At 34.8% G+C, this 288,358-nt stretch overlaps 16 protein-coding genes and 2 long non-coding RNA genes across 29 annotated transcripts; 10 read left to right on the plus strand and 8 right to left on the minus strand.

Moving 5' to 3' along the window:
• The first annotated feature begins 5,885 nt into the window (after positions 1–5,885).
• On the plus strand, positions 5,886–48,356 carry LOC125667952 (RNA helicase aquarius-like). Its single transcript, XM_048901646.2, has 37 exons — positions 5,886–5,972; positions 11,336–11,456; positions 11,581–11,640; positions 11,753–11,793; positions 13,386–13,421; positions 13,609–13,654; positions 13,799–13,870; positions 22,032–22,163; positions 22,449–22,517; positions 23,414–23,591; positions 23,928–24,106; positions 24,871–24,984; positions 25,185–25,288; positions 27,752–27,975; positions 28,283–28,375; positions 28,723–28,771; positions 29,044–29,122; positions 29,798–29,897; positions 30,031–30,198; positions 30,803–30,909; positions 31,095–31,264; positions 31,539–31,661; positions 32,884–33,024; positions 33,477–33,657; positions 33,949–34,058; positions 34,190–34,325; positions 35,241–35,288; positions 35,906–36,061; positions 36,383–36,520; positions 36,793–36,864; positions 36,974–37,161; positions 37,504–37,846; positions 40,321–40,406; positions 40,889–41,000; positions 41,974–42,036; positions 44,153–44,284; positions 47,086–48,356. Exons 2-37 carry the CDS (start codon positions 11,370–11,372, stop codon positions 47,176–47,178), a joined length of 4,230 nt encoding a protein of 1,409 aa, XP_048757603.1. The 5' UTR covers positions 5,886–5,972; positions 11,336–11,369; the 3' UTR covers positions 47,179–48,356.
• LOC130054214 (uncharacterized) lies at positions 19,293–21,143 on the minus strand. Its single transcript, XM_056163066.1, has one exon. The coding sequence runs from the start codon at positions 20,656–20,658 to the stop codon at positions 20,011–20,013; it is 648 nt and encodes a 215-aa protein (XP_056019041.1). The 5' UTR covers positions 20,659–21,143; the 3' UTR covers positions 19,293–20,010.
• A 979-nt stretch (positions 48,357–49,335) lies between the features above and the next one.
• On the minus strand, positions 49,336–63,865 carry LOC125671230 (eukaryotic translation initiation factor 2D-like). The gene is made up of 13 exons (XM_048906758.2): positions 63,649–63,865; positions 57,679–57,953; positions 57,207–57,309; positions 55,995–56,102; positions 54,954–55,243; positions 54,590–54,707; positions 54,195–54,344; positions 53,340–53,486; positions 51,670–51,759; positions 51,293–51,385; positions 50,799–50,919; positions 49,590–49,758; positions 49,336–49,439 (listed from the first exon to the last, which is right to left on the minus strand). Exons 1-13 carry the CDS (start codon positions 63,702–63,704, stop codon positions 49,372–49,374), a joined length of 1,788 nt encoding a protein of 595 aa, XP_048762715.2. The 5' UTR covers positions 63,705–63,865; the 3' UTR covers positions 49,336–49,371.
• Positions 63,866–63,999: 134 nt separating this feature from the next.
• LOC125670434 (sperm flagellar protein 2-like) lies at positions 64,000–95,630 on the plus strand. 8 transcript variants are annotated; one of them, XM_048905604.2, is made up of 43 exons: positions 64,000–64,139; positions 66,572–66,674; positions 67,092–67,344; positions 67,763–67,980; positions 72,331–72,424; positions 72,673–72,746; positions 73,112–73,316; positions 73,638–73,826; positions 74,061–74,248; positions 74,450–74,615; positions 74,776–74,892; positions 75,451–75,553; positions 75,800–75,885; positions 75,987–76,016; positions 77,048–77,108; positions 77,955–78,008; positions 78,843–79,009; positions 79,453–79,467; positions 80,950–81,053; positions 81,524–81,786; positions 81,996–82,131; positions 82,239–82,380; positions 82,684–82,746; positions 82,908–82,986; positions 83,271–83,408; positions 84,005–84,153; positions 84,428–84,555; positions 84,748–84,814; positions 85,662–85,988; positions 86,526–86,782; positions 87,119–87,314; positions 87,456–87,648; positions 87,775–87,867; positions 88,337–88,475; positions 88,732–88,831; positions 88,929–89,036; positions 89,478–89,606; positions 89,769–89,951; positions 90,326–90,457; positions 90,727–90,851; positions 92,504–92,687; positions 94,665–94,790; positions 94,990–95,630. In XM_048905604.2, the coding sequence occupies exons 1-43, from the start codon at positions 64,082–64,084 to the stop codon at positions 95,056–95,058; spliced, it is 5,811 nt and encodes a 1,936-aa protein (XP_048761561.2). In that variant the 5' UTR covers positions 64,000–64,081; the 3' UTR covers positions 95,059–95,630. The 8 variants fall into 8 exon arrangements, with proteins under 8 accessions (XP_048761561.2, XP_048761562.2, XP_048761564.2 ...); XM_048905605.2 differs by lacking the exon at positions 79,453–79,467; XM_048905607.2 differs by lacking the exon at positions 77,955–78,008.
• A 3,627-nt stretch (positions 95,631–99,257) lies between these two features.
• Positions 99,258–124,416, minus strand: LOC125670381 (nardilysin-like). Its single transcript, XM_048905503.2, has 30 exons — positions 124,118–124,416; positions 121,543–121,729; positions 120,511–120,592; positions 119,267–119,367; positions 118,844–118,970; positions 118,100–118,195; positions 117,874–117,996; positions 117,187–117,244; positions 116,759–116,792; positions 116,001–116,040; positions 115,414–115,483; positions 115,045–115,122; positions 113,684–113,918; positions 113,214–113,318; positions 112,961–113,120; positions 112,517–112,567; positions 112,356–112,402; positions 112,168–112,243; positions 111,571–111,622; positions 111,192–111,275; positions 111,020–111,086; positions 110,753–110,880; positions 106,419–106,578; positions 104,941–105,012; positions 104,525–104,668; positions 102,403–102,539; positions 101,514–101,604; positions 100,347–100,463; positions 100,068–100,157; positions 99,258–99,766 (listed from the first exon to the last, which is right to left on the minus strand). Exons 1-30 carry the CDS (start codon positions 124,300–124,302, stop codon positions 99,554–99,556), a joined length of 3,210 nt encoding a protein of 1,069 aa, XP_048761460.2. The 5' UTR covers positions 124,303–124,416; the 3' UTR covers positions 99,258–99,553.
• Positions 124,417–124,652: 236 nt separating this feature from the next.
• On the plus strand, positions 124,653–142,945 carry LOC125671539 (E3 SUMO-protein ligase ZNF451-like). Of its 3 annotated transcripts, none has more exons than XM_048907311.2 (7): positions 124,653–124,705; positions 128,642–128,728; positions 135,640–135,766; positions 136,293–136,714; positions 141,820–142,018; positions 142,112–142,317; positions 142,663–142,945. In XM_048907311.2, exons 1-7 carry the CDS (start codon positions 124,703–124,705, stop codon positions 142,816–142,818), a joined length of 1,200 nt encoding a protein of 399 aa, XP_048763268.1. In that variant the 5' UTR covers positions 124,653–124,702; the 3' UTR covers positions 142,819–142,945. The 3 variants fall into 3 exon arrangements, with proteins under 3 accessions (XP_048763268.1, XP_048763267.1, XP_048763269.1); XM_048907310.2 differs by lacking the exon at positions 124,653–124,705 and adding an exon at positions 126,871–126,999; XM_048907312.2 differs by lacking the exon at positions 124,653–124,705 and adding an exon at positions 127,775–128,332.
• Positions 142,946–153,073: 10,128 nt separating this feature from the next.
• LOC125668044 (heat shock protein Hsp-16.48/Hsp-16.49-like) lies at positions 153,074–155,172 on the plus strand. Its single transcript, XM_048901779.2, has 3 exons — positions 153,074–153,633; positions 154,557–154,736; positions 154,888–155,172. Exons 1-3 carry the CDS (start codon positions 153,358–153,360, stop codon positions 155,005–155,007), a joined length of 576 nt encoding a protein of 191 aa, XP_048757736.1. The 5' UTR covers positions 153,074–153,357; the 3' UTR covers positions 155,008–155,172.
• A 4,009-nt stretch (positions 155,173–159,181) lies between these two features.
• LOC125668043 (maltase-glucoamylase-like) lies at positions 159,182–193,280 on the minus strand. The gene is made up of 31 exons (XM_048901778.2): positions 191,983–193,280; positions 189,161–189,309; positions 188,252–188,426; positions 187,375–187,471; positions 187,077–187,189; positions 186,735–186,860; positions 186,013–186,144; positions 183,158–183,292; positions 181,625–181,744; positions 181,343–181,466; positions 178,503–178,653; positions 178,215–178,348; positions 177,356–177,390; positions 177,095–177,211; positions 176,180–176,328; positions 174,866–174,950; positions 173,831–173,887; positions 173,475–173,602; positions 172,882–172,970; positions 172,644–172,693; positions 171,567–171,716; positions 171,391–171,455; positions 170,851–171,154; positions 168,372–168,523; positions 167,315–167,489; positions 167,133–167,229; positions 166,763–166,875; positions 166,413–166,538; positions 165,497–165,628; positions 164,164–164,298; positions 159,182–163,955 (listed from the first exon to the last, which is right to left on the minus strand). The coding sequence occupies exons 1-31, from the start codon at positions 192,442–192,444 to the stop codon at positions 159,816–159,818; spliced, it is 8,217 nt and encodes a 2,738-aa protein (XP_048757735.2). The 5' UTR covers positions 192,445–193,280; the 3' UTR covers positions 159,182–159,815.
• Positions 176,245–178,433, plus strand: LOC130054215 (uncharacterized). Its single transcript, XR_008802496.1, has 2 exons — positions 176,245–176,360; positions 178,194–178,433. It is a non-coding gene; the product is annotated as an uncharacterized LOC130054215 (long non-coding RNA).
• Positions 193,281–198,410: 5,130 nt separating the features above from the next.
• LOC125670265 (cell cycle checkpoint protein RAD17-like) lies at positions 198,411–227,147 on the minus strand. The gene is made up of 18 exons (XM_048905350.2): positions 227,022–227,147; positions 221,140–221,273; positions 216,522–216,737; positions 215,957–216,034; positions 215,018–215,180; positions 214,662–214,795; positions 213,055–213,107; positions 211,992–212,117; positions 211,487–211,556; positions 211,267–211,378; positions 210,804–210,998; positions 209,941–210,029; positions 209,183–209,329; positions 208,827–208,976; positions 206,163–206,202; positions 204,536–204,616; positions 201,643–201,694; positions 198,411–200,745 (listed from the first exon to the last, which is right to left on the minus strand). Exons 2-18 carry the CDS (start codon positions 221,251–221,253, stop codon positions 200,562–200,564), a joined length of 2,004 nt encoding a protein of 667 aa, XP_048761307.2. The 5' UTR covers positions 221,254–221,273; positions 227,022–227,147; the 3' UTR covers positions 198,411–200,561.
• Positions 216,463–222,331, plus strand: LOC125670268 (uncharacterized). The gene is made up of 4 exons (XR_008802497.1): positions 216,463–216,776; positions 220,044–220,099; positions 220,287–220,347; positions 221,619–222,331. It is a non-coding gene; the product is annotated as an uncharacterized LOC125670268 (long non-coding RNA).
• LOC125670266 (transmembrane protein 69-like) lies at positions 223,722–229,122 on the plus strand. Its single transcript, XM_048905351.2, has 2 exons — positions 223,722–227,430; positions 228,124–229,122. The coding sequence occupies exon 2, from the start codon at positions 228,129–228,131 to the stop codon at positions 228,921–228,923; it is 795 nt and encodes a 264-aa protein (XP_048761308.1). The 5' UTR covers positions 223,722–227,430; positions 228,124–228,128; the 3' UTR covers positions 228,924–229,122.
• A 3,870-nt stretch (positions 229,123–232,992) lies between these two features.
• Positions 232,993–248,486, minus strand: LOC125668258 (sterol carrier protein 2-like). Its single transcript, XM_048902131.2, has 5 exons — positions 248,438–248,486; positions 241,805–241,923; positions 239,594–239,821; positions 237,453–238,229; positions 232,993–235,597 (listed from the first exon to the last, which is right to left on the minus strand). The coding sequence occupies exons 2-5, from the start codon at positions 241,920–241,922 to the stop codon at positions 235,431–235,433; spliced, it is 1,290 nt and encodes a 429-aa protein (XP_048758088.1). The 5' UTR covers position 241,923; positions 248,438–248,486; the 3' UTR covers positions 232,993–235,430.
• On the minus strand, positions 245,009–245,521 carry LOC125669061 (uncharacterized). The gene has a single exon (XM_048903508.2). It carries the CDS (start codon positions 245,519–245,521, stop codon positions 245,009–245,011), a length of 513 nt encoding a protein of 170 aa, XP_048759465.2.
• A 181-nt stretch (positions 248,487–248,667) lies between the features above and the next one.
• Positions 248,668–258,622, plus strand: LOC125668261 (hydroxysteroid dehydrogenase-like protein 2). 2 transcript variants are annotated; one of them, XM_056163073.1, is made up of 9 exons: positions 248,696–248,801; positions 251,329–251,343; positions 252,775–252,938; positions 253,892–254,105; positions 254,448–254,551; positions 254,804–254,905; positions 255,408–255,608; positions 256,812–257,021; positions 258,163–258,622. In XM_056163073.1, the coding sequence occupies exons 1-9, from the start codon at positions 248,785–248,787 to the stop codon at positions 258,405–258,407; spliced, it is 1,272 nt and encodes a 423-aa protein (XP_056019048.1). In that variant the 5' UTR covers positions 248,696–248,784; the 3' UTR covers positions 258,408–258,622. The 2 variants fall into 2 exon arrangements, with proteins under 2 accessions (XP_048758093.2, XP_056019048.1); XM_048902136.2 differs by lacking the exon at positions 251,329–251,343 and having other exon boundaries at positions 248,668–248,801.
• A 1,673-nt stretch (positions 258,623–260,295) lies between these two features.
• Positions 260,296–267,979, minus strand: LOC125668260 (phosphatidylinositol-glycan biosynthesis class W protein-like). Its single transcript, XM_048902134.2, has 7 exons — positions 267,788–267,979; positions 267,214–267,624; positions 266,475–266,610; positions 265,245–265,498; positions 264,432–264,573; positions 264,205–264,301; positions 260,296–260,509 (listed from the first exon to the last, which is right to left on the minus strand). The coding sequence occupies exons 1-7, from the start codon at positions 267,952–267,954 to the stop codon at positions 260,301–260,303; spliced, it is 1,416 nt and encodes a 471-aa protein (XP_048758091.2). The 5' UTR covers positions 267,955–267,979; the 3' UTR covers positions 260,296–260,300.
• Positions 267,980–267,989: 10 nt separating this feature from the next.
• Positions 267,990–271,873, plus strand: LOC125668262 (required for excision 1-B domain-containing protein-like). Of its 2 annotated transcripts, XM_048902137.2 has the most exons (4): positions 267,990–268,122; positions 269,363–269,567; positions 270,204–270,292; positions 271,664–271,873. In XM_048902137.2, the coding sequence occupies exons 1-4, from the start codon at positions 268,016–268,018 to the stop codon at positions 271,779–271,781; spliced, it is 519 nt and encodes a 172-aa protein (XP_048758094.1). In that variant the 5' UTR covers positions 267,990–268,015; the 3' UTR covers positions 271,782–271,873. The 2 variants fall into 2 exon arrangements, with proteins under 2 accessions (XP_048758094.1, XP_056019049.1); XM_056163074.1 differs by having other exon boundaries at positions 267,992–268,122; positions 270,204–271,873.
• Positions 271,874–274,698: 2,825 nt separating this feature from the next.
• On the plus strand, positions 274,699–285,573 carry LOC125668259 (probable histone deacetylase 1-B). Its single transcript, XM_048902132.2, has 16 exons — positions 274,699–274,807; positions 275,542–275,654; positions 277,662–277,779; positions 277,883–277,957; positions 278,465–278,603; positions 279,919–280,060; positions 280,457–280,549; positions 280,813–280,921; positions 281,304–281,444; positions 283,229–283,337; positions 283,478–283,536; positions 283,659–283,733; positions 283,934–284,080; positions 284,186–284,261; positions 284,382–284,413; positions 285,220–285,573. The coding sequence occupies exons 1-16, from the start codon at positions 274,759–274,761 to the stop codon at positions 285,309–285,311; spliced, it is 1,569 nt and encodes a 522-aa protein (XP_048758089.2). The 5' UTR covers positions 274,699–274,758; the 3' UTR covers positions 285,312–285,573.
• The last annotated feature ends 2,785 nt before the right edge of the window (positions 285,574–288,358 follow it).

A 288,358-nucleotide genomic window follows, 5' to 3' on the forward strand; every position in this document is an offset into this window, starting at 1 on the left:
GTAGAGTTTGGCGGCTTTGCGTAGGAGAGGTAATCCTTGGAACACATTCAGATAGTGTAGTTTGAAAAAACTTAATTTGAAAAGAACTTAATTTGCTAAAACATTACTCCGTTGCGTTGGTTTCAGACTGAAGTCATAAATTGGTTCGGGCGAAAGAGGCTCTGGACATCTTTAGAGCGAATGATTAACTGAAGCGACCAATTTGTCTTCGTTTTCGTTGACGACACTTGATGGTGCGATATTATCCAGATGAGTTCCGAAAACTGGCTTGATGTATCAGATCAATTTGTCATATCTTGTTTGTTAGAGCTGGAAGAGGAGAACGAGGTCACGAGATGCTTCAGCAAATAATTCCGGAACAAATTTATTTTCCCTACAGTGTATTAGAATTGTTTCCAGCAGACGAGTATTATATGACTTATATACAATTGAATCCAAATTTCATTTCTACATTGACATGCATGTTCATGGATGGAATACAATCGTTAATTTGATAAACATTTTTTAGTAGCATGGCAATTTTCAACAGTGTAGATTGGTTGCGAACCTAGGAACACTTCCAATACATGGAAATCCAACTCGAAATTTAACACAATTGAAAAACAAAAGACGATTGATTACGAAGAAACGTGGCTTTACTTCTAATTATTGCGAGCGTTTTGCAGATGGGGTCATATATTGAAAGACGTGAACGCTTCTGTGGGTTGTGCAGTTGTACCCGAATTGGAGATTAATTTAATTATTTTCTAGAATTTATACATTTCATATACCTCATGTAATACCCCATGGTTTGAGTGAAATAAACTGAACTGAAACAATTGATGACCCTACCTATTTTAAAGTCTTAAATCTGACCGATGCCACAACCCCCTGTCCATTAGGCGAGCGCTGCACCCACATGTATATAAACCATTGAGGATAATAATTTCTACCAAATCGTAAACAGTTCGATAGACCCAAAATCTTGTAAACTATTAGTGTGCCAGATTTAAAAAAAACCCCACAATTATGCAAAATGTTTTAAATGACGATGGCGGTATCTCCTTCTAGTCTGCATCAAATCAAAGAATCAATTCTATTTCTCCAACATGTCTGGGAGTCGTCCACAACAAAACCAATCTAATCGCCACGTCCCCTAAACGTCAAAAAGTCCCAAATGAAAACGTAAAATGGTGATTATGACGGCCTGCATTAAGCCAGTGTCTGCCAATTTATCTCTTGTGAGATTCCGTTATATCTCTGCCTGGTTTCTAGAATTAGCGTGTTTCCAAACTGGTAGCGACGCGAAATGCGATTACTATTTTCTCACCCTCGCGATCCCTCGTCCCTGCGGGCAACTCAAACGCTGTAATAATCCGACAAGGATGTTTCTTTATATGCAATGTTGAATAACGTATTTGACGGCTAAGAAAATTGATTTTCACTGGCTTAGAAAAGCCCGGCGTAAAATGCATCACCAATGTCCATCAGAACAGCGATATAGCTTTCAATTCTCAAAAAGGAGGCCTAATTGTTACCACAAAGGGACGCGGACTGATTTTCTGAGCAAGTGAATTAACCAAATCGTGATATTGATCAGTGTCGGGATTGAATCTACAAATGTATATTCTAGCGGAAAAAGGAAAGAACATCGTCGATTACTTATTTACATAAGTGACAGATATGAACTACTTCGCACAATTTACTGCGATGAGATTCTTTCGAGGGAAATTTACATTTCACGAGCGATGCTGAGTTGCTTTTAAAAAAGAATTGGGGAAAGTAACGTTTTTTCCCCTTGATATATATATAATAAAATCTTTCTTCTTCCATAAGTGGAAGAAATTTTTGCGGTTCATCTCATTCACAAGCCTGGTAATAGACATGCTAAACTTTTGTTGAGGAACTTGTAAGACTCTGCTTGAATTCGACCAAAAATAGAGAAAGTGCAGTCAGAGGTACGATTTGTCTGTGCATGCATAATTACATAGTCATGTTTTTTACTGGATGCTCAAAAATATTTTAATGGACATTTAGTTCTACCATGGAAATCATCCATATTCTTGCATTCCGAGCAAGGCTGGATCTTGATATACTTCTGAGTAGTATGTTTGGAAATTCAATTGAATTATATGAGAACAGTTGAGAAGCCTCAAAACTTCCCTTGATTCACATTATGAAAGTCCGATTTTTTTTTTTTTACCATGAATTTTTTGTCAAGGATGTAAAATTGCTATGGGTGAAAGGAAAATTATAATTCTCCTTTCACCCATAGCAAGTGTTAATTCCTTAGGAGTGGAAACTTTAAACATTTACTGTTTTACACAACATTCGAATCTTGTAAAAATAACACAGATCCGCAGTTGGAATTTGAAGAGAGTGGTATGACCTACAAACCCCAAATGACAGACTCCTGTGATTAATTTTAAAGTTCAGGTTCGATCCCAGAGATTCTCAGTATTATATTTTATCTATCAACTATATTTTGTTGACAATAAAGTATCTCATAATTTAGATATAGTGCTCTTAATGTTATGCATCTACATCGTATCTATAGCCAATCTGTGTCTATCATTTGTGCTATATTAATGTTCATGTTCTTTGAAGGGACAAGTCTAATTTGTGACGCACTTCTTTTAAGAAAATTGTGGCTATATGTTATTCGACCTTGATTAATTTGTTTTATTAAGGGAAAAAAAGTGTTGACTTATGCTAACACCCTCTCCCCATAAATTGTGGCATTGTGTTATTCGCCCTTAATTAATTAGTTCTATTAAGCCCCAAAAAGCTATTGATTATGATTTTTAAAAAAAATCATATTTATGTTTCCATAGAATTGTTCTCTACCGTCGAAAATTGGTCTAATTGAAACACTAAGGGCCTACACATAACTTGCTAGGCAAAAGCAAACCGAACAGGGCGACAATCTGTTGTCACACAGAATTTTACATGTACATCAAAGAGGGCTTTGTGATTCACAGCAAACGACAGATTTGGATGGATCAAAATCAGAATTAAGGGGGTCTCTGGATGCTGTTGGGATAATTCCCTAACCGTCTCATAATGTCACTGCTGCAGATTTGGGTCCTCGGTCGTAGTTGCTTAGTCTCTGGATATTTGATGGATGTGTGTGTGTTTTGGGGGGGGGTGGGGGGGGGGGGGGTGTGCTTGTGAATATTTGAGATATTGTTTTTTTCCTATGTCAACACATTTATTTTCATAATTTTTCTTGGTTAAAACTGCACGAATGTTTCAATTTAGCATACGGGAATTTCAAAGATTAATTACCAGTTGTCTCAAGATGAAACTGTTCCCGGCGGCTTTCTTCTTTGTGTAAAATTATTCATTCATTGTCACCTTTGAAGAGAACATCTAGGATGTGAACTGTCGATAATTTGAAACTAATAAATGATTTTTTCGGAAACAGAATAACACGTTATAACCACAGGTCACCATGGCAGAAAATTAAGTTTGCTGGCGCATGTCTAGGCATTATAAAATCTAATTCCAGGGCATTCAGACTCTGCTTCTCTTTAATACAATTCGAGACTGCTAATACGCAGTGGTCTCAGAATGGCCCCTTATTTACGAAGGAGATGATTGAGATTTTCTCAACACCATCTGGTCACATGCTTTCTAATTTTTCGTACGTTTGATTAAAAAACGGAGAGAGAGAGACAGAGAGAGAGAGAGACAGAGTGACAGAGAGAGAGATTGAGAGAGAGAGAGAGAGAGAGAGAGAGAGAGAGAGAGAGAGAGAGAGAGAGAGAGAGATTAAACTATTGTGTGATAGATGACATATATTGATAATATAGTGTGCTTACAGTGATTTTCATGTCTTACTCAGTATCGCAATTTTCTATCCCCATACCATAGCTTTACAAAGAACTTTAAAACTAAATTACGTCTTTCACGACAGAATGATGTACAGAGGAAAATCCGCGTACCGCCGGTAACAGTAGTTGTCAGCCTGCAGAGTGATTTCTTTATTCTTTACATTCACAGAAATTACATTGATGCTACTCAGTCCAGTTAAAAACCCTGCGATATACACATAGCATTTTATCTGATATTGGGTCTGAGAGCTGGTTTTACATTTTGGTATTCTATTTATCAAATGTAGGCTCTATTTTTTTTTTTTTGGTAGCCGTTTCAAAATGTTTATAAACTTGACAACTTTAAGAACAAATGCATAAATTACATTCGTCATAAACAATAAGTTTAATTTATTATGACGTCGAAAGGCAAATACAGGACATTCCTATAGAAATAATCAATCCGATTCTAAGGCACTGCATGTACATATATATAACATGTGCCTTTTCTTGAGCAAATGCGTAAAATTTAGCTTACATGCTTAAAACGACGGATTAAATACACATTTTGCATATGTTCATATAAGATACCTCGTCTCCAGAGTACATGTATATGCATTCATTATAAAAGATGCATCCATATTTGGCAACTTAGATTACGCATTTCTTAACGACATCGAGTAAAGTCGAAAAATAATTTTTTGGATTAGAAGACCGATCTTACGTATATTGATACCTGTTAAAATATCCATCTACACAATGAATGGCAAACTTCCCGGACTGCCCCTTTTAAAAACGATGCTACGTGCCTGGGTTGTACACATATTCAGGGCCTGATCAGTTTTCAACTAAGATATGCATTGTATGACGGACACACAACGTAACGATCATTCTGTATATATTTTAGATTTCTTCATAAGTTATTGTTGCTGTTTATAAAGCCGGTTAACAGTCCTGCATATGATATGCACATCGCTTGGCTGCACGTTCATCGTAAACCCCCCCACCCCCACCCGTGTACCAATGCCCATGTGTACATAACAAATATGAGGAGCGGATGGAATAAAATAAAGGAGAAAGTGGGAGGAAGGAATAAAAGAGGAGGGAGGGGATATATGAAAGGGAGAGAGAGAGAGAAAAGAAGGAACAGAGGGAGTCGAGGTGAGGACGATCTTTCGCAAACTTTTTTAGAAAGGGGGTATAGGGTATAAATAAATTTCAATTTGGATTCTTAATCTCAACAAAATACGATTTGGCTGTGAAATTTGATTGATGAGTGCAGCCTCAATCAAAATTATCACATTCAATCCTCATTTCGCCTAGATATACTTTTTAACCCCCCCCCCCCCCGGGAGGGGGTGGGTGTATACACGAGATACTAGAGTAGCTAGTCATTCTTGCCAAATTATGGGCGATATTTTGTAATAAACGTTTGAAACCCACACTTCAATCTCACTGTAAAGCTATAAAAACCCCGAAACTTCTGGAATCCTACAAAGACCTTGGACCCCCCCTCAGTTTGATTCGAAAACACCCTCTTTTATTGAAACCTAGATAGAGAGTTCTTATATAGACAGAAACTATATCGTTTGTGGCAAATTAGGTATGTGGATTATGTCAAAAGATCATCTACTTTAATCAAGTTAAGCAAAATTTTTACTCAACATTTCAAAAATAAGAAAGGATGCTCTGTGAAATTGAAAAATAAAATAAATGTAAAACAATAATTACTTCATTTTTTTTTTTTACTAAAGTTCTGTGGTTATATAATACCCAATATTGTGCGATTACACGTGTGCATATAAGAATTTCATAAATAAATTTTATTTTTAATGGCCACAATATATCCCCAAACTACTACAATTTATTGATGTTGTCAATTTGGAATGTTCTACTTTATGCTTCATATGCCCTCCTCAAGGGTTTGATAAAATCTTAACTACTTTACAACAATGTGTCTGTATTCATATATTTATCACGATATTGGTATGCATATTACGATACAAGTATTATGCTATATGTTGGGTTCGGTGTATTTAAATAGTTTTCCGGATATATCGCATGTGTTACCGGTACAGGTTTTCTTTTTACTTCACTTTTAGTATATCCTCTTTGACGATTTGAAAACGATCGCATGTGAATTGTGATATTGTTTAGAAAATTAACATTCATTAACTGGTAAGAAAATAGAAATTCAAAAGAGTTTATTATACACACTGTGTATTAGTTAAGTTCACATTTACAGGGCATTGTTAATCGAAACATGTACATGCAAATTAGATTCGTCAAGAAAATTAAAAACTCGAGACAGATGAAAGAGTTTCTTTTCTGTTTTAAATGTTCTCTGTGTTAAATAATAGACAGACCCTGGCATTATCCTGTTATTCGCTTCCGCGGAGCGAATAATATTTGACGTTGTTGACGTTACGCCAAAACTGTCAATGGAGGAAAAATAGCAACTGAAACAAAAAGCAAAACCTCGAGTACCATCCATTTTGAGAAGGTCAAGTGTTAAAAATAGGTGAAGGTGCAACTAAATAGAGAGAATATACCTTCGTAATAAACATGAAAATCTGAAGTTTTATTTTATTTGTAGCGTTTGTATCGTATTGTATTTTAAATATAAGATTTATTCAGAAATATATGAATGATATTTTGAAAGATCGGCCTTATATATATACTCCTGTTATTCGCACCGGTGCGAATAACAGGAGTATATATATACAGACGAAGTTTCCATTTCAAGCTAAAACGCTCTAAAAAGGGAAGAATTCCCGGGAAAAGGGTTTCTTTGGGGGAGAGTATATAAAAAATGGGGCTTGGAAGTTTTGGGGTGAATTTCAATGAATACGACATTTAATGAATGAATATAGTGCTAAAATTATTCGCACCGGTGCGAATAACAGGAGTATATACAGACGAAGTTTCCAATTTCAAGCTATAACGCTCTAAAAAGGTAAAAAGGGAAGAATTTCGGGTGAATTTCAATGAATATATATGACATTTAATGAATGAATATAGTGCCATAATTATTCGCACCGGTGCGAATAACAGGAGTATATATATACAGACGAAGTTTCCATTTCAAGCTAAAACGCTCTAAAAAGGGAAGAATTCCCGGGAAAAGGGTTTCTTTGGGGGAGAGTATATAAAAAATGGGGCTTGGAAGATTTGGGGGTGAATTTCAATGAATACGACATTTAATGAATGAATATAGTGCTAAAATTATTCGCACCGGTGCGAATAACAGGAGTATATACAGACGAAGTTTCCAATTTCAAGCTATAACGCTCTAAAAAGGTAAAAAGGAAGAATTTCGGGTGAATTTCAATGAATATGACATTTAATGAATGAATATAGTGCCATAATTATTCAATGAATATGACATTTAATGAATGAATATAGTGCCATAATTATTCGCACCGGTGCGAATAACAGGAGTATATATATACAGACGAAGTTTCCATTTCAAGCTATAACGCTCTAAAAAGGTAAAAATTTCAGGTGAATTTCAATGAATATGACATTTAATGAATGAATATAGTGCCATAATTATTCGCACCGGTGCGAATAACAGGAGTATATATATACAGACGAAGTTTCCATTTCAAGCTAAAACGCTCTAAAAAAGGGAAGAATTCCCGGGAAAAGGGTTTCTTTGGGGGAGAGTATATAAAAAATGGGGCTTGGAAGATTTGGGGGTGAATTTCAATGAATACGACATTTAATGAATGAATATAGTGCTAAAATTATTCGCACCGGTGCGAATAACAGGAGTATATACAGACGAAGTTTCCAATTTCAAGCTATAACGCTCTAAAAAGGTAAAAAGGGAAGAATTTCGGGTGAATTTCAATGAATATGACATTTAATGAATGAATATAGTGCCATAATTATTCAATGAATATGACATTTAATGAATGAATATAGTGCCATAATTATTCGCACCGGTGCGAATAACAGGAGTATATATATACAGACGAAGTTTCCATTTCAAGCTATAACGCTCTAAAAAGGTAAAAATTTCAGGTGAATTTCAATGAATATGACATTTAATGAATGAATATAGTGCCATAATTATTCGCACCGGTGCGAATAACAGGAGTATATATATACAGACGAAGTTTCCATTTCAAGCTAAAACGCTCTAAAAAGGGAAGAATTCCCGGGGAAAGGGTTTCTTTGGGGGAGAGTATATAAAAAATGGGGCTTGGAAGTTTTGGGGTGAATTTCAATGAATACGACATTTAATGAATGAATATAGTGCTAAAATTATTCGCACCGGTGCGAATAACAGGAGTATATACAGACGAAGTTTCCAATTTCAAGCTATAACGCTCTAAAAGGGAAGAATTTCAGGTGAATTTCAATGAATATAGTGCTAAAATTTTAGCACCGGTGTGAATCACAGAAGTATATATATATAGACGTGGTTTACAAAATAAGGCATAATCATGTGATCCCCCACCCTCCCCCACCTCCCACCTACAAGGTTGTTTTAATTTATACTTCTTTCACCTGTGCCATATGCAAATGTTTGAAAATTTGCATGTTCCTATAGTAATTGAAGGGAATAAACCAAATTTAAGAGGCAAATAACTCTTACACTTTATCGCGAAATCAAATAACATGATAATGCCTAAATAATTACACATTTACTTAAAACATACCTCTTTATTGTGAAAGGAAACAGTAGCATACAATATGTAATAATTTTTACGGGTTAAACGTACAACAAATATATACATTTGAAAATGTGCGTCTCATTTTACAATTACTATACAGTACAATGGAATTCCTTTCAAGAAATTTATACACAAATTGAACAGGAAAAAAAATAACATTTACATCAAATCCAAGTTTTTCCCTTGCAATTAACATACCATCATGTGTACATTCTATGAAAGGAATCGGGGCGTCTTAAAATAATTTAAACCTGTATTTGTCCATCTCTACTCATTTTGAAAAGGTTTTTAATTCAATAATAATAATTTTTAAAAAAGACCATTTCTTAAAATGTTTGATCCACCGTTCAAGCAAGATTTCCATTATACGGGACTAACTTGGCATGGTTTTTCCCTTTCTCACGCAATCTGAAAACGACCCCTCTAGGGAACAAAACAGAAATGATATCTTAAACCTAGTGTACCTCACTTGAATAGAAAGCAATTATTGAATGCGAACAATAAAAAAAAATTGAACGCTACTCATGCAATTGTTAGTAAGGAATGCCATTGTTAGTCAAAACTTAGAAACGGAATAAACGTGCATTTCAATACACGATACAAATTTTTTTTATATAATTAAAATTAGAAAGTTTACTTTAACCCGTATTAACAAAACAAAAATGAAATTTAATGCAAGAGACAAATACATAAGCATTTGAATGAAATTTAGTTGACCAGTTAGCATTAATTTTATCTCATGTTGGGGGGGTGGGGTGGGGAGAGAGAATCACGGAATAGACGCTATACATTTTATTCCGTGATAATATTTCGATATTGAAATTGTGCAGTTTATAATTTTTTATTTGTATTTAACGGAATAAACGCTATACTAAAATTTTCCTAATATTATATAAATTGGAACACACTATGAAAAGGTTTACCCCGTAATATTATATTCAGAGATTTAGTTGGCCAGTTAGCATTAATTTTATTTCCTTTTGGGGGGTGGGTGGATCAAGGAATAAACGCTATACGGTTTATTCCGTCACATTATTTAGAGATTAAATTGGGCAGCTAATAATTTTTTGTTTGTTTAAATCACGGAATAAATGCTGTACTCAAATTTTTCCCAGTATAATAAATATTACATTTAAGTAGAGGGGGTGGGGGGGGGGGGGGCGCTGCATGAAACTGCATTTTGGTTGAAGGCTGCATCAACGCTATATTTAAAAATTTCGTGCGGCGGGAATTTATTAATCAATACCACGACAGCAGAATGTTATCACGCAACAGACACATTCACGAATCTTGGATGGCCATTCAAGATGTTGTAGGACCAGCGGCACAATGGCCAATACTGGTGCGGCGATTATTTTGGACCCCCTGTTTAAGTCATTGGGAGAGGTTGTTGATATGTACATTTGTTTACGTTAACGGGTTAAACCCAGTGATGTTCATTGAATGGGCAACATTGCAATTTAGTACGAAAACAAATTAATAAATAACGTCAACAACGTCAAATATTATTCGCTCCGCACTGACTTTGACCCAAGTGTACTCAAGGTATAAAAGCAAGCAGTCTTGAAATATCAAGGTTATTGTAAAAATTTATTAACTCGTCTACTGTGACTTAGTTGTTGTGTTTTTCTAAAACAAAGATTATGATGTATACCTTTTACAGTTCAAAACAGGAAAAATTGTCGCCGCGGATTTTCACCGGCCTGAACGAAAGTGGAGAGAGAGAGATCTTGAATCGTCTTCTTCTAAGTTGTCATCAGATGCTATCATGTATGGTTAACATTGAGTGATAAAAAGTCTGAATGGAAGGGTCTTGGGTCAAAGTCAGTGTTCGAAATTGGTTCAAAACTTGGTATAGATCACGGGTCTATGTCAAAACAAGATGACAAAAACCTCATCGAATTGGCATAGACCGAAACATTGAAAAAAAATAACAGATTTAAAACATTATTATTTACTTCTAATGTATACTTAGAAAGCATATTTTCTTTCCATTTTCATAACAATGTCCTCCTTTCCTCATAACGTTTATCAGATGTCGACTTTTGGGATAACTCTTTTGCTTTAAATCTAGAAAATCGGCATAGACAATTTGGTCTATCCCAATTACAATTGGCGTAGACCGGTGTCATTTGACATAGACTCGGTCTATAGGTCTATGGTTAATTTTGAACACTGGTCAAAGTTTAAGCATTTCAAGTGAACAAGTTGATCATTAATGAGTTAAGATCTTGCATCTGTCTGTATTATTTTGAGCATTGAACATTTTCTTTTAGATTCTTACATTGCTGACTGATATCACAGAACATGCCTTTACAAATCTAGATAAAGGCAAAATATTTGATGGTCACTGAATGGTTCTTTTACTTCACCATGGAACTCCCACCCCCCCCCACCCCCCAATTATCCCCTAGAATGTATCAGTCCTAGTGTTGATTAATTTAAGTCGGTTGTGCATAGGCACTTTATTTAAGGTATTCAATGTATGTTATAATGAAAGGAGATTGAACAGTTTTGAATGATTTAAATCAAGACAAATATATATTGTTAGATAATGATGAACGTGAAGTAGATCAAATTCACATATGATTCTGCACTTGAAACCTTTTGAAAGAGTTATCCACCCTTAGGGAAAAGAAGAAAAGATTTAATTATCTTAAAATATGTGCAGTAAATAATTACTTTTTATTTATTATATACTTTTATAATGAGAAAGTTTATGTAACTTTTAATTGTAAAGAATCAATCTCCGACACTGAATAATGTTTGACTTTTTTGAAATTTTTTCTTTATACAGTACAGCATTTTATTTTTGCAAAATTTGATATGCACAATATAGTGGAACTTTATTTTCAGGCAATAATGTGAGTGTATTTCCAAAACCTGCACAATGAGTACACCAAATGCAAGTGGTAAAACCAATAGGAAGAACAAGAGTCTGACTGTTGAACAGATCCAGGAGGACAACATCACACAGGTGGCATTTCATAACAGTATTTATAACCGATTCAGATAGTTTTCATTGATTGGCAAATAAGATTCAGATATATTAGTGCAGATATTATATTTTTAACATTATTAAATCTGATTCTTTATTATAGCTGGCAAGTCAACATTGGTCCAAGCAAGCATTGGAAAATGCTGTTCCATTTAAGACAGAGGTACACATTTAAAGAAGCTGATACACAAAGTGAATGATTTATTGAATTTGTGTTTCTTGACGTATTTTTCTTCTCTGTTAAAAAAAATGGGTTTTTTTTCTTAAATAAACAGATTGTTGAAAAAGTTTTCCAAGATGAGTTGCTGGCGTCCAAGTGAGTGATTGTATATTTATGCTTACATGTCTGATCAAGGAACAGAAAAAAAACATGTTATATACTATTGGGCAACAATTTAGAAAACGATATAACTGGTCATGGTAGCTTAGTAGTTAGGGTGCTTGCTTTGATACTTGCACTGTGATGAACCTAAAACAATGTAGGTAGTGACTGTTCCTTCACCAAGCACCCAACACTAGAGGTGAAAGTCACGGGTCTTTCAGGTATAACCTTAAAAATGGAGGTCTTATGTCATGGTAGACTTTGGCATGTAAAAGAGCCCTTACTGCCTATGGCCTTGAGCATTGTCCATTGGTCAAAATTTTGTGTCTTTTCGCCTTCAGCTGGTGACGTAAACAAGAATATGATTTGTGAAATGAGGTAGTAAAAAATCTTGAACACACTGGTTTGAATGAATAGATTAATATTTCATTTCTGAAAGTACAGAGCAGGGTTTGACACTAAGGCATGTCCGACCGACCGAGTCTACTAAATGTTGGGTCCGGTCGGGTAAAATGTCGATTTACTAGTCTGACTGGTTTTTTTTAAACAACGAACTTTACTTTAAACCACAAGATATTTTATTCTTGGCTAAAAAGAAGAAAATAACTGCAAAGAGTTTGAGAGCAAGTTTGAACCGCGTGAAGACACAATCTCTATCTATAGTTCTAATAAATAAGTCGGGTGTGATGTTTTACGAAATTTACTCGATGTTAATATGTGTGTAAAGTAATGTTTTGGATAAATAGATATAAATTGAATTCATTTTCATTAAAAAAAGAGTTTAATTGAATTAAATATTTATAAGAAAGTGTTTATCCAATTAATAAATTACGTTATGAACAACCATTTTTTGGTGTTGATATATGTGCAGGAATGTCTCTATATATTTTTTATTGTGATGCAAACATCTAGAGATTTCTATCTCCGATTTCTCATTATGATGTGCTGCCGCACCTGGGCCCTTTTTCGTAGTCGCATATGCCTTCTCGTCCTCAAGGAAAGATGTCCCAAGAGAAAAAAAAATGAAAAGGTTGGGAAGACTCAAAATAGAGCTTATGAAATAGAAATTAAAAAAAAAAAAACGGTTTAGGTCATTTTATTCTAAATGGACTAAATAATTTCCGTGCCGGTAAAATTTAAAGAAACAGAAAATGTGTTTGAAAATAAAAGCATCAAATAAATGACAAGATTAAAGATTTTTTGGAGACAATTAAATATGTTTTAGTTCAAACTTAACGTTTGTAACTTGAATTAAGTATCTATATATTGAGAAACTATCAGTTAACGTCTTTCTGGAAAGTTGGTCGGGGCTAGTGGATGTAAGGTCAGGTCTAGTAAAAATCATTTGAAGTAGCCCAACTGGTCTAGTGCTAAAAAAAAGTAAATGTCAAACCCTGCAAAGATAAAGTTTTAATGGAATAGGAAGACATTTTAAAATTAAAAAAAGTGCACATATCTTTTTTATAAGATTTTTAAAAGCTTTGATGTAAATTTTGCTTATGAGTATTCCATTGATGTGAATAAATCCGATTTCTGTATGTTGATTTTTAATTGTATTGCTACTATGTATACACTTTCTTTTTTAGATTTTCTACAAGAAGAACCATGTTGTTAGAGTTTAGGTGAAGTATTCTTCATGATGGTATTCTGCAAATTCTTCATTTATAAGAAAGTGAAAAATGAAGAAGAAAAAAAAAAAAAGAAAAACTAAAACAGAAAAAAGTAGTGCATAAACATATAGATTGAAAGTCAAAAACAGTAAACATATAATTTCATAATTCGAAATCTTTCAATTGTTTTCTATTTCAGTCAGTACCTTGAGAATTATTTATGGCCAAACTTCATGAAGAAAAAGGTCAGTTGATAAGTGATTCTGAGTATAATGAAAGTGATTGTGTGGAGTGAAATTTGATTATAGAGCAATTTAAGATAAGAAGTGCAGCATGTGTTTAATATGAATAATTTGATGCTATATTTAATTATTTTGATTATTTTCTAGGGTCATGCACACACAATGTCCATCATATTGATGGTGAATGAAAAATTTAGAGAAAGAGTACCCCCATGGGAAGTAAGTTGTCATGTAAATCCTGGTCTTATTCAGGTGACTTTTGATATCTAAGCCCACCTGTGGTAAATTTAAGAACATTTTTAACTTCTTTTCTGAATCTATATGGCCAGTTGTAACCAGAATTTATTTCAAGCACCGCTAAGTATAGGGGTGCAAAAATTTTGAATTCCATGCTGTTTGCTTCCCTAAGACTTTAGAGATGTTTGGCCAAAGTCTTTGAAAATAGTTTAATAATTTTTATAACTTATCATAGATAAGTTATATTATGGTATAGTGCAGTGCATTTGTTTGTCCAACTGTCAGCAACCAGTGGGCCAGATTAAGAGTTTTTATAAGGCTAGGATTATCAAACTTGGGACACAATGATTAGAAATGGAAGCCTAGTGTTTTTTCAAGATATCAAGGTCAAATTTGCATGGGTAATTTTGTAGGCACAAAAAACAGATAGAAACAGCACTGATTAGGCTAGAATAATAGTATACATATTCAGTCATCATAGATGGGCATGGCATGAAGGTTATTTGGCCAAGCTAAATGTCACTTGTAAAATAAGTTGGGATGACATCTAGGCCCCAATTTGTAATGAAGTTTAAGCTTGGCATAAAGGCTGAAGACTAGGCAGTGGCTCACTCTTAACCTTGAGCCAAGGTCATGTGGCCAAGATTAGGGTCATTGATAAAGAAGGGTTAGGAATATTTTTCTGGACTGTTAACTTTGTGATGGAGAAACAGAGGTAATGATTGTTACATGAGATCACAAAAGCAAATGAGATATAGTTTTCAGTGTTTAAGAGATGCACTTGTTGCACCATCAACATGCAACACTTCTAATCTAAGTTTTTACATCCCCTAACTAAGTTGGGGATTGAGTTGCTGGAGATTGTTTGTCTGTAGACAAATTAATTTCTGAGCTTTAAAGTGATAGGCAACCCAAAAAAAATTTACATGATAAATGATAGGATTAATCATATGATAAAGATTTGTCATATTATTCTTTTGATATACGGCCTAGATAAGCTTCAGTACTAATTTTAAAACGTTAAAAATTGAAATTCCCGCCATCTATAGAGGCTGCCATGATGCAGAACTCTTTTGTATTCAAGACCACAAAAATCAATAATTTTGACGTCACACTGTCTATTTCCGGTTTTGATGAGATCAAAGATGTGCATGTGGTAGATTTTACGAATACATTGTAAATAGATAGATGCCTTCCTGTCAAGCAGTTAATTACACTAATGCAAAGGGGAGATGTGAAAAAGTCCCCCCCCCCCCCCCCCCCCCCCCGAAATTCCTGACCCAACAAAGTTATTTGAAAAGAAAATTATGTAAACTGTGGATCCATCATTTGCGTAATGACAAGTTTTTTTGTTTTTGTTTTTTTTTTTTTTTTTTTTTAAAGGTTCATACAACATTTATTCACATTATGACAGTCAGGGTTTTAACATCATGCCCTTACAAACCCACCTGACTAGGGGGTACAGGGTATTTTATCTACCATTTACTCACACATCCACTCTAATAGGCATTCATTCAAAGATAGGAAAAAAGGAAGAGAATTAGAAAGGAATGAAATTACTCTGGCTTATCATATGTACACTATACAAAATAATATTAATCTAATAGGTTGTCACAAACTAAAGGTTTTAAATGTATAACAAATGTACTGTTATGACATTGATAATAACTTCCGATGATATACATAGGCTAATTAATATATACAATTACATATTATATATTCTGGATGATCTAAAATCTATAAATCTTTTAATTTATGAAATGTATTCCATTTCTTCTCAAAAACATCTACATAATCATTTTTACTTGCTAACTGCCTTTCTACTTTGTACACATTTGTCCAAGTGGTAATAAAGTTATTTAACAAAGGCGGATTGCCTCTACATTTGCAACCATACACAAAGTACTTTAAATAATAATTAATCAAATTGATCATTTCATTTTCTGAGCTACCCAGCAAAAAGGTTTTTTTATCAACAACAATATTTACTGAAAAAAAAATCCCTAAACCATGACTGCACATTCTTGCAAAATAAAACAACATTTTCACAGTCATACAAAACATGCTCTATTGATTCCCTTTCTTTTACACAAAACGAACATAAATCATTGTCTATTTTCTTTATTTTGAACAAAAATAAATTTGTGACTAAAATTTTTTGATTTATACGATATTGTAGCCACTGTAATTTTGTATCCTTTGTAATAGTAAAAACATTTTTATTAATTGTATTCCACTCTTCTTGAGAGATATCAAATTGTATATCCCACTTCTTTTGACCTATAGGTTTTTCTTCACTATGATTAAAAATTTGGTACAGTTTTTTCTTGTTTCTTTTAAAATATATGAAAGGGGCTATATGTATGGGAATAGTAGGTTCTTGAACTTTTATAAACTGGTTTATTCCATTAACTCTCATTGCTTTCTTCAATGCTTGTCTTAAACCAAAAAATTCCAAAAAATGAGATTTTACTTTATACATTTCCATGAATTGATTATAATTCATGATATCTCCATTCTCATCTAACATTGAGTTAACTGTATATACATTATTTTCACACCATTCTTTCAGATATAAAGTTTTTCTATTTACCTTTATGTTTTCATTGTACCATAAAACACTATTAACCATACGTTCAGAAGATTTTTTTTTCTCAAAAAGACATATTAACCATTTCCAGGATTTAATTACATCCCTCCAAAACATATTCTTTGATTTTTCAAGTTTTTGTAAAGCATACAACGGTCCAAATTTAATAACATTACTTATATCAACTTCTGCTCCTATAATAGATTGCCACTTGGCTGTATCAAAGAGAAGTTTTTTAATCCATGACAATTTTAGACTTGCAATAAAGTTTTCAATATTTACCATATTTAATCCTCCTTTGTCATATTCTTGTGTGACGACTGATTTTTTAACTTTTGCGACAGGACTTTTCCATAAAAACTTGAAGAATATTTGATTTAACTTGTCTATGATGTCTTTAGATGGATTTGGTAATGAAATAAATAAGTGTACCAGTTTTGAAATTGCTAATGATTTAATCACTGTAATACGCCCTATAGGAGTAAGATTCCTTCTTTCCCAATGTTTCAAAAGATTTTGAATAGCAATAATTTTTTTATCAAAATTTATTTTTACTGTTTCACCTAAATCAACATCAAAATCTATTCCAAGAACTTGGAATTTATTATTGCCCCATATCAATTCTTTATCTTCCACTAATCTTTTTACTGAATATCTCTTACTACCAATCCATACCACCTGACTTTTACTATAATTGGCAGTTAGACCAGACATCTCTTTAAAATCTTTAAGGTCATCTAATGTAGCCTCTAAAGATTCCTTACTACCATCTAAGAATATAGAAGTATCATCTGCAAATTGTGAAATTAAGTGAATTATATTACCTATCTTAATACCTTTTACCTTTTCATTACCTTTTAGTTTTATTGCAAGTATTTCTACACATAATAAAAACAAGTAAGGTGAGATTGGATCCCCCTGTCTACAACCACGCCTATTTTGAAACCACCTTGATAAATTTCCACCTTGGTTTATTGTTGTTGATATGTTATTGTAAAATACTGTGATCCACTTAATAATAGATTCACCAAAATTGAAAAATTTTAACACTCTTATTAAATAATCCCAAGAGACTGTATCAAATGCTTTTTCAAAATCTATGAGGAGGATCATGCCAGGGATATTTCTAACTTGAGTGTAATTCATTTATATGTCATAAATTAATCTTGTGTTTTCTGAAATATTTCTTCCTGATATGAATCCAGTTTGGTCTCCACTGATTAATTTTGGGAGAACAGATTTGATTCTACCTGCAATACATCCAGACCCTATCTTATAAACTGTATTGAGTAAGGTAATAGGGCGCCAATTTTTTAAAAATTGTTTTGGTTTGTCCGGTTTTGGTAAACATGTAATGATCCCTTGCTTTTGTGTAATTGACAGTTCTCCCTTATTATAACCAGAATTTAATGCCCTTGTAACGAAGATTCCAAGGTCTTTCCAAAAAAATTTGAAAAACTCAGTAGTGAAGCCATCACTTCCTGGACTTGTATTATTTTTCATTTTTTTAATAGTGTTTGTTGTTTCCTGATAAGTTATCTCCCCCTCTAGGATTAAATTTTCATTTAATGACAATATAGGAACATTTCTAAATAATTCGTCATTTTCCCATTCACGTAAATTTCCCACAGTTGTTTTATTTTCATATAAATTTTCATAATATTTACATATCTCCTCCAATATCTCGTGCTGATTTGTAATTACTTTACCATTTTCTTTTTCTACTCGTTGAATTATTTTGTTCGTAAAGTTTCTTTTCTCTAGATTGCAGAAATACTCTGTAGGTTTTTCTCCCTCCTCTAGCCATTTTGCTTTTGATCTAATCATTGCACCTTTTAGTTTATCTGTCCTTATTACTTCTAATTGCTTCTTTGCATCTTCCAAACTAATATCAGACTTTTCTGCCGATTCTTCATTCTCTTCCAGGTCTTTTATTATAACACCCAATTCTTTTTCTTTATGATTTTTACATTTTTGTATATAAGCTGAATGTGAAATAGATTTTCCTCTTATTTCCATCATCAATACCTGTAAAAACAACTGATCATTCATTATAAAATTAATTTCATTATCTGGAATAGACCCTATATTATCGATATTATAAACCGGAATCATATACTGCTTTTTTGTTTGTAATATTGTTTGTTTAATTTTTTGGACATATTCTTTATCATAAAGCAAAGAGTTATTAAATTTCCACAAACCTTTCCCTCTTTGAAAATCCTGAAATCTTAATGACAAAATGACCATAGAATGGTCTGATCTGTAGCCTGGTTCTACAACACGATCATGTACACTGTGAAATAAGAAATTGGAAATCAAAAAGAAATCTAATCTGGCTAATTTAGTGGGATTTTTTCTTCTCCAAGTATATCTTCTTGTATCTGGGTATAATTCTCTATATATATCAAAAATATCTAAGTCATTCATTGCCTCTAACATAGTATTTCTGGCATTTGGGTTGTTAATATTATTATCTTTATAGAATTTACAGTCAATATTGGGATTCATGACAAAATTAAAATCACCACAGAAAATATAGTGATTATTTCCAAAATATTGTGCATTTTCTACTAGTCTTATAAAAAATTGGCGAATCTTTGTTTGGTCCATATAAATTAGCTAATGTTATTCTTTTACCTTCTATACTTAAATCTAAAATAATATAATTGCCATTATTATCCTTTTTCTCTTTATGTACAACAAATTCAAAGGTATTGTTAAAAAGTACAGCAGTTCCCCTTGCATTTGAAACAAATGAACTAAAAAAAACACTTCTCAAATCCCCATTCATTTGTAATGATATTATGTATATTTTCAACAAAATGTGTATCTTGTAGACAGTAAATGTCACATCGTTTTGACTTTAAAAATTTCAAAACGTTTTTCCTTTTTTCTTGACAACCTAATCCTTGACAGTTAACGGTTAATATTTTGATTTCATTCATTGTAAACAAAGTCTATACCTAGCAAATGCATATTACATGTAACAAAGGGTTGTAAAGTAAGCCAGAGTAAGATAGCACAGAACACAAAGCAAATTTCAAAAAACCTTAAAATCATTCTGTTTGAAACATGAATCCTGTGGTGGTTTCTTATATATCTAAAAAAAAAATTGTCGTACTTACCGACAACGAGTTTATGATTTCATGCTTTCTTGTTTACATAAATTTTGTTATCCCGATCCCGATCGAAAATAGCATGAAATAAACACTCACTGTCGGTTTACCAGCAAGAAAATTGTCATCAGCTATAAATAAAAAATTATATACATATATATACACATACACATATACATCTTAATAAATCAGTATCCCAAGATGAGTATAGCATCAACAAACCAGTTGCTGGCTAGATTTTTTATGAACGAAGGGTATTTAAACACCATGAAACTGTTATACGTATATGTCAGTGCATTTTTAAATGAAGCCTTAGGTGTCAAAGTTCCACACTTTTTATAACTATCATTATATTTTTGAAATTGTGTGATTTTTCAAAAATGTTTGCATATTTTTGTTTGAAATCAACGAGATTAACGCCCTTCTCTGAGTTTTTGTTTGATATTGTCACCAACATCGAATTTCACCTGAATGCCATTCTTGGATCTCCCATATACTTTGGTATTATAATACCAGGCCGATTCAATGTCATCGTTTTCTCGCAGCGATTTCAATAGATCAAGGTTTTTCTGTGTGATATCTTCCACAATACGAATGTCACCGGAGAGATTTTTCTTTTCTCTCATTAGTTTTTTCTTCACTTCTGACGATGCCAAGCGCACGATGACTGGCTTATCTCTGGAGTGTTGATTGGCTGTGGGAATACGGTGAATTTCAGTCACATCTCGTGGATCTAGCTGAAGCCCCAAATCTTTGCTTAGAATCTCCATGAAATCTTTCCTCAGTTCTTGTTTTTGTTTTGTGGGAAGATTGAACACTTTTATATTATTTTTTCGAGAGTATTGTTCATTAAAGTTTGTTGATCTTATTGTGTCCCTTATACTCCCTTTGGTTGTATTTATCTCCGTTTTCAATTTTAAGTTCGATTCTTTCAAAGCTTTAATCTCTCTCCCTAAGTTTTCATTTTCAATTGTCATTGCATTGAGTTTTTCCTCGTATTCTTCTTTAAGATTTGTTGTTGCTTCTGAGAGTTCATTTTTGCATTTTTTCTTCAAACACATTAATAAGATTCTTTACAATGTCTCCTACCAGAGATTTCAGTTCATTCTTTCCCACTATGGACTTTTTAAGTGCCTCAAAATCTTTTCTGGTTGGAAGATCATTCAATTGTTGTTTTATCTCATCTAGCTCCCCTGTTAGCTTACCCGAAACAAAACTACTGTCACTAGTGGTGGAAGCATTCAACAATCCTTGAACGGGAGATTTTTCTCCAGTGCGTGCGTTCTTTGAATTCTGAGTTGTTCTCGGAGCACTTGTTACGGGTGTTACGGATGACTGTTTTTGTTTGATAGTATTTTTACCGGACATCTCCCCTAAAATACTCCTTTCTACAAAAGATTTCTCCCCCAGGTTTTGAATATATCAAAAATAGTCCTTTAAATCCTTATGCAAAACTTTTTCTGAATGTACATTACCGTTGTACCCTTCTCTACCACCAAAAACCAGAGCACCTTCACACACCTGTTACCTGCTCGGTGGCCATATTTCTTCTCAGTCGTAATGACAAGTTGATGTTTCAGACATTTACATAGAAACGAGTACCATCTGCCTGGTCTGCGACTCGACTGAACGTCTTTTCTAAAATTCTTCTTGTGAAAGAACGGGTTCAAATCTATACGGCTCCAAACTTAACTGTTCGTGACTTGTCATGTTTACAGTGCTGCTGATGAAATAAACCGGAACCGACGGTGTGACTTAATAAAATAAACTTCAATGGCCGCTCTCATAGCGGCGGGTAATTTGAAATATAAGATAGATTAATATTGGTTTAATTGTTAAGCAAGGGTTTTTGTTGTTAAAGACTGTCATTTACGATATCAGTAAGTAATACTTTATTCATAAAGGCAACAATGTGGTTAGGGTTGCCTTTCCCTTTAATTGATATTCCTTTCCACCTGAAGTAACCATACTTCACATATATGCTTGCTATGAGATGAGGTCTAAAGGTCAAGCGAAATGGACATTGATATAGAAAAAGAGTTTCAGGGTTGTAAGTGATTTCCCTTTTCTCTTGAAATCACTAAACTTTACACACAACCTTTTCCTGGGATGAGAAAGACTTCTATTTATTTCATGACTAAAAGGTCAAGAAAACTGGACTATGAGCTCTTGGTTAGAAGTGGTTTTCACAATGTTACATAACTGTTAAAGATAACATCTTCCACCATCCACTACCTTGATCTATGCCCCATTTCAGTCGTGCTTTCCAGTTTCTTGTGACTGTTGAGGCCTATAGGCCTCTTATAAAGTTATGAATTTAGAAAAAAAAAATGAAATACTTTATTGGTACATAACACCAACAATGAGTCTTTTGTTAAAAAAAATATAGTTATGATAATCATATGTATACCTCCTGAAATTGTTCTCCTTTCAGTCTTTCAAACAGCATCCAGAGAATTTTAGAGCTTTCATACAGAGTACCTTGGAAACTTGTTTAGATGAGAGAACATCACTTCGAGAGTTGTCTGTTTTACTCATCTTCCTCATCCATTGTTTTAATAGTTTGGTAAGACATTCTGATTGTTAAATGCTTTTGCATTTACATATATGCTTGGTAAAAAGATATTTAAAAGAAATGTCGATTCAAGGATACATGCAGAGTAAATGAAAGCACATGTAGGTCATTGTCTGCTTGGTAAGTAATAAATATACATGTATTATAGAAATGTCAATTTAAAGATACACCTGGGTAAAATGAAAGCTCATGTGGGTCATTTTATGATAACTTTGTTGTCCAAGTTTTTTGTGAAGGTGAATACTTTGGTACGTGTAGTGTACTGTGCTATTACAGGAGGTGGATCTAATCAGAGAACAAATACAGAAACTGGTGTCCCTGCCCATCTGGAGCAATATTCTGCCGGTATGTTTAACCATACAAGTCCATATCTGTTACTGTTAAAGGGAGTTAACACAGACAATTTCATGTTTCAATGGTTATTGCCTACATGTATCTTGTAATTAACAAAATATGTCTCTGTTTAATGTGCCTTTGTTTTTTAAATGACAAGATTTAGATCAGAGTTACTTTTTATGTCCCTGTCATGGAATGGCTGAGACATATAGTGTTACTCTTATCCATCCATCATTCTGTCATAATTCAGCTTCTGTTCATTATCTCTGCTACAGATGTGCATATTCAACTGAAATTTGATAAATAGATACATCATGTCAAATTCTTATTTAGTTCTGATCGACAGAGTTGTGCCCTTTGGACTTGGAAAATTTCCAGCAATTCATAATTTCTGTTCTTTATCTCAGTCAAACATAGACATTTTGAATTGAAATTTGGGATATAGATATATCATGAGAATTTGCAGGTCAAGCACTTGTATGGGTTCAGTTGATTATTAACTTTTGGTAGAGCCTTGAGGTAGGTCAAATTGTATTGCTGCAACACATATAATTTGGGGAAGGGTATTAATTTTGGTGTGTCCATCTGTCTGTAACACCTTGTTTTCTGGATATCTCAAATACTATCTAATGTTTATCAATGAAACTTCACATTCCATGCCTTAAGGATGACTCTTACTGTTTTTGAGGTCAGAATATTAAAGGTCAAGGTCATTGGGTCACACATGGTAAGAGATGAATTGGTGTCCAGATGTTATCTCAAATATTGTTTGAGATTTAGCAATGAAATGTCACGTTATTAGGTCAAAAGGTTAAGGCCATTGGTTTATGTAGAAAGAAATCATTTAAGACTCAGCAATGATTGTGTTTAAAAGAAGTGTAACAGAAAAATTGTAATTCAAACAGGGGAAGAGAGATGAGATTTTTAAAAGCAACCCAAAATATAAGAAGTTTTTCAACTTGATTAAGAAGAATGATGCCAAGCTTTCAAAGGAAGAGATGGAAAAGGTGACCTTTGAGAGAGGTTTTCTGTACAACATGATAAAGAAATTTATAGGTGTACTGGAAACTATACCCCTAAAAGGTAAGTAAAAGAAGTCAGTAAATACAATGAGGGGATTATTGCTTTAGTAAAATTTATGTTAGACAAATTAAATTTACTGAAAAGTATGAATAACTAAAAAAAAATTTCTTCATGAAATGAAATCATTTCTGAGTATAACTTTTAAAGGTATCATAAGTGATCAGTATATGGTTTAGACTACAAACTATGAACATTCATTTGTAATTTGTATCAATGAATATCAAAGATTGAAAAATTTGTAGCACCAAAGTACGAAGTTTCAGAATGTGAAAGATGAGAAGATCTGCGTATTCATGTCGAAATGATGTTGAACAGAAATCATCATATTTTTTTAAGGAGAGGTAGCAGGTTCCAAGACTAATTTCTGTGAGAGATTCCTGGAGTTGATGATTGATATTGAGGCCCAGCTTCCCACTAGACGGTTCTTCAACGTTCTTCTGGAGGACTGTCACCTGGTGGTCAAATGTCAACTATCCAATCTCATAAAGAGGTCAGAGGGCAAGCTGTTTGGACAGGTAATTATGAATTAGTTTGGTGTCTATAGCATTACAAGGTTAAATATGCCGGTTTTGAGATATGTCCGAGTTATTTCCCTTTGGAGAACCCTCGTACATAGTGAAGTGCGAAACAACTTGTTTAGATTTGGGAGTGGGACTAATATTGATCACTGCATGAGTGAATATGCTCAGTAAGTTTCTCATACGTAGTTTCATCACCCGAATTCGACTGATACACAAACTAAGTCAATAATAAGTATTCGGGGAGTAATTAAATACATGGAATTCATATCATATCACGTTATTTCGTTGCTCGTACGTATCATATCTAGGATATTACTTGCAAATATGATATTGTTTTTATGATTCCACTTTACTAAAACATTTCTTTCGATAGTATTTTGTATTTCCTACATTTACATATTTAAAGAGAAGCGACTTTACTACATTTTATCATCTTTCTCACCTACTGTAGGTCCACTCTGTCCCACTAAAGTATTCCAAGTTCCACTAAATGCACCTCCTACACAGGAGAGCTCTCATTTCGAAACTAGCGCATTGTCCAAATCAATTTTTTGTAACATACTCTGTATAGATATTTGTATCTTTACTACTTTGAAGGTTTTAGCCAGTTAGTCAAGTATTATTAAGATTTAGTTAGTGACCAGTATGACGGAATGATACATGTTGTTGACTGATCAAATCTCATTTAATCCCTTATTGTCATGTTTTGGGTTGAGTAGAAAGCATTTTTTATGTTTTAAGTGTTGCATATTTTACAGTTGTTGGAGAAGTTGAAGAGTTACACAGAATTTGAAATCGATGACATCACAGGAGAGGCCCTGACTATGCATGATAGGATTGATATTCATTATGATAGGGTACTACAGCTACAGGTAGGTAAAATATAATCACACATTATAATGTGCTGAAGGTGTCATTATCCTGGTTGAAGGCAATATCTAGTATCTCTTGAAAATATATGTTAAATTGTCAGCTTTTTAGGTTTGTGCTCTTGCACAAAATTAAAATATTGATTGCTATGGTTGAAAGAAGTCCACGAGTCCATTTTCAATTATATTCTAATTCATTTCAGAAAGTGGCTTTCAAGCATTTTCCAGACCTGCACAAATTTGCCATTGCCAATGTCGCTAGTGTGGACACCCGTGCAGCTCTGACAAAGTACTTTAAATCTCTGAGGTAAAAACAAATTTTAGTAGCTCCTCCCAATGAATTGTAAAAGGAGTAAAGTGGATTCACTCCATTTGTCCATCAAACCTTGGATCAAATCATCCATTTTTATGGCCATTTGTCTTTCAATCTTTGAATAAAGATAATTACTGATACTGCTTCACACATGAAGACAGTCCCTGATCATTTTGTGGTCTGTAATTCAAAATTAAAGATGATATTGGAGTGATGCATGAACAGCTGTATTTGCGAGAGTTGATTATGTGTCCCATATTAAAAGACAGTTAAATTTTTCAAAAGTCCCACTAAGTAAAATTTTTCAAAGTTTAAAGGAAGAAGAAAATGAAATACATGTTATAGACGACTATAATTAATTATTTGTAGTCTGTTGATAGATGTTAGTATTGAATGGAACATTCTTTGTCTTAAAATTAAATCATCATGTTTTGAGATGACTTTTTAGCTCTTCTGAGCCAAAGGCTCAAAGAGCTAATGCTATGGCCATTTGTGCGGTGTGCGGTGTGCGTAAACTTTTTAGAAAAAGGGCTATAACTCAAGAACCCCTTGGCCAATTCTTTTCAAATTTGTTACAGGGTATCATTGGCCCAAGGGCTTTCATACATACTAAATAGAGGGATGTGACCCTTTAACAAGGGGAGATAATCAGGAAAATACAAACAAAAGTAGTGGTTGCTAAAAAATCTTCTTCTCAAGAACCACAGGACAGATTATCACCAAACTTACACATAAGGATGAGGATATGTTGTAGATTAAAAATTGTTCAAGGCATTACCCTGGGGCAAAGGGCGTGGTCTCAAGGTCACTTCAAAGTTGACCTAAATTTAAAATTTTTTTAAATTCCTTAAATCTTAGATATTTTAGTCATTATAAGGACTAGGATCATCAAATTTTGACAGTTGATGCATCTTAGGACCTTGTGTCAAGTTGTGTCAAAAGTAGGTCACGGTGACCTACTTTTTGAATTTTGCAGGTATTTATTTTAAAATTAATTTTGATGCATATCTTGGACACTTTGAAGCCTATGATCATCAAAACTTGTCAGTTGGTGGATCATGGGACCTTGAAATGCGTCAACTTAAAAATAGGTCACCGTGACCTACTTTCTGAATTTTATGGCTTATCATTTATAGATATATTTTAAGTTGTTATTTCAAATACCGAGAGGTTTAGAATCATCAAATCTTGTAAGTTGATACATCTTGAGGCCTTGAAACATATTTATAAAAAAAGTAGGTCACAGTGACCTACTTTTTGAATTTTGCAGATATTCAAATTTCACATTTTCAATTTTAGATGCATATTTTGGGAACTGTAAAACCTAGGATCATCAAACTTTGTCAATTGATGCGTCTTCAGTCTTCGGTTTGTGTCGAACAAAAAGTAGGTCACCGTGACCTACTTTTGGTATTTGAAAGCTAAATTACTATATTTCAGACACTATTTGACCTACAATCATCAAACTTTGTCAGTTGATGCATCTTGAGTCTTCGGAGTGTATCGACCAAAAAGTAGGTCATTGTGACCTACTTTTGGCATTTGACAGTTATATTTATATATTTCAGTCACTAATTGACCTACAATCATCAAACTTTGACAGTTGATGCATCTTGAGTCAATGGAGTGTGTCGACCAAAAAGTAGGTCACCTTGACCTACTTTTGGAATTGGACGGCTATATTTATATATTTCAAATACTATTTGACCTACAGTCATCAAACTTTGTCAGTTGATGGGTCTTGCATGTTCGAAGGGTTTCGACCAAAAAGTAGGTCAACTTGACCTACTTTTGGAATTGGACACCTACATTTATATATTTCAGATACTATTTGACCTACAGTCATCAAACTTTGTCAGTTGATGCGTCTTGCATGTTCAAAGGGTGTTGACCAAAAAGTAGGTCACATTGACCTACTTTTGGAATTGGACGGCTATATTTATATAATTCAGATACTATTTGACCTACAGTCATCAAACTTTGTCAGTTGTTGGGTCTTGCATGTTTGAAGGGTGTTGACGAAAAAGTAGGTCACCTTGACCTACTTTTGGAATTTGACGGCTATATTTATATATTTCAGATACTATTTGACCTACAGTCATCAAACTTTGTCAGTTGATGGGTCCTGCATGTTCGCAGTTCACTGACCAAAAAGTAGGTCACCATGACCTACGATTGGAATTTGACAGCTATATTTCAATATTCAGATACTAATTGGCTTAAAATCATCAAACTTTGTCAGTTGATATTTCTTGGGTTCTCAAAATGTGTAAACCAAAAAGTAGGTCACATTGACCTACTTTTTTGGATTCTTAGGATTTAACTAAAGATTTAGAATACTAAGAGGGTAAGAATAGAAATGGTGGGGTTGTACAATTTATCAGAAGAGCGATTCTAGGCCCTTGGGCCTCTTGTTATACATCATGGCAGGTTTACATTTTGATGTTTCTTTTCTAGCAATGTGGATCTTCATAGAATCCTTACCCACATTCATCAGCTGCCTTCTGTTGAGAAAGAGGAGGAGTGTGTGTCAGATGTCGACTATCTATTGGAACTCCTGATATCTCGACATGAAAAGAGAAAATCTCAGCAGGAGAGAGTGAATGAAATGCCCCTTTATCCTACAGAAAAAATCATTTGGGATGAAAATATTGTTCCTGTGGAATATTACTCTGGGGAAGGTAAAAAAGCTTACTCAAACATTTGCACTGTATTCCACTGTACAGAGAAGGGGGAGGGTGTTGAGGGATATATACAAAGCTTGTCATGGTAGGTAATTTATGAACAGTGAGGAGGAGATGTTATATTGGTCATAATGTACTGTAGTTTTACACTCTTTCATTTGTATTTCACAGACTGAGTAGTTTTAGTGAGGTAAACTCTTTTACAAATTGATCCCAAGAGAAGATATTCAAACGTTTGTTGCAATTTCAAAGTTTCTGTTTCATTTCATTCAAGTTTGTATTACATTTGTATATTCTTTAACAGGTTGTTTGGCCTTACCCAAGCTCAATCTGCAGTTCCTGACTCTTCACGATTATTTACTGAAAAATTTTGACCTCTTTAGGCTGGAGTCTACATGTGAGTACATTCAACATGATTACCCTCTTGTCTTTTATTATATGACTGAAATTCGTAACATCTGTCAAAACATTGATTATGTATAAATAATTGATATACTGTGTAATAGATAATTTTGGCATTTGGAATATTTGATGAGTTTAATTTAAAAAGTAATTTGAAATGTTGTTGTTTTACTTGGCGGGGTGCATGTATGAATAATATAATTGGAAGTTTCGGCACTTTTATTTTTGGTGAATTTTTGTCATCCACAATGTACCAAAAACGTCGACATTTCTAAAATGCCAAAATTACCTTATATATAGGGTATATTTATTAGATATGTGGTTTTTTTTTGTTTTTTTTAGATGAGATACGTCAAGATATAGAAGATGCAGGATCACATCTCAAACCATGGTAATCTACACAGAGTTCACTGAAATACATACAGTAGTTTGTGTGTGCCAGATTCTCAGATTAACACATTTGGCTTGGATTTCTCAAATGAAACTTAAGTTGAAACTTGGACTTATGTCTGAGATTTCACTCAAATTTTGACTGCTCAAATAAAAGAAAACTCAAATTTAGGTTCGAGATTCTTTAGAGAAATTCAAGCCTGATCCACTGTCACAGTAAAAAAAAGATTCTGGGATATCAATGAAATATGTTTTATTTTTACAATTTGACAGGCGGTCAGAAGATGGGAACTGTTTGTTTGGTGGATGGGCTCGGATGGCACAACCTATCGTGGGCTTTAATGTTGTGGAGGTAAGATGGCTTTTCCATAAATAAGTTGTGAATTTTAAAAGTAAAGACAATGTCCAAGAAGAACTAGTTTTAAGAATTCTCAGACGTTCAAATGTCCTTCCATCTCCCAGTAACAGATAGCAATGCAAAAAAGACATGTCCCAGTAATAGATAGCAATGTAAAAAAGACATGTCCCAGTAATAGATAGCAATGTAAAAAAGACATGTCCCAGTAATAGTTAGCAATGTAAAAAAGACAAGTTTCCTAGTCATAAAAGGAATAAAGAATATTTTATTAGGTATAATTATAACATGTACAGATAAGCACTGATAAAGTGAAGTGCTAGGGATGTCTGATATGCTTCATCCATGAGTTGTTCTGTTTCTTACTTCGTTATAAGCAGTAATTCAGGATAAACATGTTGTACTGTATTACTTTGAAAAATATACACTAGTTTAATGAGTATGTTTGAAACAGCTGATTAGTGTTTATCCTTGCACTGTCTTACCAGGATACTGAGAAATCATTAAGCTCAATTCAAATGGGTACCCCTTGCTCACAAATTTAAAACCTGGGCAAGTTGGGGGTATATTGTTACATTGCGTATATTTTTAATTGTAAAACCAATCTTTAAAATTTTAACCCACAGAATTAAACAATTCCACGGTATTATACAGTCTTGATTTCTATGACAGGTGGCTAAGCCAAGAGTTGGGGAATCTCACCCAGCACAGGTCCGAGCAGATATCACAATAAATCTGGGTGTCAGACCACAAATTAAAAAAGAATGGGAAGGTAATCTGATATCATCTCTGAAAATTTTCATTGTTGATGTACATGTAGGTAACTACGTAAATGTTTGTTGTTCAGCACAAAAAAAATCGTTGTGTACAGATGAAGTTAGCTTTAAATCATGATTGTCTTGAAGGTCTGAGGAAGCATGACGTGGCTTTCCTAATTACCCTGAGGCCCACAGTTCCAATCCACCACCGATACAATTACAAGGAGCCCTTCATCCCACAAGTGGGGCTGACCTTCGTCCGGGGCTGTGAGGTGGAAGGCATGTTGGATATGGAAGGAAAAGTCATTGAGGAGGGTAAGGAGCAGGGCCAAAGGGGGCATTATTTGTGTGATATATGGTAGAAAGAGATGCAAATTTAGGGCTTAATGAGCAGTGTAGTATATTTGATTCTGTCTCTCTCTGGCTTGTGGTGTGAATTTTTTATACTGCTGTGTGAGACAATGCATTTGTGGAAGGCAAACTTTTACAATGTATTTGCAAAGTGCATATGAAAAATATCTCTCTAAGATTGGCAACTGACACTCAGTTGTGAACGTTGTTGGGAAGCACTCACCTCATAAGATTTGTGAATTTAGATTTCACAATAAAGTTTTTAAATAAAGGACCTGCTAATAAGATATTGTAAACCACTTTTATTTGCAACAACTTTATTTCGTGATTTACTAGTGATATGCTGGTTCATGGTGAGAAATATTCGCTATGATGATGAGGCTCTTGAAAATCTCACAAAAATTTCTTGCATGCAAATAACAGTTGGTTTACAGTATTCCAGTATATATGAAAATATTTTTTTATTATCATCATTTTTTTCTTTTAAAAGTCTTTGGTCATGTTAAATGTACTTCCATGTGTTGCTGGGTTGTAAAGAGTTAAAAGACTTGGTTGTTACCTTCCACAGGACCAGAGCCAAAACCAAATTTACCTGGTGATACTCGGACTTTCCGGGTGTGGCTGGATCCAAACCAGTACCAGCAGGATATGACCAGAACTATGGATGGTGCAGAGGTACTAGTTATATCAACACAGCAAACTTCATTTTACACAGATCAACATTATGAAAACAGTTTGAACCAAAAATTTAAAAATTTACATTGTTATTTTAAAAGCAGGTTTTACAGAAGTACTACGAATCAGTTTGATAATGAATGTCATAGTTTATTCCAGCATGTACAATATTTGTGATTTTTCAGGATGTGTATGAGACATTTAATGTGATTATGAGGAGGAAGCCCAAAGAGAACAATTTCAAAGCTGTCTTGGAGACCATACGGGACTTGATGAACACCGAATGTGTTGTACCGGACTGGTTACATGACCTGATACTCGGTTACGGACAACCAGATGCTGCTCACTACTCAAAGTAAGTGACAAATTTTTGTCATTTGATCCAGTCGGTGAACCGTGTGTTTCATGTATCCTTAGGAATGATATTGTATTGGGAACAGTGTTAAAAGTGTATTTGATATACAATGACATGTTCATGACCTTCAAACGTAATGCATCTTTGCATAGTGTATTCAATTCCTAGCCTAGAGACAAGGCAAAAGAAAAATGTTATCCTATCCTAAATTTAGCAACATTTCTGAAGACCATGACAACACCTGCTTTAATACATAAGCATTGTATATGTACAGGTTGAGTACTACGATTGAGACTTTGAACTGGAATGATACTTTCCTGAACATTGATCATCTAAAGGCCAGCTTTCCGGGTTACGAGTTTGAAATGACCTCCAGTAAGCATGTACCACCATTCAGGTATGTATATTGATGTCATTCAGGTTTCTCTGTCATGATATCTAATCTTTGTATGCAGTAAGAAAATGAGTTATAGTAAGGCTGAACCATTCTTTATATACATTGTACATGTAGTTTTAGTCATATTTTGACATAACATTCAATATATGTGAATATGATAATAAGATTGTACTAATATAAACTACTGTAGAATAAAAACAATCTTTGCAACAAATAAATTTTTCGCTGTAGTTTCTCTGAATGATAAGCCTCAAATATGAATAACAATTACAAGGATTAAACCATAGAAAGCACAAGGGTGGAGAAAGCTGAGCAGAACATGAATGGAAGATGTGTTTTGCAACTGTGCTGACAACCAAAATACATATATGTATTCATGATTTGTTTGGTATCTTATATGATATGTTGATGCGTATACATACATGTAGCCATGGTTTGTTTGGTTTTTGCTGATGCATACATTAAAGACACTTGCTACAAACAAACTTTTTTCAAAAATGATGAAAATAAAAAAAACTTAATTTATGTTTTTAACTCACCTGAGCTGAAAGCTCGAGTTTTTCTGATTGCCTGTTGTCTGTCCGTCTGTCTGTAAACTTTTCACATTTTCAACTTCTTCTCCAGAACCACTGGGACAATTTCAACCAAACTTGGCAAAAAGCATCTTTGGGTGAAGGGCTTTCAAGTTTGTTCAAATGAAGGGCCATGCCTCCTTCAAAGGGGAGGTAATCACTGGGACAGAAAAGTACAAATTTACATGAAAGCTTCCTGACATAGTGCAGATTCAAGTTTGTTAAAATCATGGCCCCCAGTGTGTTAACATCATGGTGGGGCCACAATAAAGTATATAGGGAAAAATCTAAAAATCTTCTTCGCAAGAACCACTGGAACAGAAAAGTTTTGATTTACATGAAAGTTTCCTGACATAGAGCAGATTCAAGTTTGTAAAAACCATAGGTAGGCTGGGGCCACAATAGGGATGAAAGTTTTACATGCAAATATGTGGGGAAAATCTTTAAATATGGGCTAAGGTTACTCAGGTGAGCAATGTGGCCCATGGGCCTCATATATTGATGCGTTACAGAACAGATTTAAGTGTTATTACAATTGACCTTTCAACAAAGTTTTGACCTCAGTACTCTGAAAATTTCATAGACCAAAGTTTTTCAGGGTTTTTGCTTTAGGCTATGCCTGTAGTTCATCCTGTACTGTTTCTTGACAGGTTAACATTTCCCAAGCAACAGGAGCCTGTCACAGCAAAGAGAAAAGCAGTCGAGGAGGAGCCTTCTCCTCCCAAGAAAATCATTGTGCACCCTCATGTCATTGAAAACAGGGGACCCTACCCATACAATCAACCAAGAAAGTATGAATTTGACATATCTAGAGTACATACATACAAAGAGGTGCATTTTTAAGTTAAGTTTTCAAATGTCCTGTGTTTGTTTCAAGACCTGTAACATGCAAAGCAAACTCCAAATATTTGTAATTTGGGTGCACTAAATGTGATTTCGTAAATGGTTTAATGATGTTCCTTTCATGATGATCAAAAGTCTACTAGTAATATTTTATTACAAAAAGAAAAAAAGGAAAATAAAATGAACTGTTTTCCAAGAATATTTCACTCATAACTTATTTCCTGCTATTTCATTTAAATCATGTGGGTGAATTTAAAACTGGCCAGATTTAACAAAACATTTATAACTCTAAAGAACAAGATAGCTTAGAGTGAATTCAAAATGGGGCATAATTGTTTTACATGTTTTAATACAAAAATAACATGCGTATATGGCACTGATAAATTAAATCTTGTTTCAGAAATCAGATCCCATTTACTCCAACCCAGATTGAGGCTGTGCGGTCAGGCATGCAGCCGGGGCTGACCATGGTTGTGGGACCCCCAGGGACAGGGAAGACTGATGTTGCCGTACAGATCATCTCCAACCTTTATCATAACTTCCCAGACCAGCGTACACTGATTGTCACCCATTCCAATCAGGTAAAGGAGGCTCTTTATAAAACCCACATATTTTCATTATAAAACACCCCATTTTCTTTAGTATTTAATCTTAGAATAACTCCAGATTCTTTCATATTTCTTAATTTTTCCAACACTTTATACTTGTTGCCATTGTAAAATTAAAATCTTGATCACGGGAAAGAAAGATGGCCTACAAATTGTAGTAGTCTTGTGATCTGCTAAATGGTAGATGTATTGCTATATTATGTACATATTTGTATCTCTATGTAAGACCATGCAATCATATATGAAAGATCTTTATTTTGACAGGCCTTGAACCAGCTGTTTGAGAAAATTATGGCTCTGGACATTGACGAGCGACATCTTTTACGTTTGGGTCATGGAGAAGAAGCCCTGGAAACCGAGAAAGATTTCAGCAGGTAAAGCAGCATGGATATTTGAACATGATAAATGGTTAATGTGATTGATACATACATGTGGATATGTAAAAGACTTGTGTGAAAATGAAATGTGCCTGTTTGTTTGATGTTTCTTTCTTTTTTCTTTGTAGATATGGTCGTGTAAATTATGTTCTGGCTCAGAGACTAGAACTTCTGGAGGAGGTGGCTAGATTACAGAGCAGTTTAGACGTCCAGGGCGACATGTCTTACACGTGTGAAACAGCCAGCTACTTCTATCTCTATCAGGTAAAACAGCTAGCTACTTCTATCTCTATCAGGTTAAACAGCTAGCTACTTCTATCTCTATCAGGTTAAGAATTACTCTACACATATGAAACAGCTAGCTACTTCTATCTCTATCAGGTAAAACAGCTAGCTACTTCTATCTCTATCAGGTTAAACAGCTAGCTACTTCTATCTCTATCAGGTTAAGAATTACTCTACACATATGAAACAGCTAGCTACTTCTATCTCTATCAGGTTAAACAGCTAGCTACTTCTATCTCTATCAGGTAAAACAGCTAGCTACTTCTATCTCTATCAGGTAAAACAGCCAGCTACTTCTATCTCTATCAGGTAAAACAGCCAGCTACTTCTATCTCTATCAGGTAAAACAGCTAGCTACTTCTATCTCTATCAGGTAAAACAGCTAGCTACTTCTATCTCTATCAGGTAAAACAGCTAGCTACTTCTATCTCTATCAGATGAAACAGCTAGCTACTTCTATCTCTATCAGGTAAAACAGCCAGCTACTTCTATCTCTATCAGGTAAAACAGCCAGCTACTTCTATCTCTATCAGGTAAAACAGCCAGCTACTTCTATCTCTATCAGATGAAACAGCTAGCTACTTCTATCTCTATCAGATGAAACAGCTAGCTACTTCTATATCTATCAGGTAAAACAGCTAACTACTTCTATCTCTATCAGATGAAACAGCTAGCTACTTCTATCTCTATCAGGTAAAACAGCTAGCTACTTCTATCTCTATCAGATGAAACAGCTAGCTACTTCTATCTCTACACATGTGAAACAGCTAGCTACTTCTATCTCTATCAGGTTAACAATTACTCTCATTACTGACCATATGTGTTCAGATTTATAAAATGACTTGATTGTACAGTAGTGAATTTTTATAGTGATACTGATGGATTTTTCCCCAGGTGTTGTCGCGATGGGAAGAGTATCAGAGCAAGCTCAGAAACCAGAAGGTAAGCACCCGCATCGGCAAATGAGATTTTCAATGAAATTAAGTCAAAGAGTTAATGTAATGTGTCAAATTTTCTGGTTAAAAAGTTGTTCAAAGTTTATGTAAGTAGAAATGCCGAGAAAAAATGTTCCAAATTTCCCTCATAAGAACAGGGATATGATTTGTGGAATTATAATGCAAGCATTCTCATCATTGATACACAAGCAGTTTGCATTATGGTTTAATAGAACTAGATCTACAGTGTGGTTCTAAAGTTAATGCATATACAATATCTAGGTTTACTGTATACAGGGACATTTTTGCCCAAGTAACATTTTTGCCCAAATCTATTGAAAAACAATTTGCCTGTTAATAGAAGCACTTTGAGTAGATCTGAATTCTTGCAGTTTTAAATCCACTCAATTAGGATGAGAACAAAATGAACAAAAACATAAAATGGGGGGGTGAAAATTCTCCTCTTTGGAGTATACAGAGGGCCAGAACAAAGCACGCAGGTGTTCATAATTTTTCAATGGTAAAAGTCAATAAAGACATTCTCAGCAACAACAAAGACGTAGTTGTGATATTAACCAAGCAAGAATCTGTTTCAAAATATGTATATATATGTGTCTACTTCAGGAAAAGACAACCAGCATCATTAAAGATGAGTTTCCTTTTACCAAGTATTTTGCAAATGCCCCTCAGCCAATATTTAAAGGAAGGTCTTATACAGAGGACATGGATATGGCAGAGGGCTGTTTTCGACACATCAAGAAAATATTCACCCAACTGGAGGTAAAAAAATAAAAATAAAAATGGGAATACAGAGTCTGTAAATTAAAGTATGCGTTGTATAGAGGTGTTGATGAATAGGGACAAAGATTACTGTGAGACTTTGATACCTTCAATATGGGCTCCAAGTAGGTTGATTATCTCTGTAACAGTTTGTGGGTATATAATAACGTGATGATATGGATGGGTGCTATTGAGTCGGTGTGTAATGGCAATATGAAATGCATTGTGTTCGATGGTGGATTTTTTTTAATGTGTAGTTTTGAGGGGATTGTCCACTTTTGCTTAGTAATCTTATTGCTTGTATTACTAATTGTGTTACAGGAGTTCCGAGCCTTTGAGTTGTTGAGAAGTGGTGCTGATAGAGCAGAATACCTGTTGATAAAGGAAGCTAAAATCATTGCCATGACTTGTACTCATGCAGCGCTGAAGAGGAGAGACCTTGTGTCTGTTGGATTTAAGGTAACAGGATACTTCAATGTTTTCATGGTTTAATCTACGTGTTGTATATGTACTGTGGTTTCATTAATTTTCATGGGCATAAAACTTTGTGTGTTTTGCCTAAATTTATAATTCCTTTGCTGCATGAATTCATGGACAGTTACCCTTCAGTCATTCCTCTTGCTTAAAACTGTGTTGATCATTTGTTTTCTTCAATAACAATGAAAACTGGCTTTCATCAAATAAGGATGTTTGTTCTGTATAAATGATCTTTGTGAATTTTTCGTTGATAGTTTGATAACATTTTGATGGAGGAGTCAGCACAGATTCTTGAGATCGAAACTTTCATCCCATTGTTGCTTCAGGTATTGAACAAAACTATGTTTCACATTTTGATTTAAATAACTTGCATATTGTTATGATATATTAAACACTGTGACATGTATAACAAAATTTTTGACTTCGAACTTGTAGAATCCTGAAGACAATAATAATCGCCTAAAGAGATGGATCATGATTGGAGACCACCATCAGCTGCCTCCAGTCATTAAGAATATGGCATTCCAGAAATTCTGTAACATGGAACAGTCACTCTTCACACGTCTTGTCAGACTTGGTGTTCCAACCGTTGACCTTGATGCTCAAGGCAGAGCAAGGCCAGGGTAATCCTCCCCAAAATTTGTCTTTAGATTCCAAATTTAATTTGTAAACAATTCAAAAAGACTAGATAGGATGGATGTTTTTGCATATATTTATGATGATACGATTTTCTCTTCTGAGAAGACCTTTCCAACAGTGCTAAATTTGATTACCTTGTGACCTTTAACCATATTAGAATTACCTAAGAACTTTCAAACAATATGTGAAAGGGCTTTGATATTTTGTCTGTGTAATCCTTGTGACAAGGATTTTCCAACAGAACATATACATTTAGTAGAAATTGTCCACCATATGTTGAATTATGGCTGGGAAGATTAGTGCTTCACAAATACATCTTCTTTCAGGATAGCAAGTCTGTACAACTGGAGATACAAGAAGCTAGGAAGTCTGTCGCATGTCATGGTCAACTCTGAATACAAAATGGCTAACCCGGGCTTTGTATTTGACTATCAGCTAATTGATGTTCAAGACTTTAATGGTGTGGGAGAATCAGAACCCAATCCTTTCTTCTACCAGAATTTAGGGGAGGCCGAGTGCGTGGTGGCCACATTCATGTACATGAGACTCCTAGGATATCCTGCAGAAAAAATCTCCATTTTGACAACTTACAATGGTCAGAAACACCTTATCAGGGATGTGATCAGACAGAGATGTGGTAGAAATCCATTTATAGGTAACCCACACAAGGTAATACAGATTTTCATTATTATATTTGATCTTTTAGACCCAGACTCTAGGGCTTTAAAACTCAAGTGAGCTCACCTTTGATCAAAATCTCACTTTTATTAAAGAAACATACGTTTTCTGTTTAATCTGTGAAGTTATAATTCTGCAGATTTGTATGTATTAAGAAAATAATTATTTTCAATGATTTCATCATACCTACATTGTATTTTGATTTAGCAGTACTGCAGCAAATAAATGGCTGATCTGCTATTCATCAGGATTCAATGAGATGTAGATGGCAATACCTTTCACTATAATTATTGCTTCAAAAGATATAACAGTAAATTATCCCATACTTTCAAATTTGTTTTCCTGGGATAGGGACAGATCTCTCAACTTTTGTTTTTCTTCTTATCGGATGCCTCAGCTTCACCAGCCATTTTTGTTTTTAGTGAAGTCTTGACAGGAATATTTGTATTATTAAAAAGAAACCGATGTCAGCGATTTTCAAAATGACAATCAATTATTCACTTTGTTTCATTTATAGCGACCGACAATTGAAAGTCGTGATAATCGGTACATCACTAATCAGGGTGTAATGATTTAACCTGAAATTTGTGAATTAATTTTGACAAATATGATTTAATTACTTAATTTTACTGTCAGGATATTTTAATTTACGAGAAGCAATATTAATTATAAATACAGACTGTATCATATATGTATGAAATTTACGTCAAATGTCCATTCTCAATGACATGTATAGTGCGTGACAGCATGCCATGAATTCCATCTTCGTAACAAGCAAGTGTTTTTGACTTGCCTAAATGGTCGAACGGTCTAGCATGCTGGTCACATGGTGTTAGGAGATTTGCTTCTGCAGGACATGAGTTTACCTTTGGTAGAGGTGGAATTGGGTATCCATACATGTACATATATAAAGTGAATTTCTTTAACACTATTGTTTATGCAAAATCCCTCTAAGTTTAGAAGAAGGATTTATAGCTGAACAGTTTGCTGGTACTTAAGGCTACAGATTTTTCATGACTGGATCTTGCAAAAATTTTACTATGTGGAAAAAATATGTCTACAGTGACTGCAAAGAAGCGAGATTGAGATCAAATGTAAGCTTGTCCAAGTTTTATGGTTAGCACTGTAAAAAGGAGATTTCATTTTTACTCTACATACATGTATAAGTTTCTAATTTATGAATGGAATACTGTAGATTCCTAAATATACGTGAGGAATTCATTATCACGTAATTTCGTAAGAGACAACATGCGATATAAATTGACTTGCTTTTCATTTTCTGTTGCTAAAATACATGTAAGATTTCTTGATTAACAAATGACACGCAAATTCATGTTCATGTGATTTGATGTGTACAAGTCATTTTGCCATATTAAGTACCCACGTAAAATGAGTATACTGTATACAGTATACTGTATTAGTGAAAAAGTGAGACAGAAATCATACGAGAGCTTATCTCAGTTTTATAGACGGAAATCATATGGGAGCTTATCTCAGTTTGATGGCCTTGAAGCCAGGTGATTTATGTCAAGAAAATTTATTCACTTTGATCCATACAATTTAAAAACTGAAATATTTATTATACACATGTTTGATTGTTATACCCCCCGAACGAAGTTCAGGGGGGGGTGTATAGGAATCACTCTGTCTGTCCGTCCGTCCATCTGTCTGTCTGTGCAGATTCGTGTCTGGGCCATAACTTCTTTGTTCTTTGACATAGGCATACCATATTTGGCACACAGGTGGATCACCATGAGACAATGTGTCGAGTACCTTCATGACCTCTATATGACCTTGACCCTTGACCTCAAGGTCAAAATTAAAGGTTGTTTTTTTTTTTTACAATGGATTCGTGTCTGGGCCATAACTTCTTTGTTCTTTAACATAGACATACCATATTTGACACATGAGTGTATCACCATGAAACGATTTGTCGGGTACCTTCATGACCTCCATATGACCTTGACCTCAAGGTCAAAATTAAAGGTTTTTACAATGGATTCGTGTCAGGGCCATGACTTCTTTGTTCTTTGACATAGGCATACCATATTTGACACATGAGTGTATCACCATGAGACGATGTGTCGGGTACCTTCATGACCTCTATATGACCTTGAACTTTGATCTCAAGGTCAGAATTGATTATAGGGTTTTGACATAGTCATACCATAAGACATGGGTGTATCACCATGAGACTATGTGTCATGTACATTCTGACCTCTTTATGACCTTGACCTTTGATCTCAAGGTCAAAATTATAGGTTTATACCATGGATTTGTGTTCGGACTATATCTTCCATTTTCTTCTACAATGGCATACCATATTTTTACACTCAGGAAAGAGGTAATTTATACCTATTAACAACACCCTTTGGGTGATTGGGGTAAGCGGGGGTTATTCTTAGTGAGCATTGCTCACAGTACCACTTGTTTACATTATTTATACGTTTTTAATGAATTTTCAGATTACAACAGTAGATCGCTATCAGGGTCAACAAAATGATTTCATTCTCCTCTCCCTCGTCAGAACTAAGACAGTCGGTCATTTAAGGTATCTGCCTCAGAAACTATATCATTAATTTTGCAAATATTTTTCATGTAATTACATTCTTAGAAATTGCTTATCGTGTTATTTAGCAACAAAGCACTAGTATTGATTATTATTTAGATACACAAAAGTTAGTCTATAACATTTTGACACAAACAGGACCTCAAACAGTCTAGTTATTTTTGTTGTAGGTAATTTCTGTTTTTAGCAATTTTGATGATATATTGGAGGTCACAAAAATAAATTTCTTTTAGAAATATTGTAATGAATTACAAAAATTTTGATACAAAAAATAAGTCTATGGCACTTTGACCCAATTTTGCTAACAAAAATGGGCTAAAAATACCAGATTTGTTAACATGGTAATGGTAGAGGTAATGTCATCATAGTTCCTGTTTACCTTTGTCTGTAAACATCAAGTTTGAATGAAAAACAATAATGCATCATAGACTTGAGAAATCACTCTTTCTATTTCTTATTTACAGAGATGTGCGACGTTTAGTGGTGGCCATGTCCAGAGCTAGACTTGGACTGTATGTGTTTGCCAGGGTCTCTCTATTCAGCAACTGTTTTGAACTCACCCCTACATTTAACAAGGTAAGACCAAAACAGCAACAGATCATTTCACAGGTATATGAAATCCTATTAAAGTTGATAAATAGTACTGTTTGGTAAACGATAAACTCTCCTTAGTATGTTTTTTTTTTTTTTTTTTTTTTTACAATTGGGCTGTATTTAATAACCAGATGATAGAATTATTTATCAAGATCCCAACCACCTCTCTCTGAATATCAATTTATTGAGAATGTCAGACTTACATAACTTGTTATGATCGAACCATACACCTTGTGATGGTGAATATGCTTAAGTTAGCTGAGTTAGGTATTGGATAAATTGATTGAAAACTGTTCTTTTTGTTGCCAAAGAACAAGGTACGATTGTATACATAAAAAGGCCCAAAAAATTTCTCTGTAGAAAACGTGTCTGGAATTAACCTTATTCAGCGTTTTAAGAAAGTAAAATATATGCCAGGTATACTATGTCAACAAAATCAAATGATATTCCTAATTGGATAGCATTTTGACATCATGAATAAGACATTTCCCGCCTTTTTTAAAAAATAAGCCTGAAAACTGTCAAATGTCATACAGAATATTGCTCAGGGAAAGATGTGCGCATTTGTTGAGCAAAATGAAAATGATAGATATTGTGTATTATTTTAAGATGAAAAACACACTTGAATATGAATTTGCCTGACGCATGCAAGGAAAACCAACTGAATTTGGGGATATTTTCATTGAAAATGGCATTTTTGCAATTTTATGCCAACTTCTAGCTCTCGTCATATGACACACATCATTTTACTGATCAAACTGAGCGGATTTGGGGTTTGCTAAACTATTCCTTATTTGAATGTCAGGTTTTGAGCTCCAAGTGAAATCATTGATATTTTGGACCAAATGACTATAGAAACTGTACCTACTTCTTAGTGGAAGTTTTACTTTTATGTAAAATTTAAACTTTTTCATGCAGTAAGCAATACTGTATGCCATTTTATTTGTCTTTGTAGTTAATGGCCAGACCACTACAGCTTCATATTGTTCCATCAGAAGTTTATCCAGGTTCAAGAAAGGTGAATGTTTGTTAATCATGAAAATTTTGTGTTTCCTCAGAGACTGTACTGAAACTATTATTTTTAGAGCCCTGTAATCAGATTTGGGGGCATATAGTTTTTGGTCTGTCAGTTTGTCTGCATAAACTTGCCTTTAACTTTTGAATGGATTGTGATAGAGATTTCCTATTTCACATGTGTATTCCTTCACCTTGGAGTTTGACCTACTTATGTAAAACTTTAACTTAAGCCATATCTTTTGAATGGTTAGTGATAGGACATTTATATTTCACTTCTGTATTCCTTTTGACAAGATCTTTCTTTAGGTAACAAATTCTTTTACCTCATGGCCTTTACCTTGGAGTTTGGCCTACTTTTGAAAAACTTTAACCATGGCCATAACTCTTGAATGGCTAGTGATAGGGCTTTTATATTTCATAAGTGTATTCCTTGTGACAAAACCTTTCTTTGGGTACCAAATATTTTTAATTGATGATCTTGGGAGTTTGACCTACTTTTAAAAAACTTTTAACCTAAGCCATAACATTTGAATGGTTATTGATGAGGCTTTCATATTTCACATGTGTATGCTTTAGACAAGACCTTTCTTCTAGTACCAATATTTTTTAATCTCATGACCTTGACCTGGGAGTTTGACCTACTTTTCACAAACTTTAACCTAGGCCATAACTTTTGAATGGTAAGTGATAGGGCTTTTATATTTCATATGTGTATTCCTTGTGACGAGACCTTTCTCTGGGTACCAGAATGACTTTGTTGCCCTACGGGGGCATCAGTGTTTCACAAACACTGCTTGTTGTTTAATATTTTTGCCCTTGATCTATTCACATAACAACTAAAAGCTCAAACAAGTTTTGGGGATAGTAGGTTTTCCTGTCTGTCCATCCAGCTGTATGTTGTCTTTTAACTTTTCACACTTCGGACTTGTTCTCCATTGCCTATTGGTAAAAACACCTTACTGCAAAGCATCTTTTAGTATTGGAATTTTAAGTTTATTCATATGAATGGCCACAAGCTCTTTAAAGGGGAGAAAAAAATAAAGTAGACTCATTTAGAAATTCTTTTCTCAAGAACCACGATGAAATATAGCTAAACCTATTTACTGGCTTCCTAATGTAATATGAAATCAAAGTTTAAATCATGTGGGTCATGATAGAGTTGCAACAAATTTTCCCATTGTAATATGTAGGAAAATTTTTTCCTCCCCAAAACAACAGGGCTATGATTTATCAACCAATATGCAAACTTATGGGGTCATAATGAAACCACAATAGGGAAAGTGAAAGAATATATATAAAAAAGAAATTCTCTTAAACAACAAGACCACATTTTGTCAATCTATATGTACTATGCAAGCTTTCTCCTATAGTGTAGATTAAAGTGGAACCACAATAGGGGTGCAAAATTTTATATTAAATACACTAAATATTAAATGTAGTGGATTTTTGAAAAAAAACTTTCAAGTATACAGTTTATATATATATTCTTGCACATAATTTTTGTATTCCTAAACAATGATTCATTCAAATCTAATTTAGTGGTGAATTTAATTCAATGTATGACTCATCTTACTGGGCTCACGGCAGGTGTGACCAGTTGGCAGGGGATGCTCACTCCTCCTTGGCACCTGTTCTCACCTCTTGTACGTCCAGGAGTCCATGTTCGCATGGCCTTTTATTTATATTTTTATTAGTAAAACGTTTCCGTTTGTCCTGAGGAAAGGACTTGTCATCCCTTCGACTTATCAAATTGTTCGTGTCGTTGGTCATATCGGTGTTATATAATATAGAAAGTTCTTGACTTTTATCTACTTTGTGAATCCAGAAAAGAACAGCTGTCTCATATAATACTTTCAGTGATGCAATAATTTAACAAATTAATCCAGGCATATAATCAGGGGTCCCCAGAGGAGGCATGAATTTAAAAGGCAAGGGAGTTAAATGAAGAAATGTCTACATGATGAAGTTTAAGATAATATGTCTTTCATGATACATTCTGTAATGTTCTTTCTTTATTAGTGCTAAATTTACTTTTCAAAGGTGGATGTGAATGTGTCACTTGCATGCACTCTGCTTTTGGGTATTTATTAAGTCTTTAAGTACATTTTATTTTATAGATGCACGAACCAATTAAAGGAGAAGCCATGATAATGAAAAACATGCCACACCTGGCTCAGTTTGTTTTTGACTTTTACAACCAGAGGATCAACAGTTTGATGTCTCAGCAGGAGGGAGGCCGAAACACACAGGTAATCATCATCAGATTGATGTTTCTACACCAGGGAGGTCAGCATAACTATAACCAGATTAATGTGTCAGGACAAGGAAGGTTGACATACACAAGTAAATATCAAAAGATTAAATGTCTCAGCACAAGGGAGGGCAACACACACAGGTAGTTATCAACAGATTAATGTCTCAGCACGAGGGAGGGCAACACAGACAGGTAATTATCAACAGATTAAATGTCTCAGCACAAGGGAGGGCAACACACACTGGTAATACTTATCATTTCCATTAATGGAACTCTTCAAATTAAAGACGCGTAAAGTCGTGCTACCGGGACAACATACGTAAACATTACTTAGGCATACGTAATATAAATTATGGTATCGAATACATATTATAACCGACTGCAAACCACGACACTGATTAAAATTCTAAAGGCAAAAGGAATTGATTATTCTTACAAGAAAACAGACGAACTTATTAAACTATGTGAAGGAGTGCAGGTACTAAATCTGCCAAATCTGACCGATATAAAGCATCAGTCGCAAGAAGAACTGTGAAGGGGAAAAACAATTCATGCACATCCGACACAATAACTTTTCTTGTAATTAATGGGATTCATGTGTTATTAAGATTATTCTGTCAGACATTCTATTTTATACAATTTGGACAGGTTCATATGGCATGGACTTTGTAATCGTTAATGCCTCCTCACCCCCCTCTCCTCCCCCCCCCCCCCCTCTCTCTCTCTCATTTTCAAATATTTTAGTATAAGTTATATACTTGCCAAACTGCATTTTTTAAGACGTTTATAACACTAATTAACACAACAAATGCTTTTCTAAACTGCATCTAAGCTATTTTGAAAATTACAAAATGTTGATTGACTTAGGACAGAGAACATCGTTGTTTGGAATTTTTATAATAGGTGTAGTGGAGTTTAAAAAAAAACCCATGTACCATCCTTGATAAACTAGTGTTAGTATATTTTTAAAATACAGTTTGACCAATGGCTATTTTATTTAAAAGTTCACCATGTACTTTAACTTAAAAAAAAAAAGGGGGGTGCTATGAACGTTTCGTTTATGTCCCAGTAATCTCGCACTTGCTCGCGAGACTTGTGCATTTTCTTACCAATGACGCACAAGAGTCATCAAAGCGCGATAACTCTAATGTGCTGGTAATGAGAAGTATTATCAACAGATTAATGTCTCAGCACGAGGGAGGGCAACACACACAGGTAATTATCAACAGATTAATGTCTCAGCACGAGGGAGGGCAACACACACAGGTAATTATCAACAGATTAATGTCTCAGCACGAGGGAGGGCAACACAGACAGGTAATTATCAACAGATTAAATGTCTCAGCACAAGGGAGGGCAACACACATTGGTAATTATCAACAGATTAATGTCTCGGCACGAGGGAGGGCAACACACACTGGTAATTATCAACAGATTAAATGTCTCAGCACGAAGGAGGGCAACACACACTGGTAATTATCAACAGATTAATGTCTCAGCACGAGGGAGGGCAACACACACAGGTAGTTATCAACAGATTAATGTCTCGGCACGAGGGAGGGCAACACACACAGGTAGTTATCAACAGATTAATGTCTCAGCACGAGGGAGGGCAACACACACGGGTAATTATCAACAGATTAATGTCTCAGCACGAGGGAGGGCAACACACACGGGTAATTATCAACAGATTAATGTCTCAGCACGAGGGAGGGCAACACACACGGGTAATTATCAACAGATTAATGTCTCGGCACGAGGGAGGGCAACACACACGGGTAATTATCAACAGATTAATGTCTCGGCACGAGGGAGGGTAACACAGACAGGTAATTATCAACAGATTAATGTCTCGGCACGAGGGAGGGCAACACACACAAGTAATTATCAACAGATTAATGTCTCGGCACGAGGGAGGGCAACACACACAGGTAATATTATCAACAGATTAATGTCTCGACATGAGGGAGGGCAACAAAGACAGGTAATTATCAACAGATTAATGTCTCAGCACGATGGAGGCCAACAGACCCAGATACATAGTTCTTCCACTGGTTACCAAGTAATATCTGTATTTATATTTCACACACACACTTGTTGTGGGTAATGCAATTACATTGTCAAATGACTCTCAACTCCATTCATTGTTAATTTATAACCTTGTGAAGAAACAAAATTAACCTCGATATTAATGAGACCTTGGCCTCATAGATTTTCACACACCTAAGTATACTTACCTTATTCTATTGTAATATAGGAAAGGGAAAAAATTAGGGCTGAACAGGGAATCAAACCTGGGAGCTCTGCATTACTTAAGTCAGGTGCTCTAACCACTGAGCTTCCACAGGCCATATAGCCCCAACTACTATGTTTTCCTCTCTCCTTAAATTGTCTTCGCCCTCAAAAGACACACATCCCAGATTCTTTTGCCCCTGGCAGGACTTTCATCTGAAGTCCAAGGGTGGTCAACTGCACCAAATGTAATATAGGAAAGAAAATTTATGGCTGGACCAGGAATCGAACTTGGGACCCTTGCATTACCTGTCAGGTACTCTAACCACTGAGCTATCCAGGCCGATATCCACAATACAGTCTGTATAGCCCAAACAACTTCACTATGTAGACTGCATTACATGTATAAACTGATGTTGACACCAGTCTATTCTATATTTTCACACAGTGATGTTGAGATGTATTTTGACACACACAGTGATGTTGAGATATATTTTCACACACACAGTAATGTTGAGATGATGTATTGACATACACAGTGATGTTGAGATGATGTATTTTCAGGCTGTGCCTCTGGAGAATCCACCTGAAAGTGAACAACCAATGGACATGCAGGAAACCAAAGTGAAAACAGAAGGGGGAGAGAACTCCAGTTAATTAGAACTCTTATCTCTTCATTTATAAATATCATCACTGGAATTCATTCATTCATATCAGCAGTGGAAAGTGCCTGTATTTCTCTTGTCGAGTTAATACAATAAAGTGAGAACACACTGTAAACCATTCATTCATTATGCGTGGAATGATTGTCACAAGAAGTATGGGCATGTTGATGAAACTAACAACATTTGGTGATCAAAGGCAAATTGGACAGAATGCAGGAAAAATATGAATATACATATCTCTTTCTGTTGTAAATTCCTAAACCTTTGAAGCAGATTGCTGCAAAGTCATTTAATGACCATACACTTTTTTAATGAACATAAAATCTAGCAGAGAGAGAGAAAGAGGGAGAGAGAGAGGGGTTTCATTCATTGAGCATTAATTTGGTATTTGAATTAAATAATATTTAAGATATCTCCAAATTCCAGTTGAATTCACTTCATTGACATCACCAATGGACAGTGAGACAAGATGTCAGAAGAGTGCATAATAAACATTGGAACAATGAACATGTCAATTCAAATCATTTAGTTAAAGATGAATAACACATTGTTAGAATGGCCAACTTCCTTGTGCATGATAAATACCGGTAGATATTAGCAATATGTTTCTGTCTTTTGAATCTATACCCAAACCAGTTAGGTCAGTAGGTTAGTGCCTGTAGCTGCCTATCTTGAAGAGATTTTCACACACACCATAATTTTCTAAAACTGAGCGAGTGTTTTTTTTGTGTGTGATCTATACATCCTTAAAATTTTCCACAAGTAGCATCTCTGTTCTGTGCAAAACACATGCCTTCAGAAATTTACACATTTTGTTTAAGGGAAGTTTATAATAATAGGAATTTGTTTAATTGAATTAGAGAGCTCTCTACTCAGAGTTGAAGATATCCTATTATTCATTTGAAGGTATATTTCTAATTATTTCAAGATATCTCCAAGGAATTAGAGAGCTATAAATATTACAGTTTGTATGTTAATTTGGTGTCAGTTTTGAGATATAATGCCAATAATTACACATATTTGTTTAAGGATCAGAGATAATATGATGCACACTTTCGAGAAGCATACATATATTGAAATTTGATGAAGAAATTTAGAAAATTTTTGAATTGTTAATGTTTATGATGCTACAAATCCCCATGACTACAGAGAGTAAAGAATTCAATATTATTATTTGTTGTTCATTCAATGTTTTTTTGAGAGTATAGTCGGATTAGTCGCTTAAATTTATGGTGCGACTGTGACCATAAAATGATTCAAAGACAAAAATTGGTGTTAACCCAGATTCTATATAGGTTAAAGTCTTAATTCAGTTCTTTGTTTTGATATGCCCCATTTGGACCAAATGTTCCCGGAATTTAAGTCTATGGATATCTACTTATCTTGCTTCAGATGTTGAATTTGATTCAAGAGATCTGGATGCTGACTACTCGATCACATTCCCATTTTAACTGTAGGCCCTAGGGATGATAACCATCATGCCTGGTTTGGATACTTAGTACTTGCCTATACTTTCTGTGATCAACTAGGTTCGGGTGTTTAAAGCAGGTTTTTTGGGGACTTGGTCACATTTCCAATTAAATCAATGCCCTACTTGGACCAACCCTGGATGAAAGTTTATCACCATACTTGTATAGTTGCAGAGTTGGACCTTTTTCCCCCCGAAACGATGGACAAGGTTAAGATTTTAAAAGCAAAATGGGGTCATCTTGTCCTTCTTTGACTGCGACACTGTAGGAAAGCTGTATATATTGGTTTTGAAAATATTATGCAGTCATACAATACCAGAATGTGGTTATCATTAATTTTGTAGTGACACCCCCTCTCAGTAATGGATGGATGGAAATGCTACTCCATGGAGGGTGTGTGTAAAATAGTTTCCTTGAAATAGTTTTTGATCGCTCATTTCTACAGATTTTGCCACTGCATGATTGAAACTAAAATGTTCATCCTGAATTTAGAGTGGGCTCTTTCTAGAAAATACATTTAGCTGGGCTTTAATAAATTTTTTTTTACTAATGTCTACAATGAATTTCATGACAGTCCCTCCATCTCGTAATTCACATTGACAAAATGCACAATAAATTCCAGTAATTCCTCGAGAGGATCCGTTAAAATACACAATTTCAAAAGACAAATACATTACAAATGTAAGTTGAATATTTTATTTGTATAATATCACAGTTCATTTTCTTTTGGCCTTTGGAGCCTTTTCCCAACCTTTGATATACTTCTTAGGAATTCTGTATTTTCCTACAAATAGATGAATATTTTACTGTAATCATACTTCAGACAATTATTTTGAAGAAGTACTGTAATTTTATTCAGTTGATGATTTTGGGGAAGTGCTATAATTACATTCAACTCCAGAAATCAATATAAACAAGGTTTTATTCAAATTACCTGTCAGTAGGTCAGCCACATAGGCAATTTGATTGCCTTGTATTACTACTTGTGTTTTGTTGGAACTACTTTGTGAAACAGTACAACTGCACTGAATTGCTATCTGGATCTCGTGGGCAAACTCCTTCAAATCTAATCCATATTCATCCAGATTATCCACTGTTGTCACCTTAAAATAGAGTATTTAAAGAAGGAATTAAAAGTTTAATCTAACCAATTGCTGCTTACGGTAGAAAGTGAATTTTAAGATGGGAATCTCGGGGTCAAATTCTATGGGTAACTATAAGTAATGTCATGCTTGACTATACCAGTATGAAATTCAAATTTTTAATTTAGAGTGTTTGATAATGCATGGATTTTACAACCAATTTGGCTTCTAAAAACTGCAAATCTACCCACAATGGTGGTTTTGCATGTAACCAAGATGGCTGAAAATGTTTTGTTGCAAATGAGCAAAATTGTGCATAATACATGTATGTGACTTATAGTGGCAGTATACAAAACGGATCTTATTTTTAATCCTGCTCACAGATTCATGGCCATACACAAAATTTCATAGGTACTGTAAAGAACTAAATTGATCATAGTCTAACTTGGACTTAAATCTGACTAATTTAAAACTACATCCAGTATAAACAAAATACAAGTGTTAAATTAGTACATGTATACGTTTGTTGCTATACAGGTAAGATATATACAAAACTAACTAAAAAACTTACTCAATCAGGAAAGGTCCTGTATACATGTAGTACTAGTAATACAGAATGCATTAATATCAGTAACTATGTTCTAATCAAGGACATATGACAGGTATCTTTCTTTGATAAAATAGCTAACTCTATGTAGAATATGAAAGCTGTATGTTGAAAAGATATTCAAGATATTGTGTTGCAATGAAAATGTATTAAACTTAGATTGAAGGTCTGCTGTGACATTGACCTTTGATCTCATGATCCCAGAATCTATAGGTACATTAAAGCTTTATGTCGAAAAATATTCAAGATAAGTCACCAAAAAGTGATGACTAAGAGATGGACTGAGGGACAATGAAATTCCTTTAGGTCTCCCACTTTTTAATTTTACTACTATAAACTCCCACATTTTTATTTTACTACTTTCAAACATGGCATAACTGTCCAAAGAGCAATAATCTGGCTCATTGAATCAATTAATCTCTTTATCTATCTATCTATATATCTACATACACACCTTTTTATTGGATCCTCTCTGAAAAACATTGAGAGTTATTCCTTCAATTTTGCCTTTCCTAATAATTGGAGGTTGTCCTGGGAATTCAAGTTTATGAACATTCTGCATTTTATCTGCAACTCTGTGTAAATTTAAAAACATTTTACATTCCATCGTGATTTAAAGACAAGTTTGTAAAATCTGAAGACAATTATAGGTCTATGAATACTCTGTGACATGTTCAGATGCATGATGACTGACAACACAAAATATGGAAATTTTCAAGGACATTTTCAAAATATGAAGTGCAGAGAGAACATAAAGAATTCATGTTATATAAATATTGCATGGTATGTATGCCAATTTTCACAATTCACTTTAAAATCACTTATTATTATTTATCTGTTCACCATGTGACATTCATACTTGTGTGAATATACTAAAACATTGTCATTCTACAATCAATGAGATCTTTTTCATAAGAGACATGGCATGTATTAAACCCTGCTACTTGCCTTGAGGTTAAATCATCCCAACGTAGCTGTGTGACATCATTTTCACCCTTTCTCAGGACTACAGACGCCAGCAGCGGATCAAGATTAACCTTGCTAATGTTAAGAGAAAAAACACATACTGTATACAGGGAAATATTCACCCCAGTTTTATTTTCCTCCCTTTCACCCTCTTCACTGAGCGAATTTAAGAGTGGGCAAAACTGTTTTCTGTGTTAATGAGAGAAAACGGTTTTGCTCTGATCAAAGCAACATTACACTTTACAGATTTCTCCAGCAAAATGTTCTTTTTAATAACAAAGTATGAATATATAAATGGCAAATCAGAGTTTAACTTTTAAGACATTGATGGCAGTTATTCTGAAGTGCATAAAGTTTACCTCTTATTGTTCTCATTCTGAAGGCTGTTTTTCCTCACATATTCATTTACAATATTGCGTAGCTCTGTCCCAGTCATTGCAGTTCCTTTACTGTCAAAATAATTACTCTTTTACAGTACAGATCATAACATAGGGTATTTCATAATTATATACATTGATACACTGGTCTTTGAAATTGGAATATTTTGCAATGCTTTTAAGAAGATCGTTATCAAAATCTGGTTAACTCCTTAATTAATACAAAGAAAGTCAAAACTGGAGACCAACACCTTGAGGTTAAAATTGTGGAAGATTCTCACAAATGGATACCATGTGGTATTCAGCAGGATCTGTATCCAAAGTATAGATTTAAAAGACGACCGCCCCCTGGTCGAAACCGGTCAACCAATAAAGTGTATCCTGCATTCTCACTATGTGTTGATGATCTGTTTTAATTCTTTAAGTCCTTAATTAATAGACAGCAGGGATGGATATCATCTTTTTGTTACAAATGCCTATACTTTTTTGAATAAGAATTTGAATGGCAAATTTGGGATTTTAGGTGAATTTGAGGGAAGTCTTTCAAACAGTCCTAGGCCTCACAGTATGAAAGATATGATCTGCACACAATTCACACATGCATTACTATAAATTCCAAAGTGGCCTACTTTTGGATTATGACACCTTCCTCCAATGATGCATCAACTAACAAAGTTTTATTGCCTGGCACCTAATGGTGTGAAAGATATGATTCGACACCATTTGTATAACAATAAAATTCCAGAAGGATGCCAGTGATCTATTTTTCGATTTGCGACACCTCCCCTCCACCCCCCAAGCAAGATATATCAACTGACCAAATTTAATAGTCCTAAGCCTCGCAGTGTGAAAGATAAGATTTGATATGCATGTATAGCTGCAAGATTCCACTTAAGAAATACTGTATAGCAGGTTTTTTCCGCGGGGTTATAATTTTGGCTTATTTTAGCAGTTAGATAGCTTTCAACCAAAATTTCACTTGCCAAATATGCACCCAATTGCAACTTCAGTATTTGAAAGAGAGACAACTCTTCTCTATCCGCCAAAATTTATTCTGCTAAAATTATTAGCATACCTTTCAGCCAGTAAATCGCCAAATTTTTAGACCCGTGGAATAAACCCACTATACGGTACTTCAAGATATCTTGGGGTGGGGGTGTCGAGATATCTAACATTAGAATTCAGTATGGCATCAATTCCACCTATGTTTGTATTCACTGCAAACAATATTACAGTCGATTTTATCATATTCTGACAGTGCATGTGTATACCTTTTTTATTAGAATAATGTAAGTATGGGTATAAAAATAGAGAGGAGAATTAGCTGGACTTCGACATAAACTACAACAATGAAGAATCAGAGGACAAATACTATTAAGTATGATATTGGTAGGATTGGTTAACTATATAGAAGGTAATAATTAGTAATATTAGTAATTACTACAACAATGAAGAATCAGAGGACAAATACTATTAAGGTCCACAGAATGGGAAATATGTTTATCCTCCCTAATTACATGACTTGATAAACCAACTGACAGATAATTTTTTCATAGAATTTTCTAAAAGTGAGTTCTAATGAAAACATTTATTGTGATCAGGTCGTTATAATCTGTCAATGGTAGAAAGATGATCTCTGTAATCTGACTTACCGTATGCCTAATTCTTTGACAAGGGGAACAACTGCTGCAGTGACAGACAACATTTCTGTGATGCAGGGAGGTTTGTATTGTGATGGAGATGTCTCGGCTTGTTGTTCCATGACTGTAGCGCCCTCAGGTGGAGAAATGTGTCGCAGACTGTATGGAGAACAAGTCTTTTGTAAACACAACAAAACTTCACCCAATTTAATGTGATGTACATTAAAGATATCATCTACTAGGAAACATAATTCAATACGTGCAAAAATATATACATATTCTGTTAAAAGCATACATATGAAACAATAGTACATGTAATATTCACCAAGTATACTGTCCATGTACAAAGTTACTAACATATTTTATCATATAACCTACTATAAACATTGTAATTCTATTTCCTTGAGAAACTTTGGAAAATTTTACCATCATACTGACCAAGATATGTGACTATTGACCAAGACAAACCAGAAGGTTTGTATCCACTCCTGCTTAAGCAGTAGCAAAACGAATGTGGACATGTGTGCATTAGCAAACACATTGAGACATTACATAAAGATATTGCTTATCACATGAACATTTGTTTCAAGTTCAGCAAAATACATTTTGAATCTAAGGAGTTAGATAGTGCGTTATATAACAAGAAAATCATTATACATCATCAGGTCGTCATCCATATAATTTTCCCAGTGGGTCTGTGACTAACCTGTTTCCCTATTACCCTCAGCTTCGGATCTATGACCTAATAACAGGTGTAATCATCATATACTAAAACTCTGTCATTTATAATGCCCACATTTTTTTACTACATCTGATTCCTATACTTTTACTGTGACTGTTTCTGTAGTTTTCTTGACTCTCACTCACCCTGGGTGATCTTTCTTCATTTCTGTAATACTTTCAACTCCTTTTGACAATTCTTTTACTTTTATGTAATTTTCTTTCTCCATTTCCTTCAGAAACTTGGACAGCTTTTTGAATGAAGTTTTCTTGACATCTAAATATTTATCTGCTGGACTGTGAAATGGAAATGCAAAAAAAAAAAAAAAATCAAAATGAAATCAAGCCATTCAATTCAGTTGTTTCCTACCCCTTTTTATGTTTGTTGTTTTGTTTTCCTTTTATATGTTACATAAAAGCTTTCCAAGATAAAGAGTCAAAACAACTTTTATCTGGATGCAAGGCAAAATAAATTTTTTTTTTTACAATAGTGTATTCTTTAAAATGTAATTTGAAACATTTCGTGCAGAAATAGCACACACCAGAATTTCAGCATGTGAACTTTGTAGAAAGCACTGGTAAGAACAGGTAGGTCTGTCAGTTTGAGAGACTTTTTTAGAGCACATCGGAAACACAACATAAACAGATCATCCATGGATTCTATCAAAAGAAGAAATGTAATCATGCAAAAAAAATTTCACAATGTAAAATAGCTATGTCATAGGTTTAGTCTTCAAATAATGGAATATAAAATTAAAACTCATCATACACCATTACAAACTCTATGTAACATTATAAGTATTGGTAACCATTATACAAGTGTAGTTCCATCATTTGGTAGCTTTTTCAGATTTAAATATTCAAAAGGACTTTGAGGAAAGTAAGTTTCTAATAAAACAATCATACCTGCAGGTGAATGATCTAGAGATTCCTCCTTCAAAACATCTCCCTGCTCTTCCAAACTCAGCTGGTCTGCTGACATTGCTAGATCCTCGTCTTCCTCTCTCTCACGAGAGTTTTCTTCTCCAGCTGTCTGCTGCTCAGATCCCTGTCCTTTCTCACAGTGGTCTTCCTCTTGAGATGGAGCTTGAATGTCTTCATCCTGAGCTGTGTTGCTGTCCTCATCATGGTGGAGATCATCTGTGCTTGAGGTTGTTTCCGGTAACACAGGAGGTTTTGATTTATCACCAAAAGCCCTGTAAAATGGGGATATATTTTCAAAGTCATAAATAAATGAGATAATCTGAGTTGTGAAGTTATGATGAAAAACAAACATGCTGAAGTATACTATAGATTCTTAAATATACGCAAGGAATTTATTTTTGCAAGGCATCACTCGTGAAATAGAATTACTTGCTTTTAATTTTCTGTTGTTAAAATACATGCAAGAACACTTAAATATCAGACCACAGGCGAATTCATATTCATGGGATTTGACGTATAGGGGTCATTTCACCATATTAAGTACTTGTGTAAAATAAGGAATATACAGTACTCTTTTTCTGTATATGTAGAATGGTCTATATGAAATTTTTGCTTGCTTTCCCTTTTTGATTGACTTAGAGAAAGACTGCCCAAAATCAAAAAGTTTTATTTCTATTTCTTCCCAAAAAAATTTCTATTGAAATTTTTCAATTTTTTTTATCTTGTGCTGCTTGACTCAAATTTTAGTGCAAATTCAATCTAAAAGTGATTCATTCATTGAATGTCAATCCTTTTAAAATAAATATTTCCCCTAAGTGTCCCAACCCACAGGTTAAAATGGTGGGTCACAAAGGCAAACAAACCTTTTATCTAGGTCCACATACATATGCACACTCACACATACATATACACCAAAAATTTGTTTCATAAATTTGTCAAACAATACTAAGTTTCTTTGCATCTAAACATTTTTGAAATACCAATATTTCTGTTCTGATGTGGTAAAAAGCCATTGTACTCTACCATAATTCATCTCCTAAAATGTGCAACACATGTACTCCTTTTCCTCTCATTGCAGAATCAAACATGTCACTCCCCGACATTGCTGCAGTTCCCACTGCTATAGGACTCCTAGTAGAAGTTAAATATTTCATCAATAAGCAGAACAGCTGGTACATAATATAAGTTAAAAGATTTCATCATTGTATAGATTTGTACTTAAGTAGGTGGAATATACAAAACATAACATTTTACTAAATTTACTATATTCAACATCACACATTTTCCCACCATATTCTTTCAGATTTCTAAAAAAAAAAATCACTTTAATTTAATTCTGAGCATTTTGGGTATGTAGAATGTAGAGAATGTGTCGACCCATCATCGTAAACCAGTTTTAAGTCCATACATGCTCCCTCAGATGGAGAGAACTGATGAGAAGCACCCCGGGGGAACCAAAAATGGAGTCAACCACTATCAAATTATGATATGTTAAATATTATAACAAAAAGTCAATGCTTGCGACCCATTCAAAACATTGGTTAAAAAGGTTTTTTTGACAATTTTTTTTAAAGAAAACGTAGACAGCATCAATTTTGTGACATCATATTCAAAGATAGGAATCAGTTGTGGTGAAAATACATATTTAACTTTTGTTTTACAGTATTTTAACATGGAAATCAAAGCTGTTGTAAGACCTAATCCTTTGACAAACTGTACACTGGTGGTTCTTGAGAAGATATGTGAGGATTTTATTACTTTAAACCCCAACATTTGCCTTGAATCTAGACAACTTGAGGATGCTAACATTTCTATTTGACATACATTGTATTCTTGAGAAGATATTTAAAGACTTTTCCTATATGTAAAACTTTAAACCCAAAGGGTCATAATTTGAACAAACTAGATTCTTCTCTATACAAGGAAACCTTTAAGTTTTTCTTCAAAATATATTTTGATCACCCCCATCTTATTTTCAGTATATACTTTTTATCTCCTCTTCATATGATCAAAATTTAATTCTCTAAAAATAGGGATATTTTGTGCCAATTATCTCTGACAATGGTTTTGGAGAAAAGGTGAAAAAATTATGAAAAAGTTAATGCCAACTAGAGATGTCAAGCAAATTTTTATCAGAAAAGCTCACAGCTGAAAATAATGCAATTAATTTGTAAAGGTGAACTTAAAAAGAAAAAAGAGTAACATAGCAAAAAAAACAAAAAACAAACTTATTACCGATTTCCATTCAGTGAGATAGAACACACTGATCCTTTGTCTATGTGGGCAAAAGTTTTGGGAGTCACCTCCCCTTCAACAACCACCCCTGGTAACATTAAATCTGTGAAAAAATCATCAAATTGATCTAACAAATTACTGAATAACAATAACCTAAATACCTGAGTCTTTTTACACTCTTACATTAACAAACATTTCTATACATGCAGCTTCTGCATGTTCTGCATTATAGGATATTTCTGACACACTTGACAAATACATGCATGACTTCTTCTCACACTTCAAAAAGTTTCCTAGTGATTTCTTCCAGTCATGAACTGAAATCTGTGTCATACTACTTTGCAAATATTTTTTTTTACAAAACATTGTATAAAACAAAATTCAATGTCATATATGTAGTATTTGTAACAAAATTATGAACCCAATTAAAATGTTTTTTGTTATATATTTGTAATATACAATGCACATGTACCTGCACCTCCGGCCAGCCTAGAGAAAACAACTGGCTGCGTTCTAAACACTGGTACAAGAGCTGGATATCTCCACAATGTGTACACAGAAGGGTAGATAACTCCATCAATATCAATAAGGACAGGGTTCTTCTCCACACAGTACACAAGAACATTTAATCCTGAATGGGTGTTAATTTTTGCAGTTGTCATCTCTGCTTTGTTGGGGACAATGTCTGAGGCATCTTTTACAGACAATGAGGGGTAACAATTTTGCAAAGTTGATCGGACTTTTTTCCTACAAAATTAAAAAACATCATGATTGAGCAAGCAGAAGAAAGAAATCCATTGCTACTGGAAATGCCTTGGCATTTATCAGATGTTTGGTTGGTTTTAGCCCTGGAGACCCATTACTGTTCTGATGATGATCATCTTGTACCAGAATTGATAATAAGATGAATATAAAGAATAAATTTCAAAATGCACAATTTCATTTTAAGTACATCATAACATGTATAATTTTTTTTTTATAAAAACTCATTGAAGTTTGTTGTCTTTTAATTCACTTGCATTTTATGCAAATATAATCAATTTAAACAAGCAGTCTTTTTCTGCTCCATTCATTATGTTTCTGAGAACATATTTTGTAAACTTTCTAACACAGGTAGTATGAGAAGTATAAATTTTTCTTCATTTGAAATGGACAATGCTGTGAAAATGGTAAAACAGAAAATAAATAAGTAATTTTTGGACTTCAAAATAGCACTATCATGACACTTCATTTTTCCTGCACAACTTCAAAAATATCATAGGCAGTTGCTCTCATCCTACAGTCAAACTTTGGTGGCTCTCATCTCACCTCAATGAACAATAAAGTGCACCGCCACGGCACATGATACGCCCGTCACATATTGTTAACATGAACATATCACCATGAAGAGATAGGTATGCATGGAACCAAATGTCAACCTTCCTTTAAGAATCTTACCCACTTTATGGCCTCATGTGACATTGCTTCAAATATTGATAATGTAAGCTTAATGATTTTTAAAAGGATATAAAAACATTTTCCCAAATGTTTTCAATGAAATGATTAAAGTGCAAGATAGCCCTTTATCCAAGCAAACAACTTACAATAAATGGGAGTACTCAAAAAGGTTGATTTATTCAACATATCAAAAAATACATATATCAGTATCTGCCTTTGTCAAATCTTCAAGTATAAAAGTAAAATATGCATGGTGATGTCAATATAAATAAATATAGATTAAAAACGGTTATTTCAAACACTGGTGCATTTCCTATGGTGTAGTTATTAATTAGAAAAAAATAATACATCATATATTTCTCAACTGGTTGTGTTAGACTTGAGAAATGCACATCTGCAGCTTTGCTCATTGTATTTTAAGGAATGAAGAACAATGCACAGCGTAATAAAACATCAAACATTAGTCATTATGTTTATTCTTAGACTGTAAAACTGTCATCTTAGTGAGACATGACAATCTGCACCTTGTTGTTGAGATATAAAATAAAAATATATTTTGCAATATCATATTAATTCTTAAACTTTATACCAAATTAACTTTCAAAGTAATGGCTACCAATTAGAACTGTTCTAAAATTTGACAGATCAATTAGAAGGTCAGATTCCTCTGCCCAATTCCCGATTGCAAGAGATATAGATAGCACCTCCTTGATCAGATTGCTGTAACAGAAATCTTCTAAACTCATTAATTAATCTGTAATTTGACAGAATGCAATTTTTCTGTTAGCAAAATGCCTCCTGAATTGCTTGATAATTACACCCATGGGACAAGGGAAATTTCTCTTGTTACTGACACAAAAGAAATAATGTGTTTGTTATATACTGCTGTATAGTACAGTGTATATAATGAAGAATGTGTAGTTTCTTGAATTAACATTTTTTAATATGGTTATTGCAATACTATTTCATCTGTTCAGATTTACACAAATGACCAATCTGCAGCTTTGTTCATTGTATATCTTTTTTCTGAACAATGCCACAGCCATAACAAAACATCAAAATACTAATCATTAAAATAGGCCTTTATACATATTGCAACCATTTGTTGTCTTAGTGAGAAATGATACTCTGCATATAGGTTGCTGAGAAAAAAAATTAAAAATTATATAGTACAATGTCAAATTAATTTTGAAAATAAAGACTAACCACAACAAATTCACTTTCACCAATAATTTCTGGTATATCTGCAATTAAGAGGCTAAGATCTCTCTGCCCAATTCCCTAGAGATAAAGATAACACCTGCTTGATCATGTTGATCAGAGATGCTCTACACAAAACTCATTAATTAGTCTTGTCAAAATGCCCTTTGCATGCTACTCCCATGGGACAAGTGGAATTTCTCATGTTATTGTTAGAAACAAAGGAAACATTACATAGGCTAAAAAAAGCTGTACAGTATATCATAAAAAAAAAAATGTGTTTTCTTGATGTAACATTTTTGAATGAGGTTTTCTACAAAACTCTTATATGACTATATATAGGGATTGTACCAATTATAACATACTTTTTTCAAAAAATCACTTCAACTAAATGTCACAGTGACCTTAAAGTACAGTGCGACACACCTTCTAACTAAGATGCATAAGTTGACCAAGTTTCATGATTCTAGATCAAATAGTTTTCAAGTTATGAGCCGGACAGGTTTTTACCATATTTGGCCATATCTTCTTAATTAAAAGTCACAGCGACCTGGTTTTAATGTGCGACACACCTTCTACCCAAGATGTATCAACTGACAAAGTTTGATTATTCTAGGCCTTATAGTATTTAAGTTATGAGCCGGACACGAAAAAGCTAACAGACGGACGGACAGACGGACGGACATGAAGGCCATAACATAATACGGCCCGTCTTAAGACGGGCGTATAAAAACCTGCAGGCAAGACCATCTTTAGCAGCAATGTATGCATTATGGGCAGATACAAACATCAAACTGAAAAAAAATTCACCACCATTTCTTTGAGAGGTGATCAAGTATCCTATCATCTGGTGAGCTAGGTTGAGTCCATTTATATTTTTCTGGTAATCGGCCACCATCAACTGAACTTGGACAATGGTGTTCTAAGCTGCTCATTTACATATGAAACTATAAAATTGGAAAGGACAGAAACAGGGTTTGTGCTCCTGTCAAATGCAGCAATTTTATAGTATGTCTTTGAGCAAGACCTGGGGTAATGACAACCAATTTCAGAGTAATGGGGGTGTAAATGTGTATCACTGTAATGGGCCAATTTTTTGGCATTACAAGTAATGGTAATGTAATGCATTACTTGTAGAAAATATACTGTAAAGCACAATACATTCTATTACATTTACATTACTTCAAATATTTGATAGGTAAGTACTGTCAGAGGAAAAGTCTCCCTTCGATCTTGGACTCATCTGCTATGGAATTCTCATTGGGTATACAATTCTCCAGGAAGTCCAAAAACCAGCAGATCTTCCAAATCTGTCAGGATTTTCTGCTTCTTCTATATGATTTTGGAGATGCAGTTATCTCCATTCCTCTAACACAGAAGAACAGGGACACTATATAATGACGGGTATGATGGAATTGTAATGTTTATGCTGGAACATTTCATGAAATGTGTTTGTGCTTCATGAAAAGTATGCCAGTATGCAATACAGTTCTAAAGGTCCAGGACAATTTCTATATTCAGGCCAAAAATAAAAATTGATTTGTTTAATGTACTCTGACCGACCCATCAAATTTACTCCTACCCAATCATTTTTTTCAGCAATTTAAAAAATTTTTTTGTTGGTTTCCTTGAAAAATAGAAATTAGAAAATTCTCCTTATTTTAAAAGAAAATATTTGAAATTTACATGATGTTAAAAAAAAAACCTACCTACCGACCCACCTTGAAAAATGTGGGTCGGAGTACATCAAACAAAACAAGAGATGTTTGTAAAACACATATGCCCCCCATGGTGCAAAATTGAAAAGGGTTATACACACACATCATTTAATTGAGAGTAGTATCATCAATTCAAAATATTGAGCAGACAATATCTTCCTATGTCAAGAGGGGATTGACCATGTGACCTAAAAATCAATAGGGGTAAACAACTCCTGAAGATGTACCAGTGTACCAAGTTTGATGTCTGTCAAGCAAAAGGTTCTCAAGATATTGAACGGACAGTATATTCCTATGTCCAGTTTGACCCTTGACTTTTGACCATCTGACCTCAAAATCATTAGTAGTCATCTTCTCCTGAAGATGTACCAGTGTACCAAGTTTGATATCTGTCAAGCAAAGGGTTCTCAAGATATTGAGCGGACAGTATATTCCTATGTCCAGAGTAGATTGACCCTTGACCTTTAACCTTTTGACCTGAAAAACAATAGGGGTCCTCTTCTTTTCATAACCAACCCACATATGAAATATCATTACGATCAAGTGAATGGTTCTCAAGATATTGAGCGGACAACATGTGGTCTACCGGCCGACCGACAGGTGCAAACCAATATGCCCCTCTTCTTTGAAGGGGGGCATAAATATTTTTAATGATGGCCTTAGCTATATAGCCTTATAAAGCTATTTGGAATAGCTTCAACTTAAATGATTGAAATAGTTTAGATTGAATTTCTTAAGTGTAATGGCATAGCCAAAAAGTCCCATAATTTTCGAACATGTTTATACTTTGAACTAACCACAGCACTGTTATAATTAGAGTTCATAACAATACCATGTCCTTTTAAGAATTTTCCTGACAAGAGAATTCCTTTTGTGTTATAACTGTCCACTACCCTGTGTGTGTTGAAGCATAGATAAGTATGATGATTTTACAATGTGGAATTAGATTGCCAGTCCATTATTCTTTTCATCCTCATTGACTTTTACACTATGCTGAAGATTGGATAACTGTTGCTTACTAGTAACTTAATAATCCTTAACATTTGACAATTCTGAATAAAAATTCTTCCTTAAGGATATGGTTTTAGGAGAATTTTTTGTTTATAATGTGTTATATGGAGTACAACAATGAAATATTTTTACTCAGTAAAATTCCATTTCAATTGATTTGATAAAAGATTTAAAATAACTATATCAAGCTATTTCAAATACAGTCCTAGATAGAATAATATAGAGATTGTGCTGGACCTGCTGAAATTGATTTCTGATACATGTAAAAATTTACCTGAGATTTGATCCCAGTCGTTGGCATTGGATCAAATCAAATGGACAAAATATTAGGTCACTATTAGGATGAATGAATGTGGTACAAGTTAAGTTAAAGAATATGTCCCATATGTACTAGTTTGGGAAAATGTGCAAAGAAATTTGTGAGACAGTGAAGTAAGAATACAGCAATATAAGGCCTCAACCGGGCCGTGCACATTTTTTCCTGCACCGTAAATCAAAGGTTTTCACACGAGGTGGATCTGTAGCTCTCCTATCTGTCCCAATGTTTTCTCAGGGAGTTTCAATGAGTATGGTCCAAAATAAAACTTTCTGTAGTAGTCTGGATTTCATACCTTTCAGATCCTTTGATATCTGTCTCTGTGTTTTTACCCTAAATGTCAACAGTATGGTACAAAATAAAATTTGTAGTAGTCTGGATTTCATACCTTTTAGATCCTTTGATATCTGTCTCTGTGTTTTTACCCTAAATGTCAACAGTATGGTACAAAATAAAATTTGTAGTAGTCTGGATTTCATATCTTTTAGATCCTTTGATATCTGTCTCTGTGTTTTTACCCTAAATGTCAACAGTATGGTACAAAATAAAATTTGTAGTAGTCTGGATTTCATATCTTTTAGATCCTTTGATATCTGTCTCTGTGTTTTTACCCTAAATGTCAACAGTATGGTACAAAATAAAATTTGTAGTAGTCTGGATCTCATACCTTTCAGATCCTTTGATATCTGTCTGTTTACCCTAAATGTCAACAGTGTAGATCTATAACAAAATAAAATTTGTAGTAGTCTGGATTTCATACCTTTCAGATCCTTTGATATTTGTCTGTGTTTTTACCCTAAATGGTTTTAAAAACATATTGACAATCTCTTTTAGCACTGCTCTTACTCTTGGCAGTCACTACCGTCACATCAACAGAATATGCAACTTCCGGTGCATCAGTTTACGTTAATTTTACGACATAATAATTCTCTTCTAAAGAAAGTATTTAATATTTATCATTTGATACACATGCATATTTGTTATTCAACTGAATATCTGATTTACTTTCTCAAGTTTGTTTCTCAAGTTGTACTTAGAGTCGTAAAGTTTTTGACCAATCAGCGACTTCGAGACAAAGGTAATAAACGAATGAAATCTTGTGTATCATCACCCATAATAACGTCTCCTTAGTGACAGCTTGATGCGGCAAAATGGATGTTACTTTCTGAAGTCGACGCTGAAAAGAGTACAAAATGACTGACATACTTTGTAAATGGCTCAACGATGAGCTTGATATAACGCAGCAAGTTGGTAAGTCAAGAGAAGACCAAACCAGACCGTAGTTATAAACTTATTAAGCTGCATTAAAACATGTTAGAAATTAGAGAATATGCTTATCTTATGCACGTGCAATGATATCACCAGTTACTAACTTAGTAACTAGATAATTCAGTCCTCTTATATTTTCCTTTTCACTGCAATATCGGATTGTGATACATTGTTGCAAATGTACAGATGAATACAAGATCTTTTATCAAAGTACTTCCAGTGTCGGGCATATTAAACCCACAACCCCAGGACTAAAGTATTATCAGTTAGAAGGAACAGAACAAATTATACGTATATGATTCTGAAAAGTAACTAAATATAAGGGTACTAGCGAGGTCCCTTCATTTGGTTAAAACATAGGTAGTTAGGTACAACAGTAGTTACTTTACTTGTATATGTACATTATTTGTATGTATTTTCATGCTGCCCCTTGAGGGCCCTTGATTGGAAATAAATATAGTTATATAAACTCAAACTGATCTGCATAACCCTCATCCTTCCTGAAGCAGAAACTCAAAAAGCATTCCAAGACTTTGAACTTATTTTCAACTTGTAACTTTCTTCATGCGCACAACCAACCCTGGAGTCATATTGCTCAGCTGATGATTTGATCACCTCCATTATTCATACATGTATAGCATACTTGATTCTAATGATCCGGCGTACTTGGGTTGATTGTGAGCCAGAATTGTGCACATATCCCACTGGGTAGGCTGATTGAGCCGGAAAATTTTGATAGGCGAAGGTGGCTTACATCCTTAAAAGACAGTAGTATCGAAAGTTGCTTATTCTAAGACATAATGTTTTTAATTTTTACACCAGTGAAATAAACATGATTTGTAAATATGTTGGTATTTCTATGTCAAATAATGTTTATACAATTATAAAAGGTCAACATTTTCATAACTGTACTGTAGCCGGGTCACTTGATTCTTAGCACGTTGCCGGGTATACCCAACTTAGTTCGATTCGACAGGATTTTATCAGAATCTATTATGCTAACAGATAACTGATTGATGTTCTACCACTAAGCTGAAGGGTTAATCCACTAGCCCATGCTGTTATGTTATTCCTTCAATCACTGTTACTTGACAAAATTTAGAATTTCCTCCTATGAACTAATGTTTGAAATTTAAAGGTAGACATTATGGAATTCCACATGAAGAAAGACTCTGTCCACATCGTGATTTGGATGGGCTAGAGGATGAAATACATTTCATTTTTGAATGTCCAAGGATATACTGCACTTTCAGGAAATAGTCTTTTTTCCATCATTTCAGCAAATTATCTTCTTTCCAACAACATCGCCGTGTCGAAGATCAATTTTTATGATTTATGAACTGAGTTTTAATCAACCTTAGTAAATTCATACTTGGAGAATTATAACTATCCAGTGTCACTGGATATCAATCTGAAAATTACATTTTTACAAATTTATGTATGGAAATGAGTGCTGTCGCATTATCTACTGTGTGTGGTATATTGTATACATCATGCATTGGATAAAATTAGATAATCCATTGTCTTGTAGCACTGTCTTTTGCTGCCCTTGCATTTTACCATAATTCACACTCACAGAACCTATATGTTACATATACATATGATATGTGCTTACTATGCAAAATTATTAGAATTTATTGATTTCCATGCATGTATATCTCATGTGCGACAAGTTTACAGTCTTTTAATACAAATAATAGAAGCATTGCACTAGTATACTTTTTGTTAAATGTCATGTGTATGTGGTTGAATATACTGCTTTGGACAGATATTTTACATGTATTAATTCTGTGCTATAGTATGTTTATCTTTTGGTACCTCCACATCAATTTTATTCAGTTTTTGACAAAAGTTTGGATAAAAATGTTTTTACATCAATTGACATACCGTAATTTAAATTTCATGTGTCAGGTATGCTACTCAGTGCTTTTTTGTTAATTACTGTGTTTGTGATTGTATATATGTTACTTTTGGAAATGGATAATTCACAACTGAATTAATTTTGTCCTATGGTACTGTCTCTTGCTGCCATCTGCATTATTTATTAAATAGCAGATGTTACATGTTGTGTATCCATTAGCCGAGTCTGCATATTACCTCTAACTATATTCATAATGAGTATGTCCACTGCATGTATTATGACAATTATATGCATGACAATATATTTTGATGTATTAGAACTCATAGTCAATATCATATTGTAATTTGTCATTTAAATCCATCATTGCTGAGCCACGCTTACTGAGTCTGGAAGTACTTACCCTACCTCAAACTGCTATGAGGTAATGTGATCGGAGACAATAGGCGTGGTTATGACGATGATTTAAATCATACACATTCAATGTTATGCCCATTTAGGCCCTGATTTGGAATGAACCATTTAACATTATACTGATCATAAAATTTATTTTCAGATCAAGTAAATTTTGCAAGAGAATTTGCATCAGGATATCTCATTGGAGAAGTCCTGAACAAGTATCAACTTCAAAGTGATTTTGATCAGTTCTCTCAGAGCAAGTAAGTAGAAACACAATCTAATCAAAATTAGACTTGTATATTCTGCTCCTATACAATACAATTCTATATATATTTATTGAAGTTTATCATGGAGGAACAGAATATACAAGGTATAAACAAACAGTTTATTTTTACTTTATGCTCCACATTCGTAATCAAAAGCATTCTTAATGAGCAGAGAATAATCATTCATAAAAGAGTAATTAAGGATTGCTATTTCCTTATGAATATGGATGTAAATTTTCACAATAGGTCATACTGTTTGACAGGTGCGAAAAACTTGAGTAACAAAGTTACAATTGTATGAAGTTTAACCTGATTCTTCCTCCTTATTTTAACCTAGACTAATTGATAGCATTTGGATTTGATATATCACCACTAAGAATAAATCATTAAATAAGTTTTCTATATCTTTAGGACTGCAGATTCAAAACTCAACAACTTCACAAGGATTGAACCAGTTCTTCATCTCCTTGGTATTCCATTTGACACAAATGTCGCTCGTGATGTTATGACAGAGAAACATGGCGTGGCAACACGGCTTATGTATCAGCTCTATGTGGCATTGAACAACAAGAAAAAAGCCAACCTTACTGGAGTTGCCATGGAAACAATGCGGCCTGCTGCCCCAGCTAAACTGAATGCTGTGGAAACTGGCATTTACAAAGAAGTTAGTTAGATATGATGTTTTCTAATGTTTTCAACTATTAGAATTCTTGTCAATGCATATTTCTATCATTTTCAAAATATTGTTATTTTCTTTATGATGACTATTTCAAACAAAAATTTCCTCACAAAGATTTATGTTTTTTTCATCCCCCTACACACACAAAGAGCAAATTTGTTAGCTTTATAGATATGAAAAGACAATTTAAATTATCAAGAACTTTTGCAGGCTCTAAGCATTATTAGACTCAATATTGATCATTGTAATTCATTCACAGGCAATTATATTGCTTGGGTTCGAATTTACTAATTTAAAGAGTACTACTCTTTAATAGTAAATTTGAATCTAAGTAATACATGTATAATTGCTTGTGAATTCATTTGACAAATATCCCTGTTTAAACCGTTTACAATTTGTACAGAGGCTGAAGCATGCCACACCAAGACAAACAGATCTGAACCTAGAGGCTTTGGTGCAAACATTTCATGAAAAGCAGATAGAGATGGAAAAGGTAGCCTTTGCTGATCGATTTCGAGAGCAGGAGAGAATTAAACAGCAACAACAGGACCAACGAAGAGCTTTATTGGCGAGATCTCAAAGATTAAGGGAAAAACAGAGTGAAATTGTGGCCAAGATACAGTAAGTTCTTCAATTGACTTAAAATCTTGATTTTCTATTGTATTTGTGTTATCTGATTGATAATTTTGAAAGTGAAATATTAATGAAAAGTAAATAGACCATTCAATTATATTCATTGGTTGAATTGTGTGATTTTTTTTTAGAAAGTCTTCTGTATTTCCAAATGAAATTTTCTCTCTTCGTAAACTTCTTTCTTCCTTTTTCTTTCTAAAAATATTTAGCAATCTTCATATGTGTTGTAAGAGTAAACTTTCTTGATTTTAATTTTGTGTTATTCAATATCATGTTAAAAGTCGCATATATTTTATCAAGATATATTGTACTTATTTTAGCGTCACTGTAATGTAAAAGTTAGTACAGTTAGAGATCTCTTGCTTCAGTGCAATAGGTGCTGAAATAGGAACTTCGCGAAAATAAGTACACAGATGATGTTTCAGTGTTGTTTATTGCAATCTGTTGGTAATACTGGTACATAATAAATTAATTTTTATTAAATATAATTTAAAAAAATATTCAGACAAGAAGTAGTTTCCATGCCATGATTTTGCATATAAACTGCTTAATCAAAAATTCATTTTTTGGGTATATATCCATTCCATTTTACCATTATCAAGGAATGAAATAAATTGAATAATTTTCTTGTAGAATTACATGTAAGCAATATCAGAACCATTGCAGGTTATAATATCTAATGCTCTCTGTTTCATTTTTGTAGAGAAAGGTAAAAACAATATCTGTTGCTTTTAAGTTTTTGTTAGATGTTCCAGCAGGCATGGCGTTTATATATTGTCACGCCTTGTTTTTAAATCACATTTAGATCTTTGTTTTGTAGCTTAGTGTAGCATACATAAGCAATTCAAGGTTGTTTTTTTTAATTTTAAAATATAAAAGATGAATATATTTGATGAACGATCACTGAGGCTACTGTTTATTGGTCTGACCATACAGATCTGTATGTAAATTCATAAAACAGAGCATCAATAGTATAGTCAATATAAATAAGAGTTAATGATTTTTTCATATGGCCGTGGGAATTATTATACATATACGATTTGATAATCTGACATCAAATAAGTATTCATACACTTTGAGTGCAAATCATAGTTACCTCCCATTAGTTGGCCCACCCTTTCCAATTACTATAATTTCAAGTCCCATAATTACCTACATACCTGAAAGTAATAATAGATTCCATTAACATGTATCCATTAAAACACTCTTTGGTTTTAATTCGTAAGCTTTTGTATCAAACCAGTCAGTTGACATATTTACACCGTGCAATGTTCTTTTACACAGAGTATCTTTAAAAAAAACCCAAAAAGGCAACAAGAGTAGTAGAGTCTGCAGATCCTGTACTCCAATTACCCACAATGCTTATATGGTCTTTATGTTGTCCATATATGTATATATCTTAGTACTTATATAGTGTTCTTGTTGCTAGCTATGATGAACGAACAGCATTGCTTTTTGCAAAAAATGAATGAAGCAAATTTTGTTCTTGATATTTTGCAATAGCCAAAATTGTAATTTTGCACACTATGCTATGATTGACACATGCTTATCCATATTCATTTTATATAACATGTGTAATATATCATTTGACCACCCATGTGGTATTTTATCTTGAAAATGTGCAGTGCAAGCTAGGACACAATGTATGACAATCAAATATCCATATGAGAGGAAAATGAGATGGATAATTAAGCTTGTGTTGGGTTCAGTTGCCCTTGATTTTTTCCCCATTCAACAAGAAAAATAGCATTTAAACAGATCTATGAAAATTTTATTTAAATGATACACTTTTATTGATACTCCTAGTAGCCATTACCGTAAAATGTATAAGATATGCCCAAGTTATATTTGGAAGATGTGAGTGACAATGAATGAAATGATGTAATCCCATTGTCTTATATATATCTTTACCCCTCCCCCCTCCAATCACATTGTGCAGGAAATTTAAGCCAAATTTTGTCTGTACTTCCATTACATACTGATGGGAAATGAAAGTGTTTTGCCCAGAGTTTTGTCTTGATAAATGGGGAGTCCATCTCTTGAAATTGTTGCTAAAATGAAGATTTTGTAAGGCTTATATTGAAATACAATTATTAAATGAAAAGCAGGTTATATGATAGAATCCTCATCTTTTAGTGGACTGTTGGTTCTATTGTGGAAATTTTATCAAACTTTTATGAGGATAATGGCAAATTTCTCCAAAATATTGAGAAATTACATCAACAATTTGAAAAGTAAAACCCCATATATGTTAATGTATACAGAAAATACAGTATTGGTTTTGGAATTTTTACTATTTTGTGGATGTAATGGTCTCTTATTCAAAACTCTAGGTATTTATATTCACTCATGCATTTACAATTTACCTGGGTTTTTATTATTCAATATTTTTATGGTTGCACTGGTGGATTGTAGATGATAAAATTGTATGAATTGTTTCAATATTGAAATTTTATTAGGGCTATTCCAGCAAAAAACATATTGGGGGGATGGAAGGCAGTTGATATTTTTTTGGATGGGTGGGGGTGATTTGGGAAAATATATTTGTATGGGTAGTGGTGAGTTGGGAAAATGTATTTGTATGGGTGGTTATCTTCTAGGTTAAAAAAAATATGGGTGCTAGTGAATTATGATAAAAATTAAGACATTACAGAGTCTGTATCATGTTGCGTTTCATTTATTATAAAAGAAGAGGAAGAAAAAAAGAGGCGCCATCCTACATTATGTACGAAAAAAGATTGATAAATGGGCAGATAACTCTAATCAAAGTAAATGTTTCAGTTTGTGTAGAAATGACAACAATAATAAATGAATAAATGAAAACGAAATGTTTTCTGTTGGAGTGACATGATTAGAAGCAACACCATCTCCAGATATGATCTATTAAGGGATATTTTTAGCAAACTCGGAAGGGAACGAGAAGAAAATATATGTACGAGTTAACAAAGAAGTTGCAGCCATAAGCCCACCGAAACATGTTTCCACATTTTTATCAGCCAATGGCTTAGGCAATTATTGTCAGGTCTTTCAAGGTAATAATGATATCCACATTCATGTAAAGTTTTTAAAAAGATGCCCAAATTTTCTCAGAATGTTGTGATGTGCCACACGTGTCTGAAACACCAACATGTACAACCTGTTTTAACACATAGGCCTATGTCAAGGGCAAGGTTCGAACCTACAACACTGCTAAAAGACCAAATGCTAAACATTAGGCCACTAGGGTAGTGTAATAATTTTGGTATGAGCGAACCTTCTGTTAACTATTAGAATCAACATGCTTAAGATGACATTACAGTTTGAGTTTGGCTAGAGAATGGATCACAAATTACAATATCAATGTTTGAATACTTATTCACATTAATGTAGTCAAAATTCATTTAAATTTGGGTAATTTGTTCATATAAATCACCACAAATTCTGGCTTATCTAAAAAATAGTTGCATGCACATAGGATTAAGACCAATATGAACTTGTTGAAACTGAACTCTACCTTTAAAGGAAAATCTCAATATACAGGTGGTTTCAGTATTGAATTCTTAATTCTATTTGTATGGGTGGTGGTGGCAGGGGAGAATCTATTTGTATGGGTGGTGGTAGCAGAGGAAAATTTAATTGTATGGGTGGCTGACTTAAAAATAAAGTGCCTTCCCTCCCCCCCCCCCCCCCTCTCCATATTTGTTTTGCTGGAATAGCCCCTATATCATTGAATTACACATTTTATCAGGGTTTTTTTTAAAAATTGCATATTGTAAAATCCATGTAGCAAAATGCTATATCCATGTGAAATACATGATTTGTTAATTACATGTATTTCACATCTAACTTGAATAAATTTGATACTTGAAAATCATAAAATTTTGTGCTCATTTGACACTCCCTACCATGCTATTGATTGATGAATAATACATATACAGACAGATAGAGACTAATTACTAGAGCTAATATAATGTTCATTCAGATTTATTTGTTTTGACATTTGAAATGAAATTGACTAATTTCTAGGATTATAAAAGCACATGCAATAATGAAATAGTTTCACAAATGCTAACTCATTTTACATATAGTCAGTCAGACTCAATAGATGAAAGGAGGATATGGTCATAATGAAATCATTTAATGGTCTCTCTAAAGTCTAAACATTCATTATTATATCTGAATTTTATGTATAAGATTGTACCATCTTATATATGTAGTACAACTATTAATTGCATGCAAAATGATTTCAAGATTAATAAGAATTGACTAATATCAATTGAATTAATGAGTTAGTACTATTGTGATTATGATCAAACCAAAACGAGTGACTAATTTTGCATTTAAATGATAAACTTGTAGAGCGGCCACTGTCAATATCCCAAAGCCACCACCAGAGCAGACGGCAAAAGCCATCCAAAGGAGGAGAGAAATCAGGAGACGAAGGGAAGCGTCTGTAAGTTACTAAATTCATGAGATGTAAGAATTTTTGGTGTAAACTTGCCTGCATATAGCATTTGCCTTTACTTTGATGAAACAAGTTTGAACCCCATAATAAATGATGCATTTTCTAAGTTTACAATTAATACCATCCAGTAATTAGGGAGGTACATAGAAACATGATCGTTTTTAGAGAACAGTTTTATTTCAATGATTCGGGGGTTTGATTATGATAAATCAGAAGAAATTATATTTTATTTGTAGGAAACAGTAGATGCCATTTCTCAGTTTGAAGACAAAATGAAGATGATTTTGCCCCCATCCAAAGATGATGATGGGTAGGGATCTATACAGTTCAAATTCTCTAATTTGTTTTGAAATGTTTATTCTAAGGGTGTTGTATTATGTAAGTAGAGGAAATATGATGAAAAATTCTATGCATTTTACTATATACCTAAATACTAGTACTTGCCTACCATTGTCACAATTTGTGGTAATTACAGAACCGAGATTAGACTTTTACTATGCCATGATAAACTATAATGATCTGAAATTGCATTTTAGTGTAGAGGTTGAAGAGTGAAAGGGATGAGCTTTGAATTGTTATAAGAAATTCAGATGATTTTATATACATATTTCAAAATGCTTAGTATAATCATTTCATTATCATTAAGGTGTTTGAAATGTACTCATTCATTTGCAGAGAGGTAATAGATGTGCAGTACATTTTGACCAGAGATGAGGATCGTTTGATGGATGCCATTGAGCTCATCAAGCCTGCCTCAAATGATGACTACATTGGGAAGATCAGAAAGAGGCTGCATGAAGACGAGTCTGCTCGAGCTGAGCGGGAAAAGAGAAGGCGGAAGGTTCTGGTGGATCAAATGAAGGCCCATGAATCTCAAGAGGTCAGGGAATGTAAATGAAGAAGAAACTCGATTATTATGTAACATGACAACAAAAACAGACATTTTATAACCATAAAGAAAAAAAAGTTCGACAAAGAACAAGAAAATGTATTGTGTTACATTATTTACTTATGTTAGGATTTCAAAATTATGCGGTTGTAGCTCATGAACAATATCCACAATCATAAACCAGTGCAATCAATATCTCTCCATTAAATGTATACAGATTTATACTTTGGCATGAATGATAAATTGGCACACAAATTCACTATTAGTAAAGCTTAGAGAGCAAATAAAAATTTGACTTTCCTGTATATATAGGAAGCCAGACGGGAAGAGATGTTGGTGAATCGCTTGATGAGGCAGTCCCAACAGGAGAGAAGGATTGCAGTACAGCTGTTGCAGGCCAGGCACGAGAAGGAAATCATCAGAAAGAACAGGATCATCCGTGAGAAGCAGTACGAGGAGCGAAGGCTAAAGGACTTTGAGGATGCTCTCAACAGAGAGTCTGTGAGTTTACAGCAAAATTTATTGACGTTATCAGGAACTGATGGAACTGATATTATTCATTGCAGCAATTTACAGCATCATATGAAAATAAGTGCACTTAAAATGGAGATGTGCACGTGTCAATGTTTTCCCGAAAATCATTGTTTGTGTTTTTGATATTGTTAATATTTTTTTTGCATGTATGTGAAAATGTCACCAAGATTGCCTAAAACTTTACTATTTCTTCTTATAAAGGAAATGGCTCGTTTGGCAAAACTGGAATATGAAGAGCAGACCAAAAAAGACCAGGAACTGCATGATAAGATTGCAGCTGAACGTGCAGAGGCCAGGTACACCAAGCACTACGAGAGCTGTAATGAAGTTGTAAACCAGCTGGTGGACTTCGCTTGCAAAGTGGCCGAGTACAGAGAACTGACTGAAAAGTGAGTGATTACAAGTTTCTGGTCACTGTGAGCAACAAGCTGATTTCTCAATCTCCATAGACACCATAGGGTATTTGATGGCACATGGTGTAGATCTATATTCATAAGACTCACTTATCAAACATTTTGTGTTTAATAAACTGTCTTATATTTTCATTTTTTGATACACGGAACATGATTTTGACTACTTGCTGATTTCAGATTAGTACCAGCTAAGTTAATGAGGGAGTGGAAGTCTTTGTTCATTGCTGGTAAGCCTTTATATGAACAAGCCCCTCCCCCAGAGTCTACAGAACCCTCCCCAGAGCAGATACTGGAGGAAGAAAGGCAGGCCTTGCTAGATGAGGGTGACTTCGGTGAATATAAGGTAAGAATTATCCATTTTGGCTCAGTAATAATATTGATTAGTGTATTGTTTTAAACAGTACTAAAGCATTTCAAATCAGAAATATCATGAACTTAATTTCTTAGATAAAGATGTTAAATATTTATGTAGATATACATATGGTTTTACATTTGAATTTTAGACTATGACAGGAGAGTGGCAGCCACCAGACAGTGGTGAAGTGACTCAGCCACCACGAGACAACCCCATCACAGGGCATGTCATCCAGAGGCTCTTCAACATGGTCTCGCCCCCAACTGTAAGTTTACGTTGCATAAGTTTATGTTATATAATGTTAAAATATATGTTTACCTCTAATGAATAAGATACCTGGTATAAACATACTAAATACAGTCAAACCTCGTTATATCAAACTCAATGGAACAGAGAAAAAACTTCAAGGTATCCAAAGATTCGAGATATTGAGGGTAAAATACTTAAAGAATAAGTGGTTGGAACTTTCGAATCACTTCAACATATCCATGGTATTCAATATATCAGAGTTCGAAATACCTAAGTTCAACTGTACATATACATTGAAACCTGCCTAATCCGACATCCACTGGGAGACAAACGTTTTGTCAGAATACAGTGTTTTGGATTAAACAATGTGAATTCAATAAACATATGAAATTGAGAATGAAAATAAGGGTCGGAATGCCCAGCAAAATGGAATGCACTTGTTTGATTAGACAGTTCTCACTATGGTAAATTTTAAAATTCATCAATGCAAAGAAAGCCAGTATAAATTAGAATATAGCTATGATATTGAACATGTAGCTCAACAAGTAATCACACTCTAAATCATATTTCTTAGCCACCCCCACCACCTCCAGAGTTTCCTGCCTTCCCTATCAGAGCATGTGTTCTAGGGAAAGTGTTCAGTGGAAAGAGTACTGTTGTTCAACAATTGGCTAAAGGTAAGGTTATGTCAGAAAAACATTCAATTCGTTAGAATTTGAATTTGATTTTTAAAAAAATTAAATCTTAGTATGACCTCACACTTGTTGATATTTCTTTGATGTTAAATAATGATATAGAATGTTGTCAAACTTCTGAAGAGAAAACAAAATTTGTATGGGTGATCATAATTTATAGAGTTGATAATAAAAATTCTAAAATGCAATGAAATAAATAGTCATAATTGCATTGTTCTCCCCTTACAGAACACAGACTGCAAGTTTTAGATGTGGACACACTGGTCAGTGAGGCTGTGCAGGCCCATGAGAATGGAGAAACAATGGCAGTCCAGGTATGAACTTGTTGATCTATCAGACATACATTTTTTTCTTTTCATCCAAAATATAATGGAGTTTAATAGATATCTCATTTTCTTTGCCTTAATTATTGAAGGACAAGAAAAAATCAAACAAAGTAAAAAAGGTACATTATTTTGTATGCATGCCTAATGAATGCTTTTATATCATTATACTGCTAAGTATTCCAATCACACTGAAATCTTGAAAGTTTTGCATATGCACATACTTTTAAATTCATAATAATGTACATGTATTAAGTAGTTGCTAGATCATACCATTTTGAACTACAGGCATGCAAGTTCAGATGAAATGTACTAATGTTAATGTATAATACAGAAGACTTGTTATCATTTCTCACAAAGTGTACAACATGATTGATCTGATATTTAACTAATACTTAGATATGAAGCCTGCATTCTTGTTTGTCAATATTGTGGTTTTTCCCCCAAGAAATTGTACATTAACTTTGTTAAATATTCTACTGTTTCATACAAGTATTGAGACTTTATAAAGTAAATGAGATTATTCTCATTCTCATATCATCCTTGTTATAAGCAGTTTTATGCATCAACCAAAGAAGAAAGAGTCACTGTTCAGTATATTTTGTTGTATCTTTACAATATACCTTTGCTGTTTCATTGCATTTCATTTCTTGATAAAAGTACTGTGACATGCAGTGACCTATCAGCTTTACATAAAAAAGCATGTACTTTATGAAAAAAGAAGTTTTGTGTGTGAGTGTGTGTGTGTGTGTGTGTGTGTGTGTGAGAGAGAAAGAGAGAGAGAGAGAGAGAGAGAGAGAGAGAGAGAGAGAGAGAGAGAGAGAGAGAGAGTTTGATTATGTCATGGGGAATATAAAACAATGGATGTATGGAGTATGGTGTAATTTTTGCATAATGATTTTTACTGATTAAATGCAAATTATGAAATGATTTCATTGCTTTTATATATATGGGGGATAATACAAACAAACATTTATTCCTTATTACTTGCTTTGAACTTGAAGTCACCCATTCATTGGATACTGGGAGATTAGAGCAATTTTCAAGCTTAGCTAGCCATGAAATCAGCCTTTTACATTCTCTATGTTTAAAAAAACATCACTGAAAGTAAATTTGCCACATGTTTCATATTGCTCTCGCAAATTTCTTACAGGAACCAGAAGTGGAAGAAATTAAGGATGCAGCCCCTTCAGACCAGGCTCTACAGCCTGCAGGTAAGGGACCTCATTTTAGCTTTATCACAATGACCACAAATTCTGAACCAAAGTTTTATTCTTTATCTATCTACTAACTCATTTCTGAGAATTTAAGAAACACATTCAGAGGAAACTAGTAATAGCCTAACTTGTCCTCAAAGTTGATCCTTAATGATAATCGTTCTGGTATATAAATATATCCAAAGGACATTTCATACCCTTGCTTTGCAGTGAGTGTAATAGCTTCATTCAACAAATTTATTTTTTCTCTTGTAACTATATTCCGTATATATGTATTAGTAATTTTGAATACAGTACTTTGATGCCTTAAATTTCCCAGTGATGAGTTTACTAGTTCCAGTAATCCTTGACCATTACTAAATATACATGTTACAGTATGATTGTAGTGTAACATAGACATCACCTACTCATTTGTATCAAATAATTAGTAGTCCAATGTTTGATACCAGTATGCAAAAATAAGTGCACTTGTTATTGGATGGTATTTAAAGACATTGTACTCTTACTACAAAAATATATGTATAAATTTGAATTATATGTTAATTGTGTAGATAATCATGCCACACGTGAAAAAAAAACTTTTGATTTAAAAACCACTTTTGTCAATGAGTTTATTTAGCAAAAAAAAAAATGAAATGCCTTGAAATGTCAGGTACATGTACCAATAGTCTTGGAAAAATCACAACAAAACACAGTACATAGTAGGTTTCACAATCATCAATTTAGTTTCCACATTAATATTCTCCAAATTTCATAAAGCATTTGATTCATGCATTTCTGAGTGAGAGGAATTTAATATTTCTGTATTTACAACTAACATTTGAAGCCTTATTTTCTCTATAGGAATTACAATAAATATTCGTGCCCCGACTGGGGAAGGCTCAATTACCCTACCAGGTATTAGTAGCTGTCTGTTTCAGCCTGTGTGCATGGAGCTTTTATCTCTCTTTTCCATCTGTCCATTTTTCTTGATTTATGAAATCGTATCAAACTGCATTCTGGAGACCTATGTTAAATTTCTCTGTAACAGTTCTAGTAATTCCTTTGTAATTTCGATGTATTGTACGTGTAGATTTTCTTGTAGATTTCGTTTACTAATCAGATTACAGTGACTATGCATAGAAAATGTAAATACTGATTATAGGACCTTTGACCTTTCATTTGAGAAAATTTTGGTTGATGGAAAATTCATAATTTTGATTTTCTTTTACAAAGGTAAACTAACACAACACTTGTGTTTTTCACAATTCATCTGGACCTTTGTGAAAAGAAAATGATTGGTGATTCTATTAAAAATGTGTTCATCAAAACACAATTATTTCCATTTTCAGACCCCAAAGAATTTTCCAACTTAAAGCAATTATGCAAATACATTTTGTAGCATCAACAAATAATCTTTGATACTTTGATTCAATGGAAATATTATGTTATTGATAGAATATTGACACTAATACTTGTTCACAATTTGAATGCAAGTAAAAGTAATTACATTATACTAAAACATCCCCTTTTTACCAAATATTGAAATATACTGGTAGTTGCAGAATGGAAATTGCCCCACTGAAAAATCAGATGGAAGTTGTCTAAATTTTTTAGGCTAGGAAGCTTAATTAGTGATTAGTAGTTCTGCAGCTAAATAAAACAAAACCAAATGGGGAAAAACTGAAAGAATGATGCATTGTGGAATTAAGAACTATATTTTAACTGGAGATGTCCATGAATTTTCTGTAGAGACAGATGTGGCCCCACCTTCTGATAACCAGACAGAGGAGGTTCCAAAGACAGATCCTGATCCCACAGCTCCGCCAGCCACAGAACAACCCCAACCCCAAGAACTTCCCCCTCCCAGTCCTCTCAAAAGGACAAAGTCCAAATTGTCGAAGGAAAAGAAACTAGTGGTAGGTATTTCCAGGAAAATAAATTCTCTTGTAAAAAATTGAAGAAAAAAACAAGAAATAGCAAAATGAGAGAAAAAAGTTGATGAAAGGAAAGAAAATTATATTTTGTTTAATATTTTGCATGTAAATATATTACATTTTTTTAATTTTTCAATTTGAATTATAATTTGAATAAAACTTTCATTTTGCAAAGTAGTTGTTTACTAGTACTTTACTTTATTTCTACTAAATCTAGACGTAAAAATCACTGATTAATTATCATTTAGAGGACACTGTTTATTTCGAAACAAGAGTACACATATTTGTACTTAAACTATTCAACAAAATACTATTTTTTTCAAGTTTGTCAAAAATGCCTTATTACAAGTTACACATTTCTGTGTACCAATTTAAGCTAGGAAATAGTTATTTCATTAAGTTCATGATACTTTATTCTATATTAGCCTGACGAGCCTGAGGTATCAGATTTTTGTTCTGTCCAGCAGATATATACCACATAGTACCTAGAATGAACATGACAAGTTCATCATGCTCACAGCATTGTATTATATATGCATGTTTGATGGATGGAGTTCAACTAGCATTTTTGCACAAGTTATTGTCACTGTTTTGACATTTTGCACAAGAATTATTACTGTTTAGACAAAGCAAAAATTAACGCTGTTCACAATTGTGACTTGGACTTGGTAGTGGGTGCACTATTTGATATAAACACACTATATAATGTTTTTGTATGTCAGAAAAAGGGTAAGCCTAATAAAAGAAGGCAATATCATGGCAACCAAGGTTGTAAACCAATAGGACATTGACAGTATATGTATGTTTCAGCCTTGTTCACAACATGCATGAAATAACAATATATCATTAACAATTAGGAAGCAATTTTATTTGAAATGTAAAAATTTGATATATAAGTTTGAAATCAAACTGTATATGACCATTACGTTCAATTTCACATTTTGTGCATCTCATTGGATAAATTTGAAAACTGCAATATTAATTGGGTTTGAAAACTCTAAAATGGCATTCTGACAAATGTTTAAAAAGAAACAGAATTACTTTTTTAATGTATCTTTGCAAAACGGATAACTTTAGCTTCTTCATCATCAACTTCCCAGTTCCCATATTTATGTAACAATAATCCATTATCACCTGCATTTGGTGTATAATGTCTTTAGTTGATTCTCTCAAGTTATTTGATATGGAAGAGCATGTTCTGCATATGATAAAATTTTTAAACTGAGGCAGGCTACTGACAAATAAATTAATGTTACAGGGGTATCAATAATCTTGTTTAAAGTCAGCATTTTGCAACTGTGGTATCAATCTATGTTAAACTTTATGGATTTCTAGTAAATATGTGTGAGATTTTTTAAGATTTTGACAATGAAATTCTTTACAAACTGGTTGTCTACTTCATATGCATGACTAAATAGCTTGATTCAAGTAGTTCATTCTTTGCAAATAACATACTATCTTACAGTTTCAATGTTTGACAAAAGTAACTTACAATACTGTGTGTGTACAGGGTAAATTTTGCCTTTGCCCCTGTTTATTTTCGCCCATTCCACCTTTATCAGAAATGGGCAAATTTGAAACTGGGTGAATAGAGATTCATTCATTTCTTAAAAGTAGGAAAAAATGACTTTGAACCAATTTAAATTTCAGCATGCAAGATAATTTTTTATTGCACTTGGATGAAATTATCATGTGGCAAAAATTTCCCTGTATACATACAGTACTTACTTTCATTCTTAATTTCAAATTCCTTAAAAATTAATGTCTAAATAGTTTATTGCTAAAAACTTTTAACATTTCTCTAACCAGATTTTTGTGTATTTGGAACCTTTCTCCCATATGATTTAATCTACTAATATCTGTGTATCACAAATTTAGACATCATATGATGGTAATAATTTGTTTAAAATTCTATTTCAAAGCCAACTCCGAAAGCAAAACTTGGAGCCAAGGCCCTGAAATACCTAAAGAAAGGGCAAGCCATTGATGATCAAGTGATCGTAGATATACTCATAGAAACAATCAGGTAAGAACAGAAAACTCCATCTTCAGTTGCAGGCCTGTAGGAGGGGGGGGGGGGGTGTTAAAATGCCCTAATATACTCTTGGACAAATTTTCTCTATGAGTTAAGTTTTCTCTCTCGAAAAGTGGCCCCCTATTCCCTACTTCTTACAGGTTTTCATTGAATTAACAAAATTATTGAGTTACAGAAGCTTATAGATATCACAAGCATGATTCAAACAAAAAATGGATTTACCTTTTATGTGGAGCTTCTGTTACTTTTGCTTATCAGTTACTGATGTAAAGCTGGGTAGTTAAATTCAATCTCAATTACACTCTCACAAATATTTTGCAAATTATTTCTTTGTTTATCATATTGTGCCCCAGATATTAATCGTATATGAATGGCCTAATTTATTCAATGTAATTTTAGAAACAGTAATATCTGCTGCACTAATGAGAACCTTTTTAATGATTGTGGGAATTTGTTTTTAGATGGATTCCTGAAGAAACTGGTTGGGTGATAGATGGTTTTCCCACCAATCTCTACCAGGCCAAAGTTCTAGAGAAAGCCCTGACTGGATTTGCTGCTGGTGATAAAAAAGGTGACAAATCAACCGCAAAAATGAAGAAATCTAACCTTGTCAAAGATCCTCGTCCGACCCCGCCAGCCCCAGAACCTGCCAGTGGCCTGGATGTGGTCATCAACTTCGAGGTTCCTGATGACCTGTGTCTTAAGAGGTCTGCTGGCCGATTGTGTAAGTAGCTTGATGCATCCTATATTTTCAGTACATACTAGTGTGATTATACTTTTTAGTGGTTGTGAAATGCATTAGATAAGATAGACAAGTTTCATTTGGAGTCAATATTATACCTGCAACAGAACTACATGTAGAATGTACCTTTGAATTAGTGATACAATGTAATATAAGTTTTCTGATTCTGGTTTATTTGTATCTCCTTTCAGATGGGATGCAAGCCAATGAACAGTACCACCAGGAATTCAAACCACCACCAGAGGGTAGTATGACAGGGGTAGGAAAACAGGAACAGGTAGTCCCCATTCAGGATATGTCACATGACCAGGATCAAATTCAACAAAGGTATAATTCATGTCATTTGTTGTTTTGTATGCTGCTATTCATGTTATTTCCTGGACAATGCAGATGGATGATTTTATAACTTTCTAATCTGTTAACCAACTTTTAAGGATAACAAGACATTTGGACTCTTGGCCAAAGATTGAGAAGTGGTACAATAAGTTTGGAGTGCTGGCTCATGTAGATGCTTCTCAGGGAGCACGCTCTGTTTATTTAGAAGTGGAGAAAATCCTAGAGGATACACTGGCCAAGGTAAAAATATATCAAAAGATGGAAGTATGCTTTATTTGCAAATACAAATCTATCAAGTTCAAAACAAATTAAAATAGATCTAAAACAGAAGCAAGGTAGGCACATAAATTTCATCAGATTATTTTGAGGTTAATGTTTTTGAAATAATTTTTTAGAAATGGATCAGAAAATTATATGATGAATATTGTTACGAATGTGCAATGTATTAAACAAAATAATTTTTGAAGTAACATTTCCATGAAAAAACCCATCCATATCAAAAGTTTACTGTTGTATTGAAAACATCGTGTTGGTTTCCTTCAGCTTCAAGGAATTGGAGTGGAGCCAGAGCCTGTCCCAGAACCAGTGGAGGAAAAGAAAGAAGAGGTAAGAGAAAGCACTTCTTATCACAATTAACCAGCAAAACCCAGTTATTCTGCTGCCTGGCTAGAGAAGAAAATTTAAAACCACCATACTAAACTAAGGGAAAACATCAAACTTACATTGACATTTTTCATTACCAAGTAAAATGATTTCTGTTTATACAGCCACCTGCACCACCTCCAGAACCTCCAAAAGAGGAACCACCACCGGAGGAGAAAACATCCAGATCATCATCCAGAAAAGGTAAGCTGAAAGTAGAAGTAGTGAACAGAAATGGTAATGCTACACAGTTAAACTATAACTGTTCTAATTAAAAAAGATTTTATTACTTACGGCTGAAGATAAACTCTCATTCTGTAGAGCAAAGGAGATCAAATACAAATAGAACAGCATTCAATTTACTAATGATACAATTTAGACTATGGGGCCATGTATAAATCTCACTTTTATAAAAGGAACATATTGTGGTTTGATGGCCCCAGAATCAGATGTTAATTATTTTCATTCTATCTTTATGGTAAATACAGGATCAGGAAAGAAATCTCGACCATCTTCATCCAGAAGTAAATCGCCCAAAGATAAAAAGGGTCGAGATAAGAGCTCCTCTCCCAAACGGAGCGCCAATAGTAAGAAGTCCGAGGCAGGAAGTAAGAAAGGAAGCAGAGGTGAGACATTCTCCTGCCTGTGGAAGAAATTCTTCAGCATTGTTGAACATTTTTTTATGCAACTTTTTTATTATCTGCATTTTGATTGGCTAAATGCACTGAGATTTGAGGTAGTTAATCAATCGAGCTGCAACGGGACATAATTGAAGCTTTTGTTAGTAGAATAATGCAAAAATGTCAAATGTAAATATTTTTGTGATTCATTGAAACGAATTTTGCTACCAATACCAAAGAAGAAGACAGTTATTCCCTAATTTGTTTTCTCGGTCAGCAATGGACCCTTAAAATAAAGCAAGGATTAGGTTCACATTCGGTTAGAAGATATTTGTCGAAAAATTATTAAAAATGAATTTTAATTTGATGAAAGACATGGAACAATTGGCATTGCAGTAGGTTACTGAAAAACAGAACACAAACATGCTCTACTTATATTGAAATGAATATCATTCTCCAAGGTTAGCAAATTAAATCTTAAAAAAAGCAAGCAAGTTTTACTTTCAACAAACTACAATGATTTTTTCCTTGGCACTTCTTTTTCTGTCATATCTTGCTGTATTTATATGCTTTGTGATATTTAATGTGGTGCTGTTTATTAGGTTCATCACCAAAGTCAAAGAAAGGGTCTGGTAAGAAGGGTAAGACCCCTGAACCAGAACCAGAACCGGAACCACAAGAACCAACGGGTCCACCCCCACCAGAACCGGGATCAGAGGAGTGGGAATTTGTCAATCTGCCTCTTGAAAAAGTAAGAGTTAATTTCTTTTTATTCCAGAGCAAATATTCACAGTTTAAAGACTGGATTGGCAAAAAATGTTAATAAGAATTCTATTGTGAGATTTTTGATTATTGTTTGTAATGAAATATCAAAACTGTCTTGTACTCTCACATTGTAGAAAGATACTTGCATGAAATGGTGAATTTTTATGAGTTTTCAGTCCATGTTTATTGTAAATTTGGAGGCTCTTCACTCCAGTCTCATATTTGCTGTATTAATGAAAGATTTCTTTCCCCTTTAACAGGAACTGGCAGAAGTTTTGGCTAAATACTGGGAGAATGTGGAAAAAACTTATGTTGGGAACAGTAAACATGTTTTCCGTAAGCTGAGAGAGGAAAGAGAGAACATCTACAGATACTTCTTTCAGATCAAGTATGCCATTTATCTATAACTGTTACATTTTTTAAATGCCTTTGATAATAGACTGCCTTATCTTTTTGGGTGAAGAAATAAATACTGCAATTCACAAAATGTGCTTTTACAAATAATTGAAGAGTTTGAATTTAAAAGGTTTTCAATTCATTCCGTAATTTTGCGTCTGAATTATTTGTGTCTGTTTTGTAGAAAGGACTATCTTGCTTATCTACGTCGACCAGACAATAAGGAGGTTTATGTTAACCAATGGCAAAAGGTCAGTCTAATTTGATTAAATAGTCAGGTTGATGTTTAAAGCATATCAGATATTAATAGAAGATACACTCTGCCCTTCTCAATATAAGCCAAAAATTACGTACGTACACTACCCGATTATGATAGGAAATATTTCATTCCCCTCTCTGGCAATGTTAAACTTTCAGTATGTGTAACAGAGACTGGTTTATGCCTCTGCTGAGGATTGAACCCGGTACCTCTGACACAACAGAGCTCTACCAATCGAGCTAAAGGGTTAGCCCACCAGCCAGATCTAGTAGGAAGACTGTGTATCAAACATCCCTATCTATAAGTTGTTAGCAGTTTCCATCATCAAAGAAGTAGCATAGATCATCCCTTACACATATATACCACATTACAGTTGTGGTACATGTCTATATGAGATACTATACTGTGATTAGGATACAATATCTGATCTTTTTGTACTTACTATATACATAGCGATATGCACCATACAAATAAGATACAATATCTGACCCTTTTGTACTTGCTGTATATATTATGTTGTAAAATTATATAGAGTTATATGTTACCCATCAAACATAAAAATGATGAAAATAAAGCTAGTAAAAAATCTTCCTCCTGAGATAAATTAACAGGGATCATTGTTAGCAATGTCATTTGACGGTGAGAAAGTTATATATGAAATACGTATCATTATGAACCAGTTGCTATGCATATCATATATATGTCGGCTCATTTATGAACATTACTCGTCGCTAAAAGGTTTTCTCATTGGCAATTCTCAAATAAATTTAGATTAGTGGCTACTAAAAGTTAGTCTTGTATCAGGTAATTGATAATTGTAATTGGTTCTCCTGTTACAGGAATATAATGATGTACCAGATGACATGCGAGAGGACGAAGAAACCAAAGCAGAACTTCACCAACGGGTGGATGACCTCAGGGTCAAATTATGGGACATCTGTGATGAACGCAAGGCACAGGCTGAGAAGGAAAGGCAGGCCATCATGGACGACGGTTGGTTGGACGATCGACTGGGACTGCTCAGTAATTTCTACTTGACTCAGATGCAGGGTGAAGTTGACAGATACCAGGATACAGTTCGAATGTTGAAAGATTATTATAAAGGCATGGATGGACACTATCCTGAGGAACTCAATACTAACTTTTCCAGGATTCCTCTCATTGAGGTAGTTTTTGAAATTGTGTCTTAAGAGTTTATTGCCTAGGAAAAGAAAACTTTGACATGATAATAATCAAATCATGGACATAATTTTATCAATATCCAAACTTTATACCCCTTCAAACTAGCAAATGAAGGTAAGGGAAAAACAACTGTCTACCTGTGAAAATTTTCACTAGAGAAATATTAGAACCATACACAAAAAACTTTGTCATGAAATCTGATCAAGGTCACATAAATTATGAATGAAAATCCTGCTAAGGTCATAATTTTTTACAAAATAAGTTTTAACACGATGATGGCTGGTTAGAAAGATGTTATGATCGTCATCATGCGTCATTGCACCATAAATAAATTGTAAAATTCTGACTTTGATTTTGTATTAGATGTCAGACACAGCTTACAAATAGAGTGGATACCATTACTATGACTCGGGGTCATGTTGAAAAGGTCTAGGTCACAGGAGTTTGAAGTACATCCTTTACTGTGTACAGAAATTGTTGAATATCTGCAAAATCTGCATGTCTCTTGATTGTTTCTAAAGCTTCCAGTGGAGAGAGCTGAGTCTCCTGATAAATCTGAGAGTGAGACAGCATCCAACCCACCCCCAGCAGAGGAGAGAAGAGACAGTGCTAAATCAGACCGTCCCAAGTCTGGTCGCTCAAAATCTGGTCGTTCTAAATCACCAAAATCCCCGAAGGAAAGGAAATCCAGAACTCCCTCCGCCAAGAAACGAGACAAGAGCAAGGAAAAGAAAGAAGCAAGTGATCAAACACCAGCGGATGAGACAGGCAAAAAGAAGTAAGAGATGCTTGAAAAACAAAATGCTCAAATTGGAGAGTAAACTCTTTTATGAAGTGCCTATTCTTGGAGTCAAATTGTTCTCTGGCAGCATTTTCTTTCGTTTAAAGTACATTGTAGTTATTGTCCATTTTCTGTTCATTCAATTGCTTGTCATTCTCCCAAAGCGTTAAGAATTGTGTAGGTAAAGGGGAGTAACTCTGTCCACAATTTTCTCTATGGTCCCGTCAAATAAATACCAGAACAGATATATGTGTTTATTAGGAAGATGCAACAAAACAAATACCAGAACACATTTATGTATATGGATTAATAAGGAATATGCAATGTTTTCAGAATCCCCTTGGTGCCCAGGAGACCTGTATCTCCTGATCCAGATTCCAAAGCAGCAGGTGCTGGTAAGGACAAGAAAGACAAGAAACCAGGAAAGAAAGATGATGGTGGAACAGAGAGTCCTGCACCTCCAATGGATCCGGATGAGAAACTCCTCTTTGATGGCTTCCTGTCAGGCTCTAATGCTCTCGCTACGATTGTAAGTTTTTTGTATGATTCAACTAATGTTTAAAAAATTTATTTCATTTGTTCAAGTAGTATCTCAAGACAGAAATCAAAATGCATTGAATGAAAACTATAGAATATTGTATATATATGGTTATAAAATTTGAATTTGTAGCTACAAGGTGAGCATGCTGCCAGGGAGGCAGAGGAGGAAGCAGATCGAAGGAGAGAAGAAGAGCAAGAACGAGAGAAAGCAGCTGCCGCTCAAAAAGCAGCTGCAGGAAACAAAAAAGGGGGTAAAAAGGGCAAAAGTAGAAGCCCTTCACCCAAGAAGAAAAAGGATGATTCCGCATCTACTCCAACTCCAGGTATGTATAGCTTTGAAGATGTTTAGATAATTTGTTTATGAATACTTTCAGATATTTTATCAAAATAATATTATCAAATGATACCTAGTTTAACATTTCATATATTATCCACTTTCAATTCCATAGTTTCATCAGAGGAGTTGAGTGAAGAGGACAAACAAAAGAAAGAACAGAGAGAAAGAATGAGACAGGAGTTTTATTTTGCCATTCAGGAAGAAGGTATGATTATGTAGTAGTAGGTTGTAGCATCATTCCCTGGTAGTTTTAGCTGTCTGAACACCTTTGTTGTATACACTGTAATCTTGACATCAAAGGCACAGATAACCTAGCTTTCTCATAATGATGGCACAGTAAAACAGTACACTTTCCAGCACTGCAGAAAAACATGTTATCTTGGGGTAAAATTTCTGTAGTTTGAGAAAAATAAGCATGTTCCTGAGGGTTGTTACTCTTTGATGTTCAAGTGGAAGATCTAAACACATGATAAGATTCATACCATGAAAACAACAAAATTAAACTCTGATTAAAGTATGTTGTTTTACAATATTTTATTTAAAAATGCAATAAATAATGCAAATTAAAGTCAATTGTAAAAAGGGTTGATTTTGTTCTAACAAGAATTACTAATCTCACTATAAATTAAGTATTTTCACGTAAATAAAGGAACATTTCTGTCAAATTCTTACAGAAACTGCTGCTAAAAAGAGATTAGAGTTGATTAAGAGCCATGGCATTGGAGTGTTACAAGATCTGAAGTCTAAAGCAGATAATTCCTACAAAGAAATGAATGACTGGCTGGGAGCAAGGTTCTTGAAAGAAATGGAGAGGTAAGCAATATGCATTTTACAAACCAAGTACATGTAATATGTCTCCAGAATCATTTAGACATTTGATATCCCTAGAATTTCCAGTAGTTTCATTCAAAATCGAATGTCAATCTTATAAAAATGTACCAGTGTATGTTTTCAAAAGTAAGACTTGGATTCTAATGAATCTGGCATGAGTCTATTCAGAGTTTTCTAATAATTTTGTAAGAATAATCTTTAAAAAAAATGATTTAAAGAATGTGTTTTCCCCCTGCAGCATTGATCAGATGTCTGAGGCTATCCGATATGCCATTGAAAAGCGACAGAAATTAAAAGAAGAGCTTGTGCTGCAACAAGAAGATTTTCTTATCAACACTGTAAGTAAAAGCAAGCTAAATCAAATATAATTACTAACAGAAACCATGCCCCTAAATGATTTTTTAAAAACTTGCATCTTTTTTGTTTTTTCTACAGGAGTTGAAGGTGTTGCGTTCTCCAAGCCCAGCCCCTCCTCCTGTCATACAGGAAGTGGTCATGCCTGAGCATTTTACTGTTAGTCAGTTACTGAACCTATATCAACAGGTACAGAAGCCTTTTAATTTGATTTTTTCCTTCTATTTAAACATGTTCAAAAACAATTGTGTGCCAAATAGTTGACTATTAACTTTGAACATACTGTAAAAATCGCAATTCTTGTGAGGTAAGATTTTTGCGTTATGAGAAATTTAAGTCTGATCATGGGGGTGGGGTGTTTGACTTTGTGGTTGAAGAGGTTGTCTTTTATGATAGATTACATTTCCCTTTATGTGAAGAATAGGAATTCATAGGTGTTGTCATTCTCTGAAAACAATGAATGTTAAGCTCCACAAACAATGAATAATCATAATTGATATAAAATGTATTTTAGGTTAGCAAATCTATAAATACTATAAGTCTATTTTAACATACAAAAGTTTGGACACTGGATCCTTTGGGATTGCACCCTATGTACTGTAATATAATAATTTTCTTGTTATTTGACAGTTCACAGCCACAGGTCCTACTGGGGTCATGTCTAAGCAGTCCTTTGTAGAGACTTTTGAGAATATGGTGTCTGTTGCATTTGGAATGGAGCAACTTCCAGATATATGGATGAATATCTCCCCTCAGCAGGTACTTTTGCAGTCCTCATCATTAATAAAGATGTGGGAGGGAATATTAAATTCTTTTCATGTTTATGTGTTTTTGGTGTCCTAGATCATATATCTTAGAAAGTTAATAAAATCATTTGTCTAGTTTGAAAAAAGGGATGTCATTATGATTTCATTCCATCAGGTACAAGAAATTGCAAATGGGCTGTCAGCTAATGTGGAATATGTGGATTGGCGTCGGTTCCTGATTGCCATAGCCCAGCCTCTGCCATCACCCACACAAACAGAACTTCTGGAGACCTTGCAAAAGTTCAAAACAATGGACCAAAAATCTACAGGCTTTGTTACTAGGGAACAATATGATAGGGTTAGTACACTGGAAAAAAAGATTTGGCAGATTTGAAGTCCAATCAATAGACAGTTTATATTCTTTATTTCCAATGCCTGTTTACTATAATGTAGTAGTCAGGTGGGTTTGATTACTGGTGGCCACATAGCTCAGATGTTAGAGCAGAGATCCGGGTTGATGTCTTCAAGGTAAAGACCTTTAAGGAAGGAGAAATGTAGCGGTCAGACAAGTTTGATCACTGGTGACCATATAGCTCAATTGGTTGCTAGAGCATCTGACTAGAGATTCAGGAGGCCCGGGTTTGAATCACTGTTCCATTACATTTTCTCCCTTCCTGTTACATATATATACTACACCCAAGCAATGCATTCATATAAAATTTTATTTTTCAGATGGACATTTGGTTTGGCAGCCAGTCCATGAAAGATGAGGAGTTTGACCGGTCAGCAAAACTAAAGGCAGCTTTGTTTGATTTCTTTGCTGACCACAGTAAAACACCACCAGTTATGAATTACGTTAGCATGGTATGACAGTGTGATTGTTATTTGAAATATTTTCAAATGCTTGACATCTGTAGCATAAAAGTTCCATTTAAATAAAGTCACCAGTGTTGTTATTGTCTCAACATGTATCAAAAGGCCCTCAGTTTACAATGTGAAAAACACCATAAAAAAGGATCGAATGTGTGTAGATTACAATTCAGGCACATTTTTATTATTTCCGAATATTTTTACTCCAGGTGATCTCTTGAAATTTAGTAGAACTCTCATTTGATTCTGTTTTGTATCTGTAGCTGATGTACTTCAGTGCTTCTCCGAATGCCAGTGAGGGGTTCCTCCGAGCACTAAGTGTAACCTCTGGCACACATATGCCACGACTACCTCGTCCTGAGTTAAGGGCCCCCAGCAGATCTGACAGGTATTTAGACACATATTTCAGTACTTTTCAATTAAAATACACTTGCATCAAATATTAGGACATTTTTCTGAATGACTGTATTAAAACTGCACATTGACTCAGGAAGAGAAATTTTGTAATGCTGATATATATATGTCTATATAATGTACGATAGCTTATCTGAGCTGAAAGCTCAAATGAGCTTTTCTGATCAAGATTTATTCAGCGTCTGTCACTCTGTTTGTCAGGTGTAAACTTTTTACATTTTTATCTTCTCAAGAACCAATTTAAGGGTCAATCTTAGGTAATGGGGATTTTTTTTAAAATGAAAGGTCATGCCCTCTTTTAATGGGAGCTAACTAATTCTTCTCCACAACCACTCAACGAAAAAAAAGAAGCCAAAATTGAGAAAGCTTCTTCATATAATGAACAACCAAATTTGTTCAAAGCAAGAGTCCTGTACCAGTATGGGGCTACAATAGGGTTCAAAGTTTTAAATAAGAATATAAATAAGATATTAAAAAAATCTTGTCATGAACAAAAAGGTTAGAATTTGTCAGTTAGTATGCAAGTATCCTCATGTAGTGTAAATTCAAATTTGTTCACACCATGACCCATGGGGCCTCAAGTGAGATTCAGTTTTAAATAGGATATTTAAAAATTTGTTAAAAATCTTCTAATCAAGGATGACATAAGTTCAATAAGTCAAATCAAAATGCAAATATCCTAAAGTAGTGGAAATTCAGTACATTTCTTCAACCACAAGCCCATATGGGCCAGGATGGTTTCACAAGCGAGAGGGGTTGAAAGTTTTAAGTAGGAATACTGGTACATAGGAAAATTCTCTAAAAATTCTCTTGAGAACCACAAGGGTACAAATATGAAATATATTTAAAATAATGCAAACGGCTTCAAGTAGTGTAGATTTAAGTTTGCATCCCCCACAGTCAGGGTGGGGTTATAATTGGTGTACAATGTTTTACGTGGGAAATTGCATTTGCCAAAGTAATTAGTAATGTGGCCCATTGGCTTTTTATATGATAAAATCAGGTAGCTGTTAGTTTTCAATTTTAGAAAACCCAAGATTATCAAATATAATAAAGCGTCTGCCTAAGGTATTGCAGATTCATTTGAAATTATATAGCATACTTGTTTTAGGATTAGGATGTTCACAATGTCCTCATTATCCTGTATGAGTGATCTAAGTATGAACACAGGGGACCCTACATGGCAGAACTACATAACAAACATTGGGTAAATTACATACAGTGGGACCTGGATTTACTTTCATTCACAGTATTTGTCCAGATTAGATCTCTTTATCAAAATGTAGGGTATTGGTTTATTCAATATTTGGGCTGGTTTATGGCATTTTGTTCATTTATAGTTTGAATTATTTGCTTTATCTTTAAAACATATAAATTAGATAGAGTGTTGTGGATAAAAAAAATCATTGGAAAAATGTAAATATTGATACTCTTCATTATGAGGATGAAATAAAGTTTGGAAATAAGTGAACCGTAAAATTTACAAAGTACATATACTGTGTGCTATAAATATAAAAGAGCTAGGTCTTTCTGAAAGCAAGAACATTTAAATACTGCTATAAATCATGTATGTCTTTTTTGTCATCTTCATTTTTGCATAAATGATCACATAACTTTTTACAACAGTAATCCTGACATTGTTGAGGATCATTCTCCCTCGCCACCGACTCCCGTAGACATTCCCGATGATGCCATCAATGCCAAGGTGCCACTAGAAGCTCTGTATCAGGTGTTACACCATGGAGAGAATGCCAGTGGTGACAGCCACCGTTTCAGTGTTTCGGCAGATCCTGAGGATGCCACATCAATGGTTAGTAAATAGACCCTGCAGAAATCATTTGTAAGGAAACTGGCGATCGAAGAACCACTACAGAAATTTTAACAAGTCAAAACTTTGGGAAAAAATGTGTTGTGAAATGAATGAAAATCAATCCTTATAAACCGTTTTTCTTACAATGATTTTTATAGTTTTGGGAGAAAATTTTCAAATAATTCCCATTAACCAATATCTCTTTGTAACAGAGTTCTTTGTAAACAAGTTTTACTGTACCTTCAATACTGTAAAATAGGAAATTGTCAGTGGTTTAATTTCACAGCTGTTTAAGGATGAATACCACATCATCATAATGGCCGACTTTTTCATGACTTCCTGGCCAGTTACCTCAGTAGGTTAAAGTGTGACCACTGATCTGTCAGTTGGGAGTTCTAATCTCAAAGGGGTTTTACAGATATTTATTTGATATTTGGTACGTTGCTTTGCTATAACAAGTTACAGATCAAGTTCGAATTTCATCTCGGTCCGTTGATTTTTCACTTAGTTATGGCCCTTGGACTTAGAAAAATAGCATGAATTATCAGTTTTCCAAACTTTTTAGCCGAGTTGCAACGAAGTTGAACTCGGCTATTGGTTTGGTGATGCGGGCGGGCGGGTTGGCGGGCGGTTGGGCGTCAACAATTGGTTTCCGGATGATAACTCAAAAAGTTTACAATCTAATCAAATGAAACTTTGATATATTGTTGGGTACCAGGTAAGGAAGACCCCTATTGATTTTGGAGAAAAAAGGTCAAAGGTCAAGGTCACAGTGACCGAATATAAAATGAAAATTTTAGAAATATTTGGTTTCCGGATGATAACTCAGAAAGTTTAAATCCGAATCAAATGATACTTGAAGATATTGTTATGTACCAGGTAAGGAAGACCCCTATTGACTTTGGAGAAAATAGGTCAAAGGTCAAGGTCACAGTGACTGAAAATAGATTTAAAAATTCCAAAAGGATTTTGGTTTCCGGAGGATAACTCGAAAATTTTTAATTTGAATCAAATGAAACTTGGATATATTGTTGGATACCAGCAAAGCAAAGCCCCTATTGATTTTGGAGAACAAAGGTCAAGGTCACAGTGACCGAATATAGATTGAAAACTTCAGACAAATATGGTTTCTGGACAATAACTCGAAAAGTAACTCGAAAAGTTTAAAACTGAAATTAGTTCTTCACAATTATAAATATACCACGTCATTCCTGGCTTTACAATGTATCCCATGCAACTCGGCTCATGCACCCCTGGGTGCATATACAGATTTTTTTGTTGTGCTTGCAGATATTCATTTCATATTTGGTACATTGCTTTGCCATAACAAGTTACATATCAAGTTTGAATTTGGTCCCAGTCCGTTGATTTTTCACTTAGTTATGGCCCCTGGAGTTAGAAAAATAGCATGAATTATCAGTTTTCCGGACTTTTTTTGGTTGTGCTTGCATATGTTCATTTCATATTTGGTACATTGCTTTGCCATGATAAGTTACAGATCAAGTTCGAATTTTGTCTTGATCCGTTGATTTTTCATTATGTTATGGCCCTTGGACTTAGAAAAATAGCATGAATTGTTAGTTTACATCCAAGTTTCTTATCTCTGTAGATAAGAGTACTACACTCATTAAAACTTCTAGCATAGTAATACAACAATATAGCTAAATTATTCATGATCACCTACATGTCACAGTTTATTGACTTGGTTAAAGACCTAAACCTAATTATCAATTTGTCTTTTTTCCTGGTGTAGTCTCTACTCGAATAGTAGTTGATTTCCAACCATTCCTATCCTGGTTCCCCAATTTTGTCTTTTACCATAACCTACATAATGAACTTTGAATATTGTTGTGGTACAGTAATTTTTGCAACCGGTAGGGGACTATGTATTGCCATGCAATACTCTCAGAATGCTTGTTGATAATATTATTAACTCGGTTATCTACATCATTAACCATTAATCTTGATATTTCACAGGAGAAGTTGTCCAGTGTATATCAGGAGTTAGGAAGTGAGAATCTGGAACCTCTCTGCTACAAAGTCCTTGTTGAACACCCCCTGATACAGGATGTTATGACTGCCTGCCAAACATTTAAATCTCTGGTCAGTATTGTTACAAATTATGTCCTCTGCTTTGAGGCGAGGTGAGAAAAATAATGAATTCAGTAACAAAAATTTCACATTTTTAGAAATTCACATTCTAAATATTGTATTCATCATCCTCAATATTGATGAAGTACAATTTGAATTCTGCTTTAAGGATAAATATTTATGATTTTGAATATTTCTATTTTTTTTTAAGGATATCCGTGGAATACTAAATAATCCCGCCCATGATGTAGATCTGCACAGCACAAAAACATTGGAATAGACATAATGCTTGATGGGCATTGCAAATATTGAGAATTGATATACTGTAGTTTAAAAAAAGAAAATTGTATTTGAATGTAAAGATTGTGTGTGTGTGTGTTTTTAAATTGTACATAAATACATGTATGTTATAGTTTTTTCATACATATGTAGAATAGACCAAGCATTTTGATGTGAATGTTATACTCGTGTTTATGCAATCTGTGATGGATGTTTCACGACTTGTGACTCCAGCACATACCAGAGGCACTGCATTTGACTGTGATCAGCACCAGGTGATGGGATTTGAAGTGATGGGAGGGGCAAATTCAATACTGGCACAAACTGTAAAGGCGCATTTTTTTTTTTAACCATGTATGGATTTGTCGCTGGCATTATGGACTTCCTATTATGGGCTGGTTCCCTTAAAGGATTTTGTCTTTAAATTTGATGGATATATCATATGTGATTTATTTTTGTGCTATATGTCTATTTTTTACAAGAGTAAGATATAATTAATGTTCTGTGATAATTTTGAAGAAATAATTTTTTAAAACATGAATAATTGTTCAATAAACATGATTTGAAATAGATTATTCTGTTCTTATTGATTGGTGTTTGTCCCCATTGTTGTGAGCGTACTCAATTGTTGTGAGTGTACTCAATTAGTTCCATTTTATAAAAGTACACTCAATATCCAATACTTCGTTTGTTAAAAAAGGTAACCTGGTACAAGTTCATGGGAGAGAAAGTCAAAATACTTGCTAAATGGTAGATGCTGCAATGGTTTGTACAGATTCTGATATTATCACATGCAAATGCACATTTCCAATCCTTTTGCGTTTTGATATCTTTACAAATTGTAATTATGATAGCATTTCCCCATGAATGCAATGCTCTTGTAAACAATGTACATATGAATCTTGATAAATATAATAATTAATTCTGGGAATTCTGACAGAAATGAAGGTTGATGCAAATAAAATAAATTTTATTTTGGAAAATACTCAAGGATATGAGCTGCAATGCTTTCATACTGGCATACTTTCTTTTCAAGTTGCTGATGTGCTTCATAGGTATGCTGGGGTGAAGTGACATTGCTTTTCGGCTGATGTACTCTAAAGATTTTTTTATCATCTTTATTCCCATGGATTTTTTTTTACCCCAACCTAGCCCCAAAGGGTCATGACATAACCATGATACAAGGTCCAAGGTAAAAAAAAATTGTGGTATGAAATGTAAGGAATTGATATACCAAATATGAAAGTCCTATCTTAAAGCTGTATGACCCGATGTTCATGTATTATTTTTGTACATAATTACTTTAAAGCAGATTAATTACCTTATAAAATTATGAACTTTCCCTTAATTATATGCTTGAAAACATCTGCATGTAAAAGAAAACAGTGCGAATATCATTTAGAAAGTAAATATAGTGACTACATATATAAATCATCCCAACATGATGTATTAACTCACACGCAACTGTCTAGTTTTAAGGCTGAAAGAGCGTAAAAACAAAAAATTACTAAGAGGTATTTGATAATTTTATTATACCCCCCACAACAAGTTGTGGGGGGGGTATACTGGAATCGGGTTGTCTGTCTGTCTGTCCGTCCGTCCATCCGTCTGTAGACGCAATGGTTTCAGGGCTCTAAAGCATTATCCTTTCCACCTACTGTCACCATATCATATATATGGACTACCCATGGGATGAAGATGTTCCCTATCGATTTTGGGGTCAAAAGGTCAAAGGTCAAGCGCACTGGACATCGAAGTAGCAATATGGTTTCCGGGCTCTAAAACGTTATCCTTTCCACCTACCGTCACCATATCATACATATGGACTACCCATGGGATGAAGATGTTCCCTATCGATTTTGGGGTCAAAAGGTCAAAGGTCAAGCGCACTGGACATCGAAGTAGCAATATGGTTTCCGGGCTCTAAAGCGTTATCCTTTCCACCTACAGTCACCATATCATACATATGGACTACCCATGGGATGAAGATGTTCCCTATCGATTTTGGGGTCAAAAGGTCAAAGGTCACGTGCACTGGACATCGAAGTAGCAATATGGTTCGGTTTGTCATGCCATTTCTTTTTTACACTCAGAAAAGAGGTAGTTTATACCTATTACCAACACCCTTTGGGAGATTGGGGTAAGCGGGGGTTATTCTTAGTGAGCATTGCTCACAGTACCTCTTGTTTCTATTAAACTTATGGTATGGCACTGTTATAACAAAATACATAGCTTTACACAGATAATACCACCGATGATCTGAAAGTTTGAACTGGTCACGTAAATGTCACTTGAAATGGCAGTGACGCGGTTATTTGTAAACATCGATTTAAAATCAAATTATTTGGGTTAAAACAGGTAAAATAATTTGATATGTCGTACAGTCTCATAACTACATATGTGCTATGATTTAATAGCGTTTTTACGAGATGGAAAAAAATATTGTAATTCGGACCATACAGCTTTAAACAGTTATGGGGATATTGCCAAGTTAAATTTCTTAATGGTAGATCAAAATTTAAGGTCAAGGTTACAAGCAATTGTAACTGCTCGGCCATTTCCATAACCACAAATAAACCTTGTATGTAGATCAATGCCATCAGAGTCTGTTGCTATGTGTACACATATGTAATTAAAGTCACAGATGAATGTTACAATATGAAACACGAGCTTTGGGGCTAAAACAAATGTATTTAAAATATCAAATAAATCTAAGAAATTTTGTCACTATCAAATTCCACTTATAAGACATTAATCAGATACCAAAACTGAACCTGTGGTGAAAATTACTTTTACTCCCAAATAACACATTGTAGAGGGATTTGGTTTTAGTCTTTTAACCTCATCCATATGCACGCTTCCAGCAAAAAATGCATCATTTTGATGCAATCTGCAAATCAATGTCAGAGTCTTCTTTCCGGTTACAGAGACGAGCGTGACCTGATTGGGTTACAAGGTCAAAAACTTTGGTACCAATAAAAAGGGCTTGTACAAGGAATGCATATATGAAAGATATATTACTCATACTTCCAAAGATATGAGCAAGGTTAAAGTTTCAGACGGGACAAAAACAATAAGGCCTATGTCCCACCCCACTCAAGTCGTGGGGACATGGGGAAAAAAAACCCATCTTGAATCCACACAACTTGGAAATGTTTACATTTTGCTATGACTAAGCGTGACCCTGCTACTCTTGAAAAGAATTTACCTGCATATTTCCATATAACTTTGATCTCTTATTGTGGCCCCATCCTACCCCTGCGGCCCCTAAATTGAATATATACACTTGAATTTTGCACTACCTGAAGATTCTTGCAAATTAATGACTAATCATGAGATTTTTAAAAGTGTTTCCTATTGTGGCTCCACTCTACCCCCAGTCATGATTTGAACAAACTTGAATCTGAACTTCCTGGAGATACTTGTACATGTATACGAGTAACCATGACCCAGCTATTGTTGAAAAGATTTTGTGTAAATGTAAAACTTTGATCCCCTATTGTAGCCCCATCCTATCCCTGTGGGCTATAATTCAAGGAAGCTATACATGTAAATTTCAACTTTCCTGGCCCAGTGCATCTTCGCAAGCCAAGTGTCCGATTCGCTTACTCTCATCTACCGTGAGTAAGCGAATCGGACACTTGGCTTGCCAAGATGGCCAGGGTCTCTCTATTCAGCAACTAGCTGTTTTGAACTCACCCCTACATTTAACAAGGTAAGACCAAAACAGCGACTGATCAGTTCACAGGTATATGAAATTCTATTAAAGTTGATAAATAGTACTGTTTAGTAAATGATAAAAATGATTCCATCCATTTTTGCCTTTTCTTAATTAATCATCCATTTGAAGAGGCATGACTCTTCATTTGAATCTCCTTTATTCAAGGATGATTTGTACCAAGTTTGATTGAAATACACAATTTCCGAGATTGGCGAGATATCAGCTCTTCTATGATGGAGGTACTTTCAGTATTCTATTAAATGTTGAGTGGGTACAGGGTGTATTATACTATACCTATAGTACATACATTATAAACAGGTTATGTAGATGGCAATACATGTTATGAAAGTGTGTGTATTTTGTTTATATTTGCCAGAAGTATACATTAAACTGACCATATAAAGAAAAAATTGTTTGATATATAGGCTGTTGATATTGCTGTTTGTACATGTTTTAATAAAGCAAACATACACAGTTAATGACTTTTTAAAAAAATTTTATTTTAAATTATGGTTTATAATTAAAATACATGACTTGTACTTCATTCATGTAAACATTTTACACCCATTTCCCACTCTTTTTAAACAATTTTTTTAAATACATTTTTTCTTGTCATTTATGCTTCCTTTTAGGTACATTGTATATTTCATTCTGAATTCTTTAATGCATGTAATTTTGTTTTTATATGTCCAAGTAAATCTCTCTCTCTCTCTCTTTCCTCATTAAAGCTTTTAACACAAGACCCCAATTTTATACAAGTCTACATTTCCCTTCCTCACTTTGTGATGCGATGGTAGTCAAACATTGTGAGTTTCGATCGGAAGTGCTGTACATCACTGATACACTTATGATCACTGTAGTTATTGTCTTTGAGGGGGTTTATAACATAACACTGCTCCTTTTCACTTTTGTCTGTGTTGGCCTTCTTTGAGGGAGGTTCCACTTCCGACGTCACATCACCTTGTTCCACTTCAGGGTTTCCAAGAACCTAAAATTTCATACAGAATGCTTTGGTTAAATCAAAGATACAAATTAAAACTGGGGATCATTTAAATTCAACATACATCACCATTCATCTAATGAGAAATGGCATATTGAACAAGTGAACCATTCACTCTGATCTACAGGTATCAAAAGAATGTACTTCATAAGAGATCTCCACACACAAAGAAATAATATTACACAAAATACATGTCGGTATATTTGGTGCATGTTCTTTATGATATGAAAATGAAATACCTCTGTAAGTGTTGATATCTTTTTGATAGTGATAGCCAATATTTAGATACCTGAAAGCTTATCCGTCTTTGATTATCCCCCAAGTACTGTTTATACCAAGTACGTAAATCATCCAATGTTAATGTCTTCAGCACAGCAACCTGTAACAAACAATTACATTCATAACACAAGGACTACATGTATGTAAATACAGCATGTTCCATACCTGAGTCACAGGTAATCTACATTCCATATTAATATACAATACAATTCTATCTGGAAGAAATAACTTGTAAGCTCTTTTATTCCCATGCATTGAACAGATTTCGTCGAGAAGAAGCACGACTGACCTCCTTCTCCACTCGGTCGAACACGTAGTTTTGTTCCTTGCACTCGCCCCAGTATCTGTTCACCTCTTCCTCCAGGTGGGTGTCCTCTGTCAGCTTTGCTGCTGTCAAAGATTCCACCTGAAATGAACCTAAACAACTATAGGACCGACCACCAGCATTTTAAAAATGTTATATTCCTTTGTGCTAGGCTTTCTTGTATGTGTGTGTGGAGGTTGGGGGGAGAGAAGAGATCAGTTCTTGTTGGGATTGACCAAATTGTATGGTTACATATATATGTAAAAAAAAAAAAAAAAAAGAAAAAAAAGTAAAAGTACATGTCATTTCAAAGCTACACGTACGTACCATAAACTGACATTTATTTGTGATGACTTTTATTTGTGATTTGGTGATAGCAAAAGTATATTCAACAGAGAGCCAATATTTATCTGTACAAACTATAAATAATGACTGGTTTGTGGCAACAGAAATTCACAAAAATTTGGTACATGAATAAAAATTGGTCTAAAGTAATCTTTCTTGAATTTGTTTAGAGCTGAGCTGTACCTCTGTTATGTTTACACTGTACCACTGTTATGTTTACAGCTGTACCTCTGTTATGTTTACAGCTGTACCTCTGTTATGTTTACACTGTATCTGTTATGTTTACAGCTGTACCTCTGTTATGTTTAAAGCTGTACCACTGTTATGTTTACAGCTGAGCTGTACCTCTGTTATGTTTACAGTGTACCACTGTTATGTTTACAGTGTACCTGTTATGTTTACAGTGTACCTGTTATGTTTACAGTGTACCACTGTTATGTTTACAGTGTACCACTGTTATGTTTACAGTGTACCTGTTATGTTTACAGTGTACCTGTTATGTTTACAGTGTACCTGTTATGTTTACAGTGTACCACTGTTATGTTTACAGTGTACCTGTTATGTTTACAACTGAGCTGTACCTCTGTTATGTTTACAACTGAGCTGTACCTCTGTTATGTTTACAACTGAGCTGTACCTCTGTTATGTTTACAACTGAGCTGTACCTCTGTTATGTTTACAGTGTACCTGTGTTGTTTACAGTGTACCACTGTTATGTTTACAGCTGAGCTGTACCTCTGTTGTGAACTCCTGGCAGTGAGGACAAGAAATCAAATAAACAAACTAACATAATGTAAAAAATGTTACCAAAGTGTCAAACTCCTCTACGGACATTTCATCCAGAATCTCTTTGAACTTGTTCAGAAAGTCTTCAATATGTTTATCAACTTCATGCATTCTATGTAAAAAAGGGAAAAATGAAATGATTAAAACATATACCTGTGTTACATTCATGATTCAACTCAACACATGTAATGATAATATCCAATCTACAACATCAGCCCCCACCACAAAGACATAACAATGCCTGTATCATTTACCTAGGGCAAGTGAAAGATAGGCCCTAGTAATACACTGAAGATCCAAGTTGCTTTAATACTTAACTCTGTTGAATGGACACTTGATTTAGCCAGTAAGTGGCAGATTTTAGAAGTACATATCTTCATAAAGATGAATAAGAAAATACTCAATAAAGAGCAACAGATGAAATAAACAATACTGAACTAGGCCTACATGTAAATATCATGGGTTCTTCATGATCTAGTACCTGAGTAGTGATAAAATTTACCACCCACTTTTCCTATCAAAGGATTAGGCTGGATTATTGAGGATTAGGCTGGATTATTGAGGATTAGGCTGAATTATTGAGGATTAGGCTGAACTATTGAGGATTAGGCTGGATTATTGTTAAGGTTTGCTGTCAGTCTCTTTGACTTTGGATGCAGCCCGGGGCTGTATTTAAGATATTGTTCATACACAGCATCACAAATACGAAAATTACATCATGGCGAAAATATGAAGATTTCTACTGAAAATAATAGAGAGGAAATTCATGACTTATGACTCACAAGGAAAAGATTTTTTCCTAGGGTTGCAAAATGACTTCATGCAATCTCATGCTTAAAAACTTAAACTACCAAAGTGGTCCATTTGAAATTTGTACTACATGTACTTATGTCCAAATTGTAAGTCCTACCTAAACTTCTGTGCCTGGAATTGGACAGTGATGGCTATTCCCATAATGCCACTGGTGATCAGATTCTGACAGTACACAGTATAACCAAGCTGTAGCTGGGTCCGCAACACGTCAAAACATGGCTCCTGCATTCTTGTCTAAACGGTAAGAAATTTGATGTAGTGTTATCACAGTGGTTTCCATTTAATAGGGAAGGATTCTAATAATGTTCATATGTGTGGTTCATAGAGATTACTAGTTCTGAAAGAAGACATGAAGCTTTGTATTGGAAGATAATGGAACTGTTTGTTGAATAGTGTGTTGATTGAATGTCAAAATGGAAGAAGTTAACTGGTTTGTTATGAATTCTATTTTTGTACCACTGATATTAAAAAAAGAGACCCACAGGCCTTATCGGTTACCTGAGTATTAGTTAGAAGTATCAATAGTTGTATGGGCTACTAAAAAATTCCTGGTCTGAATATCTAAGCCAAATTCTAATATTCAGCAAAAGCACACATAAAAAACTTAAAACACAAAAGAGCCTATACTGATGAAAGGCTTTACATAATATAAAATATGTAACATTAACGAAAAATGATTAATTTTGACCTGTCCCACGAGAGTCAAAATCCTGGGGTTGCAAAATTCATAATTTTGATACATACTTTTCTGCTTTTCCTAAATATGCATTTAGTTTTATACCATATCAGCAAACATCAAGAAGCCTTTCAAATGATATAATAATTTTGGCCCCACCCTCGAACCAAACCCTTACCCACAAGGATCATGATATTTACAATTTTGTTAAAGGATTACTTACTCCTTCTAGATATTTTAGTTTCAATATAGCATCAATAGCATTAAAGAAGATATCATTTAACATATACACCATATATACCAAGTATGGCCCCACCCTGGAGTCAGAACCTCCATCATGGGGATCATAAAATTTACAATTTTGGTTGAGGCCTTCCTGCTCTACATCACTATGCATTTCATTTTTCTTACACATGTGTGGTTCTAGAGATGAAGATTTTTGAAAATTTGTCACTTTTTGCCCCACCCATAAGGGTGCAGGAGTCCTGAAATTTACAATTCATGTCAGCCTTGTCCCAAAAATGCTTCATATGAAATTTCAAAAGAATTGGAATGGTAGTTATCAAGAAGTTAAAAATGTTCAAATGTTAACACATTTAATAACTGACCATTTTGGCCCCACCCTAATAACAAAACCCCTACCCCTGGGATCATCAAATTTATAAATTTGGTAAAGGACTACTGCTCATTCTAAATATCCATTTACCTTCAGTTTAGTGTCAATAGCAATAAAAGAAGATGGCTTTTAAATGTTTTACACAAAAATACTGTATACCAAGTTTGGCCCCGCCCTGGAGTCAGAACCTCCACCCCGAGGATCATGAAATTTACTCTTTGGTAGAGGCCTTCCTGCTCTACATCACTATGCATTTAGTTTTTCTTATACATGTGGGGTTCTGAAGAAGATTTTTGAAAAATTGTCACTTTTTGCCCCACCCCTAAGGCCCTGGGGTGCAGGAGTCCTGAAATTTACAATTTATGTACCCCTTGTCCTAAAGATGCTTCAAATCAAATTTGAAAAAATTGGAATGGTAGTTATCAGGAAGCAGTTAAAAATGTTCAATTGTTAACAGACGATGGACGCAGACTAATTGCAATAGATCACCTGAGTATACTCAGGTGACCTAAAAAAGAGAGAGAAGAAATTTGCTCTTATATTAGGTGTCAAAGTACAAAACAAATGATACCTGTAAACTGCCACTGTTCAATTATTCAATTATTACTTCTCTTTTCAAGGCCTTATACATATATACTATCAGATACACCTTTAATTTGTACAAGAGCCCCCCCCCCCCCCCCCCCCCCCACCCCCCTTGTCACCTGAGTATTACACAATGTAAAGATATGACACATGACAGACAGGCATGAATAGCAAAGGTTAACTGAGGATTTACATGACCCAAAAACCAAAACCATTATTATGAATGTTTACTATAAGTTCAGCACCTGTAACTACCACATCAAACACTTGATACCAAAAATTCAATTCACTCACACAAAATTAATTCTAAATGAAACCCATGGATAATCTTCAATCACTTACATCTAGCAGTTCATTAATGACTGAGGACCGGATATCCCCGGGGTCAGATTGTAGGTACACCGTGATGGTGGAGTTAGCATCCTCCAAGTTGAAACTGTTGGTCTGACAGTAGTGCCACTGTTTCGGAACCTGGAACAGCCTTCTCTGTAAATGCAAGAAATATGTGTCAATACAGTAAATCCTAAAATCGATAGACTTTTAACACATGAAATCTTTATGAGAGTAAATATAACCAAATCTATGTTTGTGGTTTTCAGAGAACTGAATAAAAAATTTCTATTTGCTTTTCCTTCTTGTGTAAAAGAGAAGTTTATAATTCCTTGTGACATCTTCATATATATTGAGCTTTTAAGTCATCCATGCTCTATTAGTGCATGACAAAGCACAGAAAAGTCAATCTCTGAGGCTAAAGATACCTGGTACATATTTGAAGGCTCCACTTTTCCACATAATTTTGATTCTAGCTTCTCTTTATACCAAGTTGCTTCCTACAATGTATATCAAGCAAAATCAGGTGTAAATTCCATCCATTTAGCACATCTTGTTAAACAGTAAAGTACAATTAAGAACATGTATCAATGTATGCTACAATAACACAGATGACTCCCGATAGCTCAAACTCAATCTCTTGAAGCAAAACCATGGTTCCCATTTTCTTCTCTATATAACTAAACAAATTTACTCTAGATCTCTCAAATGTTCCATTTCTCGAAGTTCTTGATCTCTCAAAGTGAAATTTGGGTCCCATAAAACATATTTCATTATTTTTCACTCTCAATCTCTTGAAGTGGTGGTAGCATATATACACCATCATTCATGCATTTAAGCATTTCCGCATAGACCTTACCTGGAACATTGAATGCCAGGGGCTAATTCAGTTGTACTAATTAGGTGTTTTTACAGGTAACACATCACATGTGCTTCATTGTGGGGTGGATTAGTTAATTAGTCAGTGTAACCCTTCACCTGCACTTTGTTTTCATTACAATTCGACTGCAGCTAACTTTAAGACTTGTTTGGACTTGATAATGAGACAGTAATTTTGAGAATATAACTTTAAGACATGCCAAGGAATCATCATTATTTTATCATAATGTGCTTTGCGTAAAGTGACTGAAAATTGTGACGATTATGCGGTGGATTGTGCTCCTTGTAGTTAGTGACTGCGAAATGTCGTTAAGAATGAGAAATTTGTCTCGTAAATGTACATCTATCTTACATGAGAAAAACAAACAAGCGAATACATAAACTTTAAAGAATCTTTTTATCTATGCAAGATAAAGGTCCCTATTCTTAAAATCAAGTCAATTACAGGTAGTACCTAAAATATAAAGGACAAAGTGTCAAAACAATGTCAGGTTGTTGTAAATATGCACTCCGGTTGCTATAAAATTTGAACCATAATGATCGGACTTTAAAATTTCTGAGGACTCATTCGATTTCTTGAACTCTTGATCTCTCAAAGTTTTATTAAGGTCCCTTGGACTTCAAGTTACCGAGCATGACCTGTAATGTGTAACTTGAAATCAACAAACACATGCACATATATGTGTTTTTTCCATTTCATTTTCATATGCTATATCCTTCTGTACATTCAAACATTGGTCAATTGGTGGTAAATTTTCAATAAACCCCTTGACACCCCCCTCAATCATTGTTACACTAATGGATGACATGTAATGGCTGTACGTCTTAAAAGAACTGTACTGACATAACCATAGCCAAAATTTTAAATAATTACATAAGTACTTAAAATTCACTATGTATCTGTGAAAAATGCTGCTACTTTGACAATATTATTTTATGTTTCATAAATATTCACTTAACAAAGTATTTAGGGGTGGGGGTGTAATTAAAAAAAATTATGTCATGTCTCAAACTTTATCAAACTGACCTTAGGAGTGACATTTCCCACCACTAAAATGTCAGCTTTGATATTCTGTTTGAAGTCTGCAACAATCTTTTGAAGATCCTGATTGGTCAATGTGTCGATTACATTGTACATCTCAGATAAGGACCTATAATGTGGGTCTATCACAGAAAATCGCAGTACTCTGTAAACACAAGAAAATATGTGTACTGGGCTATTATCAGAACTTTTAAAATAGAATATACCCCCCCCCCCCCCCCCAATGACAATACAGGTGCTGTATAGTAGATTTCCACCGAAAGTATATATTCTCCACGTAAAACTGGCTATATACAGTGTAGAAGATTTACATTGCAAATTGCCCCCATAGTAGGGTCTCCCTTCCTGTTTTTGTTTAAGTTTTTGAAAAATACTTTACAGAAAGCCAGTCAGGCATTAAATCAACTAATATCAATCACTAAACTATGTTTGAATAAGAAAGTGCATTTTCGATTAAAAAAAATAAATTTTTATCAAGGTTATATTTTTTTGCTAGCATCGATTTCTCCATGAAAGTTCTTTAAAATAACTTTGATTCATTTAGTATGTGCAATGTTCAGAGTTTAAGATATCACCAATACTGGACTTTCAAGATACGGATCCTTTTATCACACGTTGAACGTAATTTGTAGGGCATGTCACTTCCGATTTACAATAACAACTAAGTAAACAAGCATGGAATACTTCAATTGCTATCAAATTACTGGATTGAAATGCTATCTTTGAAAGAAAGGAATCACTATAACCATTTTAAAGGAAAATGCATTTGATCAAATTATGTGAGTTGGCAAGGGAAATAAATCTAGGGAATATCTGGAGGATATCAGTAAAATTTCACGCCTTGCATCCAATGATACGCGTCTAAATGCGCCTTTTCCCTTCAATCTAATTTACACCCAGGTACTAAGCACCAATAGTGACTTGATTCGTCATCGTAGGACTGCGCATAGCTCTTTACGGGCCGTCTGCTAGCGAACACCATATGCATCGATATAAACTTTGCCCTACAATTGGTTATTATCACGTGACCATGGTGTATAAACGTCAAATATAATTGGTCGTTCCGGCACATCCCGAAAGTTCCGTATTATCAAAGCAGATCTTCAAATGAATTATTACATGCACCTTACAAAAGACAGATAATTTGTTAATTTGATGTTCCTCATGCATATGTATGTTTATCTTAACAAAATACATTAGATACTTGTATTGTTTTTACAGAGGCGGTCATGCAGGTGCCTACTAGAGCTGTATATCAGCCAATAAATTAAAGAAGTAATTTCATTTTTATCCACATAATCTATTAAAAGAACTTATTCTTTTATTCTGTAAACTTTCTTTTATATTCTATGTCTTCTTACAAGATATTCAAGGTACATTTGTGTAAATATTTGTTCTCAATTTCCATACCACACCCATGTAAGCAATCTCCGACACTTTACGCTACATGATAAACACTTAAAACTTTTCATATGCATATCCTGAAAATTTCTTATTTGTATCTTATACATTCTAACAACCATTCTATAGAACAAGAGGCCCATGGGCCACATCGCTCACCTGAGCCACCTTGGTCCATATCAGAAGACTTTCTATATATATTTGTATGTGAAACCGTAGTCCTTATTATGGCCCCAACCTACCCCTGGAGGCCATAGTTTTTGCAAACTTGAATCTACACTATGTCAGAAAGCTTTCATGTAAATGTGAACTTCTTTGGCCCAATGGTTCACGAGAAGAAGATATTTGAAGATTTTTCCTATATATTTGTATGTAAAACTTTGATCCCCCCTTGTGGCCCCATCCTACCCCCAGGGGCCATGATATGAACAAACTTGAATCTGCACTATATCAGAAAGCTTTCATGTAAATATCAGCTTTTCTGGCTCAGTGGTTCTTGAGAAGATTTTTAAAAAAAATTTCCTATATATTTGTATGTAAAACTTTGATCCCCTATTGTGGCCCCATCCTACAACAGGGGGCCATGATTTGAACAAACTTAACTCTGCTCTATGTTAGGAAGCTGTTCATGTGAATATCAGCTTTTCTGGCTCAGTGGTTCTTGAGAAGAAGATTCTTAAAGAATGTCCCTATATATTTGTATGTAAAACTTAGATCCCCCCCTTGTAGCCCCATCCAACCCCCAGGGGCCAGGATTTTAACAAACTTGAATCTGCACTATGTCAGAAAGCTTTCATGTAAATATCAGCTTTTCTGGCTTAGTGGTTCTTGAGAAGAAGACTTTTAAAGATTTTTCCTATATACAGTAAAACTCTGATATAGCGAATTTCTGCGGACATTCTATAAAAATTCGTTATAAGCGTAATTCGCTATACGTTTATAGCGAATTCATAATTCAAATGTAACGAATTCGTTATAAAACTGATTTGTTCTACATGTATATCAGTTGTATAAGAAAGCGGCAATTGATATTCTTGCGTTTGTATTGTCTCTAAGAGAACTTAAGCCTATATATTTTCGAGAAGAAATATTTTATACAAAAAATATACACATTATTTATATATGATAATTTATCTTGATTGATTATTAAGTCACACAAGAACATGTCGAGAGAAAAAATGTTAACAAAAGTATGCGCAATACATACATGTACAAACAGTCTATTGCAGTTGTCATTTATTGTTGCTTTACACAAATAAAGGAGTGTACGATAAAATAAATGCAATCAAATTTCAAATTTGATTAGCGAGAATAGTAAACAATACCGACAATATATTTGCTAAACGTATGTGTAAGTATTGTTTTGCGTTAACAACCTTTCTTGAAAAACTACAAACAGAAATTTCGTAATAAGTGTGGATCCTTTATGGCAATGGAAAACCATTTTTAAAAATCGCAAGTTTAAATGAAAAAAATAAATTCGTTATAAAACGTGATTTATACGTTCATTTTTAATTCAAGGGGAATAGGATTTTACTTCGTTATATCCGTAAATTCGCTATATCCGTGTTCGTTATAAACGCAGATTTTTATATAGAATATATAAAGAATTTGCCGGGGAAATCTATTTCACTTCGCTATAGCCGTAATTTCGCTATATCCGTGTTCGCTATATTCGAGTTTTACTGTATTTGTCTGTAAAACTTTGATCCCTTATTGTGGCCCCATCCGACCCCCGGGGGCCAGGATTTTAACAATTTAATATCTGCACTACCTAATAAAGCTTATCTATAAATTTCATCTTTTCTAGCCCAGTGGTTCTTGAGAAGAAGATTTTTTAATGACCCTACCCTATTTTTACCTTTTCTTGATTATCTCCCCTTGGAAGGTGGCCTGGCCCTTTGTTCTAACAATTTAGAATTCCCTTTACCTAAGGATGCTTTGTGCTAACTTTGGTTGAAATTGGCCCAGTGGTTTTTGAGAAGAAGTTAAAAATGTTAAAAGTTTACAGACGGACAGACAGACGGACGGACGCCGGAATACAGGTGATCAGAAAAGCTCACTTGAGCTTTTAGCTCAGGTGAGCTAAAAAGGGTTGCAAAAAAAAAAAATCAATTAATTGGCTATAAACCAGAATCGGAAGTAATATAATAGAAAACTTTTCATCAAATAACCATCTGATTATACAGGGGGAAAAACACTTTTTTGAGAAATTGAGACATTTCAAAATATTTGGAAGTGATAATAAAAGTAAAAAGAAGAATCAGTATAGGATCTTACATTGAATTGTGTAATCATATAAATACATTGTACAACACAGCAATGAAATTTTAATCATTTAAGGAAAATTACATATCATAATCTTTCAATATATAATTAAACAGAATAACCACCAATGGGTAGATTTCACAATGTCAAGAATTGATCATATGTCTTCTCAAATATTGCTAGTTTTTACTAAAAATGGTCCTTCATAAACTTAACTGGAATGGAATTAAAGGGAAAACTCTATTATATAGCAGATTTTCTAGTAATTCAACTATAATGTATAAGGGTGGGGGGGATCTCACCATATATATAACCATCTTTCTATAGAGGTGATCTTGCTATATAGCCAGTTTTCAGGGGGGGGGGGGGGGGGGGGGGGGGGGGGGGGGGGGGGGGGGAGGGGGAGGGAGGTTAGAGAGAAAGGTTAATATACAATACTATTAATAAGAATAGTCAATTAATGGATATTCACTTACTAATGTGAATTACAAATTTTTCTATCTAACTGAGAAGAATTTTGGACTTGGGTGAAGTGCCCACAAATGAGTTACCATGAGGAATTTTCATTCACAGCTCTGAAAGACAACTGTACATACAAACACACGAGCTAATCTTACTATAATGAATTCTAATAAAGAAACACGCCATACCTGACTAGTTCAGCGGGTTTGATGATGGCATTGAATAGCTCCCTCTTTACTTTATTTTTCATAAAGGGAAACAATTCATCATCACAGGCATATTCAAACACAGCAGTCAAGAGCAGATCAAACAGTTCCTAAAACAAACCGGAAATGTCCAATATTAAAAGTCCTCATTAAAAATCACAGCTGTACTGGACTTTTCCCTCTATAATGTGTAAATATTCATCCTTTAAACAAGTTTTTACTGATAGCAATTCTTAAAACAATCCTTACGGGCAATTTCTGGTTGAATCCATTAACTTTGAATCTGAGTCCTACATCATCCACTTTGACAGCGTAGCTGAAATAAAAAATCAGAAGACCTGAGAGAAACATCACATATCAGTGTATTAATGAGAGAGAGAAAGAATACAAAATTGGGTCCCAAATTAAAAGGACAACTTACTCAAATCCTGCCAGTATTGCGGGATATGTAGGAGCATCCAGCTTATGGTTCATCACAGCTTCAAATATCTTCAGCAGAGCCTGACTACAAAATGTCCATTCTTCTGGTCAGCATACCCATAATTCAACCACAAGCAAGTAAACTTTAATTTATGCATCTTGTAAAACTACCTTTCTTAAACAAAACTCTTTTCAATCTGATGGGCTCAATCAAATGCAAGTTTTCTGAATGCCTAAATATGTTTATAGTACAACTTGTTCATAACAAACACTGTGCAGACCACCAAAATGCATCAAGTAATGCCATATGATTACGAGTTTGGACTACGGTTTGTTCATGCTATGTAGGATTAACTGTAATACACAGCTTAATACTTTACCTCTTCACAGACTGGTTGGCCACAGGTGACATTAACTGTACACAAACATGAGCTGCAAAATGAAATACAAATTATCAAACTCCAAATCTTACAAAGAAATAATTCATTGGAACAAATCAAATCTTCTATCATGTTGCCAGAAATTCACAAAAGTCAAATTGGTAATTGTACTGTTTAAATCAAACTTTCTGTCAGTTTTATTAACAGTGTGGTATACTGAGGATGCAGTGCAATCTGTAGCTATTAACATATAACAAGAGAAGCTCCTTATGTTACAGTCTGAGCCAAGAAATTCTAGAGAATAAAGAAAACAGACGTTTAAGGGCAGTGTCTCACGAGTTACCATATACATAATACACCCCAAAAAAATCCTTATGAAAACATCAAACAATTTCATTTGTTGTCTCTTCAGTAGCAAAACTTAAGATTTTAGAATATCTAATTGTTTGATTCTCTTTTTTACGGATATTCATCACCTATACCAAGGACCGACTTTTTCTCATAAACATTCTGGTACAGTGTTCTGGTACATTATGAAGTTACAGTGTTCTGGTACATTATGAAGTTACAGTGTATTTGCAGCAGAATGATACCAACCTTTTGGCACCTTGAATTTCATGTCCTTCTTATAGTACAATGTACACAGGTCATTTTCTGATAGGGCAGTTGGATGCTGAGGAAAGATATTTACAACATGTATATTCACATGTGCCATTATCAAGAAATGAAGCCTTTACATGTCTTTCCTATGTTTAATGTTAAAAATAAAGAGTTCTGAGGCTTACCTTTGTTGTATGTTCAGCATCAACCTCTGCTATTGTGAAATCTGTAGCTACAATACAGAATAGATAACAATGAATATGATGACTTAATTAACACAGATACACTGGAATTTTATGTTCAGAGTTGATAACTTGACCAATTTATATCACTGCATTTAAATTACCTATTGACTTGTTTGGTTGTGGCAAACTGAGCTCAGTATTTGCAGGTGGATCTGAAAGAAGAAAGATATGATAATTCTTAACTTCTTTAAAATCAAAAATTCCGTTTTTCTAAATGGTTAAATTTCTGTACATAACAGTCAATTCCTTTTCATTTTAAATTGTTTGTTTAGAAACATGCTTCACGAGAGTGTCATTCTTTGATTCAATAAAAATGATGCTGTATACATATGATTTTCATGTTATTCTTAAATAAATTAGTTATATGTCATTTCTTCATAGAGAGTTTTTAAAATCGTGGGTGGGTGGGTGGGGATGGAGGGAATAAATGACATTGTACTTAAACAATTCATCTTAAATGTACTCTTGACAACACAATTTTTAATTTATAAAGATACTACTACATATCTTTCATATACACTGCATTGATTGTATGGAATTCCCACCTTGCCATTTCTGAATCCACTCTGGTTTGATCTCTGAAACGCCATATTTCACTGGTGTCCATTTGATGTCCTGTCGGTCACATCTGTCTGACAATTGTTTGGACGACAAGAAAATGCAACAGTTGTCTGCTCTTAACTCGGCCATACATTTTGCAAGTAGCTGTAAAAAGTTTATACAAATCACAAAACCGTTGTGGTATACAATATACAAGCATTAAATATTTTTGATAGCAAATTGATCTAGTATACATACCACTGGATCATACTCATAAAGGTAATCTCTGCCAGTTAAAACGTCTTCTGGAGAAAATATCTGCATGTTTTCTGAGACTTTCTCAACATAATCCATTGAATCTCCCTACAGGAAGTAAAATACAGCCCTCAGTCAAACAAAATGACAACAGACAAACTGACAACAAACAAACTGACATATTCTTCCAGAGATGACAACTATTCTGCCACTGCATTTTAAATACATAGATTGCATTTTTCATTTTAAACTCATAGATTGTATTTTGCATTTAAATTCATAGATTATATTTTGCATTTCAAAAAATACATGTAGATTGTATTTTGCATTTTAAATTCATAAATTGTATTTTGCATTTGAAAAATCATAGATTGTATTTTACATATTTTTTCATTTGACTGCACTAAAAGTTGAACTTAATTGATGTATTTTTATTGGCATTAAATTACCCTATCTTAGAGGTATATGCCCACCTTTTCTTTAAATCTAAATTTGGTTTCCTCCACTATTTTCATCTCATCAAAGTACTGTTTTTGTGGTCCTTTCCCTTTCAACATGTGTATATACTGGAACACAGCCATCAGGACTTCCTCAAACTGTTCCAGACCATGGTCTGTAAGGGTCAAGTTAACCACAAACTGGGTGGCAGTGGTGTTCAGCTCAAAGCCATTGTAGCTGTGACCACTCTCAACTCCTGTGGCATAATACCTTTAAAAAATCAATCAAGTTGAAACAAGAGGCGCATATGCTTTATCAGACATTTGCATATCACATAATGAACAAAAGCAATATTCATGCTGCAAAATATGTCTTTTCAATATATTCAGAAATGTAGTACTAATCCAAGAAAAGATTAACATCAAAATAAACCATTCTTCAGTCAAAAAATGGCTCTGATGGTTTTCTTTCAGCACTTTCTCTAATATCTGACAGAGCTAATAGAATGCTAGTTCTAAGATGGTTTTGCTATATGTCAAATTGAAGAAAGATTTTACTCTAATAAAACCTACATTTTTTTTTATTCTTTGAATTCTCTAATATTGGAGAGTATTAATAAAATTTTAGTTCTAAAATGGCGATGTTAAATATTAAATTCAAGAAAAATTTTACTCAAATAAAGTATAACTTGACAAGCTAAATTATGTTTTTACAAAGTTCGATGATCCTAGACTTAGAAGTATTGATCTTATCAGACCTACAATGTGCTGACAGACAGACATACACACATATGTGGTAAAGGGTGAGATTAAGCTCAATGAAGGGCAAGATTTCGGGGTCTTGGGGTGAGATTTTTGTAACTAAGTGTCATGACAACCCAGATTTTGACAAATTTCCCATACAATGCTCATGTACGTATTCTTTTGAAACAGAAATTTTTTTTCTTCCTTTTCAAACAAGTGTAAAACAATCATCATTTATTTTCAAAATATCAACATTAACAGGCACACAGCAACAAGGGGGCTGCCTCTCCACTCTTTTCAACACGAGATGACACTTACATTGTCTGCTGTCGATGTTCAGGAGTTAAAAAGAAGAGTTTTCAATATTCAATAGATTTTCCCTATATACATGTACATGACCTATTTAGCCCTGACACCAAGGGCTACGTATCTTAAAATTTGGATAGCAGCATTCATGCTACAGTATGGATAACACACAAGTATAAACAGGCATCAACAGCAATAAGTTAAATGAATGTCTCAGGTGACTTAAAAATCAAAGTCCTTTGAAAAGCTTTTAATATTGTAAAGAACATATCTATCTCTCCCCCTCTCTCATCAGTTTAAATAAAGTTTACCTGTTTTTCACTCTCATCAGTTTAGATCAAGTTTACCTGCTTTTCAAGTATGCTAGCAAACTGCCTTCACCCTCATGACCAAGGAAAAACTCCAGGTATGACAATGGCTTCTTCCTGTACACAATTAATCACGGACAAATTATTACCAATGCAAACTGTAGAAAAATAAGCATGTTCATGGGGACTTCATGATGCTGTGGTTGAAGACTTGTTATTATTCTTTAGTATTGTTCAATATCTCTTGTTTGTGGGAAATTGAAATTCATGGGTATGTCCATCGCCCAAAAACAAATACCCCTAACCCTCAATAAAATTAATCATTTTACAGGAATGATTAAAAAACATTGTTTTTGTCTAAAAGAAAACAAAACTAAGCTGTATTTGCAAAACATGTAAATTTCGTACTTGTACTGTGACAGCATTTGAGGAAATGACCACATAACCTCCAGCATGTGCTTGTCTTTGACAGGATCAACTGAAGCATTGTTTAAGCATGTACATTAAAATACACACACACACAGATATATAATTATATATATATATATATATATATATATATATATATATATATATGTAATTATAATTATATATATATATATATATATATATATATATATATATATATATATATATGTAATGAAAGCGCTAAAGCTTTACGGAGGATTTCTGTGTTTTCTTTTCATATTTTTTAAATATATATATATATATATATATATATATATATATATATATATATAGGTAAAAAATAAAAATGAAACACGAAGACGTTTAGTAAAGCTTTATATATACTGCAGCAGATTTATAAACAAAAAAACTGTAACATCAAATTGAAACTGATAAACATTTTTTCAAACTCATTGACAAATTTCCTATGTTCTAGTTGGCACTTTTCTAGTTAGAAGATCTCTTTACATAATGAAGCATTATCCTTTAAATGCCTTTTTAAAAAAATTATTATCACAAACTTGTTCACCATTACATAAACATCTTACTGTAGTACAATTTCCTGAATTTTCCAATCTCAAATGGGTCCTGAAATTGTACAAAAAGAAGAAATGGAGAATTTTCAATTGAGTTCTGTAATATAAACTGCTACATGTATTTGGGTCTGTAATATCAATTATGACAGCCTTGGTAATACCTCTCTGACTTCAGGGGATCTCACTTGTCATATTACAGACCACAACATGGGTTTCTCTGATTAAACTGGACATGCAATTATGTACAGGAAACAAAAAACATTTGTAGAACAAGCTAGGTAGACTTTTGAACATCCACCATCCTCAGCCTCAGAATCCACAAGAACTTTGAGGGCATTGTTGGAAGGATGGCAGAACATTTCCTAAAGGTCCATTTAGAGTGTTATCTACATGCTATCAACATTAATGGTGGACATAACCAGCATTAGTGACCAAAACCACATTTTTTATTAACCCTTATTGACTTCCATTTCACATTTAGCCTCTCAGGGAATAACAATGACATTTAAAATCAATGGATATCAGACTTTATTTATCAAAGATTATATACCACATATATCTATTTATTGAAACTATCCAGTATTGTGCTTTTAAGCCTGTCAGTATACATGTACATACAATTTTTATACCCATCATTAGTGGAATATATCAGTTAAATAATTAGCGGAATATTTTAAAAATACCAATCAAATACAACTATTTAACAGTTCCAAGGGTTGTATTAAATTTTATCCATATATACTGATGTTTAAATTTTAAATTCTACCCACCTGAAGATGATCAAAAGTCTGCTTTGGTTGTTTGCTATGTAAATAAAAAAAAATTATCAGGCAATGGTTTGGTAGCACAACAAGCATACTGTCAATTTTGGATATTTACAAGTAAACTCAATAACATAATTTATCAAGATTTGATGTACTCCACAATAATTTGTCAATGGCCTTTACTTTCTCAAGGTCATACTACTAGTGTACTTTTTCCTAAAAGTTCAAGGAGTCTAAATCATGAAAAAATACAAAACACAATCTCAAATATCCTAGTTACCCATAGCTGTTGTCAACTTTGATCTCGCAAGATCAGTCATAAACTCATTTCTTACATTAGTTGATATTCTGTTTTGACATGCATTCCAAAATATTGTACATTGCAAATATATGTACTGCTACAAACTGAACTGTTTGATAAAATAAAATCTTACTTGTTTGGAACTTCAGAAAAAATCTCCCTGACCCACTTCTCCAGTTTGTCAAGACTCACTGTTCAATGAAAAAAGTTTAGAAAGTTTATCAAAAGTCCATCAAAAACCACTCATCATTACACTGTCCAATTACAAATTATAGATAATAAATGATGCAGTCATTCTTTATCTCCACCGTAAATTACTGCAAATTCTATCTAGTACTTGTCAATATCCATTGGCCGAGATTCAAGTAGATTTATATAAGTTTAGAGCATAAAGAAATACAGTCTACTCCAGATACAGATAAACTTCGGTATCTCGAATACCGATAGCTTGAATACCATGGATATGTCGAAGAGACTCAAAGTCCCAACCACTTATTCTTTAATTATTTTACTCAAATCCTTGGAAATCTCAGTTTTTTCTCAGTTCCACCGAGTTCTAGATAATGAGGTTTGACTGTATATTGAAATTCAGTTCAATATATCCAAAGTTCAATATAACTGATGTTAAATGATATAAATATCGTTAATGGGGATTTATTTTTACTTCAATATAAGAGATTGTTTGATATAAGCGACTTCAACATAAGTGAAGTACAACTGTACATAAATTTAAGATATTCATGGTCATAAAATGAGTAGTATATAATTAACTAGGTTAAACCCTTTTCAAAAGGCCTGAAAATAAACTATCCATAAAAACCTTTAGATTGAACAGCCAGGGTCATGAACTGAGCAGAGTACATCTTGTGGCAGAAATCTTTCAAGTTGTCATACACATCAATCCCATTCTGCTGAGGAATCGTCTTCAAAGAATCTATACTGCCTATCAACAAACAATGTTGATTTTGTTGTAAACAACCTCAGTATTTATTCAACACTTAGTCAATTCAGAGGAAGTGAATTCATTTATCTTTTTGAATTATTACCAGTGAAGAATTTCCCCATAGGGTGGCCATCTTTTGCTAGAGATCCATACAGCATACATGCTCTTTCGTCGTCACTAGGGAGGCTCATCTGATATTCTAATCAATCAAATGAAACACGTACAACAATCAAAAAGTCACTCACTTGTACTTGTATACACCATGTTACAATAAACTGATAAGTATAACCTTTAAGTGACCTCCGAATGACATTAATTTTTAATTTGGCATTAATTTTCAATTCAAATTAAAGAAATGCTTGTATTCCTAATATGAAATCATGAAAATAGGCCTTTTGTCAGTTTGATGAAAATGTGCAAATTTTGTATCTTTTGATTTTCCTTTCTGTTAATGAACATGTGGTGACTTTGTGAACAATGCCTTCATCACTCTCTCCTTCACAAAGTCTTTTGTGAATTTTGAAAAGAAATAAGCACTGAAAATGATGTTTTCATTAAAAATAATGAATGAGATGTGTTCCATGTATATATGAAGTTAAATCTATGTTTCAAATTTCACAATTTTCTTTTCTTTTTTAAACTTTACCCACATTAAAATTCCCTTTTTAGCAGCAGATTGACACACTGAGCCAGACAGGTATTTACAAAGCATACTCTAGAGAACCTGTCCTACATGACAGTACAGTAGGGTACTTCTCATTTACCAGTCTAGCTCCTGTGCACAATAACATTCTTATACAGTCTATACCGGGTACAGACATAGAGGAGAGTTCACCATAAAACTGACCACTGTCCACTGCCTGGATCTCCCTGTCTACAGAATCCTGTCTCAACAATGGATTGATAAAGAACTGGGCAAAAATATCTAAAGCCTGATGGAAGTACTTCTGTTCAACGTCAAAGTGAAAGGAAGTCTGAAAATGGAGCAAGGTATGGTTTGTAGTAGAAATACCATTTAAAGTAAACCTAGTGTTAAAGATATCTGTAACTGTGCAAACAGGCAAAATCACACTGCCACAGACATCAACACAAATGATTAAAGGACAAAAGTAACCAGATTCGTGTAATACAAAATGATATACAAATTTTATGGGTTTTTTTTTTTTTTTTTTTTTTTTTTTTACATTTTGATGGTATATTAAATATCCATATCTATAATTCTATAAAATAATTAATTTCATTGGCTCCATAAACTATAATTCTAATTTACCCTTTCACAATCTGTCCATGCATTGGTGAAGCCTCCATGTTTACTAAGGAAATCATCCAATTTATTTTCTTGGGGATACTTTTCACTACCCATGAAAACCACTAAAAATGCAAACAATTTGTCAATGAAAGAAAAAGTGAGCAAGCCCACATACTTCACACCCAAACAATGAATGACAATGCTTCACATAATGAATGGCAATGCTTCACATAATGAATGACAATGCTTCATATAATGAATGACAATGCTACACATAATGAATGACAAGGCTACACATAATGAATGATAATGCTTCACATAATGAATGATAATGCTTCACATAATGAATGACAATGCTACACATAATGAATGACAAGGCTACACATAATGAATGACAATGCTTCACATAATGAATGATAATGCTATGCATAAAATACAACAATTCATGTGCCTTAGCATTATACTGTACTATTTTCATGCATGTAACTAGATGGCACTACTCAAGTTCAATGTAATATTGTTTTAAATATAAATTGTGTTAAATGTGGTTTGAAAACTAGTTTCATACAAGTTGCACAAAATAGTATATTTTGGCCAAACTTCTATGTTCAAAGCGACATACCTACACAGTATGTCCATGTCAAATACAAAGTTATATGAAATTCTGTTCAGCAGTTTCGAAGGGAGTACCAAATCGTATATTTTGACCAAACTTCTATTTTCAAAAGGGGCATAGCTCCCCCAAAAAATCAATTCAGAATTGGCTCACTACATCCAGAAAGAGTTTCTCAAATCAGTACGAATTGGTTTAATCATAAAAGATATGATGATATATGATAAGTATTTATTCCAACAAAGGCAGAAAATATTCAAATTTGGATAAAAACATGATTTTCAAAAAAATTATTTCAACACATATGAACAAAAGAATCTGGCGGATTTGAACTTGATTGAAATCTGCGGTTCACCAGCCCAATGCTTTAACCACTGAGCAACGATGTCAAACAAACAAATTGATCGATACAAATACTTTCACAAAACATTTAAATCGCCATCTTGTGACATAGTGTCATAAAGAGTATAAGCTTTAGTGTAGTGAACTACCTTAAAACAAAGTTACACAAAATTCTGTTCAGCGGTTTCAGAAAGTTGCGTTGACAAAATGTTTCAGTAGTATGTGTAATTTTGGCCAAACTTCTGGAAATATTGTGTTCCACAGTGTGTGTGTGTTATAATGCATGTCAAGAGAGGAAAATAGTACTTACTATGCTCTAAGAAATGAGCTAATCCTGGAATATTGGATGGATCAGAAAAACTTCCATTGGAAATACACAAGGCAGCCGCTGACTGAAAATTGCATAGTAAACACAAGCATTCAAAATATAAACATCTTTGATTATTAGTTCACTTTAAAGGGGCATGGACACGATTTGAGCTGAAAATTTTCAAATTTTATTTTTCCATTTTTAATGTCTAGAATTAACTAATATATTTCTAATGTTCAGCAAAAATTTGAAAGTCAGTTGTCAAGGTACATGGGAGATACAGAGCTCACAATTCTTTGTTATGTAAACAAGGCTCGTGAGCTTACAATTCTTTGTTATGTAAACAAGGCTCGTGAGCTCACAATTCTTTGTTATGTAAACAAGGCTCGTGAGCTTACAATTCTTTGTTATGTAAACAAGGCTCGTGCCATTTTTTGATTACATAGGTTACATATACTAGTAAAAGTTTCGTTCAAAGCAATTTTTTTCAATTTACAAGCTAATTCTGAACACAATAAAATAGTTTATAGTGTTTGAAACATCTCATTTTGTTTTTAACATGCTATTTTCTATTGAGCAATCTATATGTAAACAAAAATATGGCACAAGCCTTGTTTACATAACAAAGAATTGTGAGTGCTGTATCTCATTTGTAACTCAACAAATGATATTCAAATTTTGTTTGACCATTAGAAATACTTTAGTTAAGCATTGTAAACAATGAAAATGGAAAAACAAGATTTCAAAATTTTTAGCTCAAATCATGTCCATGCCCCTTTAACCAATTAGTTTTTCTCTAAATTATCTTTTACTGAACAATTGATTGATTGATTGTATATAGTTTAACATTCCGATTGAGAATATTTCACTCATATGGAGATGTCACTGAATGAAATAAGGCATTCCAAAAAAATGTACAAGATAGCATGCATTGTATACTACCATATTCAAAACAAAGAATAAATGTATCTATCTAGCTATGAAGAGCAATGCTTTTATGTCATCATGTTTCACAATAATTTAGAATTGAACCTTCTTTTCTCCCCCTTCCTCATTTTCACTATCTTCTTCTTCTTCATCCTCCTCCATTTCTGTTTCATCATTTCCATCATGCTCTTCTTCATCCTCATCATCCCAAGGAGCCTCTTCTGCCTCCTCCTCCCCCTCCAATAAATCTGATATCAATATAGCTTGTAATCCATTTTCAAGATTAATCCACCTGCAAAATATGAAATAGTTTATTTGGAGGGGGGGGGGGGGGGGGGGGGGGGGGGGGGATCAACAGTAAAAATTGCTTTAACATTTCTATTATAAGGTCCAGACAATTTTTTTCCCAAATGACCTTGTCCAAATAACCTTGAATCAGGGTCATAGCATGCCCAGGTTATAAACAAACTTTGTGTGAACAATGAGAATACATGTATAACCTTTCTTTGTTACAAAGTAATTTACACAGACATACATGCAGTTTATATGGGAGACAGTACACCTGACATGCAAAAAGACAAGGCGTTCACAAAAGGTCTCATTTTGCCCTAAGAGTTTTTAAAATTTTCAAAGCTGATATTTACTTTTTTGCAAATGAAATACATATATTGACAAAGTGCATAATAACCAAAAATCTATGACTATAACATAATTTTTACAGTAGTTTGTACATTATGATGTCATAATAATAATTCCATTTAAAGTAGGCAAAAAATCTAAGCTACTCTTCAATATTTTGTATAGGACATAACCTGTGATCTAATTTTCATATTGATATACTTGTATCTATAATTCATGTTTTGGTTTGAGGGCTGTGTTTACACTCAAATGTTTTAAATCTCAAAATACAATATTTTCACATAAAAAGCATGTACTTAATTCTTCTATAATGATTTTTATTTTTGGATGAAGAAAAAATTACTAGAAGTGAGAATTACAAAAAAAAACCAAAACAAGTAATTTTTGTTAGATTTCTGTATATTTATGCATAACATAAATCATATTTATACACCAAAGATATGTCCTTTGGCCACCATTTTGTGGTGAAAACCCAATTCATTCCATATTTGCCTTTGTACTAAGGTTATTTATTTGTATCTTTGATAATTTTCTTTTAGAATAAAAGCTTTTGATTATCCTGAAATAAGGCAACCTATAGATTTGTATGGAAACTTGAATTTACCAATCATATGTACCAGCAGTATGCTTAGGTAGTATAAAACTATGTATATGTTCAAACCATTATTCAGAATCTTCAATCGGTACACGGTCATTCTTTGTTTCTTTTTTAACAAAAATAGCACATGGAAATGGCCAAGTTATTCTGATTGTCAGAACCTTAAGTAACTAATTTGAAAACCAAAGAATATTAATAGCTCGGGTGTATTGTATATATATCCCCGGGTTAGTATGGGAGGTACTCTCTAAAGAAATTGAGATAGAAGATTGGCAAGCTAAATCTCTGAAATTAATTCATTCAAAAAACCTTCAGAATTAACCACTGTTTTAGGTAATAATTATTGCTATGCACTGTACAAACACTAACTACATATCAGCTGATCATCAATGTGTGCCTAATCCTGTCAATCATTCAGAGCCTTCAATCGGAACACAGTCGTTCTTTGTTTTTTTAAAACAAAAATAGCACATGAAAATGGCCAAGTTATTTTGATTGTCAGAACCTTAAGTAACTAATTTGAAAACCAAAGAATATCAATAGCTAGGGTGTATTGTGTGTGTGTATATATATATATATATATATATATATATATATCCCCAAGTTAGTATGGGAGGTACTCTCATTCAAAAAACCTTAAAGAACACTGTAAAAGCTTGAATTCCCAGATGTGTCATGGAAAACATTTGTAAACAACCAAAATACTCATAATAATTCCCATATATGCCCAAACTTCTTTTAGGGGGAAAGGCTATATGCTCCTTGCAAGGATTCTAGCAATCTAGGGAGGTAAATGTTTCTTCTAATCTGCAGCAATGAGAATTTTTAGGGCACTTTACTAGCCATAGATTACTACTTACTTGTGAGGCATTAATCTGGGCAAGATGTGCCTTAAAGGCCAAGACATGTATTTCTCCATTTTGAATCTCATGTATCCAAGTTCATGTCATTCTGAGATTTTACATGAAATCCGTAAGAGCATGTAAATCTTATTTTCTTAATCATATATAATCACTTCTCGATTAACGCGATTGTAACATGTCTCCTATGTTTGTGAATTTGCTAATCATCAACGCTGAATATGACGCCACAATGCACTGTTTACATCAATTGCGTTTTCCGCGTTCAATGAATAGGCGGATCAAATGTCTAAATATAGGATGCTTTGATAGAGCTCTGTCCCGACACTTTTGGTGCTAACTCGGGATACTTTTTTGGTCCTATTATGCATATAGATTTTAATCCCAATACGTTTTGCTTCGCCCTCAAAAACGGACATATTAAGATTTATGCATGACAGGAACATAAATTTCGTTGGACGGTTGGAGTCTTCTTCAAAAATGTATAAAGTCGTTGTTGCAAGATGTAAGGGGTCTTCGCTCGACTCAACGGTCACACCGCACCATAAATCATTTTAACACATACTAATAACATTTCCTTTACCTGTAACTTCTCTTGTCGTTTTCTGATTTAACAACATTTATCGTTTGCTCCATCTTGACATTAAACAGTTGTTTACACTCAGTGACAGTCGATCTTTTCGGGATACTGAATCTTACAGGAAATTTGTATATAATCTTACTCTGGTGATAGAATTCTATTAAACACCTACTAAAACACTTGCTCATGCGATGTTTGTTTAAAGTTTTACATTAGATTTATGACCAGACTAAACACACGTTTCATGTAAAAAGTTGCTCAATGTTGTTTACAGTTTACATTTTTCGATGAGGTTGGACATCCTGACAAACATCTATACGATCTAGACTAAAAATTCTATTATTTAAAACCAATACAGTTAAACCCGGAAAGATTTTATAAAAATAATTATAAATTGTAGTAAATATTGTTATATATATTGTTTATTGTTCTTGACAATTGTAAGAATTTATCAAACTTCACTTCGGTACACAGCACAGCACTGTTTTTCACTCATAAAGAATATACAGTAGAACTCTTCTTTATAAGGAGGCGAACATTAGAAAAGAGCGCCAAGTGTCAAGAGGAGTGTCACACGGAAAATTCAATATGGTAAATTTAAGTTTTATGAATGATTTACCACATTATTTAGATCATTGCATTAACCCTATTTTGTAATTACATTCTATATTTAGAATGTATGCATTTGCATAAGGTTTAGCGTTGAAAGGCATGCAGGGCCGCGTATGGGAATCTAGTCACAGCACAGGATTCGGCAGTTTTATGATTTATCTGTAAACTTGTAGGTCTACACTGTACCTCAGTGATTGTTGTTTATATGGTAGACCTTTACAGATAAAACTACCGACTCCCGTGGTCGCAGTTTGAGTATTTTAGATAGACCACAGCTAGGGGCCTGTCTATTCTCTTTAGAGAAGTCTAGAGGCATAGCCTTCATCGACTTCTCTTCGCAAGCATTCATGTTTTGATTCTGGAAAACGTGTAAATGCTAGAGTCGGTGACGGTTTATGCTTCGACCGACGTTTCGACTCAGATGTGCCTAGATTTACGCAATAGACAAGTTGTTTTCAAACATTTAACAGCAATGCACAAAACCGTCACAAGGAAATCAAAACTTACTCGCTTTTAACCCATTTTCAACATGCCTGTCCCGGGTTTAAATCACAATTCTGATTACGTCAGCCTGCTTTTCTCTTAACTGGTCCCCTATTGTGACAGCTTCCAAGACCAGGTAACGTAAACCAATACTTGCTTACTATTATATTATTGCCATTTTTATTTTTAAACTGAAAACCTTACAATTGCTTCAGAGTCCATTTTCTGAAAAGCTTCTTAAATTAAAGTCAAACTATCCATTTTCGGCCAACCCCCTGGATACTCCGCTGGGGGAGGACACCCCCCCCCCCCTTTCCGCTTTTTCTATCTCTCTGTAGAATCATGTCTGAAAATTGCTTATTCAGCTTTACCATATGATTTATTTTTGTACATTATATGTATTTATCAGTCTAAAGAGATCATAAGATGTACATTGTAGTGATTTGCAGTATTACTCAATACACATAACAGTCATTTTACACATTTTCAGATCTTTGCTTAGTGACAAATTTACTTTCTTTTCATCAATTTCAAGGCAGTTGTGTCTACTTGGCATACAATAACTATTTATTGTTGGATGCTGTTTGAAATATTGAAGAAAGGAAATAATTTTTGATATATTTCTTTATGCAAAAAGTCTCTATGTCAGTCAATGGTACAAAATGTAGGTATATTTTCTTTTATGTTAAGTTTTCAATTGATCTTGTGCTAGTAATAGGTCTTACATAGGCTGCATCTGTCAATGAAATGACACATCAGCTACGCAAGTGACTAAATTCAGCAAGTCAATGGATGGCAATTTGCAAGGTGATGTTTTCCTCTATAGGGTCTTCTGCAGATCTGCCTGAAATTGGTACATTTTCTCATTGTTATCATTTAAACAATAAAATGCTTGTTATTTTATCAGATGAAGAAGGTAGGAAGCATTGCAGAAAAAAATTATAACCCACATCAAAGAAAGACATTTTATAGTTATTATTTATGTTTTAAAACAAATATAAACTACATTTGAGTACATGTACTAAAATATCATATCATAGACCCATTCGTTACTTTAAATGGAATAACAAATGTACCCTTTAACCTTGATGGTAATCCATATTAGTAATGATAATGCGGGCAGGTGTTACTAAAAAAAAAAACCAATCGAACTAGTTTGCAACTAACATGTATTCATTGTCGCAGATGAAAGCAATGTCAATTTCAAAAGAAATATAGGAGAAAACATTCAGTGAATGTAAATATATACTGGATAGTTTGCTCACACATTGAGTCTGATCAATCTAACAAAATTTCAAGCAATGTCCATGATACTTCAAATCTTTTAAGTTATCTTGCTATTGCAAGTGGAAAATAACAAAACATTGCCCCACATCTTGGGACATGCTTTCTCTGTTATCTCCAAATTAATCCAATTTTACTTATCATTTGATTTACCAAGATGTTCTGCATACTAACTTTCCCAGTCAACAAACAGCTTATCTGTCTATCATTTTAAACTGAAAATATTAAATCATAAATGGTTTTTAGCTCACCTGTCCGGCATCTGTTCTTTTGCCTGTAAACTTTTCACATTTTTGACTTCTTCAGAACCATTGGGCCAATTTCAACCAAATCTGGCAAGAAGCATCCTTGGGTAAAGGGCTTTCAAGTTTGATCAAATGAAGGGCCAATCAAAGGGGAGATAATCACAGAAATGCAAAAATAGGGTGGGGTAATTCTTCTCAAGAACCACTGGGCGAGAAGAGCTGACATTTACCTGAAAGCTTCCTGACATGGTGCAGATTCAAGTATGTTAAAATCATGATCTCCATGGGTAGGTTGGGGCCACAATAGGGGATCAAAGATTTACAAATATATAGGGAAAATCTTTAAAAATCTTCACAAGAACCACTGGGCTAGAAAAGTACAAATTTACTTGAAAGTTTCCTGACATAGTGCAGATTCAAGTTTGTTCAAATCAAAAACCCCAGGGGGTACTAAGGATGGGGCCACAATAGGGGATCAAAGTTTTACATACAAATATATAGGAAAAGTCTTTAAGAATCTTCTTCTCAAGAACCATTGGCCCAGAGAAGTTAACATTTACATGAAATCTTCCTGACATTGTGCAGATTCAAGTTTGTTAACATCATGTCCCCTCGAGGGTAGGGTGGGGCCACAATAGGGGATCAAAATTTTACATACAAATATAATGGGAAAATGTTTTAAAATCTTCTCAAGAACCACTGGGCCAGAAAATTTTGCATTTACATTAAAGCTTCCTGACATGGTGCAGATTTAAGTTTGTAAAAATCATGGCCCCAGGGGTAGGTTGGGGCCACAATAGGGATAAAAGTTTTAGTGAAAATCTTTAATTATAGGCGAAGGTGACACAGGCAAGCAATGTGGCCCATCAATGATTAGTTATGAAGTTTTTCCAATTAGACCAAAATAAAAAATATGTGTGTTGCCTATTTCACTCCCCCAAAAATTAAGTAGGTAAAACATTTTATTTTATTTGAAATATTATACATTTATTACATGATAGTGAGGAAGATATGAAGATTTATACGCCCAAGAAAAATCATATTTCCCGAGGGGAATATGATTTATCTTAGGTGAATAAATCTTCATATCTCTCGAACATTCATGCAATAAATTGTTTTTTATACCGAAACAAAACAAGCATTTGCATTTGAGATTGGAGTTCGCTCATCTATACATTGTACATGTATGTAGCTGAGATTGCCCTAACAGTAACACCGCACCGTCAACGTATTAGAAGGTACAAACAGCGAAATACAGTGATATGATAACCAGTTTTTGTAATTCCATTCTCCTTGAATGCTGATTTACTTGCTTGTTTTTGTATCAACCCAAACCAGGCGATTTAACTGTGTATCAGAGACCCACATATTTTGTGCCTTACGAACTATGGAAGTAGAATGACTAGACTTATTGTGACATCACAATACACTTCGTCGTCTTTGATGTTGAATTTATGGAAAATGTACGAGGCTGCCCAAGGGATAAAATATGATAGGAGTTATGTCTGAGAGGGAGATATGAAGTTTTGTCATCCCAGGCACGTGACTGTCTAAACCAATCAGATTACGCGTTGCATAGAATTCTCATACTGAGGTATAATAACAATTTTTGATACTGTTTGAATACATGTATATATCTATTACAATTACTTTTCAAACATTTTGAAGATCAATAGTAGTCAAAATGTAAATTAGAGAAATTTGAAAAAGAAAAGGGAAAAAAATGCAGGTTTTTGTTCCATTCATTTATATATTGTCAATAAAAAATTTAGGATTGGCAGCAAAAAAGTAGATAGGGTTGGGAAACTGGAAACATGCATATTTCATTTTGGCCTCATTAGTGTTTATTGTGTATAAACAAATTCTTTACATTGCTAATATTCATGGAATATTTCATGATCAGTGTGATTCCAATGGTAGTCCATCACGAACTTTTCTGGACTCTGTTACAGCCCGATTTGAACAACAATTCTTGGAAAGGCAGAAGAAGGTAAGAACTTTAATTAAGGTCTTCCGTAACAACGGAAGACCTTCTACTGATTGTGCTGGTTAAGATTATTTTTATTATTCTTTTTTTTCTTTCTTTTTCCTAGACGCTAACTTTGAAGCTTTATATCTCGCTCATTTCTGCATGGATTTTGCTCAAATTTTCAGGGTTTATAAACTTTACAGAACAATTTTAAAATCATGTACTACATTTCAGAAATTCCCTTCTGTTCACGAGTTATTCCCCTTTGAATGAAATTTTAGGGGCTTTGGTTTCCAGACAAAGGCTCCGAGACTGTATAAGCTTGAGCAGAAAATGCATTGAAAATGAAAAGTAGGAGCATTGTAGTTGTGCACATCGTTTTTGGTTTTTTGATTACAGCATTCGAAATGGTGGTTGACAGGGTTAAAAAATTAGGACGCCTAAAGGAACAAATAATTACACATATTTTCCTTTGTATCTTTTAAACTAAAAATATTTTGTTAAAACGTGTAGAACAAAAGTTGTGCAAAATGTTAAGAGCTTTCTTTTGATATCCCTAAAAAGGGGCTGGCCCCTTAGATTAGGGATCTGGGGGTCTTCAAAGTTTTTGCTTTATAACTCAAAAACGGTAAATATTTCGATATGGCTTTCGCTGGAAAAGTTGTTCTTTAACATCTTATTGATCTCATAAACATAATATTTTGCTCGAGTATTGTGTTATATATGAGTAAAAAGCTTGACCCGCAAATAGGTAACCGTATCATTAGGTAGGTGAATGGGGAAAAATATGCGTATAACTTAAATAAACTTGCTTTAATTGATAAATCTGACTTCATGAAATGCTAACATTCTTTTAAAATAAGGTTTTAACGTGATCTATGGTTCCTTTAAAAATCATCTATCGACAACTTTCTTTTTTTATTATCTAGTAGCTTTAATATAAACAATCGTTCCAAAGAAAAAAAGAGGAAAAGGTTATCTCTTCTACGTTTGTTATTAAAACAACAATATATTTAATTGAAGAAACAAACCTTCAAGCATAGAATAACTCAGTCATTAACTACACGCATCTTACATACACCGCGGGGTTTGTTTTTGTTTACAATTACGTAATCGCCTCGAGGAACCATCGCATATGAACCAGGGCATGTACACAAAGTAAACATTGTCGTCCTAAATATAACATAGAATGTTGCGTTTTTTATCATATTGGATTTTTCGATTAATTCAGTCTTTCCGGGGATGTATATACTTGTTTATACGTCCCTGGTCTTACGTTTGATTTGTTTTAAATTCAAAACTCTAGAGCATTGAGTCAGGCATCATTTTTAAAATCTACAATTTAATATACAGTTTGTTTCTCAATCATGTCTAATTGAATGTGTGTTTAATATCGGAGATTCATCGCTGCTGAACTAGCGATCTGTGATTTCACACTACTTTAACTGAACACACAAGCTTTACTCAAATTCTTCGTTGTGAAAAAGAAAATGGATACATTTTACAAACATAAAGAATTATTTCTGAACATGTTTTGAAATCAATAGGTTATAATCATGATTAAACCAAATCTAAACATGCATATAGAATATTCAGAAACCCATGGCCGACCAGTCTCATTTCAAATGATATGACTTTGATTAAACATTGATTCAGAACTCCTGGTCCAAATTATGTAACTTCGGCACGTGCCCCTGGCGTGAAATTCATACGCGACTTCTGTGCGCACAGTGTACATAATATACCTACATGTATTTACGCAGATATATATTAAAGTTTAATAAAATATTCAAGATTTGAGAGCAATTTATTTGATTTGTATGTATAAATAATTCAAACTTGATGAATTATTCTCTTCAGTCTGAATATTATATGCTATCATAATTTTGTTGTATGATAAAATATTGGTAACAGCAATAAACCTTTATTGTATGTCCTTAGCCATAAATTTCATAAATTCAAAGAGTAATTTTTTCTTCATTATTGGGACTGAAAAGTTAAATGCTGAAAGAATTTAATCCCACATACACGTGCGTGTAATGTAAATAGTGTTATTAAATTTGAATTTGGCGCCATTAGTTGGCATGTGACCTTGACTTCCGCTATAAGGGTATATAAACGTCATCCCGCTAGCGTCAGCACTTTCAGTGTTAGTTTGGCTTTCGAAGTGTAAAGTTGCTGCGAGAAGATTTTAGGTAAGCCGACAGTTTCCCATAAGAGAACGTGGATAAAGTATCCTTACTCTCGCGGGAATAGCTCGACTAGTCCTTAGTGGACATATATAGTGTTTATCGTTATAAAATAAAAGTGCTGAGTAGCTGAGTACTCATTTGTTGAGCACTCATTTCACCTTTTAAGGCAGGAGGTTTTGCTCATCCGTTGAGTAATATTTTTTTAAAGTAACATTTTGTATATAGTTGGTTGATCTTAGTTGATTATTTTGATAGTGATTTTTATTAGTGGTTAGTTAGTTAAGTAATTTAGGGTAATCATTTTATTTTCACGAGAGGAACTCGTTTCGCCGTATTTGTATATTTTGGCAGGCGATTATTAGTTTTATATATAAGTAAACATCATTATAGAGTCTCGGTCTCAGTTTAGTAACTGAGGGATCCCGTAAACGGAAGAGAACACGTTACATGCGCCTCAAAAGACTGATTCGTGGAATGAGATCATACACGCATGTACTTGAATAGTATAAATTTATTAACACCTTACGATAAAAATTTATAGTAAACCTTTATTCAAAGTTCAAGGTTTTTATGTCACACAGCTCCGACGGAAGACCTCTCGTTACTTTGCAACGAGCTTTGCTCTAGTTGATTTTGTATTATTGTACTTGTAATGTGAACATGTAAATTGTTTAGATAGGAACTCAGTCATAAAAATTTGTAGACAGACAAACCGTTATTAAAGACTAATATGGTTCAATTCCTTTTAATATCAAAATATTTGTTATGAAGAATGAGAGGGATAAAATTTTTGCTTTGCTTTAAGGAATTAGTTCTTCTCCATAGAATTAAATTGAATTTTTACAATGTAATATGAGTACTAGTACTCCATTAATGCAAACAGTATAGAAAGTTCCTGGCAAGATAGATTGAATAAGAATATACTTGCATGTACAGTGGTACAAACATGCAATGTAAAGATATTGAAGATATTGCAATTACAATGATGTATGATATAAATTATTAAAAACCTTCTCAGGAACAGCAGAGCCATGATTAGTCATATTAATATGCAAGCATCTTCATTTAGTGTACGAGGGCGAGTCAATAAGTAAACAGCCTATCCCATTTCTGATTGACCGAGACGGTCACGATTTCCATGCCTTGTTTCAATACATGTTTTATACCTGGGTACAAAATTTCACGTGTATCGAGTCATTCTTTAATAAGATATTGAATGTCAAACATGGCTAGTGATACAAAGGCATGCTTTTCATCTAAAGTTGAGTACCGTGCTATAATTATGTCCCCCTTCAAAGCAGAGGGGCATATTGGTGTGCACCTGTCGGTTGGTCGGTCGGTAGACCACATGTTGTCCGCTCAATATCTTGAGAACCATTCACTTGATGATAATGATATTTTATATGTGGGTTGGTTATGAGTAGAAGAGGACCCCTACTGTTTTTCAGGTCAAAAGGTCAAGGGTCAATCTACCGTATATACTTGCCTATAAGTCGGTTGTATTTTAAAGATTATTTTTGTAGGAATTTGCCATTGACCCGCTTATAAGTCGGTACAAATTTTTGTCAGAATCGGTTGCAATTTCAAGTCAATGCTCTAGTGTTTTTACCTATGTTTCAAAAAATATTTTGAGAAATTAATAATTATGAGGTTCTCAATATCCAAGCCATATCTGTTATGGGTTTAAACGCAACCCTTGATCTATTATGGACAATGATCCCTTGTTTACCTAAGCAGTACCTGGCACCATGTTTACTTAAAGCACGCGCCTCGCGAAAACTGCTATTGTGGGATTCCGATATAATTCATTGTATCAAAAATAAAGTTTTTAAGAGTCAAGAATGATGATCTAAATTATCTGTTAACAATATTCAATCTTTTATGAAATATATTTCAGCCGGTATACATATGAATATTTCAATATTAAATCGGGTTCGTAATTCAATTTTATCGATAAACGATAGATTTAGTTGAATTGAAAGTATCAGTTACCGGTATGTAAATAATTTCTAACTAGATAAAAATATGTAAAAACTTGTACTTTATACATAATTTTAAAATACATAAACAATACAATATGTCTAGATATTTGTGAACAATAATCATTTGTGTGGTAGTCAGACATAGAGTTTTGGACCAAAAATTGACTCCCAAAACTCCGACTTATAGGCGAGTATATACGGTACTCTGGACATAGGAATATAATGTCTGCTCAATATCTTGAGAACCCTTTGCTTGAAAGACATCAAACTTGGCACACTGGTACATCCTAAGGAGTAGACAGACGATCCCTATTGATGTTGAGGTCATATGGTCAAAGGTCAAGGATCAAACTGGACATAGGAATATACTGACCATTCAATGTCTAGAGAACCCTTTGCTTGACAGACATCAAACTTTGTACACCAGTACATCTTCAGGAGAAAATGACCCCTATTGATTTTGAGGTCACATGGTCAAGGGTCAAACTAGACATAGGAATATAATGTCCGCTCAATATCTTGAGAACCCTTTGCTTGACAAACATCAAACTTAGTACACTGGTATATCTTCAGGAGAAGATGACCTCTATTGATTTTGAGTTCACATGGTCAAAGGTCAAGGGTCAAACTGGACATAGGAATATAATGTCCGTTCAATATCTTGAGAACCCTTTGCTTGACAGACATCAAACTTGGTACACTGGTACATCCTCAGGAGAAGATGATCCCTATTGATTTTGAGGTCACATGTTTAAAGGTCAAGGGTTAACCTGGACATTGGAATATACTGTCTGCTCAATATCTTGAGAACCCTTTGCTTGACAGACATCAAACTTGGTACACTGGTACTTCTTCAGGAAAAGATGACCCCTATTGATTTTGAGTTCACATGGTCAAAGGTCAAGGGTCAAACTAGACATAGGAATATAATGTCCGTTCAATATCTTGAGAACCTTTGCTTGACAGACATCAAACTTGGTACACTGGTACATCCTCAGGAGAAGATGATCCCTTATTGATTTTGAGTTCACATGGTCAAAGGTCAAGGGTCAAACTGGACATAGGAATTTAATGTCCGTTCAATATCTTGAGAACCCTTTGCTTGACAGACATCAAACTTGGTACACTGGTACATCCTCAGGAGAAGATGATCCCTTATTGATTTTGAGTTCACATGGTCAAAGGTCAAGGGTCAAACTGGACATAGGAATTTAATGTCCGTTCAATATCTTGAGAACCCTTTGCTTGACATACAGCAAACTTGGTACACTGGTACATCCTCAGGAGAAGAGGCTTTATTATTATTATAGAAGATGATCCCTATTGATTTTGAGGTCACATGTTTAAAGGTCAATGGTTAACATGGACATTGGAATATACTGTCCACTCAATATCTTGAGAACCCTTTGCTGACAGACATCAAACTTAGTACACTGGTGTATATTCAGGAGAAGATGACTCTTATTGATTTTGAGGTCACATGGTCAAAGGTCAAGGGAACTGGACATATAATATACTGTCCACTCAATATCTTGATAACCCCTTTGCTTTACAGACATCAAATTTAGTACACTGGTACATCTTCAGGAGAAGATGACCCATATTGATTTTGAGGTCAAAAGTCAATAGTTGAACTGGACATTGTAATATATTGTCTCCTATATTTTAAGAATTATTTGCTTGATTGACACCAAACTTGGTACACTGGTACAGCATAAGGAGTAGATGACCCCTATTGATTTTTAGGTCGCATGGTCAATTCACTCTTGACATAGGAAGATATTGTCTGCTCAATATTTTGAATTAATGATACTACTATCAATTAAATTATGTGTGTGTATAACCCTTTTCAATTTTGCACCATGGGGGCATATGTGTTTTACAAACATCTTGTTCAGTACTTATATTTTTAAAAAAGTTAAAACAGGCAAGGAAATACACAGCGAGTTAGCCGGTATTCGTGGGTTTTCTGCACCATCATATCCTCATGTGGCCCATTGACCTCTTGTTTGTGTATGCTTTTGGATATTTTTTAACACTAACAGGCAACCATGCAAGTATCCTACAAATCGTAGAATTTTAGAGTAGATGGAAACCAAAACATAGAGATTGAAATTGTGTAACAAATAGATGTTTTTCAGTGAACTTAATGGGCATAAAAAAAATAATTGTGTGGTTCCGGTTTCCCGACCTACCCTACTTTTCAATCCCTGACCCTAATTTTCTTAAGCTCAGGATCCAATTATCAGAATTATAATTCATTTGCCCATTGTTACCCCTGAAATGTTGATGCCATTGTTAAGTATGGACGGCATCATGCACGAGTGACAATTACATGAAATTTCAATATCATAGAGGAGTGCATGTTTTTTATTTACCATCAAATATCCACTGGAGTTATAGACCTTTCTTGTACTTCTTTCACCAAAAATATATCTGACCTACCTACCTTATTTCTGAAAAGTATGTAATAGAACACGTTTAATTTTCTTTACCTTACGTTATGAACTTGCGAGTACTTTTCTGGCATATTTTCCAAGATGTGCAGCAGTAAAGACAAAGAAACTGTCAAATCTACAAATGATTTGTGTGGGGATTCATTTTGCAATTTGTCTGTCATCAGAAAATTTGCAAAGATTGTCACCCATCAAATATTTTGATGAGAACAGTATATACTAAAAATACATACCTAATCATGCATTGATATTTTTGTTTGCAGCATGTGTCCTCAAAATTGAGTAGATGTTTTTAATTGTAGTTAGAGAAAAAGAAATGCCAGAGAGAAGTAGAACTAGCCCACAGTCAGTATCTGAAGCAAAATGTTGTGGATTCTCAAGAAATGGCACGTGCCAAATTTGTAGTGGGAACATGGTCACGAAAGCATGGTATGTAATGGAGAAAGCAGTAGTGCAGCATGCATATATATATATATATATATACACACACACGTACACCAGTATATTACAACAATACCGCACACTCGCTCATATGTATACCAGTATAATACAACGCTATCACACACTCACTCATATATATGCCAGTATATTACAACAATATCACACACTCGCTCATCCTGGAAAAAAAATGTAATCTTGATATAAACAGTAATTCAATATTATTCAAGCTAGGTATCAACAGAATGAAATGACATTGCGTACTCCAAAGAAAACTGGATTTCGAAACATCAATTTGAAGAAATTATTTTAAATGATATAAAAAATGTTTTACTGATTTTATAGAACATAATTTTTGATACAATGAATAAGACTGAACACCAGGCAAGTTGTGCCTATAAATCCAAATGTTCTCTACTTCATTAAGAAATTATTAACAAAAATCTACATATATATGTATTCTTTATTTATATATATTTTTTGGCTTCTCTGTATTCAAAAAACTTTTCATGTGAAGGTGACGTAGAGAAGAAATGGATTACGAAGGACAAAAGAGAAAAACAGAGAATTGAAGATAGATTTTCCCCCTATGGCAAAATATCCAATTCCAGAAAAAAGCCTTTCAGTCCTGTCCTACAAAAGAACAGGGCTGGTACAGTATTAGGAAACAAGCAAGAAACATTAGTCCCCTCTGCAAACACCGCTGTCCCAGTTAATTCACTGGATGATCCCGCTGAGGAGGTGGTGATGATTGGGAATGATGAACTTCTAGTCTGTCCCGTTCTGTACTGTGAAGTTAGGTTCACTTCCAGAGATCAGTTGCAGCAGCACATGGAAGATTTTGACCATTCTCCCATTAACCCTTGCTTGGAGAATCCCAACGGAGCTCTGACAGTAACACAGGAGTATGTCTGTACCAACTGCAGAGCATGCTTCAGGGTCAGTATCTAACATACATGAAGCCAGATTGCAATTTTAGACTTCATCTTATTTTGAATTATTTGCAATGATGCTTCCATGCATCTTTTTGTGCCCCATGCATTATTTTTTAGCTCACCTGAGCTGGAAGCTCAAGTGAGCTTTTCTGATCGCCTGTTGTCCGTCGTCTGTCTGTAATTTTTTTTTTTACATTTTTGACTTCTCCAGAACCACTAGCCCAATTTCAACCAAACTTGGCCAAAAGCATCCTTGGGTAAAGGGCTTTCAAGTTTGTTCAAATAAAGGGCCATGTCCCTTTCAAAGGGAAAATGATCACAAAAATGCAAATATAGGGTGGGGTCATTTAAAAATCTTCTTCTCAAGAACCACTGGGCCAGAAAAGCTGATATTTTAATTACATGAAAGCTTCCTGACATATTGCAGATTCAAGTTGGTTAAAATCATGGCCCCCGGGGGCAGGATGGGGCCACAAGGGGGGGGGGTGGGGGGGGGGTCAAAGGTTTACATAGAAATATATAGGGAAAATATTCTTCTCAAAACCTACTGGGCCAAGAAAGTGGAAATTTACATGAAAGCTTCCTAACATAGTGCAGATTGAAATTTGTTCAAATCATGGCCCCTGAGGATAGGATGGGGCCACAATAGGGGATCAAAGTTTTACATACAAATATATAGGGAAAATCATTAAAAATCTTCTTCTGAAAAATCACTGGGCCAGAAAAGTTTACATTCACATTTACGTTCATTGGTACCGTATAAGTTTTATAACCCCTGGGTTGAGGCTTCTGCTGGTGGACTGTTAGTCCCGAGGGTCTCTGCAGCCCAGTAGCTAAGTATTTCGTTACTAGCTTGAAAATACGGGTGTATATTAAATTGCTATGGTTAAAATTTAGAAATTCATTTCAATATTAAGAATTATCTCCCTCATGCATAGCTCTTATCTTTAGACGAATTTGACTCCAGTTTTTTGGCACTCTGTTTTTCCCTTAAAATAGCTCTTACAAGTTTATTGTTATTTCGAATTTCAAACATGATGGTTGAGCATCACTGAAGAGACATTATTTGTCAAAATGCGTATCTGGTGCATCAAAATTGGTACCGTATAAGTTTTACATTCACATGAAAGCTTCCTGACATAGTCCACATTCCAATTTTGAAAAAATCATGGCCCCAGGGAGTAGGTTGTGGCCACAATAGGGATCAAAGTTTTACATGTGAATATATAGGGAAAATCCTTAAATATGAGCCAAGTGTGACTCAGGTGAGCGATGTGGCCCATGGGCATCTTGTTTAATTGGAGATTTGAGGGCATGTAGGTTTTGGTCTGTCTGTTTATCCACAAAAGCTTTAACCTTGGCCATTACATTTGAATGGATGGTGATGAGGCTTGCATATTTCACATGTGTATTCCTTGTGACAAGACCGTTGTTTTCGTATCACTATTTCACAAACACATTTTGTTAAAAGATGTTTTAGAGAATTTGTCTGCATGAATTTCTTGTCATTTTGCCTTTTATATATATATATATATATATATATATATATATATATATATATATATATATGAGTTGAAAGATTACAGAGTAATTAATTTCAAATGTCATCTAAGCATTCCTTTCAAAGCATGGTGTACACATAAACAATTATTACTTTTAAGTATTTGTGGAATTTGTCTGTCCATCCATCCATCTATTAGGATGTTTGACAATAAACCACCCACTTACGTGACATGCATATTCTTTAGCAGACTTTGTTGTAACCACTAAACCTGTATCAGAGCTCTTGTAATACACGCACAAGTCTAATTTATGCTCGCACGGGAGGTCAAACAATTAAAGAATGAAGGGATGATTCATAAAGGTTGTTTTGAACATATTTTATTGTATGATACAAACAAATATTTGGAGAAAGGTTCGATGTTTTGAAGGTGACATACCATATACCATCCTAAGGAGTAACTGGGAACAGCACATCTAATAAGATTGGTGCTATCCACAGTTCATTCTAATTAGCACACTTAACAACATTTAAGTCATTTTTAAAATACCATCAAGTGCATTTAGGAGATAAAGGCACTGTATATGCCTTTGGGAGAGTTGTAGACAAAGCTTGCTCCTTTTAAAATAACTAATCGCCTATTAAAGGACTTTCTTTCCCAAGTGGATTAGCCTGCGTGTTTGGGCAGTTAGTGTGTTCCCAGTTATAGTTGCTATATTGATTTGGATAAGAACATTACTGATTAGGATTAATTAAGTGATAATCTAGATCTTTTATGGTTAGATCACTTGCTCCACGGCCACACGTATGTGAAATACAAGCATTTGTGATGTTAAGTTTTAATATGCAAGAAATGCCATGAAAATGGGTCAAGGTATTGATATCTCAGTAATTGTACTGTTGGGATTTGTATGGCTTACACTAATTAAAGGCACAGGTTGATTCAAGAGCAATAGTTCACAATGAAAAGTTCAATAATACAATGTAGAAAAATAAAATGGATAAATTTAGCCTAACATTCTTTAATCTCTTTGTTTGTTAAGTATATATGTACTACACAACATTATCTTATTATGACAAACTGTTAATAGGGGATATTTATATCCAGATAGGAGGAGGTGTTTATACACAATATCCCTTTGGATACAATTTTACTTAAGCTTCAATCCCTTCCAGACCACCCGTGCCCCTCCCCCTTATGTTGTTGATAGAATTGGGTTTATGGTTTGTGTGACCTGGGTAGAAGCTGTGGGACATACTATGAAACACAGTAAATTTAAAACACAGCAATGGATTTGAAGAGGGTGACATTCTATAATTGTTAATTGGCAAAATTTATGCTTTGGCTCTGGTACAAGAGCTTTAATTTATGATACCATTTTGGAAAATGAAAATCTATATCCATCCATTATTGTACACCGGAGAAGCACACAAAGTGCATCCCACCACTGATCTATCTTATACACCTGTCATAGACCTGTCTTACTTCGGATTGGTGCAGTTTGTCTGTCTTTGCATCTGTCAGCACCTTGTAGGTCAGATAAAAAAAATACTTCTTGGCTAGGATGCACACGTTTTTAATGATTAGAGGAAGAAGCCCATCATTTTTCTTGGTCATAGATGAAAGGTTAAGATCAAACTTGCATTAGTGATTTTAAAGGCACAAAACAAGATGGAAACTGTAACTAGAGGCCCAGGGGCCTTATAGGTCACCTGAGTATCATGTAACAACCTTCCAATGTTTGAATTAGGTTTGTGTTTAAATATAAGAATTTTACTTTTGGATGGAAGAAACATTGAATAGCTATGTGGTCAGCCCCGCCTTTGCACCAGAACCCCTGACCCAGGGGCCATAAATTTCAGTTTTGAAAGAAGCATCCTTGATCATCATTATCATACTATTAGTTTGTCTACTTAATACCCAGCAGCAGAGGAGAAGATTTTCAAAGAAATAAAATGCATTTTCACTATATGATCAATAGGGCCCCACCCTAATACCAGAACCCCTGACCCAGGGGCCATGAATTTCACAATTTTGAAAGAGGCATCCTTGCTCATCATAACCATGCTATTGGTTTGTCTACTTAATACCCAAGGACAGAGAGGAAGATTTTCAAAGAAATAATGCATTTTCACTATATGACTTATAGAGCCCCACCCTAGCACCAGAACCCCTGATCCAGGGGCCATTAATTTCACAATTTTTAACAAGAGGTACTGTGAGCAATGCTCACTAAGAATACCCCCCGCTTACCCCAATCTCCAAAAGGGTGTTGTTATAGGTATAAACTACCTCTTTTCTGAGTGTTGCTACTTCGATGTCCAGTGTGCATGACCTTTGACCTTTTGACCCCAAAATCGATAGGGAACATCTTCATCCCATGGGTAGTCCATATATATGATATGGTGACGGTAGGTGGAAAGGATAATGCTTTAGAGCCCGGAAACCATTGCGTCTACAGACGGACGGACGGACAACCCGATTCCAGTATACCCCCCCCCCCCCCCCCCCCCCCACAACTTGTTGCAGGGAGGTATAAAGAGGCATCCTTGCTCATCATTACCATGCTATTAGTTTGTCTACTTAATACCCAGAGACAGAGAAGAAGATTTTCAAAGAATTTCTACATTTTCACTATATGACCAATAGAGCCCCACCCTAACACAAGAACCCCTGCCCCAGGGGCCATGAATTTCACAATTTTGGTAGAGGGCTCAACGTTCATTATAATTATGCCCACAGTTTGGCTTCTTGATGTCCAGGAGTAAAGAAGAAGATTTTTTAAAATTACACTCATTTTGATGGTTTTTGCCCCACCCCTCAGGCCCCAGGGGGGCAGGGACCACGAATTTCACAATTTTTGTTCCCCTCCACCCACAGATGCTATATGCCAAAATTGGTTGAAATTGGTTCAGGGGTTTCAGAGAAGAAGCTGAAAATGTTCAAATATTAACGCACGACGACGGACAAAAACAGATAGCAATAGGTCACCTGAATGAATTCAGGTGACCTAATGATAAAGTTAGGATAATCAAACCTAATACACATATTCAGCCATTATCGACAGGTTGTACCTGTATAATGATGTGGTGCATTGTTTCTATGTGTCTGTCTGCTGTTTGTTCATCCATCAGCGCCATGTGGGAAAGATGAAAAAGAGGACTAACTAGGCCCAGAGTTCAATCAAACTTGTGTACATCTTCCACTGTGTTGTTGAAAAGCAATTGTGTTGCTTCTCAAGTTATACTTAATTAGCATGAAATCTTTTTTAATTTGATAATTAACTTAGCCATCTGGGAACTACAATGTAACAATTTATACTCTCTGATAATAGAGAAAGTGAACTTTGTTAGAGCAAGGACGTATTTGAATGTTAATCTTTTCTTTGATTAATACATGTAGGCCTACTTCATTTCTATTAGATATCTTGGATGACTATATTTGCAATGTCAGCATTGTTCTTGTTTTTTATACAAAAAATTAACAATGAAAAATCATCAGAACATGAAACAATTATATAGGTGTATACATGTATATCAATTTGTGTATGTACAGCAAAATTTATGATGTTTTTATGTATCCGTTTAAAATAATTTCAACATTTCAGAGCAGAAAAAACTGGGAGCATCATCAGAGAATGGAGGGGCCTAGTTCTTCCTCTGTGGAAGGTTTCTGCTCCAGCCCCAAACTCCTGGCTGTAGCAGGGTATCTTTGTCCCAAAACTCTCAGTGTCTTCTCTTCCTTCGAAAGTTGTGAAGCCAGCATCCAAAAAGGAACCACAGGCATCATCAAATTCCCATTCAAAGGTTTCTTTGGCTAGTAACTACACGTATTATGAACTGTAATTTGCATTTTTGCATATATAGTACGTAATTCACATTCTTTTCTTTCTTCTGAAGATGATTTGGAAAGCCAGCAGTCCATTAAGCCATGCCCTGTGTCAAAGACCTTTATTGATGACTTCACAACAAGGTGCAAGTCATGTCCATATAGTATCTCCTGTATAGACTGTGAGGTTGAGATATCTGATAATGCAAGTCTTCAGGATCATGTTTCTGTAACGGACCAAAGCCATATACTTACTGCAAGATCAAATTTGTCAAAGGTAAGGAAGAGGAAATGTTCACAACCGTCTTGTGTTTTGTTTCAGTGTATTTTTTTCTTGTGTTGTTTTAGTGTATCTATTTCTTGATAAAAAGGATTGACCTTTCAACTTGACATAAAAACCTATCTATTGCAAAATATACGTAGTAAATGTATTATGAGTGATGTATAAACTTATACAAATTACCCCTTGCTTCCATTGTCTATATACCCCATAATACCAACACCAAGACATGTATTCTTTTTAAAAATAGAAGACATGATACGATTCTTAACGAGAAAGTAAGGCAATTTATAAATAGCTATAAACAAAAGAGCAGATGAAACGTTAACCTTTTATTTGTAGGAGGAAGTGTTTTCAGAGTACCTGACAGAACACATCTCAAATTTCACAGAGATTCTATCAAAGTATGAAAATGTGGACTCCAAGATTGAGAGAGATAAACAGGAAATGGAGACTTTTTCTAACTTTGTAAATGTTTTATGCAGACTTTTGGAGTAGGGTGAATGAATCAAGTTGGCCCAAACTGATTGTTCAAAGCCATCATCTGAATGAGCCTATGTGAATTTTGTATATTTTATACCTTCATTAAACCTTCAGACCTAACATTAAAACATCAGACTCTTGTGTTTAGTATTTCTCTTTTAAAGGGACTGGTTCACGATTTTTTGATAAAAATATTTTTCATTTTTGATGTTAAACATTAGAAATATAAATCATTTAATGTTGACAGCCAAAATTTTGACCTTCTGAATGCAAGAATGAAAGCAATATTTTAGCCTTAAATATGTGTTATGTAAACAAAGACTCGAGTCTTTTTAGGTAAACAAACAAAGAAGTAAAATATTGATTTTGTAATATAATGCATCTTAATTTTGCATAGTCACAAATTTTAACTTTTAGATGACACATTTCACCTAAAAAATGCTTGAAATATGAAAGATAAAATAATACTTTGATCGATATCCATTTCTTTTGAAAATTTCGTAAACAATAGCATACCGCAATCTTTGTTTACAAAACAAATAATAAACTCTCTAAAATGAGCTTCTGTGATGATGTATAACCTGAATTTTCATGTGAAATCTTTCAAACACATTAGACAGTAGATTTTATTCATTAAAAGTGAAAAACAAAATTTTGGGTAAAATCGTGAATCAGTCCCTTTAAAAGAAAGCAATATCTCTGACACTGTATTAAAGTTGATGCTGTTGTAATATTTTTGTATCTTCCTATTTTCAATATCCATCTCAAACAAATTTTATTCGGGGTGGAAAGATCCAATCTGTTGTTTGGTCCAACATTTAAAATTTATGATTGAATTTCATAAAAATATGCAAAAAAGAAGTGTATTTTAAAACCAATCTTGGAGGGGGGGAGGGGGGGAATGGAGGCTCCACCACCTCTGGATCTGCATGTGCTTCATGGTAGTGCCACAATACAGAAAATAACACTCATCCAGTAGAATTCATACAGAATTTATGTATTCAACATAGTAAATAAACAACAATTCAGGCACTGACAAGGTTCTGTTCTAACGTGGTGTCAGGTGTGGTTGGCATTCCATTGGTAGGAGATGCAGGAGTTGATGGGCGAGATGAAGGAGGTCGGTTTTCATGTAGTCTTTGGTTATAGATGGGGTCATTTTCTGATGGAATTGATGTGGGTCTATAGTTTTTACATATAAATTGTGGAAGACATTTGCTGAGAACGTACACATACTTGAATGGTGACATTTTCTTCATATTCAAACTTTGGAGTTCTTTCTTTGGCACATCAAACTTTTGAATAATATTCACTGTGTTGATGAATTTGGACTCCTGTCCTACAGTGTATGAGGTCTTTGGATGTCCATCCACGTCATTAAAGGTAGATCTTGAGGAATCAGAAGCAGAGGAGATCCTACGAGACCTTACAAGATCTTTAAAAACAATCTGTTTCCCTGATGCAATATCTATGTATTTGATATTGGTTGTCTGCGTTCCACTTGGACAATATTTCTCTTTAAGAATACCCTTTAATGCCTTGTCCACAATTACTTCATTCCTTAAAGGTTTCCAAGACCTGTCCTTCTGAAATGCAGACTTGGCACGAGTAAATTTTTCGTTGCACGTGTTGGACTGTCTTGCAGAAACTGGGGGACTGTTGTCCTGTATGTTGCGTCTGTCACTTTTGTTTGTTGGGAAAGCATCACTTTTAGCAGCATGCGTCCTGTTGACGGATGGTGGGTGGGCTATAATCTTGGCGGCACTGAAAAATCCAGCTTTGGTCATTGTTCGAACTTTTGACCAGTGTTTAGAATCTTTGGTTTCAGCTGGACTCTTTGAACGTTTATGAAAATGTCTGTTGTCTTTCTTGAGCGATTGTCCTTTGTCGTTTTTATCAATTGCTTGTTTCACAGAATTCTTGGCTAAATGTTCTTTCATTTGTTTTGAAAAGTAGAGTTCCTTCGTCATTCTTCTGATTTTGGACCAGTGATGGTTGTCTTGTGTACTTGAATTGGTTTCTTCTTTGCGTTTTGTCTTGCAGGAGAGACCATTTGGGCTACTTGCCTCCTCGCGTTTGGCCCTACTGGAGAGATTATTTGGGTTGCTTGCCTCCTCGCGTTTGGCCCTACTGGAGAGATTATTTGGGCTGCTTGCCTCCTCGCGTTTGGCCCTGCTAGAGAGATTATTTGGGCTGCTTGTCTCCTCGCGTTTGGCCCTGCTAGAGAGATTATTTGGACTGCTTGCCTCCTCGCGTTTGGTCCTACAGGAAAAACTTCTGTGAATAGCAGTCGTTTTGTCAACTACATTGCCAATCTTCCTAGGAGTTGAGATTGTGGCTGCCGACAGCAATGCCTTTGAAAACGACCCAGTCCTCGGGCGACTCATTTTAGATTTGATGAGATCAGTTCACAAAACGCTCTTCCACCGATGTTTCCTCTATAGAGCTTTCTCAATAATAATTTAAAAAGAAATCAATTGACAAGGACCACGCGCGTTTTTATACTAAGCTATTGGAATTAACGTAATCTTATTGGTGGATTAAGAATTTATTTTCAGCTGGATTAGAAAAAAAACACCGGTGAAACGCGTGGTTTTAGCCCCCTATTTAAAACAAAGGTTAATAATAATAACATTAAAGTTCATACAATTAAAGGTTTGAAAGACACTATTCAGGCGCGGATTTAGCCTTTTTCGCCAGGGGGTGTCCAAAAGTCTTTTGAGTCTGGAAATTGCCTAGATTTCTACGTTTTAACCTCTACTGTAGAAAATACGAATTGATGCAGAACAACGAAGTTCAACATAAAATGCATGTGTGGAAAAACTAATGGATGCTAGCCGTTCATTAAATCTAGGAGACCACCACATTTAGAAAAGTTGTGGCTAATTAGCCTGTTTGAAATAGTAACTTAAGTTGTGTCACAAAATGTTGGCGGAATCTGCCCAAATGAATTTAGCGTATCAATATATTACATGTAGTTTGCAACTGCAAAGCGATATCTTTCTCACTGGAAATTCACGTGCAGTGGTGAAACGGTGCACATTATCTGTCGGATATGCAAGATTATTGATGTCGCTGCTCAATGACCTTGAGTACCAAGTAAAGGTAAAAATTTGAAGCTCTTCCACCGGCAACGTCTCCATATCGAAATTTTCTCGAAAGGTACATTAAACAACACAATCATGGGACGTCACATCTGAATTACAATGATAGCCTCAAAATTTGAAGCAAATACTACTGTCCAGTATAAGATATCCCCTCGAATCATAATAATCTTGAATTTGGTAAAATTACCTTGACGAGTTGTTGCATACTATTTGGCAAGAACATTGCCTGCCTATTGTATGGATTTCTCTTAGCCAGACAGTGGCGAGGCTGTTGAAATTTAGATGCCACACGGGGCATATTTGCTTATATGGAAGTTTAACGTACGTCTCACCAGACATATTTGTCTCGGGTCTCACTCGAGAATATTTCACTCGTATGGAGACAGCACCGATGCCGGTGTAGGGCTTTTTAGACTTTTACTCAGCACTCGAGGTCATTGAGCAGTGAGGGTCCTTTTTAATGTGCTGACGCCTACTGTGACACGAGACCGGTTTATACGATTTCGCCGCGTACACCGAGTTCAGTTTTACTAGTTAATAAACAGGGCTGGATTTATCAAATGAACCTTGATTTTACTCAAATTCAGACTACTCAACTAAAAGAAGACTCAAACTTAAGTTTGAGATTTTCTCGAGAAATCCAAGCCAGGTCGCTTGAAACTCCTATTTAAAGTATTGATTATTTCATAATCACCGTAAAACATTAAAGTGGGCTACCTTTCCTTATTCAGTAATTCTGAAATAAGTATGAATATGCTAATGGAAAAGTAACACAATTGAGTCACTTCATTGTCATTATAAGGAATATCATTTGATCATCTCTACTTAAATATGATTTAAGAAATAATGATCGCGTTTTCGTGTATATTACAGGATAACTTCAGGTCGAGAAATGTTTTGAATTCTACCACGGTTATTGCAAAGATGAAAGGAATGCCGCGGTCATTATTCTACGATATACCCTCTTGCGTATTAACTGATAATGAGAAAATTGATACACATTTCGCTTTCACTTCGAGTTTTGCTAATGCAACAATAAAGTTGATGACTGATAATTCAATTTTATGATTATAAAAATCAATCAATATATATTGTAAAACAAATTCATAAATTACTATTCAAGAACATTTGTCATTCAGTACAAACAAATCGTCTGCTGGCATTTAGCAAGTGCGTCAATAATTCATCGGAATATTTTAGAGGCATATCGATGACATGATACGATTTCGTTCATCGATTGTAATAAAAGGAAATCATTTATTGGATATCGGAACCGTTATTTCGTCTCAGTTTTAATATGAGGGGTGGGGAGCAAACGGAGAAAAAAGTTGCCGTCATTTCGTATGAAAATTCTTTGTTTATAGCAAGAAAAGCAGTTCTGCCGAAACCCCATAATCGTAAAAAAAAAAAAAAAAAAAAAAAAAAGGGTATGTGTGTGTGTTCAATTCATCGTTTAACCTTGCATTTTTACTACCATACACCGCCAATGTAAAGTGATCAGCTAATAAATCGATCTTTGCATGTAAAAATAGCAATTTCAAACTTTGTACATGAAAGGTGAAGACAACGAACAGTGATCAATCTCTTAACTCCTGTAAGCAATACAAAATAGATCGTTGGGCAAACACGGACCCCTGGACACACCAGAGGTGGGATTAGGTGCCTAGGAGGAGTAGGCATTCCCTGTCGACCGGTCACACCCGTCGTGAGCCTTGTGTCCTGATCAGGTAAACGGAGTTATCCATAGTCAAAAACACTGTGTCAAGAACGGTCTCACAATCGGTATGAAAGACGTCAGACAGATTTAACCCAAATGATAGGTTTTATTGGCAAACTAGACCGTTATAACGACCATAGAATTTGCGAAATGCTGAATTTAATCGAGACCGTTGAAACCCCTGTGCCATCATCTTGTTTGTCAGTAGCTTGCCTTGATTTAAAAACTGACCATACGCAGAAAATGCTCTTGTGTATCGAATCAGTTGAGAGATATAAACACCATATGCAGGTGATAATGGAATATTGCTACATAAATATGGGAAGTTGACAATGGAGAAGCTGAAATCATCCCGTTTGTCATACAGTTGAGTTGTTAGTTTGCCGTTAATGTCTACTTTCAATAAAATATCTAAGTATGAAGCAGAAGTGGACGACTCTGTGGTGTCTTTTATTTCGAGCTCACAGGGATATATCGAATCGACATATGATTGATTGTATCTTGCTTAACGTCTCGCTCGAGAATTTTTCACTCATATGGAGACGTCACCAAGACCGGTGAAGGGCTTCAAATTTAGGCCTATACTCGGCGCTTACGGCCATTGAGCAGTGAGGGTTCTTTAGCGTGCCACACCTACTGTGACACGGGACATCCGTTTTTAAGGTCATCTCCGAGGACCCGCGACATTCGCACCAGATGCCGAGCGTTTGGCGATGGAACTATCACTACCTATTTTAACGACTTAGATCTGTCGCGACCGGGATTCGAACCCCGGCCTTCCGCATGCGGGGTCGACATATGAATGAAAGTTATTATTGTTAATAGACAAAACGTCGTCGATATATCTAAATGTCGAATTGAAGGCCATATCAAGAGATTTTTTCTCACGTAGAAGTTTTTGAATAAATTCTGCTTCATATGAATATAAAAACAGGTCAGCTAACAAAGGAGCACAATTCGTGCCCATGGGGATTCCAACAGACTGTTGGAAGACCTGATCACCAAAGACCACGAAGATATTGTCAATGAGGAATTCTAGCATATTTTTTTTATTTTAACCTCAGAGTACTTGTGCGTGGAATCAGAGTGGTGTTTAACAAAGGAATTTTTTTGGATGACTAATCACTAGAAATGAATGTTTCCGTTTTCCATTTTTGTTGAAGAATCAACTGTTTATGATGTCAAAAAGTCTAGTCTTTAATTTATCGTGAGGAATGGTCGTGTAAAGTGTTGAAAATCCCTTTAAAAAAATCCCTTCTGGATAGACACATTCCTTGCCTTTCAAAATATTCAAGATAACATACATGGGAAGATTTTATATCAATATATTCTATGAGTATTGTCAGACAAGGGGAATTGTTATTCCAAGAAATCCATTAACATTTATCTTTGGACTAAACCTCGATCCTAAAACCAGTGGAACATATATTTATAAGAAGCGCTGTTTGAATGAAAAACTATCTATTCACGAATTACTTATAGATATCAAAACACACATTTCAACATTGAAATATATGGCTACAAAAAACTGTAAACTCGAAGGTTTCAAAGAGAAATGGGAAACTTGGACAAATATTCTGAATATAAAGCACTGATAGCATTTTACAACAAACCATACAGACCCTGACTATTTGAATTCTTGACAGAAAGAATTTATCTTGTATATAATCTCTATGACAACTCTTATTATTTAATTACATGTATTGTACCTCCAATTTATGACAGCCTTACATTTACTTTCCAACCATGACAACCTTATTCTCTCTCTCTCTCTCTCTCTCTCTCTCTCTCTCTCTCTCTCTCTCTTGTATACTGTTATGATATGTACATTGTGTTGAATTGACTCAGAATTATGCTTAATGACAACATGTATATTGCATTGTGTTGAATTTTCAAATAAATATTGTTAAAAAAAAAATTCACATTTGTAAATAAATGAATTGAAGTGTAAAAAAAAAAGTGTTGAAAAATCATACGTTTTGAGGTTGTTGATTTGAGAAAAGTTTTGCGATTTCAAGTTTACTAAAAAATTTGCATTTTTAGAATCCACATTTGATTTACACCACTTCTGGAATATGTAGTGGCACAGTTCGTTTGAAGTTTCTCCTTCACAGCTGTTAACTTACTGGATCCAGCAATATATCTTTGTAAGGGTTTTTCTGAAGTTTGGGAATCCAGTATAGGGACGGTAACTCATATTCATCCGACCCATTGACTGGGATATTAAATGTGTCTAAAACTGAAGTATACAATGAAATATCTTTTCCGCAACAACGATACAATTAGTGTAGCCTGAAAACAATTGCCTTTAATTTCCGAAATGACTGCAGTTTTGAAATACGATTTGAAATATCTTGATGATATCAGAACATGTTGAATGATTTTCTGATTGGAAATGTAAATGTATCGACTACATTTATATATACATGTATATATACACAAGCACAAAACTGGCCTCAAAATTTACCCCTGTGCTCGGCACTTATGGCCTTTGAGCAGGGAGGCTTTATCGTGCCACACCGAGCCTCGGTTTTTGCGGTCTCATTCGAAGGACCGCCCCATTTAGTAAGTAAGTAAATTTTATTTATAGTCAGCACTGTATACAATAATAACAAATAACATGAGCTCTACAGAGCTCTTAACCGACTATCATTTAGTCGCCTCTTACGACGAGCAAGGGGTACTGAGGACCTATTCTAACCCGGATTCCCACAGGATTGATTGGAAAGAAAATAACTGTCTTATTTCTATACAGGAGAACGCTATCGGAAGATGACAACTTTTGTAATACCATTTTCGCTAGCCAAGGGTTTTCGGTCCATTCCGCTCCCCATAATTTATGGGGAGCGGAGTGGACCGAAAACCCTTGGTTAGCGAAGATATTGTAATACTGGCATACAGGAAAATTAACAGCGACAGATATATAAATATGTAAAGAAATGAAATAAATCTTCCACCAGTAGATATTACCGGTAATGAAAGCACATTTTACAACTATTTGAAGTATGGAGCGCCAAATTAACATAAACTCAAATAATTGAAGATATCTTCAATTATTTGAAGATATCATCAATTCATTTGATGCGCGCAACAATTGAATTAAAGATCTCTTCAAATAATTAATGATATCTTCAATTCTGAATTATTGCGCGCATTAATTGAATTGATGATATCATTAATTCTTCAGCTGAATTGATGCGCGCTTTAATTGAATTAATGATCTCTTCAAATGAATTAATGATATCAACAATTGAATTGATGCGCGCTACAATTCAATTGAAGAGAGCAATAACTGATATAATGCGCGCATTAAATCAATTGATGAGAGCAATAATTGAATTGATGCGCGTATTAATTCATTTGATGAGAGCAATAATTGATTTAATGCGCGCATTAATTCAATTATTGCTCTCTTCAATTGAATGAATGATATCTTTAATTCATTTGAAGAGAGCAATAATTCTTTTAGAGAGAGCAACTATATAATTAAAGATATCTTCAATTCAACATATCCACAATTGAATTAATGATATCTTTAATTGAATTGTTGCTCTCTTTAAAAAAATTGATGCGCGCATTAATTCATTATACAAAATCATTGTAAATGATTTAAAGATATCTTCAATTGAATTAAAGAGATCATCAAATTATTTATACCGAGCTCTAAATTAATTATTGCGAGCAATATTTCTACTAAATTGATGCTCTCATCAAATGAATTGAAGAGAGCAATAATTGAATTAATGCGCGCATCAAATCTATTATTGCTCTCATTATTTGAATTAATGCGCGCATCAATTGAATTAATGAGAGCAATAATTGAATTGAAGCGCGCATTAATTCATTTGATGAGAGGAATAATTGATTTAATGCGCGCATTAATTCAATTAAAGAGAGCAATAATTGAATTGATGATATCTTCAAATAATTGAAGATATCTTCAATTATTTGAGTTTATGTTAATTTGGCGCTCCATATTGAAGAAGTACTATATTAAAATGTCAACATGCAACTATAAAACACTGAATTCTCTAAACACGAAAAATTACTATTTTGTATTAAAGTTAGGAATTACTGACTATTTGAAATTTCCTATTATGAAAGTAGTACGCTCTGAATAATATCTGCCCACCCTTTAGAAATTTGAAACTAGTAAATCAAAACCATGTATACCAAAAGAATGTCAGTTTTGTAAAACTACTGTTCAAGATTACATTTATGTAGGCCTACAAAGATATCAGAAAAAAATATTACCCTTTACATAGCTACACAATCTAATTAAAATCAGACTTCTTAGATCCGCGCCGTATACTCTTACGCAGAGTATACGGCGTGGATTTAAGAAGTCTGATTTTAATTAGATTGTATGTCTACAATTCAAATCATGATATATGAAAGGAAAACCCTTGTACAGTACTTTGCAACCCTGTTAATGTAGTTTATTCTAGAAGGTTATATGTGAATTTTTATATGAATGTTTTGAATTGCGCAGAAAAGTAGAGTGCTATAATTCTACATTATCATACTAATGTTGTATGCAACACTAAATTGCAAAACGTCACTATGTATATTTACATAAAATTAATGTATATATATGAACTGTTTGTACTTAGTGTATTATCATTATATATATCACATATTGTGTAACATTGTGGATGTCAACATGCTTGGCGAATCAATGAATGAATTGCAGAGAGACAGAATGTGTGTGTGTGTGTTGTGGTATCTTCTATGCATTTTACAATATGACATGACATGTTGACTTACTACCAATGCACCGTCCCATTGTATCTTTTGCATTACAGTGGGGTATCAATCATATATGTGCTTGTACTACGTGCCTTTTATCATTATTATGTCTGATTGCATATGTTATTATTTTTCCCTTGTGTATTTCTGACTGTTTTGCATTAGGATACACGGTGGTACTTGCATGTATTACATCAAGTAATGTCTCATGTTATGTACATTTTCTAAGCTCATACTACTAGTATTACTGTATATTGTGTGTGAACCATATGAAACCATGTTTGTATATGGTACACATGTGTAAACTGTATCATGTAGTTATAATGTTTAATTGTTAATTTGTATATGCCCCCTGAGGGCCCTTGATTGGTGAATAAATAAATAAACATATGCACTTATTATAAACATGAACATGTTGACCTAGTACCAATGCACCGTCCGGTGGTGTCTTTTGCATTACTATACAGTGGAGTATTAATCATATGTACTTATACTACCTTTACTATTATTACATGTAGTATTGTTATGTATATGTATATATTTTCTTCCTGTGTGTATTTCTGACTGTTTTGCATTAGGATACACGGTGGTACTTACATGTAAAACATTAATTATTATCATGTTAAATATGTATCATGTTATGAACATTGTTTGAGCTCATACTAATAGTGCATATTCTGCTTTTCTTTTCAATATTTCTTTTCTTTTTATTATCATTTTTATAAACATTGCACATTGAAATGTTAACAATCATGTATGCTGTTTGTCCAAGAGGGCCCTAATTTGGAAAATAAATCATATCATATGTGCAATATGCTTGTTTACTACAAAAATACATCTAACGGAAATCCCCTTTTTCTAAATCTATCTTGTTTACATTTCGTCAGACGATTCTGGAACGACGTAGAAAAAGTCGGATTTGGTATATATATGCAGAAGTGTTTATCTCACCAATAGCGGAATTTCAGAAAGAGAGCAAGAATGATGTCCAGGTTTTGTCCGAGAATGTACCGAGGGGTACAAGCCCTGGGGAGCAGGGGATTCAGCCAGCGGGATGTTCCCGTTCATCGGCACAGCGCCCGGGACCATCACCGAGAAGACATTGTACCATGGGGTTGGAACGATTCTGTATTTCCATCCAGACTTTTCCCCGGATTCCGTTCTCGGTTCCGAGACATGGAGAAGATGATGAGGGACATGGAGAACGTGCTGGAACACAAGTATTTGTCTTTTCCAGCGAGGGGCGAGGAGTCCTCGGTAAGCTGACATTAAACTAGGACTGTGAACATACACTGTTTTGTCAGACATCTTTTCGATTATTGCTCAGGTTTTGTACATGCAAATTCAAATATGTAAATGCACGGTAGAGTCTCTTTTGCATTAAAGAATTAAAAGTAAGACAGAGACTTGGAGATCAATGACCTCAGTTGACCTAGTTCAATATTGCGATGCACCTTGTTTACAAAATGTGTATGTCGGCAAATCAAGGTCGCCGCACGTAGCAGAAATAGATAATACCTGTGCATAGGTTCAGTAACATGAAGTTTGCGACGTAAATCGATTGACAGATTTTTTGTGCAAGCTAAAGCTATATATAAACTATGAATTTACTTATAACAGACATAAATTATTAAGCACAATGAAAAGTCGTTGTAAACTATGCCTAGTTAACAATATTATCATTCAAAACAGTTCCATCCGTACTTTATAGTTGCGTCATGCACAAAGTCAGCATTGATTTAAACATCATCATTAAGTCAATTTTAAATTTAAAAACGAGAGGTTGTTATCTGGCATATTTTAGGGTCTGACTAAGTCACTTACTGAAACGGGTTAACTTTATTTGTGATGCCTTCGGTTTTTCATGATGTTGATATAAAACAACCATATTACAGGTATAATTTATTTCATAAACTGTTTCCGTTGATATTAAATTTGTTAACCTTGCGTAGTTAAGTGTGCAAGACTCTCGGTAGCTGACCACTTTTGGTATTCATATATTTGAAGTCACGCAACGTCCTTTCATGGGTTATAGTTGATGCAATAATCTTGTTTATTGCGTTGTACATTAGTGTAGCGATCTATGTGAGCGGATCATGGGATCTGATTTTAATCAGATTGCCATTCAAATGGACCGTTTTCAGTAGATATTTCAAATGTAACATAAATATCTTTTTAAGGTTGAGATCAGTAACAACAAGCTGAAGATAAAGTTGAATATCCATCAATTTAAACCAGAAGAAATAAACGTGAAAATTCAGGACAATAAACTGACCATCAGCGGAAAGCACGAGAAGAAGTCAGAGGAAGGACATAGTTATTTTGCTCAGGAGTTCACTCAACAATACACCATCCCAGAGGTATTCACGAATCCCCACTGAGCTACTAATTTGAATAGTCTCTCCTTCAAAATTGATACAATAAGAGCTTCTTGCAAGATAATTTACCTAACTTATAAAGAAGCCTGGACTATATTTACAAGTGAAACTTTAATATTGCTTATTTTCACAGGAAATTGATTCGGATGGTATCATCTCAACCTTCTCTGATGAGGGTGTGCTGCTGATTCAAGGAAAATCCAAGGAGAAGGGCACAAACGAGCCACGGGAGATTCCCATTGACAGGAGCTAGACTAGGGCATATACACTGTCACAGTATCAAATGGACTTTTGTGACAGAGAGGTTTAGAAAAATAATGTTTTCCACTGCCAAACAGCAGATAAAATGCACTGAAAGTGTTGTTGGTGTTTATATGTTTTCCATGTAAAATTTTCAATAAAATTGAATGAAGTTGTACTCTGAACTTATTTGTTTGTATTCATCCAGTAATGGTAATGCTGTGCACTGGTAATAGAAGTGAAGTGTTTACCGATGATAAAACACAGTCTTGTGTAAATCCTCCAGAACACGGCACTGATCCAGGGGAAATGGACCCGGTTTAGAAGATTAGAATTTCCTCAATGCACTATAGTTACATATTGATATTTTCAGTATAAGAATTGCTGAATGTAGATTTAGAAATGTCTAGTAATGCTAGTTTTAGTTATGAATATGTCCTTGCCTATTGTCATTTGAACCGACATTACAGAGATAATATACATTCTCTAATTTAGCTGCTTAAGAATTGCGTTGATAGCATTATTCATTGTGTTAAGACTGTTTAGTCAATCTAATTAAAATCAGACTTCTTAGATCCTCGCCGTATACTTTGCGAATGTGAGCGTATCCTAGGATCTGATTTTAATTAGATTGACTGTTTAGTTTTTATGGTATTCAAACATAGCAATAATGCCTTCTAGTTTACACCTGATTGATTTTTTGAAGGTCTCTTATGCACATCTAACATATCTTCAAACGTAAGGTGTACTTAATTTGAAAGTCCACTTTTAAAAGGTAAATTATCACTTGAGTAAACTGATATCCACGATCTGAAAGTTGCTTTGTTGCATGTATAACTCAGCTTATGACAACGAGACGACATCGGTTTCTTCGTTATCGAATTCACATATTTATGTAACAATATTCAATTATCACCTGAAACTAGTGTTTATAACTCAACTGATTCGATACGCGAGAGCATGTTCAGCGTATGATAAATTTTAAAAACCGAGACCAGCTACTGACAAATTATTTGATGTTACTGGGGTTTCAACGGTCTCGTTTAAATTCAGCATTTTGCAAATTCAATATATCAGTATATGGTCGTTATATAATGAACTAATTTGCAAATACAACCTGCTATTGGGTCGGATGTTGTCTGTCACGAGGATGCTTACTCCTAGACAACTGATTCCATAGTCTCGTTCAACCAGGCACTCGACTGTCTCCGCAAATCTCCGACGAGCAGACTGGTTGCACGAGACTAAGTACTGGTTCCACCTCTTGTGTCTCCATGGGCCTGTGTTTGCATTATTTATAGGATTTTCTGTGAGCAAAAAGAAATCTAAACAGTTTTGTAGCGCCTCTTTTGTCGTAGAGAGTATAACCAAGTCATCTGCAAGGAACAAACAACCAATAAAAAGAACGTTGAAGTTCTGAAGAATCTGTTTTACAATCAATTTGCAAGATCTAAGCGAGAGTAATCTATAATGATAATTAAATTTGTGGGTGAAAGATTATCCCCCCTCTTTACACCACGTGTAGTAAGAATCAGTTGCAGACGTCCGTTGAAGCTACCGTAGTAAATAAAAAGACAAAAGTCACTGACAAGTTATGCTTCATGTTCATTGAACCACATACTTTACTACGATTCCAAACACGACTTAGAAGTTGTCAATTGCAAACAAGTCCTCTGTAACCACCCATCCCACTTATTTCTATTTCGTTAAAGTACGGTCGAATATATTTATATCATTTGTATTCTCCAATATAAACTTGTAATATCATGGATATGTTACACATTCTTTTCAAGAAAATGCTTCATTTCTTTTATTTAAAAAAATTTGTAAGCATTTACAGCCTCAACAAATCAAAACTGTACACAGTGGAATAGCTACTTGAAATATCATCAGTTTTACTGTTAGACTTGCACTTGAATGGTATTTATTCAATACTTATAGGTTATAGACTTTGTATGGGAAAATATGACGACCGAGTTTTTTGGCGCGTAGACGGACCGAGCTTGCGACAAAAAACGAGGTCGTCATATTTCCCATACAAAGTCTATAACCTTTTTATTATATGCTTTCAATTTCATTTAGAAACTAACAATAATTTTATTTTTAACAATAACTTTATCGGTTTAACTGAGTAAAAGATGAAAAACACGAAAAATTTCAAAATTAACGGCGTAGAAATTTGATTGTGACGTAATGTTTGCGGGCCGGAATGTTTCCGGGCATATATCGTGTGATATATGCCCGCAAACTTTTAAAGAAAAAAGAAGAGATGAAATTGAAAGTATATAATAATCGGTCATATTTCCAAACATTTCGTGGAATAATAAAGAGATAGATCTTACACCTTGATGTTACGAAATTTGATAAATTCGATATAAAGTATCCGAAACATAAATAATCCTAGTAAGTTTTCATCGAAAGAAAACTAGATTTTAAAACTCCGATTAAACTTTGAAGGGCATCAACATGGGAAACAAATCACATGGAAATTTTTAACCAAAAAAAAATATTACTTTAAAAATATTGCCCACTTACCTTAAAGGGGCATGGACACGATTTGAGCTCAAAATTTTCAAATTTTATATTTTCATTATTATTACTTTAAAATATTGCCCACTTACTACTAAACTATACGACATGGGGGATACACATTGAAACATACAATACAAAACAAACGACGATTGCTTAAGAACACTGATATTCCAAGAAAATTCTGAAGATTTTTCTCATTTTTGAGCAAAAGGAGATAAGTCCTTATAATTGACTTTCCGTAATCTCTCTCTGATTTCCATGCAAGCCGGATTACATGAACTACCAGTATATGTTTAAATCTGTAGTCATCAAATAAAAATGTGTTCCCATGAAATAAAATTCATTTGCACGAAAACAAAACTATTGGAACAAGTTTTGCTATTATTCAGATTCATTTGTATAAATTTTTATTTATCTATTATTTACAATTGGAATCTAGAGAACCTTGTATGAACCAATCACAAAAATACAAACCATACCCCACGTATTTCTGACACGTGTCATACATATTTCACTATTGGTACATATTTGTATATGACCAAAGATTACGTACTGACCCACAGGGGAAAACATCAGAAACAACCTTAATTTTAAACCTTAGACGTGAGATTATGGTGGAGCTCCTGATTGACAATATCTACGTATTGTTTGGAGATCGGGTCTTCCAACTGTCTTTTAAATTCCCATGGGTACAAATTGTGTTCCTTTATTAGCAGACTTGTTTCTGTATTCTTGTGTGTCTGGATTCATTATTTGGGAAAAACTTCGACATGAGAAGAAAATCTCTCGTTGTGGCCTTCAACTCAATATTTAGGTATATCAAAAATATTCATTTTCATTCACATGCCGATTCGATATATTCCAGTGAACTTGAAATAAAAGACATTAGAGTCTTCCACATCTGTTTTATATTTTGATGTTTTACTGAACAGAACCGTTAAAAGTAACAACTCAACCTGACAAATCTTAGGGCTATTGTTTTGAAATATGGTCCACAGTATATCATTGCATTTTCACATGAAATAAAATGAATGGAGCATTTCATAATCAAATGACAGGTTCCATCTGCCGTGTGCTCTCTATCCTGAACAATTATCTACTATGCTAAACATCTATAATAATTTGTATCGGATACCTTAACAAATCAAACCGTGCAGTATAATCGCAAGGTCATAAACATGTTAACTTATAACATAGTGATGCACCATGTCAAACATGCGAAACCTCATCAAAGGATGACCAAAATCGTTTCAACATGATCACGACTTCATATCCAAAGAATCATAACCGATATAAGGTCACATACAAATATGTTGATTAATGATGTGTACTGTACACATCGGCTCTTTCATCTCGTACCCAGAATTCTCGTAGGGATCCGGGTTATATACCGCTTGCTTGTCCTTCGGATGAAACCGTAAAAACCGAGGTCCCGTGTCACAACAGGATCCCTCCCTGCTCAAAGGCCGTAGTCGTCGAACAAAGGCCTAAAGTTTGCAGCCCTTCACCGGCAATGTCGACATCTCCATATGAGTGAAAAGTTCTCGAGAGGGACGTTAATTAAACAAAATACAACCAATCAACAGTCGTACCTAGAAAACTCCGGCTATGCCTGGTACCATTAAACCATTAGAGAAATAAGAACTTGTACAAGCTACGAATTATTACATTTATTTGGTAATACATGCATGATTAAAGTATGATATACATTCAAAATAATTCCAATGGAAGTTGTGTGTTAGCTATTGCTCGATACAAATAAATCCTTAGTATGAATATATAAGCAAAGCTAAATAAAGTTTGAAAGTATTACGATATATTTATTCTTTCAAACTGATGAAATGGACCCAATTTTGACGAACTTTCAATTTTGAGACGAACCCAAGCATTTTTCACGCACGTTGAAAACAAAACCTACTTGAAGTGAGTTATCCCTTTTATTTATTGAACTTTGAAAAATCTATATACGAAAATGTATAATTTTTTCCAGGAGTGTTTTCGTCAGCTTTGCATTTCACTAAAACTCTTCATGATGTTTGCATTTGCGGGATAACTATCACTCTAATTAATTCCGAGTATAAAATACACACAAAACAAATGTACTGAACATGCTACACAGAAACACATAAAAAAGCAAACATTGATCAATTCATAGCCAACATATTGCACTAGCGGATTAACATATTCCATACCGGAGGAACAAGTACACGTTGTATACAAGCATTCTTATGTCCTTGAATCATGAAAATAATACATGTTTATGTGATGCTATTATTGGAAATGTATACATTATGATATGTAAACATCTATGTCATATTTCAATGTATTTGTTAAGTTCATGATATGCAATGTGTTATGTGGTTTCCTCGCTTCAAATGACATACTTGTATTGTTTATTTTCACACTAGTTATTTCACGGTTCACTCCATATATACTGATACTCTTTATGTTTATATCATCATAACTTGTCTCGTTATGATGGAGAATTCTCATCGCGAAATGTGTCCCATTGAAGCGAAACGTAGACAGATAAATGTTGTTGTTTTCAACGGTATCTATGGACTCTCCGTCATCCAGGAAAAGCGACCCCTCCGCTTTTTCGTTTTTGTCTAGGACTACGACTATTTCCATTGGGTTTTTCCTGCTGACTATTGTGTTAACGCTCGGTTGCTGTGTTGGAAGGATGCTGCCCCCGCGCACAAAGACGGGAATTTCATCTCGTGGGGCGGACATAGTAAGCGTTTCTTTACCGTGTTGACTTACAAGTTCACCGGTTTTAAAGTCGAACCATCGACCTTCTGGAAAATAGACCTCCACCTCGATCTTACCTGTACTAAGGACAGGGGATATCATTATTGCCGATCCCCACATGAACTGGGTGTCGATTCTACGTGATTTTAAATCTTCGGGGAAATTCTGCATTAGAGATCGAATGACGGTACCACCCTTGGTATGCACATCGTAAAACAGAGTATACAGATAGGGCAGAAGTGAATATCTCAAGTTTAAAACTCTTCTTGCGGAATCGGCATTTGCTGGACCAAATATGGCAGGATCTTGATCTTTCATATTAATTGTATTATGATTTCTGGAAAATGTGTAAAATGCGCCAAGCTGCATCCATCTTTCACAGAGTTCTGCAGAAGGATGCCCAAAAAACCCACAGATGTCAGACCCAATATATGGTATTCCAAAGAGGTTAAATTCCAGTATTCCAATAACCGAATCGTGGACATCTGGCCATCTGCTGTCATTATCCCCCAGCCAGTGACCAGCGTATTTTCCACTGGATGGATAAGTAGACCGCGATATAACGATTCCTCTTTTGTTTGATTTCGTAGCTTCGCGGAGTCCGTATAGAGTTGGTTCCGTTTCACTCCAGCCGTATAAACTGTGAACGTCATAATGGTTGAATTCGCCATCATTTTGTAAAGCTACCATGCACAACGTTTTATCCGACAAGCGGGGTCCATACACACCTCTTGGTTTATAAGGCGGATCGTCTAATGCCGAAGTGGGACATTTTAGTGACCAGTACGGTTTAACATTTTCAGGCCAGTTGAATGGCCTTTCCTCATTAGTTCCAAAGTTTGCTGGCTCGTTCATGTCTATCCATAAACCATCGAAGGGTAATTTACGATAGTGCTCTACTATCAACTTTTTCCAATATTCTCGTGTAGTGTTCTTAAGAAAATCTGGAAAAACAGTTTTACCTTTAGGCCACACATATCCCAGCATATCCGTTCCATTTCGCGAATCGTTAAAATGTGGCCACTTGATAAATACGTTCTGTACTTTTCCTTGTTCATAAGGTGCATAACTGGTTTCGTTACTTATGAGCGCTGGATCAAGTATTATAATAAAATGTATGTTTTGAGCTTGCAACTCTTTTACATATCCTGAAAGATTTTTGAAATTCACTTCATCAATTGTAAAATCCTTCCGTTCATCCATATGGTCTATATCTGCATATTGTATATCAAGAGGAATTTTATTATCGGTCATCCTTTTGGTAGCTGCCTTCAGATTGTCTAAATTGTTATATCCATATCGACTTAATTGAAAACCTAGTGCCCAATATGGCGGTAGGTATGGTCGTCCTATTAGTTCTGTGTACTGCTGAATAACATTCTCTGGAGTTGGACCCATAAATACATAAAAGTCAAGAATCCCGCCAACTGTTCTGTAGGTCAGCGATGGACGAGGACTAAATACAACTTCCATGGCGTTACTGTTCAGCAGAAGTACTCCGTTAGAATTTCCTTGGTCGTCTTCAACACACATGTAAAATGGATGAACCCCATACAGGTTTGCATAATCCCCCCAATTCACACCATTATCACGGGAGAACATAGGCCATCTTTTGAAGTTCATATCGTGTTTGAATGTGAAGTGGCGATTTTCACCAAAACCATACACGTAGGTAGAGGGAAGAATTGTGGATACTTGGAGAAACTGGTTTGCAAACGTGAAACCTCCAAGAGACGTGTCAAAAATTGTCTTTTTTGTATCCTTTCTTTTAACTTTAAAGTGAAAAATAGAACTATTATCATTGGTATACTCTACTTCATATTTTTGATCTACTATAGATGGTCTAATGTTTGTATTTAAAGGAACAGGTACTTCATATCTTTTGGATACTGGGTCATCGAACTTTAATCGCACAATGTTTTCAGATATTTCCTGAATACTCAGTCTAATGTTATGTAAATCGCCTCCAAACATTGATGACCGATTCCTCCACTGAAGGTAAACTGTGTTATTACTACCGGTATAATGCGATTCGTTTACAAATGAGTATCCATACTTAGAATTATCTACAAAACATGCTGGTACAGAGTTTTTATTTTCTGCTTTTTGCCATATGCAGCCCCTATTTTCACACATTAACTTGTTCTGATTTTCATCATCAGTGATGTCTGGCAAGCAATCCACTCGTGACGCTTCATCCTCTTCCGGTTTGAGTTCCTCTCTAAATTCGATAGCAAAATCTTCTCGAAGAGAAATCTGCAGGTTTTTAATAGTTTTCTTTGAGTCACCTTCAATGTTAATGGCTGAATCGTTACCTTGAATGTAAGCATATCTAATCCTGTTCGATAATCCCAAAATAACTACAGTGTTTACTAATAAATTTTGTGTAAGTGAATCATTCTTCTTTTGAGTGGTCATACTTAAAACAGCGTTACTGAATTGAAATTTTGAATAGAAATATTTGGAATTCTTCAAGGTGTCAATGCTTTCTCCGTCGTCCCAGAAAAGTTCGCCATTTGCCGTTTGACGTCTCCCATCGTCGTCCAGAGCCACCAGCAGCGTGAATGGTTTCTGACGACTTTCGGTGGTCGTCAGAGCCGAATCTTGCTGTGGAATGATATGTCCACCTCTCACGTGAAGATGTATCTTGGAGTCTTCATCGACCTCCTGAATGAGTCTTTGCCCTCCCGAATAATGTTTGCCGGTGTAAAAGTCGTACCAATGACCGGATGGCAAGTAGAATGACAAAGTCGTTTGATTTTCATAGAGAATAGGAGATATCAGAAGCGCTGGACCCCAGAGAAACTGTGAATCTATGTCGTATGTAATTTTGTCTCTCGGAAATTCGTGATGAAGAGGCCTCATGACCGTCCCACCTTTGATATGCGACTTATAAAACAAGGTATATAAGTAGGGAAGAAGGGAATATCGGGTTTCTAACGCTACGCGTGACGCTTCCGCGACGTCTTCTCCAAAATAGGCTGGGTCTTGAGGTTTATTACCTATCCCATTATGATTTCTGCTAAATGTATAAAATGCCCCTAGTTGCATCCATCTTTTACATAGCTGTGGGGAAGTATTTCCAAAAAACCCACAAATGTCCGCTCCAATGTACGGTATTCCAAACAAATTAAATTCCAAACTACCGATAATGGACAAATGGACGTCTGGCCACACTGCGGAATTGTCGCCAAGCCAATGACCTGCATATTTTCCACTTCCGGGGAACGTAGAACGCGATATAACTATTCCTCTTTTGTTCGTAGCTTGTCTGAGACCCCTCAGAGTTGTTTCTGTTTGACTCCAGCCATACAAACTGTGAACATCATAGTGGTTGTACTCTTCATTGTTTCCCTGTTTCGCTACCATACATATAGTTTTATCTGATATAAGTATTTTCTTATCTTCTTTATCGTAGACAAAAGCCGCCATAGTCCTATATGGAGGATCCTCTAATGATTCACTCTCATTGCATTTTAGACTCCAATACGGTAAAGCCCCATCTGGCCAATTCCAAGGTTTTTCTAAATTGGTTCCAAAGTTGGCTGGCTCGTTCATGTCGATCCAAAGACCGTCAAAAGTCAGATTGTTGTGATGGTTCTTGATGAGTTCTTCCCATACCTGCTTTGTTTCATTTTTAAAGAAATCTGGAAAGATTACTTTCCCTTCTGGCCATACCTAAAACAAAGAAACATAACCACAGGATTTCATTGTCAATACATTGTTCATCTTATGGCAATTTACAGAACATTGTTGCTGGTAATTGTAATGTAACAATGATTCCATCCAATAACCCTGTCAGTACGTGCAAAATTATTACAAAAACTATGTTCATAATATTTGTTGTTTTGAATAATGCATACAACCTAATTAAATAGATACGTACGTAACCCAAAAGTGCTCCTGCATCACTGCTGTCGGAGGGTGCGGAATAATTTTTCGGCCACATTACGCTTCCTTTGACCTCTTTGATTTTCTGGTATGGTTGATAACCTGAAACATTGCTGATCAGCGTAGGATCCTATCAGATAAAAAATACAGAGGATGAGTAGAACGAAATTTCTTAGTCCAGTGGACTACCCAGTATCATGAAATAATATTTAGGGAGAGGGCTAAAATAGGTTATGCCTGCTTCCCGATCCCATTCACTTTGTGAATAAAATATAGTTTAAATTAAGTATCATAAAAACATCAGATCTTGGATGACTTGAATGCCCCAAAAGAGCGTAGAGATGTGACTTAGATCACTTTCTAAGCATATATCAAGTCTGAATTGCACAACGCTTTTGGGGCGTTAAGCTCACAATTCCTATATCCCTTGACCCCCTTTAATTTGGCTTATGATTCTTTTTCAGTGTAGTATCCCCACTCTTTTTTTGGTTTTGTCAATGTAGGTAGTCAATGTAGGTAAGTCATTAAAGTTTTTTTGTGTATGTTGTTTTACGTCTCATTCGAGAAATGTTCATTCACGTAGAGACGTCACCAGTTGTATGTGACCAGTGCATGACGCTCAGGGTCGCAGCAGTGAGGAATCTTCCTCGTGCCAATACCAATAGTGATAAAAGACCTCCAATTTTATGGCCATATCCGAAAGACCCGCGACATTCACTTCCAACGCAGGACCCTTGGGAGGGACCAGTCACTACCTTAATCAAACGTCTTATGTTTGATGCATCGTCGCTAGCCACGGTTACCGAGTCCGGTAGTACCTACCCTACTGTAGTGTAAACGGAGACAATAGGTGTGGCTTGCGACGAAGAGTTTGATGCGTCGCTGGGATCATGATTGGAACCGAATATCTCCTGGTTGCAAAACGAGCAACGGAACCAATTCGCTACCGATCCAAAAAAAAAAAAAAATTAAAAAATAATTTTATGTACAATCAAATTTCAGAAGCACAAAGGACGTCAAAAATAATGCTATTACCATTTAGGGCACTCTATGTTTGATGCCATATAATGAAACCTCCAAACTTTGCTGATATTGAACAAAACGACATAGCTCCTGTTCATTAGTGAATCAGGTTCGTTATGATGATGGTGATATAGAAATACCCTGATCAGAACAATCTATCCCAATGCATTCAGTCTCATTTCATGTGACAATCAAAAGAGAGAAAAACATGTTACCCCAAAACTGATGTCACAGTAGCTGTCATTTGATGTTTTTCGTGATGTAGCTTTTTCTCACAAAAGTAAACCAAAAATATCTAAAATTACCAAAATAATAATTGTCTTCATCCCCCTCTCCTGAAGTCCTTTGAAGTAATCATTCAGACCGGGAAATCGATCGTGGTCTATCGTGAAGTCCATTTGCTTATACATATGATCGATGTCCGCATACTGAACGTCCTGTTAAAAATTACATATATATACTATTACAACAGATAATGACCAATCAAACATTTCATAACTCTCCCAAAAAGATTTTATCGCAGTCTGGAGATGGATTCATAAAATATGTTAATAAATATAATCGACAATAAAAATCATAACAAAATCGTAAAAACGTTACGACAAGTTCTCAACTAAAACAATTCAAAGATATATTGCTTTTCACAAAGTGATTCCTGACTAAGTAGCGGCACAAATTACTCATCTCCATACTGTTGTAATTTTGAAACATACAAAAAATTACGAATTTGTGCAAGACATAATCAACCATCATTTATTTCATTTCTGAAACAAGAATGTTTGTGTGCCATTTAGGTTAGGTAAAAAATAAGGTTGTGATTAGGGTTAAAAGTTATTTAAGGCAAGGATTTCGTTTAAAGCTAGGGTTAGAGTTAGGACAATGATTACTTTAGAGCTAGGGTTAGAGTTAGGGCAAGATTTATGGTTAAAACTAGGGTTAGAGTCATGGCAAGGGTTAGGTATACGTTACTATAGGGGTATACTGTGGAGTCATCATTGTTCGTGGGGAATTGATGTTCGTAGGTCACTCTTACCCATGAATTTACGTGTCCTTGAACATTTTTTTGAACCAAGTAGAGAAGCGAAATTACGTCCACACGAACCAGCAAAATTTTGCTTACCCATGAACATTGGCCCCCACGAATTAAAATGATTCCACAGTACTTATGTTGTGTGGTATGTTAACGGTGCTGGATAAACCCTTGTTAAATGGTTGTCTTACATGTGGTATGTTTGCAGTTTTTGTCCTGTCCACTGCCTCTTGCATTTTCTCTATCGTATTGTAACCATAGCGACACAGTTGGAAACCCAGTGACCAATATGGCGGCAAATATGGCCTTCCAATAGCCTGGAGGATTGATCAACACATTATGCAAGTATGACATCAAAGCCTGGAAAATTGCTTGACAAGTTAAAATTGAAATAGAATTGTTATTTCCATAATGAAAGGTGAAGATAACGAACAGTGATCAATTTCATAACTCCTATAAGCAATACAAAATAGAGAGTTGGGCAAACACGAAAACTAATATCATTGACGTCTAATCTTTCACAACTGCTATATTTTCTTACCGTGTGGTACTGTTGAACTACATTTTCCGGCTCCGGTCCCATGAAAACATAAAAATCCAAAATTCCCCCGATTGTTCTGTAGATCAACATCGGAAGTGGCGTGAAGGCATAATCTGAAAAGAGCTTATTTCAGTTACATCAGTAAAGGTTTTGCACGAAAAATTCAAGTAGACCCATTAATGGTAACACGCAATAAAACTAAAATTAAGTATTGTATGCTTGGTTATTACATCTCATTTTGAATAAACTAAAAATCTGTACATTGTCAACTTAGGGTTACAATCTTGGGTATTATAATACTGTACATACTACCTTGTGCGATACACTCTGTATATATATTATCTTGAGCGTTACAATCTCTATATATTACCTTGTGCGTTACTGTTTAGCAATAAAACTCCGTGAGATTGCCCATCCTCCTCCATACACATGTAGAATGGATGAACTCCATAGTGGTTATTAAAATTCTGCAAACAAAAATATTCCAACTCAGGATATACTATTATATTGTTTAAAAAGTAAATGAAGGCATGCGCATGAGAATACCTATACCTGATTCCCGGTTCCCTCGTCCCTTGCGAACATAGGCCACTGTTTCCAGTTCACATCATGACGAAATTTCCCATGTACATTTTCTCCAAAACCGTACACGTTCCGTGAGGGCAGTTTTGTGGCGATTTGGAGGAACTGATTCTCAAATGTTAAGCCACCAACACTTGTATCCCAACTGAAACAATTCTTTAGACTTTACGCTTGGCGATTTTATTGTGAGATAAGTTTTAAGTGTATTATGGTAGTCTACAATAACGCATAAGGTATGCATAGTAATGGAACAAATAAATTGTGGTATCCAAAATGTTACATATTTATTCAAGAAGCATTTTTAAAAATGAAATTTAATTCTTATATTTATATTTTACTTTCAGTTATGTCGGAATTCTCAGCCATTGAAATAGACGTAATTTATCTATCAAGAGTTTACAACTGCAGCGCGATCAAGAGGAACTGACTATCATGATAGTCTTAAAATCATACGTGTGGTTTATGCTGTCCCTACAATTCACCAGTTTTGCATTAGTTTAGTATGTCCCAAAGGTCACGCATGAAAGAAATCATTGTAGTCAAAGTTAGAAAAATGTTTCTCAAAATATGCAAGAGACGTCTTTGAGCTTTGAGAGATATCTCTTTTACATGGATAAAGAAATATCTCTAAATGTTAAGAGATACACGTATCTATCTGTTCAGTCAGTTAAAAAGATACTTTTCTAAGTTGAAGATACATTTTTCTGTCTTTAAGACATATCTCTTTATGCTAAGAGACATCTTTCTTCGTTAAAAAGATATCTTTCTAAATTAGAGATATACTTTTTAAAATAAATATAGTAAAGCGGCTGGCCATAATAAACGGTAAAATCGTGCAAAACGCACAGAACGTGACTACCGTAGTGTATATTTCAGATCACCAAAATATTCATATTGCTTTAATGGAAGAGCAAGACGAAATGTTATGATCTAGATTGTGAGTTAGTATTTCAAAGCTGTATGGAATAAATAATTATATCTAAAATATAGTATAAAAGTATATACTAGTGTACAACAAGATACTTACATGATAGTGCGGGAACTTCGTCGGATGATTTGAAAAGAGAATGTTTCATTATTTGTAATCCTTAATTCGTATCTTGGTTCTAGACCGTGTTGATGAGGGGAAATCTCCATTTCTAAGGGAACGGTATATCTGTTTTTCGATGGTACATCAAACTGCAAAACGTGCAACAGATAAATTTTTAATCGATTTCCTTTAATAATTTGAACAGGTTCTGTTGTGGAATTAAATGTTTTAAACGCTATAAAAAGATGCATCCCCTTCCATGCCCGTATCTGTACGAGGCATGGGATTTTGGTTTCACTCCCAACTGATATTAATGTAAAACTTATACGGTGTACATTTAAATACTGATCTCAGAGCTATATAATGTAAGTATAGTAAATATACAAAAATATACTACTCTGATCTAAAAGGATGTAAAGTATATTACAACTGATCTCATATAAATATGATGTTAAATAATATAAAATTGTGAATATTGTATATACGACAGAAAACTGGTGTAAAACTGGTCTGTTACGAACAGGAACTGATTGGCAAATGCGGGCAGACATGAAACAAAGAACTGAATTTCCACTTGAGATAGCAGCTACGAACAATAGTCCCGACATAGTCATCTGATCGGCGGCAACAAAGCAGACAATTCTTTTGGAGCTGACTGTGCCGTGGGAAGACAGAATGGAGGAAGCATACGAGCGGGAAAATCTTAAGTACTAAGATCTTGTGAAGGACTATCAACAGAATGGATGGAAGGTCTGGTTCTTCGCAGAAGTGGGGTGCAGAGGGTTTGTTGGGCAGTCAATGTGGAGAGCATTGAGAGCTATCGGTATAACGGGAGCAGAGGGAAGACGATTGGTAGGATTTTTTTGTAGAGAAGCAGATACAGCATCCATGAGGTTGTGGAGAAGGAGGTCAGACAAGTGGAATACCAGCAAATGTGAGGGTAGCAGTGTTGGAGAGCCAAGTGGTTCCGGGCTGAGACTTGACCAGAGGTGCTCTGGAGGTTGTCGTGGACAGCGCTGAAACAGCCGAGGAAGGAGGAGACACCTGAAGACGGAGCCACGCATCTATTCAACCAGGACGTATACAGTGAATTTCATTTGGGAAGCCAGTGACAGCCACAAAAGTCTGGATGACAACTGAGAATAGTTCAATGATAACCTGGAGAGACGGGGATCAGGGATGTGGAGGCTTGGCAGGCAGAAACACATCTTCCATGAGGAGGGGCCCATTTCATCTTGCTATGGACAGATCTATACTGAGACACCACCAAGGTCGCGTGAGAGCGGGGAAGGAAGAACGACCTAGGAGACCGATAACCAGGAAACAACAGAGCAACGGACAACGACTACGATTTTTAACAACGGAAATGTATGCAACTGTGGGAAAGCATGCAAGAGTCGACGGGGTCTCAAGATCCATAATGCGAAAATGGGGTGCAAACCAAATCAGCGATTACCACAAAACAGAGAATACAGATATGGAGAATGCAAGGAGGAAGAAGATAGAATGTTCAAACAGTACTTGCAAAAGTGATCGGAAACAGTTTGATATAGATGTTCATGCAACTTTGAATTTGACCTTGGCAGGCAGTGTTGATAGAAAGATAGAAGCCATGGCATCAACTGTTTACAATATGGGTCTTGAACGGTTTGGTGTGGAACAAAGGGAAAAGTGAAGAAAAGAGGAAAAGAAGAACAGAAGAGAAAAGGAATTAACGAAGCTGAGACAAGACCTACGACAGCTTTGGAAGAGGTACAAGAAAGCAACAGAGGAGGAGAAACCAGCATTATCGTAGTGATGAGATGACATTAGGGAAAGACTGAAGGTGGCAAGAAAAGCAGAAAGAAGCAGGCGTCGAAGGAAAGAGCGAGATAGAGCAAGATTACGATTTACATCAGATCCGTTCCAGTTTATATCAAGGTCATTAGAAAGTAAAGGATCAAGAGAGCTGGAAGCTAGTAAGGATGATGCCGAAAGGTAATACATAGTGATCCGAACAGAGAAGAAGAGTTAGGGGAGTTGGAACAGTCAATACAGGAAGAGGAGCCAAAAAATTAGACGAAACACCACCCAAGTTTAAGGAAGTAAAAGATGAAATCAAGAAAGCGAGAGCTGCATCAGCACCAGAACCAAACGGAGAGAAGACGATTGATAGAATGTTTGTGTAGGGAGACAGAGACAGCATCCATGCGATTGTGGAGAAAGAGGTCAGACAAGTGGAATACCAGCAACTGAGAGGGTAGCAGTGATGGAGAGCCAAGTGGTTCTGGGCTTGGACTTGATCACCCCAGTCGGCGCACCTCTGGAGGTTGTAGTGGACAGCCGAGGAAGGAGAATCCACTTGATGATGGAGTCATGAATCTAATTCACCAGGATGTATACAGGGAATATATACATTACAATATTATACTGATCCATGGGCATGTTATGTAAATACACATTGCAATACTGATCTCATAGGCAAATAGACACACACCTTAAACCGGAACACTGCATCTCCGTAACTTTCTATCTCGAAGACGAGATCGATTATGGGGGCTCCAAAAGGTGATTTTCCTTTCCATTTCAAGGGTACACGCCATCCATTCTGCGTGTTTGTTACAGCCCCCGAAACACTATATCCATATTCCGTCATGGGAAAATGACAATCTGGTGCTTCTGACCTGGTAGAGTTATATATGCAGTTTCTTAGTTCACATTTCTCTTTAGTCAAGGTTTCATACTTTCCTAGACGTTCCGGAAAACAGTCAATTCTTTGAAGATCAGCTATGTCCCCACCCCTAAATGAAATATCACACAGAATATTATAGAATGTATTAGTTTTATAAATTTTACATATTCATTTTTGCAGCGGTGTTTTAATCAGATTAAGAAACGTTTGGTGGTCAATCATTGAATACTCAAGTTCAGACCTTTGTCCTTATTCAAATGTACAGTTATTTGTGTAAATACAGTCAAGCCTGTAATTTCATTTGCATTTGGTCTGTAAATTTATAAAAAAAACTTTGAAACTTACATCCATTTGATGCTCATTTCCTCTGACAGCGGGTGAGACAAGTTTGTTAAGGTGAGAACGTGTCCCTGCAACATACAAGCACTTTTTAGCATTAAATCCGAGCTGTAATGGCCGATTATTTTATCATTTTCACACACGCAATGAATCATTTCTATAATCCAAAAATAGTTTGTTACCTTCTGTGTGAAACTGGTTATCTGTTCCGTGCTGTCCTTCAGAACTAAAGTTACATTTTCTTGTACTCCCCAGATTTCTATTTCGTCAATGAATAGGTCTTCTTTTAACACGTCAGTCCTCCAGTTTTCGAACTTAAATGTCAACTCGGACTAAATGAAATAAAACAGAGGATAAAATAAACAAACGTTAATAGAGTGAGGTTGAACATATACATGTACAACCAATTAACAATGCACGTAGAATTCGCCATCAGCGCATCTGTCTATCTGTATGTTACTGCCTATTCAACGTCCATAAAATCGTTACAACATTCACACATTTTCATTCATATGTCGATTCAATATATCCTAGTGAACTCGAAGTAAAAGACGCCATAGAGTCGTCCACTTCTGCTTCATACTTAGATATTTTATTGAAAGTAGATATTAACGGCAAACTAACAACTCAACTTTATGACAAACGGGATGATTTCAACTTCTCCATCGTCAACTTCCCATATTTATGTAGCAATATTTCATTAGCACCTGCATATGGTGTTTACATCTCTCAACTGATTCGATGCGCAAGAGCTTGTTCTGCGTATGGTCAGTTTTTAAATCGAAGCAGGCTACTGACAAACAAATTGATGGTGCAGGGGTTCCAACAGTCTTGTTTAACATCAGCATTTCGCAAATTCTATGGTCGTTATAACGATCTAGTTTGCCAATACAACCTATCATTGGGTCAAATGCTGCCTGACGTGTTAGGCCGTTCTTGGCACACTGATTTTGACTACGGATAACTCCGTTTACCTGATCAAGATATAGGGTTCACGGCGGGTGTGACCGGTCGACAGGGGATGCTTAATCCTCTAGGCACCTGATCCCACATCTGGAATATCCAGGGGTCCGTGTTTGCCCAACTCTCTATTTTGTATTGCTTGTGGGAGTTATGGGATTGATCGCTGTTTTGTTTTTTTTTTGGTCTTCATCTTTCACTTTAATCAATTCTTAAACATTATACAAGCTATCAGAGAATGAACTTAGTCATGATAGAGATATGTCTACTTTCCCTGTACCTTTTCAAAGAACATTTACCTGTTCAACAGTCATTGAGGCAAGCAAAAACTTTCCGTTCTCAACAGTATCTGGAAAAAAAAAAATCAGGATATTTTGCAATTTCCCCAATACCATGTAAGTTAAAACCTTGTGTTTTATCTTCAGAGTTGTTAAAAAAAAATATATGACAAAACCACATACCATGTAGGAGTGTGTTTTCCTTTGCCCCCCCCCCCCCAACACGCACGCATAAACACACACGCACGCGCGTGCTTACCTATGGAGACCCCGTCGTCCCAAAACAAATTTCCACGAGCTTTTCCATCTCCATCCAGTGCAACCAATAACGAAAGAGGGTTTTTTCGGCTGAAAGTGTTAAATAAATTACCTGCGTTCAATGATATTTTTTTATGGAAATGTTTGTAGGTTTAAAAAGCATACAGGAAAAAAAACCTCTGCAAAATTATATAAATCTTTAAGAAGATACATGGCGATATGGCAAATGGTCGTCTATCGTATAGTTTTAACATTGAGATATTTATGAAATAAAAACCTAGCATAATCGAATTGGTCAGTCATCGGAAATAAACATTGACTATATATACCATATACTGGTTTTTTGTTTTTTTATCGACATAGGTAAATGACAATGTACCTACAACATGATTATCAACATTATGAATTATCTTTGTCAAAATCTTAAAAGTATTGTTCAAAAGTTGACAAAAAAGTGTATTATTTCTTTTAAATCGCGTTTTGCATAAGACTCCTTAAAATTTTCTTTCCATATAAAATTCAGGTCATCTCTAAAGTACCTGGTATTCAACATACTACATATATGCAGTAATTAGTTCATGCTCATTAATTTACCTTTCTGCAGTTGTCGTTGATGGCGCCTGTTGAGGAATTATAGATCCACCCCTTACACTTAACAGAATTTTGGAATCTAGTTGAACATCTTGTGTAAAATTTTTACCGGTACTCTGAGCCACTTCTCCCTGAAAGTAAAGGACGATCTTCAAATATCTAAATTGACGTAAAAGATCATTTACGTCTGTTCAGTCAATAAATTTAGGTTCAAGTAGTTCTAATTTGATATCCGGATTACAAGGGTACACACTATAATGGAGATTTCAGCATCAATGATATCGCTAAATACGTATATAATCAAATAACCGATACATGAACACTAAAACGAAACCAAACTCACAAATAAATGAACTCACAGTATAGTAGTTGTACCATACTCCGACTGGTAGGTAGTACGTGATTGTTTGGGCACTCTGATAATAAAAAGGAATACGTATATCAAAATTAAACAAGTCGTCTTCCTCAAGACGAGAGGTGATGAAGCACAATCCCTACATATAAATGTGACAATTGTACCTTGCACAGTATCAAGGCAGTAAAAGTAACAATGTGAGAGATATACAAGTGATGAAGCATGCCTCGCACAATATGAGAGATACAAATGATGAAGTATGCCTCGTACAATATCATATGAGAGTTATACAAATGATGACGCATGCCTCGCACAATATCAGAGATATACAGGAAATATAAGCGATGAAGTTTTCTTTAGACAGTATAGCAGATGGCAGTAATGATAAAGCAAAACTAGCAGAGCAAGAAATTCAAGTAAAGAAGCATAATGCATCCCAAAAAGTACAAAAAGAACACTTCAAAGAATAGAATAGAAAAGCGTATACTTGTTCTGCGTATGGTCAGTTTTTAGATCGAGGCAAGCTAATGACAAACAAGTTGATGGTACAGGGGTTCCAACAGTCTCCTTTCATTGGGTCAAATGCTGTCTGACGTGTTTCATACCGATTGTTAGACCGTTCGTGGCACACTGATTTTGACTACGGATAACTCCGTTTTACCTGATCAAGATATAGGGCTCACGGCGGGTGTGACCGGTCGACAGGGGATGCTTACTCCTCCTAGGCACCTGATCTCACCTCTGATGTGTCCCGAGGTCCGTGTTTGTCCAACTATCTATTTTGCATTGCTTATGGGATTGGTGAGATTGATCATTGTTCGTTATCTTCACCTTTCATGATGCAAGTAATAAAGTATACCTCACAGAGTATCAGATAGAATGTTCTCTCGTTAAAGTGATCTAATGTCCTTCGGACCCGAGACAGGTTATTCCAACTAACAGAGTATACATGTATATAAGAAATAAAATATACTTTTTACACAAGTGATACAAGTAAATACCTCCTATAAGTATAAGAGATAAAATTGATGGGGCATACCTCATACAATATAGGCGATATGAGAAGGGAACTTCCCCATAGAAATTGCTCGTCGATTTGCAAAGTATATTCATCGGTTGTAAATCTGTAAGTATAGAAATTTCATAATGCTGGAACGATAACATAGTTTGAAGAAATAAATCTCAATTTTGAAAATACATGAGGGTATGAACAGCAACGCTTCACACCGGCATATTTCATGAAGTGCTACCGTTAACGCGCTTTCATGAAAAGATTGTTGGCGTAAAGTCCATACTCTCATGTATTTGCATAAATGAAGTTTATTTCTCAAAATTACCTTCTACTTTCATTTCTGTTGGAATTCCCAGTCGTTAAATTAAACATACTATATCTATCTGTATTCATACGCGTATTGTTTATAAATGCAATGGTTATTATAACAATTTGTAGGGATAACAAAGGCAAAAACATTAGAAATGTGAATACTGTTAATTATTCGGTTTGTTACTGTCCGTCTACAAAAATTGGGATGTTAGTCCATTGAAGGCGAATCTTCTAACAACCCGACAGTAGACGGTCAGTAACAAATACGATAAGTGTTTTGTTTTGTCGAGGACCAACATGCTTTATATGTAAATATGTATAAGAACACGTTCTGGACGCCATGTTGCCGGCAATCACATGACGCGTTTTATCCAATGATAATATCTAATCCGAGGCAAAACAAAAAGAAAATATATGTACAAAAATCAAGGTTGATGTCCTTATTTTTGGATAATACTGCGGACCATTAATGTAGATAGCTCCAATTTCATGATTTCTGAATGGTAAGACATACAGCGAGTTCTCGAGTAATTTTAAAAACTGTGTTGATATACTGTAAACTTCAGCACATTTAATCAGGAAAATGAAACAACGGAGGGATAGATAAAGAGGAATACCATACTGAAATATAATCACCAACTTTGCGTACAAAATATAATTTATTTTGTTTTAAATCCTTTTTTTCCGCAAAAGGTGTAGGCCCTAATTACGGACTACCACAACTATCTGATCAATCGGTATTGTTGTATTCATATGTATACTTTTGAAAACAAAAACACTGTTGGGTTTAGATGTTGGTGTTGTTTAATTTAATTGTCTGGTTTCTTCGCCCCGAATGATTTACAATGTCATCGAAAATCTGAAAATGTTGACTATATATAGGTTGATTTTTGTCCAGCTGACCCCCCCCCCCCACCCCCCCCCCCCCCCCCCCCCAACTAAAACGTCGACCGTGGTTCGTTACCTCATTTTAAACTCTTCTCAAAATGATCAAACTTTGATCGAAAATCACGTCGACTGAGAACTTACTCGTGATGAAGAGGCCGTACTACTGTGTGCCCTTGAACATGGGCATAGTAAAACAAAGTGTACAAGTAAGGCAGCAGACGGTAACGTGTCTCCAGCGCCTCGCGGGAGGCCTTTGTCACGTTGTCACCCAGAGCTGCTGGATCTTGTTCCTATTAACAGAAGGAAAACACGTGAAAGGAAGGTGAGTATCTCAAAAAATATGAAAAATTGATAAAAGTAATCAGTTGACGGGTGATTTTATGAGTATGCCAACTTTAATCAAAAGAAAAGTATTCGGTTTTTTTAAAAAGTATTTCGAGAGAGGGGGCATTTATCTATGCGAAGTCATACAAGCTGTCAAATTTGATTGTATGGTACTTTTACAATATAAGCATATCTGAATACAATAAGATTTGAATAGCATACAATTTTTACTCTGTTTAAACATTATATTGTATAAAGACACCAGAACGTGTAGATTGGACAATTGGTCTGTGTCAATATATCTACTGAATGGGAGAGATTTCAAATACATGTTGCATTCTGATGCTAAAATTTAAATGAACTCTTCACCCCTACCCGTCATTTGACGAAAGATTAACTAAGAACCTTTTAGGTGCATCGCTATGATGGAATTTTTATCTTTACCACATAACATTCCCCTTTTCGTGATGTGAAATTTCTATCTTTACCACATACAATGATTCCATTTCCGTTGTGTACTACACAGATGTGAAATTTCTGACTTTGATACTTACAATATTTCCCTTTCTGTTATTTACAATATTTCCCTTTCTGTTATGCACATGTATTTCAGTGATTTTCTTTCTTTATCACATGCAATATTTGAACTGTACCTATCCGTTCTATTTTTACCACATACAACGTTTCCCTATCGTATACTATGTACAGTGAATTTCTATCTTTACCACTTACAATGTTTCCCAATCCGTTGTGGTTTCGAGAATAGGGATAAAAGGCACCAAGCTGCATCCATCTCAGACAGAGTTCTTCTGTTGTGTTATCAAAGAAGCCACAGATGTCAGAACCAATCTATAGGAAATAAAGCAGGAAAACTGGTTGTTAATATCCATACAGAGAGAGGGGACACACACACACACACACACACACACACACACACACACAGAGAGAGAGAGAGAGAGAGAGAGAGAGAGAGAGAGAGAGAGAGAGACTTACATAAGGTATTCCAAACAAATTGAATTCCAAGATCCCTGTAATGAAAGATATAGATAAGATATAAGTTTATTCCAATTTTGAGCCCAGAGGGCAAAACAGCAAGACAGCTTATAAAGAAGGAAATTTCAAAAAAGTTTACAACACTAACTATAGACTACATGATCTGCAAACTACATGTGGATGTAGCATATGGGGGAAACCAGTACATACATATATGGATTGCAAACCAGGTGTACATATAAGCAAATGGACAATATCAGGGTTATACCAACATATGAATAATAAACTATAAGGATTTCTGCAGTAATTTTTCTGAAAGTTTTAACTAAATATTCACTGAATTTGACAATTACTAATACTTGTTTGACTTTAAACATCAACCAAGTAAATTTGTCCTTATTTGTTAGATGGATAGAATTGTTGTTGAGCTCGTATATACATGTATCATGAAAAAACATGCATGAAATAACGTTAGATATTTGTTGTGTCTATTACATTTTTAAAGTCATACATAGAGGTCTGTTAGAGGATAGTCAATGCTTTGTAGTTGGATATGGAATTTATTTCCACAGTAATACAGGATTTTTTTTTCTTCTTCTGTTTATTTCATTTTCTTTCGTCTTTTAACATGTTTATTACAGTATAGTAATACACAACATGACGTCACAATCAATAACGTGTTATTTTCCTGTGAAAATATCATTTTTTATTCAATGAATAAATCATATCATTTAACTGTTAAAAATAAAATAAATCTGCTTCTTAAAAATCATTACAACGAACAGACTCATACAATGCAGAATACATCACCAAATTGAATTCGATTTTTACTTTTAAGTCACATCATCTGAAGACATACCTATGATTGAATTCCGCATGGACAACCAGGAACTGTCATTGTCGCCTAACCAGTGACCTCCATATCTGCCACTTCCTGGAAATGTGGACCGAGTTATCACCAGACCACGTTCAGCTGTAGCCTCGCGGATAGCACTGGGAAGCAATCATGATATAGAGAAATTAATGTAAACTCTCTCTCTCTCTCTCTCTCATTATGAATTTGTGGTAGTATCAAAGCGAACAAGCTGAATATAACACTGCATTCATTTTTTTGTTATGAATTTCTTTACTCATAATTCGTTCTTACTCCAGGGTGGGCTTAGTCTGGCTCCATCCATACATGCTATGTACATTGTAATGTAGCAGTTCATTTTCGTTTCCTTGTCGTGACGTCATACAGATCGTTTTATCCGATAGACGTATTTCACTGTCTGCCCGGTCGTGCACAAAGGCTGCCTCTGTAAGAGTTAAACAAGAGGCCGATGGGCCACATCGCTCACCTGAGTCACCTTGGCCCATATCTGAAGACTTTCCATATATACTTGCATATAAAACTATGGTCCCTATTGTGGCCTTAACCTACCCCTGGAGGCCATGATTTTTACAAACTTAAATCTGCACTATGTCAGAAAGCTTTTATGTAAATGTCAACTTCTTTGGCTCAGTGGTTCTTGAAAAGAAGATTTTTAAAGATTTTCCCTATATATTTCTATTTAAAACTTTGATCCCCTATTGTGGCCTCAACCTACCCCAGGGGCCATGATTTGAACAAATTTGAATCTACACTATTTCAGAATGCTTTCATGTAAATCTCAGCTCTTCTGGCCCATTGGTTCTTGAGAAAATTTTCAAAGATTTTCTCTATTTATTCCCAAGTAAAACTTTGATCCCCTATTGTGACCCCAACCTACTCCCGGATGCCATAACTTGAACAAACTTGAATCTGCACTATGTCAGGAAGCTTTCATGTAAATGTCAGCTCTTCTGGCTCATTGGTTGTGGAGAAGAAGATTTTTAAAGATTTTCTCTATATATTTCTATGTAAAACTTTGATCCCCTGTTGTGGCCCCATCCTACCCCCCCCCCCCCCCCCCCCCCCGCATGATTTGAACAAACTTGAATCTGCACTATGTCAGGAAGCTTTTATGTAAATGTCAGCTCCTCTGGCCCAGTGGTTCTTAAAAAGAAGATTTTTAAATGACCCTACCCAAATTTTGCATTTTTGTGATTATCTCTCCTTTGAAGGGGCATGGCCCTTCATTTGAACAAACTTGAAAGCCCTTCACCCAAGGATGCTTTTGGCCAAGATTGGTTGAAAATGACCCAGTGGTTCTGGAGAAGAAGATAAAAATGTGAAAAGTTGATGACAACAATGCCGACAGACAACGGACAAATTTTGATCAGAAAAGCTTGAGCCTTTGGCTCAGGTGATGCAGTAAAACAAGTGTTAATAAAATTCACATAATGACAAAGTTGACATTTTCTGTCCAGGAGATGATCGTTCAAGGGGAGTTAAATTAAAGCAATACTAGCTGTCATTTTGATATCGAAATTTTTTACTGCAAAATTGTGAATTGTTTTTCAGTGACAGAAAAAACTTTTGTTATCAATATTTGTGTTAGAAAACCTATTCAGAGGATCTGAATGAAGCAAAATTACATTATTGTCTTCCCGTACAAATAATGATTTCTATATACATGTATAATGCTATATATACATATATATATATTGAATAGAACCGAAATCTTTATTTTAATACAAGAGACCCACAGGACTTGTCGGTCACCTGAATACTAGTGAAAAAGTATCACTACTTCCACGGGCTATGGAATCTAGAAAAAATTTCCTGTTCTGAATATCTAAGCTAAATTCTAATGTTCAGCAACAGTATAAAACAAGATAGATGTGTTCTTAAAACTTCACTGTCCTCAAAAGTGTATACACTGATGAAAGGCTTTAAATAAAAAATATTACTAATTTGGACTCATCCTAAATAAAAGTTATAACCCTGGGTTGTGAAATTCACCATTTTTTGTACATCCTTTTCTGCTATTCTTAAGTATACATTTAGATTTTATATATTAGCAGCAAACTTACACATGAATACTATATACTAAGTTTGGCCCCACCCTTGGGTCAGAACCCCTACTCTGGGGATCATCAAATTTACAATTTTGGTGAAAGACTACCTGCTCTATCCATTCAATTTCAATTTAGCATCAACAGCACTAAAGAAAATGTTAGTTAAGTGTTTAACACATAAACACTATATACCAAGTTTGGCCCCACCCTGGGGTCAGAACCCCTACCCCGGAGATCATGAAATTTACAATTTTGGTAGAGGCCTTCCTGCTCTACATCACTATGCATTTAATATTTCTTACAAGTGTGCGTTTCTAGAAAGGAGGATTTTTGAAAATTGGTCAATTTTGGGCAGGTTTTGCACTGCCCCTAAGGCCCCAGGGGTGCAGGAATCTTGAAATTTACAATTTATGTCCCCCTTGTTCCAAATATGTTTCATATCAAATTTGAAAAGAATTGGAATGATAGTTATCAAGAAGAAGTTGAAAATGTCTATTGTTTACACATTTGATAACTGATTTCAAAACCCCTACCCCTGGGATCATCAAATTTACAATTTTGGTAAGGACTACCTGTTCTTTCTAACTATTTGCTTTCAATTTAGTATCAATAGCACTAAAGAAGATGTAATTTAAGTGTTTTACACATACACACTATATACCAAGTTTGACCGCGCCCTGGGGGTCAGAACCCCTACCCCGGGGATCATGAAATTTACAATTTTGGTAGAGGCCTTCCTACTCTACATCACTTACATGTGTGTGGTTCTTGAGAGGAAGATTTTTGAAAATTGGTCAATTTTGGGCAGTTTTTGCCCCGCCCCTAGGGCCCCAGGGGTGCTGGAGTCCTGAAATTTACAATTTACGACGGACGACAATCAATTGCAACAGGTCACCCGAGTTTACTCAGGTGACCTAAAAATCTTAAACTTAGTTTTAATTTTATCAATGACTATGGTTAAAGTTATACACAAAACTTTCATAATAACACATTTTTACAACAAAATAAAATTTTCAGATTTAGAGCTAATATAACTTTAAATCTAAAAGACTGATTGATCCTTACTGGTTCGATAGGGCGGATCCTCAAGTGGTGTGTTTGGGCAATGGAGACTCCAAGGATTGGTGTTTGGGGGATAATTCCACGGTTTTTCCTCATTCGTTCCAAAATTAGCTGGTTCGTTCATATCCTAATTTGAAATTGTTTTGGAGAATGAAATGTCTTGAATTTATTTTTATTTTTATTTGTTAGGATGAAAATGAACTACAAGTATTTAATACAAAAATTAATGAAGATGTAATTACACCCCGTTTTTTCCTCTCACGATTAATGATGGCACATACTTACAATCCATAAACCGTCCATAACCAGCCTATTTTCCCGATGATCCTTTATAAGCTCTTTCCAAACTTCCTGAGTTACCGTTTTGAAAAAGTCTGGGAACACGGCTTGTCCGTTGGGCCACACCTGAATGATAAATGTATTATTGAGCTTTGTTTCTGAAGGCCTTGGTTTGAAGGCTGAATGTTGCGGTCGCTTTAATGATAATACTAATGTATCTTTGGTGAATCACGATTTTTAGTCTTAGTTGAATATGAGGTGAAGCTGATCAGAGTGGGTAAAGCCGTAACCCAAATGCCATTTATGTCGGAATGGAATTTTTTCCAGAATGGGTGTGGAGGACCAACTGTCAGGGGATGCACCTTGATATTGATAAACGTTCAAAGAGGTTAGAATACTCTTGCAACGCTACAGCTAAAATTAAAGCACAACTAAATCGGAACCACTGGGCTGATAAGGTATTACAAACATGAAGAATCTCCGTAACCTTCAGTGTACATGTATATTTTCATAGCAAAGTTAAAAGGTAGGTTTATAAACAGAAAGTTACATAACGTTTACATGAAATTGTTGGACAATATTCTTGTTACTTTCGCGCAAATTTCATTTTATTCAAGTAATTCCAGTAGATTCGCTTTCCTCTTTTTAACTTTATACAAGTAAATACAAGTAGATTCACTTTCCTCTTTTTAACTTTATACAAGTAGATTCACTTTTCTCTTTTTAACTTTATACAAGTAGATTCACTTTCCTCTTTTTAACTTTATACAAGTAAATACAAGTAGATTCACTTTCTTACTTTATACAAGTAAATACAAGTAGATTCGCTTATACTTACATTTCCAACTTATTCTCTGCGACAATACTTTAAAGCTTCAATGTGCTAATTTCCTCATAAGTACATGTATGTAAATTGTCCACTTGTATGCAAATGAATGACGTCAGTGGGCGGGGATTATGGAAATTAACATGGTATGTCATATTTAAAGGCAGTAGTTTTGATATGTCGATTTTTTTGTTTTATCATTTTTATTTCAAATATAAATATAAAGGAATCATTATCTGATTTATAGGGTATGCAGAGGGATTAATGATGGAAGACGTTATACTTTATGCATAGGCAGCGATTTTTTGCTCTTCATTCATCGTTCGATCTGTGTCACGTTGACTATAGCAGAAGAGATTATATTTGTAAGACTTTTCCCCCCAAATCTCTTACCGTGATTTGTGGTGTTGTCTGTTTTACGTCTTCCTTTGTGTTTTACCACTATACGGTCTCATCGAGGCAACACCAGATATTAACGTATGTAAAGAGGGTGCATTTTCTCGTGCTTAGTGCGACATTCTAAATCACATATAGCATGTTTCATTCGAAAGAACTTTTAACTTTATAGTACGAAGATTTGTCGTATCAAAACCCCATTTCTGAATTACAAATCCAGCATTCCGAGACCTGTAAATACGTACATTGCCATTGTTTATAGGGGGGGGGGGTGAGTATTTAAGATAAGGTTGTAGTGATTGTTTATAAATACTTACGTATCCCAGTAACGCCCCTGTTGGATCCTTGTATCGTTGGTCTCCAGGAGCGTCACGCCACATCACAGCGCCCTTCACGTCGCTCAGCTTTTTGTAGGGTTCGTACAATGGGTCTGTGCTCAGTAAGGCGGGGTCCTAATACCATATTGAGAAGATACGGGTAATTTACATAAATCAACTCACAGAGTAAGTTCCTTTTGATTCAGAAGAAAAGAATACATAGCAAAATGGGGAACAAATGAAGAAACATGTATATGGAAATGAAAGAAAACGTGAGCAAGCTCACATACCCAGGCTCCAAAATAGCTTGACAAATGCCTCATATAATGAATGGTAATGCTTTGCATTACTGCAAGAACAGGACAGACGGGCTCGAAATCTTAAGTTCAAAAGGGGCGTAACGCCCAGAAAAATTATTGAATCAGAATTTCTTGGGACAATGCACATCTACACAGTGTGTCCTTATTAACTACAAAGTTTCACGAAATTCTGTTGAGTGGTCTCAGAGGAGTTGCGCTGACTATAAAAGGATTGACGGACTAACTGACGGACAGGTCAAAAACATACTCTCCGCAACTTCATTGCGTGGGTATAATAAAAAAAATCATATAACTTTCTAAGATATGTAACTTTATAATGACGCTTTTTTATTTCATGGACAAAATCTGGGTTGAAATACACCCTTTCTATAAGAAATCACCAGAAATCTTTCGTTCAAAGGTGTTTTGTATGTCTCACTACCTTCCTGAAAGCCATTTCAAACACATACGGATTCCTATTCACATACCAGTATCCTAAAACAATGTTGAAATGGGGAACTACGATGAACAGAAACCATTAGAGTCCCTTCCCTGAATCGAACTCACGGTCTACATATCTATGTTCAAGTGGTTCATGCAAAACCAATGCGCCATAAAGTTAGACGTGCAATTCTGCCGGTACATATAAACTTCAATGCAGTATCAAACCTGCCAGTATTGTTGGTAGACATTGGTATTACAAACAGATAAACTGTGACAAGTACACATGACATCAAATACATTTATTACCTTCCAGGTATTACAATTTAAGGGTCTTTTCAAACAAAGATTTATGCATACAAGCGTTGTTAAGAAGAAAAGATAACAATTAAATAAAAAATGCCTTCTGAAAGATCGAAGTCACTACCACATAATGCCTTTTTCTAGAATTTAAAGTAATATTAGCTCTAGATCTGAAAATTTCACTTTGTTATAAAACTGTGCTATTATGATAGTTTTGTATGTAACTTTAACCACAGTCATTGATAAAATTAAAATTAAATTTAAGATTTTATAGATTTCGGTTCTGTATACGGTTAAATATATGTTCTGTATACGGTTGAATATATAGCATTATATAGAAATCAATTTGTGTACGGGAAGACAATAATATAATCTTGCTTCATTCAGAGCCTCTAGATAGGTTTTCTAACACAAATATTAACAACAAAAGTTTATAAACCCTTTTTTTCCCCTATCATTGAAATATTAAATCACAATATAGCAACACAAATTTTCGACACCAAAATGAGAGCTAGTATTGATTTACCGGTAAGGGTAGATTGGCAATAAAACGGGTTTTTATTTTTTTTAAATTTTGTTTGTTTTACATCCCAGTCGAGATTTTTTCTTTCATATCCAGACGTCACTAGCTATTTAGACCTATGCCTGTGTAACATTTTAGTGACCCCGTTTAATGTTATACATGCGTCATCTCCGTTTTAAAGTCTCATCCGAAAGACCCGCGACTCTCTCTTCTAATTGCTGAATGTTTAGCGAAGAAGGAGTTATATTACTTACATGTATTTTTACATTTCAGGTTTAACGCTGTACGAGTGGGTCTCTACATCCACTTGCACGGCCTCGCAGTTACGAAGCGAGCGTTCTAAACGCTGAGAAACCTCGGTTAGTATAAAGAAGTATAATACCTACAAAAACTGTCATGGAAGAAATGTTATAGATATGTATGATGGTATTTTGGGATGGGAAACTTTAAAATGTCTCTTTTAAATGTTAGCGAAAACTGCATATTATGTGTAAATTTACTGAGAATTTTTTTTATCCATGCGGGACTTTTTTTAAAGGACAACAAATGTAGTACTGATATCTGTGCCCTTATTTTTTAAAGTAAGGATATGTGGTATGGTATGGTATTCATCCTTAGAGATTAAAAATTTAACTTTCAGTTTAATGTAAGACTAAGTTTTTCTAATAGAGATATTTTTCTACCACAAGACATTGTTGATACACATGTATGAACTTTTCAAAGTGACTGTCAAATCATTCACATGTGAGCTGAAAACCATTTGATCAGTTAGCAACCATGGGGTAGCACATCACATGCAATAAGTACAGTACGGCCAACGCGGATCCCGTGTTTTCCGCGCTCCCCCCGCGGGATAAAACTACCGCGGTATATCTCAGGTAACCCTGCATACCCCTCCCCCCCCTCCCACGGTCCCGCTGTCCTCGCCGCGGTCTCACCTGTAGATAATATTAATGCCATCAACAAATGCGAGTTATCTCCCGTTAACGTAAAAAAATATATACTGATCATCAACTGAAAACAGATCGCTTGTTCATCAATACTATAAATATATCAATTGCCATATACATGTGCATGCATCGCTTGTAAAAACACATTTTACAAAAACTTCTCATGTTACCTTTATTGAAACATACATTCAATATAAGGGTAGATTACCAATGTATTTATCAATCCGATTTCATTTTCAGTGTGACTGAACAGGCAAAGATTTTATCGTCTTGCACAAACCCATACAGTGTAAAACGGTATGAGAAATGCTTGGATGGGATTCGCCAACACACACTTACCAGTATGATAATTGTCCGCATTCCTTGGCTCCGTAACTCGTCAAAATACTCCTTGAGTCCTTTAAAATTGACCTGGTCGATTGTGAAATCCTTTTGCTCCTCCATATGGTCTATATCAGCATATTGTACATCCTGAGAATGTATATTTCTTTGTTGACGTAGAAATCAAATATGTTTCAAATATACAAGGTATATCCATCCAGAAACAAAAGCGCTTCCCATGATATTGTCATGAAATCAGTAAAGATTTAAAAAGGTATCTCTTAAAAAAAAGAAAAAAAAGAAAAAGAGGTATCTCTTAAGATAAGAGACATCGCTCAACTTAAAAATACCTCTCTCTAAGAAAGAGGTTTCTATTTCATATACATATATATTTTAATTCAAGATATATATCTCTCGTCTAGAGAGATATCTTTTTAAGTCAGAAAGAATCTCTAATTTAAAGATATACCTTCATTAGAATTTGTATGAGAGATATCTCTAAAAACAAAAGAGATGTATCTAAATTAAAGAGATATTTCTCTAAATTAAAGAGATGTCTCTTTTTAATAAATATAAAACGGCTTGTCATATTTCATGAACAAAAAACTAGTTAATCGAAAGAAATGCTTTTAAAAAACTTCATTTTCATTTAATTACATGCTTCAACCATGCAGTCCTGTTAGAGAACAAATATGCTTCACTAGCTTTAGAAATTTTAGTATGTATTAAACACCACTTACGAAAGGAATACTGGCGTTTCTTGTCCTCTCTACCACCTTCTTCATAGTCTGTAAATTGTTATAACCATATCTACACAGTTGGAACCCAAGGGACCAATACGGAGGCAGGAACGGGCGCCCCACAGCCTGAGGTAGAGAAAAAGGTATTTGTAGAACGAACAGGAATTGCTGTAAAGTCCCTACTAGCGGAAACCGAGTTTAATATAGATACAATGTACATAAACTACACTCAGAGAAAATTATATTGGAAAAGTAGTCTAAAAAAGTAGTCCTATAAGTATAAATACTCCTTTTTCTACTACTAAACGTATTGAAGTTTCTTTACTAATTCCATACTCTGACCTTTGTGTACTGTTGGATGACGTTTTCAGGCGTTGGTCCTAAAAAGATGTAGAAATCCAAAACCCCGCCAACAGTTCGGTAGGTCAGCATCGGAAGAGGTGTGAATGCATAATCTGGCAAATATTGCAGTACATATGATACATATACATATGATTCGTCATCTAATTCAAAATATGTTACAAGGCACTTTGGATTATCAAGACAGTTAAAATTACATTATCAGAAGGATTGAAAATGCCAGGATTTGATGAATTGCAGGGGTGCTGCGTGGTGAGTATTTGGGGCCATGTTCCTTTACCTTGTGCATTGCTGTTGAGCAGCAAAACTCCATGTGTATTCCCATCTTCTTCAACACACGTGTAGAATGGGTGGACCCCGTATAGATTAAAATGGTGCTGAAAATCATTTTATTTGTATCAAAATAACTTTGAAGGTACCTTGCGCATGGTCAGAATCAGCCTCCCAAGTATATCGTTAAAATACTAATCACTAACCAAATGCATCTATTGTCACCCATTAAAGTTTTTTTAACAGAAGTTTTGAAATGAAACATTTCCGGCTTTCTGCTCACTCTAGCAAAATATCAAGATTTATGACACATTAAGACTTCTGCATGGATGATACGGACACTTCTTGTGTTGCATAATATAACTACCGCTGCATGGAGCCGCAATGCGTTCGTGTAACTACCGCTGCTTGGATCCGCGATGCGTTCGTGTAACTACCGCTGCATGGAGCCGCAATGCGTTCGTGTAACTACCGCTACATAGAGCCACAATGCGTTCGTGTAACTACCGCTGCATGGAGCCGCAATGCGTTCGTTGCTTATAAATTAAATGAACGAAGTATCCTTTTACATATTTCTCCCACCCAATTTTTTTTTAGGTGTCAATGTCAGATAATAATGGAATTCTGCTCTTTTTATTCTACATGCCTCCTTACAATGTAAACACTTTAAAATAAAATCTTCCTAAAATAGAGTTACCATGGTTTATCTACCCTGTCACTTCAATAACACATGTAAAATAAAACCCATCACATGTAAAATAAAACCCATCGGCAACCAGAAAGCCCGAAACATTCTATAAAGTGGTTAATCTTTCAGTTCAGGGAACTTTTGTTTCCATGGAGAGATGAAGAGAGAGAGAGAGAGAAAGAAAGAGAGAGTAACTAACAATTCCTTTTGTTCCTTGGTCACGTGAGAACATTGGCCACTGTTGGTTGTTCAAGTTGTGCTTGAAGGACTGATGGACATTCTCTCCAAATCCATACACGTTAGTACTGGGAAGCCGAGTCGAAAACTGTAGGAACTGATTAGTTAAAGTCAGGCCACCAACTGAAGTGTCCAGTCTACAAAGAAGATAAAGATTGTTTAAAGTCAGGCCACCAACTGAAGTGTCCAGTCTACAAAGAAGATAAATATTGAGAAAAACAGGACATCCGTTTTGTCCAATGGAAACAATCCTATGCAGTATTTGATCTGCTGAGTGTAAACTGCCAATACATTTTTTTCTCTTTGAATTGTGTACAACGATGAATCGTGTGATACAAGAAGTGGACCCAAAATCTTTGAACGACATATTTGAAAAAGAATTGGTTATTTATCAATGAACGCATTGCCCTAGTTAAGATAACAACCAAAATCTCTCACAAGTATTCTCAATTTTCATGCAAAATTTCATTTACGTGCAAATATTTCTTAAATAATCGTATATTTAATGATAATTATTTATTTCCGCCGCGGTGGTCGGTAATAGAGCGTTCGACCCGCATGCGGAAGGTCGAGGTTCGAATCCCGGCCGCGACAAACCGAAGTCGTTCAAACAGGTAGTGACAGTTCCATCGTCAATCGCTCGGCATCAGATATGAATGTCACGGGTCCCCGGAGATGACTTTAACAACAGATGTCTCGTGTCACCGTAGGTGTGGCACGTTAAAGAACCCTCACTGCTCAATGGCCGTAAGCGCCGAACAAAGGCTTAAATTTGAAGCTCTTCACCAGTCTTGGTGACGTCTTCAAATGAGCGAAACATTTTCGAGAGAGACGTTAAACAAGATACAATCAATCATACAAGAATACTTACAATACAGTACCGGTGGATTTCCTGATCAATTTGAAAGCAAACTTTTCTTTGTCCACGATCTTGAATTCGTATTTGGGTTCTCTAGCTCTCCGTGGTGGAATGTTGATGTTCAGAGGGACGCTATATCGTTTCGATTTGGCGTCATCAAACTGAATATTGAAAAAAATGAGGCAGTTGTAGAGAAGCACTAGTACATGTATACATGTATGTCCCTGTAAATTGCCATTTTCTTAATTTTCATTGTAATTTAAAAATTCTTCAGTGCATACCAAAAAATAAAAAAAATATATCGGAGAAAAAAACCCAAACATTTACCATAGTTTTTCCCCATAATGTGATCCCATCATAAATACACAACTTACATCAATTTCATGAAGATTTGTAGGAAAGTTATGGTGCATTTCAAAATTTCTATGTTACTGGATTCAATGAGAATCCAGATTAAAAAAAAAATTAGCATGGGCAAGTTCAACAAGAGGAAAAATACTACAGACATGTATTTCAAAGGTAGAAAAGCTTGTAAAACTATTTATAATTGCACAAACTTCTTTTTAAAAATGACTACCTCCACCCACCCCACGACCCTTAATACCGAAATATTCTATCTCTCATTCTGAGATTTTAATGACTTTTTAAAAACGTTCTTTATAATTTATAAAACACATGCATTGGTACCAAGGAAGTATAGCTTAACCGGAGAAGGCCTGATACGTGCACTGAGTGTAAGGAAAATACAAATGCAGTTCCTCGGTGGAATGTGTCGGGCAAACACGCGATAATGTTACACCCCCTCCCTGTCTTCGGAATGAGATAAATATTTTAACAATTGGATATGGATATCTCTGTCATTTGTGTCTACATTTAAAATCAAATAATTTTAATATTCATTTCTATATACATGTAGTTCCAAAAATGCAAAATCACTCTGTGTATTCTGTCAAAAGTGGGTCATTGGTCTGCTTGTCCGGATAAATTAGAACTCCAAAATCAACACATGATTGAGTGGCAGGGGTAGATAAGACACGTTGTGTGTTCCTTGCACTTATTTTTAAGTAGTATCACTTTGGACTTGCAAAAGAGATTTGACCTCTACTACAGAAACACATGTTGCTTAACCATAGTAAAAATACTTCTTGGCCTGATTTGACTTTAATCTATAAATTACTGTATCCATATACACATTGTATATTGCAAATCTAATAAACTTAGATTATGAATATTCAAATTCTATCAGCTGTGTGAAACTCAATAGTGTAACTCCAACTGTAAAGCGAGAGGTACAAGATAAAGTAAAATTTTACCCAGACAGACACAAGATTAAGTGAAATTCTACCCTAACAGACACAAGACAAAGTGAAATTCTACCCTGACAGACACCAGACAAAGTAAAACTCTACCCTGATAGACACCAGACAAAGTGAAACTCTACCCAGACAGACACCAGACAAAGTGAAACTCTACCCTGATAGACACCAGACAAAGTGAAACTCTACCCAGACAGACACCAGACAAAGTGAAACTTTACCCAGACAGACACCAAACAAAGTGAAACTCTACCCTGATAGACACCAGACAAAGTGAAACTCTACCCAGACAGACACCAGACAAAGTGAAACTCTACCCAGACAGACACAAGACAAAGTGAAACTCTACCCAGACAGAAACCAGACAAAGTGAAACTCTACCCAGACAGAAACCAGACAAAGTGAAACTCTACCCTGAAAGACACCAGACAAAGTGAAACTCTACCCAGACAGACACAAGACAAAGTGAAATTCTACCCAGACAGACACCAGACAAAGTGAAACTCTACCCAGACAAACACCAGACAAAGTGAAATTCTACACTGACAGACACCAGACAAAGTGAAACTCTACACTGACAGACACCAGACAAAGTGAAACCCTACCCAGACAGACACCAGACAAAGTGAAACTCTACCCTGATAGACACCAGACAAAGTGAAACTCTACCCTGACAGACACCAGACAAAGTGAAACTCTACCCTGATAGACACCAGACAAAGTGAAACTCTACCCAGACAGACACCAGACAAAGTGAAACTCTACCCTGACAGACACCAGACAAAGTGAAACTCTACCCTGATAGACACCAGACAAAGTGAAACTCTACCCTGATAGACACCAGACAAAGTGAAACTCTACCCTGATAGACACCAGACAAAGTGAAACTCTACCCTGATAGACACCAGACAAAGTGAAATTCTACCCAGACAGACACTAGACAAAGTGAAACTCTACCCTGATAGACACCAGACAAAGTGAAACTCTACCCAGACAGACACAAGAGATAACAGACACAAGAGATAGTGATATCTACGTCCACCCTGTTTTACATGTGACACAAAACATGCGTATTTATTAATTCAGCGATAATGAAAATTTAGAATAATAGTTCGGCAGTGTCCAGTAAATCATATAATTGCTTACGTAAAGATATAATTCCATTTACACGTATTCTGAATGTTTGGTTAAACCATCATATTATTCAATTTATGAGTACAGTGTAATGTATAACAAGACAAAAATGTAACCTTCTATGAAGGTTACATGCCACAAACCTTTTAAACGATGAACAAAGACCTGCATGGTATATAGAGAACAATTATCACTACCAATCTCTCCCCGCGAAACATAACAAACTGTTATAACAATAATAGAAGGGAAATGTACATAGAATCATTTAGCATAGTTTTAAAAAACTCAATTTCTTTAAAATATGCTATCTGTAAATCATATATACTTATCCATTCATTGACAAAATGTTGTTCTTAACAATTATCCGTGCTCTCACTACATCACCTTTATTCTCAACAGATCATCTCCTCTTTCTTCCACTTCAACAACAGGTTCCAGAAAATCAGGACTTCTATCACCGAATGGACTTTTCCCTCTTTTACGTAAATACGTGATGTTCTTCGACGAAGTTATCGACTCCTGCACAACGGAATAACCGTAATCCGAAATAGCGGGATACACACAACTCGCAGTTGACTGTTCTTGCACAAAAACACAATTCCTTCGTTCGCATTCTTCTTTAGTGAGCTTAACAAATTTCCCCTGGGACTCGGGTAAACAGTCAATTCGCTGGTGAAGTTCAGCCGGGATAGCTGGCACGGGGGGTTGTGTGGGGGATGTAATGGGCCCGTCCTCTCGTTTATCGGGCTCGTGGATAAGGTAGACGATCGGTATGATGATACAGGTAAGGACGACGATGACAAGCAACACTATCCCCACCCTCTCCTTGCTGCATCTTTTTGCCATCACCCTGCAGGAAAGGATACCCCTATCGACCTAACCTTGCGTAAATGCACGAGTATGTCCTTCGCTTTAACAGCTTTGCTTTATTATGATATTTGTTTAGTTGGATAATACCAACCCAGGAATTCGGAGCCTTATCGTTCACTTGATAGCTCCTCCGTGATCGTTATCTGTACATTTTGCAATTATTTCATAAAAGAATAAAAAGCTGCACATTTTAACCTGATGGTTGGTTTTTATCAAATCATATTATAAGTATGATGTAAATGCGTTCAAAAAAGATCTAACGAAAAAAAAAAAAAAAACCTTACTGCGAAGTAGACAGTTGTTCGAGCATGACATAGTAAACAGGAACCGCATTATATATACATATTTACACTCCCGTCTACAATGTGCGTCAATATTTTTAAATTGTCACGTATGTGAAAAAAATAATTAGCATATTATGAAAATCTGCCTCGCGTGGAAATCAAAACAATTCCGACAACACACACAAGCATTTTTCAATCAGTTTTATTAATGAATAAATGCCTTGGTTGTTAGTATTATTATAAACAATGAACGCACTGGACACCTTGTATATATATATATACCTCGCGCCTCTCCGATGTTTGGTATAACAAACATGATATAAACATTTATTTTTTATAAGTAAATACATATTAAAAGGTCAATTCTTTAATCAAGATACATAATTCATTCAGTCAGAAATGCAGTTTGTTTAAAGCTTGCAAATTTTTATTTACTAATACTATTAACAATGCAATTAATTTAATGCGCGCAATAATTCAGAATTGACGATATCATTAATTAAAGAGATCTTTTATTGAATTATTGCGCGCATCAAGTGACATTGATGATGTCTTCAAATGGTTAAAGATATTTTCAATTATTTGAGTTTACATTGTATGTTGAATTTGTGTTAATTCGGGCTCCGTGCAGTCAAGGCTAGCTTTGAATGATAGGATTAGTTATGAGTGTAATTATCCGGTAGGGGATAGGCGAGACTTGCCGATCTAGCGATCACATGAAAAATAATGAATAACAAATTAATACTAGTAGATAAAAAATAAACAACAGGTGTAATGATTAAATCTTGTTAGAATGGATTGGATTTTGATAATGAAAAATTCATACGCTTCCTCTTGCCTTAAATTCTACTTCTACCCATTTCTTCTTTCAGATACAGGTCTAAAACACAATTGATTCTGAAAATTTAACGTATCCTTCAGAAAATTCAATGATTTTCTGTTTGTCAAACACACGGTTTTCAATCACGTATTTATATTTTTAAATATCCAAAAGAAGTTTTCCGCACATTAAATGATATAAGAACATGTTTAGATTGGTTTTCATGGTCTCGGGTGCTAAAAGACAACCACTAGTAGTTTTACCTTTCGCAAGACACAAATTGATTTACCCATGAGTCGTAAATTCAAAATACCGCCAATCCTTTTAATTGGAAAAGGAAATTCCAAGCAGGTATAGAAATAACTTCCTTGTATGGTTTTATAAGAAATATAATGTGGTATCCTCTGAAATCCTTTATTAGCATTTTTAAATTTGTTTTTTAGTATCGCATGTGTTGAGGCAATTTGTTACATGAAGTAATTCATTTTTCATAAATACTCAGATTATCTATAGCCACAGATCTTGAACTTTGACCCTGCAAACTTCTAGATTGGACCCTTTCTGACAGAAGCATGCAATATTTGGTCAAGATTGATACCCAAATGCATGTTATCCATACATCAGCATTTTCATACAATTTCAGTCCATCTTAGCACTTTGACCTAGACCTTTAACTCTGTGACCTTTACTTTCATCCTGTCTGCAAGATATATGCTCTACATTTTGCTTAAAATTGGATGTTTTATTTGAATCAGTACTAGTATGTATACAAACCTGGGCCCTGTTGTACAAAAGAACGCACAACTAAGACTAGAAATATTACATAGTTCTAAAAACTCATCAACTAAATTAATTGTGTGAGATTATACTTATATGAAATTGAATATTAAATTCTTATTATTCATATTAATACCACAATTTAATAAATGTCAAGAATGAATTGCAAAAGAAGATTTTGGTCTTAATCATATGTTCTTTTGTAAAATGTGTCCTCCTTTTCAACAAAATATCAATGAATTTACAGCCACTGTGACCTAAATTGACCTTTGAATGAATAGGAATCATCTACATATACTTCCAAAATGTCGTAATCTAAACAAGTTTGGTCAAGATCTGTTAATAATCACAAGAGATGAAATCTTACTTAAATTTGATGAAAACATTGAATTTTAACAATATCTAACTTAAAGAGATATCTCTTTTTACATTGATAGAGATATCTCTTTATGCTAGAGAGATATATCTTTCTTTTTGAGAGATATATCTTTAGCTTTAAGAGATATCTCTAAAAGAGAACAAGATATCTCCCTAGCATAAAGAGATATCTCCTTTGTTTAAAGGGATATCTTTTTAGTTATAGCAACATTTCTTTTCTTTAGAGATATCTCTTTTGGTCAGATATATCTCCCTAGCATAAAAAGATATATCTCTCTTATTTAAAGAGATCTTATTTTACAAATAGTAAAAGGGCTTGCCATAATCTCTTAAAGAGATATCTCTATTACATTTTCTGAAAGAGATATTTCTTTAACTTTAAGAGATATCTCTTGCATTGGTAAAGAAATATCTCTTTAACTTAAAGAGACATCTCTCTTACTTAAAAAATATCTCTCAAACTTTAAGAGATATCTCTCAAAGTTAAGAAATATCCCTCAAAGTTAAGGAGATATCTCTTTAAGTTTAAGAAATATCTCCCAAAGTTAGATATATCTCTCAAAGTTAAAGAGAGTATTGAAATGGCTTGCCATACTGAAATATTGTTAGGACCAATAACTTGTCAGAAAAGTAACATACATATTAATATGGCAACACCATTTACAAGTCTTTAAATCCTCTATTAAATAAACAGCGACATTGTGTACAAAAACAGAAGCCAATCTGAAAACATGGACTTGTCACCTATCACATGATTTTTAGGTGAACCAGTATACAAGTACCTAAAATTGAAAATTGACCATAAAACAATAAATTAAGTTATGCATGTGTAGTGTCGAGACATAGAAATCTGTTGCCAGAATTCAGCTATTTTTCTTTGTTTGTTCAGTATTGCAAAGTTTCCCTCCACTAAAATCAATAACATACTTTTATCTCGCAGGAGTGTTCACTTGGTGGATAATGCCTATTTGTTTGTTGTACTTGATCACTCACTCAAACCCCCCTATATTAACACACCTTTTAGCATCATATGGGTTACATAAATGTGATAACAATCCAAAAGTAATTAATAAAATCTGAGGATGCTTAGAGTATTAACCTATTTATCCATCTGTCATTTAGTAGTCATGATGAAGATACATGTACAAGTTAATGATTAAGATTCACTGTAAATTTGTTATAATATGTGTATAACTTATGCTCTTTATACCTTGATCTTTACGAGACAGTATTATGGCAAAATTGACATGTTTGTATATATCCCCCCCACGATGGAAATCTTGTCCCTGTGTTAATGTGATTTTCCTCTGCTACATGCAGATCCTATAATGCTGCATTCAAAGCATATTACGACGGGATAGACTGCAATTGTATGTTCAAGAATCAAGCAATTTGCCAACATGCTGCACCAAGACTGGTGCAACTAGTCTGCCCATTATGTCCTCCATAACTCGAGCAGCTTTCCAATGCACTATGTGCTCTCTAAGACTCAAGCAGCTTTCCAATGCACTATGTCCTTCACATCTTACCAATGCACTACGTCCTTCACAACTTACCAATAAATGCACTACGCCCTTCCAAGACTTGAGCAAGTTACCAATGTGATATGCCTCCATGATTTAAGCAACATACAAATGCACTACATCCTTCCAAGACCCAAGCAATATACCAATGTGCTACGCCATTCCAAGACCCAAGCAACATACCAATCACCTACGTCCTTCCAAGACCCAAGCAACATACCAATGCACTACACACTTCCAAGACCCAAGCAACTTACCAATGCACTACACACTTCCAAGACCCAAGCAACTTACCAATGCACTATGCCCTCCAAGATTCAAGCAACTTAAGAATGTGCTATGCCCTCCAAGATTCAAGCAGTTTACCAATGCTGTGCCCTCCAAAACTCGAGGAATTTACCATTGTGTACTACACTCTCAAACTCGCTCAGCTTATAAGCAAAGTGATACACCCTTTCAAGACATAGAACAGCTTACTAATGTGTTAATTACATCTTCCATGACTCGAGTAGCTTACCAACATGCGGCAACTAAATCTTGCAGCCTACCACATAAATGTCAGACAAATGCACAATGACCAAGCTTCAGAGAAACTGGCTGAAGGCTCAGTTGAGCTATTGAAACAGAATGATAAAAATTACATGTAATTGCAATTTAAAAGAACTGATTACATTAATACTGAAAACTTTGATTGCACAACAGTAAGATGCACCCAAGATAATAATTGAGAAGACATTTGAGTATATAATTTGCTTCTTGTTAAAAACTGTGTACATTCAATGTTATGCTAATCGGACTGACTTGTGGCAAAAATGTTGACAGGTACATTCAGTTCACACTTTGCAAACACTTCATCCCTTCCAAGGAATTTAGTTCCTTGTTGGTTATCCCCTGTAGTAAAATCTAGGTTAAGTTACATTTGCACTAGGAACATCACTTCATATCACCATATCTTACACAAGGATAAATAGAGAATTTAAGGTTACCAATTTCTAAACAGTCCTGTTGATGTGGAGTGGATGATACTCCATGGAGGTTGGCAAGATTTTCTGAATGACTAGGGAGAAACTCTTTCACAAATGCAAACAAGGAATGGATCCTCTTACCTTGTTTTAGAAAATATTGGAATGTTTTATATACTTGGACATTTGATGTATATCAACACTAATCTGTCTATATCAAAGCAACAAATACCTTCAAGGTACTTATCTAACAGAGTGCTCAAATAAATGCATTACATTCTAATTCAACTAGCGAATGTTTATATGAAAAACAAATGTCTCCCCAGCTCCCCAAATTGGAAGTGCTTCAAAGGAAATCTCCTCCCCTTAATGTACTGCATGATATGGAGGAGAAAGCATGAGCAGGAACTATCATTATGAACTCCGATAAGCCACATAGAAGTGTTCACAAACTATTTTACACCCACCACACCTCAGATCCACTATAACTTTAAGGATACCAATTAAATCCTCCTGTCCCTACAATATGTACATCTGCAAATGGCATTGAACTATTGTACAAAATATCAAGTCTATCAGATAAGTCATATAGGAGGAGAAGCATTCACAAGCTATTTTACATCCTCCACCCCTCTTAGATCCACTATAACTTTTAGAAAATTAATCGGATCCTCCTGTCCTGACAATATTCACATCTACAAATGGCAATGAAGCATTGTACAAAGTTTCAAGTCTATCCTACAAGCCATATAGGAGGAGAAGCATTCACAACATTTTGTGACAGACAGACCGACAGAAAGTACAAAAACAATGTCTCCCCTGAAAGAGGGGAGGCAGAAGAAAAGGTCCCTCTGTAGATTTTAGTAATAACCACTGTAAATATTTAGCACCTATGTCCTAATGAGATCAATGCAACATAAACAACACATGACTACATTGTCCATTCACATAACTTGGTTGGGCAGAGTAGAGTTTCAAAACGACATTTTTCACTCATTTTGGTAAAGAGAGTTTATATAAACCATTAAATTTCCCATACTAACATGTCAATTGACAATACTTTTTTCAGGGTGTCAATATTCACTCTTATCCTTAAACACTTGCACTATTTATACAATGTAAACTATTCAAGTATAAGAAAACTTCCAATGTCACACTTAAAATGGGTAATTTAATACATGTAATAAAATGCAAGGCATTTCTGAAAACAATGATTTAATAGGAAATCAACTGTATTTTCATAAAATAGCACTCTTTGTAATCATCTTCCAGATACAACATTTACAACAAAGTCCTGAAAATCAAATTGGTTGTTAGATTCTGCTACATTGGGTAACTCAACAAACAAAATAGTTTGTTTTCCATTCTGCATTCAACTGAATAATCTACGAGTCCCATACAATCCACAAATTCTCATACAATCTACACATCACCATGGAGCACCAAATTAACATTAACTCAAATCACTGAAGATATCTTCGATTATCAGAAGACATCATCAATTCATTTGATGCACACAACAATTCAATAAAGATATCTTCAAATAATTAATAATATCTTCAATAATTGAAAGCATTAATTATCCTGCTAAATTGATGTGCGCAATAATATTGAATTGTTGCTCTCTTCAAATGAATTAATGATATCAACAATGGAATTCATGCGTGCTATAATTCAAATGAAAAGAGCAATAATTCAATTACTGCGTGCATCAATTCAATTAATGCGTGTAATAACTAAATCATTGCTCTCTTCAATTGAATTGCAGCAAGCATCAATTCAATCAATGCGCCCAATAATTGAATTATTATTCTCTTCAATTGAATTGATATGATGAGTAATAATCATTAATTAAATTAATGCATGCAATTTTTTTTTTAAGAGAGCAACTATATAATCAGAGATATCTTCAATTCAACATATCCACAATTGAATTAATTATCTCTTTGATTGAATTATTGCTCTCTTTAAAAGAATTGATGCATGCATTAATTCCTTATACAAAAGCATTGTAAATAATTAAAGATATCTTTAAGGGAATTAAAGAAATCATCAAATCATTTATACTGAGCTCCAAATCAAATTTTCTAACACACTAATACGTGTATCAATTGACTTGATGAGAGCAATAAATGAATTGATGCACACTTTACATCAATTTAATTAGTGTGTGCATCAAATCAATTACTGCTTTCATCAACTGAATTGATGCACACATTAACATAGTTCCACACTCCTGTGACGTCATAGGATTTTGCAAAGTCAATGATTTAATGACAGGAACATAAATTTTGTTGAAGCCTTTTTCAATAGTTATTGTAAAAAATCTTGTTAGCCATAACATATTTCAAAAGTCTTAGTTATATTTGAAAAGTCAATGATATGTTTCAAAATATTGAATCCAAGGACAATAACTCTGTTTTCATTAAATTATTTTATCAAGTTCATTATGCAATAGATTTCCTTTATTTTTTACTAACATTTTACCAAGGTGATAAGGAATCATTATCTGTGTCTTTTCATGAAGGTACATAAAATTTTAATCCCGAGTGATTTTGAATAGCTCAACTGTATGGTGCCAGACTTCATTTTTTTATGGGGGTATACATACTCTGGAAGTTATAGATTTGAAATTATTAAGGAAAGGTATGGATTTTTTTCCATAAATAACTATAACAGATGTACATCTACTAATATAAACAGAAAAAATGATATGTAAACCATGCAATAAGGAAAATGCGTCCACATTTGTTTGTTTTTTAACATTTTGGAGAATAACGCCAATTCAATAATTTTGCACATATCATTCTAAAACTTGATGAACATATTGAAAATGACATGTGTTTTAGTTATTGACATGTTTCCTGATAAATAAATGCAATTCAAACAATATTTTGTTGTTTTTATTTTAAAATAACAACAAATAACTGTTTCCAATGAATTTCATAAAAATCTACATAGGGGTATACGACTTCAGTAGTGTCTGTAATGAAAATCAATATGGAAATCCTTAACTGTTTTGCCTTTTTTCATTACTCTGAATGTTAATTTATTGATTCCAAACAAAAAAATGCTACCTAAACCCCAAAATTCCAGGACTAAGGACCCACCTTAATTCAATTATTGTGCATGAAAATTGAATAGATGACATATTCAACTAATGAAAGATATTTTCAATTATTTGAGTTTATTTTAAATTTGGCACTCCATACATCATACAGTCTGCAATTTCTCGCATAGACTCCAGGTCTTCATACATATCTGCAAGTTCTCATACAATATGCATGTCCTAATGATGTGTTGACTCTCACAAATTATGTAATACATTCATAATGGACTTCAAACAGAATCAGTCATCAAACTCTGTAATTTCATATTCTTCCTCCTCTTCCACTGTTTCTGTGACAACTTTTGATTGGCTATCAGAAATGTTATCATCTTCAACCCTTGCAGACCATGTGCTCCCTATACAAGTCTCATTCTCTGGCGAGTCTTTATTTAGCTCTAGATCTTTCTCATCCAGCTTTTCTGATCTACAAAATTTAAAGTTTCTATTCATTATATAAAGTACTTTGAAACACTATGGCCTCCAAATATGACCAGATTTATTTCCCAACACTCCTTTGAACCAACCACATAAAATCATCATTCTTCAGGTTGTTTTATAAGAAATTTTGGTAAACTGGGGGAAAATCTTTAACTGGATGTAGGGAGACGAGATAAAAACAGAATCGAACAATGCATAAAGAAATGAATGCTAAGGTTTTAACAAAGTAAGGAAAATAAAAACACCCTACATCAAGTGTTACATGTGCTGCAATTATCATCAAAAGGACTCCCTTTGTATAAACTTAATTCATCATGCAACAAATGACTTGGACATAAAGAATACCATGGACTTGAATAGCCTCCTGGGTACAATTGAATCCTAAAATTCACATCCACCAGGTCTTAACTCGATATTATGGCAGCATGAATTACTCAATTTTGAAAAGCTTACCAATTACGTGAATCTAAAAAAATTTATTTGAAAATTTCTTCAAGTTTTGAAAAACACTGAAAATCTGGATGAAATGCTCATTATTTTTTGTACAGATTGCAATATGAGAAAATCCTTGCATAGTGAATTAATCATGTATACAATTGTAATTCTAAACCTAACTTTAAAACTAAAATTTTTTACGGCATTGATTACTTCTTCTTATGAAGGGTTTTAACTTTTGCTGAAATATTATAAGCTATCCAGTGAGTGATCATTTTACAGTATAAATGTATAGGCATTTACCAATCCCGTCATTCATGGGTAGTCTATTTCTCTCATTCACTTGACACAAAGGAATCTAGTGACAAGAATCAACTTTACTAAACCTCATCATTTTAAGATGACTTTGAGATGTACAACATGCATATTAGAACTATTACTAACTTACCTTAGTGTTGCATTTGAAAATTTGGTTATTTCATTCATAAATGAAATTTGACCTGGAATAAAAGAAAACAAGCATTCTGTGAGTATTGCTTCACAATATATGCTTCTTACCAGCCCCCAAGTTAAGTCGCTCACATAATATTTTGTTTGAATAGGCTTAAATACATCAGTTTATGTATAATGATAAAACAAGAGGCCCATGGGCCACATCGCTCACCTGAGTCACCTTGGCCCATATCTGAAGACTTTCCATATATATCTGCATGTAAAACCTTAGTCCCTATTATGGCCCCCAACCTACCCCTAGAGGTCATGATTTTTGCAAACTTGAATCTACACTATGTCAGAAAGCTTTCATGTAAATGTCAACTTCTTTGGCCCAATGGTTCTTGAGAAGAAGATTTTTAAAGATTTTCCCTATATTTGTATGCAAAACTTTGATCCCCCCTTTTGGCCCCATCCTACAACCGGGGGCCATGATTTGAACAAAATTGAATCTGCACTATGTCAGAAAGCTTTCATGTAAATCTCAACTTTTCTGGCTCAGTGGTTCTTAAGAAGATTTTTAAAGATTTTCCCAATATATTTATATGCAAAACTTTGACCCCCCTTGTGACCCATCTTACCCCAGGGGGTCATGGTTCAAATAAACTTGAATCTGCACTATGTCAGAAAGCTTTCATGTAAATATCAGCTTTTCTGGCTCAGTAGTTCTTGAGAAGAAGATTTTTAAAGATTTTCCCTATATATTTGTATGTAAAAATTTGACCCCCATTGTGCCCCCATCCTACCCCTGGGGGCCATGATTTGAACAAACTTGAATCTGCACTATGTCAGATAGCTTTCATGTAAAAATCAGCTTTTCTGGCTCAGTGGTTCTTGAGAAGATTTTTAAAGATTTTCCCTATATATTTGTATGTAAAACTTTGATCCCCCCTTGTGGCCCCATCCTACCCCCGGGGGCCATGATTTGAACAAACTTGAATCTGCACTATGTTAGAAAGCTTTCATGTAAATATCAGCTTCTCTGGCTCAGTGGTTCTTAAGAAGATTTTTAAATGACCCCACCCTATTTTTGCATTTTTGTGATTATCTCCCCTTTGAAAGGACATGGCCCTTCGTTTGAACAAACTTGAAAGCCCTTCACCCAAGGATGCTTGTGGCCAAGTTTGATTGAAATTGGCCCAGTGGTTCTTGAGAAGAAATCAAAAATGTAAAAAGTTTACAGACAGACGGACAGACAGATGACGGACAACAGGCGATCAGAATAGCTCACTTGAGCTTTCAGTTTAGATCAGCTAAAAAGGAGAAGAAAGGAAAAAAATCAATATATGCACCCAGGGGTGCATAAGCCGAGTTGCATGGGATACATTGTAAAGTCAGGAATGATGTGGCATATTCATAATTGTGAAAAACTAATTTCAGTTTTAAACTTTTCGAGTTACTGTCCAGAAACCATATTTATCTGAAGTTTTCAATCTATTTTTGGTCACTGTGACCTTGACCTTTGTTCTCCAAAATCAATAGGGGCCTTGCTTTGCTGGTATCCAACAATATAACCAAGTTTCATTTGATTCAAATTAAAAAATTTCGAGTTATCCTCCGGAAACCAATTTTTTTTAAAAATTTTAAATCTATGTTCAATCACTGTGACCTTGACCTTTGACCCATTTTCTCCAAAGTCAATAGGGGTCTTCCTTACCTGGTACATTACAATATCTTTAAGTATCATTTGATTCGGATTTAAACTTTCTGAGTTATCATCCGGAAACCAAATATTTCTGAAATTTTCATTCTATATTCGGTCACTGTGACCTTGACCTTTGACCTTTTTCCTCCAAAATCAATAGGGGTCTTCCTTACCTGGTACCCAACAATATATCAAAGTTTCATTTGATTCGGATTTAAACTTTCTGAGTTATCATCTGGAATCCAAATTTTTCTGAAATTTTCATTCTATATTCGGTCACTGTGACCTTGACCTTTGACCTTTTTTCTCCAAAATCAAAAGAGGTCTTCCTTACCTAGTACCCAACAATATATCAAAGTTTCATTTGATTCGGATTTAAACTTTCTGAGTTATCATCCGGAAACCAAATTTTTCTGAAATTTTCATTCTATTTTCGGTCACTGTGACCTTGATCTTTGACAATTTTTCTCCAAAATCAATGGCGTCTTCCTTACCTGGTACCCACAATATGTCAAAGTTTCATTTGATTAGATTGTAAACTTTTCGAATTATCATCCAGAAACCAATTGTTGACGCCCAACCGCCCGCCTGCATCACCAAACCAATAGCCGAGTTCAACTTCGTTGCAACTCGGCTAAAAATAATAATTTATCGAGCAAAACACATGGAACTTGCACAATAAGAAGAATACAGAGAACTAGATAGAGTACAAGATATAAAGAAATTTAGTCAACCATGACACTAAGTCTTAGAATTTTTCTTAGAATACGTCAACTGTGACAAAAGTGAAACTTGATCTGTATCTACTCATATCCACATATCAAATTTCAGTTTCCTAAGTTAAGCAGAGTGGAGAAAAATCCTTAAAACTACATTGGGCACAAAGTCCATAAATCTTGGAAAAATAAGTCCTATGGGATTAAACATGAACTTGATCTGTAAACACACAAAATTTCAGCTTACTAAATCAAAGCATGGTGAAAAAAGTTTAGAAAACTAAGTTGTGACAGACAGATGGACAGACCCAGTAGAAATTAGTAGTCCCTCTGACAGACAGATGGACAGACACAGTAGAAATTAGTAGTCCCTTTGGCTTCGCAACTAAGGAACTAATAAAATACCAACTCAATTTAAGAAGTATGGAAACCAAAAGTAAACAAACTGAAATCTTTATTTGTAACAAAAACATCAAAGGTAAGTTTACCTGAGTCGTGAAGTGTGACATCAATGAGGGACAGAAACGGGATTAACTCAGTGTGCAGAACATCAGGAGGACACGCATAACCTGCCAAAATATAAAACTGTTAAGTTTCAGACACAACCTTCCAATACTAAAGAGTGTAGTTTGGGGGCAGTAATTATTCAACAGTCCTGCACTAAGAAACTGCTTTTGTTTAAAAGTAACAATTTCAACTATGTGTAGTAAATATAATTAAAGAAAAAACTCTGATAAATGCATGCACCACACTGCTCAACTGAATCAACATATGAAAATAGAGATATAATGCAAAATAGTATGCCTATGTGATTTAGGCACATCTCCCTTGAACTTTCTGTATTCTGAGCAGTGACATAGAAGAGCTGATTATAAAATCAACTCCCAAAATGCAAAAACAATATCATAGAGTTCACTGTAAAGGAATCTTAGGGAATCAGGCATCAAATTCAGTCACATATGATGTTTATAGAATTTTAGTATGCATGCTATAAAAGATTCCTCAGGATTTGTCTCAAGTCATATCTTGGGATTCCAAATTAGTGACAAGATCATTCTCATGGTCTGTCATCATTCTCAAATTGAGAAACTTTTAAGGAAATATCTCAAATTGGGTTCTAAACAAGAGGTACTGTGAGCAATGCTCACTAAGAATACCCCCCGCTTACCCCAATCTCCCAAAGGGTGTTGGTAATAGGTAAAACTTCAGTATTATGATCCAAAAGGTATCTAGGAACACAGCATCTCCATGCGATGAAAAAAGCCGTTAAAGAATTTAAATGGAAACCATATTGCTACTTCGATGTCCAGTGCGCGTGACCTTTGACCTTTTGACCCCAAAATCGATGGGGAACATCTTCATCCCATGGGTAGTCCATATATATGATATGGTGACGGTAGGTGGAAAGGATAATGCTTTAGAGCCCAGAAACCATTGCGTCTACAGACGGGCAACTCGATTCCAGTATACACCCCCCCCCCCCCACAACTTGTTGCGGGGGGTATAATGATACTTTATTAAAGACTAAGAAATCTTTGATATCATGTCTGCTGTTAAAAATAGGCAGTTCAGGATACAAACAAATTTGACAACAAGAGGTCCATGGGCCACATCACTCACCTGAGCCACTTTGGCCCTGTTGTTTTTCAAGGTTAACACCAATGTATAACAAGATCTTGCCATAAAGAATCTACATATTCTGGCCCAGTGCTTCTTGAGCAAAAGATTTTAAAATGACCCCACCCTATTTTTGCATTTTCGTGATTATCTCCCCTTTGAAGAGAGCATAGCCGTTTATTTGTTCAAGCTTGAATCCCCTTCCCCTTGGGATGCTTTGAGCAAAATTTGGTTGAAATTGGTCTGCTGGTTATGAAGAAGAAGATTTTAAAAATTTGTCAGGGTTTTCTGCTATTATCTCCCCTTGGAAAAGAGAGTTGCCCTTCAATTAAACAAACTTGAATCACCTTCACCCAAGGATGCTTTTTGCCAAGTTTGGTTGAAATTGACCCAGTGGTTCTGAAGAAGTCAAAATTGTGAAAAGTTTACAAACACATGACAGACAGAAAACGGGTGATCAGACAAATAAAAACAAGATTTTCTACATAAAAATCTTACTTTTAAATAAATGTCTAGCAACTTCACAATTTTGTCTCTCCTGAAACAGAAAAAGTACAATAAGTCAATAGTATACAGTTATTGACTGGGTTCATGGACAACAGCTGTTTTGTTTGACCCGAAAACAGATCTGTTGCTCAAAGCAGTAACGACGTAAACAAGCCAAAATGGCAGACGACGGTCCTCCGAATCTGATAGGGGTAAAACAAAACAGCTGTTGCCCGAGGACACAGTCTATAACTGTTTTGTTATACATCTTCATTTTTTAAAGGTTGTTTTTACGAGATGCACATGGTTTGTTGACTTCGAACTTTTAACAAGACAGTGTAATTGCGTACGTTTATCAATGTATCCACTAGTTTAAAAGAAAACACACCCAATATCCGAATTAATAATCAATCATTACATTTTTCGTATTCCTGCTTAGTGTTTCATCTAATAAATTCTGTATTTCATCATCAGTTAAATCACTGAACCTTGCCATTGCGTAAGCAAAGCAGCAGACCGATAATCATGTGACTTGCGTAGCCAATGGAAAGAAGGCAGACTATTGCCCTGTCAACAGTTCATAAACTGTTGACCGGTCAATAGACCATGAGTGTGAGAATTGGTTTAACAATTAGAATGTTGGTTCTAAATCATATTAGTTTTATATAGGAAAGAAAAAAAGGTGTATAACAAGTCATTATATCCAACTGCATAACAGTATTGTTGTACATATGAATATATAATGACAAGAGATGTTTGACAAAGTCTGCATGGATATCATAGATAGCATTGCAAGCAATAGTGGTTAAACAAGAGATGTTTGTAAAACACATATGCCTCCCATCGTGTAAAATTGAAAAGAGTTATACACACACATCACTTATTGAGAGTAGTATCATCAATTCAAAATATTGAGCAGCCAATATCTTCCTATGTCAAGACTGGATTGACCATGTGACCTCAAAATCAATAGGGGTCACCTTCTCTTGAAGATGTACCAGTGTACAAAGTTTGATGTATGTCAACCAAAGGATTCTCAATATATTGAGATATTCCTATGTCCAGAGTAGATTGACCCTTGACCTTTGGACATGAAAAACAATAGGGGTCCTCTTCTACTCATAACCAAACCACATATGAAATATCATTACGATCAAGTGAATGGTTCTTAAGATATTGAGCGGACAACATGTGGTCTACCGACCGACAGGTGAAAAGCAATATGCCCCTCTTCTTTAAAGGGGGGCATTAAAATTAAAGTATATATACTACTACTGGTCAGTTTTCGGGCAGTGCAAAGCAAAAAAGGTCGCTTTTGTATTTCTGTGCCTTAGCCTTCCCTCCCACCCAGCCCATTTTCAGTTTTGAATTTCATATGCTTTCATTTGTGCATTTTCAGCTTTGTCGATTTGATGTTTGCTTATCAAAAGCGATCTTGTAACGAATGCAACAACCTATTCACTTTTTCCGTGTTGTTATTAAATAGTCAAGAAAATTTTTATTTTTGGACGAGGGCACTGAGGGAGAAAATAATTGAACAAATCTTTATTCCGATCTGACTAAATCACAAAGAATTTGAGTGGACATGTAGCAAAGAATACATTCTGCAGATTGAATTCTTTGTTTATTTGGTAAAAAAATCTACAAGTGCATTTTAAAGCCTATAGAATTGTATACTGAAAAATTCATGCGGGTCCACACCATACGTTAATATTCTACTTGACCTTGGCCTTTAGCTTTACAGGTATTTTTCTTTTACCTTTGCATACTTTTCACCAGATACACAGTCTGCTGACAGAACAATTTGTGAGGTAGTATGTCTTACAATCCAAAGTCTTTCTCTTTTTGTGAACTTCATCTTTGACTTGCATAAAATGCAAAGATGTCTTCCCGTTACACTATCAACTTGAGATCTAAATCTGAAGTTCGTTGATCAGTAAAATGATAAGTTATCACATCACATCATCATTCAACCTTCTGACCTCAAAATGTCCACTAAGTACTACGCTAATATAATGTCTGTCAGTCAAAAAATACTATTAAAAGTTATCATGTCACACAATCCAACATTGATTATATGATAATCATCTTGAACTTTCTGACCTCAAAATAGATATGTGTAGTACTAAACATACAGCCTAAAGGTTTAAAAATACTGAAAATATCCGGTTACAAAAGTGTTGACTAATGTACAAACAAATAGACGGATGGATGGACAGACAAATAGATGGATGGACAGACAGATAGATGGATGGACAGATGAATAGATTGATGGACAGACAGATAGATGGTTGGACAGATGAATAGATGGATGGACAGACAAATAAACGAATAGATGGATGGATGGACAGACAAATGGATGGATGGACAGATGAATAGATGGACAGTAAGGCAAAGACAGACGGTAAGACAAATAGATGGTAAGACAAATAGACAGCGATTGATTTATGATTTTTGCATCCCAATTTTTGTTGTTGTAAATCACATGTAAATGCATGATCTTTTGTCTTCCTTACTCATTCTATCAAAAGCTTTCATCAGTAGCCAGAGTGAACTCTCTGATCATCCAAAATTTCAAATATCTACATATTGTATTTATTTCTAAGGGTAAATGGGCGACATGAAATGAACTTTTTTAACACCCTCACCCTTTCATTCTACAATATTCATACTCACTGTCTTACGAATGGAATACCACTGAGGCTTGTGAAGAGGTTTCCACCCTAGACTGGATCCACCTGTTGAATACTTAGATCGACTAGAATTTGAATGAAGTATCCCTCTCGTTGCTAGAGAGGCTGAATACTCTTGTAATACTGATCTGGTCTGGAAAAGATACAAAAAAGAACTGGGAATATTGATCACATGGGTATAAACTCAGCAAGGCGACAAATCTATTTAATGAATTCCAACCAATACAGGAAGTCTGCAAAGGGTTTAAAAATCTTTTTTCTAAGAGCAATACCCTATAAATTTTACTATTGATCATACTCTGATGATATTTTGCAGATCAACACTTTTAAGCTACTTACAGACCACTCGAAAGTCATAAAGTCTGAATCACTGAGATATTCAGATGCCCTGACGAGATCTGAAATCTCCGCGAAGAACTCTATGTAATTCTGGTGTAGATAGGCATTGAAGTAGTCTCCAGACAAGTTACATTTCTCTATTACATCCTGAAAGTGATTAAAAAATCCATTAAAAGGAAAATCATGATTTAATATTATATTCTAACTGCCATGCTAATTTCTACTGACAAATTATTGCAAAGAGGACACAAGATGTACCATTTTATTGAAAACTAGTAACTCAAACCATCAAAGCATGAAATTTATGTGAAATTCTTAAATTTGGTGGGACTTTGGCTGTATGAACTTGTAAATGAAAATAAAAAGTAGTCATTCATTCTATCCCTAGGAATGAATTCAGATTACATACATGTGATACACATTTACATATCAACAGAAAACTATATGACATGATGCATTTCATGACATGCTAAAATTCAAACAAAATGGCTGAATATCTGTGGAACAATTTACATAACTAGTTAAATTTTTGACCTGCATTTATTTCTGAAAGTAAATGACCTGTAGAATCTCTCATTTTCATGGGGTCAAACATCTGTGGTTTGGGAAAATAATGGCATGTTCATTGTGTCTTGATTTCATGGTTGAGGAGTTGCAGTTTTTCTTTTACAGTTGATCACTATCCACTATTCAAAGAGGATATGAAGTCATGAGCATGTCTGTACCATCATGAAAATGAGAAATTCTTTAGTTTTTACCTCTGGCTTCACAATAAGTGGGTCTCTCTCATGTTCTACTAAATGTGGAGGTAACTTAGGTAAGTCTGGATGCTTTTGGGGATCATCTCCTGTAAATCAAAAATATTTCAAAAGTCAAATAGGACATGCGAAATGTAGAACATTATTTTCATCAAAAAGTTACTGTTGCATGTGCTGCAAACACTAATTTGTAAGCCTTTGAATACTGTCCTTATACATTTTTACGCATGATACTTACTTCCACTATGTCCACCGTCAAATAAAATCTCTATTTCTATTTACTATACTTTCATGTAAAATACTCGAATCTGATTGGTTGAGAAGCATTTGAAAAAACATAATATTTCTCTGATCACGCACTCCAGGGTGATAGTATCTAGCAATGGGTAACATTAATTGACAACAGGTGATATCATAAAATTATCACATGCGTCAAATCTATGCATGTACTGTTCGCCGTAGATTGTTAGACGACATCATTTAAGCGTTTGTAATAAACATGAATACCTGCATTGATATACAAAACATTGCATGATAGTGATTGATTAAATGTCAACAGACTTAAGTTTTTCTGCTTTGTTGTTTTATACAACATTCAGTATATTAAAACAAATTTGCATGTAGTTGAGGGTAACATTGAAAATTTTCATCCCTTGAGAAACCATTGTCATTCTCGGCTATGCCTCGGTTGACAATGGTTTTCTCAGAGTGAAAATTTTCAATGTTAATGTCAGCTACATGCAACATTCATATAGTAAGCCATATGCAACTCAGCGGAATTTCATATCTATGGACCAAGCCAAAAATGATAATCCACTTCGTGGAATTAAATAGGTCTACCGTACTTCTACAGAAATACCCACTTTTACAATAAAGAATTTTGCCCAAAGCCCTAAACAGAAAGAGTGATGTATCCCTGCCACCAATGGCTGCTAAAGTGCCATCTGGGTCAGCTGCATTCTTGTCTCCTGTTTTTCTACTGGATTTCTGTGCCCCCTTTAATGATTGTTTCTTGGATTGTCTCCCCTTTGATGTGGCAGGTAAAAGGTCCTGTGTATCTATAAAGAACATGAAATTTCAATTATACAGGTCAAGAAATAAACTCTTTGTCTCTTTTAAAATCTAAATTGGTCAGAACTGTATATGTATGCATGTAAATATTGTTTTCACCATATATATTTCGATGCATCAAGAAAAAAAATGCAGAAAACAGTGGGATAGACTGATGAATAGAGAAAGAAAAAACTAGTCCCCTTTGATTTCCCCAGAAAGGGACAAATGAAAATTGAGTGCTTATGACAGATTATTTCCAGTAAATATTTCAACCTTTGAGACATGCAAACTGCAGAGCATTGATGGCCCCTCTAATATCCCCAGCACTCGACATGGAGATAGATTCTATCACAGCCTTGGATGGCATGGAAAATTTGTGCATTCCCTGGAATATCAATCAAATTTCTTCATGTTACACCCTATTATCTTCATCTAATCACTTCATAAAATATGTCATCGTGTTTCCAGTTTCTGAAGTGATGATTTTACTCACATGTGCAGCTTCTTCTGTTGCAACTTTTGTTAAAACTTTGCACATTGTTGTTGCTGCCACAGGATTAAAGCTAAGAGCAAAGTAAATCAAACCAACACTATAAAGTCCATGTACATCTTGTGTTGAACTCATTTATTGTATATAACATTATTCTTGCTAAGGCTTAATCTTTGTTTCATTTTCACTGGAGCCCAAACAACTAAAATTACAGTAAAAATAGCCTAACCATCGCATTTACCACGTTTCATTTTCACTGGAGCCCAAACAACTAAAATTACAGTAAAAATAGCCTATCCATCGCATTTACCATGTGCATAGTGTGTGTGTGAAAATGGATTTAGATAAGAAACCAAGTAAATAACCAAGAGCAAAATTGAAGTTGTACACAATATCTTATACACATTATAAGTTCTATTTTTTTTTTTTTTTAGAAAACATATGAACGAGATATATACTAAAGTACACACACCGATGGAAGCCTAAAATGACATTACAGTGAATATACCTGATATTTTCTATGTGAAGTTCCTGTTGTAAAGGTTTGGGAAACAATAGCCTCTCATTAGACTCCCCATTAGAGGAATCACTCAATATGAATACAAGTGGACACTTCCCAATATTAGAGTATTTCCTGAAAGAAAATTCAAAAGAATTACATGTTTACCGTATATACTCACCTATAAGTCGGTTCACCTATAAGTCTGTTGCATACTTTTAAGTTATTTTGTAGAGATTTGCCATTGACCAGCTTATAAGTCGGTATAACTTTTTGGAAGAATCGGTTGACAATTTCAAATTAATGCTCCAATGTTTTCACCTGTTTCATGTAATATTTTGAGAAATGCACTGCTATTTATTCATTTTCTCAACAAATCAATTTCAATAATATTACACTCAAGATAAATAAAATCATTAAAATAGGTAAAGACTTGTACTTTATTAGAATACATAGATAATATATGTCCAGTCAATGTTAATCATTAAACAAGATGTGTTTGTGAAACACAAATGCCCCCGATAATGGCCAATTCCAAAGATGGCCAAGGTCAAAAGGACAAATATCTTGGTACCAGTAGAAAGATCTTGTCACATGAAATGCTCATGTACAATATGAAAGCTCTAATATTTACCATTTAGAAGTTATGACCTATGTAAAAAAAAATTAAAAGTAGGTCAAATTTCAAGGTCAAAAGGTTTAGTACCAACGGAAAGGTCTTGTCACAAGGTATACTCATGTGCAATATCAAAGCTCTATCACTTACTGTTCAAAAGTTATTAGCAAGGTTAAAGTTTCAGACAGAATGACAGAAAGGACAAAAACAATATGTCCCCCGACCTTCGATCTCGGGGGCATAAAAATAATGTACATTATGCCATCTAGAAAAATACTAATCTTCTTAGGACTTGCCTATACGTTGGACACAGAATTTTGGATCAAATTTTAACTCCCAAAAAATCCAACTTACAGGCGAGTATATACGGTATGTATTACTAACACTCAATATTATATTTTACATCAAAGATGTACCAAACTTCCTTCAATCTGTAAATTTTGAGTCTAATTTTACCTTAAAATTTCATGAAAAGATGCAGCATCTTTGTAAACAACATTTGGAAATTCCTGCAAAAAACAAGAAATGTTTTAAAAACATACATGTCTCTCGTGTGGCAATATTGAAAAGGATAAATTTTCATTAAGAATGTCTTTAAAGATAGTGAAAAATATGGGTTATCTACTAGTCAGAGGCAACCACAATAATAAGTTTGATCTCTCAAGATACTGAGCAGAAATTTCAAAATAAACAGTTATTCGAATCGTGACCTTTGACCTTGTGATCTGAAAATCAATAGGGGCCATCTACTCTTTAGGGGGCACCAGTGCACCAAGTTTGAGGTCTGTCAAGGAAATAATTCTCAAGATATTGAGCAAACAGTATCTTCCTATGTCCAGTACTGTATGACCCTTGACCTTTGACCATGTGACCTATAAATCAATATGGGTCATCTACTCCTTACGGTGTACCATCAAGTATGATGTCTGTCAAGCAAAGGGTTCTTGAGATATTGAGTGGACAGTATATTCCTATGTCCAGAGTGGATTGACCTTTGACCTTTTGACCTGAAAATCAACAGGGGTCCTCTTCTACTTATAACCAACCCATATATGAAGTTCTATTCTGATTGACCTTTGACCTTTTGACCTGAAAATCAACAGGGGTCCCTTCTACTTATAACCAACACATATATGAAATTCTATTCTGATCAAGTGAATGGTTCTAAAGATATTGAATGGACAATATGTGGTCTACCAACTGACAAGTGAGGAGCAATACGCTCCACTCTTTGAAGGGGGGCATAAAAATTGTAGCTTTCAGGTTCATGAGAAGAATTTTTTTTTTTTAATTCTTATATATTGGTATTTCTATGAAAAACTTAACATCCCTTATGTGGTGCTTCATCCTGGGGGTGAAGGAATAAAAATACTTGAATCTACACTTAATAAGGATGCTTACATAATTTAAATTGACATTTAAAAGAATTTCTCTATATATTCTTATGTACAGCATCTAATTACTCTTGTGGTCCCACCCTGGCCATGCAGTACACTGGCACTGGGACTCATGGTTTGAAAACCTCCCACAAATCTTCATTTTATACGGAAGCTTTCGATATCAGTTTTGGTTATTCAGGTTCAGTGGTTCTTGAGAAAATTCTTTAAGCACTTCGTCCAATTTGGACATTGTCCTCCTTATCAGAAGACAAAATCACATATGAATCTATCACTAAAGAATACTTTGTAGCAAGCTTGGTTTAAAAATGGTCCAATAGTTCTTGAAAAGAAATTGAAATGTGAATGGTTAATTGAAGGTCAGATGACAGACAATGGATAGATCTTAATCAGTAAGGATGAAGGTCATCTGATTGGCCTTGGCAATAGTGATTCCCACTTCATGTGAATCTCCCACAACATATGTAGCCATAAATCCAAATCTGAGTTTCAAATCTCCAAATACAAAAGTTACAATATGAAAATGAAATAGGCAACAATTTGCATTTGAAGAAATCAATAGACACCTTTAACTTGGTTGAACACAAACTACTTGTAGACAGGCACACAAAGTAACTACAGGTACTGTAAGCCAACTGCACATGTTGGAGATCACCAATTATTTACCTCTACAAGGATGATTTTTCCCTGGGCCACATTCCCAAATATGTCCAAGGAATTGTACTTATTAGCCCTGAGCAGAAACTGCTGGAACTGTGACATCTGAGAACCAGAATAGCTTCCTTCTACCTTGGAGTAATCTGGAAGTAATAATTTTAAAAAACTGTGTCAAAAAACCAACCTACTTCTAAAAACTGTATTTATCTAAATCATCAGAAAAAAGAAAATATATTCATCTACAAATATGAAGCTTAATTACTTGGGTTTTCATGCTAGAGAAACTTAGTCATTCTTAAAAAATCAGTTAATTTATACTTACATGTCGAGGCTGTGAGCATAATAATAATAAAAAAAACCTCTACCTGACCAGTTACTTCTCTTGTCAAGGAAAGACGACTCTCCATAAGAATCAGTTATGGGGTTTGTCCATTCTTTCAGTTCACAGTTTAGTTCCTTAGCCAACACTTGCACCAAAGCTGATTTTCCTGCACCAGCAGGGCCAGTTAAAAGAACCACAGGGGGTCTCTGTAAAACAAGAACTTAATTCATAGTGTTACACCTTTAATTACACCTGACCTAACAGAAATATTACTCCCACTGGAGTCACCCAAAGGGGAGTACTGGTACATTCTATGTATAGCATATTTGAATGCCACATTTACATCACTTATATAAACGTATACATGGTTATGGACCAGATTATCATGCAAACTGACCTTTTCCAAGGCCAAATGACCTTGGGTCAGTGCCATGACACACTATCTGGTCATAAGTAACCATTGTGCCTAGTGTAAACTTCTACAATGGCCTGGACAAAAATTTAAACTTTCACAAGTTGACCTTCACCAAATGACTCTTGAGTCAGGATCATAAAACCAGCTGGCGATTAGCAACCTTAGTGTCAGGTATGAGCATCTAATTTCTGTCTATCACAAAATGATGGTCCTGACAAAAATTTCTAAATTCTTAGTAACCTTGGGTTATGGTAAAAACACATCTGGCCATAAGCAACCTTTGTTGTGAGATTTTACAAAGTTATGACTCAGACAAAAATCAAATAAATTGTGGGATCTACACTACATTCCTGAAATTTGCGAGGTCCCTACATTAACATATTGACCTGTAAAGAAAATACTGACTACATATAAAGTAAAAGGTCAAATATTTTTCTTTATCATTTACCTGGTACTCTGAGAACTTATCCTGGACTAATATTAAGGTCGTAGACATAAACCAGTGAATCACAACATAAATTTTCATAAACATGGTAAATAGATAATCTAAGGGAAAAAATTAATTACTGTTGAGTGAGACTCCAGATATCTCTTGAGCCAGGTCTGCAGTTCTTCTGTCTTCTTTTTATGCACAGCTAAATCAGACTGAATGAAAAATGAAAATAAAATAGGACAATAAGTGGTATTACACATCACGAGATGAGAATTTTTAATAGGGCAAGTCATCAAATACATGTACTACACAATTTTAAGATTTTCAATGAAAAAATTATTGTTTGACATTTATCAAGTATATATTTTTATTCTATGACCTGTTTGCATCGAAAGTGTATCTGTGTACACAAACAAAAAACCCCGACACATTCCATTTCAATCCAATTTTGCACAAAATATACTATTCATGACTATAAATTTACCATATGCCAGTGTTCAGAAAAGTCGATGACAAAGAGAGTTACTGCATGTCTAAACTTGTGAGTAATAGGATTAATCATCGAACAGTGCAAATGAGATTATTGTTTTGTTACTATTAAATTTAGGGAGTCCTGATGAAAATTTGCAATCCTTGTATGCTTTTTTTTTTTTTTTTGCTTTGTTTTCTTTTTTCTTTGTAGAAACTTGAATGAATTACCAAACATTTTGGACTGTGTTTGTCTGACCACAATTCTTCCTCATAAGTTGGCCGTTTGATGACACCTGACCTTGAAGTGCACTGAGAAAGTGGTTTTGTGGCCAGTTTAGACTGTTTCATCTTTGCAGGCTGAGTTGAGGATGCAAAACTTCCGCAGTCTTCAAAGTCTCCGAAGTCTCCAAAGGATGACATCACCCATTGGGAAGAGCTAGCATTCTGTAAAAATGTTCCATGTTTCTTTATCATTTCACAAGGGTAAATTTCTAAAGTTAATTATGGAATAAAATTTCTAAGGATAGAAAGTAGTTGTAACAATCAATGGGACTAAGAAATATGAACAAGTAATATACACCATACTTAATACACAAATTCTGAGATTTCATGGTCCTCCATAATGGAGGTACATTTAGTATTCCCATTGATGCTTTACCGTTTGTGTGCATGTTAGTGTATGTGTATGTGTGTGTATATATACACACACATAGTCTTACATTACCCGACATCACAGGGTTCAACACTAAATTTAACAAGAACAAGACTAGTCAGACCAGTAGCTTAAAATTGTACTACACCTGACCCTAACATCACTAGACCTGACCCTAACATCACTAGACATGACCCTAACATTACTAGACCCGGCCCTAACATCACTAGACCTGACCCTAACATTACTAGACCTGACCCTAACATTACTAGACCTGACCCTAACATCACTAGACCTGACCCTAACATCACTAGACCTGACCCTAACATCACTATATCTGACCCTAACATTACTAGACCTGACCCTAACATTACTAGACCTGACCCTAACATTACTAGACCTGACCCTAACATCACTAGACCTGACCCTAACATCACTATATCTGACCCTAACATTACTAGACCTGACCCTAACATTACTAGACCTGACCCTAACATTACTAGACCTGACCCTAACATCACTAGACCTGACCCTAACATCACTATATCTGACTCTAACATTACTAGACCTGACCCTAACATTACTAGACCTGACCCTAACATTACTAGACCTGACCCTAACATCACTATATCTTACCCTAAAATCACTAGACCTGACCCTAACATCACTATATCTTAACATCACTAGATCTGACCCTAACATCACTATATCTGACCCTAACATCACTAGACCTGACCCTAACATCACTAGACCTGACCTCTTTTATATTACATGTGATTCTCCATCTCTCAGTATCTTTAATAACATACTATGTGTTGAATAATTATTATGAAAACTAATCTAGTCCTCAGAATGATGAGAATGCATGTATTTGAATTTTCTAGAGAAAGAAATTTGAAATGATTTTCAGTATAAAACATGTCTGTCATTAAAATGACTTGTATGCTGTACTTCTTCTGACTGTTGCATATCTATCTTACCTTTGTATAATAATAGCTTTTATTCATCCAAGATGACACAAAATAGCACAAAACAAGTCTTCATCGTGATCTTGCATAAAAATATGCTCTGCATTTCCATTTCTTTTATATACCATTATCTCCCCCTCCGCCAGGGAAACCAAACGTCTAATATCGACATTGTCAGTGTAAACAAATCAACATTGGAAAAATGGTAGAGATTTAAAAACTAATATGTCAGCATATCATTTATCAATTTCATTTTATATGATTGGAAAGGAAGTGGAAAATAAATCAAAGCTTATTCTCAGTTTTGCTTATGAAAAAAAAAAAAATTATAATACTGCACAGCTGTTGTCGTACATCACTGGTAACCCACATTTGGTGCCGCTATCTCTTACCAATCAGGTTACAAAGTTCAATACACAGACGAGCGAAGTTTTTGGCGTTGTGTCCCACAGGAGGTAAGGGATAGCGATACCGACTGTGGGTTACCCAATGACTTTCAATATGCCACCAGAGGGCGTAGTACATTAGAGAACACCATAGGAAAGATTCTGTGGTAGAACATCTCGATATAATGAAAATGAATTTAAGCAAACATGATAAGTACTCTAGATTACAAAGTTACTGTAAACATTAATGTTATTTTAGAAATTTTAAAGATATATACTTTGGTTTTATAATTAAACGTAATATTTTGACATAACCAGTTGGGCTACCATGATACAAAATAAACTAGACCGGACCAACCTTTTACTGGTCTGAGTCGGTCAGACGGGCCATTACTTAATGAAAAATCAACGGACCGAGACAAAATTCAAACTTGATCTGTAATTTGTTATGGCAAAGCAATGTACCAAATATCAAATGAATATCTGCAAGCACAACCAAAACAAGATGTGTTTGTGAAACACAAATGCCCCCGATAATGGCCAATTCCGAAGATGGTCAAGGTCAAAAGGATAAATATCTTGGTACCAGTAGAAAGATCTTGTCACAAGAAATGCTCATGTACAATATGAAAGCTCTAATATTTACCATTTAGAAGTTATGACCTATGTAAAAAAAAAAATTAAAAGTACGTCAAATGTCAAGGTCAAAAGGTTTAGTACCAATGGAAAGGTCTTGTCACAAGGTATACTCATGTGAAATATCAAAGTTCTATCACTTACTGTTAAATAAAAAGTTATAAGCAAGGTTAAAATTTTCAAAAAGTAGATTAAACTCCAAGGTCAAGGTCACAGGTTCAATAATGTTGGTACCCACGGAAAGGTCATGTCACAAGGAATACCCATGTGAAATATCAAAGCTCCATCTCCTGTTCAAAAGTTATTAGCAAGGTTAAAGTTTTCAAAAAGTAGGTCAAACTCCAAGGTCAAGGTCACAGGGTAAAAAATGTTGGTACCCATGGAAAGGTCTTGTCACAAGGAACACTCATGTGAAATATCAAAGCTCTATCACTTACTGTTCAAAAGTTATTAGCAAGGTTAAAGTTTCAGACAGAATGACAGACAGGATAAAAACAATATGCCCCCGATCTTTGATCTCGGGGGCATAAAAAGTCTGGAAAACTGATAATTCATGCTTTTTTTCTAAGTGCAAGGGCCATAACTAAGTAAAAAATTAACGGACCAGGACCATATTCAAACTTGATCTGTAACTTGTTATGGCAAAGTAATGTACCAAAAATGAAATGAATATCTGCAAGCACAAGCAAAAAGTCTGGAAAACTGATATTCATGCTATTTTTCTAAGTCCAAGGGCCATAACTAAGTGAAAAATCAACGTACCGGGACCATATTCAAACTTGATCTGTAACTTGTAATGGCAAAGCAACATATCAAATATAAAATAAATAACTGCAAGAACAGAGAGAAAAAGTGCGGAAAACTGGACTGATGGACAGACTGAGAGACGGACGGAGCGCAAACTTAAAGTCCCCTTCGACTTCGTCGGTAGGGGACTAAAAATTCAACATATAGATATAAATGAGTGACCCAAGGGCTTTAACAGTTACCTGAATGTCACATGAAAAGAATTTTATGAGTGCATCTTTTGAACTTATAATCAACATTAAATCTGTGCTTAGAATGAATTTGTGGCTAACAGAAATGGTTTTTTCTTTTCTTTAACCAGTGACTTGGTCTTCACCAAATGGGGAAAGGACACATTGTTTCGTAATTATAAATGAAGTAAGAGTCGCTTTGAAAGTTGTGCCCAAAACAGTTATTGATGCCATTTTTAATGCTAGAGACCTTAGTCTTATTTCATAAACAATACATATTCATTAGCAACCTTTACATTAAGCATGAATTTCAGTAATGCTGTATTTAATTACAAAATGATGGCTTTAATAATAGTTCCAAATTCTCTCTTCAGAGAGTAAAGATGAGGGATTTTAACCTTGATTAAGGACACACAGTCATAAACAACTTCTGTGGTAAGTATCAGCTTCTATTGTCTCTCCATTATATTTGTAGTCAGGAAAAAGTTTTTACTAGTGACCTTGGTTTTGGCTAAATGACCTTAGTCCAGGATCAATACATAAGCTTGGCCATAAACAGCCTCTGTGCTAAGTATACCTTCCTAATGTCCTCCTTCACAAAGTTGTAACACAGAAAAAAATTTGGAAGGACATGCAGAGATAGAGTGAAAGGCACACAGACCGAATAAATATACCCCCCCCCCCCCATTCACTATTCACTAATGCTGAGGACAAAAATATCAAAACAACGACAATCAAGGGAACTCAATTGGAATATGCCAAAACTAGAAAACTGACATGTCAGGAAGAGCCCCACAATGAATACCGTAATACAAAAAATCTTAAGTCCCATAACAACAAAACCGATAAATCTGAAAATCAGAATGGGGTCTTCGTCTTCCAAATCAAAGCATTACATCTAAATTTAATAAAAATCTTTTCAAGTAATCCCAACTTATTGCATGCCATAGAACATGCTATTATCTTATTGATATTAAAAAATTCAAAGTTCCCCAACTCCATAACCACAAAGCTGATAAATCTGAAAATCGAAATGGGTCTTTCACTGCCTAAGTATTGTGTATAAAATTTAAGAAAATCTTTCCAAGGAAACTTAAATTTTCATATGCCAAAGAAAGTGCTGACAGAACAAAAGAACAGACATACAGAAAGATTACTGTATGGCACCCATCAATGGCAGGACAATAATAACACCTGATTTCAATATAACAGGCCTACCATACTTACTTTGGACACTGGCTTTGAGGGGATTATTTCCCTTTTCCTCTTTTTTACTTGGAGGGGCGGGGAGTTTGTTAGATCCACCACTGAATCTCTGCTGCTTCCATCATCTGACCACATGACTTTACTGACAGTCTAAACTATAATTAAAAAGATTATCTGCCTTGTTAAACAAGAAAGAGTAAACATATTATAGAAGCCCATTACATCATATTCACACATGGGCTACCTATTACTGCCTATACAAGTGATTTCTTAGAGATTGCATGGAGGACTTGTATATAAGCAGATCATAATCTAAAGCATGGCAGGTAGTTTGACTCTTGCATGACATAGAGCTCTGCACTATACTGGGAATTGAAATATACACCGTTACTCTAGCAACTCTTAGTGTCTCAATCACTTCATAAGCACCTTTGAGCATTCCTAGTGTATGAAAAGGGTGCTATATAAATATGGTATTATTATTATACCTTCTTTTGAAGATGACACCATACCAGTTGAAATTCTAACAGGTAATCATTTTGATTTTTCAACATTTTCACCATTTTGAAACATGTCAAATTCATATTAGTCTAAGAGTTGTGCATCTTTAAAGTATATCTTATAACCTGACATTTTGTTTTTCAAAATCCCATTGACAAATATAAACTGTGGTAGTTTGGGTTTTACTTCTGGATTTTGATCCCAATGTAAATAATTCACCCGTTGTATTTGACTGCTCACTTTATCTTTCAGCCAATAACTTTAATGACAGTTTCTATTGTTTAATTTGCTATATAAAGCCATGCAGTGAACAGTTCGTGGAAGTGAGACAGCTGGCCTTGCTAGCTACACTTCTTCCTATCTTCCTATACTGGATTTAGTGGAATCATGTCTTGTTCATCCGTTTTGTCCTTATACTTTGCCCTTGTAACTTTACTAAATTATTGTATTACCTTTGGGTTGGGAGAATTTCTTGATAGTTTATAGGCTAATTTCTAGGCTTTAGGAGTTTGCATTTGTTATATTCATACTGGTTATAAATTCGTAAAGTGTTAATGATCTTATTTTCATTTCTATTGAATTCATTTTCAAGTCTCTAATCATAGTGTAGTTGGGTCGTTTCGAAGTCGCCACTATCAAATAAAATAAAACAAACACAACGCAAAGTACAGACTATATGAAAACCAGATCTGCTACAACACCCCCCCCCCCAAAAGGAATCCCCATTGCACAATTTTTTTTTCAACAGTAGCATTATTGTTATTCATTCATTTATTTATTGGTTTCAAAATGAAAAATCCATTTTCATATGTTATATATTCTTCTTCAGTAAGTTGATGTCTGTTCACAATCTCCATGAAAGTAAATTTGCTGTTTACCCCAAAATAAAAATATTCTCTATCTGTCATGTCGTGTCGTGATGAACTGGTAATTTGTCTGAAAATTTTTACGGATTTGAACTACAGAACTCTCCACCCTTGTTAAACTTCATAGCTTCACTGAATATATATACAGCTTCACTGTCTATATACAGCTTCACTGTCTATATATAGCTTCACTGTCTATATACAGCTTCACTATCTATACATAGCTTCACTGTCTATATATAGCTTCACTGTCTATATACAGCTTCACTGTCTATATACAGCTTCACTGTCTATATACAGCTTCACTGTCTATATACAGCTTCACTATCTATACATAGCTTCACTGTCTATATATAGCTTCACTGTCTATACATAGCTTCACTGTCTATATATAGCTTCACTGTCTATGTATAGTTTCACTGTCTATATATAGCTTCACTGTCTATGTATAGTTTCACTGTCTATATATAGCTTCACTGTCTATGTAGTGTTAAATCTAAAGCAAACTAGCATGGCGCCGCACCATGCCCTTTTTTCTCTATTAAATTTTTAAAAATATTTGTTGACATAAACAATTGTTCTTTATTTCACAAGGTTGATTGAAAAGTTTAAAATCAAGGCAGCAGGTATTTCTTAACTTTTAAAGAGGCTAAATGATTATTCTATTACTATCATTCATAGTATGATACAATGAAAGTGCCCCGAAATTGTCTTGCCGTGTCGGAAAGTGCCCTTTTGAACATATGAAATGTGTGCCCTCTCTAGATTCTAGATTTAACACTACTATGTTATTGAATGTATAGCTTCACTGTCTATATATAGCTTCACTGTCTATATAAAAGGCCTCATTGGCTGAGTGGTTAGAGCATCACGCTCAAAATCACACGGCCTCTCACATTTGTTGACACGGATTCGTATCCCGTTCGCGCCGGTAAGTGAGAAAGTTTCCCAGTTTACTTTCAGAAGGTAGGTGGTCTCTTCCCAGGTACATTGTATCTGGGTTCTCTCTTCCACCAATAAAAACTGGGCGCCACCATATAACTGAAAAATTGTTGGGTGTGGCGGAAAACATCAATCAATCACTGTCTATATATAGCTTCACTGTCTATATATAGCTTTACTGTCTATGTATAGCTTCACTGTCATATCAAGAGCGAATGTTTTCTTTCAACTCGACCAAGTGCCATGTTGACTTACAATAACAGACTGACGTGCGAGTTCCAAATGACCATGCGTGAACAAACGCTTTGAGGGAACAAACGGTTTTCGATGAGAACAGAATGCTTTGATCTGCGAATGGAACACTGAATGGTTTGAACAGAACGGTTTGATATGGATACGGAACGGTTCACATCGTGAGCAGAACAGTACGGTTCAAATGGTGTAGTAGTACACTTCAAGGTTTGTAGTAATGATGTCACTTTGAACTTAAACACAAGATATACATACATTGTCTGGATAACTTCGAAATTTCTTTTATCATGTTATGGATATATATACTCATATCAATACTTTCTGCTTCGCTCTCAAACACGGTCACGCCATAAGACACATACCGTTTGTATGGTACATAGAATCACCGAAATTACCGCTAATCACCGAAATTACCAAAGAAAGGACCAAAATTACCAATAGAGGGGCCGAAATTACCTCAGTGTATGTTCAACTAGATGCCATCTAGTCACACATAGAATTTCATGAAGATGGGTAACGATTTGAAGGAGTTGTGGCTATTAAACCTATTAATGTAAGCGTAAATTTTATAAGAGTTATCTCCCTTTACATACCTCTCGTACACAGATGCGATACAATTTATTTCATGCGCGGTTGTTTGAATGCAATGCACTGATAATGTGTTGAGATCTATTTAAATACATGTATTGTTGTAATAGTTTCATTTGTTTTCATTTCATTCTTGATGACCTCCTACTATATATCGAAATTGAAATATAATTATTTTAGGAGAGGGTGTCTGTACTCCAATTACGTGGATTTTTTATTCTAAAATTTTGATGATTGGTAATACATATCACATAGGGAAAAAAACTTGCATTTTTTGGATTGAACATTATCTTTTTAGTATTCTTTCCTTGTTTTACTTTAGAGCCCATTGATATTTTTTATAGTACTTGCATCTTTAGAAATATGTAACTGCATGCTTAACATCAAATGGTCATGATCAGCTTGGTGGATTCTAGGATTTTGAATGGATCTCAATATATCGTTACCAAACTGGAGAAGGAGGATCGTCATGTGTGAAAAAGAATTTACATCTATTTACCATATATGAATGCCGAAATATTTTACTATCTAATCATTGGGTTACAGATTAGAATTTAAACTGCCAGTAGTAAAAGACACAGATATAATGTGAGTTAACAGTTACGGGTATCCTTAATCTAGGTTTTCTTATTTGTTACGGACATCGCTTTTTACAGTTACCCTACCCTCATCACTCTGGGTTTTTTTTTGGTACCGTGGATTTCTTCATAAAGGGATTGAAGTAAGGTAAAAACTGCTGTGTATTTTATTTCTATATATAATAACACATCAATGAAAATATAAAACACGAGAGATAAATAAACGATAATTTTCAGCTGAGTTAGTGTCAACCATCTTTGGATGTCCGTAACTGCAGTTCAGCCATTCTCCAGAAATGGTTCCCAAACTAGGCTGTCGCAGGCAGGGTTTTTATCAGCATTTTTCATCACACATGTGATATTAATTGCGTAAAATGTATTTGAAAAAGCCATGCCATTTAGTGATATACCTGGATTTTCTGGAATTGGCTTACGTTGAGACGTACACAGGAACTTTATTATTGTTTTTTCTTTTGCGGCAGTTGCGATGTCACGTTTTGATGCATGACTTCCGTTATGCACTTTTCCATAAAATACACCGATTATGATGGAAAATAATCATCGATATTGTTACCAGGGTTGCATACGCTGATGAAAACGCATTTTTAATTAGGAAATAATGGGTAAATGTAACAGCAAACGGGAAAAAAAAATCATCGGAAATACAAGTGTATTTGTATATCATTGTACCAGGAAGAAGGAAAATGCAACGGACTAGACCGGGATTCGAACCCGGGCCCTCTGAATCTCTAGTCAGGTGCTCTACCAACTGAGCTATCTGGCCATCGGCGATCGAACCCGGCTGACCGCTACATTCCTCCCTCCTTAAATGTCTTCACACCTGAAGACATCAACCCAGGATCTTTATCCCCTGGCAGACATTTTCACCTGTCAGTTCCAGGGGCTGGTCTACGGCACCAAATGTAACAGGAAGGGGGAAAATGCAACGGACCAGACCAGGATTCGAACCCGGGCCCCCTGAATCTCTAGTCAGGTGCTCTACCAACTGAGCTATCTGGCCATCAGCGATCGAACCCGTCTGACCGCTACATCATTAAGGAATACTAAGTGATGAAGGTTTAATGTTTTATTAAATATTGCGAGACATCTGGTCGAGTGGTCGTTTTAAATTTTCAAGAGTATTCTCGAATGATTTGCGATACGATTTTGAGCACAATGAATTTCTAATCTAAATCTAAACCTTACGGATATGTGTACGAGAGTTGGGTAAAGGGAAGTAACTCAGATTCACACTTCACAATAATCGGTTTTATGGAAACAATTCCTTCAAATCATCACCAATCTTCATGAAATTTGATGCATGACTAGATGGTATATAGATGAACATATACTGAGGTAATTTCGGTCCCTTTAATGGTAATTTTGGTCTTTTTTTTTTTTGGTGGTAATTTCAGTGATTAGCGGTAATTTCGGTGATTCTATGCACCCTCGTTTGGATGTTAATCAGGTTGGGAACACTTCCCCATTCGCGAGATATTCTCGCTAAAACGCGATTATCCCTCTCTAGCGAGAATAAATATATCGCGTACAACAGAGAAGAACACCCGCGGAGTACATCTTTTCGTGATTCACGTGAAAAGAAGAAAAAGTGCTAAAATGTTTGATACTTCTGCAAATATATGAATCAAAATAAAAACACTCGTGATGTGTATTGGATTTCAGACTGCTTCCCTCTTACGCAGCAACTTTGATATGCAATTTCATTACTATGTTGTCAATTTCATAGAAACAATTCGCATCATGTTGAGTGCGTGTCGCACTTATTCAGCGTTGCACGGGATTTGCCATTATTTTCAATAAAGACGCCAAAACTCCTGTTTATGGTAATGTTTATTTCTCGCTAAAGAGGGATAATCGCGTTTTAGCGAGAATATCTCGCTATAGGGGAAGTGTTCCCAACCTGTTAATAGGTGTTTTATAGCACAAGAGGAGTTTTATAAATAATTAGTATTTTTAAGTGGGTGGATAATTTTCTTTCTAATTTACGGTCATACTGTGTATATGCATTATTCAAAAGCCATGACCCAAGTAACGTATCAGAGACTGAGCTGCAGTGCACACACTGAAACTGCCGATGTGAAACGGTCATGGAAATGTTAGTACATAGAAATATCCTGGTCACAGCATAAACTTTTAAAGTATGAATATTAGTTACCATTCACTATTAGGCTTCCTCAACGCAATATTCACTGCAAAACTATACAACACTCGTAACCTGAAGAACTAACCAGGCTAAGTTGCATGCATTTTTCATATTAGCCGCCATATTGGGAAAATTTTGCCGCATATAGCAACAAGAAATTGTAAACATTTATTAAGTAAACTTCGACTAGAATATTACAAACAAAAGCAGTTTGAAGCTTTGATAAGTATTATTGCATACTGGTTGTCTGAAATTAGATTATTCGATATCAGTCGTTATTTTCACTTCACCTTATAACATAAGCGGACTTTGTCATTGACGAAAGTGAAAGTAGACATACTTGTTGCTGAAAGCAAAGACGTAAAGGGAGACTGCGAGTGTCGAAGGATTTTTTTATGACTGACATCAGTAAGCTATTATTGTAAGTAGCATTTTTATTATCCTTGTTTATTCAATACACAGATTTATGTGTTATTGATAATCCCGTTGATTGCTCCATGCAGCATGCGCATCATATATTATTGATGATTGAGCATGGTTTACAGGAGTCGGCAGTTTTATCAATAAAGGTCTTCAATAAACAACAACCACTGAGCTTCACAAGTGTAGACCTTTATTGATAAAATTCTTGTGAATGGTTCATACACAGCTGGGGCTTGCTTCCTGGTACAGGACTTTGACACAATCTGAGCAAACTGGTATGATATAATATAGTCAAAATCCTGTGCTTCCGAACCTGTGAAATTCAGTAAAAATAACAACAAAATACCAACCAAACATAGGCCAACAGTTTATTTATATCTTCACATATATAGATTTAGACTAACTGATCCATGTTCTTGCTCATTTCTGACAATTTTACAAGTATGGAGTAGGTCCCTGTCAGTGTGGCTAAATATGAGGAAACTCATAACGACCAGCATATCAAAACTGGAAACTTGCTGCTTGCACTTGGATGTTGTACTCTCATGGAGTGCAACATTGATGCAATTAAATGACAATTGAAAAAAAGAAAGAAAAAAAAAACACGAAAAAATTACCAAATTGAAAACTGCACTAAAAACTATGCAGGTGAACTAAATATAACTTATCAAAGTGAATTCCATTGTTGTAGGTAGTATGGCTACTCTTCGCAGATATCCAGTGATGATTAGACAATGCTGCTTCCTCAACATAAGTAACAGATGGATTTCCTTGGGAATGGTTTCAAATAGCAGTAGCATGCAAAAGAAATTAACTGATCACCAGCAGACAATTCAATATGAAATTACATCACAGAACAGAAGAGGTTTCCGATCACTTATCGACAATGTATCAAATAGAATCAGTAACGTAACCAGTAGTGTCTGGAGAGGTAATACTGGACTGGTGCTAGACGGAATAACAGGCTTGAGACACTGTCCATACCCAGCACTGGTATTGGGTACTGCAGGACTTCTTCCTTTTGTAGGAGCCCCAGGCCTAATGATGCTGATAGGCCAATCATCCATAGCATTCTTAGCGAATGCCCAGATGGTGTATGGAGCCTGTATTTTGTCTTTCCTTGGTGGAGTAAGATGGGGATTCGGTGTTTGTGAGGGGAAGACAACTCCGGCAGAATGGGACAACATGAGGAACATGACAATCAGCATTGTCCCGTCTTTGGTGGCTTTTAGTGCTGTCTTGTGTCCTGAGCCAGCCTCACAAATCTTAATCATGTTGGGGCTCACTGGCGTTGGATGTCATGATGCAGTGACTGGATCTTATCCAGCTTGGTTTAGGGGATTAAGGATGCTTCTGACCTTTGTGGCAGTTAGCAGTTTTATTCTAACATTTTCCTGTAAATCACGACTTCAATCAACAGATTCTCCCAAAGACAATGAAACTTCAGAAGAAACAGAATCAGCAACACAGGTGTCAGAAAAAGAAGCATAGTTTTTGTAATTTTAAAAAATTTAACTTTGAATACAGTTAATGAAAATAAATTCATAATGCATGTACATGTGTACTGTATGTGTACAAATATTTACAATATATCAAATGTACCTTTATAGTACACATATTTGAATTGGATTTGTATATAGTAAGTTGTTGTGTTTGAATAAACAGTTATAAAACTTTCTTTCAAAACACTGTCTTCAGTCATCCTTGTAATGGATGCTTTTTTATACGCCCATCATTAGACGGGACGTATTATGTTATGATGCTGTCTGTGCGTCTGTCTGTCTGGCTGGCTGTACGTCAGTCCGCCTGGGGTAATGTTTTCCGGACTTTTTTCCGTAATGGATGCATATACAGCTTTGATGAAATTTGGTCACAGTATCTCCCTCAAGAATTGTAAGAGTGAGTGTGCATTTCAGCTGGATTGGTCCATCCTTGCCCTACTTTAGGGCTATAAGTAGGTCAAACAGTTTTCCGGACTTTTTTTCATTACAGATACAGATATTGCCCTGAAATATACACATAAGCTTCCTTTCAGAGGAATACAAGTTCAGATTGCATTTCAGCTGGATTGGTTTGTCCATCCGTGACCTACATTAGGACTAAAAGTAGGTCAAACAGTTTTCCAAGTTTTTTTTTAGCTCAATTTCAACCAAAGTTGGCACAAAGCATCCTTAGGTAAAGGGAATTCTAAATTGTTAAAATAAAGGGCCAGGCCACCTTCCAAGAGGAGATAATCAAGAAAAGTTAAAAATAGAGTAGAGTCATTAAAAAATCTTCTTCTCAAGAACCACTGGGCCAAGAAAGATGAAATTTATAGATAAGCTTTATTAGGTAGTGCAGATTTTGAATTGTTAAAATCATGGCCCCCGGGGGTTGGATGGGGCCACAATAGGGGATCAAAGTTTTACATACAAATATATAGGGACAATCTTTAAAAATCTTCTTCCCAAGAACCACTGAGCCAGAAAAGCTGATATTTACATGAAAGCTTCCTAACACAGTGCAGAGTTAAGTTTGTTCAAATCTTGGCCCCATGGGGTAGGATGGGGTCACAATAGGGGATCAAAGTTTTACATACAAATATATAGGGAAAATCTTTAAAAATCTTCTTCTCAAGAACCACTGAGCCAGAAAAGCTGATATTTACATGACAGCTTTCTGACATAGTGCAGATTCAAGTTTGTTCAAATCATGGCCCCTGGGGGTAGGATGTGGCCACAAGGGGGATCAAAGTTTTACATACAAATATATAGGAAAAATCTTCTCAAGAACCATTGGGCCAAAGAAGTTGACATTTACATGAAAGCTTTCTGACATAGTGTAGATTCAAGCTTGCAAAAACCATGGCCTCCAGGGGTAGGTTGGGGCCATAACAGGGACTACGGTTTTGCATGCAAATATATATGGAAAATCTTCTGATATGGACCAAGGTGACTCAGGTGAGCGATGTGGCCCATGGGCCACTTGTTTCATTATGGATACAGATATTGCCTCTTGGAGGAATACAAGTTCAGTTTGCATTTTAGCTAGATTGGTCCATCCTTGACCTACTTTTGAGCTTAAAATACATCAGTTTTCCGGGCTTATTTAAATAATGGATACAGATATTGCCCTGATAGTTAGTCAAAGGCTACCTCTCAGAGGAATACAAGTTTAGTTTGCTTTTCAGCTGGACTGGTTCATCCTTGATCTACTATTGGACTAAAAATAGGTCAGACAGTTTTCTGGGCTTATTTTCATTACGGATACAGATATTACCCTGATATTTAGTCAAAGGTTTCCTCTCGGAGGAAGACAAGTGCAGTTAACATTTCAGCTGGATTGGCGCACTACGACCTATGTACAGTACTTTAGGGGTAGAAGTAGGTCAAACAGTTTTCCAGATTTTTTTTGGCAGGTGGTCACAGGTATTGCTCTGAAATTTAGTCACAACCTCCCTTTCAGAGAAATACATAATCAGTTCACATTTCAACTTAATTGGTGGACCATGACCTACTTTTGGGCTAAAAGTAGATCAAATGGTTTCCTGGACTTCTTATCATCATAGATAGATATTGCACCGACATTTTGTCACAACCTCACTCTCAGAGAAATACATAATCAGTTCTCATATCAGATGGATTGGTGCATCATGACCCACTTTAATTTCAGTTAAACTCTGCATTTAAAAATGTCTAAAGCAGAAGAATTTTATGAGTCCAGTTGAAGTAAATGTTCTTTATTGCTGTATTTAAGCATTCTATAGTTTTCCACAATATCTCTATAAAAGACTTGGATGCAGTTTTGATCATTTTCAGTAGAAAACAAGAGGTACTGTGAGCAATGCTCACTAAGAATACCCCCCACTTACCCCAATCTCCCAAAGGGTGTTGGTAATAGGTATAAACTACCTCTTTTCTGAGTGTAAAAAACAAATGGCATGACAAACCGAACCATATTGCTACTTCAATGTCCAGTGTGCGTGACCTTTTGACCCCAAAATCGATAGGGAACATCTTCATCCCATGGGTAGTCCATATGTATGATATGGTGACTGTAGGTGGAAAGGATAACGCTTTAGAGCCTGGAAACCATATTGCTACTTCAATGTCCAGTGCACTTGACCTTTGGACCCCAAAATCGATAGGGAACATCTTCATCCCATTGGTAGTCCATATGTATGATATGGTGACTGTAGGTGGAAAGGATAACGCTTTAGAGCCCGGAATCCATATTGCTACTTCGATGTCCAGTGCGCTTGACTTTTGGACCCCAAAATCGATAGGGAACATCTTCATCCCATGGGTAGTCCATATATATGATATGGTGACGGTAGGTGGAAAGGATAATGCTTTAGAGCCCTGAAACCATTGCGTCTACAGACGGATGGACGGATGGACAGACGGACAACCCGATTCCAGTATACCACCCCCCGCCTCCCCCCCCCCCCCCCCCCCCCCACAACTTGTTGCGGGGGTATAAAAAGATTTTAAAGATTTTGAAAGAGTAGACATGTGGTCGAGGAATGCTGCACAATGATTTGGGTGATACTGGATCAGGATGTTGGTCAATATTAAAGCATTGGCCTGGGTAGGTCAGTGGGTAGACTGCCTGGCTGGTTTTCAATGTTTTTTGTGTGTTTATATCGAGATGATGGAGGTGAGGAAGGTATGTATGTTCTGAAAGCTCTAGGTATACTGATATTAAGAAATTAAGTCTCTCCGTTCCATTAAGAAGGTTTGAAAGCTTCTATTTAATCATACGCTGGATTGATTAAACTTGCATCCAATCGGAAGTAATATATGGAGCAAGAATTACCCTGACAAATTTTTTGGTTAACTGTGAAAATTTGATAAAAGGTTTTAAGAAAAGTCTTAAAACTAGCAGACTTTTCTGAAAGAAGATATCCTTGACACAAGTCAAAAGGACAAAGGTTAAGTGAATTGGAGTTTGATATTTTAGAAGTTTTAAGAAATTTAGAATCGGCTTTTTCATCACTTGCTGCTACTGAACTAAAGTTTATTACATTCGAGGTGTGGGGCAAGGATGGCTCCTATTGATTTTGGGGTTCAAAGGTCAAATTCAAAGGGTACATCATTTCTTGGCTATTATTTTCCTATTCACTTTAATTTATGAAACATCAGAGGCTTTCAGTGGGAAGAGGATGACCATTATTGGGTCAACTGGTCATGCTAGCTCTGTGGTTGGAGCATTTGCTTCATAACTTTGAGGTTGAGAGTTCAAATCCTGCTCATGTCATGGTCACATCACACCTAAGACATAACCGTGGGTAGTGATTGCCCTTTCACCAAATGCTCGGCATTTAGAAGCAAGTCACAGGTCTTTTGGATATGACTTTAAAAGTACTAAAGCTATTGTGTAACATTATCTCGCATTCATTTTCTCACTATAATCTTTTGACCTAAAAAATGTAGATGTCTTCTTCTGACCATTGACCACTTGAAGTACTAGGAGATATCACATTTCATAGAAGTATTGACAGACACAGTGAACTCCTGCATCTTTCATGTGGGGCCCTAATTTAGATTGAGTAAGATTGATCAAGCATGTCAAAAACTCATCTCAATTAAATAATTTATTGACATATCTATAAGTTTCATGGTTTATACTCGTACATATACTAATGCTGTACATGTACTAGAGTTTCATGGTAAAACATAATAAAACAAATCATTCACAAAATTTTCACTTCAAAACAAGCCCAATTTTAAAAACATTTATCAGTTAACCCAACATCTTCCTGGTTATTAAAATGTATAGCATTGCATTAAACAATCACATCAGCGATAAATCTAAGTCAATATTACTTTTTAAAAATCAATAATGGCCATAATCTGCCAAGGCTTCTCACAAAATAAATATACTGCTCAAAATTTGTAAATAAATGTTCATGGTTTCTTTTAAAAATACAAATGCATTGTTTATCAGTAATGATGTACAAAACTTGTTTGGAAATTATTGACAAACAATGAGATAATATCAACAAATAAAGCAGTATGAAATTACATTTCAATTCTACACAAACTTTTTAAAGTGATTGATTTTATAATCATGTGCATTTGAAATTGAATATGTCAATTTTACAGTCGTGTCACTCAACCCCTCTACACTGTCTTACTTCTAATGTCAGGATGCATGGAACTGATGGGCACACATACTATATTTATTCTAAATCAAAATCTTTCGTCAGTATTTTGTGGGTTGTCACAATGTGGAAGTCAATCTGCAACTCAATGATTAAGACATTGAGCCTTCCATAATTATTGAGTCTAACTTCTCTATTAGACTTCCTCTGGCTGAGGGAATCACTTTACAAAATGCTCTTGTCATTAATAAATTATAACCAGCTCTGCAAAGATACACAACTGCCACTCCAGTGGTTTTTGTTTAAAAATGTCTTTCCGAACTGTTCACAGAATTTTACGAATCACTACTCCATCCAGCTATATAGTTTCCAAGGCGATACTTTTATTCTCACCTATACATGTATATTTCTGTATTTTGATGCCTTTATTTTTCTATCATCTTTAATTTTTCTCTCTTTATTTCATTATATATATATATATATATGTGTGTGTGTGTGTGTTTAATATCTGAGGAATACAAGGTGCATACAGATGTTAAACAAGGATCTTGGGTTACATGACTTTCCTGCAATGCTTCGCCTTCGTATCTAAATCCACAATGACAATGTGATTTGATATCCTAATACAAAGGTATATGTACTTCCAAGAAATACAGTTATGATATTTTCCTTTGATTGCTACCAAAATTAAATAGAATTAAAGGTCAAATGAAATTTTTTTATTCAAGAACAGAAATGGCTGGGTTGCTTTGAAATATGTTATCTATCATAGAGACAGCAGTACAAAACATACTGGAAAAATGATATATCAAATGTAGAATTTAAAAAAAAAAAAACAGAAGCACTTTTTAAAATGTCACATGTATATCTTCAATGTTTTATAACAACTATATTGTACAAGATCTGAAAAATGTCAAGTAAAAGCTGTGAGAGGGGTTGGTTACACAAAGTAGGTACCATGCTTAAAAATGACAAAGTTCAACTACATCATGTATATGTAAATTTTCAAAGACGGTCTGATCACTTCCAAAAAGACATTTGCACATCGTTAATGCTTCCATAACAGCTGTACAAAGCTTGAGAAATGTCAGGTAAGAGGTGTGAGAGGAGCTGATTACACAAAATTGTTACTGTCTATACAAGAAATGCTTAAAAAATTACTAAGTTCAACTATATGTAATTTTTTTTCGAAAAATGTCTGATTACTTTCAAAAAGGCACATGCACATCTTGAATGTATCCATAACAACTGTACAAAGTTTGAGGAATGTCAAGTTAGAGGTGTGAGAGGAGTTGATTACACAAAGTAGGTACCCTATTACAGGGACACCTGCCCACCCACCATTCTATAAGCTGTTTGCATGTGTGCAACCCAGCCAATTACCCAATTTTCCTACCATTCATTTTATTTCTATATCATTTTAACATCTAACTTTTACTTCATGCTCAGAGTAGTCTAATATATGATGTATAATGATAATGCACATAATTTTGTAATCAATAAAAAATTTGATTCATTTCAACTAATGTGAAAAATTTCAGTAAATTTGTGTCAATATTCAATAAAGTCAGGTTAAAAGTTACATACATATTAAGTATCTCAGTGATTTACATTTTTAATTTAAAAAATAAACTTTAAATTCAATAAGAAAAAATGTGATGATTAACAAATTTAATTGTGCTTTATTATGCTGAATGATTATGCAATACTACTGGTTACATCCCAAAATGATATTGAAAATCACAGTCGTTTTTTTCATGTAATTATTGACATTCACCAATGGAATGATCTAAACTTGAAATCACAGTAATGCGTCGGTAATGTCTCTATTCATAAGAGGCAAGAATTTTCCCTTTAATGCTGATATTTTCTTTCACAGCTTAGCGGCATCAGAAGTAGGCTGATATTTTCTTTCACAGCTTAGCAGCAACAGAAGTAGGCTGATATTTCCTATACATAGTGACCACAGCAGCACCACCAATTCCAAAGTTATGCTGCATGCCTATTTTGGCACCATCCACTTGTCTCTTATCAGCCAATCCTCGGAGCTGGTTAACAAGTTCTCCACACTGGGCTAAACCTAAAAAATTGAGATGTTTGTAAAACACATATGCCCCCCCATGGTGCAAAATATAAAAAGGTTATACAAACACATCATTTCATTGATGGTAGTATCATCAATTCAAAATATTGAGAAGACAATGTCTTCCTATGTCAAGAGTGGATTGACCATGTGACCTCAAAATCATTAGGGGTCATCTACTCCTTATGCTGTACCAGTGTACCAAGTTTGGTGTCAATCAAGCAAATAATTCTTAAAATATAGGAGACAATATATTATTATGTCCAGTTTAACCCTTGACCTTTGACCACGTGATCTCAAAACCAATAGGGGTCATCTTCTCCTGAAGATGCACCAGTGTACTAAGTTTGATGTCTGTCAAGCAAAGGGTTCTCAAGATATTGAACGGACAGTATACTCCTATGTCCAGTTTGACCCTTGATCTTTGAACATGTTATCTCAAAATCATTAGGAGTCATCTTCTCCTGAAGATGTACCAGTGTACCAAGTTTGATGTCCTATCAAGCAAAGGGTTTCAATTATATTGAGCGGACAGTATATTCCAATGTCCAATTTGACCATTGACCTTTGACCATGTGACCTCCAAATCAATAGGAGCCATCTTCTCCTGAAGATGTACCAGTGTACTAAGTTTGATGTCTGTCAAGCCAAGGGTTCTCAAGATATTGAACGAAGAGTATATTTCTATGTCCAGTTTGAACCTTGACCTTTGACCATGTTACCTCAAAATCAATAGGGGTTATCTTCTTCTAAAGATATACCAGTGTACCAAATTTAATGTCTGTCAAACAAAGGGCTCTCTAGACATTGAGTGGTCAGTATATTCCTATGTCCAGTTTAACCTTTGACATTTGACCATGTGACCTCAAAATCAATAGGGGTCATCTACTCCTTAGGATGTACCAGTGTACCAAGTATGATGTCTGTCAAGCAAAGGGTTCTTAAGATATTGAGCGGACAGGTATATTCCAGTTATTCCTATGTCCAGAGTAGATTGACCCTTGACCTTTTGACCTGAAAAACAATAGGGGTCCTCTTCTACTCATAACCAACCACATATGAAAAATCATTACGATCAAGTGAATGGTTTTTAAGATATTGAGTGGACAACATGTGGTCTACCGACTGACCAACCGACATACTGACCGACCAACAGGTGCATCTCTTCTTTGAAAGGGGGGCATAAAAATTATTTCATGCGCATATGATTTCACAAAATTTTCATACCAATCATGCATTTTCATAAACTAATGGATAATACATGTACCACCTTTCATTTGTGAATCGTCAATGGAAAAACCACCCATGACTTGTAATATTTGCGTGTCAGCCAAGATATGCATATCATGTACATACACGAAATAACTTCGGTCCATAGACTAGTGAAACCGACATGCACTGAGAGACAATTTATTGTTGGAATACACATTTTGTCAGAATAAACAGTGTAAAAAACAATGAAAATATGAAGTTGAGAATTAAAATAAGGGTAGGAATACCTTGTAAAATGGATTGTACAGGTGTTAGATTAGGCAGGTTTCACTGTATTTGCAAGAATGGTGTGCCAGCAAGTGGCAAATCTCTAGATACTTCTTGCATACAAATTCATGACTTGTAATATTCACATGTTGATTTACAGTAAGTACACTCTTTCATACTGTACTTAAATCAGTAGTACAGGTAGTTTGCATTCAGGGATAACTAAATAAAAGCTATATAATTCAATCATTGTAATAAAAGTCTCACAAATTTAATGCTCATTAGCTGTACCGGTAGCTTCCAAATGGCATATAAATGTACATCAAATTTTCAAAACCATTTTGGTAAATCTACCAGAGCATTATACTCTTACCTGTTGCTCCTATTGGATGACCTTTGGACTCTAGTCCTCCAGAGGGATTCACAACCCATTTGTTATTCAAGACACACATCTTTCCCCCATTGCTGTTGGTAACCCACTTGCTATTTCTTATCAGCTCTGCTCCTCTGCCCTCTGGAGCCAGTTGCAGAGCTTCATACATGAAAAGTTCATTACAAGAGAAACAGTCATGCACCTCCAAAACATCCACATCCGATGGCGACAATCCAGTATCTGTGTAGCACCTTGTGGCTGCTTCTTTAGCCATATGGTAGCCAGATAAGTCCATAAAACTCTCCTTGAATGAAGCACTGGTATCGGTCACCATGTGCTGAGAAAGGATTTCCACCGCTTGTCTTTGTAAATTGTTTTTGACAACAAAGTCCTCACTACAGATTACAACTGCAGCCCCACCATCAGCTGTGGGAGCCGACATCCAGAATGTGATCGGATAACACAGCATCAGCTTGGATTTGATGTCCTCCTTTGACAGCTCTCTCTGTATGGTGGCCCATGGGTTGTTGACACTCTGTTTGTGATTTTTATATGCAATGTCTACAAAATCATCCACTGTGGTACCTGGGTATTTCTTTATGTATTCCCGGGCAGCATACGCATAAAGTTTAACCACATCTGAAGTCATGTTGTTCATCCTTGGTTGTATCAATCCTGGATCAGCACCAATATTGACCATGTGGTCCATGTGACGTTTTACGGGAGATGTTCGATCTGTGTATTTCTCTGACAAACCCCTCTCCATTTTTTCAAAGCCTAAACAGCAGCAAAACATTACACACTTAAATGAACAAAACACGTGTAAATTACATTATGTATCATAAAATGAGCCTGTTATTCCAAAACAAGCATTTACTGTACTGTATTTATGAATTATGATAAAACTACATTATTCTTCCACAGAATATCATATTGCACTTCAAAAATAAGTAGGTGTACAAATGACAAGTTAATAAGGCCAAGTTACTATATCTGTCCACAACTGGGTTTTTTTTTGTTTTTGGCAAGATCATGTAGCAATTTGACTAGTCTATTCTTCACTTCAGGTTTAAGAATGTAGCTTACCCAGTACATGTTTCTTTACAACAAAATAGTATAATATGTTTATGAAATTAGATATTAAACACAACACATTGCCATCAATTTTATCTTTTTCATAAATAATGTTACCCGGTAAGTATATGTACAGTAAAACTCAGTCTGATTAACAGATCTCCGATCTCGCTCTCTTCCTTTTTTCTATGCTCGTTCAACATGCGGTTTTAATCAGAATGAGTAAAGCTTGTTTAGTACAAACATGAATATAGCAAATTTGTGATAGAATAAAGTTTTGCTGAATCTTCGTATTTCTTGGATATCCCTCACAACTACTACAGTATATTCGATACTAATTTTTTTTATTAGAAACCAAGGGTACCCATCCCATGTGTTTATACAAGTAGTGGACAAATCTTCCTAGAGGTGTCAATGACTACATCCATGTTTGGGTCAAGTGGTGTTTTTATTTTGTAAAACTACCAAAACCAACACAATATGAATTTAATTTCATCACACATGTTTTTCGATTTTGCTATACTGTTAGATATACTTGAAAAAAATAATTTTATAGGGTAAATTGATTTCTGTCAATTGCACATGTAATAAAAGACTGTATGTCATTGTAAGTTTTTTGTATAGTTCTTTTAAGATAATGATAAATTTTATTCTATAAACAAAGATGAATATGCAGGGGGTGGGGTATTCTATGCTTTGTAATTTCACTTTCTCATACTAAATTTGTTATAAATTGTAAAAATAAAGTTACACTGATAAAACAAATTATGTATATATTAAAAAGAGATAAATCTATGGGACCCCAGGGATTGGCTGTAACTGAGTTTTACTATAATATCTCAACCTTAAGAACTTTTAATAAATAAACACCAGGTAACTAATGTTTGGAAATACAGTGCCCCCTCAACTCGATGTATTGATGTTGCCTCACCACTGGCAAAGCAAAAGTGCCAGTCCGCAGTATGCATTACAATACTGGTAATAAGGGTGACAGTGCTTGGTTAATGGACAGCATCCAAAGAATTTGTTCATGTCAAATGCTGGTACACCAAATTTGATCAATTTACCTAAAGCTAGTACACAATCCTCAATCCCACTTTGTACAAGCCGGCGAGCCAGCATGAGAGCACTGGACCCCGAGGAACAGTTGTTGTTAACATTGAAGACGGGCACACCAGTGAGACCTAGTTCATACACAGCCCGCTGCCCTGAGGTAGGCTCTCCATAACAATAACTGGCCACCACAGCCTGGACCTGGTGATAGTCAAGCTCAGCATCTGACAAGGCTGCAAGTCCTGGAATTATAAAAAGAAAATGTGTTAACATTCAGAGCATTAATTTAAATAAGAGGCCCATGGGACACATCGCTAACCTGACTCACCTTGGCCCATGTTTAAAGATTTCCCCTAAATATTCACATGTAAAATTTTTATCCCCTATTGTGGCCCCACCCTACCTCCGGGGGCCATGATTTTAACAACTTTGAATCTACACTATGTCAGGGCTGCCATGTAAATTTTAACTTGCCTGGACCAGTGGTTCTTGATTGATTTGATTTTGCTGTTTTCCACCACACTCAGCAATTTTTCAGTTATCTGGTGGTGCCCAGTTTTTATTGGTGGAAGAGAGAACCCAGATACATTGTACCTGGGAAGAGACCACCGACCTTCCGAAAGTAAACTGAGAAACTTTCTCACTTACTGGCCCGAGCAGGATTCGAACCCACGCCGACCAGAGGTGAGAGGCCGTGTGATTTTGAGCGGGATGCTCTAACCACTCGGCCACGGAGGCCTCCCAGTGGTTAGATTTTGAAAGATTTTCCCTATACATTTGCATGTAAAACTTTGATCCCCTATTGTGGCCCCACCCTACCCCTGGGGGCCATAACTTTAACACACTTGAATCTGCACTATGTCTGGAAGTTGCCATGTAAATTTGAACTTTTCTGGCTCAGTGATTCTTGAGAAGAAAATTTTTAAATGACCCACCCTATTTTTGCAATTAAGTGATTATCTCCCCTTTGAAGAGGGCATGGTCATTCATTTGAAGAAACTTGAATCCCCTTCACACAAGGATGATTTGTACCAAGTTTGATTGGGATTGGCCAGCTGGTTCTAGAGAAGATTTCTAAAATGTCAGTGTATTTTCGCTATTTTTACTATTATCTCCCCTTGAGCCTTCGCCTCAGATGAGCTACAAAAGGTTCACACTAAGGATCATACAGTAACCATGCAACGATTGTGACAATAATGATACATCTATTCAAAAACGAGAGACACATGGGCCACATCATTCATCACCTGATCAATGAAATTTTCTTCTTCGATTTACAATACATTTACACTGAATCAACACTACATCAGTACGTTTGCATATCAATGTGGCCTTATAGTTCATGTCGTAGATTTGTTTCATTTATACTCTTTGTAAAACTTTTGATCCCTTTTGTGGACTTGGAGGTCATGATTTGAATATTCTTGATGAGACTGTATGAGAAAATGTCTACATGCATATAAAATTTACAAATCACACCCTTGCATTTTCCTTTTGAGAACATATTTAAAGCATTTTCTTGAGTACAACTTTAAAGGGACTGGTTCATGATTTTTGAAATAAATATTTTTCATATTTGATGTTGAATATCAAAATCATAATTAATTCAATGTTGACAGCCAAAATGTTGACCTTCTGAACTCTGAGTTATATAAACAAAGACTCCAGTCTTTTTATGTTTACAAACAAACCAGTGAAATGTTAATTTTGTAATATAAAGCATCTTAATTTTGCACAGTCACAAATTCAACCTTTAGATGACACATTTTACCTAAAGAATACTTGAAATGTCAACAATAACATACCACAATCTTTGTTTACAAAGCAAATAATAAACTCTCTAAAATGAGCTTCTGTGATAATATATAACCTTAATTTTTTTTTGTGAAACCTTTCTAAACACATTAAATAGTAGATTTTGATCATTAAAAGTGAAAACAAAATTTGGGGGAAATTCGTGAATCATTCCCTTTAAACCCCCTATTGTAGCCTCATCCTGGCCCCAGGTGTGATACTTTGAACAAACTTTAAAATTCACTGAATCAGGATGCTTTTGATTCCTGAATTTTTTAAAAGAAATTTTCTGGCATTTTTGCTACATATCAGTTACATCAACTGCACAGTTTCTCATTCAAACAGACACACGACAAAACATGATTAGAAAAGGTGAGCTAAAAGACTGTTGTTCACGGACTGTAACAACAAAGTCACTGATGCATCACTACCTGCTTCTCTTCCCATATCTGGATAATCCCAGTCCTTGGAAAGTGGTTTCTCAAATTTGGTGACCCCCACTCCCACAACAAATGTCCTTCTCTGGGGTTTTACTCCTTTCACAGACATCCTGTAAAATAACAATATTACTCATTCATAACTCATTACTGCACCATCATACTTATGCTGATAGAATTACAGTCAACATCTGTAATGAGAAAGAGATGTTAAATTTCTGATGAGCAACCTATGACCTTTTGACTCTTGAAATTAGTAGACAGCTCCCTTAACCAAACATCTGCGTAACAGAGCTGTTATTTTTTACATTCCCTGTATCCATAGTAAGCACCTTCTAATTTATTAATGATTTTAATAATAAAAGCCCTACTAACATATTAGAAAGTAGAGAGAGAAAGATGTCAATGAATGAAGGTAGCCTAACAGAGAGGAAACACATAAAAGTTTAAAGATCCAGCTAAAAACAAAATTGTTTCAAGTCCTATCAACTGTGGGTAAGGGCTCAGTGATAAAGAGTGAAAAATATTTACTCCAAAACTAAAACGACATCAGACTTGTGGAAAGACCACTCTATGTAGGAATGAAAATTATGAACCCCCAGACATTCCTCCCATGGAAGAACTGGACAAAAGATGAGATCATTAAAGCAGTCAAGAAAAGTCAAGAATGGCAAAGTAGACCAGAATATTCCACCAGAGGTTCTCAAAATTTCCCCCAAAAAATAACAGCAAACAGACAGAAAGACCTACCTGAAAAGATGTGCAAGACAGGAAATACCAGAGGAGAAGAGAATAGGATTCATTGTTAAGGAGACCCAAGAGACAGTCATAAATGAGGAGAAATCAAACTTCTTTTAATTGCTCCCTAGCAAAGTCCTCACCTGAATGACATTAAATATTAAAAGTATGGACATCAACACTTCTTTAGAGTAATCAAATAAAATGTTCATCTCTATACTACAGACAATTTGAATTACAAGTGTTCAATTTATAAAGAACAATATATTGAATTGAATTAGAAATGTTTCGGAATGTTAGCCCCCGGGGGTAGGATGGGGCCACAATAGGGGATCAAAGTTTTACATACAAATTTATAGGGAAAATCTTTTAAAATCTTCTTCTTAAGAACCACTGAGCCAGAAAAGCTGATATTTACATAAAAGCTTTCTGACATAGTGCAGATTCAAGGTTGTTCAAATCATGGCCTTGGGGTGTAGGATGGGGTCACAAGGGGGGGATCAAAGTTTTGCATACAAATACAATGAAACTTCTCAAAACCGGCCAGCTCTCGGACCGATAAAAATGGCCGGTTTATAGGGATGAGAATTTGGCATTTAGAGACATTTTATCTCAATATTCACAAAGTAGGTACTGTTCACGTTGTTCAGTAGAGATCAAATTAGCCTGCATTTGTACCTTAAGGTAATTATAAATTCTCGCTGAAATCATCTAATTTTAAACTGTACATCAATAACAGGATAATTAAAGAAAACACAGAAGCCTATTATTATTGGAATTCCTCTTACCTATAAACACTCTGTTTACATTCATCACTTATATCATTAACAAATTTGTTTTGACATTTTTAAAAAGTAGAGTAGTAAATGTGAAATTGTAATTTGAATATTTCTTAGGAATTGCAAGTCTATGAAAACCAAGAAAATTAATTTATTATTTAATAATTATCATTAACAGTCATGGGTTTGTTCTTTATCAACTATTGCTTATACCCATGCGATAGTATGGTGCAACAATATGGCGTTTGATACTGTATTCAATCAATATGTTCCTAACTGGTTTTTACATTTTGTACAGAATTTGGAAGGGTCACTTGGATTAGCCAAGTGGCACTTAATACACATGATAGCACAGGTAAACAATAGAAATTATGGAGTCCACTTGTGTTTTTCACACCTCCAGTAGATAATTTCCCACTTGGCTGGTCAGTCTGTCAATTTGCACACCTGGCCGATTTTGATCACTCTCTGGCCAAAATGCTCTTGTCTTCAAAAAGTGACCAGTATTATAAGGGTAAATTACACATGTTTGTTAACAATTTATGTACTTTAAAAAGTGGCTGATGTCCGGTTTTCAGGGGTGGCCGGTTTTGTAAGACTTTCTTTGTAAGGAAATGTTAAGATGTCTGCCAGGACTTTGAAAATCGGCCGATATTCAGGGAGGACCGGTTTTATGAGGGGCCGGTTTGGAGAAGTTTCACTGTATATAGGGAAAATCTTTTAAAATTTTCTTCTCAAGAACCACTGAGCCAGAAAAGCTGATATTTACATGAAAGTTTCTTAACATAGTGCAGATTTAAGTTTGTTCAAATCATGGCCCCCAGGGGTAGGATGGTGCCACAATAGGGGATCAAAGTTTTACAAACAAATATATAGGGAAAATCTTTAAAAATCTTCTTCTCAAGAACCATTGGGCCAAAGAAGTTGACATTTACATGAAAGCTTTCTGATATAGTGTAGATCCAAGTTTGCAAAAATCATGGCCTCCAGGGGTAGGTTGGGGCCATAATAGGGACTACGGTTTTACATGCAAATATATATGGAAAGTCTTCAGATACGGGCCAAGGTGACTCAGGTGAGCGATGTGGACCATGAGCCTCTTGTATTTATGTCATTGTGCACTAGTGGGCCCCCTTCCAGGTATCTGGCTGGCTGCACACATGGCAGATCTCACCTCAGATCTCCATTTTTTCCAGTCATGAGGGTCGGCAGCACAGAGGTTCCATTCTCTTTGATCTTTTTCCGTCAGCTCTCTCCATGATAGCATTGACAAACCAACTCTACGCCTACCAGGGACTTGTATATTGAGAGCGCACTTGACTGCACTGCTGGATTTGACAATGTGGCCATACCAGCGGAGTCTTCTTTCCCTTAAGATGAGGTTGAGGTCTTCGATACCAAGCCGCCCCAGCACTTCAATTGAACCTACAGTGACCATATCTTCTGGCTTGATGTTGCAGATCTGTCTTATCATGGCCCTGTCATTGCACTGTAGATGATGAAGATTTGGCTTGGTCAGTGCCCAGGTCTTACTGGCATGGTGCATAGCGCTCCATACACAAGTGTTATACACTCACCACAGGTCTTGTATAACAGGTGGCGTGATATCAGGACCGATAGCAGCTCCTTGAACTTCTTCCAAGGGGTCTTCACATGTGTAGTGGTTGCAAGGTCACAGCCATCAGCCGTGGAAAGCATGTCCAAGGTAGCAGAAGGAACCTACAACCTCCAACTTGTCCAGACCAACTTGAACATCACTCTGCGGCCTGTTGTCAAGAGGGCGAGCCGTTCCCCTGCATCTTGAGCATCTAAAACGGTGTCCACAAACAGGTGCATGAGTCCACTGCATTTCTTGTGCCCCCAGTGCTTGCATCCAAACCCGGTCAAAACCCGTACCGCAGATCATGATCTTGGTTTTGCTTGCATTCACTCTCAGTCCTTTCCTTTCCATAGCTTCTTTCCAAGTCAGGAGCCTCTTGACACATTCATCCAATGAGTCAGCAATGATAACCAAGTCATCAGCATACAAATCCTCCCAGGGAATACCTGTGCGAAATCTGCATGACAGAGCCTCGAGCACGATGATGAAAAGCAGAGGGCTGAGTACTGACCCCTGATGGACTCCAACCTTCACAGCAAACTCCTCACTGTAGCCGTCACCAATGCGAACACAGCTACGAGCATAGGCATACATCCCCTGCACCAGACAAAGAATCCACTCTTCCACACCAAGTTTTCGCAGTGTCCACCAGATCACCTTCCGAGGTTCCGTGATTTACATATATTACATGTACATGTGACATTAAACTGTATGTATGTAATTTAGGATTGCATATAACATCATTTATATACTTATAGCATTATATAATTATAGCACTCTACTTTTCTTGCGTAATTCAAAACATTCAAATAAATATTCACATAACCTTCTAGCATGAATTGCATTGACTAGGTTGCATATATAATACTTTACAATTGTTTCCCTTTGATATATTATTTGAATTTTAGATGTTTAAAGGGTATTACCATACCTCAGTATGAGAATTCTATGCAACACATAATCTGATTGGTTTAGACAGTCACGTGCCAGGGATGACAAAACTTCATATCTCCCTCTCAAACATCATATCTCCCCATCATATTTACCTTTTGGTCAACCTCATGCATTTTCCATATATTTTACGGCAAGGTAGACATAGTTTATTGTGACGTCACAATAAGTCCAAGTCATTGTTCTTTCATAGTTTCATAAGGCACAAAATTTGCGGGTCTCTGATACAGTTAAATCACCTGGTTTTGGTTAATACAAAAACAAGCAAGTAAATCAGCATTCAAGGAGAATGGAAATACAAAAACTGCACCATATCACTGTGTTTCGTTGTTTGTACCTTCTACCGTAATATGTTAAAGGTGCGGTGTTACTGTTAGGGTGATCTCAGCTATATGCAATGTATAGATGAGCGGACGCAAATTTCAAATGCACTTTTGTAGTCTTGCTTGTTTCGGTACAATAAACAATTTATTGCATGAATGTTCGGGAGGTATGAAGATTTATTCATCAAAGAAAAATCATATTCCCCGAAGGCAACACCCTTAACTATTGCATTTATCATGCAATAAATGTATAAGATTTCTTTCTAATATCTTTAAACATAAAGCAGACATATAAAAAAAGTAACTCATCTTCAACAGTACTTACAGTTATAGTTTTACACAACTGACAAAAACGACATTCTTTAGGGATACTTGGCTTTGAATATCTACCAGTTTTGATATCTATAGGTGGGCAGATAATGCCATATATCCTTAGCTTTGTTGATTTAGAGTGTATTACTTTCACAATTGAAAATTTCAAATAGTCTTGTATTTCACAGTTCGTCCTAATTTTACTGTAAAAGAGTAATTTTCCAAAATAAATAGCCTTGGGGTCATCTACTCCTTTAGGATGGTAACCAGTGTACCAAGTTTGGTGTCAATCAAGCAAATGATTCTTAAGTATTGGAGACAATCCATTAAGTACTATGTCCAGTTTGACCCTTAAAGGGACTGGTCCACGATTTTTTATACAGATATTTTTCATTTTTGATGTTAAACATTAAAAATATAACTCATTTAATGTTAACAGCCAAAATTTTGACCTACTGAATGAAAGAATAAAAGCAATGTTTTAACTTTAAGACTGTGTTATGTAAACAAAGACTCGAGTCATTTTACGTAAACAAACAAACAAGTGAAATATTGATTCTGTAGTATAAAGCATCTTAAGGTATTCCATGTATAATGAAAGGATAATGAACAGTTTTGAAGGATTTAGATCAACATAAATGTTTATTGTTAAATAATGATGAAAGTGAAGCAGATGAAATTCACATGACTGGTAAATGATTAGAAGCTGACCTTTTTGCACTTAAGACTTTTTGGAAGAGTTGTCTGCCCTTTGTAAAATCAAGAAAAATCTAATTTTCTAAAAATGTGTGTGGTCAATGATTAATTTTATTTCATATTTTCACTAAGAGAAAGTGTTTGTAACTTTCTACCAAGAGATTTGTGTGAAAATATAATTTCTTTTTAAAATATTGTAATAAAACATGCTTTTCCCATATACTTCAATGTTAAATCCTAGGTGAAATAAATCAAGCAGTAAACAAAATTTTGAAAATTCCTACGGTGGATTATTTTTATTTGATGAACCCTTCAAAATGATACCATGATTACAAAAATTCCACCATCCATTTATTAGATATGAAATATGGTCATTACACATTGAATACCTTAATTTTGCATTGTCACAAATTTTGACTTTTAGATGACACATTCTACCCCAAAAATGTTTGAAATGTGAAAGATATGATAAACTTAGATCGATATCCATTTCTTTTGAAAATTTCGTAAACAATAGCATACCGCAATCTTTGTTTACAGAACAAATAATAAACTCTCTAAAATGAGCTTCTGTGATAACATATAACCTTAATTCTTATGTGAAATCTTTCAAACACATTAGACAGTAGATTTTAATCATTAAAAGAGAAAAACAAAATTTTGGTGAAAATCGTGAATCAGTCCCTTTAAGGAGGTATGCTACACCAGCGAAATTTGATATGGATGAAAAGTGGAGGATACGTACAGCAATATTTTGAAATTGAAAACTTTCAAATTTACTTTAATTAGTCAAAAAGTATAGTTTTAGTTGAAAGCAATCTGAGAAAAATTTAAAACCTCTACTGGACTCGAACATGCGATCTACAGTTCAGCAGTTGACGTGCTAACCTACTGAACTACTCAGCTAGGTGAGGATTTTATAAATGAATAGACAAATGTTGCTGATATTTATATTTTCCACCATGTTTTAAAAGGAAGTCAACCATTATGACAATATAGAGTACCTCCTTAACTATATGTGAACCTAAAATTAATAAGGTCATCTATTCCATATGATGCACCAGCTGAAGGGTACATATGTAAATGGGCCATAGAGTGATTTTATGGACATAAATGATATCGATCCAAAGGCGGATAAGCAAGTCAGAACTAGTAGAATGAACATATCTCTGCAAAACACACAAGGCCTATAAGAATTTCTGAAGTCTCTAAATTAATCTGTTTTTACCTGAATCTGACGTCCTAGTTTTTTGTTTTGGTTAGCGTTTTGTTTTTTTAAGATTTAAGAAAACCCATTACGCAAAATAATTAAGAACTTTCCATAAATTTCATTAAGTATAATTTTCAATATTGTGATTATTCAATGAAACAATTTGTGACCAAACATTATCAATATATATGCTTATTCTAACCATAACCTGTTTTATATAGCGCATACTATTATTCGTTTTGTAAAATTTATATATTCTTAATTTTTAGTGGGTCAACACCCGGCACTGTTTGAGATATTGGATGTGTCAAAGTCCAAAGTGAGAGAGTTAGGACTTCGAATTGGAAGATCTTACTAATTCAAGAATGGCTGCAAATTCAGGGTAGAGTAAATTCTTGAAATTGATTTCCACGAAACACTGCAATTCATTTTATATAGTATGTGTATCACAAGTACCTGCATGATGAGGCGTCACGTTATAGTCCGAATTATCTCAGTTTTGAGTCACTACCGATAATCCTAGTTACAATATTCCATTAAGACGACTTTAGTAAACTTATTTGTTTACTGATCATGATTGTCAGACACATACAACGTGATTATATACACAGGGGCTTGTAAGATACGACCTTACTTTCCCTATCGTAACAGGATACAGCGAACTTTTGTACATGTATGTGAGCACATCCAGAAATTTTCCTCAGGGAAATGGGTTTCATCCCATAAATTTTTAGAGGTCCAATCAAAACTATAGATTAACATTTTGTACTTTTACAACTGGAAGTGCATACAAATTGATAAATATATTTATTTTCTACCTAATTTAGGGGTTGTGGGTTAACATTTGGGACCTCCATCCTCCCTCCCTCCCCAGATGTGTGCCTCATATAGCCTTTACCGATAGAATTCTTTGACTAAGATATTTGATTTAATAGAAAACAGGAAGAAATCTTGATTGTACTGAAAATCGTACAATAGGATAATAAAAGTTGTCAAAAATCACTTATTTATTAGAGCAGTGACCTATCTCATAAATCCTATAAAGAATACAGAATGAAGAGTTGGTATTTGGAGCCTAGGAGCAGTAAGCGTTTCCTGTGGACCAGTCACACCCGCTCTAAAACTCTACATGTTTTGAAACCCCAACAATCTTCTTTCATTGTTATAATGATATATTGACATTTGTTCATAACTAATATATCAGTTTAAATTCTGACGTGATACATTTTGTTATACATTACACCTAACACGGCGCACTGCATTGTGTTAGGGACCACAAAATGAGGATGAAATTAAGATAATCTATGAAAGTTTTTAACATGACATGAAGGAGATGTGACTTCCATCTTTCTGCCTGTCTGTTAGCTTTTTCATGTCAGGGTCACATCTTTCACACTGTAGGGTCAACTGATGTATGTTGGGAGGGGTGGGGGTGCAACCCAAAAGTGAGTCCTGTTGCCTCATTTTGGAATTTTATGGCTTTATATTCTAAGATCATGTATGGATCTTGTACTTTGTATGGACTAGCTTCATTAAATCTGGCCTGCTGATGGATCGTGTATGAAACATTGGTATGCATTATGTACATGTCAATATAGTTGCAGAATGTATGCTGGAAATGTAGAAATTTTAGGTTCAAGATATAACTCTAAATTCCTTTCTAGATGCTACATATTGAACGAAAGGAAAATATGCAAATGTCCAAAGATTACTTCAATTTGTTTGAATTGAGAAAGTTTTTGTAAAGGGAGGGGTGATTCATAAATGAAAGTTTAAAAGTTTTCCATGAATGGAATAATACTGCCTTAAACTTTTTAACCCTTGGGGAGCAGAACAAACTGACTGTCTAGTACTATAATTATTCCAAGGTGTCATAGTTTGTTTTTCATTTCGTACTCTAGCACATATAAGCTAGACTAATTCATTCATTTTCAACATTCATTGTGCTTGTGCAGATTAGTACCAGTTAGTACATATTATATAAAAGGATAGTTATATTCATGTGTCATATATATGTCATATGTAAACAGTTTCTGTTGTAAAAAAAGAAAATAATAAGAATTTGAGATAATCAAATAAAATATAACAGTGTTGCTTGGGATTATCAAAATTATCATTCTATTTGCAAAGAACATTAGGTACAATTGTGTATTTAAAAAGGCCCAAAAGATTTCTCTGTTTTGAATGCATCTTGAATTAAGCTTGATCTGTATTTTAAGTAAGTTAAATATGCCAAGTATAGTATCTCAACTTAAATCAAAGTTATTGCTTATTTTATAGCAATATTATATCATAAATAAGAATTTTCCCCGCCCTTTTTCAAAAAGAGCTTAATAACTGTTGAATTTCATCTAGATTATTGCCTAGGAAAAGGTGTGTCCATCTGTCGAGCAAAATGAAATTAATATATATGTTTATTAATAGACGATAAGAAATGTATTTGAATATGAATTTGCTCGACACATGGACTGCATGTTTTCTGAATGGAAAACCCCCAAAATTTTTGAATTTTTTCATTGACTTTGGCATTTTTGGCAATTTATGGGTTTGGTTATATATTCTTTTTTGGAATGGCAGATTTCGGAACTCCTATTGAAATCATCAATTTTATGGGCCAGATGACTGTAGTAACTGTACCTGCTTCTTTTCTGTAGTGTTTGTAGGAAAATATTTTACCTGTACATGACATAAAACTAGATTGGAGGGCTTATATATAGGCTCTGCATCTGCTGCCCCATCCCGTTTGTAAATTTGTTTACTAGGTATGTACATATATATAAGTAAAATATTGTTCAAATCAAATCCAGGACGTTTGAATTCTAAGAATGAATGGTGATGTCCATTAACTATGATCAAGTGAGTAAGGACTTAGTATGTGAATGTACATTGTTTACAGAATTATTTTACAGGTTTCCTAACAAAGGGTAATGTACCATTCTGATTATCCTTTTCACTATATTCAGTTGTCCAACTCATTAGGCCTATCTCTTGGTAAATCATCTCTAAATAGCACATTGAGTAAAGGAAAATACGTGTCTGCATCATCATCAGTTATTTATGATGTCACTATTCCACTGACATATATCTCTTAGTAAATCATATATTGATAGTTACATTTCCAATGTTTTTGCCTTTGATATCTTTACAAATTGTAATGATAGTCATTTCCTCATGAATGTGTTGCAGTTTAACTTTTTAAAAATGTGCTGCCATATGAATCTTGATCGATATAATACTTCTATTTGAACGTTTGGGAATTCCAACAGAAATAAAGTAAAATGTAAATATAAAAAATGAATTATGTTTTTTTTTTTGAAAAATACATGAGGGTATGAACTGCAATGTTTTACACCAGCATACTTTTCACAAAGCGTCACCATTCATACCCCCGTGTATTTTCAAATTTGAAATTTATTTCTTAAATAGCACATTTAGTAAAGAAAATGAGGTGTGTTGATACTTGACTATCATCACCAGTCATATCCCACCGGCATTACTTATGTTTCAGTATTCATAAAGCTAATTCTTTTTCCATTTTTCAGAAGCAGCCAGGCTAACTGTCAATATTATATCCCTAAAAGTCTGTTTGCAGCATTTGATCAAATTCAAAAGATGTATTTTGTCAATTGTTCAAAGCAATTACAGTGATCCTTTGTTTGAGGGCTTAATCTGTTCAGAAAATCATCATCAAATTTTAATTTTTAAAAAAACACTTTTCATTTTAACAGATGCTCATGAAATTTGAGAGACAGTGATTAAGAACATATCAATATGTTTTAATGAAATAGGAATACATACAAACTGTCAAGAAAATGAAAATATTAGTCATTACCCTTTACTCTTTTCAAACTAAAACGCAAGTGGAATGTACATCGTTTCAAATTCGAGAAAGTCATCAGCTTGCTCAGCATTTTACCAACTCTAACAAACCATGAGATGTTAAAACTTTCCATAATGATAAAAAAGAATTAAATTGACTTGTTGACATGTTTGAGATTAATAATGGGAAATTAACAAAAAGGTTGGGAACAATTTGTGTTTACCATGTGTCATGCTTAGCTAGACAACCACATTAGGAACCCCATCACAATTAATTACACATACATGTATATATCTAGTGTGTAATTATGCAAAACATGCTCATATGCAGTTTGTGATGGAGGAGGGGATTGTACTTAGTTAATTCCACACATTTTATTCACAACTGCCTTTTGTGCATTTCCCTGACCCCTATGACCTTTGTTGAACGTACATGTAATGTATCAACATTAATCTACAAAAAATATTTTAATAAATTGCAAGATGCAAAAAATTGCTATATGTAAACACATATATATATCTATATATGTTACCAGGTTGTTGGCTGGGAAGACTCTCTTCATTACTGGTGCAAGTAGAGGTATTGGGAAGGCGATCGCTCTGAAGGCTGCTAAAGATGGTGCCAACATTGTTATTGCTGCTAAGACCACCACACCACACCCCAAACTTCCAGGAACCATTTACACAGCTGCAAAAGAAGGTTAATTGTACATGTAATTTATAGTTGAACTAGAATAGTTATTGTAGGGACTGTTATGTTCCACATCCTACTGCTAGTCATAGAGTCATGTTAATTAAAATCAAATTTGATCTGCTTACTAAGATAGACACCTAGTGAGATATTGTTGGATCATGGTGCAGCAATCTAAGGGAGTGTATCAAAGATTCTCATTTTCATTAGACTGCATAATGCCCCCTATTCTCTACAGATATGATTTATTTCTTCATATACTGTGCAGGATCCACAGGAACTTATTTCTGTAAAGAACTTTAGAAGTTATATGTCTGTATTAATATACAAGATCCCCTCATAAGAACATTTTAGCACATTATTTCACTACATATACGATCCAATTTCCAAAGGTACAATGTGAAAAGATTGAATACAATGTTTACAGACTTTATATGCAGTAATGTAGAATTTAAACAACAGCCAATGAAAATCAACATTTGGACATGTTTGTGGTTGCATGTTGTTTATATATGTTGTGTTTAGACTTCCAACAGGTTGTCAACATTTTGAAATTACTATATTTCATTGAGAAGTTATTACTCAAATAAGATTCGAGATGCACTTGAAGGGTTTTTCTTTATGCAGTATGTCAAAGAATCCCACCCTCAAGATAAATGTAAAGTTTTTGAAAGGAAATTTTTGAAAATTAAAAAGTTATTGCTATGAAATCCAAGATGTTCTATTTTCATTTTGTTTTATTCTATCACAGTATTGTCAGTCCTTTATGTAAATTGGTGGAATATTTGCAAATCAGAAAGCTGTCTGGTGAATTTCTCTGTTTTAAAATATAACAAACTTGGCATCACCTCACTATTACTGGTTTCAAACAAATCTCTTGACCTCAAAGGTTATTTCCCATCAAATGTTAAAATTCAGACATTATTTCAGAACTACATGTACAAGACTTTTACAATTAACAGTGGAAGAAGCTGGAGGGAAGTGTTTGCCATGTGCAGTAGACATCAGGAATGATAGCTCTGTACAAGCAGCCATGAAGGAGGCAGCAGACAAATTTGGAGGCATAGATATCCTGGTCAACAATGCTAGTGCCATCAGTTTGACTGGTACAGATGTCACAGACCCCAAGAGATTCGATCTCATGATGGGGATCAATGCCAGGGGGACCTACATGTGGTGAGTGAAGAAAAAATGTTACAAAAGCCTTGGCTTTATCATTGCTTTGAATCTCAGTCATATTTAATGACTTAGAGAGTTCAAAGAGTACATTCTGATATTTTAGACTGTTGCATTATTAAATTTTGAAATTTTTACTTTGAAGCTTAAAAGGGAAGTGAAAATAGAGTAGCGTTGGTTGTCACACAACTTCTCTTAACATTGGCAACAAGACATAGTTTTTCTCATTGATTATTTACACTAGCATGTTGTGAAGCTGAAGATAGGGAACGGCAGTTTTGACAGATACATAACCTTTACAACACAGTGTAAGACATACATGTATGTATTTGGATGTTTCAGTTCTAAGTTTGCCCTGCCTTATCTACAAAAGTCCAGCAACCCACACATCCTCAACATCAGCCCTCCACTGAACATGAATCCGAGATGGTTCAAGGACCATGTAGGTCAGTTCACCCGTTTGACAACTAGAGTTTGATATTGTGGACAGGCAATGATACCATGGTTTTGGGTCCACACATTTTCCTTAGGACCCAAAACTGTAATATGGGAAGATGAATCATGGATGCAATTATCAAAAAGATTGGTTTTTACATTTCAATAGCTCTTGGAATCTTTATATTACTTTCTCCATTGTAGAATTTGATGTATGTTTTTTTTAATCAATTCACACTTACTGTCAATGTTGAATTTTCTAGCGTACACAATGGCTAAGTATGGAATGTCCATGTGTGTACTGGGAATGTCAGGCGAGCTGAAGCCATTGTCTATAGCAGTGAATGCTCTCTGGCCTCGTACAGGTATGCATCAGATATTTTATGCATTTGGTATTTTGAAATATCTGTGGTAGAAATGGTTGATTAACAGATGGAGATGATGGTTAGTTAAGTGGTTAGAACACCAGGCTCTGGGGCCATAAACTCAGACTAGCTCACTTTTGATCTCAGTTTCACTTTTATAAAAGGAACATATAGAAAAAAGGTGGGACTTAGATCAACGGTGAGCTCGTCCAAGTTTTATGGCCCTGTGGCCAGATCAGTACCATTGTCCAGTCCAATCAAGTTTCGATTGTGTATACTCTATTTCTAACAACGGATGTTACTGTGGCTAACCCTGATCAGCATTTAATAGTCATTGATAATTCTTCATTTTGGGTGAACTTATGTTGTTTACGGTATGGATAACTATCTAAGGAAGATCATAATTATAGTTCCACCAAAAAATTGTACGAGGTTATTTAAATGATCAACAGTCAATGAAGTATAGAACAATAATTTTATGATTCATGTCCATTTTCTGTAGCTATATATACTGCTGCCATGGAAATGTTGGGAGGTGGATCCGGTGTATCCGATCAGTGCAGAAAACCCGAGATAATGAGTGATGCAGCCTACGTCATTCTGACAAAGAAGAGCTCAGAATACACAGGAAACTTTACTATTGATGATGAGGTGCTCAGGAGTGCAGGAGTTTCTGACCTTGAACAATACTCTTGTGTCCCAGGTAAAGTATTCTCAAAACTTTCACTTGTTAACCAAAACATTTGATGTAAAGCAGTTTCTTTTGTTAACAGAGGTATTAGTCTCGTTTAAGGTAGGCAGGTCAGTGGCATGAACATATTATTTGTAAATGAATTTTTCTCTTACTTGGTAAAATTGTAGTAATGGGGACCCTAAATACGATTAGTCAAAATCATACGAGAGTTCTTGTATTGAAGGGAGTTATGGAAGAGTTACCTTCCCTGAAAAACAGTGATAATTGATCAACATTACCTCATAGTCTTGTTAAACTTTCTTTAAAATTATTTTTTGTTTGAAATTCACACAGGCGAAAGGGAATTGATACTCTTTCCATAAGTTTTCAGCATCTTTTCAGATTTTGTGATTGAGACAATTAAAATTTACTCCGTAAAACCCTGTTTTCACTATTGTCTCACACATTTATCTGATTTTATGGAAAAAAATGTGTCTTGTCAAAACACAATAAATAAAATATATAGATAGACTTAATACATCATGGGAATATGAAATACTCAAGCTTACCTCAATGTTAAAACTACAAAGGCATTTAACTTTGTGATTTTGCACTAATATAACTGCCTTTATATGATCATCATATATTCTTAAATGGTACTTTCAATGCTTATCGATATTTAAGAATTCCAAAGAACTATAGAAATCATATTGTTTTAATGTGAAGGAGAATTAATGAAGTTCAAGAAAAATAAGGGAAAAAATCCACCAAATCACACTTGCGGGATTTTCTCATTTGCCTGGGTTTGGGGGCCTTATCACTGTACCATGTACTTAACAGCTATAACTCCCCAGCCTACTACGAGACGTAACATAGTTTAGTGTACTATGATGCTATAGCTAGTAAAGTGACAACAGCCACTATTATGATGTGCAGTTTGTGTCACATTATTTTAAATCACAATCAGTGACCTGCCTATCCTCGAGTAACCATGGTGTATAAAGAAAATAAGAATCATGAATTACATTTTTCTGCAAAATGGATGTAGTATATACTCTTTGAAGAAAGATATTTGTAATTGCATTTTTGATATAAATTGTGAAATAATTTCAAGTGATTTTAGAATAAAGGGTAGATGCAGGCTGAATTGTACCAAGTCCTTTATGCATGAAGTGACTTGGAGAAAACAATCAATCATTACTGCATGTATACATCTTTAAAATTTCTGTGCAGGTACCACATTACTCCCAGATTTTTTCCTTGATGGTGAGGACCCACATGATATCAGAAAACAGATGGAGGAAAAGGGTGGCACCCCAGCATTTGGTGGTGGATCTCAGTCTTCAGGTGGTGGACCAGCAAAAACATTTAATGCTGTCAAGGGTATGCTGAATGAGGACCTTGTGTCTTCAATGAATGGAGTCTTCCAGTTTAAATTAACAGGTAAAATTCTCCACAGAAGTTTCATTGTATAATGAGTGTCTATTCCTCCAGCGAAATGGGGAAAACATTTTCCCTTAAAATGAAAATATATGTATAGTGTTACCTCGGTATATATCGCCACTCGTTTTATAGCTACCCCCACATACTGCCATCAAAATTTTGTACAACGGATTTCCATACACGCTAAGAAAAACCTATACAACGACAACCTTGCCTATTGCCATCCGCCACCTGTTTTCAGGTTCAAAAGGTCAAATTGCCTTTCTAAATCCCCCGATAACAATGCCAATGGCCAGAGATCAGAAGCTCTAATTTTACATAATTGGTCTGCTCAGGTAAATCAGTGAAACTAAACTTAGTACGTGTCCTGAAAACACATATAAAGCATAGGTAATTGCAATAATAACTTGAACATACTCAATTAAAAATTGCCTCTGAAATCGTCCAGTACTATTGCCTACGCATGAACAACTGAGAAATGAAACTACTACCAGCTGCAAACTTCCACCAATGTTCATTTGCACCCTAACCAAATCTCTTTTCGATGAGACTTGCTATCAACTGCTGTAAATTTCCTGTACCATGCGACTATTGTGTGTATTTATGTGTGTGATGTCATATTTCTGTGTTCCAGAAAAAAGTTGCAGCCAGCATTAAATGTGTGTATGTCAACCACTCAACGTATTCAGTCATCGTAGAACCTACCGTGCCACAAATAAAACTATTGTAGATATACTTACGTGTTTACAATTGCACAAATGCAGAATATGCATTTTAAGCAAAGTTTTATAAACGCAAAACAATTTCATGTATTTACATATCGTGTCATATGTGGACGACAATAAAAGGACGATAATTTATCAATTGATCAACCCCATTTTTTTCCAAATCAATGAACTAAAATGACCAAACTCTTTATAATGCCACCCTCGATTTAACGCCAAAATAGGTTGGTACAAAAGCTGGCGATAAAACGAGGTAACCCTGTACATGTTCAGTTGTATGATTCATTTCTAAATATGGTGACAGTATGACGTTCCACAGTAAGTTTGAAAAATATGAGTGCAATCATAAAACTTGAACAAGATTCTTATTTTAAAATTTATTGGAAACGATACATGTACATGTTTATTCTTTGAAGGCGCTGATGAAGGGATGTGGTACATGGACCTGAAATCTGGATCAGGTAAAATAGGACAAGGGGAGCCACCAAATGGAGCTGACTGCACCATGACGTTAGACAGCGAAGACTTTGTAAAGATGTTCAAAGGAGAATTGAAAGCCGTAAGCGCCTTCATGTCTGGGAAATTAAAAATCCAAGGTGACATGGGACTGGCCATGAAGTTAGAGAAATTAATGAACAAGATGGACATCTCAAAATTATAAGGCATTTGAAATCACACAAGTGCATAGTTAATATGTTCTGTTCCGAATGTGATAAGAATGGTGCATATTATTGAATGTTCATTCACACGTATTGTTGAGACATGATCATTAAAATTCTGTGATAACTCAGGAGATTTTCAATTCAAAGTAATGTGATGAAGGCTGGTGTTGCATTCAATAAAACAGCTAAAGAATCAAAATAATTAGATTGCCTTGTGTTTTAATGTTGCTTGCCATTCAATGGACTCGGGGACCAGTTTACCTTGCATCAGGTTCAGGTATAATCATTCTTTGACTGGATGGAGTCACACTTTATCCATCTATGTGTGGGCGAGTCACAGTCTATCTGGAGATACACTTTGTCTGGATGGAGATACACTTTCTCTGTGGTTGTCTGGAGACACATCTGTTTGTGTGGATGGAGTCACACTTTGTCCATCTGTCTGTCTGGAGTCACTGTCTGTCTAAGTATATAGTCATATTTTGTCTGTGCGAGTGGAGACACTTTTGTCTGTCTGGAATCACTGTCTGTCTGTCTGGAGTCACTATCTGTCTGTGTGGAGTCACTGTCTGTCTGTCTGGAATCACTGTCTGTCTGTCTGGAATCACTGTCTGTGTGGAATCACTATCTGTCTGTCTGGAATCACTGTCTGTCTGTGTGGAGTCACTATCTGTCTGTCTGGAGTCACTATCTGTCTGTATGGAATCACTATCTGTCTGTATGGAATCAGTCTGTCTGTCTGGAATCACTGTCTGTCTGTGTGGAATCACTGTCTGTCTGTGTGGAATCACTGTCTGTCTGTCTGGAATCACTGTCTGTCTGTGTGGAGTCACTATCTGTCTATGTGGAGTCACTGTCTGTCTGTATGGAATCAGTCTGTCTGTCTGGAATCACTGTCGTATGGAATCAGTCTGTCTGTCTGGAATCACTGTCTGTCTGTATGGAATCCCTATCTGTCTGTATGGAATCACTGTCTGTCTGTATGGAGTCACTATCTGTCTGTATTGAGTCACTATCTGTCTGTATGGAGTCGCTGTCTGTATGGATGAAGTCACTGTCTGTATGTCTGGAGTCACGGTCTGTCTGGAGTCACTGTCTGTATGGAATCACTGTCTGTATGGATGAAGTCACTGTCTGTCTGTCTGGAGTCGCTGTCTGTCGTCGTTGTCTGTCTGAAGTTGCACTGTCCATCTGGATAGAAATACTTTGTTCATATGTCTTTGTGGGTAGTATCACTCGGTAAATCTGGGTAGAATCATTTTTGAATTAATGCAACTAGCACTGCTGCACGTGTTCCTTACAACATTCAAATTCTTACTGATGTCCAACACCATATACTTTAACTAAATGTATGATGAATATTAATGTAGGATGACATGAATTACATTTAGAGCACCATCAAAAAACTGATGACTAATTGTAGAGAGAATGATGCGATACCCCATATTTCAGTCCTTTAAATAGAAATGCAGTGTTCGTGATTAAAACAATTGATCTACACAGTTCTTTTAATTTTATTCAACAAATAAGACAAAAAATTCTGATCATTAAAATTTGTGGGTTATAAATCATAATGTTTTAGTTTGTTTAGTTACAGCTAAGGGGCATATGGTTAGGGCAACTGGTGTACTACTCACAAAAATTAATGTTAAAACCTTACAATACCTAGTAGCACTCTTCCGTTTTACTGAATTCTTAAATTGCATAGGTATCCTGGATCAAATACATAAAATCTAGTAAACCCATGTAACTAAAGAGTTCAACAAAGGTGAAAAATGACATTGGGAATTGACAACAGGAAATATTTATCAATAGTTTTGTTTTGTGTATGAAATGGGTAGGGTGGATCACCAGAAGAATGGATGCAGAAAACAACAAGCAACTGACCAATGTTACCAGAATTTTAATCTCATTTTCCATTTGTACAGTATTGTTGTTACAAAACTCAAACTTCCCATGTAGATGATGAGTATTGCCATGCTTTTTGATGGTGAAGATTGTAGAGTTTCTACAGTCATATTGACTAGTCCAGTGAAGACATTTGCCAACAGAAAACACAATATTCCATTATAATTCACGGCTGACAACAGGCACATGTCATCTGAAATGAAAAAAAACCATTGAACACTTGAAGTACAGTGGAACCCCGTTATTACGTTTTTCCATTTTGTCACGATAAAATAACGTAATACCGGGGGCAACGTAATAAACGTTCCCAGTGAAATCCATTAAAAATATCATTTGGAAATTGTATATCGTCCGTTGTTACTCCGTGAAGGGGTGTGTGAATATATCTTTACTGTTTCTTTGTTTAAAAGACTATTATACTTTGTTTTATTTACATCTTATCTTTAATGTCCGTAATTCTTCATGTTCTTATCCCTTTTCTTTATTTCTGGTGTAGGATACATAGGATGTTTTGATAAACGTTGTTTTTTCTGCATTCGTTTGGATCGCCATTTTGTTCAACTTTAAAACAATGCGTTCATGTAAATTTCTATCAATAACTCGTTCCGGTTCGTATTCAACATTCGTATTAAAAAAATAACAAAACATCGTTTCATTAAGTTCTCTAATTACACAATACACAACACAATAAAAAAAAAAATCCCACCCCAAAACAACAAAACTATAGACACAAAACGCACACGATACCCAACACTTACACACTTCTCACCAACGATAAACACGGAGAACAATTTAAGCGCAATCCACATAAAAAAAAATATAATGATGCACGAAGATTTCATTTACAACGTTAAATGATGGCACTAAAATCACGTACGCATCAAGGGATTTTAGAATATTCACTGAGGTAAATGCTGTGCGAGAATCGGCCGATAACACAGGACAGTTTGATTGGTGTATGTATGGACGAGATTTACGAACACCCAAGCTGCTTGTCCAAACAACGGACAATTTTTTAATTGACCACCTTTCGTCACCTATGTCCAAGCAGTTACCCAAGCGATTTTAACAATGCTACGATAAATCTTGTTTTTCATGTTCGGTACCAAAGCTGTCCATAAATAGAGTTTTAATAGCGAAGGTAATCACACTATGCTGAACACTCAGGTGGTTGAGAAATTATTTCTTCGATTATCAAAATATGAAAAATGAAGTAAATTTCATAGAGTACAATGTCTAAATAAACATTATTTAATTGTTTATCACTGGCTTCTATACAGGGTATTCACCTGTATTGATGTCGCTAGATCTATCGAAGCGTGATCAGTCAAGCGTCTCTAATCCCCAAACAGACCAGGAAATTTACGTGGTGACTGCCTCAGACAGTCAAGGTGTGAATGACTTATTATTTCGAGAATCATTATTGAATAATTAGGGGTTTATTACGTTTTTGTCGGAATTTTTACAACGTAATACCGAGTCCCGGCATCTTAGGGCAACGTAATAACGAGGTCTATTTTATATAGGTTTGTTAAGAAATGGTTTTGTGCTTTGAAATTTCAACGTAATATGCGGACTAACGTATTAAAGGGGGAACGTAATAACGGGGTTCCACTGTAATTAATGTTTTCATGTATTTGTTTTAACTTTGATTAGTGTATTCTGAGTATACCCTGTACATGTACTTCCAACTATTTGGTTGCCAATGAAATAAATCGATCAATCAAGAGTAAAAGCTTGGATTAACGTCCATACACTCTTTATATACCTCATTTCAAAACTTTTTTTAAAAAATGAAATAAGATAAAAAGAAAATATGAATAAAAAGAAAACCGACTACTGGAATGATATACAGGATCTAATGATATTTCATGTCTCCTCAGAAATTCTAACCCAATCTCGGTAAATCTCTGCAAATGTAAAGCCCCGACAACTACACTGGTTACAAGAGCATTTAGTCATAAGAATGTGTCCCAGCTCAAAAAATATTTCAAACTTTTTGAGTGGTGGAATATTTAATTACACATTATTGCAATAAAAATCAGAATGATTATTTCATGGCTTTTTCATATATCAAAAACAATGAAGTGAATACACAAGTTTGCTCTTTGCTCACACTACCTACAGAGGTGGTGTGAGTTCCTGCAGCTGGAACCCCTTCTCGTGATAGGTATTCGGTGTGATGGTTACTTGGCATTCAGGATCGGCAGGAGTTTGTACTCATGTGAGGAACAGTAGTCTCAAACACACTTAGTGTCATGATATTCAAGAGTACCAGAAACAGTATACATAATATGCCCGTCACAAGTTTTAATATATAGAATATTTAGAACTTTACTTCAGGTAGTATCGGCCATCATCAAGCTGTGACATACTTTCTTTACATTGTATGAATAAAGGGTCTTAGCTTAAAACTATGACAGGAGGTAGATAAACAAACAATATTTCCCCAAAACTGAGCAAGTTCAACAACCTGCAATTTTTTCAAACATCAAAGAAAATTATTGGTAATTAAAATCTTTAAATGCACTCTGCACATTTTCAAGTTGTTTACAGAGACCTTAGCTAAAAAACTGTGAGAGGAGGCAAATGAACAAACCATGCACCGGTACTCAGTTTGTACTCTCTTCAAAACGGACCAAGATCAACAACCCGCATTTTCTCAGAAATTGAAGAACATATAAATTCTTCCCACAGGCACATCTTCAATACCCATACAAACACTCTGTACAAATAAGAAGGACGTCACTTGAAAATTGTGGGAGGAGTTACGAGGAAAAATCATGTATGTAATATTTCCTCAAAACTTACTTCAACAACAAACGTGTCATACTCTTAAAAATTGCCGAAAATCAAAATCCTTGCCACATGCACATCTTCAATATCTGTACCAAAACTCTGTAACATAAGAAGGTCCTCGCTTGAAAACTGTGGAAGGAGTTCAGACAAACCACATACCCTCCGTATAACATTAAATTTGAAATAAAGTGGTAAAACTTCTGCAAAATAGGTCAAAAGGAATGAAAATTGCGGCATTAGCTAAAGTAACCCACAAAGAAGCTACACAGCATCATCTTGATATTTGACAGAAAACCCAGAATGGATGGATGTACAAACATTGCTGTACCATAATGCATCCCATCAAAAGACGGCATATAAAAAGATATCATTAATATGCCTAATTCTGTTGTGTGTCAAAGTGAAATTGTGATTGATGTGAAATGTATTCATAATGAGTAATTGTGTGTTTAAAAATTTAGTTCTAGATTTGATATGTGTTTAGTGTCTTTATAGCAAGCAAAAAAAAAAAAAAACCAAACAAAAATGGAATATGGAATTCTTACCATAAAGGCTCTGTTATTATCATGATTATAAAATCAACACATGTAGGCCTATACTTAATTTAAGATACCTGTATACAAATATCTTGTCAAATGAATTTTGTCAAGATTAGTCACTGGTATGTTTGGATGTGTATTTGCTAGTATGATTACACAACAATAGTACCATAAACAGTACATAATACGCCTGTGAGAAGGTTATATAAGGTGTTTTTCTGATAAGACATTTGTTTTGCGACATTGATTTGCAAACATGACAAAAATGCCAGAAGTTTTTTGTAACATATGAATACAGAAAAGTCAGCAATATATTACTGGGTTATCAACATGATATAGAGCTACATAGCAAGTTTTAGCTTGATATGTGATGGGGAAATGAAAATAGAAACAAAAAACCATGAACAGACAGACAGACGGACATCGCTGTACCATTAATATATCCTGTCTAAATACGGGCATATAAAAATGCATGGATTAAGATTTTGACAAAGCTAGGTTTTGAGACTTACAACAAGTTGGTCAGTTTTGGGCGAGACCCTATACATACCTCCCTCCTCCTTGTCTTTAGATAACGTGAATGATTGAAAAGAACTAAACAGTTCTGTAATTAGCAGCAAAGTTAACTCAAATACTGACAAGGCCATCTGAAAAAACAACCCAATAATTACAGCATTATCAGTGTATAATCAAAACTTTGATCATATATTCACATTATATAATGGTACATGTAGTTGTACAATTCAGAAACAAATTCTGACATTGATCTTGACTTACGATCCAAACAACGTAGGCAAAGTTAGCGAAGCGCCTGGAAACTTCCTGGACATGAACCTCAGACCAAACCATCAGAACCCAGAGTAGAGCTTGAAGAACAAATAGAACTCCAGCAAATGGCACCCAGTCCTCTACTGTCTTCCTGAAAATGATTTCTAGGTTTTACAAGCCTTATTAAGCCTTGAAGAACTGGTATTTGCAAGAGACATAACAACTCTATCTGTCCATAGATGTAATGAACCTTGCATCATTACTAGTAAAACGTTAACATTGTAAATCTATCTCTATTTATGGCTCATTTTGTCAACTTATTTGAAAATATCTAAATTCATAACTAAGACTACACAAAGGATTTCAGGTAATTTTGGCTTGTTGAAAATGTTGGCTTTTTTGGTAGTTGACAAAAATTTGCAAAATATAAAAGCATGAAAATCTCCATTCATATTCATAATCATTATTGAAGAAGTGTGAAAATTTGACAAAATATACACTGAAAAGCAAAAACATTTCAAACTCCTTTCTGGGGAAAAATCAAAATATTTCCCATGCCAAAATTACCTGACATAATTTACTTTTGATATCTCACTGATGTTTACCAACACAAATGGGTGTTTAGTAATAGTGAAGGCAGATACACACACTTAACTCTTTTCAGGAAATTACAAAATAAAGAAATTGAGAAAATCTGAAAAATTGTCAAAGTGTATATCCCCTCCCCTTGAAATTTCTCCAATGTGCCTTATATATATATTTATATATAATTATTAGATGGTTGACAATAAATATAACATACCCAGTATGAATATTGTATACCTCTCTTTGTTAAATATATGTTTTCCTAGTTCCACTGCAAAAAAGTACAATGACAGGTAGCCCACACAAGACACAATCCCCTCTCTGTTGGAATCAAACCATCCATGTCTGCCACCTTGACCATCAGCTCCCAGATCCAAGTACTCAGTCAGACCAAATTTGGTGAGAAACAGTTGATAAACCACGATCAAAAGTATGCCAGGTCCTGTGAGATTTCTGTTTCCAAGAAGATTCAACAGTAGACTTGAGCCTACCTGCAAAAGAAATTATCCTCAACAATTAAATGTACTTGTGCTATTTTTGATAATAGATTAAGCAGACATTTGATGCATTTAGTAAATGATTTGCATTCCTGGTAGGCCAACCTGTAGAGATTTCACTAAGAGAGTGGAATGTAGTGGGTTTAAGAAATGACTACATTAGAACCAGTAAGTAGTAGAACCATGTGACTGGTCAGATCAATATGTGGTAGAAGCATACCTAGATATACATGTACCAATAATAATAGAACTATACCCAAAGCATACTATTTTTAGCCGAGTTGCGTAGCAAATCTCGGCGTTTGAATTGGCGTCCACAATTAACTTGTCCGGTCTCTAACTTTCATACTTTTTGGTGTATCTTTGTGAGACTTACATAACATGATCACATCCAAAAGAGGAAGGTTCCTATTTATTTTGAGGTCAAAAGGTCAAAGTTCAAGGTCACTTTGTCACTAAATGCCATAGATTTGAGCTTGTCCGGTCTCTAACTTTCATACTACTTCGTGCGTCTTTGTCAGACTTGCATATTTTGATCACATCCAAAAGAAGAAGGTTCCTATTTATTTTGAGGTCAAAAGGTCTAATTGTTCACTATATACTGTAGATTTGAGCTTGCCTCTAACTTTTATACATGTACTTCCTGGTGCATGTTTATCAGACTTCAAATCCTGATGATGTTGCTTTTGAAATCCAAAGGCCAAAGGTCAAGGTCATTATCACACTAAATACCTATTGCAGCCATTCAAAGCTTCATACTTATAAACTATATTAAATATGTGCATGTTTTTACTTCGTGAATGCAAGCGTGCATAATTTTCCAAACTGCAACTTGGCCATACACATCTTTGATGCGTTATAGCGAATTTTTATCTAATAAGATGATACGATATGATCCAAGACCACGTATCTTCCTGTCCTCTACAACCTAAAAGAATATTAATTTTCATTTATGTAACTACTGGATTACCTTAACAGCAGATAATGTAAAGAAGAAGTTCCAATGCACTCCATACTCTGTCACATGTTCTTGGTAGTTGACACCTTTTGTTGAAAGCACACGACCCAATCCAAGGACAATGAGAGGAAAAGATGATAAAATAGAACTGCAAAAAATTAAATATGCACGCCTGAACTTCCACTATAGTTCAGAGTTTTCAATAGCCTTTGAAATCTCATTATACAGAAAATCTGATACAACTTTAAGCTGCTCAAAAAAATTCTCTATTTAACAAATATATGTACTTATTTGCACAAAATCAAGTTTGACACTTTGCACTATCTAAAAAGGTCTTATCTACAGTATTTTATCTGCTTACTGAGAATATTTGGATGTTTTGTGAGCTGATGCATTTTAGACAAGTCAAAAAAGTTACTTCGGTAAGTCAATAGTGTAGATATATATTTACTGTGTATACGGAAATATTCTCCCCGTTTTATTTTCATCCCTTCCATTCTCATAGTCAGCGGGTGAATTTAAGACTCAGTAAATTTTATTTTAATGAGAAAGCGCTATATCTCTCTATTTAAACGACTTTAGTGTGGGGAAATTTAAAACAGGACAAATCTGTTTGCAAGCGTAGAAGGGCAAAAAAAAAAAAATATATAAATAAATTATAATAATAAAAAACCCAAAAAATAAAGAAAACATGGGGCAAAAGTAACCCTGTATACAGTAAACATACAAGTACAAATAAAAACCATTCTACCTTTTAAGATTTGTACTTCTTACGCTGTTTCGTGATTCTGGTGAAACAATTCCATTTCCTACTATAAAAAGACCTACACCAGTGTCCATCAACCCTGTTCCAAAAGTTTCCGATTTGCAAAATCTTCTAGGAAAAACTTTGAAGTCTACAGCTAGAATACATATGGATGTGCAAATTAAGGCATATGCTCTAAAATTACTGACAAAATCCAGTCTCTTGTTGAAAGTTTGTCTAAGGAAAGGAACAGTTGACTGGTAATATGTCTTGCTTTCCTTTGAAGTATTAGTAATAAATAAAAAAGCTGCCACACACAAGAGAAACACAATGACTACAATCTTGGATTCACTGAGGATTGTAACGGAGAGGAGGCCAGGGAAGACAAGAACCAGGAAGTCAATGATCATGTGGTACCTGAAAAGCAGTCAAGAACACTATCATCAAAACTTGATAAAGTATGCCCATCTTACACAGGTAATCAACGTTATATCATGACAATATACTCATGACTTTAAAGATTTTATAACAATCAAAACAAAATACATTTCAAATTCTTTTAGTCAACTTAATGGTTTACCATTGATTTCTGGGTTTAAAATTGCAAGCCTCGTGTAGAAGAACGCAACATACTATGCCCAAATAAATCAACGTTATTTCTACAGCTGATGACCCTTGATGCCCACTGACAAACTGTTCTTTTAGTTCTTTATATGAAGACTGATCTGTAGACATGTTTGTTTTCATTTTCACGCACGCTTGAAAATAAAGCGTTTATGAAACGCTGCTCAGTGAAAGTGAAAGTAACATGGCAGAAGAAAACAAAGGCTTTGAGGGCCTGCCCGCTAAAGAATTATTAAAGAGATTTCATTCTCTTCAGGGAGAGAGGGTGGAGACATATGGATTATTTGAAGAGTTTGTATTTCTTCACATTTCCTTTATGTCTATTTTATGTAATCAAACTATTAGATTGTAACCGGCGGAAGGGAGAAATTCAAAATACAACTTACATGCAGGACCACACCTGGCCTGGATTTGAACCCGAACCCCCTGAATCTCTAGTCAGGTACTCTACCAACTAAGGTATCTGGACACCTTCGATCGATCCCGTCTGACTGCTACATTCCCCCTCCTTAAATTGCCTTTGCCCTGGAAGACATACAACCCAGATTCTTTTTGCCCCTGACAAGACTTTCAAATCCAAGTCCAGAGGTATGGTTAACGGCACCAAATGTAACAGGAAGGGAGAAATGCAACGGACCAGACTGGGATTCAAACCTGGGCCCCCTGAATCTCCAATCAGGTTCTCTACCAACTGAGCCATTTGGCCACTGGCGATTGAACCCAGCTGACTCATGCTACAAAATGCGAATTAATTTTGTCAGCGCAAACTACACTCTCCTTGTGAGTGTACTCGTGTGTGCGGGCCAGATAGGTCAGATAGTAGAGCACCTGAGTAGAGATTTAGGGTATTGTAGACCAGCCTGCTGCCCCTGGAACTGACACTTGATAATGCCTGCTAGGGAATAAAGATCCTGGGTTGACGTCTTTAAGGTGTGAAGACATTTTATAAGGAGGGAGGAATATTTGATTACCAGTGGCCAGAGGACTCGGTAGAGCGCCTGGTAGAGATTCAGGAAGCCTGGGTTTGAATCCCAATCTGGTCCATTGCATTTTCTCCCTCCCTGTTGCATTTGGTGCTGTAGACCAGACCCTGGAACTGACAAGTGAAAATGCCTGCCAGGGAATAAAGATCCTGGGTTGACATTTTCAACTTGAATCAAGGTGTGAAAACATTTGAGGGAGGAATGTGGTGGTCAGACGGGTTTGATTACCAGTGGCCAGAGAGCTCAGTTGGTAGGGCACCTGAGTAGAGATTCAGGGTTCCAATCCCCCAGTCTGATCTGTTGCATTTTCTCCTTTCCCCAGCAATTCTGTTACACAGTTAATCTTTTGATAAATCTGTACTCAATTTTGATTTACAAGACTTGAGATGACCCGTATTGTTTGTTTTAGAATACTGTCAGACTCAGCTGTGATTAATATGGATTTAATCTGAAGTTTTGTAAATTATTGATACATTTACTTGAACTTATTAATACCGAGGGTAACAACGTTACAATGTAGATTTTAATAATTTGCTGTTTGATTTCAGAGGATTTCAGGCATACTTGAATGGAGCACCCAATTACAACTTCCCTATGTACAAACAACTTGTTCACGAAATAACTCAAACGTTTTCCAAAATCTCCCAAGATATCATATTAATTACTAATCAGTTAGAGGACAATCACAATTTGACCAGTATAGCATCAATTGTGACAGGAATTCAAAATAATGAAAAAGAGAAGCTTGAGAAGGTAATGTTTTAAAATATTATTTTATTATTTTACATTTACAAATGTTTTGACAGTAATAAACTATAAACCTACATGTAAAGTTGTTGCATTATATTTTGTTTCTCAATTAAAAACAGACATGCAAGTGACCTCTAAACAATTATGTGTAAAAACAAATTTCTTAATAAATTACAAAACATAGATATTAAAAATTATATCTGAATTGTTTGTATTATAATGAGGGTTATAAAAGAAAAGGAAACATGGAGGTCAATTTTGCATAACCAGTTTGTCATATGTACAGAAATTATGATGCATTCAGTTTCCATGGCTTCGTGTTTTCCCAACCATCCTAGCTTCCTAAGGGTCCTATTATTTCAAAATGTCAATTACTAGTCCTTCTTCCAAGTTACATATCCTTCTTGTTCAGTTAGCAACGAACAACACTTGAAAAAATTTCTGATCTCTAATCTATGTATACAAATGTATTGCAAAGATTTGTTAACATCTGCAGGAATGCTATCTTACTGGGGTATTTGTTGAATATAGAAATAGCAATTCCTCAAAGAAAACTTGCTAAAATCATGCTGTACTGTATATCATGTTTTGTTGCACTTTCTATATTATATGTATAATTACTATAATATGTATTTTTAGACTGTTAAGTTACAACTGGCACGGCAAAATGCTACAGACAACCCTGAAGATTCTAGTTTCAAAGAAGAAGAGATAGATTTAAAACAAAGGTATCGGTATTGTAGTGTTAAATGTTTTACATTCCTTCTAGCTTCAGCTAGTGAGATAACCCTTTATTTCAAATGGCAGAGGCAATGCACTGGACTGTCATGCCAGAGGTCCCTGGTTTGATCTTCAACAGACATTTATTCATTAAATTGTGACCTGGATTCTTTCTGATGGGTGAAAGTTATTGCCTACAGAGCTTTACCCTGCAAGTGCTGGCCCTTTGGAAGAGTTAGGGGGAAGTTTCTGTCTCTAAATGGGACTTAATAGAACTGGGTAATGTGTTGCTCCTGAAGTTTGTTGGGTAGACCTCTAGTGCCATAGGTCCCAGAATCATTCTCCAGTGGAGGCACAATAGTGTAACTAATGGTCAGGTATGAAGGGTTGATTACTAACTGGATTGGACTGGATCTTTGGTCACATGGTTGTATACCCAATGTTGGATCTGGCACCCTAGGATCTCAGTAGGCACATCTTGATTACATTTGGGAACCTGTCGTTGGTGTATGTAGTATTTATAAGTTCAGCAGTAATGACCTGTGTTAAGATTCAATTGTTTTAGAAGGGGAGATGTAATGTTAAGGCGTATGCTGTTGATCAGTTGGTGTAACAGATCCTAAATAAAAATTTTGCCTCATCTAAAAATCACATATCTTCTAGCACATCATTTCCTGGCCAAAAAAAAAAAGAAGATATTCATCTGGAAAATTTCAACCTGGGTTTTATATCAGATTCCTCCAGATGCTGCATAATGGATATTTTTAATGCTGTAAACCTCAGTAGCCTTTAAAGTTATGGAATGCTTGTATTCTCTATATCTAGTTCTGATTGATGATTGCAGATCGAGTTTTGGTTATCATTTTGTCAACTTCCCTCACAATTTTCTGTTTTCTCACAACTTTTGGTCCACTATTTTGCTGTGGATCCTCTCTCCCTAAACATTTTCACCTAGGAGGTGATCATTTTTTTTAAATGCTGCTTGTATTCCAGATAGTGTTTTCTCACTCAATAGCATTCAATCAAACAACTATCTGCGATTTGTATTCAAAGAATAACTGCACAATTTCTGCTTTTTTTTGTTACATCCATTGTTTAATCCCCCCTTGCTCCCCCCCCCCCCCCCCCCCCCCCAAAGGGGGGAATGTGACATCATTGCATATGTCACAGATATTTATCATGTTTATTATAATTATTATAATATTTTCCCAAAGTTTTATTATGAAAATGTACTGAATGTGCTCTTTTGATAGATTTTTATAGCATCTTATTACCGATTGATTAACAAATCTCCTATGAAGAATTGAAATGGGACATATATTATGAATCACCGTGTATATGTGTATGATTTATGCTATAACTTTGTATTTTGTGTAAAGCATAAAGGATGTAATAAGTGCCATCAATGAACAGTTGGAGGAGTTGAAGTTTGAATCTGAAGATCTTTATGTGGATGATATTGATGAAGAAAAAGACGATGAAGCAGCAGAAAGATGACATTATTCAATGAAAAGACTGAAACTTGTCGACATTATTATACATGTATATCATATTGATATTCAATAAAAAATATTTTTAACAGGTATAAAGGCCTTAAAGTTTATTTATTTTGAGGTCTTTGTGTATTTTTTGTTAGGTTAAAAATCTGATAAACTTACCAGCTTAGAACTTCGATGTTAATCATAGATAATCTATGGAGAGCTCTACAAGTTCACCTGGATTAGATGACGTGATGGTGACCAATCATGGATTTCCATGTGAATTTTCAATGCATTGTAATTTAATTATTTTTAGATACCTGGCCTTGAAAATCATTTCATTCAAATACTTTTGAATCATGTTGTTTTTCAGGAACTTAAATTAAAACGATTAATGCCTATCCAATTTTTTTTTCAAACCTTATGGATGAATAACAATTTCAGAAAACTTATATGGATGGAAAGTGAAGGATATTTATAATAATTGTTTGAAATTGAAAACTTTCAAATTTACCTTATTTCAAATGGTAGAAATAATGCAGTTTAGTTAGAAAGTAGCTAGATAAAAAATTATAGCCCCCGTTAGACTTGGACCTGTGATGTATGCCACTGAGCTTTTCAGTTATGCAATTAAAGGACATGTAAATGGAAATATTACTAATATTTATTTTCCATTTCTGTTTTGAAAGGAAGTCGGGTATTATGACAATATATGTATTTTAAAATTCTTCATTAATGCATTAAATGCACAATTTATATTTGTTTCAACAGAAACAATGTCAATGAAATCTGTTAACTCTTAATTATCACGAATGTAAATGATTCCATTTTGCTGGTAACTGCCAGTATACATACAACCTATCATTAGGTTGAATATATGCTATGAATTGTTTCATACCAATGGGTAGGTTGATGTTCTTTACATGCTGATTTTGACTACAGATTATTCCATTTATCTGATCAAAGGTGTGACGGGTCAACAGAGGATGCTTACTCTTTAGGCACCTGAGCCCACTTCTGGATGTTTCCAGACGTCCATCTCTGTCTAACCAGTAGGAGGTTCAGCGGTGGCACTTTATTCTATCTTAATTACCATTAGGTCACCTGAAGTACTTCAGGGTGACCTATTTGCATGGTTGGTGTTCTTTATCTTCCATTTACAATTGAACATTTTTAACTTCTTGATGACTACCCATCCAATTCTTTTCAAATTTGGTATGAGGTATCTTTGGAACAAGGGGGACTTAAAATTTAAATTTCAAGATTCCTGCATGGGCCTAGGGGCAGAGGTAAAACTATCAAAAACTGACCAGTTTTTTTTTTTTTTAATTTTTCGGACTACAACTGCACTTGTATAAGAAAAAGCTGAATGCATTAATTTTCATGTAGAACAGGAAGGCCTCTACCAAAATTGAAAATTTCATTATTCCGAGGGTGGAGGTTCTGATTCCAGGATGGGGCCAAACTTTATATGTTTAATTGTAAAACAGTTGAATAAACATCTTCTTTAGTGCTGTTGATACTAAATTAAATCTACATGGATATTTAGAAAGAGGACATAAATTTCATGATCCCAGGGGAAGGTACTTCGATACCAGTTGGGGCGAAAGGGTCATAGTTATATAAAATGTGTGGGTTAGCAATTGAACATTTTTACCTTCTTTTAATATGTAGACGTTTTGTTTGTTATCAGCTTTTGTAGTTTAGTCGTAGTGTTAGTTTCCTTTTCAATTTAGTTTTCTTTTCTATGTAAATATTCTATCGTCCTGAGGAAGGGACAGGTCGTCCCGAAAATTTTACAATTCATTGTTGTTCGTGTCATTGGTCAGTTTTAGTGCTTTTTATATCCTTATTATTTGACCTCGTATTTACTATTTATAGATCCGACACTTTGTATGTTGAGTGTTGTTGGAATTTAGTGTTTATAACAATTATTCATTTTTATCATACTGCATAAGGAGCATAGCAACCTAATTTCTGTAGAAACAAGAGGGTTATTTATATTCGATAGTAGCAGGGACCTATATACTACCATGGATACTAGTATATAGGTCCCTGGTATTAGGAAAGACCGAATATGAATAACTCTTTCGTTTCCACAGAAATTAATAGCAACCTAATTAAAATTAGCTGTTTTAATACGTTAACTGCTAGTAGAAGCCAATGGCGGATTTTTCGGTAAAAGTTAAGGTAAATCGTGGTATCTTGTTTAGAAAAATGTTCTAAACGATAAAAGAAGCAATAATTTCTTCCACCTCCGGAGAAATAAATGACAAAATATTTTCATTTGTTGAATTACACTGTACTTTATATTGGGAGAACTTAATTTTTTCCAAAAACCCTTCAAATTTGCGTCATTTTATAATTTCACCTTATCAAGAATGATAGAAAATAGTACAAATGACTAAATAGGAGGCATATTTCAAGCCCTATAAAATCTGTAAAATCCTGGGGCTTCGCGCCCTTGACCTTCACCAGGACGAAGCCCTGGACCCCCTGCCTCATAAAGTGCCCCCCCCCCCCCCCCCCGTAACCGCAATTCCTGGATTTTTTAAAATTACTAGTAGATCATGCATTGAAGAAAGCGCGTGTACAGGAACGTTAGCCGAGGCTCTTGTAGGATTGAGTACAATTTTGTCTAGCTATTTTTATAGGATTTATGATTGATCACTGTTCATTAATTTACCTTTTTCATATTTTTCCCCTCTCGATCTGTTTGTTGAATATTATCATAGATCCATCTAATCAGTGAAAGCAATGATTTTTACATAAATCTGTTTGATTAATATCATGAATATTTTTAATAACTTTTTGAAATTACAATCATCCTGAATTCTGAAAAATAATATGAATACTGAAGTAGGGGGGGGGGGGGGTACATGATTCGTATGAGTTACGTGCCCTTTTGCATTAATAAGTTAAAAAAAAATAAAATAGGTGTCGCTATCATACTGTATATACTTCCGGTTCATTCGCTTCCACAAGGTCTTCACAGAATGGCAACTCAACAGCATAATAAGAAGAAGATTTGTTACTATTATGATGGTAAGAAAAACATCTCATTATGTATTTGAGTGAATAAGATAATACTTTCTTTCAAAGGAAAAAATTGCCTTTATGAATTTTTATTTTACCGATCAACTTCTCATCGGAGCCTCGGAAAGACAAAAGAGGCAAAAATAAAATTTCAAGTTTTCTTTGGGAAAACAAATTATTAAATAAATTTTGGACGAAAAATGGGCCACTTTTTGAATTCTTCACAACTTTTTAATGTGTTTTGTTTGTATTTGGATTGAAAAATACTTCAAATTAAGAAAGTGGGTTCGCACGTCTGGTTGAAAACTATGGAAGCCCAACCCACAGCGTGTTGTGCGTACGGATTTTCAAAACGGCATGCATACCTCTTATGACAATAGAAACTAATTTTTGCGACATTAATCATACCTATTATGATTTATACATCTGTTGTTAAAAACATTTTGTAAAATTCGAAATCCTTATTTTAAAAATTAGGCATTTATCATTAGTTTTATGTGTATGGAAGCCCTGCCCAATTTGGGGGTTTGAGGAAGAACAGTGGCAAAGCGATGTGATTATCTATTTGTTAAGTCATGGTTGCTGTTACAGTTTAGTTTGATAGAGTTATGATTCATATATATCAATTTCTATTAGAAATTATCGTTAATCAAAAGAATTTTAAACAGAATGGTAGACAATGAGTCGCTGAGAAGAATAAGATTTTTTCTGCTATTGTTATAATTTTTTTTACTAATTTCAAGGTGACATTGGCAATTACTACTATGGTCAGGGGCACCCCATGAAACCACATCGAATAAGAATGACTCACAACCTCATTCTAAATTATGGACTGTATAGAAAAATGGAAATATATGTAAGTATATTTACATATGTTAGATGTAGTTTTTATATGGTATAAATTTACGCTAAGCTCATGGTCACAGGAAATCCACACCAGCATACTTTAAGTTCTTTTATTTTTATTGAAAAGACAATAATGCATGTAGTGTATTTGTGATTTTTCAGAGATGATGAATTCTATTGTCATAGTAATATACCATCAAGCAATCACGACAAATGGGTTTAAATTTCAATGCTGGAAAATCACTAGAATTCTCTTACAAATCAATTTCAAACAATTAATATGTAAACAAGGCTCGTGCCATGTTTTTGTTTACATTAGACTGTTTAATAGAAAATTGCGTGTTTAAAACAAAATGATATGTGCCAAGCACTAGAGAATATTTGATTGTGTTAAGAATTTACATAAGTTGAAAAAAATCTGCTTTAAATGAAACTTTCACTAGTTTATTTAACCTATGTAAACAAAAACATAGCACGAGCCTTGTTTACACAACAAGGACTTGTGACCTCTGTATCTTCCATGTATATTGACTAATGACATTCAAATTTTAGCTGATCATTAGTAATACCTTAGTTAAGCATTCTAAACATTAAAATTCAAAAAATAAAATTTGATAATTTTCAGCTCAAATCGTGTCCATGTCCCTTTAAAGGGACTGGTTCACGTTTTTCGAAGAAGTATTTTTCATTTTTTGTGCTAAAAATTAAAATATAACTCATTTAAAGGGACTGGTTCACGATTTTTGATAAAAATATTTTTTATTTTTGATGTTAAGCATTAAAAATATAACTCATTTAATGTTGACAGCCAAAATTTTGACCTTCTGAAATCTGAATGCAAGAATAAAGGCAATATTTTAGCCTTAAATCTGTGTTATGTAAACAAAGACTCGAGTCTTTTTATGTAAATAAACAAACAAGTGAAATATCGATTTTGTAATATAAAGCATCTTAATTTTGCATAGTCACAAATTTTAACTTGTAGATGACACATTTTACCCCAAATAGGCTTGAAATATTGTGAAAGATATAGTAAACTTAGTTCGTTATCCATTTCTTTTGAAAATTTCATAAAGAATAGCATACCACAATCTTTGTTTACAAAACAAATAATAAACTCTCTAAATTGAGCTTTTGTGATAATGTATAACTTTAATTTTCATGTGAAATCTTTCAAACACATTAGACAGTAGAATTTGATCATTAAAAGTGAAAAACAAAATTTTTGGGGAAATCGTGAATCAGTCCCTTTAATGTTGACAACCAAAATTTGGATCTTCTAAATGTGAGGATAAGAGCAATATTTTAGTTATAATTCTGTGTTATGTAAACAAAGAATCGGCGTCTTTTTATGTAAACAAACAAATCAACCAGTGAAACATTAATTTTGTAATTTAAGCATCTTCATTTTGTACAATCACAAATTTTAACTTTTTAATGACACATTTTAATTACCTAAAGTATACTTGAGATGTGATATATATAATAAACTTGGATCAATATCCGTTTATTTTGAAAACTTCGTAAACAATAACACACCCCAATCTTTGTTTTCAAAACAAATAATAAACTCTCTATAATGAGCTTCTGTCATGATAAAAAAAAAACTTTATTTTTTATGAAACCTTCTAAACATATTAGACGGTAGATTTTGATCATTTGAAGTGAAAAATAAAATTTGGGGGGAAATCGTGAACCAGTTCTTTTAAAGCAGTTAATATCACCACTTAAAATCTTAAGGATAATATCTAGTACTTTACTTGAATCAAGCATCAGAGAATGGCATATATTTTTTTTCTTTCTTAAAGCAATGTGTTTGGATTTATGTGGAATTTTGTACCTGTAAAATAAAATAAACAATATGATATGAATTAATGTAATGATATTATATATATATATATATATACATATATAAACTTATATTTTATAATGTGTGTGTGTGTATATAAGATAATGTTTCAGTCAGCATTTTTTTATTTAACATATTCTTTCTCATTTTATGTTATTTTGTTTCAAGAGGCCACACAAAGCCACTCAAGAAGAAATGACGAAGTTTCACAGTGATGACTACATCAAATTTTTGCGTAGTATTCGGCCGGACAACATGTCTGATTACAACAAGCAGATGCAAAGATGTGAGTAATATACTATTGCAATATGAATGAATTTGAATGGGTTATTTTATTGTAATCTGATTAGATATGCAGCTACTAATTTTCATGTTTTTCTTTATTCAAGTCAATGTAGGAGAGGACTGTCCTGTGTTTGATGGGATGTACGAATTCTGTCAGCTCTCAACGGGGGGATCTGTAGGTACGTGCTATAAGATGATATTTAGAAATTACACAGCGTTGGACTGTTTTGATTTCACAAAATGGAGTTTTTCTTCAAAATATTGCAGACTGCAAGCTGTGTAACATACTGTGGTAGTGTCCAAACAAATCTCTACTGATGCAAGAAAAGCAAGCACTTACTAAATCTTCTATAAGACTAGTCATATATCATTTACTTTTGTTTTGTTTTGTAAAAAAAAATTTAGTGTTTTATGGTCTACTGAACTTTTTTAGAGAATAAAAACTTATACTAGTATCCAATATATTACAGTATTATTACAATATACAACTTAATATCACAATATGATTTTTCTGGCAATATTCACTTTTTGGTACAAGGAGGGGATTTCATAGAAATCAGAACTTGTACAAATGCAATATACTCTTGACTGTAGAAGATTGGAGTGAAATTGTTGGTTGATGAATGGTGATACATTATGTTTAAAAGATAACAATGCGATATGATATGCCTTATTTTGTATTAAAGCTGGAGCAGTGAAACTGAACAAACAGGCTGCAGACATTGCTGTCAACTGGGCAGGCGGCCTTCACCATGCAAAGAAATCTGAAGCTTCAGGGTTTTGCTACGTCAATGACATTGTGTTGGCCATTCTGGAACTCCTAAAGTAAGGATTTCATTATTGACAGTTTATTAATATTTTAAAAAGAATATATGAGTGTCATAAATGCTATTAAAGCATGGATGAAAAAAGTCAAGTTTGATAAAAAATTAATTAAATTAACAAACCCTCTGATTATGTCGAGTATATACACTCTTCTACGATGCAAAAAATCAAGACAATTTTATACTCTTCTCAATCAAAACTGCACAGAACCTACTGGTAAAAGAAAGTGGAATGAAATATTTGAATTAAATGACACAGAATGGAAAATGATCTTCAGACTGCCCTTTAAAGTTACAAGTAATTGTAAACTGCAGTGGTTTCAATACAGAATTCTGAACAAAATTTTAGTTTCAAACTCATACTTATTCAAAATCAAAATTAGAGATGATAAGAATTGTACATTCTGTCAGATAGAAGAAGAAACAATTGAACATTTGTTTTGGGAATGTGATAGTGTTCAGCATTTCTTAAGAGAATTTGAAGTTTGTTTTGAACATAAGACCAATCTTCAAATATCAATAACAAAAAATAATTTTATTTTTGGATTTTTGGATGAAAAGAAAACTATACAAAATAATCTTGTTCTTTGGCTGAAGTATTATATCTATACTATGAGGTGTAAAGGGAAGACACTGAATGTAAATGTTGCGATATCGCTAATGAACACATTTTATGAAACTCAAAGACATATTGCATATAAAAATGGTGAAAAAGATTTGTTTGACACCTGCTGGAACCGCTGGAATCAATTATTTCATTGAGTGTTTGTTTGCTGTTGTTGTTTATTTTGTTTGTTTTTTGTTTGAAAATTATCTTTTTTATAAATTTCAATATATATGTACCCTTTTAAAATATATTAAATAATGACTGAACTCATCTCTCTCTCTCTCTCTCTCTCTCTCTCAGAAAATAATATATACATATACCTTTGATAGTTCTTCTAAACATTTTGTACAAGTTTCTTTGCAGAATGTATGTATATATATACTGTGTGTATGTTTAAAAAAAAAAAATATAAAAAAAAAAAAAATTTTTTTAAAAAGGATATCATATAGTTGACAGTTTATAAGGATATTTTTAAAAGGATATCATAGTTGACAGTGTAAAGATATTTTAATTAAAAAGGATATCATTGTTGACAGGTTTTGGATATTTTAAAAAGAATATCATTGTTGACAGTTTATGGAAAAAGCATTGAGCTGAAAATTTTTGCTTTGCATCTAAAATCATAAAGCATTAAGTAGTAGGTCATGTCTTGATAATCATAAATTGAAATTGTCTAACAAAAACAAATGGTGGTATGGCTATCCATCAGGTACCATCAGCGTGTGTTGTATGTAGACATTGATATCCACCATGGCGATGGCGTGGAGGAAGCCTTTTACACCACGGACCGTGTGATGACTGTCTCATTTCACAAATATGGAGAATATTTCCCTGGTACTGGGGATCTCAGGGTAAGTTCTCCACATAACGTACACAGAATATTATTTCAGTATGTAATTTAAAGCAATCAGAAGGTGGATCTAAACAAAACTCAATACAAAATTAATACATATTTCATACAAGAGTGTGAAAAGGATGTCATGAGATATATATCATTTTATGATTTTCGTACAAAATTAGTTTGACAGTACTTGGCACCTGAGATGTTTATTATGCTTCTGTAAACCAATCTTTGCTTGGTATTTTTACATTATTAGTAAACCAATCATTGCAGTGTTTTGAGATTGAGGTTACTAAGTTTATAAAATAGATTTATATCTTAACAATGTCCAGGCTTTGTGAATACATACCTCTCACAGTTGTGAAGATATGCATTTTTTATGGATTTTTTAAAAATGTTTGGTCAGGACATTGGAGCAGGGAAGGGTAAATACTATGCTGTCAACTTTCCTTTGAGAGATGGAATTGATGATGAGTCATATGAATCAATCTTCAAACCAGTAAGTTATTTATAAAATATCAATTTTCAATTGTATTATATCTGAAATGAATCTATATTCACTGAGAGAGATAATATAATTTCTTAAGTTTTAAAAAAAAAAAAAGATAAACTGTGACTGTCGGATCACATTCTATTGAGCTAAAATAAAAAAAGAAAGAAATCAGCAAAACACCAAATTTAGTTCCCTTGAACTTGGTTGTTGTTTTTTTTGTTTTTTTTTAAATATATTTTTTTGAGGTTTTGCATTTATACATGTACTAGGTTATGACCAAAGTTATGGAGATGTACCAACCAAGTGCAATAGTTCTACAGTGTGGGGCTGATTCTCTGTCAGGGGACAGACTGGGCTGTTTCAATCTCACACTTAAAGGCAAGTGTGAGACTATTTTAAATCTTTAATCTTATTTTCACTTCTTATCCAAAATACTTACATGCCATCAGTCTTAGCTCAAATGATTCTCTAGCAGTGTAACCTTTCTAAGTGACTGTGCTTTTAGAAAGAAAGTCCAGTCATGTCTGATCAGCCATGATAAATTAAAATTAAACTATTTGTGTAGATAAGTATATATGCAAATTCACCAAACTTGGTTTAAATACCCTCTAGTGGTTCAGAAGTATCTTTTCCTTGTATATATGCATGTACATGCAGTAGATGTGTACCCCATAATACTCTTGGGTTTTAAGCTATGTAAGATTGACTTTTAATGAATTAGATATGAATGTGTTGGATTTAAGTGAGTTTTTGGTTGCAGGACATGGTAAGTGTGTGGAATACATGAAGAAGTGGAACCTGCCTCTGCTGTTACTGGGAGGGGGAGGGTACACAATCAGAAATGTGGCCAGATGCTGGACCTTCGAAACCTCCATAGCTTTGGGAGTGGAAATTGCTAATGGTATTTTGGATGTATTTCTTTGTAATACTATACAAGTTTTAACTTCATACTCTCTTATGAGATGGAATTTTTAATACACAGTCAAACCTGTATATAACAGTCACCTGTGGGAACCAGTCAAAGTGACCTTTGTAGATAGGTGACCTCTTAATAGAAGTTAACTTTGTTCCCAAAAAAATGTGATCTGGTTTTGGTGGTTCTCTGTTTTGCCATGCAAAAAGCATGGCAAAACATATATATATATATATATATATATATATACACACACACACACACACACACACACACACACACACACACACACATATAAATGCATAATTACAGAATGCTACATGTACATATATATAAATGAAATTAGGATTTTGGCATTTTAATTATTTAGAGGAAGACAAACTCACATAATTTGAACATTTTAATTTATTCAGTGGAAGACAAATTTACACATATAATTGATTCACAGCTTGGAAACATTTGTTATTTTTGTTTGAATGGCCATAGATCTTTTAGTAGTCATTGATGGATATTTCTTTGATGTTCAACAGATTTGCAAAATGCTCCTACCGCTCTTTCAGACTTCGGCCTTTCCGTCTAACCTTTTCCCCTATTCTATTTGAAATCACCACCCTTGCTTTAGTTTGTAAAAATAACTCGTAATGTATTTAGTTCAATAGTGTAATTGCATATCCAACCATTCAAAATAGATGTAATTAGACCAATGATTTTCCCTCCATCTCTCCATCCTCACGAATATTTTTTTCATGTAGATACAGTGCATTTGGAAACTATCTAATTGTGCATGCGTAAAAAAACCAAACCTAGATGTGGGTCATGTGACAAGTCAAAATGGCTGCTAAAGGCAGGGTAAAATGGAGTTTTAATATGAAATATGGTGATTGTTGACCACATGATACAGGTGACCGCTATATAGAGCTAGTTACTCTCAGGAGGAAATAAGGACCGCATGGAACAGGTGACTGCTGAATAAAGGTGACTGCTATGGCAAGTTTGACTGTATATAACCTTATACCCTTGTAACAAAGGGATACAATGCCTTGCCAGTATATGCTTTTGTTGGTCTGGCCCTTTGCATAAGATTGAATTCACATCTCTCTTCATATTTTCATCAAACTTGCAGAAATAGTACCTTGCATAAAGACCTTGTTGGCTAGTACGGAAATTCTTAAATATCTTTCGTACAAGATATAAATCACATGTATCGTATGTGTAGGAATATACCCTGCTAAAAGACTTTGTTCCCATTTGCTTTAAGAATACATTTGAAAGGTTAGGGTCACTGAAGGAAAGTTTAGAAATTTCTTGTGGACATGATTAAGATACATGTCTTTTATTTTATATCAGAGATGAAACTTTGCATAAAGGTCTGGGTCACTACTGGTTTTTATCATGGAATGAATCCATAACATAAGGATCTGGGTCCTATTTGTTTTGAAGATGAAAGGTCACTGGAATGGATCATTTTATTTAAAATTGTTACGAATTTTGTATTCAATTTTAATGAAACATGCTATCTTACACAAAAATCTAGGTTCATAGTGGGTTTTTAAGGATTGTGTATAAAAGTTCATGGTCACTGAAATAGGAATTTCTGAAATTTTCTTTTGTTCTGATTTCAGTAACACTAAAAACAATGTTATCTTACAATAGGCCACATTGCAGGGAAAAGCCCCCTTTGTGGAGCCCTTGTTATATTTTCTTTAGTAAGATTTGCTATATCAAGTCTCTCCACTATTGAATATTTATCGCTTTACATGTTTCCTTTGTAGAGTTGCCATACAATGACTATTTTGAATATTATGGACCTGACTTCAAGTTACACATCAGTCCTTCAAACATGGCTAATCAAAACACTGGGGAATACATGGACAAGATCAAGTAAGTCAACATTTTTACATACATTTATTGACTGTTAACATACATTTTTTATAGTAAATTAAGTAAAGTTAGGAATAGACAATTGCTTGTTATTCCTCTGTAATTTGTATAAAATAATTGCACAATGTTTTTCCCTCCAGGACACGTCTTTTTGAGAATTTAAGAATGCTACCTCATGCACCTGGTGTTCAGATGACAGGTAAACTGATAAACCAATGAGAATGTAGTTAGATAATTACCAGAATTGGTAGTTATGGATGAATATCAATGTTGAACTGTCATTGGGCTGATCACTGGGTGTTCTTTTAACTTTTTTGACAGCAATTCCTGAAGATGCTCTGAATGATGAAAGTGGAGAAGAGGAAGATAAAGAAAATCCAGATGAAAGGATATCAAGTAAGTTTTTCTTTTTCGGTCTTTTTATGCATCAAAGTGCCATTTTCTTGCAGGTCCTCTTTGTTCCCCTAGTCTTTGCATTAACTTTGTATCTTGACATTTTGAAAGTATGCTGACAGTTTTCATTCGTGATTTTTTACTTGACATTTTCATGATGACAGAAAAAGGGATACATGTATGTATATCGAAATATATTTTAGTTCGAGCCAGTGACAAGCGTGTGACGGGCGAGGGGGAATACTCAGATAGCGAGGACGAGGGAGAGAGGAAAGATAGAGCCAACTATAAGCCTAAGGCTAAAAGGATGAAGACTGAGAATGAAGAGAAGAAAGACACGGCAGAGAAAGGTAGGAGATGTACAGTCTGTACTTCTTTATTTTTCTGGTTTACCACACTGTAGTTTGTGTCAGAATTTAGGAACCTTTCTAAAATATGATTATTTCATGTTGCAGGAGCAAAGAAAGAAGAAAAAGAAGTTAAGAAGGAAACAGAAAATAGCAAAGAAGAAACCAAAGCCCCAGAAAAAAGGTAGTTGTTTCAGAAAGAAAATGTACTGAATGCTGCAAAAAATGCTACAATGGGGATGACTCTTATAGTTTTATCTGTCATATACTTTCATCTGATTATATATTTGCCTTTATTTTTCAGTGAGGAAAAATCAGAGACAGTAGAGAAAAAAGGTAAAAATGTTTTGATCATAAATTGGGAACAGAATATGTATATGGCTACTTTGCTGATTGCACAAGATAATTTTTCACTTTCTTTCTATGGGGAGTGGATTTTATACTAGTAGTTTTCTGTGAAATTTAACAATGTTTATGACAAACAATTGACATGAAAAGAGTCTGTGAAAAAATATTGTTTTTGTCCTATTCCATCGTCACAAGTTTTGTGACCACAGAATCTCTTGCAGTAGCAATTGTAACTTAAGCAAGACATTTTGGTCTTTTTAATAGATTTTCTACACTTTAAAATGGGTTTTTTCATCTTGATATATGGGAAAATATGTGAATGCAGTTTCTGCTACAATATAAGTAGGATTGAAATTTGATCGAGATATTCAGTACCAAGGGCAAGAAACTTCCCAGTTTTTTGGGAGGATGAAATAAAGTTTTGGGAATTCTAATACTTCAACTTGGACTTTGTTATTTATGATGCAGAGGGTGTTTGTAAATGCAGTTTCTGTTACATTTCACATTGGATTAGCTTGGAATTTCACAGAAATGTTTAAGGGAAGGGGGGGGTGCTAACATTTCACATTGGATTAGCTTGGAATTTCACAGAAATGTTTAAGGGAGGGGGGTGCTAATATAAAATCAACAGATGGGGAGGAGAAGGCTGATTATATATATATATTTAAATATGAATTTTTTTTCCCCATCGTTTGGGAGAAGTCATACATCTTATAGATATTGGTTTGTATTCAGAATTTCATTTTGTAGTTAAAATTCTATTAGAAACTCAGTGGTGTTTTTAAAAATTTCAGAGACGTCACCAGCCAGTATAAAAGAACCAACAGCAGCTGAAACGAAAGAATCTAGTGATTCAAATGGTACACCACAGAAAATGGAGCATTGAATTACAGAAAATAATGACTAATGACGTCATTGGTGAAATGAAATTCTTGACAAAATTTTCATTCTTTTTACATGGATTTGTTGACAAAAACTTGTCATTTGTTTTAAGTCTTGAGGACTATTATGCAGCTGGACCATGTTTAGAGTCTCACCCTCATTGCAAATTACCTAGCAGAACATGAAATTCACGGAAGATTTCACCCTTCATACTCAATTGCTTCATTTCATTGTACAGATCACAGAATAATAAATATGGACATTCATTTTTTTTAATGTTTGATTTATAACTTCAAAACAAATTTGATATTTGTTAGAAAACTTTGAATTTTAAAGGGGATGTATAACAAGACATGTTTGTAAAACATATGCCCCACCGCCTTCCTTCCTCCTCCAAAATTTAAAACCATAGTGACCTTTTTGATCTGAGATCCAATTACGATCATTTTACAGGTGATAATCAATTTATCTGTGGAGTTTGTTGATATTTAGTAAAAGATCCTCGAATTATAAAATTGTTATTCAATATGCAAGCAAACAAGCCCCATGGTACATGACCTAAAAGTCAGCAAGTGTTATTCAGAGGTTACCCAACCTCACTTTGAGATTTAATGATGACCTGAAAATCAATCGGATTATCTACTAGTCATCACTGACCTCCCAATGAAGTTTTAATCACAACTAGAACTGTCCTAAAAGGACTAATACCCCCACAGGGATCATTGAATGGTGGGAAATAGTGAATTTTTGCTCATTGAGTAATAAACACTTTATTTTGACACGAAGAACTCGGTTTTCTTGAGCAATTAATGTAAATGCAAGATTATATATTCTGCAGTAGAGCATTACTAAGAATGCTTAATATCATCACTCGGAATGTTTAAGATATGCTTAATATCATCACTCGGAATGTTTAAGATATGCTTAGTATAACTTCTGAATATCGTAAACAACTTATCTTTTCTTAACAAAGTCATATCCACAGACAGACAGAAAATGGAATGATGATTCCATTATACCCTCTCCTACACTTATACAGTTGTTTCTGTGAGTGAACAGATCATTACAAAATCTAAAAGAAAATGACCAAGTCCATAAAGTTGGGGAAAAAACACCTATAGAATAAAAATATTTCTGTAACTTCCTTGAATGTAAAAGAATTTCAATACAAGAGGCTCATGGGCCACATCGCTCACCTGAGTCACCTTGGCCCATATCTGAAGACTTTCCATATATATTTGCATGTAAAACCTTCGTCCCTATTATGGCCCAAACTACCCTTTGCAAACTTGAATCTACACTATGTCAGGAAGCTTTCATGTAAATGTCAACTTCTTTGGCCCAATGGTTCTTGAGAAGAAGATTTTTAAAGCTTTTTCCTATATTTGTATGTAAAACTTTGAAACCCCCCCCCCCCCCCCCCCACTTGTGGCCCCATCCTACCCCCCGGGGGCCATGATTTGAACAAACTTGAATCTGCACTATGTCAGAAAGGTTTCTTGTAAATATCAGCTTTTCTGACTCAGTGGTTATTGAGAAAAAGATTTTAACTATATATTTGTATGTAAAACTTTGATCCCCCTTGTGGCCCAATCCTACCCCCGGGGGCCATGATTTGAACAAACTTGAATCTGCACTATGTCAGAAAGTTTTCATGTAAAAATCAGCTTTTCTGGCTCAGTGGTTCTTGAGAAGAAGATTTTTCCTACATATTTGTATGTAAAACTTTGATCCCCTATTGTGGCCCCATCCAACCCCCGGAGCCCATGATTTGAACAAACTTGAATCTGCACTATGTCAGAAAGTTTTCATGTAAAAATCAGCTTTTCTGGCTTAGTGGTTCTTGAGAAGAAGATTTTTAAAGTTTTTCCCTATATATTTGTATGTAAAACTTTGATCCCCTATTGTGGCCCCATCCTACCCCCGGGGGCCATGATTTGAACAAACTTGAATCTGCATTATGTCAGAAAGTTTTCATGTAAAAATCAGCTTTTCGGGCTCAGTGGTTCTTGAGAAGAAGATTTTTAAAGATTTGTCATATATATTTGTATGTAAAACTTTGATCCCCTATTGTGGCCCCATCCAACCCCCGGAGCCCATGATTTGAACAAACTTGAATCTGCATTATGTCAGAAAGTTTTCATGTAAAAATCAGCTTTTCTGGCTCAGTGGTTCTTGAGAAGAAGATTTTTCCTATATATTTGTATGTAAAACTTTGATCCCCTATTGTGGCCCCATCCAACCCCCGGAGCCCATGATTTGAACAAACTTGAATCTGCATTATGTCAGGAAGCTTTCATGTAAATCTCAGCTTTTCTGGCTTAGTGGTTCTTGAGAAGAAGATTTTTAAAGTTTTTCCCTATATATTTGTATGTAAAACTTTGATCCCCCCTTGTGGCCCCATCCTACCACCAGGGGCCATGATTTGAATAAACTTGAATCTGCAATATGTCAGGAAGCTTTCAGGTAAATTTCAGCTCTTCTGGCCCAGTGGTTCCTGGGAAGAAGATTTTTAAATGACCCCACCCTATTTTTGCATTTTTGTGATTATCTCCCCTTTGAAAGGGACATGGCCCTTCATTTGAACAAACTTGAAAGCCCTTCACCCAAGGATGCTTTTGGCCAAGTTTGGTTGAAATTGGCCCAGTGGTTCTGGAGAAGAAGTCGAAAATGTGAAAAGTTTACAGACAGACAGACGGACGCCGGACAAAATGTGATCAGAATAGCTCACTTGAACCTTCGGTTCAGGTGAGCTAAAAAATGACAGGTGCACAACTTCATTATATACATAATATATACACAAAGTTTAAATCAAATCTGTTCATTGGTTTTTCAGATATTCTCTGGACAATGACAGCACCCCCTCAAAATGGAAGAAATATCCACAACTTCCTTGAATGTTAAAATATCTCAAAATTGCAGGTGCACAACTTCATTATTCATGTAAGATCTACATGAATTTTTCATCAATTTACTCATCCATGTTAAAGATATTCTCTGGACAAATTATGTTTATGGACTGACAAGGTGATTCCAGTAACCCTCCCCCAA

This window comes from Ostrea edulis, chromosome 4, assembly GCF_947568905.1.
Source record: "Ostrea edulis chromosome 4, xbOstEdul1.1, whole genome shotgun sequence".
In the NCBI taxonomy this organism is placed as follows: domain Eukaryota; kingdom Metazoa; phylum Mollusca; class Bivalvia; order Ostreida; family Ostreidae; genus Ostrea; species Ostrea edulis.

Coding starts and splice junctions, on each gene's coding strand:
- LOC125667952 (XM_048901646.2), top strand. CDS start 11,370: ATGAGTACACCAAATGCAAGTGGTAAAACCAATAGGAAGAACAAGAGT. Junction 22,164..22,448: donor TCCATTGTTTTAATAGTTTG/GTAAGACATTCT, acceptor GTGCTATTACAG/GAGGTGGATCTAATCAGAGA. Junction 36,521..36,792: donor TTGTGTCTGTTGGATTTAAG/GTAACAGGATAC, acceptor TTTCGTTGATAG/TTTGATAACATTTTGATGGA.
- LOC130054214 (XM_056163066.1), bottom strand. CDS start 20,658: ATGTGTTTGAAGAAAAAATGCAAAAATGAACTCTCAGAAGCAACAACA.
- LOC125671230 (XM_048906758.2), bottom strand. CDS start 63,704: ATGTTTTTAAAACCATTTAGGGTAAAAACACAGACAAATATCAAAGGA. Junction 54,345..54,589: donor GTTCACATGCTGAAATTCTG/GTGTGTGCTATT, acceptor TCCATTTCACAG/TCCAGCAGATAAATATTTAG. Junction 50,920..51,292: donor TGGGATGATTTAACCTCAAG/GCAAGTAGCAGG, acceptor AAATTTACACAG/AGTTGCAGATAAAATGCAGA.
- LOC125670434 (XM_048905604.2), top strand. CDS start 64,082: ATGACTGACATACTTTGTAAATGGCTCAACGATGAGCTTGATATAACG. Junction 81,054..81,523: donor ATACTCATAGAAACAATCAG/GTAAGAACAGAA, acceptor ATTTGTTTTTAG/ATGGATTCCTGAAGAAACTG. Junction 87,868..88,336: donor TTTTGCCATTCAGGAAGAAG/GTATGATTATGT, acceptor AAATTCTTACAG/AAACTGCTGCTAAAAAGAGA.
- LOC125670381 (XM_048905503.2), bottom strand. CDS start 124,302: ATGAGCAAGTGTTTTAGTAGGTGTTTAATAGAATTCTATCACCAGAGT. Junction 102,540..104,524: donor TCATTAATGAACTGCTAGAT/GTAAGTGATTGA, acceptor CTTACCGTTTAG/ACAAGAATGCAGGAGCCATG. Junction 100,158..100,346: donor TCGACCGAGTGGAGAAGGAG/GTCAGTCGTGCT, acceptor TGTTTGTTACAG/GTTGCTGTGCTGAAGACATT.
- LOC125671539 (XM_048907310.2), top strand. Junction 136,715..141,819: donor ACTGCAGAGCATGCTTCAGG/GTCAGTATCTAA, acceptor TCAACATTTCAG/AGCAGAAAAAACTGGGAGCA. Junction 142,019..142,111: donor CATCAAATTCCCATTCAAAG/GTTTCTTTGGCT, acceptor TTTCTTCTGAAG/ATGATTTGGAAAGCCAGCAG.
- LOC125668044 (XM_048901779.2), top strand. CDS start 153,358: ATGATGTCCAGGTTTTGTCCGAGAATGTACCGAGGGGTACAAGCCCTG. Junction 153,634..154,556: donor CGAGGGGCGAGGAGTCCTCG/GTAAGCTGACAT, acceptor TATCTTTTTAAG/GTTGAGATCAGTAACAACAA. Junction 154,737..154,887: donor AACAATACACCATCCCAGAG/GTATTCACGAAT, acceptor TTATTTTCACAG/GAAATTGATTCGGATGGTAT.
- LOC125668043 (XM_048901778.2), bottom strand. CDS start 192,444: ATGGCAAAAAGATGCAGCAAGGAGAGGGTGGGGATAGTGTTGCTTGTC. Junction 174,951..176,179: donor GTACGGCCTCTTCATCACGA/GTAAGTTCTCAG, acceptor CTATACTTACAG/ATTTACAACCGATGAATATA. Junction 172,694..172,881: donor GGACGACGGGGTCTCCATAG/GTAAGCACGCGC, acceptor TTTTTTTTCCAG/ATACTGTTGAGAACGGAAAG.
- LOC125670265 (XM_048905350.2), bottom strand. CDS start 221,253: ATGTGGTCAGATGATGGAAGCAGCAGAGATTCAGTGGTGGATCTAACA. Junction 210,999..211,266: donor GCAGTTTGCATGTCTCAAAG/GTTGAAATATTT, acceptor TGTTCTTTATAG/ATACACAGGACCTTTTACCT. Junction 209,330..209,940: donor CACTTATTGTGAAGCCAGAG/GTAAAAACTAAA, acceptor AATCACTTTCAG/GATGTAATAGAGAAATGTAA.
- LOC125670266 (XM_048905351.2), top strand. CDS start 228,129: ATGGCTACTCTTCGCAGATATCCAGTGATGATTAGACAATGCTGCTTC.
- LOC125668258 (XM_048902131.2), bottom strand. CDS start 241,922: ATGTCTGTGAAAGGAGTAAAACCCCAGAGAAGGACATTTGTTGTGGGA. Junction 239,822..241,804: donor AGATATGGGAAGAGAAGCAG/GTAGTGATGCAT, acceptor TTATAATTCCAG/GACTTGCAGCCTTGTCAGAT. Junction 235,598..237,452: donor TCATCCAATAGGAGCAACAG/GTAAGAGTATAA, acceptor TCAATTTTTTAG/GTTTAGCCCAGTGTGGAGAA.
- LOC125669061 (XM_048903508.2), bottom strand. CDS start 245,521: ATGTATGCCTATGCTCGTAGCTGTGTTCGCATTGGTGACGGCTACAGT.
- LOC125668261 (XM_056163073.1), top strand. Junction 252,939..253,891: donor TTACACAGCTGCAAAAGAAG/GTTAATTGTACA, acceptor TACAATTAACAG/TGGAAGAAGCTGGAGGGAAG. Junction 254,552..254,803: donor ATGGTTCAAGGACCATGTAG/GTCAGTTCACCC, acceptor TGAATTTTCTAG/CGTACACAATGGCTAAGTAT.
- LOC125668260 (XM_048902134.2), bottom strand. CDS start 267,954: ATGAAAACAAACATGTCTACAGATCAGTCTTCATATAAAGAACTAAAA. Junction 265,499..266,474: donor TTACATTATCTGCTGTTAAG/GTAATCCAGTAG, acceptor TTTCTTTTGCAG/GTAGGCTCAAGTCTACTGTT. Junction 264,574..265,244: donor CATATATTTAACAAAGAGAG/GTATACAATATT, acceptor AATCATTTTCAG/GAAGACAGTAGAGGACTGGG.
- LOC125668262 (XM_056163074.1), top strand. CDS start 268,016: ATGGCAGAAGAAAACAAAGGCTTTGAGGGCCTGCCCGCTAAAGAATTA. Junction 268,123..269,362: donor ACATATGGATTATTTGAAGA/GTTTGTATTTCT, acceptor GTTTGATTTCAG/AGGATTTCAGGCATACTTGA. Junction 269,568..270,203: donor AAAAAGAGAAGCTTGAGAAG/GTAATGTTTTAA, acceptor ATGTATTTTTAG/ACTGTTAAGTTACAACTGGC.
- LOC125668259 (XM_048902132.2), top strand. CDS start 274,759: ATGGCAACTCAACAGCATAATAAGAAGAAGATTTGTTACTATTATGAT. Junction 283,537..283,658: donor ACCTGGTGTTCAGATGACAG/GTAAACTGATAA, acceptor CTTTTTTGACAG/CAATTCCTGAAGATGCTCTG. Junction 283,734..283,933: donor TCCAGATGAAAGGATATCAA/GTAAGTTTTTCT, acceptor AATATATTTTAG/TTCGAGCCAGTGACAAGCGT.